We start from the raw sequence: 285,000 nt of genomic DNA on the forward strand, positions 1-285,000 counted from the left end.
AAGGAAGGAAGGAAGGAAGGAAGGAAGGAAGGAAGAAAGAAAGAAAGAAAGAAAGAAAGAAAGAAAGAAAGAAAGAAAAGAAAGAAAGAAAGAAAGAAAGAAAGAAAAGAAAGAAAGAAAGAAAAGAAAGAAAGAAAGAAAGGAAGGAAGAAGGAAGGAAGGAAGGAAGGAAGGAAGGAAGGAAAGGAAGGAAGGAAAGAAAGAAAGAAAGAAAGAAAGAAAGAAAGAAAGAAAGAAAGAAAGAAAGAAAGAAAGAAAGAAAGAAGAAGAAAGAAAGAAAGAAGAAAGAAAGAAAGAAGAAAGAAAGAAAGAAAGAAAGAAAGAAAGAAAGAAAAGAAAGAATGGGTTACTTTATAAATCAGTTGGCTTTCCATCATTGGAGATGTTTACTATAGGGTGGATAATTGTATTGGCTATATGTTACAAGGTATTTTGGTATGGGACAGGATTATACCATATGACCTCAAGGTACCTTTTGTCTTTGACATTCATTAAGAATCAAAGGAGCTATGCAATTCAAGACTGTTGTTTTCATGTCCTCTTTTATCTAAGCAAAGTATTCTATATTCTCAATTATCCAAAGGTTTCAGTTCAGATAAGTATTCATGCCTTTGTGTCTTCTGTTCTCTCAGCTGTCACAGAAATTTTTATAGTAACACAAGGTGAAAATCTAAGGTGCAAGAAAATAATACATGTTGATGGGGGAAATGATGTGAAACAAACCGTCTCTGAAGTCCTACAAGAATGTGAAAAGATGAAATACGTATCCGTTTCCCTTCCAGCCATTGGAACAGGTTTGTAGCCTTTTATCAGAATTAGATTTTTAAATACTTAATATCTTCTAGATTACATATTCACTAGTAAAGATAATAATTAAGGTTGAATCTACATGAGAGTGATGACAATGTATTAATCTATTTGTGGACACTTTCCTTTTTTTTTTTTTTTTTTTTTTTTTTTTTTTAAATTTTTTATTTTATTTTATAATTATAACATTTTTTGACAGTACATATGCATGGGTAATTTTTTACAACATTATCCCTTGCACTTACTTCTATTCAGATTTTTTCCCTTCCTCCCCCAACCCCCTCCCCCAGATGGCAAGCAGTCTTATATATGTTAAATATATTACAGTATAATTTAGATACAATATATGTGTGTAGAACCGAATTTTTTGTTGCACAGGAAGAATTGGATTCAGAAGGTAAAAATAACAGTTTACATTCATTTCCCAGTGTTCCTTTTCTGGATGTAGCTGGTTCTGTCCATCATTAATCAATTGGAATTGGATTAGTTCTTCTCTATGTGAAGAAATCCACTTCCATCAGCATACATCCTCGTACAGTATCATTGTTGAAGTGTATAATGATCTTCTGGTTCTGCTCGTTTCACTCAGCATCAGTTGATATAAGTCTCTCCAAGCCTCTCTGTATTTCTCCTGTTGGTCATTTCTTATAGAACAATAAAATTCCATAACATTCATATACCATAGTTTACCCAACCATTCTCCAATTGATGGACATCCATTCATCTTCCAGCTTCTAGCCACTATGAAAAGGGCTGCCACAAACATTTTGACACATACAGGTCCCTTTCCCTTCTTTAGTATTTCCTTGGGATATAAGCCCAGTAGTAGCACTGCTGGGTCAAAGGTATGCACATTTTGATAACTTTTTGGGCATAATTCCAGATTGCTCTCCAGAATGGTTGGATTCTTTCACAACTCCACCAACAATGCATCAGTGTCCCAGTTTTCCCACAGCCCCCTCCAACATTCATCATTATTTGTTCCTGTCATCTTAGCCAATCTGACAGGTGTGTAATGATACCTCAGAGTTGTCTTAATTTGCATTTCTCTGATCAATAGTGATTTGGAACACTCTTTCATATGAGTGGAAATAGTTTTAATTTCATCATCTGAAAATTGTCTGTTCATATCCTTTGACCATTTATCAATTGGAGAATGGCTTGATTTCTTATAAATTAAAGTCAATTCTCTGTATATTTTGGAGATGAGGCCTTTATCAGAACCTTTAACTGTAAAAATGTTTTCCCAATTTGTTACTTCCCTTCTAATCTTGTTTGCATTAGTTTTGTTTGTGCAGAAACTTTTTAATTTGGTGTAATCAAAATGTTCTATTTTGTGATCAATAATGGTCTCTAGTTCTCCCTTGGACACAAACTCCTTCCTCCTCCACAAGTCTGAGAGGTAAACCATCCATGTTCCTCCAATTTATTTATGATTTCGTTCTTTATGCAACATACACACAAGCAATCCCTCTAACAGAGCTCATTCCTAGAAAAAGAACTTATCTTATTATTACCAAAAAGTAAGAATATGATAGTATAGTACTAATATTGACTTTATGATAGAGCAGAGTTCTGCTCTTGTTGACTTTATTTACTTTTTATTCAGCATGATATATATTGTTCTTTAGGCTTAGCTAGCTTTATTGTGTCTCATTTCATACAAGTCTTCCTTTCTTGTAATAATAAATAAACTGTAAGGCCAAGTTTCTTTGGGAAATTGTTCTTTTTTCCTCTGCTTTCTTCACCTTTGACTGATTTTTTTTATATAAGTCATTTACAATAAACTTGGTGAAATAGCTAATCTTTACACCATCTTTTACTTTCAAATTCCTTCCTCCCATGTGACTCATGCCTTGCCATGAGTCATTCCTATCATCTGCCTCCTCCTTTACTCCTTACATTCTTTTGAACTGAGGAGCCTATCACATAATTGTGTTGATCAGATCTGCTACAAATTTATGGTAACTATCTTCAATGAGGACTTCAATTTAGGAAGATAGTCTTTTACTTCTCCTTAAAAGATTTTTTCCAGGCATCATAGAAGCTATTCCAGAAATTCTTCCTATTTTTTAGGTTTCTCATTATACCCTTATCTGTGCCTCTGAGCTGAGGATCTCCCTTCATACATCTCCCTTCATTCAGAGAGAATCTAGGACAATTGTAAAGATCTTTTTTTAACTCTATCTTCATCTGAGAACTTTTTGACTTGATTTTCCCTTTTTTTCCTCACTTCAGTCATTGATAAAGAGGTGACTTCCATTCCCCAAATAATAAATGGTCAAGGGACATTAATGAGGCATCCCACAAGTCTCTTCTCACTCCAGTCCATCCTCAACTCCATTGTTAGAATGATATTTCTAAAGCATAAGTTTGACCCTCCCACCTTGATTCAATAAATTCCACTAACATCTCCCAGGATCAAGGATAAAATCTCATGTCTGGTATTGAAAGCTCTTGATAATCTGACCCCCTTATCTTTCCAGTCTTCTTGCCTCTCACATGCAACCATGAACCAATGACATTGGTCTCCTAGCTACTAATTGAACAAGAAACATCCTCTCCGGATTTCAAGCATTTGCACTGAGCATCTCCCATACCTGGAATGCTGCTTGGCTTCCCTCAGTTCCTTCAAGTCCCAGCTAAAATCTTCTTTAAAACAGAACAAAACAAAACAAACAAACAAACAAAAGTTCCCAATTCCTGTATTCTTAATTCCTTACCCCTGTTATTATTTCCAATTATATATATATATGTATATATATATATATATATATATATATATATATATATATATATATATATATATATATATATATATATATATATATATATATATATATATATATTGTATATGGTTGTTGCATTAGATTTTTTTGTTTATGGTTGTTTTTATTAGATTGCATGTTTTTTGAGAGCAGGGACTGTTTTTGCCTCTTTTCATTTCTTTCTCTTTTTCTTTCATTTTTTTTTGGTAGGCAATTGGGGTTAAGTCACTTGTCCAGAGTCACACTTACTGTATCATCTAGCAATTTACCCCTTTGCTTCTTTTCAACTACCCAGTGCTTGGCATAATGCCTGACACATAGTAGTTACTTAATGAGTGCTTACTGACTGACTTCCTCCTCTCCATCAATGCTTAATATAGTATTAACATTTTGGTTTTCCTTTGCTTCCATGTTATCCTGTTCCCTTGTATTGAGATTATAGTCCATTAAAACCAGATACATATGAAATGTTGTAGAGTTCTACCTGCTCCATCCTATATTTTGTAAAACTCAGATGTAGAACTCTACATTTGTCTTCTTGATCCCATCTCTATAGTATTCCCGACATTTGTTCCTTTCTCTCTCCTCAAAGTCATTGTACAAGGTCAGGTACTCATCACTTCTCACTTAAACTAGTTTTCAAACTGATCTTCCTGCATCCAGCCTCTTCAATCCATCTTCAAAGATGATCAATTGATATTTCCAAATATCATGATCTATGATAACATTTATACAACTATTGTACTTCCTTGTCTGTTAAGAAAACCTTAGTGATTCCTTATTAATGCTAGGATAAAATAGAAATCCCTCTGTTTGGCATTTAAAGTCCTTAACATTCTAGCTTCAATTATCCTTCTAGAATGATTTACTCTTCATACAGTCTATATTAAAGTAACCTACTTCCTGGTGCCCATGTACAATAATAATCTTCTCTCCATACCCCTTTACAGGCTATTGTCATGTCTGGAATTCTCCACCCTCATTCCCCCCCCCTTTGCCTTTTAGAATATCTGGCTTCCATTTAGTCTCAGTTCAAGTGATATAGCCTAACCAAAATCTTGCCTAGTTCCTCCAGCCATTAGTACTGTTAGAAATGAAAACTCCAGAGTCAAATTCTTGGAGTGAGTGGAGGAAGACTTTATTATAATTCTTGCAAGAAGCAGGTGCATATACCTTTCAGGGGACATAAATACAATTTACAAAAATCAAACCCAGCAGGTATATTCCATAATCTCACCTTGCCTCCTCATCCCCTCCTGAGAATTTCAATTGGAGGATACCTTTCCAAAATTTAATATTTCATGACTCTCCCATTACATGCACTCCTTGATGTGTTTCTATATTCTTCCCTTCCCTTGCCACATCATCATGTGCTCTGCTAATGAGACTCTAATTTTAAGTTAGGTGTGTCAATTTATATGCATGAGGCTTATTAAACATACTCAATTAAAAATTTTGCTTGCCCAGGGCATAAACCCAGTTCATTTGCACTCAACAAGCACTAGAAAATTATTTCTATTTACTTAAGACATTCTTTAATTCTCTTTAGCCAGGAAGTACTGTCCCTAAAGCTTATATCCCATTCTTTTTAACCATGGAAATGGTTTAAATATGGAAATATGAGACTCTGAAACTTTTCAACTGTGGGAATAGACCTTACAATTATACTTCTCACAGTTCTCTCCCTCCAGATAAATTACAGTTAGATGTCTCAAGGGATAGAGCACTGGCTTAGAAGTCATGAAGACTTGAGTTCAAATTCTATCTCAGTCTTTGTCTACCTCAATTTCCTCATGTATAAAATGAAGATCATATTTCTCATGCCTATTGAGAGTCTAAAATTTGATATTTGTAAAGCATGTTATATATCTCAAAATGATATATAAATGCTATTTACTATTATTATTTACTTTGTATACATTTTGTATTTACATATGTATTTGTCATTTTCCTACATAGCACAGAAACTCCTTGAAAGCTAATACTGTTTCACTTTCAAATTGATACCCCTAGTACTTAGCCCATAATAAATGTCTGTCAAATTGTTGGGTCTGTAGCTCCCAAAGAACCTTGGCTAAAATGCCAATTATTATCTTTCTGCTAAGGTAATTCAAAGAAATTTTATGTTTCTTGATTAAAAAACAAGGCAGAGTTTCAAGATATTGAGCATCTTTTCTTCTAAGTGGCTTTCAGAGTTCACAGAGTAATACAGTTTACCTACAACCAAAAAGACGACTTACCTAAAAGGGAGGGTGAGGCAAGAAATGAACATCTAAACTTTGGATCATTCAGATTCCTGTAACCATTCCTAACTGAGTTGTAGGCTTCTTAAGGGTAGGAATTATTATTTTGACCTAGAAGAGTGGGAGCTTAGCACACCGTCTGAGCTGCTGAAAATGAAACCAATAGCAGTGATCAGTTTGGAGGAATGAGCTTTTACCCATTAAATATCAAACCCACCACTTTAAATGGTAATTTGGGAAAAAGGAAGAAAAGGAATTGTTTTGTTTTTGAAGTTGTTTTTCTTTCAAGATAAGCCAAAAAAAGACCCTACTGATGTTGCTGAATCCATAATTAATGCCTCTGAAGATTTTGCACGAAAGGTCTGGCCAATCACTGAAAAAAATAAAAGTGGTCATCTTCCTGCCAGAGGTACTGAAAGTGTTTCATGATGTTATGAAAAAAAGACCAAGATCTCACCCTGTGATCTCAATAGTAAAATGTAAGATCTTCATTTTCTTTAAAATACACGTACCTATGATTTGCCTTAAAAATACTTAGGAGTAATTTCTCATGCAGTTATAATTTATTTTAAAGCATTTTTCGGTTTTGAAAGCCAACCTTCTCCAAAACAAGATTATTTGATTTTGGAAAAAATAAAAAGATCAGCAACTTTCCAGGTGTGTGGTGAAAGCAAGGAGAATGTTGAAAGCACTATTTCTTGGATACAAGATTTGATTTTAAAGGAACTCCTAAGTAATACTTTCTCTGATGAGTACATCCAAAAGTTTGGAGGAAAAAGAATACAATGAACTGAATGAACTACTAAAAAGATTGAATATCACCACTGATGTGAAAAATGAAGGGTCGGAAATTGAGATCACAAAAACTTCCCAAGATCTGGTCATAGCTTCCAGGGCAATCGAAGATATGATTAAGAGAACACACTTCCATATAGAAGAGAAGTTGAGGGCTGAGGAACTTTTTCAAGACTTTTTGACAAAATAACTACTCTTCATTTAGAGGTTGCAAGAAAAGGAAAGAAAAATAACGTTGTTAAAATTGAGAATGAAAACTACACAGTAGATTTTACCATAAGCTTTACTACAAATGGAAAGAGACAGCACTTGCCTATTGATTGCCTCAAACAATATGAAGGTAAATTCAACTTCACTTTATGTCCTTAACTCTTTCTCTCCCTTCCTCCCTCTTTCCCTCCCTCCTCTCTCTCTGTTTCTCTCTGTCTCTCTCCCTTTCTCTCTCTCTCTATCTGTCTCTCTCTCTGTCTCTGTCTCTCTCTGTCTCTCTCTCTCTCTCTCTCTCTGTCTCTCTCTCTGTCTCTCTGTCTCTCTCTGTGTGTCTCTGTCTCTGTCTCTCTCTGTCTCTGTCTCTCTCTGTCTCTCTCTGTCTCTCTCTCTCTCTGTCTCTCTCTGTCTCTCTCTCTCTGTCTCTGTCTCTGTCTGTCTCTCTGTCTCTTTCTGTCTCTCTCTCTCTCTAACTCTAACTCTCTTTCAGCCAATAAATATTTATTATGTATCCAGATACTGTGCTAAGCCTCTACAGTACAAAAAAAGACAAAAGACAGCTCCTATTCTCAAAGAGTTCAAAATCAAATGGGGTAACAACATGAAAACTATGTATAAACAAGCTAAATTGTTAAATAGCTAACTTGGAGATAATAAGCTGAGAGAAGGTATTAGAAGGGGAATCAATAGAGACTTCTTAGGGAAAGTGAGATTTTATCTGGTATTTAGAAGAAACCAGGGCAATTGGTAGTCAGAGATGACAAGGAAAAGAAATCCAGATATGGGGGACACTCAGTGAAAATATTCTGAAATTTGTCTGAAGAAACTTATAAAGATCAGTTCTTTGGGCCAGACAACCAAAACACAGAGCAGGGCACAGTAGAAGCATTGCTGGGTTTATCTGATTTTTTCTTAGAAGTCAATTTTTTGTTATCCAGTGAATATGTAGGGTTTCTTTTTGTAATAGTATGGCATCATTCTTATAATGGATGTTTAATTTATATTTATTAAATTGGATTTAGTTCATAAAATCTAGCATTAAAGAATGGAAAAAATTTCAGCTGCTATTCTGTTTTTAGAGAACATTTAATTTAAATTGCATAAGACTATTCTTCTACATAAGAGGAAATTATCAATCACCAAGTATTTTTTTTCAGTTGAGATCTCTAATTATTGGGATGACATGAAAGACCAGAATCTTCTTTTGGTGGATTTACTTTCAGAACAGTAAGAATACAAGCAAGTAAAAGACAAATTCTGTCAGACCTATTCCAACTATACAATAGAGAAGTTATAAACCTACTCTTTATCCTTTCCATGACCTCTAGTTCTCCATTCTTCAATATTATCCCTAGCCCTTACTCCTTATCTTCTCTCTTATAGATATAGATGCAGATAATCTGAGATCATCTCATGTTCTAGTTGGCTCCACACTACTTATTGGTAATTATACCAACTTTCCAACTATATGCCCCATAGACTTTTAACATTCAATGTTTCTAAAACAGAATTCGTTATCTTTCTTCCCAATTATAATTCCTGTTATTGATGATATACTATTATCCTTCATATTTACAGCTTTGCTACTCTGGCATCTTCTTTGATCCCTAACTCAACCATAGTGAAATGATCATATCCTTGAGCTTACTATCACTAGAAGTGTTTCACTTCCATGTTCATGAACTCTGAAATTAATTTATCTGATCATGATCTTTTATCCATCCTTTGTTCCTATGCCTAATGATTCCTAACCTAATCTTTACAGTTATATTTAGCTTAAGAAAAATATTGTTGTAGATATTTTTAATGCAGTGGATCTTAGTACTATTCCATTTTGGGTCTATGAATCTGGTAAGAGTGACAATCAGATCTGAGAAAAAGTTAAATTGGATACTGAAACCTAGGTGGAACTTGACTGCTTTTCCTAACAAAGTTTCCTGAATCTTTTTGGAATATAGAGGGTCATTTCTTTTTATCAGTTTCCATGGCAAAAGAAATGACAATATGTCCCAAATCGTGAAGATCTTGGAATAAGGAAAGTGGGGAAAGAGGACCAGTAAGACAAGTTGAATCTGGAGCAAACTATTCTGGAAAGGGAAAAATTAATGGTGTTCCTGCTGTTTCCCCCCTGTTGGTTTTCATTGCTCTGATACCTTTGGTACCTATGCTGTGATCCCTGATAAAATCACTTCCTCTGTAAGATGAAGAGATCAGACTAGATGATTTCTGAAGCCCTATCAAACATTCTGTGATTCAGCAGTTAAAAAGAATAGTCACTGCTTACTAATTTTTTTCTGTTTTTTTCCTATTATTCCTTTTTTTTATTATAGCTTTTTATTTACAAGATATATGAATGGGTAACTTTTCAGCATTGACAGTTGCAAAACTTGTTTCAATTGTTCTAATTTTCCCCTCCTTCCCCCCACCCTCTCCCCCAGATGGCAGGTTGACCAATACATGTATATGTTAAATACAATATATGTATACATGTCCATACAGTTATTTTGCTGTACAAAAAGAAATGGACTTTGAAATAGTGTACAATTAGCCTGTGAAGGAAATCAAAAATGCAGACAGACAAATATAGAGGGATTGGGAATTCTATGAAGTGGTTCGTAATCATCTCCTAGAGTTCTTTCACTGGGTATAACTGGTTCAATTCATTACTGCTCTATTGGAACTGATTTGGTTCATCTCCTGTTCAGTATTTACTAAGTCAGAATAGACAAAAAATCCACCTAATTATGATGTTTGGAGCTGTGATTTTTTTTTTTTCTATTTGTTACCCTTCTTCCATTTTCTCTTATTTTGGACTCTTCTTGCAGTTCTGGAACAGATTGGGGCAGAGTTGGTTTTAGGAAAAAAGGAAAAAGAAATTCCCAAAGATCAAGTCATTGAAATGACCTATCTTATAAATGAAAAAGAATATTAGCAAGACCACTAATTCTTACAATTCATTTTCAAGCTTGTATGTTTATAATATCTAAGACTCCATGCAATGTAAAGAAATGTGGTTAACTTGACCTTGAAATTGTGAACACTGTCTTGCAGTAATTGGCTATATTAGCATGAAAGTGATAGAAATTAGATCTCTTTAAGAAGCTATATTGATCTTTTTAAACCTTTGGAATTATAGCATGTTTTAAATGGGGAGATTATGATGACTATTTGTGGTCCTGATGATAAAGACATAGTAAATATCTCGTTGAGTAACTGAAAATTATAAAATTGCCAAGAGAAATAAATTATGAAGTCTAAAAAGTGTTAAAAATACTCCATGCAAATATTATACCTTTTTGCAAATAGACATTAGCTCTGTTCCCCCTCCCCAATGTCTTAAAAATAAAGAAATAATAATAAACATAAAAATACTAAGCTTTTGTTAAAAGTTGGTATTTTTCTTTTATATATATATATATAAGCAAGCTAATTTCCTTTTAAAATTTTAGTAAAGTGATGGATAGTAACAGAGCCAATGGGAAATATAATTGAAACAACTTACTCTTATAAAATTTGCACCAATCAGTGAAGTATTTCAAAACTTGGTTATTGTGTCTTATTTTCTATTTACCAAAGAGAAATGAAACCTTATTTTTCTTCCAGCTCATCTAATTTACCTTACAGTGATATCTAGCTCATTATCAAATCTAGGATGGTGACCCTTCAATTATTTTTAACTTAGGGGAAGAGAAAAAAACAGAACAAGATATTAGAACTGGTGGCTATGATGGAGCCATTATTAAAGACTCCAGCTCTGTTGAGCTCTATTAACAAACAAGAGTAATGAGTCATGATCATGGTCCGGAATCAAAATGGGTTTTAAAAAATAATTCACAGTAAAAATATGCTTTACATGGTTAACTTATAACTTATATCATACTGTTTCCCATCTTGGCGTGGAGGGGGGGAGAGGGAAGGGATGGAATATGGGAGGGGGAAGAGAGGAAAGACAAAAGGAAAGGTGACAGAAAAATTTGGAAATCAAAAATCTTATAGAAAATTACTATTGGGGGCAGCTAAAGCACCAGCCCTGAAGTCTGGAGGACCTGAGTTCAAACGTGACCTCAGATACTTAATACTTCCTAGCTGTGTGACTCTGGTCAAGTTACTTAAGCCCAATTGCTTCAGCAAAACAAAACAAAACAAAACAAAACCCTAATATTGACAATTCTCTTTTCATGTGATTGAAAAAAAAACAACCTACTACTTACATTTTTAAAAAATGAAAGGGCATTTGCAGTTTAGCATTTGTTCTTGAACTTTTGGAGCACAATGATTATATGGCATTTTGTGTGTGTGTGTGTGTGTGTGTGTGTGTGTTTTAAGGATAGGTAACTTTTGGCTATCAAAAATGAGCTTAAAAGCCTATTCAACTTTATCATTTGACAATTTGTATAGTTGACATACTCACTTATCTAATATATTGAAAAGGACAAGAAGAGACATTGTGCAGTAAGATACCTTGCTTTGGAATTGAGAAAACTTTATTTTAATCTGAACCTCTCACACCTATTGATTACATAACCTCAGCCAAATCACTTAACCTTTCAGCCACTAAGCAGTTTTATGTTTCCAAGCAGGGGCCTACCCTTGTTGGTCTGAATGGAGTGCCCTACATTAAAGACACCAGATGAGCAATTCAAAACAAAGCAAAATTTTCAAAAATTAACCAAATTAGAGAATATTTCTTTTCAATCAAATTTTACAAAACTCTAGGTTTAGAAAGTTGTCTAGATATGGGAATATATCTGGAAAACAGAATAAATATTACTAAACTTGATGTTTATTATTTTATGCTCAATGAAAAACTGCACTACAGAAAATCTCAAATGACTTCCTATAGCTCAATCATTTTAAATTCACTTACACAAGAATTCTATGTCTAACACCAAAGTGATTTTGCTTTTGTACTTTGTAGATTCAGAGGATACAGAACAAAAGCCTTTGGAATTTGTATCAGGTAAGGAAAATATCAATGGATGACCAGAACAAACAAACAATGAAAGATTCCTCTTCCATGGAACAGATGCTAACTCAGTACTCCGGGTCAATAACCAAGGCTTTGATCACAGTTATGCTGGGAGAAATAGTAAGTAAAGCAATAAGTACCATGTTTGCTTCATAAAGTTTGAAGGTGAGATATGGCTCTCCCATCACATCAGCACCTGAACAATTAAAAGTGTCACTATGGAATTTACTTTCTCAATTAGTATTTATTAAGCACCTATTATGTGCTAGGCAGTATGCTAAGCACTAGGGATACTAAGTACCAACAAAAGAAACAGCCCCAGCCTTCAAAGAGCTTTTAATCTAATGAGAAAAGATAATACAAGAAAGAAACAGAAAAGGGCATGGGGGGGATAGTGGAGAAGTAAGAGAAAACCCAACATGATGTAGTTAGGTGGGAAATAAGGAACTATCTGAACTGAGCTCCCTTCATAAATGGAGATTCAGAGTTCATGACCATGTCCATTCCCCCAGTCAGAGAGATAGTAATAAGGTGGAGTATCAGTAAGGCTGAAAAGATCTAGGGGATTGAGGTGATACCAGTAATGAGCTTTTCTCAGGTGGAGAAGTTAGTCAGAGAAGTCCCTAAGTAGTGCAGCCGGATTAAAATCCAGTGTGTCTTCTCACTGAATTAGTCCATCACATCATAAATCTTAGATAGGCACTATGTCAGAAAAAGGAGTTTGGTCCAGAAATGAACAAGAGTCCATTGCACAGGACTTTCAGCTATCCCAAGGCAAGTGTGCCTGTGTGTATACATACACACACACACACACACTACATCATCATTGTCATCATTTTTGTTTTATTTGTTTGTTGACATGGCTGTGAATAATGGGATGCTGTAATCTCCAAACAATCAAAATTGAGACACATTAGTGGCTATAGAGAGTAATATATATATATGGTGGGTATAAAGAGGATCTATCATCTGATCCATAATGGCTTAAACTAGTGCTATCAAATGCAAACAAAAATGGATCTCTGCAGTCATATATTGACTTAGAAAACCACAAATTAAGTGTCTAAGGTGTAACCTCATCATTACATTTTAATCTGGTTCTGGCTGCCTTCAGGAAGAATTGCTGATTGCTTATCCGAAGGGCTGCAAGACTGATACCTCTAACTTGCTTTCAAAAGGTGCCATAAAAATATCAGGCTAGAACTTCATGACCAGGAAAGGAGTTGGGAAAGCGTGTAGGGTAAGTAGGGAACAAATCCATAGATTGGTGCTGCATTAACCGCCACAGATAATAGGCAAGAACTATAAAAAGGCCTCCAATCAGTTGGATGAATGCTTTGTAGAGAATTTATAGGGAAAGAATGAGAAGGTCTGGATGGGTTTTAATCTGTACCATAGAGAAGAGTGATCAAGGGCTTAGAGCTTTAGAGAAAGAAGGAATCTTCAAGTGGATCCAATCTGCTTGTTTTACATAGGAGGAAAATGGAGTACAGGGAAGACCAGTAGCTTTCTGAAGTATCATAGCTGGCAAATTTCTGAGTTACGAATGGAAACCAGGAATGATATCAGGAAGATACTATCCTCTATTCTTATCCAAAATGCCATTTTGTATCTCCAAAACATCATCCACCTAGAAAGTGTAAATGATTGCTAGGTTATAGTCAAATACACAATAATATAAACCTAATTTCAGCGATAAATCAAGAGATTTCTATTAGTATGTTTTCCTTTTGTGTCCATTTCACATGAATTATCACTTCCCTTTGTAGTAGGTTAATAATTATTTCCAAATCTATCTTTTAAAAAGTTATTGATATATTTTATTTTGTTAGGATGCAACAATTATACTGAAATAAAGCTCAAAAATGACATTCATCAATGTAGCCCCTTTCTGAATACTCAACAGAAAGGAAGCCTGTGTCCTTTCATTATTATCCCTGACAGTATGATACTGCCCCAAATATCCATTCTGTTGCCAATTCATGCTTCTACCTTTACATCTCTCATATATATCCCTTTCTCTTAAATCACACAGCCAACTCTCTGGTATATGTCTTTATCTTGTCATTTCTGGAAAGTTGCAATAGCCTTCTGATCTCCCTCCCTCAAGTCTCTCTTCACTTCAATCCATCTCAAACCACTCAGCCATCAAAGTGATTTTCATAAAACTCAGGTCCAACAATGTTACCCTTCTACTTGGTGATTATCAGTGATTCACTTCTACTTCTAGCATCAAATATGCTGTGTTTGCATTTTTAAAGCCCTTTACAACCTAGCCTTTCCCTGTCTTTTCAGTCTTCTCATGGTTGATTCTCATACACTTAATAGTCCAGCTATGCTGCCTTCCTTACTATTCCTCACACATTGTACTCCTTTATCCAATTCTGAATCTTTGCACTATCTTTGCACTAACTATATCCCATTCCTTAAATATTCTCAGTCCTTATCTCTGCCAACTGATTCTCTATCTTCCTTTAAGACTTAGGTAAATTATATATTCTGCAGATTCTCTCTACCATTAGTGTCTCCTCTCTGAGATTACCTTCCATTTATTATATCTATATGTCTATCTGTCTATCTATCCACCTTGTACATAGTTGTGTTCATATAGTCTTCCCTATTAGGATGTAAGGTCCTTAAAGACAGGGACCATGTTTCTTCCTCCTTTTCTATTCCTATCCCCTACCTGGATAATTAGCCTGACAGGCTGGTTGACCATTGGCCCTTGAATTTGACTAGAGATTTCTTGTCTCTCTATGCTAACTTTGCTTAAATGATTGTAAGATTTTGTCTATAAGATTTTGGCTATGCTGTTAGTAAAGTAACCTTTATACAGGTTATATAAAGAGACGGTAGCTTGATGAGAGAGACTAAATTTAACTTAGTAAATATTTATTAGGCAAATGTTTTGTGCAAACTATTATACTAGACCCTGAGGAATGCAAGGATCAAATAAGACAAAGATCTATACTTTAAAGAGTTTAGTAAGAAGGTGAATTGTTTTTTTTTAATTTTTTTTGGGGGGTGAGCTTTTATATACCTACATATATATATATGTGTGAATAATTTAAATTAAAAATTAAATGAAATCAATGCAAAGAGAAAATTCCAACAAAATGAAATGAGATTTTGTTACTTTGCTCATGTGTCCAGGCACCATCATAATTGGCATAATAATACAAATTTCATAATCTTAATTTTGTAAAAATGTTGCCTTTTTCCACAGCTGCAGTATGGGGAAAAAGAACTTATTTTGTTGTCAATGCCAAATATTCAGCTAATGATACATATTACAAAGATATGGATATAAATGGGAAGAAGCATGTGTATTTTGTGCAAGTATTTACTGGTGATTACATTCTTGGAAACCCATCATTAATTGTCCCTCCATCAAAGGGACCTCAAGATGCTGGTGTTCTATATGATAGTGCCACTGATAATATGCAAAATCCAGGTTTGCTTGTCATATTTTTTGATAATCCATCTTATCCAGAGTATCTTATTACTTTTAGGAAATAACATTTTGGTTTCACATCCAAGAGACATTATTTAGACACTTATTTGTAGCCATGTTTTAGCATTCAGTGCCTTTTAAAAGTCTCAATGTTCATTCTTGTTGCAGAAATTAGTACTTTTTGCATTATCACCAGCATGATTTTTAATATGTGTTTCTTACAGACATTGAAAAATTATTAATTGTCAGATGATATGAAGTGGCACTTTTCAGAAAGAGATCAAAAGTATCTATAATTATATGACAAAATGCTCAAAATTACTATTGATCAAAGAAATGCAAATGAAAACAACTTTAAGATATTATCTTACACCTCTCAGGTTGGTTAATATGGCAAGAGAGGAAATTTATAAAGGTTCTGAGATGTAGGAAAATGGAGACAGTAATACACTTTTGGTGGAATTGTAAACTGATCTGGAGAACAATTTGGAACTATGTTCAAAGGACAACAAAATTGTGCAAACCCTTTGATCTAGTAATACCACTACTGGGTTTATATCCCAACGAGATTTTTAAAAGGGGGTGGGGTAAGTACCTATTTAAACAAAAATATTTATAGCAGCTCTTTATATGATAGCAAAGAATTGAACATTCAGGTATGCCCATCAATTGGGGAATGCCTAAACAAGTTGTGGTATATGAATGTAATAGAATACTGTGTAATATAAAAATGATAAGCAGAATGATCTCAGAAAAATCTGGACTTACACAAATTGAAGTGACCAGCACCAGAAGAACACTGTACATAGTAAAAGCAGTAAAAACAATATTGCACTTGTGAATGATTTAATTATTCTTAGCAATACCACGATCAGACAATCCCAAAAGACTCATGATGAAAAACCCTATCCACATCCAGAGAAAGAATTGATGGAATCTGAATGCAGGTTGAAAATACTATTTTAAATTTATTTTTTCATTTTTTTTTTCTTTTGCTCTGTTTCTTCTTTCACAACATGATTAATGTCGAAATATGTTTTACATGTTTCCATATATATACATTAAATTGCTTACCATTTTAGGGAAGGAAAAGTTATGGTAGAGAGGAAAAAAATTTGGAACTCAAAATTTTTAAAAATTGAATATTAAAAATTGTGTGTGTGTGTGTGTGTGTATGTGCACGCGCACATATACTTCTTGCGAGTTAACCAAAGGCAGGAAACATTAGGTATTACTTTCTTTCTTTCTTTTTTTTTTTTTTTTAGTGTTTGTAAAAATAGATTTTATTGAAACGTTTTTCTCCGTCACCAGAATTTCAAACAGCATTCCTCCCCCTTCCTCTTCCAGACAGACATTTCAGATTACAAATGAAATAAAAGTGTGAAAGGGGAAAAGTCAGCAAAACATATCACACACATAACCCTTCTCTATTTGAAATTGGTGTGGTGAGAGTCTTTCATCTCTTCATTGAGAATGTTTTTTTCTGCATAATTGTCACATTCACTATTATTGTTTTGAGGTGGTTCTGAACTAACTTAAAATTTTTAGTCTTCTTAAAGGACTCTAGTCCTTTGAGCTGCCTGAAAAAGGGAGAGGGCAAGCAGATGCAGTGAGACTGGCTTTCCTAGTGCCAAGACTTTTCTTGTGCCCAGCTTGACACTTCAGAAAAAGAAAAGAAGAAAAAGAGGAAGAGAATGAGGGAAACCCCAGAAGTCCATGTGCAAATTCTTGTTACCATTAATCCCTCGACAGCATCACTGCTAGTCACTGGCAGGCTCTAGAATCTGTGTGCACATTGGCTGCCTGGGTTTTCTTCAGATAGGTTTCCTGATTGCTTCTCTTTCTGCAGTTCTTTCTTTTCTCCCTCTTCCACAACTTTCTCACTTTTTTCTACAGTTTTTCTTTTGAAAAAGTGAAACATCTCTGTCAAATTGAGAAAGTGCCTTTTCCTAGAGGTTTAAGACTTTGATGTCCTCCCAAGAGGTTTCTCAGCCAGAAACAGTGGCAGTGGGAATCTCTTCTTTGAGTTGGAATCTAGGTATTACTTTCAGTGTATTCATCCTTGTGGTTAAAATTAGAGCTTTCCCACTACATTGTTTTTGGTTTTAAGATATGCTTTCTGTGAGACAATCAAAGGCTGAAGTCACAGGAGATTAAATTAGAAAAAGTGAACACTTGAATTGGAGAAAAATAAAGAATAGTTTCTTTTTTACTTAAAGAAATAAAACTGAAATAAAACTATGAAAGGGGAAAGATATAGTTCTGGGAATCCCAGTTTGTCTTCTTTCCCTATGGAATCATACAATAGGTAAAATGATGAGTAGAGAAAGAGAAGGGGGTAGATAGAAGTGGTAGAGTAATGTAAGGATTGCTTTTCTTGGAACACATTGAGACCACATTGGAATGAGAAAAGTATTCTTTTTAAGAGAGATTGCTTCTCTCTCTCTCTCTCTCAAATTGGGAAGGTCATCTAGAGCTAATGGAGGAATCCCCACTGTAATATCCCAAAATATGGAGATCGAAACTCTCATGGGAATCTCACTAAAAATAACAAGTAGCATTTATATAGCCCTTTAAGGTTTACAATGCACTATAAAGGTTTTTATCTCCCTTGATAATTACAACTCTGGAAGTTGTGTTCTTCTCCTATTTTATAGATGAAGAAATTGAGGGTCAAAGAAATTGGGTGACTTACACAGTCAATAAATGATCAAGGCAATATTTGAACTCAGAGCTTCCTGAATCCAAGTCCAGTGCTCTTCCCATTACACAACCTTGCTTTGCAGCTACACAACACAGCCTTATAACTATGTCACAATGGTAACTTCTTCAACATTGGGAGAAAGATCTTTATATTGAATGTTAATCAACCCCTTTTCCATATCAGTGTTATTCTCTGTTCTTTAAACACTTAAAGATCACTATCATTTACCTTGTTATCCCTGCTTAAGATACTTTGTAAAGCCTTTTAAATATATATATAACTTTTAGAGAAGGGATCAATCTGCATTTGATAGAGAAAGTACCTCATGAGTAGCTCCCTGAGCCAATGAAATCATAGATAGAAATCAAAGTAAGCTTTTAAAGTTTAGTATTTCACAAATAGACCATTAGACAACCTTGCTGCCAGCTCTTGAGGCCACTTAGGGCATATATACAAGGACATGTCTTAATTTTTCTGCTTAACTTTATGGATTCAGAAGCAATATAAGCAGTTGAATGTAACCCAGGACTTCATTTAGCATATCCAGGGCATATCCATGAGTATGCTGGGAAATTTTTAACAGTCTCTAACCATAATTCACTTTTAAAATTAATCATTATTAACATTTTCATCACTTTTTAAAGTCTAGAAATCAACAAAATAGTTAACAAATATGAATTGACAGTTTTCAGGAGAAGAAATGCAATGTCAATAGTCATATTTAAAGCGCTCTAAATCACTAATAATTACACCTATTTGATTGGTCAACAGTATAGAAAAGATGACAAATACTCTATTTACTGTTGGTGGAGTTGTGAGCTGGTCTAATCATTCTGGAGAATAATTTGGAACTTAATCTACAGGGCTATTAAAATGTGTATACCCTTTGAACCACCAATGCTTTTACTAAATGTGTCCCAAAGACAATAACAAAAATGGCAAACATATAGTATTTGTGTTTATATGTGTGTGCATGTGCATATGCATCTATATATACACATATACACTCAAAAATATGTGTACATATTTTGTGTATGTGTATTTATGTGTATATATTTGTATATGTGTCTGTATACTTCTTTTTGTGGTGGCAAAGAATTGTAAATTGAAGAGATGTCTTATCAATTGGGGAATGTTTGAATAAGTTACAGTATGAGAATGTAATGGGATACTATCATGCTGTAAGAAAAATAAAGGGGATGGTTTCGGAAAAACCTAGGAAGACTTGTATGAACTGATACAACATAAAATGAACAGAATCAGCAGAACAATTTAAATAATAACAGCAACACTGTAAAGATAATCAATTTTGAAATACTTTGTAAATTGATTAATACAATAACCAATCACAGTTCCAAAGGGTTCATGATAAAACATGTTATCCACTTTCAGATAGAGAATTGATGAACTCAGATTGCAAAATGAAGCATATTTTCTTTTCTTTCTTCCTTTGACCTGGTTAATACAGGACTTTATTTTGTATGAAGATACATATTTGTAATAGTTTTTGTTTTTCTTGTCTTGTCAATGAATAGGGGAGCAAAAAGGGAAGATAATTCATAACTTAAGATAAAATTGAAATTTTAAAAATAGAGAAAATGGGATTCCATTGATAATCCTTAGCAACAGTACACACATTTCTGAACTATCCAATACGGGAATAATGGCGACTTGTCTCTGAAATTGTCCCTGCTGGCTTGGAATTGTAAATATTCTATCTGACCCACATCAAGCACACATTCCCTTAAATCCAGGAAGATAGAAAGATGGGATCTTAGATATAATTTAGGTGAACTTTCTCACAAAAAAAAAGGGAACACTTTGGGGCTATACACAGCTATAAGTAGCATATTGCTATAAATATCAATCCCTTTGTCAATTGTTTGTTTTTGTAAGGAAAGATGTCCTTGGTACTTGGTCCTTGGTATATGGATTGGGACTAGATTCATGATTTCATTAGTATAAGTAACTCATAAGTGAGGAAACTCCTTCCCAGAATCAGGAAGCAAATACAATGTAAGGAAGGTATTAATATTTCAGGAAATGCTAAAAATTGTTTTATATATATATATATCTATTTCTCTATCTCTAAATAATACATTTTATTGAGAGAGAAAAAAATAATAATCACTTTAAAAAAAAAAGAAAATTCAACTAAAATGAAGATCAGAGAAATAATAGATTTAGAACTGAAATGGGACTTGAAAGGGACTCAGCTCCTTCATTTTGCAGATAAGGAAAGAAAGACTTGCCCAGGATAAAAATGATCTGGAAATGGCAAACCCAGAATAAAATTTAGGATTGTAGAATGATCTTGAAGGATTAGAAGTAGGCTAAAAGCACTTCCTGCTAGCTCTTTTAAAAAGTTCTTTCTTCTTCCTAAAATCCCTCATTTATAATCTTCAGCTAAGGCTATATTCAAATCACCTTCAAAAACTAAGATGTTTGTGTCCACCAGTGTGATTATTTTCTCTTCTGAAGAGAAAGGTTATGGGGATTCTTTGGCCCTTTTGGAAAATTGCTATGAAAATCTTTTCCTTAATAAGGTTGTTAACAGAAAGTTATTGATGCCCTGACAGACCACTGCAGAGCCACAATTAAGATGACTCAGGGTTTCAGTGGCTATATCCCAGGTACTCTCAGATGATCCAGATTTCAAGAAAGCAATTGTACCTTTTTGTATGCAAAATAATATAACACACAAACATACTACATCCCCTCCCTCACGAGTCCCCCCAAACTATCCCATATTCAAGTTAATTTGAGGTTTAAAATCCTCTCCAAAACATAGCTTCCAAGGTCGCATTTGGTTCAAAACCAAATAATTAAATATTTTTAAAAAACCAAATAAAAAAATATTTAATAAAATAGAAAGTATAGAATCAGCCATCTATAGAGCACCTATTATCTGCCAGGCACTATGCAAAGTGTTGTACAAACTCTCACAACAATCCTAGGAGTGAGATGCTATTATTTCCATTTTATAGTTGAGGAAACTAAGGCAGACCTGATTAAGTAACTTGCCCAAAGTCCCACAGCTAGTTAATGTCTGAGACTGGATTTAAACTCAGTTCCTCCTGATTCCTGGTCCAGGACTCTATATCTACTCTGCCACTTATCTTCCTCTAATATGATAGCACAATATAATGACAAAACAATCTTCCCTTAAACCTGGAAGTCACTCTTCCATAAATATTCAGCTACTACCTGGGAAGAGTATGGGATAGGAATGGAGAACATATTTGAACCATAATTATGTGTGTAAGATATGACCATAACAACAGCATGGAGGAACATACATAAAAGGAATATATGGGACCGGGGATCACACTAAAAATAGAACTTAATTTTCCATTTCTACAGAATTATTAATATCTTTTGGCTCCTCCAACTCATTCCTATCTATTTTCAGTTGCTTCTACTCTCTGCTTTACTCAGATGAATATCTGCTGCTACCCACCAGAGAAGGCATACTGTCTCTTTCCTGTAAAGCCTAATCATTGGAATCTTTTGCTTTCTCCTTCCTGTCAATGATCTTGAATTAAATTTTTGCTGCTATTAATTAAGTGATTTGATTTCCAAGCTGGAAGGGAGAGAGTAAACAGGTATAATTTCCTGAAATCAGAAAAAGAGATATTCAACTCTCACCAAGTGTTTGTATGCAATCAAAATAATATGGAAAGAATAGCAGATTGATTCGTACAGGATTTTCAGTTCAGTTCAGTTTTCAGATGAGACATGTGGGTTGCTTGAGATATGTAATTATAGGAAATTTATTTGCATCAATATTTGGATCTGACTGGATTTCTGCTTACCATCACTTAGGGTGTTAGTTAAAGGTCTGTAAGAAGTAGGGAAAGGTGATCCAGCTTCTCAGTTACAGAGCTAAATTAAAACAATTCCAAAAAGGAATAAACTTTTTTGAATGGAATAGAAAAGTAACTGAACTCGCTCCAGAATTGAGTCACATGATAGAGTCTGTGGTTCACTCAATTCCCACAATTAACCACTTTTATCCTAATCTTCTCCATTCCCTGACATGGCTAATTGAACTTAACAATTGTGTGGAGGAATTTTAGGGGATGTTTTTATATAGAGTGAAAACAATTCACAAATATAGTTTACTTCTTACTATTGTTTTAGCATAAATTGAAAGCACTGATTACTTTCCAGATTCTTCCATTTGTCACTGTTATTTTCTAGTACAATAGTGTCTAATCTCTTCATCTCATAGTTCTATCAATAAAAACTTTTTGAGTATTGTTTACAAATTATATGTGCATACTACTGTATGTATATCATAAAATACACAAAAGTAGAGATTTTAAAAGTCTGAAATAAAAGCAAAATAATATTTAATGCTATAGTCACTAGGAAATCACTGGAGTTTATTAAGAAGGAAATCCCCTTCATTTTACAGATGAAAAACCTGAAGCTCAAAGAGGCTAAAGTCATACAGATGATAAACATCTGTATTTAAACCCAAGTTTTCTAATTCCAGACTAGTCTTTTCTTAAAAAAAAAAAAACAAAAACAAAAACAAAAAACTATATTTTTATTTATTGCATGAATATTTCTCAAGTACACATAAGCATTTTTACATTAATTTTTTTAAAACCTTGAATTCCAAATTCTCTCCTTTCAAAATCCTTTCTCACCCATTGAGAAAGCAAGCAATTTAATATTGATTATTTATGTGAAATCATGCAAAATGACCTACAGTCTTTCCATTGCAATATGATGCCTTTTGGTCCACAGTTTCTATCCTCTAGCTTATTGACCACTAAGCTACTGATTTGGTATTGAGTCTTGTTATGCTGTTCCATTGATAAAGATTTCAATTTTTAGAGAACGCCAAGTACTACTTTATATAGATATACCCTTTTTGGGACCATTGAGATTATAGGACGTACTCAGATTCTCCCCATACAGGCCACCAAAATAAGCTTACCCACTAAAATGATGTGGTATGGAATGATATCCCAAAAGTATATTAAGGTTATGGACCATTGCTGCAAATTGTCTCAAAGGAATTTGTAGACATAGACCTTCAAATGAAAGGGTAAAGATTTTATTATGCTGCTAAGGGTGGGTTAAATTCTATGAGAAGTTAGCAGACTAAGCCCAAAATGAATTAGCTATGACATAGAGAAAGGCACCATTCAAACTGACTACCAAGTTAAATTTATAGAGAAGTTAGCAAGGATCTACAGTAGGAGCAGATCTTTAATAAGGAAAATATAACCTTGGGGATTTAACACCATAATTTGGATTTCTGATTGCATACAATAAAGGTGGTATTTCCAGAGACCTCCACCTGGGGTTAGACTGTAACCAAAAGTCCATTTGAGCAAAAGGCCTACTTAAGAATAAAAGTCCCTTTCCCCCAATAAAAACAAAACAAACAAAAAGAATAAAAGACCACTTTAGGCTGTAGGAACACCTCAGCTCTTACTTGCTTGCCGCAAGGATTATTATAACCATATCAGTGTTTCAGGCTTTCTCTGCTAATACCAGTCTAGACCCCCTAGGACTCATCAGGGCATTCCTCCAATTTCATTCACATTCTCAGGTTGGATTCCCCAGAAGATCTCAGGTTTCTAGGAGTAACCCTTAGGATCTAGGTTTTTAGAATGGTTGCTCATTAATAACGAACTGATCTTAATTAGCTTTCTAATAAAAGTATTTCTCCAACAATTGAACTCCTTGGGTTCTACTCCACCACTATTATATACTCCCAGGAAAAGTTCATCACCGGGAAACTCATCATCCCGAGAAGATCAGAGGGCCAACTTCTCTACCCAAGGTCTTCCTTTTCCTCCTGGCAGAATCAAACTCTTGTTTGGAAAAAGATGGTGAAAAGGAAACTATAGGGAGTCTTTTCATGGCTCCCTATGTACTACATTTGGATGAATCCATTAGGATATGCATAAAAATACCGAATTCAGGAGTAACCCTTACACTATAATAGAGGGTTCAGTGAAAATATTACTGGCTCTGGAGTCAGATGTCCTAGGTGAAAATCCCATCACAAGCAAATCACTTAATCTCCATGGACCTCAGCTGCTTCATCAAGAAAACAAGGGATTTGAGGTGTCTAATAGCTCTAGATCTGTGGTCCCATAGGATAAAATTTAGGGACTCATAAAGCTTTAAGAAAACATACTTCAATTTGTGTGAAGGACATATATATCCTATACCCAGTATGCTTTGTAGGGGCAAACCAATTGATTTCACTGATGTAGGCACTTTTGATTACTCACATTAGCACCTTCTCTATACCTCAGAGTCTTAAAGAGTTGATAGAATCCAAAGTGACTTGCCCAAATTTGTGTCAGAAACAGGACTTGAGCCCACATCTCCTTGACTTCAAAGCAGACTTTGTACCCACTGTCAAAACTGTTTTTCCTTGCATATAGTAGACAATAAATGCCTGTTGAATGAATGACTGAGCAATTAATCTATAATAATTGACTATCTTTACTGGAGAAGAATAAGAGATACATGGTCTAGATTCTAGTAGAACAAGCTTCAGATTTGAAGTGAGGTCTGAATTTGAGTCACAGTTTAGGCACTTTCTAGCTATGAGATCCTGATGTGTTGTTGAAGAATGCCTTTCATTTTTGAAGAGGACCAATTATATCATGAGAATGATTTCTTGCCTTGCCAGTGAATTGGATTTATATCATAAGAATGATATCTTGACTTGCCAGTGTGTAACCTCTCCTCTAGAATCATCAAAGTAAAGTGGCTGTAGGTTCAGAGTCAGAGTAAGAACATTCACACAGAATTCTTTTTTTTTTTTTTTTCCCCCTGAGGCTGGGCTTAAGTGACAGGGTCACACAGCTAGGAAGTGTTAAGTGTCTGAGACCAGATTTGAACTTGGGTCCTGCTGAATTCAAGGCTGGTGCTCTATCCACTGCGCCATCTAGCTGCCCCCCAGAATTCTTTTTTCTCCAAATTTCAATAGTATTTTGTTTTTCCAATTATGTGTAAAGATAGCTTTCAACATTCATTTTTCTAAGATTTATAAGATTTTGAGTTTTTTCCCTCTCTCTGTTATCTCCCCTCTACCTAAGACAGCAAACATATACATAATCATTTTAAACATATTTCCACACTAGTCATATTGTGAAAGGAAAATCAGAACAAAAGGGAAAAACTACAAGAAAAAAAAAAAGCAAAAACAAACAAAAAAGGTGAAAACGAGATACCTTGATCCACATTCAGTCTCTACAATTCTCTCTCTAGATGCAGATGCCATTTTCCAAAGGAGTTCTCTTTAAGTCAAAGCTTAAATCAAATAGCATGGGTAACTAATTGGCAGTTAGGGATGGGGGGGAAAGCTTTTATACCAAAATAAAAGCTCTAAGCTGTGTTAGGGATACTAAAGCTGCTAAAAACAGAATCTTTTTCAGACTGTAGCTTAGCCACAGGGTCTGTTAAAAACAGAGTAAATCAAAACACCAACTTGGTTACCTGGGTTCACAGAACAATTTATAGAGTAAGTGTTTCTTTTGTGGATCATGTCCCCTACAATTTGAGTTTTAAAACAACACTGGAAATCAGGTGCTGCTATTATCTCAATTTGACAGATGAAGAAGCTGGAGCTTCTTGGTGGTTTCTTGTCTGGGGTCACATAGCCAATATACATAAGCGCTAGAATTTAAATCTGGGTCTTTCTTGACTCTGAGGCTGGCTTTGAATCCACTATCCAATTCTGCCTCTCACTCTTACTACTACAAAATAAGGATAAGACTTGGTGTCTGCTCTCAAGTAGTTTATAATCCACTTTGGGATAATGGATCCCTAGAATTGTCTCTCCTCAAAAGAAAGCGGGAGATGATGGGTCGAAGCCAAAAGTCTACTCAAAACTGCATATCTAGCTGATGAATGTGGAGCAATAAAACCTCTTTTTTTGTTGCTCCTTATTTGTCCTTTGCAAAAAAAAAAATCCTGCCTGATTGATGGTACCTTGCTAAAAGACATCCAGTTTCTTTCTTCTCTCTTTTTAATAACTTACAACCTTGTAAGCTGCTAGCTAAGTCCCAAATTTTCAGCATATAAAGTTTCTAATTTTCTAGACCTCCTTTAGAGGCTACCCTGATCAATACGGTGTAAATAAACTCTTTTGTGACTTTAAGAGAATATCTTTGAATTATTTCAAGCTATGAATCATGACTTACACACTTCATGGAAATAAGATAACATTTAAAATAATTTATAAAAAAAATTTAAAGTGGTTTCTAGTTTGATAAACTTGGTAACAAAGGTTTGCTTCTGAGTCAGAAAGAAGGATTCAAGTACCACCTTGTACATATCTTGGCTGTGTCACTCTGTACAACTCATACAGTGCTCTAGGCAAATAGTTAAGACTTGTAAATTTTATTTTATTTTATTTTATTTTTTTTATAGTTTAAGAGTAATTTTTTTTATTATATATATATATTTTTTTTTTTATAATATTATCCCTTGTATTCATTTTTCCAAATTACCCCCCCTCCCTCTATTCCCTCCCCCCGACGACAGGCAATACCATACATTTTACATGTGTTACAATATAATCTAGGTACAATACATGTGTGCGAATATCATTTTCTTGTTACACAATAAACATTAGAATCCGAAGGTACATGCAACCTGGGCAGACAGATATTAGTGCTAACAATTTTCATTCCCCTCCCAGTGTTTCTTCTCTGGGTGTAGCTACCTCTGTCCATCATTGATCAACTGGAAGTGAGTTGGCTCTTCTTTATGTTGAAGATTTCCACTTCCATCAGAATACATCCTCATACAGTATTGTTGTTGAAGTGTACAGTGATCTTCTGGTTCTGCTCATTTCACTCAGCATCAGTTGATGTAAGTCTCTCCAGGCCTCTCTGTATTCCTCCTGCTGGTCATTTCTTACAGAGCAATAATATTCCATAACCTTCATATACCATAATTTACCCAACCATTCTCCAACTGATGGACATCCATTCATCTTCCAGTTTCTAGCTACAACAAAAAGAGCTGCCACAAACATTTTGGCACATACAGTCCCTTTCCACTCTTTAGTATTTCTTTGGGATATAATCCCAGTAGTAGCACTGCTGGGTCAAAGGGTATGCACAGTTTGATAACTTTTTGGGCATAATTCCAGATTGCTCTCCAGAATGGCTGGATTCTTTCGCAACTCCACCAACAATGTATCAGTGTCCCAGTTTTCCCACATCCCCTCCAACATTCATCATTATTTGTTCCTGTCATCTTAGCCAATCTGACAGGTGTGTAGTGTTATCTCAGAGTGGTCTTAATTTGCATTTCTCTGATCAGTAGTGATTTGGAACACTCTTTCATATGAGTGGATATAGTTTCAATTTCTTCCTCTGAGAATTGTCTGTTCATATCCTTTGACCATTTATCAATTGGAGAATGGTTCGGTTTCTTATAAATTATGGTCAGTTCTCTATATATTTTGGAAATGAGACCTTTGTCAGAACCTTTGTTTTTAAAAATATTTTCCCAATTTGTTACTTCCCTTCTAATCTTGTTTGCATTAGTATTATTTGTACAGAAACTTTTTAGTTTGATGTAATCAAAATCTTCTATTTTGTGATCAATAATGATCTCTAGTTCTCCTCTGGTCATAAATTCCTTCCTCCTCCACAAGACTTGTAAATTTTAAAGAAAATTCTGAATGAACTGGCAGAATTTCCTCATCTAGAAGTACTATATCAATAAAATCACAAGCCCATATCATTTATGTAATAGCGACAGAAAGCCACAATGCCTCTGCTACCTCTTGAATCCATTTGGGGGGGGGGGGCTTCTCCCCTCATTAGTGACTTCTTCCCAAAACTTGTATTTTTGTGGAGATATCCCAGAAGATATAACACTCATTCTTCTGACTCCTCCTCCCCCACTCATCTTAGTTCCCTTTTAATGTGCTGTCTTCTTCCATCAAAACATAAACTTCTTGAGGACAAAGACCATCTCTTTTTTTTCTTCTTCTTTTTTATCCCCAGCATTGTGTCTGTCACAATGTAAGCATTTAATAAATGCTTTTTGACTATGGAAATTAATTAAAATGAGGCATCAGCAAGGGTTAGAATAGTTAGTATAAGGCTACCTGAGACCTAGCAGCTGCTCAGCACCCTCCTAAATCTTTACCAAAGAAATTTAAAAGTAGAGCCTTGGTAGGGAGATAGGATCAACAAAAATGAAGCCACTAGGGGACAACATAAGACTGTAAGATAAAGTACAACATTGAGTCATATATACTGTTAAGAAATATAGAAATTCAGGGACAAAAAATGAATATAATGGAATATTACTGTGTTATAAGAAATTATGAAACTGACATTTTTAGAAAAAGTGGGAAAAGTTCTGTGAACTGACTCAAAATTAAATGAACAGAAGAAAGGATTCTGGGAAGATGGCAAAGTAGGTGGGTAAATTTCAAGCTCTGCAGATTTCTCCCACAAAAAGAACAAATTTGTGCCTGAAAAATCAAGAAGACTTAGGGCAGAACAGGGGTCCTCTGGATATAACCTGAGAAGATCTGAAAACCCCAGATCAGGATTAACCTGTCTGAAGTGCAAACACCTCTAGGCTAGCTCCATGGGCAGCCCTGGGAGAGCAATTGGTGATAGCTATTAAATAGAGTAGGGGGATGGAGAGTGGAGATTATAAAATGCTTTGAGAGCAGGTCTGACAACTTTGAACTCATCCTACTGAGAAATCTAAACCTGCACTGGGGCATTTAAGGACCATTACTTTTTTTGAGCAATCTTTGACGGTCCTCCTACAGGTCAATTTTCTTTTCTTTTCTTTCTTTTTTTTTAATAGTTTTTATTTACTAGATATATGCATGGGTAATTTTACAGCATTGGCAATTGCCAAACCTTTGTTCCAATTTTCCCCTCCTTCCCCTTCCCCCCGCCCATGGCAGGTTGACCAATACATGTTAAATATGTTAAAGTATAAATTAAATACAATATATGTATATATGTCCAAACAGTTGTTTTGTACAGTCAATTTTCTGACATTTGTTGATGCTATACAACTATTTTGTGGAGTCTCATTACTTGGAATCACAAAGAACAATTCTGGCCTCCCCGGATCAATGCCTCAGAATGTCTGGAGCACAGAGTAAGTCAAATTTAGTTGGGAAGGGGGAAGAAAGGGCTTGAGGAGATATTCTAGACCTTGATACACTGCTAGGAAGGCTACTGCTAAGGGATGAAATAGTCTGGGAGCAGTTGGGTAACAGCTTTTTGGGGTAGAACTATTTAATAGCTTTCCTGTTTTCACTGTTCTTACTTACTAGGTGTTAGGGTTTCTTGTTTCTATCTTCTGAAGTATTTTAATCTAGTAAGCTTTCACATTTTAGTATTGTTTTTGAGTTACTTCAGTAGTATCTGACTTCATGACCCCATTTGGAGGTTTCTTGGCAAAGATAGTAGGATGGTTTGCCATTTCATTTTACAGATGAGGAAACAGAGGCACAAGGTTAAGTGACTTATCCACGGTCACACAACTAGTAAGAGTCTGAGCCTGCAATTAATACAAGTCCTGCTTCTTCTAGTCTATCCATTGCCCCATCTAAGGGAAATATCTTTTAGGTTCAAAGTGAGTTCCTGATTGTTATCTTTTGATGGGATAGAGTGTCCCAAGCTTGACTCCAGTATCTATCACCAATGCTTGACTTCCTACCAAATGCTAGATCCACAATGGATATATATCGAAACACACTTATCCCAGTCAATAGCAAATCAGAATTAAAAGGGATATACTCCACTGGCAACAAGACAACTCAGTTCAACCAAGAGAATCTCAGATCTCATGTAGGGAAAAATTCTCCAGTCTCTAGTGTTCCAATCTGGGGATATGAACATGATCAAAAGTGACAGTGTCTCTACATGCTGACTTCTTCCCAGTGTCTTTCTCTTTCTTCAGAGATCTGAATCATGTCGAGGATTCCACGTCTCCTCTCCTAAAGCTGGAAGACACGAGATTGAATCTACCTTCTTTCCCAAGTTCTTGCCAACACTGCCCCTCAGAAAAATATGGAACATTAACTAATCTCCAACAATGAAGAATTATGCAAATGGACTTTAAGGTTTGATTTATACTCAAAAGAAATTTTAATTGAGTTTTTATGCTACCAGAATTTCTTCCAGCATTTTTTCTCTTCCCTCCCAGAAAGTAATCCCATATAATAAATATTTCTAAAGAGAAAAAGAGAAGATGAGAAAGAAAAATCAGTAAGAAACAACCAAAGCCATATAAAAGTCTGAAAATAATATACAATATCTATAGATAGAATAGGAAGAGAGGGTCTTTATATAGTTCTTCTTTAAGGACATTTGTGTTCTTTGTAATACAGGACATTCATTCTCAATTGTTGTGTAGTTGCTATTCAATTTAAATAAACAATTTATTTTGTTGTAGGTCATAAGGGCAAGTAGGTGGCAAAATGATAAAGTGTAGACTCATCTTCCTCAGTTTAAACTTAGCTTCAAATACTAATAAGTGTGACCTTGGATAATGCCAAACCACTCCAGTATTTATCAAGAAAATTCTAAATGGGGTCATGAAAAATCTGATTGGAGTTTTAAAATAACAACTGAATTTGATCATGTCAGGGAAATCACTGATCATCTCTTTCTGAGCTCATTTCCCCATCATAGAGTTTTGTATGGAAAGACCTTTATAAAGAGCTATTATAATATGTGACTTATTATAAGACTAAAGAAAATTGTTCACATTACAAATTTTGTTTTATATAGCTGAAGTCATTTTTAATGTTTAGCAATTCTTAAAATTAGTTTTAATTCTGTATGTAAATTTGTCATTAAAAGTTTACTTGAAAATTCAAAGATGGAATTCATATTCCCCTTCAGAATGTGGTTCCTTTTTAATTGTATTCAGAAGTAAAGAGCTGGACTGCAAATCTTAGAGTTCCATTAACCAATCTGAGTGCTCTGTAAAAAAAAAGGTGAGTCCAAGATCTATGATCTATAACTGCAAATAAAATTCTGATTCATCATAGTGGACTTCAGATGCCAGTCAAAATTTATAAAAACTTTGCAGAAAAAGTGGTTTGTCATTTTTTTTTAAATTAAATTTTAAGTAGGATCATAGTATAGCAGTGGAGGAAAAGAATTAAATTTTAAATCAAAACTCTTGGGTTGAATCCCAGCTCTGCCAATTACTACGTGATGATGATGGGCAAGTTATTTTTACCTCTCTGGGCCTCAAATTACTTACCTGTCAAATTGAGGCTGGATAGCACAGTTCCTTCCAGCTTTAACTATGTGTTTAAATTTTTCTTTGTCCATACCTGTGATTTTATTAGTATAGGGAACTTCTAGAGGGGCAGCTAGGTGGTACAATAGAGAACCAGGCCTGGAGTAAGAATCTTCTTGAGTTCAAATCTAGCCTCAGACACTTCCTAGCTCTGTGACCCTGAGCAAGTCATTTAAGCCTGTTTACCTCAGTTTCCTCATTTGTAAAATGAGCTGGAGAAGGAAATGGCAAACCAGTTCAGTATTTTTACAAGAAAACCCCAAATGGGGTTGAAGAGTCAAGTTTAAAAAGACAAAAGGCCTGGGAACTTCTGGTGAAGAAACCCATTCTACAAATACACATTTGCAACTTGAAAGACATTTGCATGTTGCCTGGGAGGAAGGGAAGGGAAGGTGTCACTCAGCTATAGAGTTTTGGGACACAGACTTCAGTTCTCCAATTGATAAACCGTTATAAAGCTCCTGCTTTGAGGCAGGCACTGGACTGGACTTGAACCCAAGGTTTCCAGATTCAAAGACCTATGCTCTAAATTACATTGTTTTTCCTTAATCTTTGATCAGCTCAGTTACCTTTTATTTCTGTTTTGAAGCTTTGACAACTGTTTTATTAAAGAAAAATCTATACAAATGTATAGCTTATTTATAAGAAGCAGTATCCTTACCATTCTCTCTTCTACTTTGGTTTCTTCTTCTCTCGCTTCTATTCACTGTCTATTCACAGGCTGTCACCTGTCATCATCTCTGGAATAGGCCCCCTTCTCTCCTGACACCACACCTACTATAATTCAGGCCCTCATCCATCACCTCAAGCCTGGACTATGGCTAGTCTGCTGATGGGCTTGTTTCCCCCTTAATCCATCCTCCCTTTGTTCATAAAAGTGACCTAAAGACACTGTTGCTCCTCCCTTTCAATAAATCTCTTAAGATCCCTATCACCACCCAGGTAAAATGTAAGACTCTGGCATTCAAAGTTCTTCATAACCTCACTCCCACTCATCTTTCTTGCACCTTACCTCTCCCTCCTCACTGACCCTCCATAGTGACCCTAGTGACTCCTAGATGTACTAGCAGACAGATAAGAAAAGCAGAAGTTAGCAAGCAGACATCTTTTCTAGAGATAGATTAAATTGGTTAAATTCTCCCCCCATTAGACCGGCAGGTCAGGTTCTGAACAGAGGACCTTAGACAAATTTTGTTGAAATGGCCATTGAGGCTTTGGTGCTTCCTGTTTAGTTCAGCCTCTGAAAGGTCTTTTGTTTTCTGTAGCCAGTCTGTGATGATTTAGGTTCTTTTGAATATTGTACAGTGTGGGTATGGCTATTCCAAGCTCTGTCTTTCTAGCTGTCCCTCCCGCCTGAATGCTCCTCCCTCTCATCTTTGACTGCTTGGTTTCTGTCCTAAATAAAATCCTATCACAGGAACCTTTTCCAATCCCCTCATAATTCTGCTTTCCCGCTCTTTTCCACTTTTCCTGTCTATAACTTGTTTGTCCGTATTTCTTTGCTGTGAGCTTGAGCACAGGGACTATCTGTTGACTTTTTATATCCTCAGAGCTTAGTTGCTTGACACCTATTAGATACTTAATAAAATGTTGACTGATAATTGATGCTTTACAGAGGTTCAGAGATTTGTTCAAGGTCACCCAAGAAAACATATATAGGATTTGAATCTAGGTATTCAAACTGCAGAGTCAGTAATAATCTTTCCATTGTTCCACACTATCTTCAAGTGAATCCATTAATATAACCTGCAAAATTTTGTTTCTTTATTGCCTTTAACTTTTGTCTTATTATTTAAAGTTATACTTCTGGCATGATACCAAATAATGGAGAAACAGGATATTCTTGATTTTCCCTTGTATTTAGTGTGAAAGCAAGGGGAATGTGCAATTTCTCATAATTAGGATATGTGAGAAGAAAATATAAATGAGAAAGGAGGGGAAAAAGTGGCCATCACATGAACCTCACTGACAAGGGTTGAAAACACAGAAAAGTACAGGGAGAAAGCAAGGTAGGGTTGAGGGAAGGTAATATCCAAAGAGAATAGTCAAAAGAAAAACAAACTTCTTGATCCTGAATGAGGGATGTAAAAGGGAGGAGGGGGGGTGCGGGAAAAGATCAGGATCAAGGAGAAAAAAAAAAAAAAACCTAAAAATTTAAGGGGGTGGTTTAGATTCCTTCTTAGATATTGGTGAAATGACTGAACTGTGGTTTATTACTATAATGTGTATTACAAAAATATCTGTTAATATTAATGTAACAGAATATGATTATATCACAAGAAATGAGGAGAGACTATTTCAGAATTTTCCTGGGTAGTTAGAATCAACGTGACAAAATTGCAACAATTTGCACAAAGTTAGCAACATCATAAAGAAAAACAACTTTGAAAAGACTTAAGAATTCTAACCATATCTCCAGAATATTCACCTATGATAAGCATGTTGGAGACAATACATGTTTGAAATATGGTTACTGTATGAACATTTTACTTTTTTTTTTTAATCTTTTAAGGAAGGGGTCTTGTGTTGAGGATGGGAAACTAGCAATGTCAGGAAAGGAGGACCCCTGTAACACATTTGAAAATCCTGAGGTAAAGAGGAAGCATAGGCAAGGTCCATATTAATGCTTGAGATTTATTACTTAAGGAAATCAAGTGGTACAAAATGGAAATTTGTAGTTTCATACAGAACTCCCTTCCTCCCCCCCCAAAATAAGTATTAGTGTTTTTCTATTGCAAATAATATTAACTCTTTGAGCTAAATTTTTTTTTAATCATATTAAATGGATTTTGCATGCCCTGTCTTTTAGAGTGTTTAGCCTAAATGAGGTATTTTAGTGATTTTTAAAAAATTTATCATTTTACATTTGAGGAAGCTAAGGCCCAGAGTGACTTGTCCAAGATTATACAGATAGTAGGCAACTGGATTGGGATCTCAACTCATACCTTTCAGACTTCTAATCTGGCAATTTTCCTCACATACAACACATTTTCTTTTAAAATTATGACAGCTCAGTGCTAAAAGTTTAGCTTGATGAGATGTGCGGTTCCTGCAAAACAAGAGAAGGGAATTGTAAGGGCCCTTTAAATGGGCAGCGCCACAGCGCATTGGGAGATTGAGGCCCAGAAGTAATTTCTGTGGATATTAGGCCTGCTTTGTAGGTGGGATCCTGTCCATTTTGAGATAGCTTCGTAATGGGTGACTCTCTCGCTGATTGGCTGTGTGTGTGACCTCACAGGCCCTTTATAAGCCCACTGCAGGCAGCAGTCGTTCTCTATAACCTGGCACTCTTCACCCTGGCTCCCTAGCCTGGGTGGCCAAGCCGAGATGGGTAGCCAAAAGAGGTAAGGATTTTGGTAGTGAACATGTGGGTCTTCTGACCAGGTGTTCACTCGGGAACCAACAAGTCAGGGCATTATGTGAGTACATATAATAAAGGCTTTTAAGATTAAAAAAAAAAAAATTATGACAGCTCTTGGGATAATTAGGAGTATCTGGAGGCATTACTAAATCAAGGTTAGGCATAAGCGCATTTAAGAACCTAGGGTCAAATTATGATCCATGTATGACAGATATATGACATGGCTATTTTTTTATTCCACATATGTATAACCTACATATGCTTAAAAAAAATGAATCATAAAACCACGATATTTAGATTATTTGGAGACCCTTCTAAAATTTCCTGATGTGTTTTCCTCTGTGTTACCATTGGAGTAGAATTTGATGCTCTCATTAAGTCATGCATTCCTTTATGTGGAGCTGGGGTGCTGCTCTTTTAGGAAGCTTCTATTTCTAAATTCTCTGTTATTGTTAGGTCATGGCAATCAGAAAGGGGTCCAAGTTGGGAAAAAAAAAAAAATCTTGAAAAGCACATTGCATAAGAAAGATTGCTGATTAAACTGGTCATGCAATTACATAAAATATTACTAAAAAAAAAAAGGGGTCCAAGTGAAGTGGGAAGGGACAAAAGGATTAGAAAACCTTATTCAAAGGTGAATAGAGACGTCAGGATTAATGAGAATTAAGATTCTTTTTTTAGATTTTAAGATCAAAAAGCTCTTGAGAGGACTAGAGCAAAAGATAGTTTCTTTATATTGTTATGAGGCAGAGACAAGGGACCAGTCCCTGATGGAGCTGAATTTATGATCACAATCCCTGGTAGAGTTGCTTCAGCTGTGTTTACTTTCTGGATATCTCCCCGGTACAGATACAGTACAAGCTTGTGTATTAGCGAGGTGAAGTTCTTTTCTCTTTATGGCTCAGGTGCCAAGCAAATCCTAAGCAGATGGCATGATTTCATATTAGATGAAGAAGCAGGAACTTTTAAGTCCTGCTACAAATTCAATCATTTATCAGCCATGAAGTTGAGTAAATCTTTAATCTAAGATTGAGGTTCTTTAATCTAAGAAATCCTTTATGGTTGCTTCCAGATCTAAAATTCTGTTCTACAATTAACATCTAAAGTGCATTTGTTCTGTGATTATCAGTCTTTTTCTGACTCAATTTTTCCATCTTATCTATTCTATACTAGTACTTCATAAAAAAAGAGGCATAGATAAAATAATGTCATTTCCTTTTTCTGAGGCAACTGGAAATAAGTAATTTGCCCAGGGTCATATAGTAAATATCAAGTATCTGAGACTGGATTTGAATTTAGATCCTCTTGACTCCAAGGCTGGTATTCTATCTACTGTGTCATCTTGCTTCCCCAATAAGATAATTTTAGCACAGGATCCTGAATGCCATGGGAGGAAAGAGCAATCAATATATCAAAAAAAAAAAAAAAAAAAAAAAAAAAAAAAAGCCAGTCTCATCATTAATTTTGAACCATCACTGTATGGAAATACTATAGCATATTTCATTTGCTAATTCTCACACCCACTTACCCTAAATGACAAGGCAAAAGCAAATAAGTTTCTTTAAAAATATTTTAAGAAAGGAAAAATATCTTTTAATGTAATATCACTTAAATTTAAAAATATATATATATACTTAGAAGTTACAAGTTCTTTTCTGTAACAAAAGTTGTGCTACTAGACTGATTACTTTTGGATTCACCAAACAATCTAGCAAGTCATCTGTAGAGATGAGTGGTTGAGAAGGGCTTGTGGTGTTATCAGAAACAATGTTATCTGCAAATGGTATCTCAGCTTTATTCATCACTGGTTGCTCTTCTGCAGAATTTAATTTCCCCAGATGTCCCTCGTTTTCCATGACAAGGTCTTTCACATTACTCTCAGATATTCCTCTTTCTGAAGATTCATTTTGAAGACTGGGTAATACTGGAATTAAATCCAGGCCAAAGGGAATCTTCTTGGGCTTAGCTATATTTGTAGCTAACTTATGAGAAAGTGATTTTTTCTTCTTTGCTCTGATGTGTGCACCCAACTTCCTTTTTTTCAAGGATGTCTCCACTCTGTGCTCACCATTTTTTTGGAACTCTGTAGGTGTTAATCTTTCTGCTATTTTGTTGTGTTCCAAATAAGCAGAAATGGCTCCATTTAAGTATTGACAATTGATTTCATGAGATGTTCCCTCTACCTAAAGAAAAGGAAAGATTTTTTTAAAAAGATGTATATTTATCTTAATTCTTCTACAAAATGAATAGCTTCACCTGAAGCTATCTTCCCAATAAATTATCAACTAACACAATAAAAATAAGAAGTTCCCTACTTCTGTAGGATTTAACCAAGCTTTGGTATTTGTGGGATCTTCTGCAGCTTTCATGGCACACACTAGCATTCGGGTAATAGCCTCTTCTACTCGAGCCTGGTGATCCTCCTCCTATGGACAAGAGGAAAAAAAATGCCTTTTTAAGAAATGATATTGTGAACCATGACTAATACTGGAGAAAATGTGTCTAATCTTCCTTGCAATTTTACTGGTATCTTGCCAATGACACATGATATTCTTAGAACATCCCGGCTAATCCATAAGAAGTACACTTTTGATGTATTTAATTAGCATATTCCTTAAAGAAGCATCTGTATACAAATTAGCCCAGAATATTTTAATTTAATCAAACTTATTTCAAATTTTTTCAATCTTTTTCATTTTGACATACTGAAGAGCTTTAGATGATTCTAAGACACACCAAGCATGGGGATAACACATTTTCACAACAAAATCTCATAGTTCCTTCTTTTTATATTTGGGATAAATAAAGGAAATGAAATATAGTCCTTTTACAAACTTTTGATTACAATACGGAAGATAGTGGGGGATGAAAATGGCAGAGGGAAGAAAGTCAATGTCCTCACTTCATCTAGAAAAGGCAGCTGGGTGACTTAGTGGACCTGAATCTGGAGTCAAGAAGACATGATGAGTTCAAAATAGCTATGTGACTCTGGACAAGTCTCTTAACAAACTCTGCTTTAATTTCCTCAAATGTGAAATGGAGATAATAACATTTATCTCCCATGGCTATTGTGAAAATCAAATGAAATAATATTTATAAAGCACTTTGAAAACTTTAAAAGCACTGTATAAATGCAAGATATTTATACTACTACTTTGATGGGTTGAAAATAGACTTTCTCTTTCTCCAAGAATATTAACTAAATGCTGAGTAATTATGGCCAATTTTGATCTTAGAGGAGAATTAAAGAGATATCTCTCTCCTTTTGGTAAAAAAGTGGGAGATTACAAGTGAAAATGTCTACATTATCAAAAAATCATTATGAAAGTACTGCTTAACTGTTACAACTTTGTTAAGAGGTAGGGCTCATTTGCTGGTAGTAAGGTATTATATTTCTTGAAATGATGATGATATATAAAAGCAAAAGGCATCAATTTGGAACTACGCCCAAAAAGTTGTCAAACTGTGCATACCCTTTGACCCAGCAGTGCTACTACTGGGCTTATATCCCAAAGAAATACTAAAGAGTGGAAAGGGACCTGTATGTGCCAAAATGTTTGTGGCAGCTCTTTTTGTTGTAGCTAGGAACTGGAAGATGAATGGATGTCCATCAATGGGAGAATGGTTGGGTAAATTATGGTATATGAAGGTTATGGAATATTATTGCTCTGTAAGAAATGACCAGCAGGAGGAATACAGAGAGGCTTGGAGAGACTTACATGAACTGATGCTGAGTGAAATGAGTAGAACCAGAAGATCACTATACACTTCAACAACAATACTGTATGAGGATGTATTCTGATGGAAGTGGAAATCTTCAACATAAAGAAGAGCCAACTCACTTCCAGTTGATCAATGATGGACAGAAATAACTATACCCAGAGAAGGAATACTGGGAAGTGAATGTAAATTGTTAGCACTACTGTCTGTCTACCCAGGTTACTTATACCTTCGGAAGCTAATAATTAATGTGCAACAAGAAAAAGGTATTTACACACATATATTGTATCTAGGCTATATTGTAACACATGTAAAATGTATGGGATTACCTGCCATAGGGGGGAGGGAGTGGAGGGAGGGAGGGGATAATTTGGAAAAATGAATTAAAAAAAAAAAAAAAAAGGCATCAAATAAAACTTATTTTAAAATATAAAAGTTAAAATATATAGATATTACATTTAAAATTGAGAAAAGGAAAAGATATTGCATGATCTTTTCACTTCAACAAAATGTAAGCAAGAAAGAATCAAGAAAAGAAAAAAATATTAACAAACTTTTATCTTTTATCCCTATTTCACCTCTGCAGGATTCCAGGAAGGTTTCCCTACAAATCTCTCCTATGACTAGTTTTCCTATATTAGTTAATAGTTGCTCCATTTTGCTAATGGATACATACGTAAAACATAGGAGTGATTTTAAAATATCTTTTGTAATTTAGTTCCAAAGTTCTGGATCTTTCAGGACAAATTTGAGCCTCAGGCTAAACCTGATACTAAGTTTGGACTCTCATCCAAATATTGCCTCCTCCCTTTGGATCTTTCACCCAGTACCCATCCCCCACCAACTACTAAATTTGGTTTTAAAAATAACTCCTCTGATGTTTCTGGCCCATCCCCAAGGTCTTTTCTCTATCCTTGGATGGGCAAGCTTTAGTCCTACCAAGAAGTCTCAGCTTCAGCTTGGCCTAAGAGAAGTCTCAGCCCTGACTCCTCTTTGACAAAAGCAATACACCTTCTTGTTCAGGGAATATAACAGAAGGTAGAGAAGGCAACAGTGATAACTTCCACTCTATAGTTCTTGAGAAGAAAGATGTAGTTGGTGATGTGAACAGGAAATTGGAGAGAAACAGTTAGGAAAGAGTACAGTGAGCAAACTCTAGACTTTAAGAATACATTTCAAAAACTTCAGAAAATACATAGCAAACGAGATTCTAAAAATGAAGTGATTATTCAACTGGACTGAGAGTCACAAGGATTTAGCTTGACAAAAAAAAACAAAAACAAAAACAAAAAAACAAAACACTTTTTTCTCATAACAATTACATAAAATCTAGAAGCCAGGGAAGTTAAGATCAATCTCATAACTGGGCACCACCCTACATCTTTCTTATATGTCTGTTTCTGATTGCTAAGTAAATTATGCTTTCATTCCTCAGAAAGGATATAAAGCCTATAAGTCCAGGGAAGTAAAGGGGGTTATGTAGAAAGAGAAAGTAAAATGAGATTAGAATATCTCATTAGATAACTGGAGTTTGTCCCAGGCTTGTATTCTTGTGTCCCCTGATACTATCTATGTATGTCTTATTTTCTCTGAAATCAGCTAAGACTCATCCCGTTATGAAGACAGAAAACCTGACATGCAGAGAAACAGAGGGACATATCTGAAGATCTGTGGCAAAATGAAATGAGGTATGTGCATCTCACAAAAACTACACCTTATGCCTTGTTTGCCACAGCTGTTAAACTGGGGGGAGATATGACATGCGCATAGATTAAAAAAAGAAAAAAAGATGCATAGTAAAGGGATATGCATAGAAAGGGATTGGAAAGCACTTAAAATTGGAGGGCTGTCAGCAAAAGCCTTGTGAACAGCAAGTAGTCCTCTAGTTGTGCCTTGAAGTAAATCAAGGATTTCAAGAGGTGGAAGTGAGAAAGGAGGGAAGATTCCACCATTGAGGCAGGCTGTGAAAAAGTGGACTTGAGAGGAGGAAGGTTGTGCGCAGGGAACAGCAGCTAGGTCAGTCTGCCAGAACACTGAAGGTATGAGGAAGAATAATTTGAAATCAATATAGAAAAATAGTTTGTAATCAGATTGTGAAGAGCTTAAAAGTCAGAGGAATTTGTATTTTGTCCTTAAGATATTAGAGCCATGATAGGAGAGCTGACACAATCAGATGTAGGATTCAGGAATATAATTTTGGCAATGGTGTGATGAATGCATTACTGGAAGGAAAGACTAAAGGTAAGGAGATCAATTAAAAGCAAAAATTCAGGAAAGAGGGAACAAGGGTAGAGCCTAGAGTGAAGAAAGAAGTACTTATTAGACACATTTGTGGAGGCTGAAAAGTCAAGACCTTGCAAATGATTAGATATGGGAAGTGATAAGATTAATATTCTCAGAATGGGAAAAGGGAGAACACAGAAAAAAAAACTCTTCAAAGGAGAAAATTAAGAAAAAGGATGTCAAAAGGTAAAAGGAAATTCTCACCTGTGTTAGGAGGTTGGAATACAGAAAATTATAAAGTAGAGAAGGAAGGGAAAATGGACTAGTTAATATTTAGATTAATTAGATTAATTTGGATTAAATTAATATTTAGTTAATAAATGTCAAGCTCTTTCAAAAGAGAGGATTTGGGAACTATCTATGTATTCCAAGAAATAATCATGTAGGAAAATGGTAACTTGACTGAAAGGACAGATATAGATGCAGAGGAACTCACCAAACAAAAAGGAAGATGGAAAACAAGAGTAGGTAACAAGATGAACAAAACACATCCTCTAGAAGATGGCACAGTGCCATAAAAATTTCATCTGAAGACTAAAACTCAGCTCAGCTACTGGATGAAAGCAGATGAAGAGGGAAATTTGGAAAGTGGATAGTTGGTTGTTAAGATATGGCTAAGAATGGGATTTAAAGTTCTGAAACATTATTGTGAACACAGGAATTATAGGAGTTAGGGATGGAGCACAGCTAAACAAGGGCTAATAAAAATAGATTTGACTAAGATATCTAATTAAAGAGGGCTTTAAATACTCAGCATTTTTATATATTACCAACACAATCCAAGAGCAAGAGATACAAAAAGAAATTCCAGTTAAAATAACGGTCGGTAGTATAAAATATTTGGGAATATATCTACCAAAGGAAAGTCAGGAATTATATGAGCAAAATTACAAAACACTTGCCACAAAAATAAAGTCAAATTTAAATAATTGGAAAGGCATTAAGTGCTCTTGGATAGGCCGAGCAAATATAATCAAGATGACAATACTCCCTAAACTAATCTATTTATTTAGTGCTATACCAATCAGACTCCCAAGAAACTATTTTAATGGCCTAGAAAAAAAACAATAAAATTCATATGGAAGAACAAAAGGTCGAGAATTTCAAGGGAAGTAATGAAAAAAAAAAAAAAAATCAAAAGAAGGTGGCCTAGCTGTACCTGATCTAGAACTATAAAGCAACAGTCACCAAAACCATTTGGTATTGGCTAAGAAATAGACTGGTTGATCAGTGGAATAGGTTAGGTTCACAGGGCAAGATAGGGAATAAAAATAGCAATCTAGTGTTTGACAAACCCAAAGATCCCAACTTCTGGGATAAGAATTCATTATTTGACAAAAACTGCTGGGAAAACTGGAAATTAGTATGGCAGAAACTAGGCATGGACCCATATTTAATACCACATACTAAGATAAGATCAAAATGGGTCCATGATTTAGGCATAAAGAACGAGATCATAAATAAATTAGTGGAACATAGGACAGTTTAATTCTCAGACTTGTGGAGGAGGAAGGAATTTGTGACCAAAGGAAAACTAGAGATCATTATTGATCACAAAATAGAAAATTTTGATTACATCAAATTAAAAAGCTTTTGTACAAACAAAACTAATGAAAACAAGATTAGAAGGGAAGTAACAAATTGGGAAAACATTTTTACAGTTAAAGGTTCTGATAAAGGCTTCATTTCCAAAATATACAGAGAACTGACTCTATAAGAAATCAAGCCACTCTCCAATTGATAAATGGTCAAAGGATATGAACAGACAATTTTCAGATGATGAAATTGAAACTATTTCCACTCATTTGAAAGAGTGTTCCAAATCACTACTGATCAGAGAAATGCAAATTAAGACAACTCTGAGATACCACTACACACCTGTCAGATTGGCTAAGATGACAGGAAAAGATAGTGATGAATGTTGGAGGGGATGTGGAAAAACTGGGACACTGATGCATTGTTGGTGGAGTTGTGAAAGAATCCAACCATTCTGGAGAGCAATCTGGAATTATGCCCAAAAAGTTATCAAAATGTGCATACCCTTTGACCCAGCAGTGCTACTACTGGGCTTATATCCCAAGGAAATACTAAAGAAGGGAAAGGGACCTGTATGTGCCAAAATGTTTGTGGCAGCCCTTTTTGTAGTGGCTAGAAACTGGAAAATGAATGGATGCCCATCAATTGGAGAATGGTTGGATAAATTATGGTATATGAATGTTATGGAACATTATTGTTCTGTAAAAAATGACCAACAAGATGAATACAGAGAGGCTTGGAGAACTTACATCAACTGATGCTGAGTGAAACGAGTAGAACTAGGAGATCATTATACACTTCAACAATGATACTATATGAGGATGTATTCTGATGGAAGTGGATATCTTTAACATAGAGAAGAGCTAATCCAAGTCCAATTGATCAATGATGGACAGAATCAGCTACATCCAGAAAAGGAACATTGGGAAATGAGTTTAAACTGTTAGCATTTTTTGTTTTTCTCCCTAGATTATTTTTTACCTTCCGAATCCAATTCTTCCTTTGCAACAACAACAACAACAACAACAACAACAACAACAACAACAACAACAACAACAACAACAACAACAACAAAATTTGGTTCTGCACATATATATTGTACCTAGGATATACTATAACATATTTACTATGTATGGGAATGCCTGCCATCTAGGAGAGGAGGTGGAGGGAAGGAGGGGAAAAATTCGGAACAGAAGGGAGTACAGGGGATAATGTTGTAAAAAATTATCTATGCATATGTACTGTCAAAAAAATGTTATAATTATAAAATTAATAAAAAAAGAAAAAATAATAATAAAAAAAATAAAGAGAGCTTTAAAATGGAGCAAGCAAGAAAGCTACAACATAGATTTGAGAAGACTGACACCATAAAGATTAGCAAGTACAACATGGGAGGTGGGGAAAGGAAGAATACCAGAGGATTCATAGTGACAATATCCAAGAAGAGAACCAACTATAAAAAACCCAAGGTCTTATGTCTCCATAAAAATATGCAAAGTATGAGTAATAAATAGTGTAAACTAGTGTAAAGAGGAAAACTTCTTATGAAAATCTTGGGAAAAGTGTGGAGAGAACAGTGTAAAAGAAATGACAGAAATAAGTTTTTAAAAAGAGATACTTTTGATTCAAAAGGAAAAGAACAGATTTTTTTTTTTAATTCATTTTTCCAAATTATCCCCTCCCTCCCTCCACTCCCTCCCCCCAATGGCAGGTAATCCCATACATTTTACATGTGTTACAGTATAACCTAGATACAATATATGTGTGTAAATACCTTTTTCTTGTTGCACATTAATTATTGGCTTCCGAAGGTATAAGTAACCTGGGTAGATAGACAGTAGTGCTAACAATTTACATTCGCTTCCCAGTGTTCCTTCTCTGGGTATAGTTATTTCTGTCCATCATTGATCAACTGGAAGTGAGTTGGATCTTCGAAAAGAACAGATTAAAAAGGGAAGGAGATCGAGCAATTTTTTATTCTGATCCAGGTGAATCTGCCTCAAGCCTCTTCCCACTCCATTTAATTGTCAAACTGATTTCCTAAAATGCACATCAGTCATCTCACTCAAATTCCAGCAATTCCTATCACTCTAGGGATCAAAATGCAGAATCTTTTCAAATTTAAAGTTTTTTATAACTTACTCTCCTTTTTAATCATATTTTTAAAATGCTCTAAATCACTATTGTTCAGAAAATGCAAATTAAGACAACTCTTGAGAATGTCAGAGAAACTGGGACACTAATAATGCATTACTGATGGAGTTGTAAAATGATCCAACTATTCTAGAGAGCAAACTGGAATTATACCCAAAGAGGGATGTGTGTGTGTGTATGTGTAAACTATCCATGGCTTTGATCCAGTAGTCTCACAACTTGTTCTGTGTCCCAAAGAGATCATAAAAGAGGTTAAAGGACCCACATGTGCAAAAATGCTTGCAGCAGTTCTTTTTGTAGTGGGGCAAGGAACTGGAAACTGGATGGATGCTCTTCAGTTGGGGAATGACTAAATCAGAAAAGCCTGGACCTACATGAACTGATGCTGAGTGAAGTGAGCAGAACCAAAAGAACATTATACCTAGTAACAACAAGATTATATAATGATCAGCTGTGATAGACTTGGCTCTTCTCAACAGTGCAATAAATTCAAAACAATTCCTAACTTGGGATGGAAAAATGCCATTCTTATACAAAGAGAACTATAGAGACTGAATGTGGATAAAAGCATAGAATTTTCACCTTTTAATTTTTTCCCCCATAATAGCTTTTTATTTTCAAAATACATGCAAGGACAGTTTTCAACATTCACCCCTGCAAAACTTAATGTTCAAAATTTTTCTCCTTCTTTCTCTTCCTCTTCCTCCCTCTCCTAGATAGTAAGGAAACATGTGCAATTCTTCTAAACATATTTCCACATTTATCATGCTGCATAAGAAAAATCAGATCAAAAAGGAAAAAAAATGAGAAAGAAAAAAACTCAAACAACAATAAAAGGTGAAAACACTATGTTGTATCCTACATTTAGTCCCCATAGTCCTCTTTCTGGATGCAGATGACTCTCTCCATCACTAGATTTTTGGAATTGGCCTGAATCACTCAATATTGAAAAAAGCCATGTCCATCACAGTTGATCATTCTGTAATCGTAATCTTCTTGTTGCTGTGTACAATGTTTTCTTGGTAATACTCACTTGACTTAGCATCAGTTCATCCAAGTCTCTCCAGTCTCTCTGAAATCCTGCTCATCATTTCTTATAGAACAATAACATTCCATTACATTCATATACCATAACTTATTCAGCCATTCTCCAACTGATGAGTATCTACTCATTTTCCAGTTCCTTGCTAACACAAAAAGGGCTGCTACAAACATTTTTGCACATGTGGGTCCTTTTCCTTTTTTAATCATCCCTTTCAGATACAGACCTAGTAGAGATACTGCTGTGCTTTTTTTTCCTTTCTAGAGGCTTTTTCCCTCTTCTGATCTGATTTTTCTTGTACAACATGAGTATAGAAATTTATTTAGAAGAATTGCATAAGCTTAACTGTTATAGATTGCTTGCTTTCTTAGGCATGAGGGAGAAAATTTGCAACACAAGGTTTTGCAAAGGCTAATGCAGAAAACTTTCTATGCATGTATTTGGAAAAGTAAAATACTATTGGGGGGGAGGGGAACTTACTCCATTCTTGCTTTCTTATACATTCCTTTTTTTCTTGTTCCACATAACTTTTTGATCCAGTGATAGAGGTCTCTTTGCTGTTCCTCAAACAACACCTTCCAACTTTTGGATCTGGGCATTTTCTCTGGCTAGAGTATGTCCCCCATGCTGAGGTTTTCTTTCCTTATCTCCACCTCCTGACTTACCTGAAATCCTTTAAGTCCCAGCTAAAATTGTGCCTTATACAGGAAGCCTTTCCTTATCCCGCTTAATTTTAGTGTCTTTTCTCTGTTGTTTATTTCCTGTTTATCTCATATAAAGAACATGTTATGGAAGAGATAGTAAGGGAATATTTAGAAAGGGAAGCAGTGTTCATCAAATGCTAACATGGTTTCATTAAAAATAGGTAATACCAGATGAAGTCTTTTTTTGTTTTTTTTTGTTTGTTTTTTTGTTTTTTTTTTTAATTTTTGAAAGAGTTTCTAGATAGGGAGATCAGAGGAATGCTATTTCAGAAAAGCATACTAGAAATTTTCTTGCTAATCTTAGGATTGTATAGATTTAGAGTGAGGAGAGCCTTTTATGATTTTATCTAGTTGAACTCCCTAGTTTTTGTGATGAGAACACTGAAACTCAAAGAATGATTCTTGTCTAAAATCATATACACAACATGTCTGTGTAAAGCCATGAGTAGAATCTAGGTTCCCCGAATACTAATTTAATGGACTAGAAAAAGATTTGTAGGTTTGATGATAATACAATATTACATGCATTTTGCACTGTTTGAACAGTTAGGCCGCCAAACTGTCATTAATGTTGGAGGACTTAAGTTATCTTGGAGGGGGGTCTTAAATGGAATGCCCCGGAAGCTCTAACCTTGAGCTTTTCAATATTTTTATCAGTCACTTGGTTATTAAAAGCATAGATAGAACATGTTAAATGTGCTATCAACAGGAAACTAGGGAAAACTTGTGATGAAAGAATTAGGATACAAAAGAATCCTGATAGCCTAATATTCAGCATAAAATAGTAATATCAAATTTAATAGAAATAAATAAAAAGTTCCCTATTTGGGTTAAAAAAATTAATTTCACAAGTACAAGCTGGTCATACTGGAGACAAATAAGTTCCCATGAAAAAAGATATCATTCTACTAGATTATAAACTTAATATGGGCAAGCAATTTGATAAAACAGTCAAAAAAATTTCTATTAGCTTAGATTGTAAGAAAAGAAAACCATTGTTCAAAGCAAGGATAGACTACATCTGAAGTAGATTTCAAAGAAAATCAGACAAACTTAAGTCCTGAAGTGGATAACTGTACTATGAACATGTCACATGAAGACAATGTCTAGCCTAAAGAAGTGAAGACAGGGAATGACAGCAGATTGCAAGTTTCTAAAGGGCTGTGACATTGAAGAGAGATGAATGAGACTTGTTCTTCCTGGGCTTAGAGGGCAGAACTAGGAGTGATGGGTAGAAGCTGTAAAAAAGGGCAAATTGAGACTTCATGAAAGGAAGTCCCCTAGTCCCCAAGAATCATAACTGTTTAAAAGTGAAACAGCTGCATTGGAAATTATGGAACTTCCTTTTTATAGATGTTTAAGTAGAAGTGGATGACCATTTGTTGAGGTCATCAATGTAAATATGACTGGGTATGGTTAAGATTTAAATTCTACTGCACCTACTCGCAGACTGGAATAGCCTACTTATTAAATCTATTAGTTAAAGTGGAGATGTGATTTCTGTACTGAGCTGGGAAAACTGGATTGGATAACCTCTAAAATCATTTCTGAAACTTGTTTTTGTGCCCTTCCTCTATACTTCAACTAGCCTCTATTCTTCAAGTCCATTTTCTCTAATGTAACCTTATTTTTCTAGAACAGTGTTTCTTATTCTTCTATGAAAACCTAATTTTTCTCATTCAAAACTATTTCAATTCTATCAGCTTCATTAGGTTTCCCTACCTGACCTAAAACAAGTTTGTTCCCACCCATCTGGTCCACCATCTCTTTACCCCTATGATTGGTACTATACATATATATACTTATGAATGGATTTGCAAAAATTGAAAGAAAATGATTGCCATCAGGGTAGATCTTCAAAAGAACATATAGCTGGCTCAAAGAGCAATTATAAGAGGACTGGAAGAATGCTATGAGTAATAGCATTAAGTGTAATTTTTCAGGTGATTGTTTTCAAGAGATCAACTCATTCATCTATTTAAGTTATTGCTTGGTTAAAACATTAATAACACTGACTTTATTTTTACATATGCTGATTCTAAAGAAAGTATTTTCATTCACAAAAGAAAAAAGAAAATTACCAGTTCAATCCATGAGTTTATACTGACAGTGATGGGGTCAATGGATTCTACATAATGCCACCAGTGCCTGGGAACAAACAAGACCTGAAAATAAGAAAAACAACTATTAGCACATTAATGAGATTTTTAATTTTTAATATTTAGGTGTAGGGATCTAACTCGGGTTGCTTAAAAAGAAAAAGTGAGAGGATAAATGAATATGAAAGCTGGAAAAAATTAGGAAATGCTTCATAGTAGATGATTAAAATTTAGGATTCAAATGAGTAGAGATGGGGAGGTAAGAATTCTATTTTAGACAAGCTGAGATTTAAATGGTAGGAAGGACTTTAAGGGATAAAATATAAGGAGAACTGGAGGTTGAGTGTAGGGCCTTGTCAAACAATCAGAGAGTGAGAAGAAAAACAGGTTAAAGAGAAAAGACATAGAAGAACTTGAATGTGTGGCATCAGGGAAAGGAAGGGGAAGGGGAAGTAAAACAAAGACTTAAAAAAGGTCTTGAGTTATTTCAGGAGAAAGGTGGAGAAGTTAAGACTAAAAAAGTCAGCTGGCAGAGAGCAGCAAATGGAAGGAATAGATAGACTATTAATATGAATTTAAAAATAAAAGGGAAGAAAATGGGAGAGCAGCTAGAGACAGATCACAAGGTCAAATAAGGATTTTTTTCATCTCTCGTCTCCCATCTTATTCATCCTTTTCTAAGAGGCAGAGCAGATGGATGAGGGGAGAGGGAAATTAAGAACAAAGATAAAAGGAAGGATACCTGATCCCTTAAGGCTGAGGAAGACAAGAGAATTTAAAGTGGGTTGTTTTAAGAGAGAAGACTTTCTATTTGCAAGCTCTTAAAATTAAACAATCTACTTTTTAAGCCACATTTAAGTATAAGGCATTACTTCATATTACTATGACAGCACTTCTTTGAGTTTAAAGAGAAGATTTTTACTTTTCAATTTATCTCCTGAGAGGAATTCTCTTACTACTTGGATAACCAGAGATAGGATAAGCAGGATAGCTTATTGGGTTTGGGATCCAAGGATGTATATATAGATGTATATCATCTTAGAGCATAAACTCTAAAACCCTCTGGGTATATACAAGGAGTATAGTGATTGGAGAAAGAGCTGTATTCAACATAGATACCTTTTTTCATTTATTTATTTATTTTTTCTGACAGTATATGAATAGATAAATCTATGGTACAGTCCCCTTCTCTTTTGTATCTAAACTAATGTTCACATTTGACAATGCATATATATGTACCCAGAAACAGGAATGTCAAATAGTAGTTGAATATCATAAATTCTGGGAAACTATTTTTTAAAAAAAATCTATCATCTCTTTATAAGGTTTTACTTTAGCTCCATATTTGAAATGAAATGTTTTGTACTTTTATTATAATCTGGTAAACATCTCAACTGTAAAGTTTATTCTTCACTATCTAAAGGAAAAATTTTTTTTCAAACAAACAAGAATGGAAACATAACATAACATTTGTAACAATTATATTTCTTTAGGGGATTTCACAACAAGGCAATTAATAGGAGCAAAAAAACTTTCCTAACAAGTAAAATCAAATACTAGAAAGCAAACAATATATTTTGAAAGAACTATATAGTTAGAGAATGGAACTAAATACAATTTATTTGAAATTAATTGATTGTTAATTTGAAATTAATTTAGGTACTCATTTCATTTTTAACAATTCTTTATAATAGATTCATTTTAATAACAACAAAATAAGTATTAGCCTTTACAAAGTGCTTTAAAGGTTTGCAAAGCACTTTATATTTATAGCACCAACCTTCTAGAGAGGTTATAAAGATAAAATAAAATATTTGGAAAATGCATTGTAAATTTAAAAGTATTATCTAAATGCAAACCATCAACATAACTGTTGTCATCATCTCATTTGATTCTCAAAACAACCCTGTAGCAGATAATTATACCTAATTGAGAGAGGTGTTATTATTATTCAAATTTTAAAGATGACGAAATCAAGAAAAACTAAAATCATTTGCCACAAGTCAAAAAACTCAAAATGCCTGATGTAGACTTTCAACTCAATATATTGTTGTATGTACTATGCTCACCTAACTGTCTCAGTCTTTGAGATGCTCTAAAATTTTATCCGATTTTGCCTCATGGGTCACTTACTGGTCTAAACTGTCATTGCATTTCCTCCTAGCTAACCCTTAGATTACCTGAAGAAATTATTATGAGAACAACCTGAGAGCTTTTGAAGTGGACTCAAGAGCCACAGTGAGCTCTTTGAAATTTACCTTTCCCCATTCCTCAGTCATAGGAACAAACCTCTCCTTCCTCAACCCATTTCCAATACATTGTGAGGAAGAAATTTGTAGGAGGAAAAAGGCCAGGCAGGGGTAGTAAAAAGAAGAAAACTGTATCAGCTTACAAGAAGATAAAGGATATAGGGATAAAAAGGAATATTATCTCCTCCTTCCCTTTTAAGTGAACGAATTACCTGTCCCGGGTACAGTGTAACCATATGTCTTTGAGCTTTCAAAAACTGAGGAAAGTGTTTTAAATCAGGATTGACAACATTCACTTTGCTGAAAACACTAGATTCTTCATAGGGGATTCTGGTTGGATAAAGAAAAGCAGTATCTTCAGGAGGGAAGAGATGCCATCTTTTCCTAAATCCAGGGGGAAAAAAAATATGAAGGTTAATATTCTATGTACTAGATAACAGACAATATAAGTTAAATAATGAATTAATTACAATCGAAGTGAAATCAGTTTAGTTCAAAAAATCATAAGCTCTTAGAGCTGGGAAAAATCTTAAAGGTCATCTAATTTAAAATGTAAAAATTCTCTCTGTGTTATATCCAGACTATATATTGGATGGCACTGCTTATGGCATCCTTTTCCACTGTTAGTAGAATTTAATTTTTAAACAAATATATCTTCTGCTGAGCCAAAGTCTACATTGTTGTGCCTTTGATGCAGTGGACCCTGTTCTATCCTATGGATCAAGTCCTTTTTCTCTTCTATAGCATGATAGCTCTTCAAATATTCAAAGATAAGTAGTAGATGTACTTTTAGTCTTTTCTCTTAGGCTAAATGCAATCAGTGCTTTCAACCATGCCAATTATAACATGCTTTCTAGAAGTTTTATTATGCTGATCAGGAATTCCCCAAGTCAAGAATCTTTTAAATGAGTGTCATTTAAGCAATGGATATGTACAGTGCCTTTAAAACAGATATAAGGATACCTATTGAAGATTGCTGACCTACAGAAAAACAAGAAATTAGTCTATTCACTTTTGATTTTTTATATTGTATTAACACATTTAAATATGTAAACACATTGTTTAGTTCCCGATTTTTATGGCTAGTTAATTATGAGGGAAATGAGAGAAGAGCAAAACAGATGCTGGAGAAAAAAAGAAAATAAACTGTAAGGAAAGAGATGGAAAAAGAAGAATGACAAGGTGTTCATTTCTCTCTAAAGGGGTATTATTTATTTCAGTGTTAAGGGTCCCCTTTCATTCATAGAAAAGAAACTAAGAAATGAGAGTAGAGTATTAGAATAAAAAGGCTTACAAGAATGAGATGAAAGAATCAGTGTTAAGCCATTGGTGTTATAAACAAGTGGGATATAGTTATCAAAACAAATAACTAATATATATGTGCTTTAAAAGTATGACACAGTTCATCCTCACTTGAGCCTAAACAACAAGATAACGGCATAGGATAGATGGCACCAATATTATTAACTTCATTTTATAGATGAAGAAACTGAGTTTCACAGATTAAATGATTTGTTCAAGGTCACATACTGGTAATACAAGTTCAAGCCCAACTCAGGTCTTCCTAAGAAGTCCAGCATTCCATTTAGCATTCCCATGCATAGCCTGATTCTTAAAATTTTTCTCAAAAAAATTTGATTTTTTATACTAGTCACAATCTCTCTTCCCCATCCCTACAAGCAAACAGTTAAAATGAAACATCAATTTTGTTTTTCTTTTCAAACTTCAAAGTAAGTTTTTAAAATAAAGGTTTATTATCTCATAAAATTGTGAAGGATTTTTATAGATAGGTAAATTTATGGTTTGGGTTTTAGAAATATACTATATATTATAGTTTTCTATCACAAGACTGTATATTACAAAAGTACCCTGATTTTTAGTTGCTTACTTCTTAATCTTTAACTTACATGATTATCAATATTCCTCTGACATGCAAGATACTAGTCTTATCTTTGTATTTAAGAAATATGAAGACAGTCATACTTCACTAATCATGAATCTAAATTGGAGAGGTCTAATAATCTCTCCATCATTTCTCAAGAAACTAAGCTAACAGATTTGACTCTGGAAATGCTTATTTCAAATTTTCAAGTGTGTTTATTCACCATGGATTGGCAGTTTGATGTCAACAGATCAAGAGATAGGGAAGTTCACAACAGGCATTTTATATATGCTTATTAAAGGAAAAAGAAAGAGGAGTCTAATAAATAATGATGGTATTGAGAATGTGTCTGCACTTTCAGATAATTCATAATTTCTTTATTTATTTTGGGTTGAGGCAAATGGGGTTAAGTGGCTTGCCCAGGGTCACACAGCTAGGAAGTATTAGGTATCTGAGTTCATATTTGAACTCAGGTTCTCCTGACTTTAGAACTGGTGCTTTATCCACTGCACCACCTAGCTGCTCCATTGTTTTTTTGTTTTTTTTTTTCCTTAAATAAAAAAGGACAGCAATGTTATTGGTACAAAATATTTCTAATATAACCAACTGTAATAGCAAAATCAAAACAAACCCCACAAAAGTCAGATATAAATTAAGTGCCCAACATGTGGGTAACATATAAATAAATCATGGCGTATCATTGAACTGGAGTATTATATCACAAGAGATCACTTTTCTTTTCACCTTTTGCATTTTCTTTTGCTGTTTATGTTACTAAATTTGCCAAATCTAATGGCCTTTCCTCAGACCTTATCCTTCTGAAACGCTAAAGTTTCTGACAGAGATCACCCTCTTTTCCTTGATACTTTCATCTCTCTAGGTCCTTGTGATATTGCTCTTCCCTAGAAGTATGGGGTAGTCTAAAAGGTAAAATTCTTTGAAAAGTAGAGGCAGAATGGAGAACGAGAAAAGGCCTTTCATTAGATATATCAGGTAAATCACTGGTAATTTTAGAGAGAATGATTTCAGTGGTGTGGTAATGATGCATTTCAGAAAGATATAGAAACGACAGTAAGAAAAAAGCATTGTGTATTAGTTTTTGCTAGCTGTTTTAGCAACTAAAGGATTCAAAGACAGATGGATTGGTTTGAGGTAGGGCAGCAAGTGAAGGGGAACTTTATTTGTAAGATGGTTAAACCTGAGCATGTTTAAGGGCAAAAGGGAAAAAAAAAAAAAAGTGAGGATGATCAAAGAAAGTATGAAGATAAGGGATTAAAAGAAAAAGTTAGGCATAAGCCTGGATAAGAAATGTAAATTGATATAGCTTGGAGAGTAATTTGGAATTATTCCTCAATATTTACTTCTCAGAGTAATGGAATAACAGGGGCAAGACGGAATAAAAGGAAATTTCATCTTCATGAAACTTACTGACATTAAAAACAAAAGAACACTGATACTCTTTAAAAACATTTTGGAAAACAGCATGCTACATCATGCTACCTTCACAAAGACATTCTTGGTTACCTTCCTTGTACCTGGAATACTAAGTTACAACCATAGGAGTCCAAATGGCAGGGCGTGTTGGCTCCCACTGAGCCAATCCACAATGTGCTTTCTCTTCCATTTCTTCCAGGAAAGCCAAAGTCAGACCATACTACATTCTGTTTTGGGAAAAAGAAGTTCCAAACAAAGACTCAATCAACTAATTACTTGATAAGATGCATTACAAAAGTTGGTTCATTTGAAAAATTTTTGAACTCTAGAGACACAGTCCCTTAGATATTCTATTGGACATGGTGGTTAGGTGGCTAGGCCAACCCAAGAAGCCTACAGAATCTACGAACTTTATGAAGTAGTAAAATAACTAATTCCAACAAGTCAGCAATAATCACTTGTTATTGTTTTGAAGGGAAATTGCACTTCAAAGTTCGACTCTAAATGAAAGGGGTTCTTCTTCCCACTACAGTACACTTCTTCACACTTTCTCCCTGGGGTATATATAGCAGATACTTATGTTTCTGGCAAACCACTTTTTAGGCAAAGTCAAGCAATATGAATCTACACAGTGGCCATGTTCAAAAATATATCTTTTTTTTTTTTTTGTATCTTCTATCCATCACTTCTCTGTGAGGAGATAGGTTAATGTGCTTCAACACAAATCCTCCAGAAACATGTTTGCTCATTGCTTGATCAAGATTCTTAAACTTTTCGAAGTTGTGTTTATTAGAAACTGACCAACGCAATGACAAGCCAAAGTTAGTCCAAAGGACTCCCAGTGAAACATGACAGCCACTTGCAGACAAAAAGATCATGGACTTCTTCTCTTTTCCTCTTTCTGATAATGCAGGAATTTATTTTGCATGATTATAATATATGTAATTTGGTGGGGGGAAGAGAGAATTCGGAATGGAAAGAAAAGTAGAATCAGTTATGTATTTTTTATAATGTTGCTGTCCTTGTATAAATTGTGTTTGGCTGTCTTCAGACTGTGTTAATACGATTTGCTTGGTATTATGAAATACTATAAACATTGTTAAATGATGGTATTTAAGAGGGAAACAAAAAAGGGGTTGCAAACCACTTGTAAAGGATTTCAATTTTTAAGGAGTTTTTAAGAATTGTAAATTTTTCCTAAAGTCAAAATATTATCCAGATGAAAAATAAGATAATGCCTTACCTGCAAAACATCTGTATTATCTTGAAATACACTGGCGAGATATTTGTAGTCAGCATAAGCCCAGAATTTGGAATTATCATAATGGCTAAATGGCCCATCAATGCTAACACCTTGGCCACAGTTCCAGGCTAGAAATTCCTCAAGTGTAGCATCTACATAACTGCACACAGTTTCAAACTGAGGAACTGGAACATAAGTGAAATTAGTGTTAAATCCATTCCAAGAATAAAAATGGAAGCTGACTTCAATAATTACAATTGTAGTTTTCTTTGAAGAAAAAAAAAAAAAAAAAAACCAAACATTGTCTATCATGAGCTTCTTTATTAGGATAAAAGTAAAATGACAATGCAGCAGAATAGTCCATTCCAAAACAATGACCATGTTTTGCTTTTTAATCCTTCAAGAATTTTGATTATCCTTTAGGGTCCTCCCCAGCTCCATTATGTCTGTGTCTGAGGTATAGCACACAGAACTTTATTATCTTAAATCTAAAAATCCTTCAAAATGTTCAAAGAAATGCAGTGGCTTCTGTACAAAACATATTTTTATCTGAAAAAAAAAATCTTTCAAGAAATATAATCTATTAAATTCTCATGTGACAAGATGAAATCATTTGTTTTTCCCAATTTTAAGTATTAGAACTTAGGAGAAAGGAGAGGAAGGTTATCCTTGAATCTTAAGGAAAAACATTGTGTTATTGGGAGTATCATCATGTCAAGAGAGAAAATTTGGGTACCTAAGAGTAGATAAAGAAACATAATTTCTCTCCTGGAAGAGTGGTGAAAAGGACCATGAGAAGAAAGTTGCTTATGCTGGCAGATGTGGTCCTTAGTTACTTGTTTAATAAATGTTTTTAAATTAGTTACACAGTGGTTATGGAAGGATATAATCAGAAAAGACTGAAATAAAAGCAAAACTACCAGTAACATTTATCATTTAAAAATTAAGAGGTTTGAATTCAGACTCTAGGTATATATAAAATATGTCTATCTGTCTGTCTGTTGAGTGCTATGTGAAATTCAATATATCAATTTATTTTGGGGGGGATTTAATTTTCTAATGTGTAAATGAAGAAATTGGAGGACATGATCTCTGAAGCCCATTAATATTTTATATTTTGTGATCTTGTGAAATTAATATCTCTGGAACTTGTAGCCTACTATTTCAAAATTGATGATAATAAGACAAATGAAAATTTTATTTTTTCTCAATCTATGAAGCAGTTTTTAAAAATAAATAGCTTAAAAGGAGCATGTTTAACCTACTTAAAACTTTAATATGATGAATGAAAATGGATGCTATTCAGACAAATGAGTCTTAAATATTCATTGGAGAAGGTCCTATGGGATTCTGTTAATAGTTCAAAGTATAAAAACAGACTTCAAAGGAATAAGACTCCATTTCTTTAACATATTATTTAATCCAGACTGGCCTTCGTTCCATTTACTCTAATTCATTGAGGTTTGGGTTTTTCTTTTGTTTTACCCAATGGATAATAAACACATACATATTACACAAAAGCTATATAGGTATCTTTATCTCCAAAATTTTAGAAAATACCTAGATGGCATCTGCAACAAATCATTAAGGAGAACCTATGGATGTTCTGCGCAAATTTCTAACTTATTAAGATGGTATTATGGAAGGAAACTATTAAATCTTCTGTCAAAGAACGTTGATCTGAACAAACTATTACTTGATCCAGTTTTCTTAATTTAATACCTTGTTAGATATTATATTTGTATCTATTTTTAGCAGCCTTTTAACAGAATATTAAATAAATATGTTTGTATCCCCATATTTATTCTCCCTTATTTTGGTCTTTTGTTCTGAATCTTAACTGCAAAGCAGCAAGCATTGTACAAGTTAACCTGTGAGCACATAGAATATTAACTGAAATGAATTTAAAACATGAATCATGATAGATCTTCCAAAAGAGAAAAGACATCTATAGGGCAAGAGATCCTTTCCTTGCCTAGAAATGAATGTGATGACCAGAGGCCATAATAATGATTTGATTCCAGGTCAGGGAACCAAATGATAATATTAATGACAGTGCAAAGAGTTGTGGAAACCCCTCTTTGGTCGGCATAGGTCCAACATGAAAGAATTCATATAACCGAAATATTAGATTGGCAAAAATGAAGTTTATTGTGAGTACTGCAGAAGTCAGCTTTTACTAAGAAGACTGACTTCCAAGTGACAAAGTTCTGGCAGAGAGATAAAGTTCCTAGCAGAGAAATCCTGGCAGAGAGGTAAACAGGTGTTAACACTGAGAAAAGAATGTCCTCTCTTGTGGGTAGGGATCCTGACAGGCAGCTATGCCAAGGAGGGAGAGAGGGAGAGAAAGAGAGAAAAGAAAGGAAGAGAAGGGGGGGGAGGGGGAAAGGAAGATAGAGTGAGGGGGGAAGAGAAAGAGGTTCTTTGGCATGACATGGTCCTGCTTTTAGGCCTCTGCAAATTATGAACTTAAAAATTGTGTTTTTATAAGAAAACCTGAGATTGAGGTTTCAATTGAATGAGTTTCCTTCAATGTTGTCACTGTCCCCAGGCCTAGATGAGACCACTTATTAGGAATGGTCTTGAGCCAATTTTCAGCTCAATAGGGGTCCACAGAAATCTAGATCTCCAGCTAAATGAGACTACTTTGAACTAAGTAAGGAATGGTCCTGGGCCAATCTTAATGAACTTAACTTAATTGCCTGAAGGGTGGGTTCCTGTCAGAGGAGTTTCAGGGCTCATCCCAAAAATTAAGGACAGTTTCAGGGTTCCCCTATAACCTCATCAATATCACAATCCATTTAACTTCACTATTTTTGCAAGATGATAAATAGCTGTGTAAATAATCAAATAAGTAAGTCCCTCCTTCCCCCTCCCCCATTCAAATTCCTATACCTACAAAAGATTATCCAATTATGCTTAATATCAGTCAGTTATTCACAGACTATTTTGCTAGAGGATCCAATAAAGTTTATATAAAATAAAGCTCTTTGTACAACCTTATATTCAGACCAGAGAATGATTGGCTAACAATTTAAATAACAAATGATATGTTTTCAGTAAATCAGAAGTTATACTTCTGACTGCAGATACTTTTATGGGTAATTTACAGGAAGAGAGACAAATATCTAATGATCTCTTCCACATTATCAGTGACAAAGATGACAAATGCTATACAAATGTTAATTATTATTGTTGTAATTATGATTATGTTCTTTTTACAATGAAGTATTACAAAGGAATGCTTCATTTTATACAGCAGATATACATGCTTTGGAGAAGCTGTGTGAACACCTTGAAAATGTATAAACAGGGTATTTTAAATGTATCAGGGGAAACAGATTGTTTTTGATTGAAACAGTGATTTCATGTGGATAGTATGTTCCTCATAAAAAACCCCTTTACCAATGCATATCAGCACCCCTTCTACAATCTCTAGTTTTAAAGCATTGCCTGAAGCACTTAAAAGTCATTTAAATCATTTACCCAAGGTCATGAAGCCAAAGTTGAGGAGTTTTCTAGACTCCAGAGTACCACACAACCTCAAGAGAAGCTGTTTTTAAAGTATCAGATCATGAGTCCTTTTTAAAATAAGCACCTTCTAATTTATCTTTATGGAGAATACAGCTTGTTACTGAAGGCCCAGTCACAGAAAATGCCCATGTGTGTAGCATGTTAAGGTTTACAAAGTATTTTCTTTGTTATTTCTTTTATCAAGGTGGAAACAGGAGTTCAGAGAGCCTGAGGGGCTTGCATAAGAGTCAGTCAGGAAGTCTCACTAAGGTTTTAATTCCCCCACCCTTTCTTTCTCTTGTACTCAGCTACCACTCCAGACCTGAGACAGACATTTCCTCAACTGTAAAAAGAAGGGTACTGAATTAGATGTTCTCTGAAGGTTCCACCTCACTCTAAATCTATAACTATGTTTATTTTCTTATATTAATGAGATATATTTGTAGAGAGAACAAAAAGAAAAAACTGGCTGTTAAACATACATTTATATATCTTTCCTTATCTTTAATGAGATCCAATTAAGAATCTTTATGTTATAAATACCTTTATTTTCAGTGGAAAAAAAAAACTTATTAATTTAAACATTTGCTTAGGGATTTCTGGGGAGATATAAGTTAAACAAATTTGACAGCTACTCCTCTTTAGGTCTATTGTGGTGCTCAAGGCTAGGAAAGAGGCAGGCAGAGAAAAAAACTCTCTTGTGTGGTTCATTTTTATGCTGTTCCCTCTTTTTCTGAAGAAACTGCCCTTGAACAGTTCTCCAATTTATCTAACCAGCCTTTCTATTTGCTTTTGTTTTTTATCCCTCTCATTTCCCAAAAAACATTCAATGGAGGAGCATGATGGGAGGTGATAAAGCAAGGAGACATCTCAATTTTTGCTCTTGCTCACCTTAATTAAGACTTGCTGTTTTACAAGAGCTCATGAAAAGTTCTATTGGCAGGGGTTAACTTTTGAGTATCATAAATTCCTCTGTTAATCTGGTGAAGTCTAGAGATTCTTTTTCAGAATGTCTTTAAATACATGAAATAAAACACATAGGGTTATAAAGGAAACCAATTATTTTGAAATTCAGCTATCAAAGTATTAAAAAAAATTTTTTTCAAGGACCCTACGTTAAAAATCTGTACTAGAGTAACCTTTATCCATAAGCTATACATATCTTGGTTGTTTAAAATCAAAAAAATAAAAAACAAACCATATTAATTTAATGACATATTTCTTTTAAGAAAACAGGAAAACAACTGTTACCATGTATTGGGTAATCATTTCAATAAGCCTGGCAATATTAACAATTACTGATGTGCTTTCACTCCACAAAATTCAGCCCCAAGTGAGCCACCTAAATCTATTAATAGAACAACTTGCCCCTAGGGCTAATGGAGCATCATTTTTCAGTCAAGCTCAGTTACCCTAGAAAAGTCTGCATTGCAGCTATCCTACTTTTGGCTAATTCTCAGTATTCATTTTCTGTGACATCAAGTTCTACCAAATATAAACCAAAAAATTCATCTACCAATGTAGAGTGCAAATTAAAATCACTATCTAATGACTCCTGAGAGGGCAGGAAATTAAACCATACAATTGTCCTGAATGCTCTATTTAAGTAGCCTCACCCCATTCAGTTGGCTATCCTGGTCAATTTTTGACCATTTGCCTTCAACTTTGGTTTCTATCTCTTCTTCTGGCAACAGGAATCAAATCTACCATGGTTCCTAGAAAAGATGTGTTAATCCATTGCTTCTCTAATCACTCACCATCCCCGTGACTTCCCAAACCACAACTCCTTTCCCTAGACACAATGGGAGAAACAAACAATTCTCCTGGTAGAACACAAGCTCAATGACTGCAGGGACTGTCTTCCTTTTGTATTTGTGTTCTAAAATTTAGCAGGCTTTAATAAATGCTTTCTGTTATTTTTGCAGTCCTGTCTCTCACTTCTATAAAGTAATGCCTGGGGCATAATCACCATCCTTTCTAGAAGTGAAAATTAGTCCCGAGATCTTAAAGAAGAGAAAGGGACCTGTACATGCAAGAATGTTTGTGGCAGCACTCTTTGTAGTGGCCAGAAACTGGAGACTGAGTGGATGCCCATCAATTGGAGAATGGCTGAATAAATTGTAGTATATTAAACATTATGGAATATTATTGCTCTGTAAGAAACGACCAGCAGGATAATTTCAAAAAGGCCTGGAGAGACTTACATGAACTGATGCTAAGTGAAATGAGCAGGACCAGGAAATCGTTGTGTACGTCAACAACAATACTATATGACGATCAATTCTGATGGACTTGGCCCTGTTCAACAATGAGATGAACCAAATCAATTCCAATAGAGCATTAATGAACTGAACCAGCTACACCCAGTGAAAGAACTCTGGGAAGTGAGTATGAATCACTAAACAGAATTCCCAATCCCTCTATTTTTGTTCTCCTGCATTTTTTATTTCCTTCACAGGTTAACTGTACACTATTTCAAAGTTTGGTTCTTTTTGTACAGCAAAATAACTGTATGGACATGTATACATATATTACATTTAACTTATACTTTAACAGAACTACTGATCACAAAATAGAAAATTTTGATTATATCAAGTTAAAAAGCTTTTGTATAAACAAAACTAATGCAGACAAGATTAGAAGGGAAGCAATAAACTGGGAAAACATCTTTATAGTTAAAGGTTCTGATAAAGGTCTCATTTCCAAAATATATAGAGAATTGACTCTATAAGAAATCAAGCCATTCTCCAATTGATAAATGGTCAAAGGATATGAAAAGACAATTTTCAGATGATGAAACTGAAACTATTTATATCCCATATGAAAAGGAGCTCCAAGTCATTATTAATCAGAGAAATGCAAATTAAGACAACTGAGATACCACTACACACCTGTCAGATTGGCTAAGATGACAGGAAAAGATAGTGACGAATGTTGGAGGGGATGTGGAAATATTGGCACATTGATACATTGCTGGTGGAGTTGTAAATGGATCTAACTATTCTAAAGAGTAAAAAGTAATTTGGAACTATGCTCAAAAAGCTGTCAAACTGTGCATACCCTTTGATCCAGCGATGTTACTATTGGGCTTATTTATATCCCAAAGAGATATTAAAGAAGAAAAGGGGCCCACATGTGCAAAGATGCTTGTGGCAGCCCTCTTTGTAGTGGCTAGAAACTGGAAATTGAATGGATGCCCATCAATTGGAGAAAAGCTGAATAAGTTATGGCATATGAATGTTATGGAATAGTATTGTTCTGTAAGAAATGACCAACAGGATGATTTCAAAGAGGCCTGGAAAGACTTACATGAACTGATGCTAAGTGAAATGAGCAGAACCAGGAGATCATTATACATTTCAACAACAATACTGTATGAGGATCAGTTCTGATGGACATGGCTATCTTCAACAATGAGAGGATCCAAATCAGGTCCAATTGATCAGTAATAAAAGAGAACCAGCTACACCCAGCAAAAGAACACTGGGAAGTGAATGTGGACCACAACATAGCATTTACACTCTTTCTGTTATTATTTACTTGCATTTTTGTTTTTCTTCTCAGGTTATGTTTACCTTCTTAATAAATCTGATTTTTCCTGTGTAGCAAGATAACTGTATAAATATGTATACATATATTGCATTTAATATATACTTTAATAACATATTTAACATGCATGGGACTGCTTGCCATCTAGAGGGGGTAGAGGGAAGGAGGGGAAAAGTTGGAACAGAAAGTTTTTGCAAGGGTCAATGTCAAAAAAAATTACCCATGTATATGTTTTGTCAATAAAAAGCTATAATTAAAAAAAAAAAAAAAAGAAAGAAAGAAAAAGAAAAAGAAAAGAAAATTAGTCTCTCAAACTCATCTGGAGATTGCTCCCTAGCTCTGGGCCACAAAAACTCAATATAATCAAGGTTGAAACCCCAAAACTTTTGCTAAAAATCCTAACAGGATTTGGCCCACTGAGAAAGTTGTTTTCTCAGTGTAATAAACACATTTTTGCCACAAATCTCACCTGCATTTTCTTTCACAAAGAATCAACCCCAAAGACCAGGGGATCTCTTAACCCTCATTTCTCACACCTCAACAAGGGGACACATGGCTTTTGGGTTAGATCACAGACCTGGTTTCAATGGTTATTCATCATGGTGTGCATACAACAAATGTACAGAAATCTCTTTCTTCTGAAGACTTTAAATCTGCTTTACCATTTAGATTGATGATAAAGATTTCTTGACAAGAGACAAGTAGATGCCCCTGTCTTACTGTTTGATGTCAATGCCTGTACTGTTTATCCCTAGCTAACTATCTTCAAGAGAAAGGTGTCCAAACATAAAATATTAAGGAACACGAAGGTAAAACAATTCTACAGTTACTATTCATATTACTCAATACATATCCCCAACATATAAAAATGTTTTTACTTCTAATGCTTAAATGGCTGAACCATGATAATTATCAGCCCTTTAATTAATTATTGGTATATTTTGCTGTGGTGAGTGGTATGGGAGGAAAAGGGTATCCATGCATGGAGGGAACATCAAAATCAATGAGATCACAAATCCATAGAGTGCTGAGGACTATGTTGCACAGACAATTATCTTTATAATGGATTTGTACCTTCCCAGACCAACCACCACACCCATCCTAGAATACCTGAAGCCTAGATTTAGTAAATCCATTTGTATGACATCATCTCCTGGAGTTTTAATATGGCTAGTTCCTTAGTGCTATTTCATCTTTTTACTCACACTGGACATACTACGTAGCCCAACACCACCATACAAAGGAAGGAACGATTTAATCAGAGACCTTGTAACTCAATTAGTTGCAAAAGAGAATTCTTTTCATTCTTTATGGCAGTTGCAATCAACATTTATTTCTTATTGTTCTGATTTTGCTATAAAACAATTTTAGATTATACATTTAAAAAAATTTACTTTAGGCATATGAACTTTTTCCTTTCAAACTTTATCACTAAAGAAATGTAGGCAGTTGCTACCTTTATCTAGCTAATTGTCAAATTTGCTATTTAAGAGGATTCTGCTAAGTTTGGTATTTGGCAGCTTATAAATAAGCATGTTTCTGACTTTGTGAAAAACCTGGAAGTTACTCTTTCCAGTCAAAAATGGAATAGCCAAATACAAAAGAAAATAAAATATGGGCATGTTGTTGTTTGAGGCTCTTTCTACAATATGGTACAATTCAATACTGTATGCTACTCTTTGATAATTACCACTAAGTGCATCTACTAGGCTAAAGAAATTGCCTCATAAATTGCCTAAAAGTGTTTATCACTGGTTGCCTATTTCCAGCTCTAAAAGTCTATGATATTATTTCTTAAATCAAAAATAAATAACTACTACAAAAGGTACTTGAAGTTTCTGATGTAAGAGCAGAGAATTTTAGGCATTGTAACCCAAAGTATGAGTTTGAACATTTAAATTACAGGAAATTAAATTCACATTAGTCTCTAAAATATTTCAAAACTCTTAAGTGTGTGTGTGTATATATATATATATATATATATATATGTCTCAGTAATTTTTTAAAAGGATGAGACTAATTTTATTTTAATTCTTGTCTGTTATTTAATCTAAAAGTAATAAAGCCATAGAAATTGAGAAATATTATTTTTAACATGGCCAAATAATATGTCTAGGGCAAGGTTAGAAGAATAGTACTCACAGATAGAGAAATCCAAGCGTTGGTTAAGATTAAAAAGCTCCAAAAGAATTTTCTTGGTGGTAATAAAGAGAACCATGTCAAACTCACCATTAGCTACTGATAATTGAATATTTAGGTGCTTCATATGCTCTTATTTTTTTCCCTGGCCCTGCAAGGAATCAAGTCAAAATAAAAGGGAACAATAAACTACCCTGTTTCAACAACCAAACACACAGGGACATAGTGGAAAGAGCTGTACAAAATTGCGACAAATACTTTGAGGGAAGATATACAGTCTCAATATCCAAGAAATTTTCCATTTACTTTAGCTCATACATAAAAAGATGACAAACATTTTAGGATGTATATATAGTATCACATTAAATCATGAAATACAAATGCCCTTAGAATTTACAGTAAGAAAAGAATAAAAATTGGAATAGTGGAGGAGGATTTAAGTTACCCCTTGAAAGATGGAGTTGTATTTTTATCAGAGCCAGAGAGAGGGGAAGAGATTCCAAGTAAGGATAACAAACAAAGAAAGAAGGCAATGCAATGTGCATGGTGTGTTTATGAGGTAGGGAGGAAATCAAGCACAATAGAACATTATTGAGAAATGGAAAAAGACTGTTGAGAAACAGATCTACTCAAGATTTAATGTGGTAGATAAACAATAAAAACAGTACAGGTGTGAAAGACAGTTTGTAACCTGAAGTCAGGAATGTCTATGAAAATAATCCAGGTATGCCAGTGGGAAGAGAAATTTTGAAAGAAAAATATCAATATAATTTAGTCACTGACTAAATATAATTAGTATATAAGATGATATAAAGTCGTAAGCTCAAGCTGAAAGCTACTTATCTATCTGTACTATTGTCTAAATCTTTATTTTTTTTTCTTCACAAAGACCTATTACTATGATATTGTCTATACAAAGGATGAAAAATCTCCCAGGGGAATTCACTTAAGTTCTTCAAATCAGACCTTTCTAGATAGCTCTCAGCATTATTATTCTGTGATTCTAGACATAGTGCCATTGGGTCCTGAACAGCTATCTAAATCAGTACTACCTCCCTTCTCCCTCCCCTTCCAACAATCCTCCCCTTTCTACAATTGAAGAAACTGGAGCATAAGGGGGTTATATGTCTTGTACCAACCCACAAAGAAAGTAACATTACATGAGGGATTTGAAATCAGATCCTCTTTCTCCAAACCCATTCTTTTACCCCTCTACCAGCTGCCTCCTAAACTACAAGTTTATGGAGAAAAGAAAACTTCAAGTGTCATCTATCCCATTCCTCAAATAGGAAATAATGTATTGGCAAGAAAAGCAGGGTATACTGCATACATATCCTAGAATATAAGAAACATTTTAATTAATTAGTGTAAAAATGCTTTGCAAAGTAAAATAAAAACAAATTAGAAGTTAACCACTACTTTGGGGATAGTACTATTCATTATCCCTAATATGGAAAGTTAATTTTTAAAAGAGAAAAATTTTAGAAAATATTTATGAATAAAAAGTAAATAACCAAAGTTTAGCTCTTTAAGAGGATTGTGGATACAATCAATTAACAAATATGTTATGTGATATAAAGACAAACTTTTATTTTGAAACTCTCTTCTCCCTATCTCTGTCCCCAAAAGTCTTGGTATTATTTCAAGCTTTATTAACTTCAGAAGTATAAATGCTACAAACTTACTCTGAAAATCATTTGGAAATCATATTATTTTAAAATTCTCTTATACTTTGGTGAATTCTGAACAATAATTTAAAAATTTTTTTAACAAGTCTGTTACCGCATACTACAAATATACCAGTTTCTGGATGACAACTTCTCAAATCAGTAGACAGGTGGAGGTCTACTTGCTTAGCCACCTGGATCACACTAGATCTACTAGACTTTTTCTTGTGGAAGCCTCTAAAACTGTCATGTATGCATCAAAACCTTATTCTAATCTTAACTTTACAAACACTATCCTTTTAGTCACTAAGCAGCAGATGATGAAAATTTTCACAATATTTCATTAAATAGATCTATGCCACAAAATGGTAGTTATGTTGAATTTTAGTAAAGAACATCAATATTTTGAAATTTTAAATAGTTAATCTTTCAAATGTTATGTTTGCAGCATCTCAAATTATTTAATTTTAAAACTGAAGTAAGACTTTTGAGAAACCTTGTTAAATACAGATTATTTTATATATATTAAATATATACACATGCATGTATAAAGACTTATGTGCAAATACAAGGAAAGTAGTTTGGAGAGTTGTGCAACTATCATTTATTGAGCATTTACTGTGTAGCACACTGCTAAAATCTGAGGATACTAAGGCAAAAAACAGTGCCTGCTCTCTAGGAGTTCAGAGTTTAATAGGAGAGACAATATGCCAGCACCCATGTCCAAAAAGGATACGTACAAGTTATGTTGGATTTATAACCTAAGAAAGAAGCACTAGATTTGAGGGGTTTTCTGATAAGAGTATGGCTCTCTGGCTTAGACAAAGAGAAGCCAGGAGGCAGAGATGGGGAGTTGTGAGTGCCTAGAGGAGGATCTGGGGCCGAATGGAAAGGATCCTCAGGAAGGTGGCATTCGTGTAACACCTTAAAAGTTGCGATGCACTTTATAATAATCATTATCTCATTTGGTCCTCACACAAACTATGGAAGGTAGCAACTATTAATTTTATTTCTATTTTACAAATGGGAAAATTGAAAGAATCAAAGGTTAAATGATTTGCCCAGGATCACAAACCTAGAAAGTGCCTCAGGTTGTATTTGGACTCAGATCTTCTTGGTTCAGGCCCAGAGCTCAGCCACACCAGGAGGAGGCTGCAGCAAGTCCTGCAAGGCAGGAATGGAAAATGACTGAGGTGCAGTATAAGTAGCCAGAAAAAGGGAGGGAGAGCAGTATCCTGTTAGGAGAAACAGGAAAGGCTTCAAGTACAGGTGTTTTTGACCATAATCTTGAAAGAAACCAGGGATTCCAAGAGGTGTATATGAGAGACAGCTAATTAAATACTTGATGTTTTATGACAAAAATACACATCATGTTTGCCCCTACAGGCAAAGAGGAACAGAATCACATCCAAAGTCAGCTACTGGATATAGAATCACAAAATAATCTCTCTAGAAGGTTCTTTAGATAGCGAAATCATAACAGAAATAACAACTTAGATTCTATGACTTAGAACTTCCACAACCTTGGAAACCATCTAGTCCAATCTCTTCTTTTGACTTATAGGGAAACTGAGGCTCAGAAAAATGAAGTTACTTTCCTGAAGTCACTTATGCAGACAGCATCAAAGAAAAATGTATTGATTCATGCAATGTGTAATCTTTTTATATCACTGTATTACTATCTTCAGGAATATTTAAAAATAAAACAGTGACATACATGTATAAAACATATACAAGTAGTTTTTATGTAGAATAACACTGTTTTACTTAAATATATGTTGGTTCTAAAACAGAAAATTATTGCTTCAAACATTTTTTTACCAAAATCTCTAATAAACTTACCTCTGTATTGCAAATGAACAAAGAAGAGAGTTCAATATTTTTCTAGAAACACAAAAACCACTGCTGAAAAAGTAGAAAACTAAAGCATCAATTTAAATATTATGTCTAGTTGGACTCCTACCTGTATCTATTTTTTTCATTCCCATTCTGAATCGAATCTGTTTTCCACATAAGAGCTTTGAAAGGTATTTAACATTCCAGTGTTGGGCTGGCCAATCAAAAACCATGTTGCAGAAGATTGCCGGCTGTTGCAAAGACATTATAATTTCTTTTGCTTTCTCTGGAGCAAAAGGTTTGACAAGTTCACCTAGAGAAACAAATAGCTTTGGGTTAAATAAATGTGTAAAATGTCCATTTCCTAAAAGTTGGAAAAGGCAAATTTAGTGAGTACTATTTTTCCTTTGAACTACAACTATATGAGATACTAATATACAGATGGTGGAGCTGTACTACTATTCTAGAAAGCCAATTTGGAATAAGGCTAAGAAAATGACCAAAATGTCCATATCCTCTTATGTAGAAGTCCCAGGTTCTCATCTTATACCAAAGGGAATTTTTTTTTATATATTTAAGTATTCATAAAAGCACTTTCTGTGATATCAATGAGAAAAAGTAACATCTCCTGGGGAATGGCTAAAAAATTGTGGTACAAGTTAAGTACTAGAATACTACTATACTTGTAAAAATGATGAATACGAGAAATAAAAAGCATAGGAAGACATATGAATCGATGCAGTACAAAGTCAGTCAATAAACATTTAATAAATATGTACTATGTTACACTGTGTTAAATGCTGGGGATTGAAGTAATGGTCCCTGTTCTCATGGACCTCACACTCTAATAGTAAAGACAACATGCAAATAATTATTAAGCAGAATCAGGAAAACAATAAACATGGCTACAATGAATAAAATGAATGAATGCTGGGATATTATACACCAAAAAATGGGTTCTGGAGAAGAAATAAAAAATGTTGCCCCCTCCTTTCTTTGCAGAGGTGGTGGGACTGCAGGTGAGGCATCCTGAATTGTCAGGCTAATTGTTTTTGCAGAATCTCTTCCCTGATATCTTTTTTATTTTCTTTGTTACAAGGAATGGCTGACTGGATAAGGAGTTGGATAGGATATATTCAAAGGAATATGATGTAAAAACAAAGTTGCCAATAAAAAGTAGATTTCAAATAGGGATTCCATTTGATTTTTTTTTTATTGCTCTACATGCAAAAGTTGCTATCCTTAGTCAGATACATAAATATTTTTTGAACTGTGTTTTTTTCTTCCATATTAAAGGCTTTTAAGCCTTGACAAGTATTTATGGTTTTCAATATACCAAGTATGTCTTAGATTCCACAAATAAAAGCCAATTTTTCTAAAGTGGAGAAAGTTAAAATTTTATAATTAGTGATCTTAAATATCTAAGAAGTATAAATGGAAATCTGTGCACTTTGTATCTGCTGCTCTGCCTGGTTTAACTCCACAAAAATATGATGCCATTCCCACAATAATTTCATTTCTAAATTCACCAAGTAGATAACTCTACTCTTCATACATACATCCTTTAGTCTCTTTTATTCTTAGGTTCATGGAGTGCCAACCTGCTTCCAATGCCTTCCTTTACAGAGAGCAAAAATAGGACTCACAGGTCATTCTACTATGCATCTACTGTTTTGTCTAGTTTTAAATCTAATGAATGAGGGTGTCTTTCCCCACCCTGTCTCTTCTTCTGTCTCCTTTTGTGTACTATTTTCATTCTTGCCCTTGGATTATAAATTTCTTGAGGGCAGGGGCTGTCTTTTTTATTATTGATTACATACCCAATGCTTAGCACAGTGCTCTGCACAGAGTAGGTACTTTAAATAGATATTTATTAGATAGGAAATTACCTTATAGCAATGCAGGCCAGTGGTCATGTCAAAAAAAAAAAGGTTTGTAGTTAGGAAGATTGATTCAAATATTCCTCAGAAACTTACTGTGGGCAAGTTGCTTAACCTCTCTCAGCTTTCATTTCCTTATCTGTAAAATGAGAAGGCTGGCCTTAATGACTTTTAACTTTTCTTCTAGATCTAAACCTATTATTCTATAAATCAGAAATTATATATCTTGATAATCATATTTGTGAAAAATTCAATTTTTTTCTATTATGATTAACTTCATAGGGAGAAAAGATATTTTAAATTTGGGGCAGCTAGGTGGTGCAGTGGTTAGAGCATCAGCTCTGAAGTCAGGAGGACCTGAGTTCAAATCTGGTCTCATACATTTAATACTTCCTAGCTGTGTGACCCTGGGCAAATCACTTAACCTCAACTGCCTCAGCAAAAAAAAGATATTAAAAATTTTTCATCTTCAAACATTTAGAAGATGGAAGCTATGTCCAAATTCAGTGTACTAAGAAGAGGATAAAGACTAGAAGATGGGACTTTTAACTGTTCTATTTTTAAGATCCTTGAAAAATATGGAACCTACAGACACAATTCTAAGTATTTAAAAGAATTTACAGAAAGCTCTTGAAAGTTCTTCATTTATATATCTTTATTACCGAACTTCCCCATGTAAAATGCAAAATATAATTTTTAATCTTCCTTTATTTTCATTTTGGCAAGGCAATTTGGGGGTTAAATGACTTATCCAGGATCAATACATTATTAAATGATGGAATTAGGATTTGAACTCAGGTATTCCCGACTGCAGGGTCGATGTTCTATTACACCAACTAACTATCTGCCCTGAAAATATAATTTTTAAAGAATGAAACAAATGACTAAAACAAAAGCTATTAAAAATTTAATAAAATGCTGCCCTTAATTTTTTTTTAAAAGAACAACTCTTTTTAATGAAATTATCTGGAATGTAGGGATTTAAACTTCTTCACATTTGAGAAAGTAGGAGGCAAAAATGCTCTTTGGGAAGGCACTGGTATAGATAACTCAAATCGAACTTTGGGTAATATTCTGGCAATAGATGATTGACTAATTCAGCATGGAAAGTTGCTAACCTGATGCAGATATCTCAAAAACAGAAGTTGGGGGTTCAATCTAGAGACTGAACTGTTCTGAAGGAAGAGCGAATTATGGATGAGTGTGAGTGTGTGTGTGTGTGTGTGTGTGTGTGTTTTGTGTGTACTCACAATGATAAAACTATTTCTAAGGCAGTTAACTTTCATTTTAGTCATCAAACTAAAAACTATTCTCTCCCAAGTTACCAATGATCCCCTAATTATAAAATTTAATGGCCTTTTTTCAATTCTCATTCATCCTCATTCATTTCAATTTCAATTATCATTCATTCTCTCAACAGATGTGTCACTGTCAATTACTTTCTTCTCCTTGACCTGACTCTTCTCTCTAGGTTTTCGTGATTTTTGATCTCCCGATTTTATTCTTACTTATCTGACTGTTTTCTTTCAGTTTCCTTTGCTGGATCTCCATCCTCATCTTGTGGATGCCCCCTTAAGTTTGGTCTTTGGCCTTTTTGTTTTCTTCTGTGCCATATACTTGTTGATCTCATCAGTCCCCATGGATTGAAATATCATCCTCTATAGATAATTTTTAAACCTATTTCTCTCCTCTCAACTTCCAGTCTTGTATTTCAAAATGACTGTTTCATAGATACCTTAAATTCAACAAATCTGAAAATGAACTCATTTTCTTTCTTCCCAAATCTCCCTTCTTAAACTTTTCTACCACTTCCAAATACCCAAGTTCAAAACCTAAATATTACCTTTTACTCTTCACTATCTCTTAACTCTAGATTTAATCACTAGGTTAATTAATAACCTAGATTTAAAGACCTTTCATTTCTACTTTTATAACAATATTCTTGTATACATACTCCTTTTTTTCCTCTGCCACTGACACCATCCTGCTTCAAGTTCACATTATCTCATACCTGGACTGCTGTCAAACCTGGCCTCAGATACTTTCTAGCTGTGTGACCCTGGGCAAATCACTTAACCCTGTTTGCTTCAGTCTCTCGATCTGTAAAAAGAGCTGGAAAAGGAATGGCAAATCACTCAGAAATGCCCAAATGGGGACACAACTAAAACAGACAACAAAGGATAATTGTATTTTAATCCTGGAATCACTTATACAAGGTCTACCCATAGAGTAAAAAAAAAAAAAAATAAATAAAAAAAAAATAAAAGCACACAAGGAAGACCGACCCTTTTTTACTCTTCTTTTTTTTTTTTATTATATATTTTTTTATAATATTATCCCTTGTATTCATTTTTCCAAATTATCCCTCCCCTCCCTCTATTCCCTCCCCCCGATGACAGGCAATCCCATACATTTTACATGTGTTACAATATAACCTAGATACAATACATGTGTGTAAATACCATTTTCTTGTTGCACAATAAGCATTAGATTCCGAAGGTAAATATAACCTGGGCAGACAGATATTAGTGCTAACATTTTACATTCACTTCCCAGTGTTTCTTCTCTGGGTATAGCTACCTCTGTCCATCATTGATCAACTGGAAGTGAGTTGGCTCTTCTTTATGTTGAAGATTTCCACTACCATCAGAATATATCCTCATACAGTATTGTTGTTGCAGTGTACAGTGATCTTCTGGTTCTGCTCATTTCACTCAGCATCAGTTGATGTAAGTCTCTCCAAGCCTCTCTGTATTCCTCCTGCTGGTCATTTCTTACAGAGCAATAATATTCCATAACCTTCATATACCACAATTTACCCAACCATTCTCCAATCGATGGACATCCATTCAACTTCCAGTTTCTAGCCACAACAAAAAGAGCTGCCACAAACATTTTGGCACATATAGGTCTCTTTCCGCTCTTTAGTATTTCTTTGGGATATAAGCCCAGTCCTTTTTACTCTTCTTTTGAAACAATGAAATCGCATCCTAGGTCGTCTCCCCTACTTCTATCCTCTTTCAAAAACTAAAGAATAGCCACATTTCATTTTTTTCAGAGAAAAAATATATGTAGCAGGCTGGAACTTTGAAAAGGTATATTTGAATCATAGCATGGAATGATGCTTACAGCTGCACATGCTCAATGTGGTGTAGTGAGGTAAGCATGCTGAAGGATTTAAGGCCTGAGAGAGGGACACAAAGCTCTCTGGGCCGCAGCACTCTAAGCCAGAGAAGACTTCAGGCTCCAGAGTCCAGACTCCATCTTTGACCAGCTATGTGGCAGCTCTACTGTCTCCTTCACTTCTCCACCTAAAGACGAAGGACTCTGGCTGATCCTGAAGTCCTCCAGAGAGCTAGCCTGAGCATTACATTCTGACGCCCAACATGGACTAAGAACCTACACTCAGCAGTTAAACTGACATGATCATAGTCTGTGGAGGTGTCCCTGTGACCAGGCAATAGGGCGAGTATAAGCAGGAAACTTTGGTAAGGACTAATCTAGTCATTTTCGTTTTTTAGCTGAAATACCAAGAAAAGAGTCTCCTCCACCCCAAGGGAAGTGCGTAGAAAGCATAATTAGGTTAATAAAGAGCCAGGGTTTGTGTTAATCTTAGAAACATTAGAGTACATATCTCCTTGGTTCTCAAAGGAAGAATGATTAGAGCCAGATAAGTGGAAACTAGTGGGAGAGCAACTATTTGAATATTATGAAAATAATGGTCCTGATTAAATTCCTGAAAAAACATTTTATAGATATAGTATAAGGCAACTGGCTTTAAGGAATTTCATAAGTTTTAGAATAAGGAAAAAGAAGAAAGAGCAGGAGGGAGAAGGTACTAACAAAGCAGCTGAAAGTCATGGATATTTGGATTTTGAATATTATTCCGATAAGCACAGTAAGACAAAGAAGTGTGAGGAAAAAGAGGAAGAGGGGAATGGGACTGACAACACAGCTGGAAGGCATAGCCAATTAGACCAAGTCAAGTAATATGCTGGCTCAGTTTCACCTCCTCCTACACTTGAGGGGGTATCCTTAGGGCATTTCCCATCTTCTGACCCTACCCCCTCAATTTCCCCTTCATGGGTAGAGGGAGGAGGGGGAGTGGGAAAGGCAATGACACTGCCACCACTAACTATACAGCAATTTTGTTCACCCCCTATGACATGAATACAAAAGGCACTAATTAAAGCTAAAAATGAAGGACAGGATATATCTGATTTAAAAATAGAAGCATACCCTGTGATTGAAGAGTTTGACTCTTCAAGTCCTTTTAAACTGGAAATTATCAAAGATCTGAAAAAGGCTTGCACTCTTTAGTGCAGATTAATTACCCTATAGCAGTATATGAGCAAATTGCTGCTGCTGCTATCAAAGCATGGGGCACCCTCTCAGGAAGATGAGATAGAGGAAAAGGCTTCATAAAAATAACACAAGGTCCAAATGAACCCTTTGCTGATTTTGTGGGACGTCTGCAGACAGCTGTCATATGAGCTATTGGTGAAAATGCAACAACAGGAATGATGAAAAGACAACTTGCTAAAGAAAATGCTAATGAGGTTTGTAGAAGAATTATACTAGGACTACACAAGGATACTCCTTTAGAAGAGATCATAAAACGCTGTGCCAGAGTGGGCACAAATGCCTTTTATATCCAGGCTTTGATGCAGACTTTTCAATGGAAAAAGGGAAGACAGAGTCCCTTTTGGGAACCCTGGAGAGGTGAAATCTGTTCCTCTCCAGCCTATGGATCTCTTGCCTCTAGGCACAATAGGCTTGACCATTTCACCTCTTGAGAGTACTTTTAAACAGTGTCCATCCATACACTGATATGGGAAACTGGGGAATGTGTAGATAATATCCTAGTCACTAATACAGGAAGACAATGTGTGACATCACACAGGAGAAACAGTAGCAGCAGGTTTACTGATACAGACTCCTAATAAGCAATCTGATGATATTTGCCCAGATTTTGACTCCCAACAAGAGAATCCAGCAGTTACAGATGACCGACCTATGCTCACTATCTATATAAATGGCATACCAGTAGAAGGAATGGTAGACACAGGTGCAGATCATACAGTCATTAGAGGTACCAAATGGCCCAGTCACTGGACAAAGATTAAGGCAGACACCTATATGTTTGGCATAGGAGGATCAATAGCAGCTAAAGTTAGTGCTGCCCTATTGAGATGGACATTTGAAACTGAAACAGGAGTTTTTACTCTTTTTGTAGTTGAAAAATCCCCATCAATCTGTGGGGAAAAGACATCTTACAACAGTTAGGATTACAAATGAGTACTTCAGTTTTTTATGCAAGACTGCTGTTGAAGGCCTGCCAACACTCTCACCTGTTCTTGTTCAATGGAAAACTGATACAGCAGTGTGGGTAGAACAGTGGCCTATAAATGTTACTTCATATAATCTTGGAATAGATATACTACAGAGAAACTATGCCAGGTTGGACATCTCTAAGTTAGAACTTGCTTGGATATTAGATTAACATTAAAACAAATAAAACTGTTTCTGGAAGACTTATTCAAAGTACAGTATTAATATTTCAATAAGAGTAATCCTGATCTCTGATGCAATTTTAAGAAACAAATTGGGGATCCCCACAGAAAGTGAGGATCATAAACCTGATCCTCAAAAAAAATACAATATTATCAAGCTCAAATAGAAAAGAATTGCTGCTAATCACACATTAACTTAGAAAACCACAAAATATTATGTATGATGTACTGTATTTGTATTAATTTTGTTAATTAACATATTCCAATTGCATTTTAATCTGATGTCAAATTTGAAACCTTTGCTTTAAAGTCTTGTATTTGTGAGGCAAATGCCTAAAGGTTTAACTGGTGCCTTCTTGATTAGTTTTTTTTTTTAATTGTTTAGCTCAAGAATCAGAGAAAACTGCCTAGATGTTTTGAATGGTCATAAAGTAATTATCTCATTTGCAGAATTTATTTACATAAGTTGTATTCATATGTAAAGAGACAAATGGAGAAGAGAGGGCAGAAAACAGTTACATAAAGATGTACTACTAGACTGTAAACTACTTGAGGGAATCCGTGGTTTTCTCTTCATTTTTGTCCTAATGAACTAGCACAATTACATAATTGGCACTTTAAAAAATGCTTGCTGATTGAGTGATAGAATGGCGGGGCTCACTGCTCTCCATATAAAAGCCATTATAACTAAGAGTAGCAACCAATGAGGTTTAGTTTACAGTGTTGAAACTACAATCTGGAAATCTGGAGTCCAGTAAAGCTTTAGATGAACAGATTTAATAGCAATGCAGTTCTGGAAAATTAATTTTGTTTTGGTGAGACAACTGGGGGTAAGTGACTTAAAATGCATATTGACCACCTAACTCAAATAAAACAAGATTTCTCAAGGTAAAAGCATAAAGGAATTCTATTACGAGAAAAGGGCATGTCCCTGTCAAAAAAGCAGATAGACCAGGAGTATACTATATAAGAACAACACTCTCTATAGGCTGAATCTTTGCCCTTATTAGTCAGGACAAATGACCTCACATTCTAAGTCATATATGAAGAAAAACAACTAATCCAACCACATCTTTCGGAGTACTAAATTGCCTTATATGGGAGCTTCAATGTCAAGGTGGCCCTACCTTAGTCTCACAAAGAAAAGAGCTATCTGATCCCACTGCTTGTAAACCACTAGATCTCTGGAGAAAGAAACCTAGAACCTCAATATTTAGAACACTGTCTCCATCTTGTGAGACAGTTTTCAGAGTTCACTTCATTCAACAAATTAAGGTTGTTCTAAGGGTCAAAATAAGCATGGTAGAATTGGAAGTAGATTGTCTAGCCCAACTAATACCCAGATCTTCCTAATGATCAATTCTGATATATTTCATTGCACAATTTAAATAACTTCAAAGGTTCCCCTACCCACTAAATCAAGTCCAAATTCTTTAAGTTTCCCATTCAATGTCAGCCACAAAATGGCTCCAAAGTATCTCAGACTATTTGCTCCCACATATTAAATCCTCTTCTCTAAACAAGGTCCAGCCTTTTCTTAACTTGGTTGTTCCTGCTAATTTTTGTACTAGGAATGATCTCACCCCAATCTCTCCTTATTGAGTTTCCACCCCATTCTTCAAAATCCAGTTCAAATGCTGTCTCCATAAAGTCTTTTTTCTTTGATCTCTCATTATAGATTTGGCTTTCCTTCTTCACTGCTTGCTTAGATCTTTTCATGTACTTTTTCTATGCTAACTTAACTATACTTTAGCTATTTGTGTGTGGTGTCTTAATGCTACTAGTTTTTTGGAGTTATTTAACAGATGGTTTAAAAAAAAAAAAAGATTTTTGTTTATAAAAGTCAATCATATGGCAGTGGCACAAAACCATGGTATTTTTTACACTATAATGAAAGAAGAAATCGTGTCCATAAGTAAAATAGTGAAATCAGCTGTTTGTGGAATAATGTTTTTCAATAGTTTCAATAATTTAATCAGTAATGTACTGCTTCATTAAATTAATGAAATTGGAGTTTTCTATAAAAAAGAATTCAATACCACATAGCATTAATTCAATAGCCTTGGGATACATCAAGCTATCCCATGCCAGGAAATCTGCTCATAGCTTTAAAAAAAGACCCTGAAGCAACATTCATAGCCTTTAAAAAGAAAGAGACTACATTAAGTTCTAAAAACAGTGCAATATTTTCCTTTTAGGTGATTTGGAAACTGCTTTTAAAAAATCCCAGAACAGTAGTGCAGATGCTATCACAATAGTTCTTTCTTTCTCTTAAGTGTTGCACTTTATCCAATTTTCCAGTCTTTGTAACAACTGTTGTCAACTTCTGGGGCAGGGACACCATTTGAAAGTAAGTTTCTCTTTCCCCCCCTCCCCCCCCCTGTGATTTCTGTGTTACTACAAAATACAAGGTAATCTGAAATCTGCTGTCACACTTTTCTTTTTTTTTTGCCTGATGTTCTTGTTAATTCCTGGTTTGGATTTGTACTTAGAATTCATAAGTCAACAAACATTTACTGAGAGTTGACTATGGATCAGGTATTATGCTAAAAGTAAGAATTATTATGAAAATTTTAATAATTACAGCTTACCAAGTTTTCTAAATATTCTATAGTACATAACACAGGCAAAGAACCTGAATCTAAAAACAATTCCACAGTTCTCATAACAAGTACAACTCTAGAAAGCAAGACCATAATAAAGTTATGAAAGAGAAAATAGAAGCTTTCACAAGGCTCAAAAATACCTGATACCTGTGGGGTGCTTTACAATTTTAAATGTTTTCCCATTCATTATCTGAGTTGTTTCTCAACACAACTCTGATAAGTAATTAGGAAAGGTATTACATAGGTAACATGAATTGAGATACTCTATGGTTATATGACTTACCCAAGGTCACATAGCTAAGGAAGAGATCCCATCTAGACTAAAACCCAGATTCCTTCCTCCTTGTTCATTTAGTATTAGTTCAATAAAAATTAAGGTCAAACTATGCAAAATGTAGGACACTATATGCTACACAAGGAGAAAGGCACAATTCTTTTTTTTTAATTATTATATATATTTTTATAATATTATCCCTTATATTCCTTTTTCCAAATTATCCCCCCTTGCCTCTACTCCCTCCCCCGGATGACAGGCAATCCCATACATTTTACATGTGTTACAATATAACCTAGATACAATACATGTGTGTAAATACCATTTTCTTGTTGAAAGGCACAATTCTTAATGCATGATAGTATAAATTAGAACAAGAAGGACCAAATATGGTAATACAAACCAATATGAAAGAGAAGTCACTTTTAGTGTAAGGAATTGAGGGGAAAAGACATCAGAGGACTTTACATGTTAGATACTCCTCAAACAACTACTAAGGGCACAACGATTTTGGATCTGATTTCTATATACATTTTACTTACTTAGCATACAAGGCACACGCTAAAAAAATTCTTTTCTGACTGGACCTGTTATTACAGGCCTAAATGTTTGTGGCAATGGTAGCAAAATACAAGAGTAATGGATATCTTGGGGAAATAAATAATCAGAATTAGGAAGGAACGCACAGGAGGAAAAGAAGCAGTGTGAGACAAGAGTGGTAAAACACCATATATGGGGAAAAATTTTTAATGCAATTTTTAAAATAATATCCAAGAACCAGAAGATGCCTATCAGTTGGTCAATGGTTCAACAGAAGTATAATAAATATATTGGAATATTATATTACAATATAGGAAATAACAAATATGGAGAATTCAGAGAATTGGGGGGGATTTATGTAAATTGAGGGAAAGTGAAGCAAGTTAGAACAGAATTATAATTTATATAAAACTACAAGAATGTAAAGGAAATCAATAGTGAGATTTCAGAACCCTGACACATATACATTTCCATCTTTTCAGCACAAAGATAGTGATGTGGCAGGACACATTTTTTGGGGGCCTGGACAATGAATGAACTGATTTGTTTTGATTGATTATACTTATTACACAGAAGGATTCTTTTTGTGAGAGGCAGCAGTTATTGAGAAAAGAAAGTAATGTGAAATAAAAAGGTTTAATAAAACATTTTAAAAGTCAGCCAGGATCTTATGTAATATACTACAAGAGTTCAGATGAATACTATACTTAAATAAGTATCACCATTTTAAAAAAATTAGTAGGAAAAAAAAAAGTAAGTACTTTACACATCTATGGTTAGAAGAATTCTTAGCAAGAGAAAAATGATCATAAGAGATAAAAATAGACAATTTTGATTACACTAAAATAATTAGCTAAAATTTTTTGCAAGAGAATTATCAAATGGGAAGAACCTGCATATGAAATATCTAATAAAAGTCTGATATACAAAATATATAAAATGTTCTTCCCTTTCCCCTAGGCTGGGGTTAAGTGATTTGCCCAGGGTCACACAGCTAGGAAGTGTTAAGTGTCTAAGACCAGATTTGAACTTGGGTCCTCCTGAATTCAGGGCTGGTGCTCTATCCACTGCCCCACCTAGCTGACCCTAAAATGTTCTTTCTAAAAATGTTTATTGATGTCTTCTTTTTCTACCACCAAAATCTCCCCCACTATTATTCTCCTTGTCCTGAAAGCTATCCCATGTGATATTTTTAAAGAAGAAATTGAATAAGTCTAAAAAATAAATGCAGATGTTACGTACTATATTCATTAGCCAACAAACACCATGCCTCACTAGAGGAGCTGGTTTGGGAATTAATCTCCCATTCTAATGATCTCTTCTCAATTCTCAATTCCATGCCTTCTTGACTTCACTGCTACTTGTGACACTATGACCATCACCAATTTTTGGATAAGTTTTCCACTCTGTGTTTTCTTGACATTAGTGACTCCTGATTTTTTCCCTACCTTTCTTAATTGCTTCTTCTCAATATCCTTTGCTGAAACACTACTTCATATCATGTCCCCAACTGTAGATGTTTCCCAAGGCTCGGTCCTGGACCCTATTCTCTCTTCACTTACTTGGTACCTCCATCAGCTTCCATGAGTTAATTACCTCTATGCAAATGATTCACAAAACTACATATCCATTTCCATACTCTCCTTTAGAATATTGATTGCTTATTGGATATTTCAAATTAGATGTCCTAGAAACTCAAACTTAACAAGTCCAAAACAAAACTCATTACTTTTGCCTCTAAATTCACCCTTTTCCCAAACTTCCCTTATTTCCATTGAAAACATCACCATTTGGTCTAACTATACCAGATCTAAAAAGTATATTATAAAGTGGTTGTCATCAAAACCATTTGGTACTGGATAATCAAGAGAGTAGTGGATCAATGGAATAGGTTAGGTTCACAAGACACAATAGTCAATAGCTATAGTAATCTAGTGGTTGATAAACCCAAAGACTCCACTTCTAGAATAAGAACTCACTATTTGACAAAAATTGTTGGGAAAACTGGAAAATCGTATGGCAGAAATGAGGCACTTAGCAGCATCTAATACCCTACACCAAGATAAGATGGAAGGGTGATATTTATAAGCAAGTTAGGAGAACAAGAGATAGTCCATCTCTCAGATGTATGGAGAAGAAAGGAATTCCTGGCCAAAGAAGAATGAGAGAACACTGTAAAATGCAATATTCATAATTTTGATTATATTAAATTTTAAAAGTTTTGTACAAATAAAGCAAATGCAGCCAAGATTAGGAAGGAAGCAGAAAACTGGGGAAATTTTTTTTACATCCAGGGTTTCTGGTAAAGGCCTCATTTCTAAAATATATAAAGAACTGACTCAAATTGATAAGAATATAAGGCATTCCCCAGTTGATAAAAGGTCAAAGGATGTGAATAATTTTCAAACTAAGAAATTAAAGACATTTCTAGTCATATTAAAAAATGATCTAAATCACTATTGATTAAAGAAATGCAAATTAAAATAACACTGAGGTACTATCTCACACCTTTCAGTTTGGTGGATGACGCAACAGCTAACGATAAATGTTGGAGGGGACGTGGGAGAACTGGACATACATTAATGCATTATTGGTGGAATTGTGAATTGATCCAACCATTTTGGAGAGCAATTTGGGACTCACCCAAAAGGCTATCAAACTGCATACTCTGTGAATGTCTCTACTGGGTCTATATCCCAAAGAGATCATAAAAAGGGAAAAAGAACACACATGTGCAAAAAATATTTATAGTGAATGGATGCCCAGCAGTTGGGGAATGGCTGAATAAGTTATGTGGTATATGAATGCAATGGAATATTATTTTTCTATAAGATATGATGAGCAGGCTGATTTCAGAAAAGCTTGGAAAGACTTGCATGAACTAATGCTGAGTGAAGTGAGTAAAACCAAGAAAATATTATATACAGCAACAAGATTATGTGATAATCAACTATGAACTTGGCTCTTTTCAGCAATTAGGTGATTCAAGGCAATTTCCAATAGACTTGTGATGGAGAGAACCATCTGCATCCAGAGAGAGGACTATGGAGATGGAATACAGATCATAACAAAATATTTTCATCTTTGTTGATTTTTTTCACTTATTGATTTTTCTTTTGTGGCATGACAAATATTGTAATGTTTAGAACAATTGAACACATTTAATCTATATTGGCTTGCTTGCTATCTATAGGACACAAGGTTTTACAAGGGTGAATGTTGAAAACTATCTTTGCATATATTTGGAAAAATAAAAAGTTATTTTAAAAAGTCTGAGAACCATTATGACTAGTTGCCACACCTAACAATTTTTAAATAGTGTTAAGTTTATTTTCATAAATACTAAATCACCAAATTATTTTGTGAAAAAAGGTTTAATTCCTAATTAATTAGGAATAAAAGTGATGATTGCTATAAGCAAATAATTTTTTGAACAAACTAAAACAAAAAATGGAATCTTGCTATAAGCTAGGCATCACCTTTTTTTACATACATTGTTTCTGTTAAGTATACTTTTATTCTGGAGACAGTTCCATATGATTTTGACAAATCCTTCCTTTTATTATATTAAAAATTTATGAAACATACCAAAGAAAAGAATACATCACCATGTCTCCAATCTCCCTAATTTACTTGAGAGTAATTCTATTTGTTTTTTCTAGAGGTCTTTCCAGTTGGAATAGCTTCCTTTCCTACAAAACAACTACTTCCCTGACTCCTGTTAGTTACTAAACTATAGAATTTAAGGAGATGTAGTTATAGAATAAAAACTACCATCTCGTAACAGTATAGCATTTTTAGCTTTACAAAGAGCTTTCTTACATTTTTATCTTTTTAAAAATCTCATATCAAAGGTTTGTTTAAGGCAGGTTATTATTAATTCCTTTAAGATATGTCAGGAAACTAAGGTTCAGAGGATAAGTAATTTGGGTAGCATCCTTCAATTGTAGAACTAAGACTACATAGCTCTTTACTATTATTATGGTACTCACACTATATATACCCTATGAAGAAATCACTGGTGATCATCAGATCACTGATTTTTTTCAAAATGTGGAATGGGGACTTTTTAGTGTCTTTGAAATTCTTTCAAGGAGATCTGAGAAGTCAAAACTACTTAAAAATATTAAGATTTTTAAAAATACTGTCAATATATAGGTAAACAAAAACTCTTTGGTGGTCTTCCATAATTTTTAAGAGTGTAAAGAGGTCCTAAGAGCAAAAAGTTAAGATAACTACTAAGTTAGATGATCTTATATTCTACTCTATTAGTTCAGAATAAAGTTTTCAGAGCTTGAATAATTTATATAACAACATTATGAAGAAACATCTTTGAAAGACATTAGCATTCTAATTAAAGCAATGACCAAGCATGTTGCCATCAAAATTCCTTTGATTCTTTGAACTCTGCCCTCTAATAACCACCAATTTTACGCCTCCCCAACTGTTCTCTTTCTAAGGGAGGGAACACTGTTGGCATACCGTAACAGAAACATGATGAAAACTTTTGTCCAACGAGAAACTGTAGTAAAACTTTAGACAACGCTGCGAACGGCTCCTCAGGCTGCCTTCAGGCAGTAGTGGCCACAGCAATCCTTGTCTCTGTTCCTGAGAGCTTTTGTTTTGATTCTCCCTTCATGGTACCCGTTCCCCGAGCACAATTGAAACCCTCCTGAATTCACAGCATATTCTGCACTTGTCCTCTAACAGACGAGGCAGCCTGGAAGTGACTGTTGTTCAATTCTAACCTGACCATCAAACGTGCAAACACAATCCTGCCGTCCTTCTGAGACGGAAAGTGAGAATGGAGCTTTAGACCATTCCGTGCAATTTGTCTGGATGTCTTGCTTTCTCCCCAAAAGGACCTGAAGGAAACTCCTTAAACTTTTGACTGGCATGGATGGATAGGGCTTCAGAAAAAAAGGAGATAGGATTGCTGGTTACGGCATCACCACCACCACAGGCGTGGATAAAGCGTCATTTCCTGATGTCTATTCAGCACAAGTCAAACCTGAAGCAATAGCTTGTGGATTAGGGAAGAAGAATTAAAATCTATACTGACAGCAGTCCCGTTCTTTAGGAATTGCAAGTAAGGCTCAGTCCCTAATTCATCCCGGGGACTAGATTACCGGAAACGCCATTTCCAAAAACACTCCTGGGAGTCACAGTGGAAGAGAACCTTGGAAGTCCTGCTCACCGCCCCACTGCAGTCAAACTCCGGGAGAGGAGTCCCGAATGTACCAGTCACAGCTTAAAAGGGGATTACTGCTTCCTTGTTATGAAATCTACAAGCGACCTGACTTTGAAAATCAAACTGGGTCAAAGGTAGACAGCTATTCCCAAGATCTCGGGATAATGCGAAATCATAGGATGCTGGACACCTTAAAGCAGGGGTTCTCAGACTACGGCGTCTCTCCCCCCCACCCCCCGCCATGGGGCTCGCTGAGGACGTTTATGCGGCCGCCAGGTTATGGCAAATGGGATGAGGGGCGGAGACAGAGTGTCTTCACTACAGTCCGGCCCTCCCACGATCAGAGGGACAGTGAACTGGTCCTCTATTTTAAAAGTTTGAAGACCACTGCGGCGGTGGAAGCCAAAAGGCCTCCCCGCACTCCGAAGACCGGGGTCGGACTGCTTCTCTCTCCTTAATCCTCCCCCCTCTCCATTTGTCAGGAAGCCAGACTCGTACTTACCTTTTTCACTAGCACCACGGTCTCCCACCGGACCCATGCCCACCACGGTAGCCATAGCCACTTCGCTGCCAAGCTCCTCGGACTCGGAGCAGAGCCACCTGGAGATCGTTACCCAAGATGCCCCTGTAACGTCCAAACTCCCGGCGCCGATCACGTGACACTGCGCTAAGCCGCCATAGGCTTGACATTGCTCACGTGAGCCGTGGCCCCGCCCAGCCGGCGGAGCTTAGAGTCCGGACCACGTGGGCTTGTTTGTTTTTCTTCCCCGGAGCCGGAGGCCGGGACACGTGGGTTTAGTTTGTGTTCCTTTTTCCAGAGACGCCGGACTTTCCTTCCTCTTTCGGGTGTAACACCGCTGCTGGACTCTCGCTTTGTTCCAATCTTCCTGTTTTCTGTTCCCTTTCCATTTCTAGTTCTGGCTCCATTTAAGAACGCGCATGTTTGAGTTTTGGGGAAGGCCAGAGCGGCCCTGTGGTTTGTGGGAGCTCCCGGCTTTCCCCGCACCCCGCGAATGCTGGCCTCCTGGCACTGTCACGGGGTCTCGCATCCCCACGGGTTTCAATGCGGGCCTGGGAACGCGAAGCACTGACGAGCTGTGCCTCTTTATTCGAGGTGTGACTCATTTGGCTTTCCTGGCACCTCAGATCACCCGGCCTGGATTACCTTTGACCTGGCGTCAGGTGTGAATTTGTATACCCAAACAAGTGAACTGGGAACCCCAGTTTCCCGTTTACCAGTTAACTTTATCCAAAGCATCTTGTGGTCAAAAGTCAATCGATAAATATCGATTGTCTCGAATACAAAGAAAAAATTCTTGTGTTCGAGCAATTTATGATCTCGATGGGCACAATATATGTATTTAAAATGTTAAAAAAATAAAGCTAGGATAAGTGGTTAAGCGTTACAGACAGCTAAATACTATAGAAACTCAAGAGACGGAAAGGATAATTTCAATTTTTGAGGGGAAAGGAAACAAACAAAAAAAAAATAAGGAGGAATGGAATATTTTTATGTAAAATTCTTTTGGTGCTTTTTTGTCTTTATTTCCCACCATATCTCTGCCGTCTCTCCCAGCCTCTGCCCACTGTTTTAGCTACCTTCCGTTCTTGTCTTCCCGGAGTCAGGTCAGGATTGTTTGCTTGTATTGTCTGACTTAGCCAATTTCTTAAAAATTAAGTGCTTAATAAATGTTGATTTGACCGCAGCCTTTTAGGATATATAAATCCAATAAACAAAATAAGCACCTACGTAAGTGGGCTGTGATTCGGGGAGTCCCAGTTCTGCCACCGGCTAATGTTCCTTCTCGGGGGCTCGGGCTCCGCAACTTTGTTAAGAGGGAGTGAAGAGCAGATAGATGACCCTAGTCTCCTCTCCCATTCCTGATCCCAGATGACCTAATGTCCCTCCCAGTCCCGTGATTCCATGAAGTTACAAACAACTAGACGCCACTAAACTGAGAGGTTAACGAAACACGTGACGCACGCCCAGGCACTTCCTCCAGCCGAGGTCCAGAGAGCCAGTCGTCCAGCCCGCAAGTGACCTGGAGGAGCTTCCCGGCCGGCCGGCTGACTCCGAAGTGCGGGCTCCGCGCGCCGCTCCCCCTACCCCTCCCCCGGCCCCGACTCCCGCACCCGGGCCGGTTTGCGCTGCGCAGGCGCCGTAGCAGAACTCGAGGAGCCGGGCTCGTCTGCTGGTAGCAGCCGAAGGGGGGAGGAGGGCAGGAGCACCGCAGCCTCAGACCGGCGGCCAGCGTGAGGAAGGCAGGGTAGGGCAAGGGGCACCCGGCGTCGAGGTCGGGCAGCCGGCCCAGCGTGACCATGGGCTCCAGCTGGAGCGTCGCGGGAGAGGAGGAGGAAGAGGAGCGGCGGCCGCTGCTGAGGCCCGGGCCCGGGGCGGTCGGGAGGAGCCGGGCGCAGACCGCGGAGCGCGGAGCGCCGGCGCCCGTGGCGCCCGCGGTGCCGGCACAGGTCTTGGCCGGGCCGGGGCGCGTGTACGGCCGTCGCTGGCTGGTGCTGTTGCTCTTCTCGCTGATGGCCTTCCTGCAGGGCCTGGTGTGGAACACCTGGGGCCCCATCCAGAACTCGGCCCGCCGGGCCTACGGCTTCTCCAGCTGGGACATAGCGCTGCTCGTGCTCTGGGGGCCCATCGGCTTCCTGCCCTGCTTCGCTTTCATGTGGCTGCTGGACAAGAGAGGTAAGCGGCGGGGGGAGCGCGGCGCCACCCCCCCACACACACCCAGACCCAGGCACGCACGCAGGAACACACCCCCGGACAAGCGCTGCCCCACCTGCATCTTGGAGCCTAAACGTCCCCCCCTAAATCTTCCCACATCCCCCACACCGCCCTTAAACCCGCGACATCCCCAAACCCGCGAACGCCGCCTAGACGTATTCACTTTTCCGAAACACACCCAGACACACGGTATACTCTCAAAAACTGGAGACACCCTCCAATCATCAGAAAGGCCCAAATACACTCAGACACAAACCCAGTACTCACACCCAGGACACTGCCCTAACGCCCACCCCTAATGCCCCTCCCACAGACCCAGACCCCCCCCACTGCCTCTCTAACACACATACCTCCCCCACAGAAACATTCCTGATACTACTACTCCGAGACCCACTCCTTAAACATAGCCCAACACACCCCTCCAGTCCTCCCCCTCCCCTTCAAAACACTTCCTACCCATGGTCTGTGAACCTGAAAAATGTTTTTAAAACTATTTCAATTCAAGGTGTTTTATTTTGTGCATATTAATCCATAGGCTTCACAAAACTGCCAAAGGGTTGATAATTAAGAAAAGGTTAAAAATCCCTATTTAGCAGAGGCACTTTTAGGAAGGGGTCTTGCGTCACATTTCAGTTTGTAATAACAAGGGGGCTACTGTTATGTAACATCTGACGGTGAGGGAACGGAAAGTATACATTCTAAAACCTAATATATAAAGCTGCTGTTTATTCCACTAGCCCTTGGTGAATACTTTCACTTCCTAAGGCATTGGGGATGAGAAGTCAGGGACATCTCTAAGTTGATGATAATAATAATTTTAATATATTTTTCCAATTTCATGCAAAGACAACTTTTAACACTAGTTTTATAAATCTGGAGTTCCAAATTCTCCTTCCTCCTTCCCCTCCCTCCTCATTGCGAAGGCAAGGAACTTGATATAAGGTTATATATTGGCAGCCATGCAAACCATATCCACGTTAGTCATGTTGTGAAAGGGAACACCAAAAAAAGGAAAAGAGAAAGAAAGTAAAGAAAAAGTATGCTTCAGTTTGCATTCAGACTCCATCTCTGGAGGTCCAAAACTAAATACACACACACCCCTTTCCAAAGTCGAGGGGGGGGGAGGGGGGCGGGGGCGGTTGAAAGAGTATGTTGGGGGTATGCTTGAGGAGAGAGTCTCTTGGGGAAGGGTAGTTTACTGCTTTGGAGGTATGTATGGGATTTGTTTACTCTAGATTGGAGCATTCAGCCATCTTTGTCTATATTTGTATATAACCATAGTGTTTTAGGTTTGCAAAATGCTCTGATTACATTATCTCATTTGAGCCTTTTACCTTAATGCCCTCTCATAGATCCAGACACTCCTACCTACACCTTTCTAACCCTCATGCTAAATACTTTTCAGGAGTATTTTTGTGGGAAAAGTATTTAGCATGAGGGTTAGAAAGGTGTAGGTAGGAGTGTCTGGATCTATGAGAGGGCATTAAGGTAAAAGTATTTGGACAAAATATTTGGAGTGTGCTGGGGTTCTGAATGTATGTGGGGAGGGGTTTTTGGGTGTAAATTTCTTTCTTTGGAGGTAGACAGAATTTTTCCATCATAAGTCTCTCAGAATTGCCTTGTACCATTGTACTGCTGAGAACAGCCTGTCATTCACAGCTGATCATTGAACAGTATTGCTATTATTGTGTACACTGTTCTGCTCCTGTCACTTTGTATCAGTTCATGTAAATCTTTCTAGTTTTTCTGAAAGCATCTGCTCATCATTTCTTACAGCATAATAGTATCACATTACAGTCATGTACAGCCCAATTGATGGGCATTCCCTTGATTTCTAATTCTTTGCTACCACAAAAAGAGCTGATATAAACATTTTTGTACATTTAAAAATAATCTCTTTGTGATACAAACCTAATGGTGATATTATTGTATCAAAAGTTATGCATGAACATATTTAATCTGTATCAGATCACTTGCTGTCTTGGGGAAGGGTGAGATAAAGGAGGGAATGAGAAAAATTTAGAACAGTCTTTTTTTTAACAATAATAACTTTTTATTTTTCAAAATACATGCAAAGATAATTTTCAACATTCACCCTTGCAGAAACTTGTGTCTTTTTTTCCCTCCCTTCCACCCATCTCTTCCCTCCTCTAGACCGCAAATAATCCAATATAGGTTAAACATGAGAAATTCTTTTAAACATTATTTCTACATTTATCATGTTGCACAAGAAAAATTAGATCAAAAAGGGGAAAAAATGAGAGAAAACAAGCAAACAATAACAACAAAAAAGGTGAAAATACTAAATTGTGATCCACATTCAGTCCCTCCCATAATCCTTTCTCTGGATGCACAAGGCTCTCTCCATCCCAAGTTTACTGGAATTGACTTGAATCACCTCCTTGTTGAAAAGAGCCAAGTCCATCACATATGATCATCATTTAATCTTGTTGTTGGTGTGTACAATATTCTCTTGGTTCTACTCACTTCACTTAGCATCAATTAATGTAAGTCTCTCCAGGCCTTTCTAAAACCCAGCTGATTATTTCTTATGGAACAATAATATTACATTACAATCGTATACTATAAGTTATTTAACCATTCCCCAGCTGATGAGCATCCACTGAATTTCCAGTCTTTGCTACTGTAATAAGGTCTGCTACAAACTTTTTTTTGCACATGTGGGTCCTTTTTTTCCCTCTCTTATGATCTCTTTGGGATACTGATCCAGTAGAGACACTGCTGGATCAAATTGTATGTACTGTTTGATATCCCTTTGGGCATAGGAACACAAAGTCTTACAGAAGTGAATGTTGAAAACTATCTTTACTTGTATCTGGAAAATAAAATACTAGTGAAAATTTAAAAAAAAATTAAAAACAGGATAATATTAACTACCACTATTATATAACACCTATTTAATATGGAAAATAATCCTTTCACATATAATTATATTATCTTTCCAAAGAAAGTATGTTATTTGTTGTAGTGATTCTGAATTACAAAATATTCCCTTATATTAAAAAATAACAAAAATTATGTGTGGTTTTGTAGCCCTTTTGACAATTCCAAATTGCTCTTCATAATGGTTTAATGATCAGTATAAAACTACCAACAGTGCTTTTGTGTCCCAATTTCCCTCCCACATTTATAATTTTTCTTTTTTGTCATATTAGCCAATCTGGTTGGTTTGAAGCATTTGCGTTTCTCTAATCAATGGTGATTAGGACATTTTCTTCTTATGGCTGTATATAGTTTTGATTTCTTTGTCTGAAAACTGCTTTTTCATAATCTGTACCATTTACCAATTGGGGAATGGTTTGTATTCTTAATAAATTTGACTCAGTTTTCTTTTAGTTAGTTAGAAATCAGACTTTTAGTTAATGAGGATTCTATTACAAGTGAGTAATGAAAAGAAATTATTTAGATTAAGCATTAGCACTAGAGATGTTAAAGAATTTATATCTAATACTCTCTTGCAAATAAGAGATGAAGTTTGATAGCAGTGAACTTACTACAGAGGTGAGACTTAACAGTTCTCAAGTCCTTTTAGTTAAATTACCAAAGCTAAATGTCTCTCCTCATCTTGGGCAGTTGGTTTTAAGAATAGATCTTGTACCACTGGGAATCCGATTGCTTGGACCAAAGCCTCTTTATTACATTTAGAGCATAATACATATTCTGTGTGTTTAGGATTAGAGAGAATACCAAGGGAAGTATCTGAATGTCTCTTATATTCATGCTTTTCTTGGGAAGAGTTTCCAGAGCTCATGCTCTACATGCAATCAGGTATTTACTGAAAAACTTCCACCTGTGTCCCCATCTCCTTAGTATTTTGAGACAGAGTGGCTATGCCAGTGCCCCCCATTATTATTTTTTTTATTATAGCTTTTTATTTACCAGACATATGCATGGGTAATTTTATAGCATTGACAATTGCCAAACCTTTTGTTCCAATTTTTCCCCTCCTTCCCCCTACCCCCTCCCCCAGATGGCAGGTTGACAAATACATATTAAATATGTTAAAGTATAAATTAAATACAATATATGTATACATGTCCAAACAGTTATTTTGCTTTACAAAAAGAATTGGACTTTGAAATCGTGTATAATTAGCCTGTGAAGAGAATCAAAAATGCAGGCAGACAAAATTAGAGGGATTGGGAATTCTATGTAGTGGTCCATAGTCATCTCCCAGAGTTCTTTCACTGGGTGTAGCTAGTTCAATTCATTACTTACTACTCTATTGGAACTGATTTGATTCATCTCATTGTTGAAGAGGGCCACGTCTATCAGAATTGATCGTCATATAGTGTTGTTGTTGAAGTATATAATGATCTCCTGGTCCTGCTCATTTCACTCAGCATCAGTTCATCTAAGTCTCTCTAGAGTGCCCCCCATTATTACAAAATCCTGGAAAGTAGAGATTCACCATTCATAATGGTCTTCCCCCTGCACCCCCCCAACAGTTTGTGGCTAAAAAAAATCAACTACCTCATTCTCTCCTAATTTCTATGATACTTGGGCTGTGGGATAAAAATCTCCCATTTCCCAAACTTTCCTTCTCATCTTGATCTGTTCTGCTCTGAAAGTTCTTCAATCTTCTGGCATTCTTTTTTACTGTATTTTTTTTTTTCTTTTTTAAAAACTATTTTTTGGATACATTTTAAATTCCAAACTACCTTCCTCTCTTTCTCTCTACCCCACAGTAGAGGTGTGTGTGTGTTTGTTTGTATGTATGTGTGTACGCACCTGCATACACACACACACACACACACACACACACACATCTGTATACAAAACAATATTGGGCATACTTGTATTTTTCAATTCTTTCTTTGGAGGTTATTTCATGCAAATCTTTGCGTCCTCCCCCCCCCCCCAAAAAAAAAAAAAAAAACTTCATCATTTCTCTTTTTTTTCTTAATATAAATATTTCTCTATAAATCATGTTGGGAGAGAAAAATCAGAACAAAAGTAAAAAAACCACAAGAGAAAAAAAGAACAGAAGAAAAAGGAAAAAAAGTAAACAGCCTATATTGATTTATTACATTCGGTCTCCATAATTTTCTCTCTGGATGCTGATGACATTTTCTATTCAAAGTTTATTGAGATTGCCTTAGATCACTGAACTGCTGAGAAGAACCAAGTTTTTCAGAGTTGATCATTGCACCATCTTGCTGTTACTGTATACAATGTATTCCTGATTCTCCTTGTTTTGCTTAAGCGTCAGTTAGTGTAAATCTTTCCAGGCCCTTTTAAAAATCAGCTTATTCATTCAGCTTATTCATCACTTTTTACAGAACAGTAAGATTCCATTACCTTCACATACCATAACTTATTCAGCCATTCCCCAGTTGATAGGCAACATACTACTCATTTTCCAATTCTTTGCTGCCACAAAAAGAATTGATAGAAACATTTTTGCACATATGGGTCCTTTTCCTTCCTTTATGATTTCCTTAGGATACAGACCCAGTTGTGTTGGATCGAAGCATTATGCACAGTTTGATGGTCCTTCAAACACAGTTCCAGATTACTTTCCAGAATGGTTGGAGCATTTCACAACTCCACCAATAATGCATTAGTGTCCTAGTTTTCCCACATCCCCTTCAATATTTATCATTATCTTTTCCTATCATCTTAGTCAGTTTGAGATGTGAGGTGGTACCTCAAATTTGTTTTAATTTGCATTTCTCTAATCGTAGTAATTTAGAGCAGTTTTTCATGATTATAGATGGCTTTAATTTTATCACCTGAAAATTGTTCATATCCTTTGACTGTTCTTCTTTTCTCATGCACAGTAATAGTCTTAGCTCACCCCAGATCTCTTTAATTGTTTTTGTTGTTGTCTCTCTTTTTCATCTCAACAACACTTCCTGATGACCCTTCTCCTTAAAAACATTCCCTTGTAACAAGAAGCCTGTTCACTCAAAACAAAGCAACACATTTACCTGGTTCAACATTGAATGCCTCTTTCCATTCTCATAATTCAGGAAATATGATTCATGTCTTCTAATTATTGATCATGCATTGTTGATTGAGTTTGATGTCATGCAATGTTGTTTTCCTTTACATTATTATGGTGCTTGTGTATATTATTTCATTGATTCTGTTTACTTGCCAATGAACCTAAATCTTCATAAACTTTTCATCTTGTGTTCATTGAAACAGGGATTTTTTCCAAAATACGTCTTAGTCTGTTTAATACCCATGTACTAAAGAGTAAGTTAGGACCTGAGTTGTTGGGCCAGGAAAATAAATGTAAAACTCCTTGCTTTCTTCCATCCCTTTCAAATTTTTCCTTTTAGTACCTGGTTACTATTATTCCATGCTAATGGAGTTCCTTGGAAACTTTTATATCTCTTAATGACCCTTCTCATCCTAGTTCCTCAATCTCTTCCACTTCTATTTTCTGTATCTTTAATTCTATTTTTAGTCATTTGTTCCTTAGATCTTACTGTCACTTATTTGATCTTAATCTCTGAGATTCTTCTCTTTGTTCATGATCTCCTGTTTCTACTTCTTTTTGTTCCTTTTCCCTATTTTAAATGTTTATTTTTAAAAATTCACTTTAAAAATGTGAGTTCTAAATTATCTCCCTTTCCCATTCAGAAGGCAAACAATTCTTCATGCTTCTTCCAAATTTTGTTCTTTGTTTATAGAACCTCTAGTTATCATAGTCTCTCCTAATTCCGCTACTAAATTATCCATTTCCCTTTTTTTTTTTCTTTTTATTTACAAGACATATGCATGGATAATTTTTCAGCATTGACAATTGCAAAACCTTTTGTTCCAATTTTTCCCCTCCTTCCTCCCACCCTTTCCCCCAGATGGCAGGTTGACCAATGCATTAAATTATCCACTTCTGACCTCATTTTTCTTTTCTTTACAATCTTGATTATAGAAATAATCAGTTTAGCTTTATAGAGTTTTCTATCCAATAATTTCTTATCTTTTATCATTGTCATTCATGTTCTATCAATCTGCCTTCTTCACTTTTACTCTTAGGCTTCTCAGCAATCATACTGAATAAGACCACTACTGATTCTTATTATTCAATCTCAACTAAGTCTTCATTGCTATGTGACAATCCTTTTACTCTTCCCTAAATTGATTCTTTAACATGTTTCTCCACAGCATCAATTCCAAACCTTTTTTTTAAAAGCTCTCTTCTTCAGCACTTTCTTCATATTCCTCCTTTTCAGAACATGACCTCATTTCCTTTACTGATCAATTTGGGATAATTTTTCTGAACTCCCTTACTATCCCCTTCCAAATTTCTTTATATTTTTCACTTGTTCTTTCCTCCTTTGCTCCACCTCTAAGAAAGGTGGCCTTTCATGTGAAGCCTCTCATCTTTTACAGGAGAGGCTTCTTTGTTCATTTTTTCCTCTTTTTTGTAAACTTCAGACTCTTTCTCTCCACTTATTCTTTCCTATCTGCCTACAAATGTCCCCAAAGGAAGGTGCCAATGAATAAGAAATAATTAAGAATATGAGCAAGAAGAGTTACTCTTAAAAGTCAAACTTCTAAACTAGGCAAGCAGTGGTGTTAGACTGAAATAGAAACGGGGGATTGGTTTCGATGCCTTTGGGTCTAAGGCACAAGTAAAGAGGTTAATATTGGCAAGGAAAAAAAGGTCACCTCATGAACTAAGACTAGAAAAGAGAAAATACAGAGTGATGCTGAGATGATTTGAAATATGTAGCTAGAGAAAAGGAAATTCACAATAGATGGTCTTAATTTTTACAGTGAAATATCAAGCAAATTCTATATATAGAGCTATATCATCCTATATTTCTCTCTAACACAGCCAAATTACTTGAGAAAGCTGTCAGCATTTGTTGCCTCCACTTTCTCACTTTCCACTCATTTTTCAGTCTGTTAAAATCTGGCTTCCATCACTACCACTAGACTGAAACTGCTCTTTCTGAGTTTCGTAGTGTTTCTTTATTGGTAAATCCAGTGGCCTTTTTTCCCTCAGGCCTTATCCTGAATTTCTGTATCATTTGACATTGTTGGATATATGTTCCTTCTAGGTAACTCTCTCCTCCTTAGATTTTCTTAATATTGGGCTTTTATAGATCTTCCTCTTGGTTAAATTCTTCTGTTTTCTTTTCAGGATCATCACCTTCTACTTCCTATACTTTGTGCCTAGCTTTTTCCCAGGACTTTGTCCTTAACTCTCTTAGCTTCTCTCTCTCTAGTCTCTTAAATAAGCTCATCAACTTTCATGGATTTGACTCTTGTAACTAAGTATGTGACTCCCAGTTCTCCATATTTAGCCCTTGTCTTTTTCCATAGCCTCAGTCCATTTCTTCAGCTGATTCAGTTGATTCATTGATATCAAACTCTTATCAAATTCACTAAATAAGTCCTAAGTTAACTTTTCTCCTAATCCACACCTTCATGTAACTTTCATATTTTTTTGAGGGCACATTCTTTGCCATATTTATCAGAGTAACTCATTCTCAACTATTCATTCTCCTTCATCCATCTAATGGCCAATTTTTGTTGATTCTACTTAGATGAAAATAAGTAGTCTTGTCTTCTGCTAGTCACTGTACTAAGTGCTGAAGGGACAAAGAAAGAAATTAAAAACAAACAAACATGGTCTCTGACCTCAAGAAACTCACATTCTAATGAGAGAAACAAAGTTGCAAGAAATTATATAAGATATATACAGGAAAAACAGGAGATAATCTCAGATGGAGAAAGAATATAGGGCAGGAGTAGGTGAAAAGTCTTTTTAAAAAGTTTGTATTTAAACTGATTTCTGAAGGAAGTCAGAAGTGAGAAGAAGGAGCATTCCAGGAATGGGAAACAGCTAGTGAAAAGATATAGATTCAGTAGACTGAGAGGGACAGCAAGAAGTTGTATATCATTGGATCACTGAATATGTTGAGAGGACTAGTCTAACAAAGAGTGGGAGGATAGAAAGGGGCCAAGTTATGAATGGCTTTAAAAAGCCAAAAAGCAATTTTATATTTGATCTTGGCGATAAAACCACTGGAGTTTATTGACTGTGGGTGATTTTGTCAGACCAGAACTTTTTAGGAAAATCTTCCCTTTGGCTGGCTGATGAATGGAAGATATATCGTAACAGGAACAACATTGTGACAAATTCTAACTAGCAAACGATTGCAGTGGTCCAGGATGAGATGATGTCATTTTCCATTAGGTTTTTAGTAGGATCAAAGGAGAGAAAGGGCCGTTTATGAGAAATGTTGGAAAAGTTGAATTGACAGGATTTGGCAATAAATTGGCTATAGGACTGAGAGAATGTAAGGAGATGAGGATGACAACTAGGTTTCAAGTTCTCCGGTGGTGTATTGATGAGGAAGTTAGGAAAAGTAGAGGAATTGGGGAAAGTTTAGATAAATGAGTACTGTTTTGAACATCTTGAGTGTAAAGTGTCTATGAGACATTGATTTAAGTCTAATAAACAGTTGCATATGTGAAACTAGAGAACCTGAGAAGATAGGATTGGACAAGTCATCTTCATGGAAGTAGTAGCTGAAACAATGGGAACTGATAAGATAAAGTAAAATAATATATAAAGAGAAGAAAAGAGGGTCAAGGATGTTACCTTGGAGGACAACCACAATTCTGGATATGATCTGGAAAAAGTCTAGTACAAGAGAAAGACTGGTAGGCATAGAACAAGAGAAATCAGTGTCCGAAAAATCTAGAGAGAAAAATGCAGAAAAGGATGGTCAACAACATAATAGGCTACAGAGATATCAAAAAGAATAAGAACTAAGGAAAAGACATTAGATTTGGTATTTAGGAGATCATCTTTAACCTTGGAGAGACCAATTTCAGATGATTGATGAGATTAGAAACTAGACTAAAAAGATTTAAGGAGTAAGAGAAAAAGAAGTAAAGGCATCCATTGTAGGAAGGCTTCTTTAAGGAATTTAGTCAGTAAAGCCCACTACTTATGGAGAAGGAATGGATCACTTGAAGCTTTTTTGAAGATAAGACAGATATAGGTATATTTGTAGGCAGCAGGGAAGCAGCTAGTAGACTAGGAGGGATTGAAGATAAGGGAGAAAGTAGGTTTGATAGAGGGAGGAATTATTTGGAGTAGAGGGGTTGGAATGTGAACTTTTGTGCATATAGAGGAGTTGGTTTTGGGAAGAAGGGCTACCTCCCTATTTACTATACTTATATATGTACTATGTATAATTACTATTTCAAAATTCCATTTTCATGTAAGCATTATGATTGAAAAGCATTTATTAAACATCTATTTGCATGCAGGGATATAGTAGTATCATATACTATAAAGTATTGCTTGGACCTGATATTTCTTACCCTTCAAGGAATATCCTATTATATCCTAATATAAATACCTCAAAAGGAATGAATAAAACACCGTCAATGGAATAAACAAATGGCTGAACAATACATATTCACATTGGATGTAGGTAAAGAGTAAGTAAGTCAGCAGGCAAAGGAAGAATATATATTTTATGAAAAGTGATTATGGAGGTTTCTCTATGATGAACAAGCATAAAAATGGTCTTTTTTTCCCTTCCTTCTTGATTCATTTAAGAATATCTAGTCAAAAAGCTTAGGAGATATATAATTATGAGAAGATGACTTAGTTGGAAGGGAATAGTGATAGAAGAATTAATTTATAAACAAAATAGCAATAATGTAAAGAATGAATATAAACTATTACTAATGTTTTAAAATAAAATTAGTAGAATTTATACATTGAAAAACATGTTGCCTCTTTTTATTCTGAGAAATTAAATACTATCATACTATCACTTATTCCAAGGATGTTGTCATTGTTCAAAACATTTATGAAAATAATTTTTGAAATTTTTTGCAATTATGTTTAGAATCGGCGGTATATTCTTTAGAATATTCTTAATGGTATCAAATCTTTGTTTTTTGAAGTGTGTAATTTAGGACTGGAAATTCCTAAAAGTCATTTAGAACCAAGTTTTATGAATAAGAGGCTTCCTCAATCTGGGTTGTACTTTTTTGATTTAAAAAAAAAAAAAAAAGGAAAACTAATTCGACCATAATTTTTTTTTTTTTCTGAGAAGCTTCCTCTTTTAAGATTTGCCTGTACTGAAGCAGCTAGGTAGCACAGTGGATTGAGCACCAGCCCTGAAGTCAGGAGAACCTAAGTTCAAAGCTGATCTCAGACATTTAACATTTCCTAGCTGTGTGACCCTGGGCAAGTCGCTTATCCCCAATTACTTTAGCAAAAAAAAAAAAAGGATATGCTAATATTCTTCAGCCATATTAAGCCATATTAGGCATTTCATTTCAATGGAGAATCAGTCCATTTCATGTCATTCTGCATCTGCTATACTCTTGTCTTCTTTCAGATAATAGAACAAAAGTGAACCAGTCAGTACCTGCCTTCAAGGACATTACATTTTAATGGCATTTTAATTTGCTATAACTGATGATTCCAAATATGGATGATGTGGTGCTGGCTGATGGAGCACTTGTGTTTCTTGCTGTTATTGTTAGGCCAAAATTAGTACATGCATCAGAGAATTGATCCATACTTTGTTGCATCACTGCTTCAGAGGCTGCATTGAGTACATAATCATCTGCAAACAAAAAATCATGTATCAATACTCCTTCAATTTTAGTTTTGGCTTGTTACCTTTTTAAGTTGAAAAATTTACCATCAGTGTGATATCTGACTTTGATGCATGTGTTTGTGTCAGGATAAAATATTAGATATTGAGCTCCTTTCTCAAATTAAACTGCTAAACATTCAAACTCTATTGCAAAGCACAGTTCTGTTGGGCTGGCCACATTGTTCAAATACCAAATGTTTACTTGCCAAAAAGTCATGGGGAACTCATACAGGGATAGCACAATGTGGTCAGAAAAAACAGTATAAAGACTCTCTCAAGGACTCGCTTAAGAACTTTAGAATTGATGATTTGACATGGGAAATGCTAGCATAGGACAGTTTGACTGAGGCCATACCCTGGAGTTCAGGAGAAAGACTATATACAGATTTGGAAGCTTTATTCTTAGAGACTGTATGAGCAAATGAGAGAGCACTAAGAATTTGTATGGAGAGGACAGAAGGACTAGGTCTGAGCCTTGAGGTAGATATTCCTATACGGTGGAAGGAGTCAGATAGTAATCTAGCAAAAGACATTGAAAAGATAGGGAAAAAAAAAGGAAAGAGAAGAGTCTCAAAAACTCAAGGAGGAGAATGTAGGAGGTGATGGAATTAATGATATCAAGTGCTACAAAGAGGTCAGTCAAAAAGGATGAGAAAAGATTTGGCAGTTAGTGTATCTTTGGTAATCTTGGAGAGAGTAGTTTCAGTTTGAATGAAGTAGTCAGAAGCCAGATTGCAAGGGGAAAAGTGGGTAAGAGGTTTAAAGTAGAATCAGTAAACGTAGACCAATTTTTCTAGGAATTTCTAGAAATGAAGTAGAGAAATATAGTTACTTGGAGTGGGATAGGATCAGATGAAGATTGGTAACAAACACCAAACAATTCAACAGTTGTTTATTAAATAACTACTGTATGCAAGGTATTGTTGGACAATCTGTGCATAACTGAAATTTCAATAATGATTTGCAAATCCTGACTTCTATCACAGTGTGGCATTTACCATCCAGAATTTTTGAAGGATTAATTGTAAAACCTTTCTTACTACCTTTCTCTGAGATGACTGACTTTGATGAATCAGCATCTCAGTAGTTTTAGGCCTAGTAGAAAAGAAGCCTTTTTTTCTGCTGACTTGGTTGACCACATTTAAGCATTGGTCTAGAAAGGGAACAATAACATCAGGCTATGTGAAGGATATAGAGGAAAAAATATTTTCAAAATAGAAAGAATAGAAACTGAAACTTAAGGTGAGTTTAAAGGTGCTTAAGAGATGTTTCAAGAGATTTTAAGTCATTAGAACCAGATAAATTACTTTCCAGAGTCCGGAAAAATGAGATTACTCTTCTAAAACTTCTTTTTCTCTCTCAGAACTTTCTGTCTTGGTAATCTCATCAAATCCCATGAGTTCAGTTATTCCATCTGAGAGGAAGTCCTACTCTAGGCTTAGTCATTCTCATTTCCATATCTATATCTCCAAATGCTTATGGGACAGCTCTAGCTGGAAATCCAATAGACGTCTCAAACTCAACATTGTTTAATTAAAATGTAAACTTCTTGGAGATGGGTGCTTTTATTTTGTCTTTATATGCCCAGAGCCTTGAATCTGTTGTGCAAATGCATAATAAAAGTTTATTGGATTGGATTGGGGTTCTTCATCAGATTCATCAGAGTACATTGTATTTTTTATTTTAAATTTTTATTTTTTTAAATAAATTTTATTGTTAATTTTTGTTTTTATATGTCAGTTGTTCCTGCATATAACCCTCTAACTTCAAGCCACAGGATGAATCTCCCCTGTAACAAAAACAAGCAAAAAGAACTAATACAGTGAACATATATGACAATGTATTCAATATTTTAGTTCCATAGTTCTTTCTCTCTGAAACATATTTCATTGTTCATATTTAAGACTTGTTACTGTATTAATTAGTCTGTTTACTGTGTTTTGTAGCTTTGTCTATAGGTTTCTCAAGTTCTTCTTTTTTTTTAATAACTTATAGTAAAGTAGGGCTACAGGATAATATTCTAATACATTAATATTCTATAATTTGTTCAGATATTCCTTGTTAGTAGAAACTCATTTTTATTTCCAGCTTTTTGCTATTGCAATAAGCTACTGTGAAAATTTTTTGTATCTATGAATTCTTTCCCTTTCTTCATTAACCTCCTTACAGTATATACTCAGTAGTGAGTGGGTCAGATAAAAAGTTTGTTTTGCTTGATGACTTTTCTACTAGAATTACAAAATGTTTTCCAGAGTAGTTGTACCAATTCATAGCTTTCCCCCAGTGTGTGAGTATGTCAGTTTTCTTATAGCACCTCTAATAGTTATAATTTTTCTATTTTGTGAGCTTTGCCAATCTGTGATATGAAACATGAAATTGAATTCACCTTTTCATTCAAAATGGGTTCATTCTCATCTCATCCTCTTTTTGCCAGGAATACTATCGTTTCTCCTTTTATTCTAAATCAGAAAATAGTCATAAGTTTTAGTGTTTCATTGTGATAGGGTTTCAACCCTATCTAGTATAATGCTATCTGTAGTTTCTCCCTTTAAAATGTATGAGATTCTCCTCTTTCCTCTCTAAATCCTGTAGCCAAAGCTTCATCATCTCCCTGCTGAATTACTGCAGTAGTCTCTTAGCTTCTCTCTGCTGATAGTTATTTATTCTAGACATCTAGTGACATACAGGATGGAGAGAGTATTGTACCTAGAGTTTGGAAGACCTTAGTACAAATCCAATCTCAGATACTTTTTAGTTATGTGTCTCTAGACAAGTCACTTACCTATTGTCTCCTCCCAGGGGAAGATGATGTTGTTGACAATTAAATGAGATCATGCTTGGAATATGCATTGCAAACTTTAATATCATATATAAGTACCAGCTATTGTTATTACCAGCATTAATAAAGCCATGTTTTTCTTTACATTAATAATTATAGTCAAAAAACATAAATTGATTTACTGTTTTCTAGTTTAAATGTTAAATCTAAGATAATCTGTATTTTTACAGGATTGGAGAGATCATTCCCACGGGGCAGTGCTAAGGAAACACTGACTTTCCAATTCTTATTCTAAATTCATTATGATCATTTTAAGGTAGTTCCAACGTATTTATGCAACACATCATAACTTTTGAGTTAAATTTGTATTGTATTACTTTTATTTATATAGGAAAATTGTATTTGGTTGGTTGGAAATTAGCTTTTATTGAACCTGATCTAGTATAGGAAGAAATTATATTTTATTGTATAACTTCTTACATCCTCAGAATATAAACCAACATTAAAAGTGAACTTAAGAAAGTCATCTCATTTCTTGACGGCATTCAACCACTGCTGTTGTATTTAAATCCAAGCTAGATAGGAATTTGCCAGATAACTTCAAGATCACATCAATTGTACCTATTGTAGAAAAGACCCTTTTAAATGACTTATTTTCTTTTTTTTTTTTTTAATTTTTTATTATATATATATTTTTTATAATATTATCCCTTGTATTCATTTTTCCAAATTATCCCCCCCTCCCTCTATTCCCTCCCCCCGATGACAGGCAATCCCATACATTTTACATGTGTTACAATATAGTCTAGGTACAATACATGTGTGTGAATATCATTTTCTTGTTGCACAATAAACATTAGAATCCGAAGGTACATGCAACCTGGGCAGACAGATATTAGTGCTAACAATTTACATTCACTTCCCAGTGTTTCTTCTCTGGGTGTAGCTACGTCTGTCCATCACTGATCAACTGGAAGTGAGTTGGCTCTTCTTTATGTTGAAGATTTCCACTTCCATCAGAATACATCCTCATACAGTATTGTTGTTGAAGTGTACAGTGATCTTCTGGTTCTGCTCATTTCACTCAGCATCAGTTGATTTAAGTCTCTCCAGGCCTCTCTGTATTCCTCCTGCTGGTCATTTCTTACAGAGCAATAATATTCCATAACCTTCATATACCACAATTTACCCAACCATTCTCCAACTGATGGACATCCATTCATCTTCCAGTTTCTAGCTACAACAAAAAGAGCTGCCACAAACATTTTGGCACATATATGTCTCTTTCCGCTCTTTAGTATTTCTTTGGGATATAAGCCCAGTAGTAGCACTGCTGGGTCAAAGGGTATGCACAGTTTGATAGCTTTTTGGGCATAGTTCCAAATTGCTCTCCAGAATGGCTGGATTCTTTCACAACTCCACCAGCAATGTATCAGTGTCCCAGTTTTCCCACAGCCCCTCCAACATTCATCGTTATTTGTTCCTGTCATCTTAGCCAATCTGACAGGTGTGTAGTGGTATCTCAGAGTGGTCTTAATTTGCATTTCTCTGATCAGTAGTGATTTGGAACACTCTTTCATGTGAGTGGATATAGTTTCAATTTCTTCCTCTGAGAATTGTCTGTTCATATCCTTTGACCATTTATCAATTGGAGAATGGTTCGGTTTCTTATAAATTAGGGTCAGTTCTCTATATATTTTGGAAATGAGACCTTTGTCAGAACCTTTGTTTTTAAAAATATTTTCCCAATTTGTTACTTCCCTTCTAATCTTGTTTGCATTAGTATTATTTGTACAGAAACTTTTTAGTTTGATGTAATCAAAATCTTCTATTTTGTGATCAATAATGATCTCTAGTTCTCCTCTGGTCATAAATTCCTTCATCCTCCACAAGTCTGAGAGGTAGATTATCCTCTGTTCCTCTAATCTATTTATTATCTCCCTCTTTATGCCTAAATCATGGACCCATTTTGATCTTATCTTGGTATATGGTGTTAAGTGTGGATCCATATCTAATTTCTGCCATACTAATTTCCAGTTTTCCCAACAGTTTTTTCCAAATAATGAATTTTTATCCCTAATGTTGGTATCTTTGGGTTTGTCAAAGATTAGGTTGCTATATATGTATCCTTTTTTGTCCTTTGTATCTAATCTATTCCACTGATCTACCGGTCTATTTCTTAGCCAATACCAAATGGTTTTGGTGACTGCTGCTGTATAATATAGCTTTAGATCAGGTACACTTAGACCACCTTCCTCTGAGTTTTTTTCATTAGTTCCCTTGCAATTCTCGACCTTTTATTCTTCCATATGAATTTTGTTGTTATTTTTTCTAGGTCATTGAAATAGTTTCTTGGGAGTCTGATTGGTATAGCACTAAATAAATAGATTAGTTTGGGGAGTATTGTCATCTTTATTATATTCGCTCAGCCTATCCAAGAGCACTGAATGTCTTTCCAATTATTTAAATCTGATTTTATTTTTGTGGCAAGTGTTTTGTAATTTTTCTCATATAATTCCTGACTTTTCTTTGGTAGATGGATTCCCAAATACTTTATACTCTCAACATTTGTTTGGAATGGAATTTCTCTTTGTATCTCTTGCTGTTGCATTAAATGACTTATTTAAGGGACCACCTTTTGAGAATCACTTCATCCACCTAGTCTGACATTTAAACATTGACCGAAAGAGAGAGGGAGAGGGAGAGGGAGAGAGGGAGGAAGGAAGGAAATAAATCCTTTATCCCAGGAACCACAACCTATATATATATATATATATATATATATATATATATATATATATATATATATATATATATGTTTTTTGTTTTTTTTTCCTTACCAAGATCTCTCATTTATCTCTTAATGAACAGATGAGGAGATGTTTCTTTGTTCCCCTGCTGGACTTGCTCTCAGCCAGATGACTGCAACACTTTTTTGCCTACTGAAAACCAAAATCAGGGGGCACTTTTGTGTCTGGCACTTAAGGCCTTTGACATTGTGCATCATTCTCTGCTAAAACTCTTTTCTCTTAGCTTCTACTTCACTGAGAGGTTTTTTTTTTTTTTTTTTTTTTTTTTTTGCTTTCTGTCCTTAATATTTTTCCTCTTCTCACACCCTAACCTTAGGCATTTTCCTTTAGAGAATTTGTGAATCAACACTTCAACCTGATCTTTTTGGTCTTCTTCTAAAACAAAGGGCAAATAACAGTTGTTTTTACATTTTTTCCACATCTAGGTTTCCAGCCCAGTTTTAGCTGCAACTTACTTGTGTTGCTGCTTGTTATTGTCATATATTTTGCTTCAGACTCAAATGCCATTTTAGAATGATTGAACTCATCTTCCCAGAATAACTAGAGCCATTTTCAAAGTATATAGTTTTTGTGTCAGTGCTACTGCTTTCCTCCCTAAGAGTCAAAGAAGCCTAAGAATTTTCTTGCCTTTTCATTTTTATATCACATTTATTTCACTCTTCCAGAATCATTTTTTATAATTTCCAGTCTTTTGAGGAGAACTGCTTTTTTAGTGATTGGTGGTGCTCTGAAGGTGATATGTAAGCAGAGAAGGTAGGAAGCTCTTTAGGAATTTCTTTAGGGTCCATAGTGTAAAACTCTTCAAATGAGTGGAGGAAAATACCCACCTGAAAACTCAGAAGGTCGTTGATTAGGGATTTATGGTATAAATCAGCAGGTAGTGTTGCAAGGGTTATATAGGGCTCTTGAATTAACATGCATAGAATAGCTGAGAAGCTCTGGGGCTTCAGTGGGACCAGGAAAGAAGAAAGGGAATTGATTCTTTAGAGTACCTACTTTTCTTCTTGCTTTTTACTTTAATGAAGACTTAGAGATCATTCGGTTTTTGTTGTGCCACTTGTGTAAAAATTCCGGGATAACACCATAGTGGACTAATGTCCTTTTCAACATACAGTTTTAAAATTAGATGTTTATTTGCAGGGAGTGGAGGTGGGGAGAGAATCACTACAAAAATTTGAATTAAATATCCTTATGATATGTTTGTAGTATATCATATAGAGAGATTTGTTATATTAATGTGATTAAAAAGTAGAAAAATAATTCAAATTATTTTATGTTTTAGGTCTCCGAGTAACTGTGCTGCTGACATCCTTTCTTATGGTTTTGGGAGCAGGTCTAAGATGCATACCTGTATCATCAGACATAGAGATTAAAAAAAGGTAATTTAAATTCTGTAGTATTTATATATATATATATATATATGTGTATGTGGGTATATGTGTATGTAATTTGTTTTTCTTTATGAAAATGTCTATCGGTAGAGGGCCCTGTTGTATATAGTAGCACTTAATTTATTTTGCAGTTTTAGCAGGATTTGTCATTTTGGTGTTTAAAAATAGCATATTTGTTGTTTTAAAAGTATGTATCAAGTGTAGGAAATTATGAATTTAAATTTTAGTATTTTAAAAGGAAGAAATAAAACCAATTTGGATTTTAGTAAAGAACTAGATTTCTTTTCGAAGCAGTTTGAATTACATATGGTGACATTATTTTGTCTGATATGTTGTTAATTCTCAGACTACCCTCATTCAGATATAAGTACAGAAATTTATTCTTTAAAAATACAAATGAATATACATATTTTCTACTCTTTTATATTTTGTGTGGTACTAAGTTAACTGTGGCATGCTGGCTAGGAAAGAGATTAAGAGAAATTACAGTATTTCTAGGAATAGATAAGTCAGTTAAATAAATGAGAGAATAAGTCAGTGATAAAAGGAAAAGAGAAATATATTCAATTCAGATATTGAAAGTACGATAAGAAAGAACACTTTTAAATAAAGACCTCATTTTATGACTATTAGAGCTTTTGTGGTATTTACACTTTGGCCTTCTCTTAAACAAGCACATATATGTTCATCTAATGTGGTAATTTTTGTTCATTGTTGATTTTAAAAGTGTGGTAGCAGATCTGTTGAGGTAAGCCATTGAAAACATTTCTTTTTAGAGCAGGGATTCTTAACCTAAGGTCCTTGAACTTTTTTAAAAAATATTTTGATAACTATTTTAATGTAAGTGATTCCTTTGTGTTCGTAATACTTGATTTTATGCATTTAAAAACATTCTAAGAAGTTCATGGGGCAGCTACTGATATATTTATTGAGATTCATGAAACATAAGTCCAGATAAGGACATCCTTGGAACATGCACAAAAAGGTTAAGAATTCCTTTTCTAGAGTAATTTCCACTTTGGATTCTTTCATTTACAGCTATGTCATGAACTTTGCTGTGAGAGAGAGCTAGAACCAGCACATAACCCAGACCATTCAATAGTAGATCTTTCAGAGATTCCAAAAGATCTAAATCTCAAGAAAATAAAAACACATGATAGGCATCCTGAAGTCACTTTATAGCATAAGATTAGCCAGCTTCTATACTGTAAGGAATTTAAAAGAGATAAACTGCCTAATGACCAGATATAAAAGCCTTAATTATTAGACTCCCACTGAAGCATCAATACATTCTCTTGGCTCTTTGGTAAACTCTATTTGTAGCTTTCCAAGCTTTTGGTTCTTTCCACTATAGTAATAGCTGATGTTTATATAATACTTTAAAGTTTGCAAAGCACTTGAATTTTTAATTTAAAAAAAGTTTAAAAAGTATTTATTAAGCATGTAATATGTGCCAGGCACCTGTACTAAGCACTTTATAAATATTATTTTATTTGAATCTTAAAACAGCACTGTGAATGAAGTCAGTGCAATTCTGATTCCCATTTTTTAGATGAGGAAACTGAGGCAGAGATTAAATGGCTTGCTCGGGGTCACAAAATTTGTAAGTATTTGAGGCCATATTTGAAGTCCGCTTTTCCTAATTCCAAGTCCAATGCCTGGGTCATTGAAAGTTATCTCATCTGATTCCCACAATAACCCTGTGAGGTGGATGCTATTATTTTACATTTTACATTTTACAGATGAGGAAACTGCACAAAATTATACAAGTATAACTGAGCAGGGACTCAAATGCAGATCCTTGACTCTCAAGCCCAGTGTATTTTTGGCCTTCCTCAAAGTGATGAAATGGACAAGCATTCTTTTACTAAACTATTCGTTCTTTCAGTTTAGATACCTAAAAATTCATAGAAAATTTAATTACTTTATTGTGCCCTTTCCATTTGAATACCATAACTAAATAATGGAAGATAGAATAATTAAATAGACAGGCCATTTTTCTTCTTATATACATGGATACTGTAAGTAATATAAAGGATTTCAAGCTGCTGAAGGATAAGAATCTTGTTGCTCTGCTGAGTACTGAATATTGTCAGATGTCCCAGTAGATGATACCATCATTTCCTGAAGATGAGTTTAGTAGGGGAGTCAGCAGCACAGATCTGAGCTCTGATTGGTGCTGTGCCATTGTATGGTCTGGCTTTATGAAAAACACATCATTAAAGGATTCCAAGAGGGAACAGTGCAAAAGGAGGGCTGGACCTGGCTTGCTGCAGAGATCTGAGGTGACATTTATTGGAATTCTTGATTCTAAATTATATTGACTTGATTTAAAGAGGGCTAGCTGTGTGATCCCTGAACCAGTAGCTCAGTTTAGTGGACTAATGATCACAGAATCAATTCCTTTGTTATGGAATCAATCCAGCCCAGACCCAAATTGACTTACTTTGGTATTATTTATATTTAATATTTTTTTACTCTTGATAGTTGATTGATAGCCCTCATTAAAATTGGTGGAGAATCATCATGGAGTTTTCTGTGACATTTATTATTTCTAGTTGGTAAGCATTGGTTCTATACTTAAAAAATTGAAGCTTTTCATTTGTCCTTTTAGAACTAAAGTGTCACTAGAGTGGCCTGATTATTTGTTTCTCTATTTATAGCCACCATGCTTGGAACGTAGGTGTTTAATAAATGATTCATTGATTGCCCCAGTGTACCTGAGGAGAAATGGAAATTGAAGTCATATTAATGTGTCCCAGTTTCTAAAAAATTAATGAGAAAATAAGAGAATACATGGCTAAAAACAGCCTTTTGGGAGAATACATGGTACATCCATCAGTTGTTACAGATGCTCTTCTAGTCTAATGGTTGATAGACTACACTTTTTTCCAAAATCAGTAGTCTAGTTCTACTTATTGTTGGGGTCCCATGGAATCATAACTTCTGTTTGGGCCAGTCTAATTTTAAAGGAGTCTGTCTGCCACTAGGGTAATGTTTTTGAAACCTCTTACACTAAAATGTTAATTCTCGTTCCAGGGCTTTGCTTTAGAGCTCTCATTTCTTTTCTACCTCTTTTCTCTGAATTTTTCATTTCTTCTAAGAATTGTATTTGCTCTTGTGACCAAGCTGTTTGTTTTTGTGGCCTTGCTTATAGGTATTTTGAAGTTATTCTCATCCAGGTTTGTGTCTTGGGCCTCCCTGGCATCATAATTGCTCTTTATTTTTTATTTACTATTCTTCCAACCTTACTTCCTATATTGGGACTTTGTATTAGAACTAGGCTCTGTACACAACTGTGGGAATCTTGTATGTGTCCTGGTCTGTTTTGTTTAGATTCTTTGGATATTGAGTATTATATTATTCAAGAATCATAAGGGTAGCCTGAGCCAGGGAGCTGAAATTTTTCCAAGGACGTTATATGCAGTCATAGCAAGATTACTGTCTGATCACTCTCCTGGAAGTCTGAGTTCCAGACCTTAGTTTGTCTCTAGACAGCCAGCTGCAGATGTGCCTATGGTTCTCCAGTAGACTGTAACTAGATGTAGTACCTTGAACTGGTTGAAGAATTTAGCAATTTCAAAGCAACTGTACTGTTGCACTAGTCTTGCTGTGGACCTCGAGCTTAGTCCAATTAATTTGGGCAACTAGGATGCTGTCCAAGCCCTACTTGGGACCTTGGTCTAGTATTGTTAGGGCAGCTGGGCTGTACTGCTTCTTCCTATATTTCACCAGATTGGTTATAGTTCTCATAACTCTTAATAGGCTTATGGCTCACTTCAGGGTAAAAGATTCTAATGTATTTCCAAGTACATTTTAATTTACAAATTTTCCTTTAAAAAGAATGAATTAATGTCTTTCCTCACCTTCCAGTAATTACAAGGGAAGTGAGCTCAGAGTAAGAATGATATGCAAATCCTATTATTTTCCATAGTATAGAAATGCAGTCCTTTTTTGTGGCAAAATTGAGAAATTTGTGCATTCTAGAGCTAAACCCTTTCCAGTTAAATATGTAAAGCTTAGATTCCCCAAAGCACTTCAGACTAATCCTAGAATATAAATCCTTTAAACTGTGGAGAATTACTTTAAAAACATTATCCTCAATCATCACACAAAGATGTCTTATATTTTCGTAGAGAAAATTTTTAAAGATTAATTCCTGTCTTTTTATTTTTTATCACAGATGTCAGTCATCTGCTATACCTCCTCTCCTCCTTCCCCCCAAGTGTAACTCTCTTTCTCTAAGAATCTCAGACATTTACTGGATATGTGGCCCTAGGCAAGTCATTTAATAGTACTGTCTGCCTCAGCATTCTTATTTGTAAAATGGGGATAACAACATCTACCTTGTAGGATTGTTGTGAGAATCAAATGAGAGATTTGTTAAAGTGCTTTGCACAGTGCCCAGTACACAGTAAATCCTATATAAATTATTTCTTCCTTATCTCCCCTTCCTCCTTCAAGCATAGAAAAACAGTAAAGCAAAAAATGACCTTGTCCAACAGAATATTTAGTATTCTGTACTTGTAGTCTTCTATGATGAAGAGGATAGTGTATGTCTTATAGGATTAAGACTGATAATTGCATTTAATCTGAACTCATCTAGCCTTTTTGAATTTTTCCCACTTATATTATCATAATCTTTGTGTTCTTTTGCTTCTATTTCCTTCTTTCTTCATCAGTTCATATACATCTTTTCCATGCTTTAAATTTCTTTCATTCATAATTTCTTGTGGTACAACAATATTACAGTATCTTGGAACATCTTTAAAAATCTTGACTTTAGGTGCTGCTAGGTGGCACAGTGGATAGATCCTGAAGTCAGAAGGGCCTGAGTTCAAATCTGATCTCAGATACTTAAATCTTCCTAGCTGTGTGACCCTGGGCAAGTCACTTAACCATAATTGCCTCAGCCAAAAAAAAAAAAAAAAAAATCTTGACTTTGTTTCCAATTTTTTGTACCATTATACCTGTTTCTATAAATATTTTGGTATATATTGTAAGACTTTTGTTTCTGCCTTTAGCTTCCTTAGGATATATAAACTTTGGTTGTGGGGATCACTAGGTCAAAAGACGGGTATAGTTTAGTGTTTTCTTTAGTATTCTTCATAGTTAGACTTTTCTTGCATAATCTAAATTTTCTATAATGGTTCAACTAATTCACAGCTCTAATAACATATTAGGCTTCCCATGACCCTACAATATTATTATTTCTTTTATCATTCCCACCAATTTTCTGGGTATGAAGTGAAACCTTAAGACTTAAAATTTGCATTTGTCTTATTAGTGGTTTCTCTCCTCCCCCCCATATGGTTATTGACTATTATCATTTCTTTCTTTTCTCTCATTTTTAAAAAATCTGTCCATGCCCTCTTGATCATATATTCTTTTTTTTTTTTACTAAGATATTTGGGATTAAGTGACTTGCCCAGGGTCACACAGCTAGGAAGTGTTAAGTGTCTGAGGCTAGATTTGAACTCAGGTCCTTCTGACTTCAGGGCTGGTACTCTATCCACTGCATTATCTAGCTGGCCCTTGATTATATATTCTTAAGGAGACAGAAGCTTATCTTGAATTTAATAGTTTCATTTGTCTGCTCTTCTTAGGAAAAAAGGAAGTAGGTTTAAAGTAAATATTTCTAAATTCTGAGGTGAATGGAAGGCAAGAGAGAAAATTGGAAAGAAGATACACTCATCAGATACTTAGAGTATAGATATAAATGTGGAGAAAAAACAATTTATTCTCCAAATTTGGGAAATTCAATGGGAGATTTTTCTTCTTTCTTTTCTTGAACTTGTCTGTAATTATAGCTCTTTTTGGGACAGCTACTTTCAATATGCACTGTATTTTAATATCTTACAGTTATCATCATAACATTAACAGTAGTGGTTTTACCACTATAAATGATAAGCACTTGGTTATCATTGATAAGAACATGACGACTGTGTACCCAACCACAATTCCTCGAAGGTAGACACTACCTCTTTGTATCCTTAGACAGTCCCCTGAGAAATAATAAACATTTAATAAATATCCTTTCATTTATTCATTTACTTATAAGGAATCTTTTTTTTTAATCAAAGCTTTTTTTGACTATGCAAAGCTTGCTTGCCATTTATTTATTTATTTAGGTTTTAATGTTTTATTTTCCCCAGTTACATGTAATTAAGTTTTACATTTATTTTTAAAACTTTGAGTTCCAGGTTTTTCTGCTCATCATTTCTTATAGAATACATACCATGATTTATTTAGCCATTCCCCAATTGATGGCATCCCCTTCAGTTTCTAGTTCTTTGCCTTTAGAAGACAGATCTTTTAAATATTTTTGTACACATAATAGTTCCTTTTCCTTTTTAAAAAAATCTTTTAGGATTCATGCCTACTAGTGGTATTGTTAGGCTAAGTGATATACATAATTTTATTGCCCTTCATCTTTTGATCACTTATCAGTTGAGGAATAGCTCTTGTTTTTCATAAATTTGATTCTGTTCCCCATACATTTGAGAAATAATGCTTTCATCAGAAAAACTTGTTTCAAAATTCTTTTCATAATTACAATTATTGTCTTTTCCCTATTTATTCTCTCTTTTCACCCTTTCCTTTAAATGTTTTGCTTCTGACCATCCCCAGTATTCCTACTCTTGTCACCCTTCTTATATCCCCTTCTACTTCTACTTTCTTGTAATGTAAGATAGATTCCTATAACCCATTTTGAATGTGTGTGTTGTTTCCTTGTTGAGTCAATTCTGATGAGAGTAAGGTTCACTCACTCTTCCCCTTTTCCTTTTGTCCTCTACTATAAAGGCTTTTCTTACCTCTTTTATGGCAGATCATACCATTCTACCTCTTCCTTTCCCTTTCTTCTAGTACATTCCTCTCTTTCCCCTTAATTTATTTTTTTAGCTATTATCCCTCCATATTCAACTTACTCCTGTGTCCTCTGTCTCTATATATTCCTTCTAACTGTTATAATAATGAGAAAGTTCTTATAAGTTACATTGTCTTATGTAGATATGTAAACAGATAAAGTCTCTTATGATTTCCCTTTTCTAATTATCTCTTTATGCTTCTCCTGAGTCCTGTATTTGAAAATCAGATTTTCTATTCAACTCTGGTCTTTTCATCATGAATTCTTAAAAGTCTTCTCTTTCATTGACTGTCCATGTTTTCCCCCCAAAAGATTAAATTCGTTTTTGCTAGGAAGGTGGTTCTTGGTTATTGTCCTACATTCATTGCTCTCCAGAATATCATATTCCAAGCCTTCTGATGCTTTAATGCTTACTTGGTATTTAAAAGATTCTATCTGTATGGAAAGACATACATGATATCATACCAAATGATATAAGCTGAGCCAAGAAAACAATATACATTAATGACAACAAAAGAACTGAAATTAAATGCTTCAAGAATACTTTGGAATTTTAAAAATGGATTTTTGTGTTGAGGTACAGCTTGGGATTATTAAAAACATGACATAGTATCCCAAATGCAACTCAGAATGGTTCTTCCACTAATTCATGCCTATTCATCTGCAACATATATATCCATCTAGATATATGTTCTTTCCTGGACATTTTTCTTTCATTTAGTTTTTCCAATATGAATTGATAGGCCAGTCATCCTTCTTCAATAAATGTAAATCTCATTTAGGAGTTCTGGTGGTGGTCTAGATTTGATGCAGTCACTACAATTTCATGAGCAGTCTGGGGCATCTTAAAAACCTCACTATCTGTAGAAAATTCTTCCTTTTAAAAGGCTTTAAGGAAAAATTCTCTATGGTGATGGTGAATGTCTTCATTGTACATGCATCTTCTTATTTTATGCCTTAGTTGGTATAATAATCAAAGTCATTGAATGGTTCTCTGTGGTTCATTTATCAAAGAATTCTGTGTGCTTTTAAAATATGCATGATATTCTTGTTGCCAGAAAGGATTTAAGACTTCATACTGAGCTTAAGTGTTTTTTGTAATCAATAAATAATAAATCATGTGGAATATTGTATTCTCTGCACCTTTCAGTCAGTTGTATGGCTGTAAAGACATGCTCTGCTACAGAAAATTGTTTGCCTCTTTTCATGTTTCTATTAAGGATATTCTGTGTTTATAACTTTCTCATAAAAACATTATAAAAAATGAGAAAGGCATATGAATTGGTAATTATTGCTATCTTCTCCATCATCCATGGTCTTTTCTATTTTTGATGTATTTTTTCCCTTTCTCAATTACCACTTTCAAACTTATATAACTGCCAGCAGAGATTTCCATTGTTTGTACTTGGTTTTGTTTTCATATATCTTTCTTTCTAACTGGCATTTTTTTTCAGTAGTATTTTATTTTTCCAAATAGTTTTCAACATTCATTTTTATAAAAGTTTGTGTTCCAAAATTTTCTCTTTCCTTACCTCTCTCCTCCCCAAGACAGCAAGCAATCTTATATAGGTTAAATATGTGCTATTTTTTAAACATATTTCCATATTTGTCATATTATGCAAGAAAAATCAGACCAAAAGAAAACAAAACAAACAAACAACAACAAAAAAAAAAAACAAGAAAGAAAAAAACAAAACAAAAAAGTGAAAATACTATGCTTTGATCCACATTCAGTCTCTATAGTCCTCTCTTTGGATGTGATTGGCATTTTCCATCCCAAGTCTGTTGGAATTCCCTATATTGTTGAGAAGAGACATATCCATCACAGTTGATCATCACATAATCTTGTTTTTACAGTGTACAATGTTCTTTCATTTGATTCTACTCACTTTACTCAGCATCAGTTTATATAGGTTTTTCCAGGCTTTTCTGATTCAGCCATTCCCCAACATGGACATCCATTAAATTTCTGCTAAGATATAGTGATAGAGTGACCAGTCTGAAGATTCATTTTTGTCGGTTCAAATCTGGCCTCAGAAACTTAGTAGCTGTATGACCCATATGTAATTCCATCCACTAGTCTCAATTCTTCATTTGTAAAATGAATTGGAGAAAGAAATGGCCAAGAAAACCCCAAATGGCATCAGGAAGAGTTGGTCATAACTGGAAACAACAATAATAAAATGGAAGGTCAAGACTGGTTAAGGTCTTTTCATCACAAATACTTTTATCTTACTTTGTCCAAGGGCTGATCTTTACATCACTTTCTAATCATTTGCAAACTAAGTCACCTGCACTTGGGTCATCCTCCTCATTCCCCTTCAGTTGGATCCCGAACTGTGCCTCTGTAGTTCTACTAGTGTCCTGCTAAGTGAGCTTCCAACTTATCTTGCTTAAAATCAGGCCTCCTAGCCATTTCTAAACTTTGCAGCCCAGTGCCTCCCTCTTTCATCTTCTTTATTATTCTCCTTTATAAATTCCCCATCAAAACATAAACTTGCTACCTAAGGACAGAAACTCTCTTGCTTGCTTGCATTTATCTTTCTCTCTCCCCTTAACACATTGTGCAGTCCCTGGCACAGAGGAAATATTTAATAAATGTTTTTTCCCTTCATTCATTTACTCAAGGACAATTACTATAAGAATTACTTTCTGGACTCTATTTTTCTCATTTGTTATGTGAAAAGTTAGACTGTTTTGATTTCTAAGGTCCTTTTCCCCCTTTTAAATTCTATGGTTCTATAAACTAACTGGTTTTTGCTTCTTGAAAAAAATAGTGCTTGAGAAATACTGGACTGTTGAGTTTATGCAATTAAATTTCATACCTTGACATTCAGCTTTCATACTGTGAATTTTTTGACAGATTTTTTTTCCCCCCTGTTCTCCTTATACTCTTCCAAATTTTAGGAATCATAAAATTTCAGTATTCCACCCCTCTTCCTGCCAGATAAGTTAATGCTACTCCTGCTTGAAGGGCAACATAATTAAAATACTATATTACAGGTAGCATATGTCAGAATAATTACCTTTTTAAAGCTATGATGCGCTGTCTGAATGTTATGCTCACATTAGCCATAATTAAACCATTGAAAGATATTGTTTCAAGAGTATTTTTGTAATGAAATTACTATATGTGACAACTTAGAATTGAATGGCTTTGGGAGGAGATGTCAGCATTTTTTTTAACCATGTTTTAAATTGTTTCCAACATATAGAAAATGATGTTTGTTTTTGTAGGAAGACAGCAGAAACCTAACTTTTTTCCCATGTTGTTAATATTAATTACAGTTGTAGAGTTATATTCATTTTTAATTCACTATTGGGCAAGAAGAAGTGGTTTTAGATTTTTTTTTTAATGCTTTTTGCTGCTCTGATTAATCAGGTCTATCTAATTGATATTTTTTACTTCATTTTACAATGCCTTTGCCTTGTAAGCTCTATAAGGGGCTATGACTTTGAGACTAGTGGGAGTTTGCTTAATCAGCCAAAAACCTCAATTTAGCCATGCATTCGATTCATAGATATGTCTCAGCATAATTGGAGCATGATTGTCCTTCAGCCTTTAAGGATTCCTTCCTTTTGATAGCTTCTTTATTTGGGAGAGGGAACTCAAAAAAGTTGATTAAGAGAACTCTATTCAAGAGACTTCTGCTTTCCAGTCCCTCACAACTAAAGTGAGAATCATGGAGAGGACATTGGAGATCACCTAATCTAAGCCCATTACAACCTGACCCCAACCTACCTCTTGAGTTCTATTATATGTCTTTTACCTTCACATGTATTATGGTTCATATAAACAGACCTTCTTACTGTCCCTTATTCATAATACTCCATCTGTCACTTTGTGCTGGTATTCCCCTACCTAAAATGTGCTTCTTTCTCGTTTCTACCACTTAAAATCCCTAGTTTATTTTCAATCTCAGCTCAGACATTACCTTATACAGGAGACTTCTGATTCTCTCACTTCATTCTCCCCTTGCTCCTACTCCTTTTTCTTTATTGTATATACCTATATATGTTGTTTCTTCTCAGCTAGACATTGTGCTTCTTGGGTCAAGCTGATCAACTTTTGTCTTTACCCTCTGTCCTCAGCAGTGCCTGGCACGTGGTGCAGCAGGCACTTGATAAATACTTTGTTGATTGATCAGTTAGCCCACATGTTCAAATTAAGTTCCAGAGAAATCAAATCACCTGAGCAGGAGAATTCTGCCTAGTGACAGAGTTAGAGCTAGAATTTAAATCTTTAGAGTCCCGTTAGATGATTCTTTTTAAAAACAACCTCTGCAGTATCTTGTAATGAAAACAAAAATCTTGAATGTACTTGCTTAACTTTAGGGATAATTATATAAAGAGAAAAGGAAGGTATCAATTCAAACTTCTCTGGACAGAATTTTTTAAGGTGACTTGGACCTTTCAAATACTTTCTAAATTCTAGGAAATCAAGAAAAGGAGAAGTATATTGGGAAATAAATGATATAAAAGTTAAAGATAAAACTTTTTTTCTTTTTTTAGAAAAGACATAGGAATTCAATTTATTTCATGTTAAGTGCTTGGTTTAGAATGTAATCCACCTCCTCATTATCATGTCATTCCTGTAAAAATATATAATTGACCAAATAACAGGAATTCAGAGCATCATGGTAATCCATATAATATAGGTCAAAGTGATTGGAACTATGAGAACATTATACACAGTATTGTAATAAACAAAAGTAACATACTGATCTTATTAATTTCACATAATTAATTGCAAATGCTGATTTTAATTACAGAAAAAAGGTCACAAATACTTCTTTCCTTTCCATAAAGAGATGAGGCAATGCAGTGTCCTTTGTAGTCAGGATGAGGAAGTTTATTGGGAAATAACAGATGTAAAAGTAAAAAAATAAATTGAAACTAATTTTTTTTTTTTTAAGAAAGGACAGAGTCTGTTTTATAATAATCTTCTTTTACCACTTGGTTTTCAGAAATAAATAATGGCAGAGAGGAGGGATTCCTGTACAATAATTTTGTTTTATTCATGCAGTGAATGCTAGAGAAAATAGGCCTATTCCCCTTTGGCATGCTGAATACTACATCTTGAGTATCAAAATTAATCTTTTGTAATGAAGAGTGAGTCTGATATCTTCTGTCAATATTGAATTTTTAAAAATCTCAATATTTGATGCTAACAGAATGTTATTAAATATTGAGAGCTGCTAAATTTTTTAAAAATTCATTGTGTTCCCATGCCTGAATGGAGGTAGTTTGGGCAAGAGGATTGGGATAGGAATGAGTGACCCCCATAAGCAAGACTTCTAGATCTATAAACCTTAAAGAAGATCAGAAAAATATGCAGAAGATGAAGTGCCTTTCTAAAGAGGTTAAAAACAAATTAATTTTTATTTTACTTATGATGACTTTTTTTCCTCTTTCCCTTACTCTGGATTCCACTTAGTGAAACGTTTTTAACATCAACTCTAATGCTAAAAACTTGATTTGTAGTCAGAAGTAGGATACAATAGCTCCAGACCTAAATCCTCAAGGATTGCCAATTAAGGGTGTGGGGAGAAGGAGGGAAAGGAAAGAAGGGCAGTAGATATAAAACTTAGCTACTCCGTTTCCCTTCTTTGAGGTTTGCTTTGGTAAAAGTTAGGTTATGTAATTTATATTCCTGAAGATTTCCTTATGGGAAGAGCATTGTATTTTGGGAGTGAGTCCAAACCCACATTAGACTCTCATTAGCTGTAGAAACTTAACTAGTCATCCCACTTGGATTCCTCAACCACAGAGTAAGGGTATTAATACTTAACTTACCTCACAACTATTGCTGTGAGCAAGATGCTTTGTAAACCTTAAATATGAGCAACTAGTAGCAGAGCCTGTTTCTCCCTGTTTGGATCCATAGCACCTAATTACAAAAAAAAAAAAAAAAAAAAAGGAATCATCATTTTTGAAGACTAAAAGGGATTTTAGAGATTACCTTTTGTTGTTAAAAAGAAAAACTTGGAAAATTTCAAATTTTCCAACTTAGATACTTTAAAATAAAATGGGGGAAAATATCTGTTCATAAGAGTGTGACAGTGTAATATCTGAATAGCAATATACATAGTATTATGACATATAAATTTGACTGAAGTTGCCACTAAGCTATTATTACCTTGTCATTTCACTGGTTATGTTATCTTTGAATTCTCAGCATTTGGGGCAGAAATGTCAGTGCTTTGGCTTCAAAGTATGGCGGCTATTTTGCTTCTAATCTAGTTACTATTCATGCCTTGTCATTTTTTTAGATTCCAGGAATTAAAAACTATGTCTTTCAATGGCTTGGAAATTTTTCTAACCCAAAAGGAAAATAAGAGGTTGAGATCCAATATTTAAGATCTACTATATTTATGGTTTGGTGTCTGCTCATTCATAAGTAATATTACTCATTCATAAGCAATATAACAGATAATAAGACCTATAAAGTGGAAGAACTATAAGCAGAATATTGATGTAAAGGCATTTTACTTCCAAAGCTAAGCACAATGATACTACACTTATCTAGCTTTTCTTTCTATCAATATGAAGGAAAAACTGCAAGTAGGAACAATTATGTGAAAATAATTTAAAATAAATTTAGTCTAATATTCTGTCAGAGCTTTCTGTTTTGCATTTATATGAAAAAAATTTACTTAAAAATTCCTTGGCGGCAATCTGTGCCATCCATCTGTAACTAAAAGTAAAATAAACCTCTGAAACTCTGGGAATATGAACATCTAATATAAACTAAATTTATAAATTATTTCTACACTAATGTAGGGCAAATAAATCTTTTTCAAATTTAGTATCGTTAACCTCACTAGAGATAAAATTTCTTATAGTTAAATCTATCCTGCACATTGTACTTAAGGTATTGACAGATGTAATTTAAAAAGCACTACTAGGTACTATTTTTCAGAACCAAGAGAGAGAAATCACTGAAAGCTAAAAAGTACATGTAGTGAGTATGGTTTTTTTTGGTAGAGAGAGAGGGGGGGAGAGAAAGAGAAGTGTGAGAGAGCACAAACATGTACTTAAATTATAGACCTGTCAAAATAGCGTGAGTACCTGGAAAGATGTTTAAAAGAAAATATCTTGGCAGTCATCTGAAAGAGCCTTGTGATCCAGGCAACAACGCATGCAATTTTCTGAAGGACCAATCACACTTGTCCAAATTGCCTGTCTTCTACAATATATAACAGGCTTTAGACATGAGTAACAAACATCTCCCAGATGAGTGTGTTGGCACATATTAACAGTTGGAGCTGAGGAAGATTGGATATGATAAAATATAAAATATCTGCCTCAGAGTTTGGGTTATGGGGCCAGGGCACAGTTAGATCCTTACGTAAGGATCACTGTTTTCAAAACACATTATAACGAAAACGCAGAGGGCTAGCTATACCATTGACAGGATCTGTATCTGGAGTATTTATTTATTCATTTCTGCACATTTATAATGTGACTTTTAAAATTATGCCATGAGGATTGATTGAGAATTGGAGATGTATGGGTTGGAGGAGAGAAGTCTCAAGAGGGGCTGTGACAGCTGACTTACATTATTTGAAGAATTACCACATAGAAAAGGTATAATGCTTGTTCTTCATGGCCCCATAGGGCTGAACTAGCAGTAATGGGTAGAATTTGAATAGGCAGATTTAGGGAAAACTTCTTAGCAGGTGCTAGTGATTATAGCAGAAAACTCACTTCTTAGTATCCGGATTGACTTGTTCCCTACATTTCCTAACTCACCAAGAACTGAGTTTTGTTGGAGCCAGACTTTAAGGAACTGATTGTTAAATTTTCTTTTATTTCTCAGAAAGTGGCAAACACAATAAATTGGGCCTTGATTTATTGTTTAATTGATTGTCTAGACTTATGAATATGATGGAGAAAATGTCAATGTCAGTAATTCAGATTAAACTTAATTGTGAATATTTTTGAAAGCTAGTTATTAAACACTTATCAACACACCTCTGAATAATAAAGGTCCTTAAAATATTCTTGAAGGTGAAAATCCAGTTGATTTCATACTTAAAAATCATACTGTGAAATTGCATGTTGGGAATGGAGTAAATCTTATGAGTAGAAAAATGTGAGAGATTCACAAGGCTACTCTTGAAAGAGCTCAGTAAGTTCAGCTTGAATGGGAAAGAGAAGATTTATTGCATAATTAAAAGATGTTTGATGTGGTATGTGGAGTTTTACAGAGGGGCATGAGGATCAATTGGTTTTCCAGAGACCCTCAAGACATTGTATTCCATAGAAAACAGTGCATTTGATGTGGTTTTGATTGTAGTCTCTTGCTACCTTCTGTTGTCAGATTGCCATAGTGTGGATGACAAAGGATTGATTGGTCACAGGAAGGTACAATGCAAGGGGAGTACTGATTTTGAAATCAAAGTTCAGATGGTTCAGATGAGATCTCTGACCACCCATTATTGACTTCAGGAAAATCATTTAATCTCTCTAGCCGCTGTTTCCTCATATGTAACTTAAGAAGGTTGGACTAGATAGCCTCAGAGGTCCTTTTTAGCTGAAGATCCATGAAAGAGCAGCTAGGTGACACAGTGGGTCGAGCACCAGCCCTGAAGTCAGAAGGAACTGAGTTCAAATCTACCCTCAGACACTTAACACTGCCTAGCTTTGTGACCCTGGGCAAGTCACTTAACTCTAATTGCCTCAGTAAAAATGAATGAATGAATGAATGAACGAACAAACAAGAAAGAAAGGAAGAAAGGAAGAAAGAAAGGAAGGAAGGAAGGAAGGAAGGAAGGAAGGAAGGAAGGAAGGAAGGAAGGAAGGAAGGAAGGAAGGAAGGAAGGAAGGAAGGAAGGAAGGAAGGAAGGAAGGAAGGAAGGAAGGAAGGAAGGAAGGAAGGAAGGAAGGAAGGAAGGAAGGAAGGAAGGAAGGAAGGAAGGAAGGAAGGAAGGAAGGAAGGAAGGAAGGAAGGAAGGAAGGAGGAAGGAAGGAAGGAAGGAAGGAAGGAAGGAAAATCCATGTAGCTTTCTTTCAGGAATCAGTGATGGTAGTGGGAAATGAAAGGGTACCTGTGGAGTTCAAAACCAAGGTTTGTTAAAAGAAAAAAGGGGGAATTGGTTATCCCAAGAAAGCAAGCAGAAATAGGGATCTGAGGAATAATAGCATGCCATGCAGATAAATGGATATGTGTAGTTGAATAGGTTTAGTTGAAGTTTCTAGCATCCTTCTAAATGGGAACATATGAGTTCTATTATATGGAACCTTTGCCAGTGTAAAGCAGAGCTCCTTAGGTACTTATTGCTAAAGGAGTTTATTAATTGCCATGAGCAGACATGTGAAAAATTTTTAAACACCTTGACTCACCTTTCAAAAGATTGTAGAGTGATCAACAGCACAACAGTTGTCTCTTCAGGAAACATCTTTGCTACTGTAGTGTTTCTTCATAGTCAGCACATCAGGAATGAATACCTTTACCTCAATCTTGTATCGAAGCTTCAAGAGAAAGAATAGATAGTCAGTTTCCTAGATTTAAAAGATTTTGACATGGATGAAGACACTGGCCACTAATGAAGTCCAGAATTGCTGTTATTGCTAATGGAAGTAGTAAATTTTTCTATCTCAGGCTACACTCTTTCCTTTGACCATCCTTCTTACCAGGATCCAATGACCCGGACAACAGAAAAACCCAAATACAAACATTTGAAAGGAAATACAGCCATTTTCACTTGAAGAATTTGACTATGATTGTGTGTTGTTAACCCCCAAATTCTCTAACAAAGATGAAAACAATTATAAAAAGTGTCAGGCAGAATAGACTGAATAATTGACATGCAAGCCAAAGAACCAAATGCCTGATTTGTAATAGTTTTATTTGTTTGTTTGTTTCTTTTTCTCTTGTTTTTATCAAGCAAAATGAAACTAAAAGCAAAAGTATGGTCATACATTTAAAAAAATTATTCGGGCTGCATTCCCAGTCTTATAGCCAAGGTCCAAGGAAATGAGCTTTAGTTCACCTTCTTAAACTTTACTTTTTACCTACCTGCACTTTGGGATCTTTGGGGTGTCTCTCATGCTTGTCTAATCAGACAGGAGAAGGCACTAACATTAAAGGACTTCTGAGGGATGGGGGGGCAATAGTTAATATTTGAAGAAAGCCAAAGAAGGCAGGAGGCAGAAGGAAAGGAGAACATTTCAGGTATGGAGGCAGCCAAACAAATATAGAGTTGAGAGAATGGAGTATCCCTCTTAATGGAATGGTAAGCAGGCCAGTATCACATATGGATCTGTAAAGAAGAGTAAAGTGTATAGAGACTGGGAAGCTAAGAAAGAGTCAGGTTGAAAAAACCTTTAACAGCCAAATACAGGATTTTTATATTTGATCCTGAAGGAAATAAGGAACCACTGGAGTTTATTGAAGAGAGAAAGAATATGCCATGATTAGATTTTTGCTTTAGGAATATCATTTTGATAGCTGGATGGAGGATGGAGTACTATGGGAAAACACTTGAGGCAGGGAGACTGATAAAAAAAGGAGTGAGGTAATGAAGGCCCATACTAGAGAAGGGGGAGCTTCAGAGGAGAAGATGGTGGTGTGAAACATCAGAGATGTTGTGAAAATAGAATTGAGGAAGATATCAACAGACTGGGTTTTACATAGTAAGTACTTATTATGAATCTATTGAGTCTTCCTTGTAGTCAGCCTTATTAGGTAGCTTACATGGTATATAGGTGATAAAGAAATCCAAAAAAGATTTTAGAAGTTGTTGAGTCCAGGTACTTATTTCACAGATGAGGAACTGAAACCAGGGAAGGGAAGTCACTTGCCCAAGACTGAACAGGTATAGTTTGTGGATCCAGGATTTGAAACCAAACCTTCTAATGCCAAATCCATATGTTCTGTGGTATTTATTTTTTGGGAAAAAAAAATAGAAAGATCAGAATACAGCTCTTAAGTCTACAGTATCTTTCTTTACCTCCTAGTAGGTGTCTACAAATAGAGCATGGAAACTACAAGAAATAAAGATAACTTACCACAGTGATTTGTATGCTGCATAGTGACAAAGTGTTATTTTCTGAAAGAGATTGTAAAAAAATTTTTTTTTGTTTTTTTATTAATTTTTATAATTATAACATTTTCTTTGACAGTACATATGCATAGGTAATTTTTTTTTTTTTTTTACAACATTATTCCTTGTACTCCCTTCTGTTCCGAGTTTTTCCCCTCCTTCCCTCCACCCCCTCCCCTAGATGGCAGGCATTCCCATACATATTAAATATCTCATAGTATATCCTAGGTACAATATATATGTGCAGAACCGAATTTTATTGTTGTTGTTGCAAAGGAAGGATTGTATTCACAAGGTAAAAATAATCTGGGAAGAGAAACAAAACAAAACAACAAAAAAATAGTTTACACTCATTTCGCAGTGTTCCTTCTCTGGATGTAGCTGATTCTGTCCATCATTAATCAATTGGAATTGGATTAGCTCTTCTCTATGTTGAAGATATCCACTTCCATCAGAATACATCCTCATACAGTATCATTGTTGAAGTGTATAATGATCTCCTACTTCTGCTCGTTTCACTCAGCATCAGTTGATGTAAGTCTTTCCAAGCCTCTCTGTATTGGTCATTTCTTACAGAACAATAATATTCCATAACATTCATATACCATAATTTACCCAACCATTCTCCAATTGATCGACATCCATTCATCTTCCAGCTTCTAGCCACTATGAAAAGGACTGCCACAAACATTTTGGCACATACAGGTCCCTTTCCCTTCTTTAGTATTTCCTTGGGATATAAACCCAGTAGTAGTACGGCTGGGTCAAAGGGTATGCACATTTTGATAACTTTTTGGGCATAATTCCAGATTGCTCTCCAGAATGGTTGGATTCTTTCACAACTCCACCAACAATGCATCAGTGTCCCAGTTTTCCCACAGCCCCTCCAACATTCATCGTTATTTGTTCCTGTCATCTTAGCCAATCTGACAGGTGTGTAATGATATCTCAGAGTTGTCTTAATTTGCATTTCTCTGATCAATAGTGATTTGGAACACTCTTTCAAATGAGTGGAAATAGTTTCAATTTCATCATCAGAAAATTGTCTGTTCATATCCTTTGACCATTTATCAATTGGAGAGTGGCTTGATTTCTTATAAATTAAAGTCAATTATCTGTATATTTTGGAGATGAGGCCTTTATCAGAACCTTTAACTGTAAAAATGTTTTCCCAATTTGTTACTTCCCTTCTAATCTTGTTTGCATTAGTTTTGTTTGTACAAAACCTTTTTAATTTGATGTAATCAAAATTTTCTATTTTGTGATCAATAATGGTCTCTAGTTCTCCCTTGGACATAAACTCCTTCCTCCTCCACAAGTCCGAGAGGTAAACCATACCATGTTCCTCCAATTTATTTATGATTTCGTTCTTTATGCCTAAATCTTGGACCCATTTTGATCTTATCTTAGTATGTGATGTTAAATGTGGGTCCATGCCTAGTTTCTGCCATACTAATTTCCAGTTTTCCCAGCAGTTTTTGTCAAATAATGAATTCTTATCCCAAAATTTTGGATCTTTGGGTTTGTCAAACACTAAATTGCTATTTTTATTCACTATCTTGCCCTGTGAACCTAACCTATGCCACTGATCAACTAGTCTATTTCTTAGCCAATACCAAATGGTTTTGGTGACTATTGCTTTATAATATAGTTCTAGATCAGGTACAGCTAGACCACCTTCATTTAATTTTTTTTTTTTCATTACTTCTCTTGAAATTCTCGACCTTTTGTTGTTCCATATGAATTCTGTTGTTATTTTTTCTAGGTCATTAAAATAGTTTCTTGGGAGTCTGATTGGTATAGCACTAAATAAATAGATTAGTTTAGGGAGTATTGTCATCTTATATTCGCTCGGCCTATCCAAGAGCACTGAATGTCTTTCCAATTATTTAAATCTGACTTTATTTTTGTGGCAAGTGTTTTGTAATTTTGCTCATATAATTCCTGACTTTCCTTTGGTAGATATATTCCCAAATATTTTATACTATTGACCATTATTTTGACTGGAATTTCTCTTTGTATCTCTTGCTGTTGGATTGTATTGGTAATGTATAAAAATGCTTAGGATTTATGTGGATTTATTTTGTATCCTGCAACTTTGCTAAAATTCTGAATTATTTCTAATAGCTTTTTCGTAGAGTCTTAAGGTTCTCTAAGTATACCATCATGTCATCTGCAAAGAGTGATAATTTGATTTCCTCATTTCCTACTCTAATTCCTTGAATCTTTTTCTCGGGTCTTATTGCCGAGGCTAGCGTTTCTAGTACTATATTGAATAGTAATGGTGATAGTGGGCAACCTTGTTTCACTCCTGATCTTACAGGGAAAGGTTCTAGTTTATCGCCATTATATATGATGTTTACTGAAGGTTTTAAATATATGCTCGTTATTATTTTAAGGAATAGTCCATTCATTCCTATACTCTCAAGCGTTTTTCGTAGGAATGGATGTTGGATTTTATCAAATGCTTTTTCTGCATCTATTGAGATGATCATATGGTTTTTATTAATTTAATTATTAATATGGTCAATTATACTAATAGCTTTCCTAATATTAAACCAGCCCTGCATTCTTGGTATAAATCCCACTTGGTCATAGTGTATTATCCTAGGGATGATTTTCTGAAGTCTTTTTGCTAATATCTTATTTAAGATTTTAGCATCAATATTCATTAAGGAAATTGGTCTATAGTTTTCTTTCTCAATTTTTGATCTACCTGGTTTAGGTATCAGTACCATGTCTGTGTCATAAAAGGAATTTGGTAGGACTCCTTCAATCCCTATTTTTTCAAATAGTTTATATAGCATTGGAGTTAGTTGTTCTTTAAATGTTTAGTAGAATTCACATGTAAATCCATCTGGTCCTGGGGATTTTTCCTTAGGGAGTTGGTTAATAGCCTGTTCTATTTCTTTTTCTGAGATGGGACTATTTAGACTACTTACTTCTTCCTCTGTTAATCTGGACAAGCTATATTTTTGAAGGTATTCTTCCATTTCACTTAAGTTATCGAATTGATTGGCATAAAGTTGAGCAAAGTAGCTCCTAACTATTGTTCTAATTTCCTCTTCATTAGTGGTGAGTTCTCCCTTTTCATTTTCAAGACTAACAATTTGCTTTTTCTCTTTCCTTTTTTTAATCAGATTTACTAAGGGTTTGTCTATTTTGTTGGTTTTTTCATAGAACCAACTCTTACTTTTATTAATTAATTCAATAGTTTTTTTACTTTCAATTTTATTAATCTCACCTTTTATTTTTTGAATTTCAAGTTTTGTGTTTGTCTGGGGGTTTTTAATTTGTTCCTTTTCTAGCAATTTTAGTTGTAAGCCCAGTTCGTTGGCCCTCTCTTTCTCTATTTTATGCAAGTAGGCCTGTAGAGATATAAAACTTCCCCTTATTACTGCTTTGGCTGTATCCCACACATTTTGGTATGATGTTTCATTATTGTCATTTTCTTGGGTGAAGTTATTAATTATGTCTATGATTTGCTGTTTTACCCAATCATTCTTTAGTATAAGATTATTTAGTTTCCAATTATTTTTTGGTCTATTTTCCCCTGGCTTTTTATTAAATGTAATTTTAATTGCATTGTGGTCTGAAAAGGATGCATTCACCATTTCTGCCTTACTGCATTTGATTTTGAGGTTTTTATGCCCTAGTATATGATCAATTTTTGTATAGGTTCCATGAACTGCTGAGAAGAAAGTATACTCCTTTCTGTCTCCATTTAGCTTTCCCCAAAGATCTATCATATCAAACTTTTCTAGTATCCTATTTACCTCTTTGACTTCTTTCTTATTTATTTTGTGGTTTGATATATCTAATTCTGAGAGTGCAAGGTTGAAATCTCCCATTATTATAATTTTGCTGTTTATTTCTTCTTGCAGCTCTCTTAATTTCTCTTTTAAGAATTTAGATGCTGCACCACTTGGTGCATATATGTTTAATATTGATACTGCTTCATTATTGATGCTACCCTTTAGCAGGATATAATGCCCTTCCTTATCTCTTTTAATTAGATCAATTTTTGTTTTTGCTTGATATGAGATGAGGATGGCTACCCCTGCTTTTTTGGCTTTGCCTGAAGCATAGTAGATTCTGCTCCACCCTTTTACTTTTAGTTTGAATGTATCACCCTGTTTCAGGTGTGTTTCCTGTAAACAACATATAGTAGGATTCTGACTTTTAATCCAGTCTACTAACTGCTTCCTCTTAATGAGGCAGTTTGCCCCATTCACATTTATGGTTAAAATGACTAATTCTATATTGCTTGCCATCCTATTAGCCCCTGCTTATGCTTTTCCCCTTTCCTTCCCTCTTATCCTCCTACCCAGTATTAAACTTGTGAACACCACTTGCTTTTCACAGCCCTCCCTTTTTAGTATCCCTCCCTCACCTTAAAGTTCCTTCCCTTATTTTACCCCTTTTCCTCATAATTTCTGTATTCCCTTCCCCTTAGCTTACTCCTTCCCTCTCACTTTTCAATGAAGTGGAAGAAGTTTCACCATAAATCGAATATGTCTATTGATACACACTATGTTCATCTCCCTCCTTTCTTTCTCTCAGATATAATAGGTTACCTTTGCCTCTTCATGAGATGTAGTACCACCACTTTACACTTTTTTATGATATAATTTCCTTTCCACCTCTAGTTTCTAGGACAAATTATACATATGTTCTTTACATATTTTTATGGCAGAAGTATAGTTCTCAAGATTTCTTTTTACCTTTTTAGAAATCTCTTGAGTTCTGTATTTGAAGATCAAACATTTTATGTAGGTCTGGTTTTTTCATCAAGAATAGATGGAATTCATTTATTTCATTAAATGTCCATCTTCTTCCCTGGAAAATGATAGTCATTTTTGCTGGGTAAGTTATTCTTGGCTGCATACCAAGTTCCTTAGCCTTTTGGAATATCATGTTCCAGGCCCTGCGTTCTTTTAATGTGGACGCTGCTAGATCCTGGGTTATCCTTATTGTGGCTGGATCCTCCATATCTGAATTGCTTTTTTCTAGCAGCTTCCAATATTTTTTCCTTTGTCTGATGGTTCTTGAACTTGGCCACTATATTTCTTGGCGTTTTGATTTTAGGGTCCCTTTCAGTAGGTGATCGATGAATTTTTTTCAATGTCTATTTTACCCTCTGTTTCCAAAACGTCTGGGCAATTCTCTTTGATAATTTCCTCAAAAATAGTGTCCAAGCTCTTTTTTTCCTCACATTTTTCAGGGAGTCCGATTATTCTCAAATTGTCTCTCCTGGATCTGTTTTCCAGGTCTGTTGTCTTTCTGGTAAGGTACTTGACATTCTTTTCAATTGTTTCATTTCTCTGGTTTTGCTTGACTACCTCTTGGTTTCTCCTTGAGTCATTCATTTCTACTTGTTCAAGTCTAATTTTCAATGATGTATTTTCTTCACTCACTTTTTTTATATCTTTTTGTAATTGTCCAGATGTGTTTTTAAGTGAGTTTTTTTTCTTCTATGGAATTTTTTTTTCCATTTCATCCATTTTATTTTTTAGAGAGCTGATTTTTTTATCCAGCTCACTAATCCTGTTTTCCTTGGAGTTGTTTACCTTTTCCAATTCACTAATCCTGTTTTCCTTGGAGTTGTTTACCTTTTCCAATTCACTGATTTTGTTTCTCAGTGATTTGATCTCTTTATCCACTCTGGATAACTTCTCCTGGCTCTCTTTCCAAGCTTCCCTTTCCTTTTCCCATTTCTCTTCTAGCTCTCTTATGAGAGCCTTTTTGATTTCCTCTAAGAGAGTGTTTTGTGTTGAGGAGCAGATCATATCCCCCTTAGGGGATTCCTCTGGGCACAGTCTGTTTTTAGTCTCCTCAGTATTTGAAGTCTGCTCTCTCTCCATACAGAAGCTGTCAATGGTTAGAGCCCTTTTGGATTTTTTGTTCATTTTGTCAAGAGCGGAATCGAAGAAAACAAATTGACAAGAGAAACAATTGGTCTGTTTTTGGGGGGATGGAGATGGATGGTGTTAATGGGCTTCCTCTACAGATTGGGGGTAGGGCAGCAGATAGCCACTAACAGGACAGCGATGGCTGGGCTGAGTCTCTGCTCTGAGGCTCTGAGTACTCGGAGTCACTCCAGGTGGGGGTTGGGGGTGGCCAGGTTCCGAGAGATGCTAGCTTTCCGGGGTTTTAATCTTCACCTCCGGTATTTATACCCTCTCTGCTCCTCCTGGCTTGCTGCCAAGACGGAATATACACAGTGGGGTAAAAGTCTTTTTGCAGAAACGGCAGAGATCATACCCCTCCCCTTCTCCGGGTCTGAGCTGTGTGAGCTGTTTGTCTGGCTTTGGCTTGCTTGCCCTCAATCTGAGCCCAGTCTCTTCAACCCTCCCCTAAGCAAACATAGACCTTCTCTGGCGAATTTCAAGGAAGTCGTCTGTTGGTGATTATTTGTGGGTTTCTTTTCCGGTCAAGCATTAATTCTGAGGCTTGTCATGAAGTAAGTTCTGAGAGAAAACACGGAGCTCAAGCAGCTGTTTGCCTCCACACCGCCATCTTGGCCCGAAAGTCCGATTGTAAAATTTAAAGTGCAGCTGGCCCTAAGAGTCTACTACTACTCTCCTGTTTTTTGCCATTGTTTTTTCAGATTCTTCTGCAGATGTTGGGGAGGCTGATATTAGCTGCTTTTCCCTTCCTGTGATCATGGCAGGAAACTCAGAATAACTTGGTCATATTAGGAGTATATAGTTGATATAGCTTTACCCTTCACCTGTATACAATGCAGGGACTGAAAAGGTGTTGGTATATTTTTCAAGTGCAGCTCAGCTTCAATCATACTTACAGGATCTTATGTAACATTAAATATTGCTCCCTTACCCCCACCTCGGCAATGTAAACATGTTTATGCTTTCATCCTTTCCTTTCCTCTTAATCCCCTTTTCTGTACCACCAGCCAAACTTGGTTTTCCATTTTTTAGGTCACATTCTTCTAGTTAATCATCAGTATATACTGCCTGTATAATTCATATGTTCTGTAGTTAGCCTTATAATAGTCAAATTCTTTTATGTTCCATCTTGTTGTTCATTCATTTCATTCATGTTTGATTTTCTGTGAACCTTTGGGGTTTTCATGACAAAGATATTGGTCAGCCATTTCTTTCTCCAATTCATTTTACAAATGTGGAATCTGAAACAAACAGGGTTAAGTGACTTGCCCAGGATCACATAGCTAGTGTGGTCAGATTTGAACTGACAAAGATGACTTTTCCTAATGTTAAGCCTATTATTCTATTCATCACACCACTTAGTTGCCCTGTGTTCATGAATCCCAATAAAGATTCATGTATTAATATGCCATTAGAATTGTGATTTGGTTCAACTGTTCTGGTAAACAATCTGGAATTTTGCTAAGAAGATCCCAGTACAAGGTAAATATATATCAAAGAGTTTCAAAGATGGAAAAGAGGTCTCTTATATGCCAAAAGCAGACTTTTAAAAATATATCTTTTTCATCAACAAGGACATTATTGATCTAATTCTGACAGTTAATGAGATGCTTATTCTTCTATCCATTTACTTTTTAGGGGAAGTATAAACAGCTTGTTTAAATAATCTGATTAGAATTGTTTATTGTGGTACTTTTTTTGTTTAAAGAATTGAAAATGTAGTAAATTCCCCTTGATTAGGGAATGACTAAACAAGCTATGGCATATAAATGACTTTTGTTGTATAAAATGATGAATATGACAAATATAGAAAAACATGGGAAGACTTATTTGAATTGATACAAAGTAAAGTGAACAGAACCAAGAAAATATAAAATATTTGCAAAAACTATAATAATATAAATAGAAAAAATAACCAAAAAATTGAAAGTAAATTGTTTGTGTAATTATAACAATAAAGTTTGGCCCCAATGAAGAGATATGAACAAATACTTTATTCTTTTCTTTGTAGCAGTGGGGAAGCATAGGTATAAAATACATCATACCTGTCAAACTTCTTTGATAACCAAGTTTGTTCACCAGCCAACTAAGATTAGTTACTTCTGCTGAATTTGTTGGTATTGTTTTTCTTTTACTCTTTATTATAAAATATGACCCTAGAGATGGTGAAGAATGAAATTAATGTAAATGTAAAATTAGTTAATGTAAATATAAAATTAATGCAAAATGTAGAAAAATGAAAGGTTAATTTTAAAAATTTAAATGAAAAAGTGATAAAGGATTGTCCATCAGTGTTGGAAAATTATATATTCTTCTAGTTTTTTTTTCATTGTATTTATTAATTATTGCTTATTTCTTTTTCTCTTCCTCTTTTTTTTTTCTCTAAATAATTTTATTTGTTTTGTAGGATGACTCTTTTGGGAAAAGAAGAGATAGAAGAGGAAGTTTAGATGACATAAAAATAAAAGACAGCAATAAAAATTTACTGTACAAAAAGTGGGAAAAGATCCCTGGATATCCATTGAGCCCTTGTCATTCAAATCCCATCTCAACAATTAAAACATTGATATAAGATCAAGTATTCTGCCCTCCTCAGGCCAGATCTTTAGAGTATTGTAGTTAGCAACCCATTCCAAGAAAGGTGTTGCTAAGCTGCAACACTACCAGAGGAGTGCCACAGGTAAAATGTATGGGATGTATGAATAATGGAAAATGTTTCATACCAAGATTATTTGAAGGAACAGAGTGAGAAGGTGACTTGGAGTAGCTTGAGGGAAGGAAGGGGCTTAGAGCACATGTATTTAATTACTTGAAGGGCTGCCACATGGGATAGGACACTCAGCTTGTTGTGTGGCATGCCAGAGACAGTAGTATCAGAATAGACTCAATCAATTTTTAGAGTCATTTTTAGGCCTCTGAATATGAAGAATGGTGTGGGGGGAAAATTGTCTAATAATCAGAGCTTTCCAGAAATGGGTTTCCTTGTTGTTTATACGATACAAAAGAGTTCATATTCATGGACAGGATGAATTCAATGGCCACTGAACTCCTGACTGGGAGAGTTCATGACATAAGAGATGATTTCCACACAGAGAGGGCAAAACTAAGCTTAGGTAAACAGGAAGATGATTTTCCCAGAGAGATCCTTTTCACGTGAACTTGCTCTTCCTTTTGTAGTAAAAATCTTCATTTTTAAAGAAATGTTTCTCCCTATCTGAAGATGCCACTTCATGTGTCAAAAAATACAGCGTATGCCTCCATTAGGTCTGTGTCACTTATATATCAATCTCCTTCTCTTTTCCCCAATTTCAGACTGATCCATGGAGGACAGCTGCTCAATGGATTAGCAGGCCCAACAGTAATGAACGCTGCTCCATTCCTGTCCACTACATGGTTTTCTGCAGACGAACGAGCTACTGCCACAGCGATAGCCTCTATGCTCAGTTACCTTGGTGGAGCTTGTGCATTCCTAGTTGGCCCACTTATTGTTCCAGCTCCTAATGAAACATCACATCTACTTACCTCCGAAAGTAATAGTATCCATATTCAGGATCGGATAGAGATGGTATTATATGCAGGTATTTTGAAATTTCCTTCTTTCTCATTGCATTTCTGTATTTTTTACCTCAATCATTAAATTAGCATTTTCATAAGCATTTGCAGGAAAATTCCACTGTTAAAACATATTATTGCTACATGGATGGTAATTCCTTCTTTTTTTTGTCCTTCAGTTTCACTTATTAACTGATGTCCTTTTCAAACTTGGGGGTAGGGGCATCCTCTTGAATATCTTACTGACACCTAACGCTAAAATCATTGATAGCAACATGATCAGTGTTATGTTAACGATAGCAGCGTGTTAAACCATGAGGTAAGGTCACCTTGGATGCAAAAATATTTGAGTTTTGAGTAAGAAGGTCATTTAACTTCTCAGTGGTCCCAGGCAATGCTCTTATAAGACTATAAATGACAAAATATTTACTGATAGGAGCAGCTAGGTGGCACAGTAGATAGAGCACCAGCCCTGAAGTCAGGAGGACCTGAGTTCAAATCTGGTCTCAGACATTTAACACTTTATAGCTGTGTGACCCTGGGCAAGTCACTTAACCCCAATTACCTCAGCAATATTTATTTGTTTGTTTGTTTGTTTATTTATTTGCTGATAGGCAGGTTAGAAGTAGTTTCCACCACTGAAGTTATACTAAAGAAATCACAGCTTTAGGTAGATAATCAGTAACCACTTTTTAAGTACTACTTGGTGACCAGCAAAGACAGCCATGTCCCCTAGGATTGATATTATTGTGGAAGAGTTATAAAAACAACTACATTTATTTCAGCTATATACAGGGTAAATTGGAGGCAATAGAAGAAAGGTACTAGCATTAAGGGGAACTGAGAAAGACAGTGGTGAAATTTGATCTGGAACTTGAAGGAAGCCTGAAGAGATGATAAGGCAGGGAGAGCATTCCATATATTTGGGAACAACCAACAAAAAGGGGTAGAGATGGAGAACTGTGTGTGAGCAACAGCAAGAAGACCCATGGTGCTGCATCACAGCATGTGGAAAAGAACCAAGTGTAAGAAGAGTAGAAAAGTAGGTAAGAGGTGGCAAAGAGCTTTAAAAGGCAAACAGAATTTTATATTTGATTTTAGAAGTAAAAGGGAGTTACTGAAATTTGTTGAATAGAGGGACATGGGCAGATCTTCGCTTTAGGAAGGTCACTTTGATAGCTGAGTGAAGGATGGACTAGAGTAGGGAGCAGCTTTGTGGCAGGCAGGCCCACCAGCCGGCTATTGCAGTAATCTAGGCTTAAAGTGATGAGGGTCTGCACCAAGTGACAGCTATGCCAGTAAAGAGAAGGAAGTGTATTTGAGAGATGTTGTAAAGGTAGAATCAGTAGAGCTTGGCAGCATATTGCGTCTCTTAGTGGAGTGAGAATACGAAGTTATGAATGATACCTATGTTGTGATCCTGGCAGGTAACACCTTGATATTAGCTGCAAGATTAGGAAGAGGGAAGGTTTTGGAGAAGAAAAATAATGAGTCTAGTTTTGTACATGTTGAGTTTAATATGTTTGTGGCACATGTAGTTTGGATAGATAGTTGGAGATTTCAGATAGGCAATCAGAAGAGAGGGAAGGGCAGGAAGGCTGAATTAAATAGATCTGAGAGTCATTTGCAATTAACATCTTCATTAATATTGAATTCTTTGGGATCTAATAAGATCACTAAGAAAAATAATTGTTGTTTGTCCTTCCGGACCAATGACATCACAAGATTAATGTCTTAACTTGCTCTTGAGGAGCAGAATTTCATAATTTCACTCTCTCCTCCAGAGTCATCAAAGTCCAGTAGCAAGATAAAGGTCAAGATGACTAGAAAAGTGGGTAACTTGATCTTTCTAAATAGAACTCTTTCCCATATCTCAGTTTGTCTGATGCCATGCCCATTCAGTCAATGAGTAAGGACTGGATAAGAATTCAGACAGAAGGTGGTTTTGGAGAAGAGAAAAGAATGGAGAGCAGAACTTGGCAAACAGGCGATGAAAATGCAGCAAAGGATACTGAAAAAGAACATCAGATCAGGTAGTGTCAGAGGCTGCGATGAGGTCAAGAAGGATGAGGATTAAGAAAAAACCAAGAGGGGCAGCTAGGTGGCACAGTGAGCACCAGCCTTGAATTCAGGAGGACCCGAGTTCAAATGTGGTCTCAGACACTTAACACTTTCTAACTGGGTGACCCTGGGCAAGTCACTTAACCCCAGCTTCAGAAAAAAAGAAAAAACCAAGAGATACCTATTAAGAAAACATTGTTGACTTTGGAAGAAGCAGTTTCAGTGAGATCAAAAGCAAGATGTCAGGAGTCTAAAAACAGAGTGAAGTTAGCAATTATAGACAGCTTTTTCTTTTCTTCCTCCCCCCCCCCCCCAAATATGTGCAAACATAGTTTTCAACATTCACTTTTGCAAAACCTTGTGTTACAAAATTTTCTCACTCCCTTCCCCACACTCCCCCAAACAGCAGGTAATCCAAAAAATTTTAAGCATGAGCAATTATTCTATACATATTTCCCCAATTATCATGCTGCATGAGAAAAATTAGATTAAAAAGGGGGGAAAATGAGAAAAAAAAAGCAAGCAAACAAAAAAAAATTCGAAAATACTGTGTTGTGATCCACTCAGTCTGCACTGTCCTGTCTCTGGGTACAGATGGATCTCTTCATCACAAGACCATTGGAAGCAATCTAAATTACTTCATTGTTGAAAAGCACCACGTCCATCACAGTTGATTATCACAATCTTCTTGTTTCTGTGTATAATGATCTCCTTCTCTGCTCATTTCACTTAGAATCAGCTCATGTTAGTCTCTCCAGGCCTCTCTGACATCATCCTGCTGATCATTTCTTATAGAACAATATTCCATTATAGTCATATACCATAACTTATTCAAACATTCTCCAATTGATGGGCATCCACTCAGTATCTAGTTTCTAGCCACTACAAAAAGGGCTGCCACAAACATTTTTGCACATATGGGTCCTTTTTCCTTTTTTATGATTTTTGAGATCTTTGAAGCATTGCTAGATCAAAGGATATGCACAGTTTGATAGCCCTTTGAGTATAGTTCCAAATTGCTCTACAAGATGTTGAATCCTTTCACAACTTCACCAGTGTCCCAGTATTAGTATCCCAGTTTTTCTACATCCTCTCCAACATTCATCATTAGATTTTCTTGTCATTTTAGCCAATCTGAAAGGTGTATAGTGGTACCCCAGAATTGTCTTAATTTGCATCTCTCCATTCCAGGGTTTCTCAAACTACGGCCCACAGGCCAGATGTGGCCAGCTGAGGACTTTTATGCAGCCCTCTGGGTTATGGCAAATGGGCTGAGGGGTAGAGACAGAGTGGGAGGTTTTGTTTTTACTATAGTCTGGCCCTCCAACAGTCTGAGGGACAGTGAACTAGCTCCCTATTTTAAAAGTTTGAGGATCATTGCTCTATTCAATAGTGATTTAGAGCATTTTTTCATATGACTAGAAATGGTTTTAATTTCTTCATCTGAAAATTGTCTGTTCGTATCCCTTGACCATTTGTCAATCAGAGAATAGCTTATATTCTTATAAATTTGAGACAGTTTTCTATATATTTTAGAAATGAGACCTTTATCAAAACCCTTGAATATAAAAAATTTTCCCCAATTTTCCGCTTCTCTTCTAATCTGCATTGGGTTTGTTTGTAAAAAAACCTTTTTAATTTAATATAATCAAAATTATTCATTTTGCATTTCATAATGTTCTCTAGTTCTTCTTTGGCCATAAATTCTTTCCTTCTTCACAGATCTGAGAGGCAGACTATCCCTTGTTTTCCTAATTTACTTATAGTGTCCTTTATGTCTAAATCATGAACCCATTTTGACTTTATTTTAATATAAGTTGTTAGGTGTTGGTCAGTCCCTAGTTTTATAGACAGCTTTTTCAAGGGGTTTAACTACGTAAGCAAAGAGAGGTAGAGAATAATAACTAGTAGGAATGGTTGGATCAAGTGAGGGCTTCTTAAAGATAAGGGAGTTGTGGACATGTTTATAGCCACCAAGGAAACAGTCAGTCTCTAAGCATTTATTAAGTGCTCACTGTCTGCTAGTCACTGTGCTGAAAAAAGTCAAGAAGGGACTTGAAGGCAAGTCCTTTGCCTTCAAAGAGATCACAGTTCAATGGGGAAGACAGTATGCAAACAGTTATGTACACCCAAGCTATATGCAGGATACAGGATAAAAAGAGAAAAGACACTAGAATTGGAAAAGGCTTCTTGAAAGAGAAGATGTTATTTTTTTCTGATACTTGAAGGAAGCCAGGAAAGCCAAGAAAGACAAGAGAAGAGGAGAAAGATCATCAGAAAGATGGGGCACAGCCAGAGAAAATGCTGGGAGACAAGAGGTAGTGTGTCACATTCAGGAAACTTTAATAAAGACAATTGTTACTGGATCACGATATTTTGGAGGGGTAGAAAGTATGAAGATTGGAAAGATGTAGGAAAGTTGTAAAGGGTTTGAACAAGAAATAGGATTTTGTATTTGATCCTGGAGATGATAGGAAGCCATTGGTGTTTATTAAGTAGGAGGGCAACATGTCCAGACTTGTGCTTTAGGAAAATCACATTGATGACTAAATGGATTATGAACCGGAGTAAGGAGATATATGTAGCAGGCAGACATATTTGGAGCTTACATTTTCCCCCTTTTTATTTCATTCAATATTAACAATGGAAAAAGAAGCTAATGAACAAAATTTTCATCCTTACATCTTTCAAGTATTTTTAGAGTATTTTGACATGTAGAGAACGCTTTGTTGCCCAGATAGCATTTTGTTCTACTAACTCAAATTTTTTTTTTAATATTCAGTAAACACTAAGGACTGGGGAATTTTGTCTATTCTTTAAACCTTTCAGTCAAGACATAATCTATAGAATATCAATTACAAAGCCCTTCTTGTTCCTTCATCAGTGATGCCCTATGTGTACTTAAAAGTTTTTTAGTGTTGTGAAAGTAAACATGTAGATTAATAATTATTATTCTCTGACCCATTTTTCTTCTTTTTTCTATTTTTCTTTCCTTGGTAGAAGGGAAGTCTGAGAAGTCTTACATATCCTTTCTTCTCTCACATATCTTAAGAACCTATTTCTGAATAAAGTAAAAAGTGTACAACAGAGAATAAAGGAAAACTTATAAGGAAGCAAAGAAAAGATAGACAGTTCTGAATGCAATATGTAGTATAGGTTTTCTTGAATATTTTGAATCTTCTCTTATGTTCTCCTGTCAGGACTAATTTTTTTTCTTTTTCCATTTTTGTATTTAAGTTTTAAATAAATAAAAACATTTAAAAAAGAGAATCTATCTGCATATCCACAAAATCATATCCCTTCCAGTATAAGCTTTCTCTTTGTACACTAGGTGTAATCCAACTACATCTCATCTTCATCTATTTGTCTTGACTTTTCTTCATTGCCATTTGTTCAGCATGTACAATACTATCATGGTATAGTCTAAATAGCAAAGATAGTTTCAACATCCACCCTTGCAAAGTCTTGTATTCCAAATTTTTCTCCTTCTCTCCTTCCCTCCCTCACCCCAGACGGTAAGTAACCCAATATAGGTTAAACATGTGCAGTTATTCTTAACACATTTCACATTTATCATATCCTTCTAGCATTTTAGTTATACTGGTTAAATGTCTTTAGGAAATGAATGAGTGGAAAACATTTATTTAGTGCCTCCTGTGTGCTAAGTACTTCTGAGCATGGGAATACATATTTAAAAAGTTAAGAGAATTCATACTCATAGGAAATTTACTTTCTAATATTTTTAGGGAAACAAAATTCAGAGAAAAGTTTTTTTATGTTTTGAAAAGTCACAGAACTGGCAAATTAACCCGTAGGAGAAAAAATTGACATACCTTTTCTGGTAGCAATGACAGTATTGATATAATTGTAACAGCTGTTGAGATGTGTATTCTTTTATCATTTTCCTTTTTGTGTGTAAACAACTTGTTTAAACAACTTGGAGTTGTTTTAATTGCATATATCTTTTTCTCATTTTTAAAAGTTAATTTTTATATTTGCTCTAACACATCAGGATTTCCACTATATTAGATAATTTGGAAATGACTGCAATATTAATAATAAGCTTTATTATCTGGTAAAAATGTCCATTTAAAAAATGTAGTTTTGTATTCCAACATATTTAATCTTCAGCTCTTTTCTCAAAAGAAATATTTATTATACACGAGATATCTGTGTAGCCCCAGGTCTTTAACCTCTTTTATTTTATTCCTGATTCACATTTTCAATATATTTTTTAACTTCTAATGTTCATCATTGAAGTCACAGAATGTTAAGGTATAAGTTGATTTAATTTAAAGGGCTTTATCAAGTACAAAGAATTTTTCTACCTTCAAATTCTTTACAACAGTTGTATAAGCTGCAGTTATTTTGAGGATCACATTTTTGCCAATGCTTATCATGCCAATGCACTTTTAGTACAAGATGACCACCTGTCATCTTGAGAGGACAGAAGGCTGTCCTCTGAAATTATGTTTCTTATTGCATCTGGATGCACAATAAAACCAATACATATGCCAATATGTACAAGATGACTGACCAGAATAAAGGACATATTGAGATCAATGCTCAAAATGAAGTTATCTTACTCAAAAAGAGAGAAACTAGAAGTGAGGAGGCTCCTTAGCATAGTGTTCAAGTAGAGTAGGTAACTAAAAATGGATTACCATCCTGATCTTAGGGATGGTAATGAGGGGAAGCCTGATTCCTAACACATCACACAACAACAACAGTATAACAGAAGAGAAACAGCTAAAGAAAAAAGCACAAGAAAAACCAAGCAAAAAATTTTAATAAAACTTTGTAGTATTATAGAACTACAGAGTTCTCTTACTGTAGAGTAATGGTGATGTAAAAAGAAACAATACAAGCCTGTCCCACGAGCTGGACTTGAGTAGATAAGTGTACAGTCAAAGAAATTAAGCAAAAATTGGCAGTGCTGTGAAAATCACACCATCAAATAAAAAAAGAGCTAGAAGAAAGCCAAAAGATCAGCGCTGTGTTATATAGCACAGGAACCTTTGTGCATTCAGTTGACCTTATCTAGAGGAAATTACTAGGGTCAGAATCTAGACAAAGTAGAACACATGGATCCGGAGAGAAATGTATAGGGATTGGATGTTGCAAGTTGTAGAATGTCAAGAATTTGAGTTTTCTTGTCCTGCTTCACTGTGTGATGCTAGATTTTCAAGATTTCTTGTCACCTATTTCTCTTGAGCCTAGAGTAAAGTAATTGTGTGTATTTCCATGATTTCTTTCTAAAATAAAACAATAATTAGAATAGTCATTAGATAATCATCTATGAACTTGACATAATTTATTTTCTTTTTCTTCCACTCATCTACCTTTCATTTTAAAATTTAAAACAAAAGTTGTTTTTGTTTTTTTCTTTGATGTTTTGTTTTTGCATCACCTAGATATTCCTCTATATTCTTCTCTCCTCCTTTTCCCTTTCCTCCCAAAGAGCCAGCCTGAAATATAGAAAAGTAGTTTGCATGACCATACTTACCTATAAATTTCATTAAGGAAATTGCTTTCCTTGTTTCTGTAATAATACTCTGTTATTATAGTGCATTACAGGTGCAAAGCACTTTCCCATTCATTTTCTAAATTGATTTCTACAAAATCCTATGGAATTGAATCCTGTGTGTAAGAGATCAGAAAGGAAGTCAGCAAAGTCCCTCCTCTAGTAAGTAGCACATTTGAACCTGGGGATCATGACAGCACAATTGATTCACTATGTATTCTACCATTCTGTCTTTTCAAAAGAGGTGAGAAGAAATAAACACAGAGGTTTCAAGTAACTAAACAAACTTTTGAAAGCCTAGTCATGCCCTTAAAATGCATAAAATTAACAAAATTAATGCATAAAATTATATTACTGCAATATTTAATGTAATTTATAAGTAGTAAAAATGACATTTCATGGAACTCCTTAGTGGAGTAAGTACTTAGTGGAGTACTAGTAGTAGTAGTAGCTCCCTTTCATATAGTGCTTCAAGGGTTGAAAAGTGAGTTACATATATTATCACATTTGATTTTCATAACAATCCTGAGTGACTTTCCCAGGACACATACATAGCTCAGAAGCAAGAAAGAATTAGAAGTCTGGTCCCTGACTGAAGTATAGCCCTGTCTGTTTTCTACTCTCCATATTGCAACACCATTGACAGAGCTTTGGTTTGGATCCTATTTTAAAACTAGAATTTGAACAGTCGCTTCTCAAGTATTGGAACATTGTTAAGGGGCAGGCTAATTCTCCAAGAGCCTTCACAGCTGTGAATTATAAAATCTGAAGGAGTTGCAAGGCAGCCTTTGCTGGCCTTTGCTGACACAGTGTTGCGGACTGGGAATGAAATAAATTGGAGGCAGAAGGAAGAGGAGAGAGGTCAGATGACGCAATGACCTCTGAACAGCAGTTGCCTCTCAGTCTCCTTGTATCATCCTCTCCCAAGAGGAGATCCATTCTGGGTTGGATCTCCAGCAGCCACTGTCAGGTGGCTCCAGTGTATTCCAACAGCTCTCCCGTGTATTCCAACAGAACATGAAAGATATAGTTAGTGGTTTAGCCATCTGTAATCATGGACTAGCTTCTTATCACAACCATATTTCAGGACTTCATCTGTCTTTTTTAATTTTAATATTAACTTAAGTACATATAATTATAACAGTAAATCTTCAAACTAATCCATTTCTTAATTGTACCCTTGAATAAAGTGCTTTATATTTAAATTTGTACAGGTTTCATTTTATGAACAGTATTTTCTTTAAAAAAAAAAAAAAAAAAAGGAAACTAACAATCATCTCTTGCAGGGGCTCTTAAACTGAGATTTTTTTGAAGAATATATTTATTAACTGTATTTCATTAGTATTGATATCCAACATATTTTATGTATTTTAAAAACATTACTATGAAAAGGGGTCATTGGGCTTCACCAGATTTGTTGAGGAGTCCATGACACAAAAAAAGGATCCCTGATTCTAGTCCCTTTGGTTTTTATTTTATAATCAAGGAATGTGAGAGCCAGAGCAAGTAATCACGTGATTATTTAGTACAGAGTCATGATTGAAACTGAGGTGTCCTGATTCCATTCCAGTGCTTTTCCTTCTATTCTGTGTTTTTCCTATAGAACTACTGTAATTTATAAAATTAATTTTCATAAATCATGCTTTCCCATTGACTTCTGTTATTTTCATTTCTGATTGTTATCTAATTAGCGATGATTCTTAACATTTCATCCTTCTTTAAATTTCCCTACCAAGTATTTAAAGAATTGTAAATAAACACTTAGATATACTGAACTATAGGAGTTCCTAATTAGGGCAACTCATTTCTGGAGGGACAATGCTCTTATTAATATGCATTATTCTTCAGTTTATGTTATGTAATTTATGAAAGTTTTAATTATATCTAACTTTTAGAAATTCAAAATTTGTTTTTTTTAAATAAAGAATAAGTTTCCTTTATCCTAAGTTATGAAGAAATGAGGAGTTAACCAAATATCCCTATTAAGCCATTAAATATTTGGATTATCAGCTTTCAAAAGAATCAGAATATAATAAAATATATTATAAATATTATTAAAATGTAAGTATATATAAATAAAACAAAATATCCAGACTATCTATAATATAATTTAGTCTTTATTTTCAAAGAATATGACTAAATCTTAACAGTGCTTTTGTATTCATTTTGAGTGCCAGTTCTCATTATAGAAGTCTACAAGATGTAAATGATGAAGAATCTTTGTTCTTACTCACTCAACTGCACATCATGACCTTCAGAGTACCTTCACTCTATTCTATTTCAGCCCAGTTAGAAATTAATAATCCTTACTTATTACCATGCTTTAAAACAAACAAAATTCCATTCAGGATACTAGTAACAATACTCTATATAGTACTGTAGATTTAGATTCTAAATCTTTAAATCATAAGTTCACCAAAGCAAATGATCTTGTTACCCTCCTATAAATTACCAAACTGGGCCTATTCATTGATATCACTACTGGGTGTTTATACTCAAGGAGATGAGATATGAAGGGGAAAATTCCTTAAATATAAAATATATTTCTGGAAACACTTTTTGAAACAGAAAAATGTTGGAAATTAAGGAAGTGCTCATAAATTAGAGTGTAGCCAAATTATGGTCAGTCAGTGAAATACAAAATAATTTCTTTGAAAGAGGTAGCAAATAAAAAAACTTGTGAAGACTGGTGTAAATTAAAAGCAGAGTGAAGTAACCAAGAATCAAGAAAACAGTGTATTTGATGAACATAAAGGTTATAAACAAAAACAACACTAAAAGACATTAGCACTTGGATCAGTACAGTCATTAATCTTGACTCTAACATCCTGATAAGTATATTGGTATAGATGTGATGAAACATAGGACAACAAGGAATGCTTGCTAAAAGAGTAGACTTGTAAAAAGTCTATCCATACAGAGACCTACCAGCACCCATGTCTTGATTAAGTTGTCTAATATTCATTTTTACACTAATTTGTCCTTTTGGCTGACTGGACTGAATTATGCTTGGTATATGCCATTGTACTAAGGAGTTTATAAAACTATATCACAGAATTGTTGGCCTGTTTCTTTGATTTTTTTTTTTCTGAAAGAAGAATACTTTTTTTGTTGTTGTTGTTGTTGTTGTTGTTGTTTTGGGTTTGGGTTTAGGGAATTTTTTTGTTTTGTTTTGTTTTTAGGGAATACTCTGAAAGAAGCAGTACTTTTTTTTTTTTTTAAATAAAAAGTACAAGTAAAACATGTTTAGAAAAGGAAATGCCTTCATTATGCACTCAAGGAGAAGATAAAATTTCTTTGATATTATAGGACATTATAAAACATAGGAATCTGTAGGATATAGTTAGTCTTTGGGGGAAAAGGGCTATTCTGCAATAGGCCTATCTAGATTAACTTAGTCTTCATATCCTATTACTATTATCTTAATTTCTTATTTAGATGCCCTTCTAGTTTGTTCAGAATTTCCTCTGTTTATCAGACCTTTGCAAATATCACAGATTTTTCTATGCCTCAAAGTTTTGCCTTATGACTGAAAATAAATGTTTTTGCTGAATTTTTTCTAAATTACTATTTTAATTTTATTAACTTAATAAATGCAACTTATTCTGGTAAAAAAAATATAATCATCCTAGAATCATAGTTGATTTCCCTTTTTACAGCTACATTCTATTTATTTTTGCCATATTTGTATCTCATTTGTTTCACATGTTTTTAATGCTCTAATCTGTCATGTCCAGCAAATGAATCAAAGTGCAAAGAACTACTTCTCATATGAACTGGAAACTTGGCACCCAGAGTGAATCCAAACAGGGGGAAATTAATTTCTGTTTCTCAGTAGTGGGAGGGAAGATAGCAATCTCTATCATATGAGAGAAGCCAGAATAAAGGGGAAGAGTGCTTATGAGGACAGCTTGTTGGCGCCATAGTGCACAGAGCATTGGGCCTGGAAGCTGGGAAACTCACCTTCCTAAGATCAAATCTGGCCTCAAATACTTGCTAGCTGCCTGATTTTGAGCAAATCACTAAGCCTCTGTTTGCCTCAGTTTCCTGTTCTATAAAATAGGGATAATATTAGTACCTACCTCGCCAGTAGTTGTGAGGAGCAAATGAGATAATATTTCTTTTTTTTTAATTAAAGGTTTTTTCAGCATTGACCCTTGCAAAACTTTCTGTTCCAAATTATCTCCTTCTTCCCCCCACTCCATCCCCTAGATTGCAGGAAGTCCAATATATGTTAAATATGTTAATTTATATGTTAAATCCAATATATGTATACATATTTATAAAGTTATGAGAAATATATTTTTTTTTTCCTGAGGCTGGGGTTAAGTGACTTGCCCAGGATCACACAGCTAGGAAGTGTCTGAGACCAGATTTGAACTCGAGTCCTCCTGAATTCAGGGCTGGTGCTCTATCCACTGTGCCACCTAGCTGCCCCCAAGAAATATTTCTTAAGTCCTTAGCTTAGTAGTAGAAGTTGTGATAGAGATAGTGGTGGTGGTGGGACTTATAGTAGGTAAAAACTTTTTTTGGTTGCTTTTATTTTAGTTTAATCATTTTTCGGTTTTGTCCAACTCTTCATGTTCACTTTTGGGGTTTTCTTGATAGAAATCCTGTAGTATCATTTCCCTTCTCCAGCTCATTTTACAACTGAGGAAACTGAGGCCACCAGGGTTAAGTGACTTTCCCACAGTCACACAACAAGTAAGGGAAGGCAAATTTGAACTCAGGCCTTCCTGGCTCCAGGTCCAGCCCTCTCTTCACTGTGCCACCTAGCTGCCGAGTAGTAGTAGCAGCAGTTAAATAAGATTCATCTTACCCTGTATAAATGTATGTACTTCAGAAAGCCATATTGCAAATACTCTTAGTTTGCAAAACACACCACAGAGAAATACACCCACTGCAACTTAAAGCATAAGTTATTTGTCTGAATGTGTTTGAAATGTGCTTTGTGTGAAAAAAGCTAGAAAGAAATTAAACTGGTGTGGAAGGTAAACAAAAAGCTCCTGAAACTTTGGGTCTCTGTAATAGTGAGGATTAAAATTTGGCAGATTCTGGAAATGCCTCTCCTTCTCTAACTTAATACCACAGAAGAAAGTACACGCCTCTCTAAGATGAGGAACAATAAGCTGTGAACTTGAATAAAATTTTTGATTGAGAGCAAACTATAGTGCCAGCCCTTTGAGGGCACTGCAGCATTCTTTCCTTTGCTGTTGAATTTTTGTCCTCTGAATGTTCAGATTTTCCATTGTTAAGTTTTCATTGTTAGAGTACAAATTCTTGCAGAACAGGGACCATGCCTACAATTTTTTTTTTTTTTTTTAAAGTTCTAGCTCCTGTGGTCAAAAAGTAAATATGTAATGAGTACTTAATAGATGCTTGGAATCAATAATAACTGCTGTACCTGAAGTCTAAAATTGTTGCATAGTGACTATTTAATCACTTTTGCTCTTTTGTTCCTCTTTCTTTTAGAATTTGGAATTGTATGCCTGACATTCTTTGCAGCAATTGCATATTTTCCAACTCGGCCTCCATTTCCCCCTAGTGTAGCTGCAGCAAGCCAACGACTAAGCTATAGACGGAGTTTTTGTAGGCTCTTAAGGTAAGTGAATGTGCTTAGGGCCATCTCATGATTTTACTTAGTAGTTTAAAAGATATCTTTAGGTTTTCTGGGTCTAGTAAGAAAGGAAATTATCCAGAAAAGTCTTTTATTTAAGCACTATTGTTAAGCAAGTGGGGACAAAGTGGTTGTATATCTAGATGATTTCTTCAATCAAAAATAACAAGAAATTCAGCAGGAAAAATCTTTTTATTTATTTACTAATCTAAGTAAATCTGCTAATTTACTAATCTAAATTAATACTAATTTATTTACCAATTACTAAACTAGTAATTTGTTTACTAGCTTTTTGCTGTAATGTAAAAAACATATCTTAGTATATAGTACTAACCTCAAGTTGAGCTCTTAACCACATGTAAAGCTATTATTGGAAATATTCTGACATATTTTACAAAATTACATGTAATTGTTATCTCAATTATATCAGTGAATGTAATGCCTTGGAAAGAACTGTGAACTTGGAGTTACAAGACCTGAGTTCAGATTCTGGCTTTGCCATTAATAATTTATATGGCCTCACTCAACTTCTAAATATATCAAGAAAAATCAGATGGGCCCTGAGATCTTTTCTAGCTTTAGTTCTTATCATCTTATACTTAGTGTGGCAGGGAAAGAAACTTAATACATATAGCTAATGACTTGTTGCTCAGTTGTGTCCATGGACACAATGGATGAGTGATCCAATGGACCATAGTGTACCAAATACATGGGTTTTCCTGGTTTAAAAAAAAAAAACTGATGGGGGGAACAGGATTCACCATTTTCTTCTCCCCTGGATTAAGACAAACAACTTTTGCCTGGGGTCACATAGCTAATTAAGTGTCTGATTCTGAATTTGAACTCAGGTCTTCCTGACTCCAGACCAATTGCTCTATCCATTGAACCATTTAGCTGCTCCTCTCTTTATATAACTAATAGCTATCCTACTGTTAATTTATAAAGACTTATACTTCAAAATGTCAAGATTCTATGTTCCCAATTTGTTGGATAGTCACAAGTGTTTCCAGTACAGAATTTAATCCTAATTTAGCTCCACATTACATTATAAATAAAAGTTGGGTCTTTTGCTGTGACTCAGAAACACATACTCTTTATGTTGTTTATTAGAGGTGATGAATTTTTGTACATTAGTTTGCCCCTTAAAATCACACATTTGATGAATGGCTGGCAATAGTTAAGATATAGTCTCTAGTGTTGGAAATGAATTACTGCTTTTTACAAAGCTAACTGGTCCTTGCAGGGATCACATCAGCAATCTTGTCTTCATTTACACCATGGTGTAAGTGATGAATCTTACCGTAAGTACTTGCTAGCTTGTTGTTACTACAATCAAAGAAAGCAATTTCTTCCCCTTTTTTGTAGCTATCAACTTTTCGTGTTTTAAGAAATGATGGAAGTACTGACAAAACATTCTCTCTCTCTCTCTCTCTCTCCATATTTAAAAATCTGTCCTGAAGCAGATGGCCTATATGGAACATTAGAGCAAACATAACAAATCCCTAAAATGATAGCTATGCCAATTTTTCTTGTGGTTCACATTATAATATTTTTACTTTCAGTTTTAAAGCCCTTCATTTGAGTGCTTCCCTTGCTTCCTATATATTATCTTATTAACTTAAATTCCATTTCCTCAATTTAATTCAGACACATCTGCTTAAAATTTCCTTCATATCTGTCCTACTTCTGCATTCAATCTTTCTTTAAAGTAGGATCTTATGTGCAAAAGTTCAAAAGCTGCTACTCTAGTATCCATAAGTGTCTGATCTAAATTTCAGCACCTTCATGATTTGATAGTTCTCTCTTGCCTCCAATATTAAAACATTCCCAAGGGTTGGTCTCCTGATTTTCATTCATATTATGTACTAGTTTATTCCTTACCCCTTAAAATGCATTTACCTATGACTTCAAATAAGAATGAAAATATCATTATAGGGAGGCAGTACAGTACATAATAAGGCCATAACACTTGTAGTCAGAGGACCTAGATCCAAATCCCCATCTTTCCCACTTGTCACTTCATCTCTTGGCTTCCATTTTCTAATAAGTTTAAATATAAAAAAAAAAGGGGGGGAGTCGATCTCCAAGATCCCTTCCAGCTCTCAATCTTTGATTCTGTAATCTTACTAATATGTTTGGGGTTCAGCACCAAATATTGACATTGATGTTAAGGCACCAAATATTGGAGTTTGATCATGGTGAAGTATTCCCATTGGCTGTTCTCTTTGGCAAAAGGTAGATTTATTTAGAAGAGGCTGCAGACAAAATGAAGAGATACAATGGATATCAGAAATGTTAAAATGAAGTAGATTTGGGGGAGCATATAATTAGTTACATATAAGAAGGAGAAAGATGCCATGAAGCATAGGGAAGGAGAGAGGAAAAAGATATCCGAGGTGGAATGCCATGGTGGGATTAACCCAAAAAGGGTTTGGCAAAGGCAGCATGGGGCATGGACAGATTTATAGAGGAAATTTAACCTCAGGGGTTCAACATAACTTGGATTACTGATTTGAAACAGCAAGGTGAGGCTACTCACAACCTCCATAGAGGGTGAACTATAGGATTAAACTGATCCCTATTAGTGCCCTTCCCTCAGAAAGTAATTTTATTAATACTTCAGGCTCTCTCTGTCAACCCCACCTAGTAACTTAGGACCTCATTACTGTACATTTGTATATTGGTTGAATGTTTTTTAATGAGAGAAAGGAAAGGGGGAACCCCATTTCTTAGCGCATAGATAATCCCATGAGGCGCAGTGTCCCCTGTAAAATGAATTTACAGGCCCAAAAACCTAGATTTATAAATAAAAGGTTTATTGTAGGAATTTGGAAGTAAAGCTCAGTTAGAAAGATGCCAGGGCTGAAGGTAGCCTCTGGGCAGGCAGGAACCCTTACATGGCTGGAAGAATACCATGTGTTGGCTGGGAGGGCTCCTTCAAAGAGGGTGTTCCGGCTCACCTCTTTTATACCCAAAAGATGATGGGCAGTACCCCTAAGTTTTCAGTAGGCTTTTCAGTTAGCTCAGATCAGGTGAGGGCTGGGGGAAGCTGAGCTGATAGTGGGGGCTGGGCCCGGATATTCAAAGGGTGCCTTTGACCAGGATTTGTGAATCAAGGTCAGCCATGGGTTGGGCAATTAGAAAGGAATCTTTCAACCCCCATCATTTTTATTCTGTATTTTAAAGCATTGCTAAAATACTTCATTCTCTTGTATTTCCAATTTCTCAGGTTATGAGCTCCTAGTACCTAAGAACTAGATAGAAATGTTTTCTTTGAACCATGCTTACTGTAAGCAAAGCACTACACAAAATTAGATGCATATTGTTTTAAATGATGATTTTTTTTTTTACCATAACAAATTACCTCCTGCCAGTAACCAAGCTTTTTCTTAGTTTTAATTGGAAAGTATTAGAATCTGCATTATCATATCATTAGAATATTATTTATTTAATTAGTGGTACTAAAGCCCTAATGTAATGGCTCCACAAATGAAACAGAAGTGATGTGGCTGATTGTCACCAGGTGATGTGCTTTAGGAGAAGCACTGAATATTGGGTTTTGGTCAGATGAAAAATCCACAGTGGCCATTTTATTATATATATATATATATATATAAAGTGGTAACTACTCAGGAAAGCACATATCAAGGAAAAGGGTTTTAGTAATTAATGATAGAAAAAAGTTTTTTTTATTTTTTTGAAAACATTTGCATAGATAATTTTTGATATTCACCGCTATAAAACCTTGTATTCCAAAATTTTTTCCTTTCCTTCTACCCTTTCCCCTAGACAGCAAGTAATCCAATATATGTTAAACACATGCAATTCTTTTATACATATTTCTACAATTATCATGCTGCACAAGAAACATCACATCAAAAAGGAAAAAAATGAGAAAGAAAACAAAATGCAAGCAAACAACAAGAGTGAAAATACTGTGTTGTGATCCACACTCAATCTCCACAGTCTTCTTTCTGCGTATACATGATTCTCTTCATCACAAGACTTTTGGAACTGACTCCGGTTGAATCATCTCATTGTTAAAAAGAGCCATATTTATCAGAATTGATCGTGACATAATCTAAAAGATAAATTCTTTAGTGGAACTTACAATTACCCTTATGAGGTTGGGACATGACTTTACCTGGCAGGCTAAATACTAAAAGGGGATTTAGCAGTGTAAAAAAAGTAGTTAGCTGTAAGGAGGAGAAGTGGGGTTGAGAAGAAACACTATAAGGCATGGAGGAGGGGTAAGGGGAAAGATGCCACAAGACAGTGTTGTGATGGACTAATCCAAGCAGGGATGGCATGGGCCATAAACTGATTTAAAGAGAAAATTTAACCTCAGAGATATGAATGGAATTTCTGACAGGCCATAGCTGGCTTGCCCAAGAATTCCACAAAGGGGGGCTTAGGTGTTTGATCTCTGTCAGACCTTCTATAGAGGACTGTAACTATGAAAAGGTATACTTGAATCAGACAACCAGCATTTAAGGCTAATTACCTATTCAATATGAGACAATAACTCTATTAGCATATGTTTGGATAAATGTCTCTTCTCACAATTGATGCTGGTTCAATGTTTGGTGTTAAGATAATGGGGGGGGGGGTAGGGGGGTGAGAGAGGCCAGACTCACTTCCTGGGAGGAGAAGGAGGAGAGAAGTTAATTTATCCTGACTCTGGCTGACCCCAAGGCCCTCCAAGGAATTAGCCTTACTTCATAACCTTCTCCCTGCCTGCTCTAGGGAACAGGACTCCAATTTCAATCTGTACTCCAATTTCTCTCTGCCAATCATACCCATCATTCAAGACCTCATCAGAAATACCTACCAGTTTGTTAGTTCTTTGATTATGAGCCTGGTCACTGGCTGAATATCTCCAGAAACATGCTTGGTCAAATTCAGAAAGGCTCTTCAGCAGAAGTTGATCACCAGGTGATAATTCTTTTTAGACATAGAAACTCATGAAAAGCATTAAACTAAGATATGGGTCAGAAACATCAACTTTTCTCCCTAGATTCCCCTTTTTGATGCTTTGAGCTCTTTTTTGAGTCCTTCCAAATGATGTGTTTTGAGCACCAATTTGATATGGGTGATGTGATGGTAGACACCAAAAGTTGGGGTTCAATCATATGAAGAATTCACAATGGTCATTCTCTTTGGCAAAAGGAATGTTTATTTAGTAGAAGAGGTTACAGACAAAATGAAGAGATAAAATAGACATCAAGAATGGTAAATATGAAATAAAATTGAGAGAGCGTGTTAAAGACAATTCCTCAGTGGAACTCCCAATTACCTAGTAGGAAGGGAGCACCCCATGAAATTGGGGTATGTCCTTTAGCTAGCAGACTAAATCCTGAAAAGGACTTAGCACCCTAAAAGAGTTAGGTAGCTGTAAGGAAAAGTGTGGTTAATAAGCTTTGTGGAATTAGGAAAGATACCTCAGGGTATAGGAGAAGGGAAAGGGGAAAGATATCACAAGTCAGAGTGCCATGGTGGACTGACTCAAAGGAAGACAGCAGCCATGGGATAGCCCACAAGTAGACTTTTTTTAAAGGAAAATTTAACCTTAGAGACATGAGTTAGTAAGGTAAGACTACTGGAGACCTCAGCAGAGGGTGGGTTTCAGAGGTTTGACATAACTTTGATTTCAGATCTCCCCAGAGGGTGGGGCCATGGAGCTAAACAGATCTCTATCATTACCTTTTGCCTGCTTGCCTCAGGGATCAGTTCTTTAGTGTCTCTCTGTCCAAAATACCATTCAGAACCTCATCACAAATACTTGTTAAAAGATTGCTCTGAAGGTCACACAGTGGGTATTAACAGGTGGAATTTGAACCCCTATCCTTTGATCACAAAGCCAGTATCTTTCCATTGTTCCATTTTATCTGCCTCAGATCTCTTCAGCTCTGAGTTTCTATATATCTGGACTTCCCTGTTTTCTCAGTTCTAAAAGAATTTCCCCTTGGAAGGGTTGGAATATATGATCTACTTCTATAATATCCCTTCAATAGAACCCAAGAGAATGTCACGTTTGATACATGATGAATGAATAAATACTAACATTAATGTCAAAAAAAAAAAAAAAAAAAAAAAGATTGCTCTGAGATACCAGTTCTTAATCTGTGTGTGTGTGTGTGTGTGTGTGTGTGTGTGTGTGTGTGTTATGAACCCCTTTGGCAGTCTATAGAATTCTAACATTACTATGCTGCTAAAATGGAAAGAAAGTCTAAATTTCAGTTAGATGTTGGTGAAAGTGAGAATTTTTTCCCCTACAATCCAAATTCATGGATTCTATGAAATCTATCATTGAAACCCAAATCAGGATATTCTTAAGTAGACTTGTGGCTTGGTTTGTAATTATTTCAATCAAGTACACCTTTACCTATACAGTGATTTTTTTTTTTTTTTTTTATCCCATATATACTTTTGGATCATATGTATTTCCATAGACATGACAAAGTAGTTTTAACTAATTTTTAGATTCCTTCTGTGTGGGGGAACAAAAGTAGGACCAGGAAATAAAAGTTACACGGGAGAATAGGTTTAACTCAATATAAAAATTAACAACATAAAACTAAGCTGGCTCACGAAGTGGAATAAGGTACCTTTGAATTTATTAAACTCTCTGCCACTGCAGTTTTTAAAGTAGATGCCAGATGACCATCTGTCAGTGATTCTATAGAAGGTATTTCTGTGCAGTATAAGGAGAAGAACCCCTTCCACTTTTATTAATCTATTGACTTTCTTCTTATTTGTATGATTCTGTAGCCAAAAATTCTTTTGACAACATTCTGATAAAAGCATAAGTTGTCATTCTTTAGGTGTACATTTTACTCAAAATTTAAACATTTTAGAAAAGTGTTAGATAATTTATCTGTTTTTTTAAGTTTTTGAAAAATTTTGAATATATTGACCATATCCTCTCAACTTCTACATAATATTGTACATTATGATGTAATGTACATTACATTAAAATGATTATGTCACTTTGTTTCTTTAATTATTAATAGTGAAAATTAAATCCTTAAGAATTGTATTCTCTGTGGCATCTTTATAGGCTTAATTTTTTTGTTAAGTTATATTGATACATTTTAAAATTATATCACTAAAGGGCAGCTAAATTGCTCAGTGAATAGAGCCTCAGCTCTGAAATCTGAAGGACCTTAGTTCAGATCCGAGCTGGGCAAGTTTCTCAACCCCAATTGTCTAACAAATGAATGAATGAAGGAATGAATGAAAGAAATCACTGATACTTCCCAGTCTCTCTAGAGTTACTACTCATGTCTGACAATACCTGCAGCAATCTGTGTCTATCATTCTGGTCTATATTAGCTGTGTCTTTTGTGTGAGCCTTTAGAAGCACTTAAAGTCCTTTTCTTATGCACTTATTTAATCTCTATCTATCCATGCTGGTTTAAAAGTTCTTTAACTGAAAAACTTCTTTCACCCTTTGAAAAATTTTCCTTATTCATGTATCCTCCTTTTGCCTCTATTTTACCAGAGTTGACCCCAGAGCATTTTCCCTGGAGACCTCAGCTCCCTGAGGCAGTGAATTATTAAAAAAAAAAAAAAAAGTTTCAGAATTTTCTTTCTCACTCCTTTTCTTCTTGTTTTCTTTTTATCTTAGAATCATAGAAACTTAGAACTGTTGTAAAATGGAGAAATAGATCCTCCCTAATGTCTCCCCATCCATTTGTATCTTCCATATTGGTGAGAGATGTTATCTATACTTCTTTAACTCCTCTTTAAGTCATCATATAATAAGATGATTGACAACTTCCTTCTTTTCCTGGTAAAAAGAAAAACTTGGGTTGAATTAATCTTATCTAACAGGACAAGAATGGGCCACTAAATGTTGAGGTTCAGAGGGAGACCCCAAAAGGTTGGGGGTCACAGACTGGCATCAAGAGGTATCTTAAAAGAATTTGCAGGTCTGAACCCATCTTTGAATCAAGGGGTAAAGCTCATTGCAATTGTAATGCCAGTTGAAGCAGGTCAAGCTCCAAAAGGATTCAGCAAAAACAAAAAAAAACAAAACCAGGAGCAAGAAAAATTCATAGGAAAAGGTCAAAGAGATCCAGTGCCTTATGTCATCGAAATGCCAATTTTATCATGCCTCTCAATACTGAATTTTATGATCCTAGAGGTGGAAAAGGAAGAGTACTCCACAATTTGTCTCAGGACACCCCCACCACCACCACCATCACAGACCAACAGATAGGTATCTTAACAGCTAGCATTATCTATGGAACCAGGTGGCCTCAGGGCCATTGCCACATCTCCTCTAGAAGCTGTATCTTATCATTCCCATCTCAAGCAGAGGAGACCCAGATTCATTTGGGGCAAAAGGAGGAATGTCTCATCTTCTGATGCTGCTTCAGGCTGACAAGGGACACAGAGCTGGCCCTGCCTACTGGAGTCCACACTGAAGAGGGAAGACACGTGACTTGTAGGCGGCAGCAACAGCAGCATCCAGGGGGCAGGGAGTTTCAGAATCAGATAGCAGGTGGTTTTCAGGTTCACCAAGTAGTTGGAATTTCATAGCTTGGAGAGGGAAGAAACAACTTTCATAACTAGATTAAAAACACAGGGGCCAAATATGATCAAAAAAGGGGGGGGGGAAGGAATAAATAAATGTGAAGTTACTATGGGGGTTATTGGGCTCAGTAACCAGGAATCCCATCCAGAGGAAAACTTGGGGGGATAGATGAGGCTCTCATAAATGTCTTTACATCTACACAGCTTTTCTTAGGATAAATACCAAAGAACATTTCCCCCAAATCCCCACATTTGTCTCCTCAAAGGAGTAAGGGAAATGGGTAGACCAGTGGTATTCATTATACACAGTGAAAAGAGTGGTCAGGTGGCCTAGAATGCAAGAGCTATAATGTTTAAAAGGCATTAAACATAGAGAGGAAGGCAGACAGAGTGGAGATATTGAGTGGGTATGATCTCTTTTAGCAACAACTCTGAGCCTTTTCAGTCCTGCAAGGTAATGCTTTTACCTTGCAGTAAAAGTTAGTAAAGTTGTCCACAAAAACCAAAAGCAGTTTGAAGACCCTTTGAGGGGGCATATATATAAAATCTATCTGCCAGTCCTCTTTAAGCATGTACCCCTCCTCTGAATGGGCTTCAGGATGGGGGAGAAGTTTAAAAACCTTTTCAGGATTTTTTTGGGCCCAAACTGGTCAGGCCTTATTTCTCTTAGCTTGTGACCAATGAAAATAGGTTTAACAAGGGATTGGAGAACATGTTTTATCCCCAAGTTAGTAGGCCAAAGAGAAGTTTCCACTGACTAGCCTCTGGGATTAGAAGTTGGCCTGAAGGTGTTTGAAACCATCCAGAAGAAGAAACAGTATACCCCTTTTCTTTAGCAAAGGCTTGTTTCAGGGGCTATATGAAGGAGTGTAGGAATTGGGGAGTTGAGGAATTAAAGGTACCATAATCAACACAGTCAGCTGAATCTGCAAGCCTGTTTCCATTGGCCTGAAATGAATCCCTCTTCTATTGTTCTTTACAAAACATAATAGAAACCTCTCTAGGTTCATGGACAGCTTGCAATAATTGTAGAATTTCTCCCTTAATGTTTAATGGAGGAATCATTTATTTGTTTGTTTTTGCTGTCAAAAGTCCCTTTTCTTTCTATGTAGCCCCATGAGAATGCAAAATATGAAAGGCATATTTGGAGTCAGTGTATATGTTCACTCTCATTCCTTTCCCTAATTTTAAAGCTTGGTGAGGGCCTTTCTTAAAGGCAGATTCAGGAAATAACAAGATTCTGTGCGGGAGGTGGGAGTTAATTCATGGCCCCAATACTTAACAGACTGATCAGCAAAGTGGGCCTTTAGACAAAGAAAGCATCACCCCAGGAAGCTAGCAAGTTAAGGATTTGTGTGGCTGCAAGTCAGAGAAGGCTTTCAGGTTGAGCTACAGATCCAGATAGCATCTATATACTTGATAACCTGTCCAAAAATGTGGGGGCTGTCATGGAAGCCCTGAGCTGCCTCCTTCTTATGGACATGGCTGTCCATGTTAATTGGTGGGGGTTAAGTCCCCTGGATTTGACCCTTCAAAGACAAAAAGAAATTGTGAATTTATGCAATGGTATGCAAAAGAAAGCATCTTTAAGATCTAAGGTAGAAAATCATAGCATTTTCCCTGGGATACTTGTATTGGGCTCATGGTTTTTATTGACCACTTGCTTTGATTATAGAAATTTTTTATAAGAGGAAAAAGCAGGGACATAATAATAGTGTCAAAACAGGTCCTTCGAGCTTCAGCCTGAGAGCACATACATGACAGGATAAAGCATCTTTAGCTCTGTTTGATAACAGATCTTGAATAACAATTCTACCTCCTAGCCAGACTCAGAAATAATTAGGTGGGAAACTGAGTCAGAAGAGGATCCAACCTTGAACAGAGACTGAGGCTGTCCTCTCAGCTCTTGCCCAGATGAGATTTTTACCTTCGGCAGTTCAGGAAGGCATCCTTCTGAGTAACTTTTTGCTTTTCTCTCAAATGGTGTTACTGACTTAATGATCAGGCAGTCAAATTCAAACCCAAAAGAATATCACAGCTCCAAGAGATTTTATCTTTAATAACAAATTCTACTAATTGCAGCTTAGGGCTAGATACATTATTTACCAAGACTCACTCTTACACATAGGAGAGCTTGTTTAAAATATTTTATTTGTTTAAACTCTTCCTCTTGCAAAGGATCAATCATTAAATAAGCTTATAGATTTTTACTAAACACATTGCTTGTTTAGGAAGTATACATCCTAAACAGGCTCATTTCTCAGGACTAATGACCTTGCTTACCTTGCTGGTTTCAAGAAAACACCCCAACTATTTTTAGTGTTTTCATGGGCTGGGCTGTTTGATATCTCTCCCTGCTCTGTAAAGGAGAATTAGAAGGCTTTCACCTCATCCCTCTTGTTCCATACACCATAATTACCAATTTTAGGTTTAACAAGATGACAATAACTCCAAATAACTTAACAATTTTAGAATTTTCCTAAGTAATAACCAAAAAAGTCTTAGCTGTAATTTTCCTTTTAATTTTCTAGCAAAGGTGAAAATATTAATCTCCTAAATTACATTTATAAAATAGTATAAAAATGGGATTAGCAAAGCTAAATAAATTTTCTTCTTTTAGTTTGTTTTTTCTTTCCCCACACTGTTGTAGCTTTGGAAGTTCTCAGGAAGGATTTCTAATCCCTTAAATTTCCTTTTTGTTTTAGAGAAAAAATAAGACAGTTGTTAAAATTGAGATAGAACAGATTTTTAAATTGACAATTTTAGTCCATGAGATTCTCTAAATTCTAATTCAATGTCCCAGACAAACTGAATTACCATTTGCTTATTTTCCATTTCACATAAACCATTTCTCTTTTGTGAGCCATGAAAGGGCTAAAGTATTGTTTTGTTTTGTTTTGTTTTACTGACAGGGCCCTCAAAAGTCTGACTCTAGATTCAAAAGGAGGCTGTTTTTTGCCAGTTTTTAAAATAGCAGTGAATTGCTTTTCTGTTTTCCTAAAGTTCCCAAACTCTTAAATCTTTTATTAACACTATCAGTACAAATAGATTACAATGTATATATCCCTTTAGTGGGCTTTGATTAGAGCTTCTTTAAAACTGCTTTTACTATCATCTCAAATAACAAATTTTACTGAACTGAATATATTTTCTCTCTCTCCTTTGACCATCTATCCTTCTTGCAGTCAGAAAAGGGGAAAAAAAAGATAAAGAGATTCTTCAGTAGTGCTAAGGGGTATATTAACACACCCTAACCCCCCTTAGACTAAGGGCACCTCTGTTAGGGCTACATATGAACCCCAGGTGTAGATGGGTCAGGGATTGGGAAATTTACTAGATTTTTTTTGAGTTGCTCCATTTCCCTCCTTAGAGGTCCATGGGAAGGGGTGTAGGGAGTTAATAAGTCTTCTTAGGGCCAAAAGGGGTTGAAGATGGAAGTGTGGGAGCAGGCTCTCACCTGAGGAGGAGGAGGAGGAGAAACAAATGAGTAAGAGAGAGAGAGAAGAGGGTCCCATGGGTATGGCAGGATTGATTCCTGTTCTGCCTTCCCCTTCCCATTTTACTTTATTTGTGAAAGGAAGAGATAAGCCTTGGGCAACCAGAAGTTTGCATAAACTACTTCCTCTGGATTTAGAGTTTAGCTTCTGACACACCCAATCCTTAGGAGACCTGTATTTTGGCAAAATCATCTCTTCTTCAATGTCATATTCTCCCTCATCCCCAACAAGAGAGCACTATTTTATCATTTCCTTTTCATCTTTCCCTGTACACTTTGGGAATTCATTCCAATTTTATTGCCAACTACCTAGTGGACTACTTAGTAGTATTTTAGATTTTTGCTCCAAAGATTTGGGTTTGGACTACTACTTCCCCATTTTCTAAGGCTTCACTTCTGGGGAGAGCAGCTCCAGTCTAATGAGTAGTGATCCAGTAAAACACAGAGCCCACTCCTCAATTTGGATCACCAAATCTGATGGGGTAACCCCCACCAAGCAGTCACCCAGAGTATCCCTCCTCTGTGCCATTTATCAGAACTGCTTCCTAATTTACTAGGCACCCCCACTTTGGTTGGATCACTAAGCTTTAGCTGGATCCTGGGACACAATACTTACTTCTGGGTTATGTGGGCAGAAGTCACCTGTTTTTTGGCCTATAGTCAGGCTTCTTCAAAGACTTTTTGCTTTCTGTTTTTATTGAATGCCTCCTCCTCAACCAATACTTCACAGAGAGGGAAATTGGAAGTCTGACCCCAAGGACTTGGAGAAAAATCTCTCAGTGGGGGCTGTTTCCTTATCAGAACCCCAACTGTCTTTCTGGGAAGTCATGGGATCCCAGAATGAGCCCCCCAAAACTGTGTGGGATGGAGTACTAGACTCCTCCTCCCCCTTTACTCAAATGGATTTCTTAGAGGCAGCTCCAGGTACAAACAGAAAGTCTTTATTCATTCTTGCAAGAAGTGGGTCAGCACACTCACTGGGCAGTCCACCAAGGTGGAAGCAGAAGCTGTTTTATATAGCCGAAAAACTGCAGGTCCTCCCCTTATCCTGTTGGTCTCTAAATTCATTGGATAGACTGAATTCTTCAGGAACACAGAAGGGGCTATTGACCAGTATACAACACTTATTTGGCCTGAGCAGTGCTGATGTGGTGGGGCAGATTCTGCTTCATGGGGATCATGTGACTTCCTGAAACTTGGGGTTCACTCTATTCTCCACTACAGTCCTCTGAAAAATCTTCATTTATTCCATTCAGAACTACAATGAGTCCATGTGCTTCACATTTTAAAGTTTAGGGAACTAAAACCCAGTGAAATTGTCACTTGCTTCTGGTCATACAAGTCAGTGACCAAGCCAGATCTGTGCTTTCCAGTATCCTACCACCACCACCTATTTTCTGACACCAGGTAGAGGTTTAGTGGTGAGAATGGCCAACCTGGGGTCAGGAAGATCATCATCGGCAAGCCTAGACAAGTCACTTAATCTCGGTTTACCTCCATTTCCTTTACTGTTAAGTGGGGATAATAATAATGTTGAGGTTTAAAAGGAAATCCCAAAAGGTTGGTGTCACAGACTGGTATCACCAAGTAACTCAAAAGACTTTGCAGGCTTGAACCTATCCCCAAGTCATGGGACAAAGTTTGTTGTAATTGTAAGGCCAGTTGAAATGGACTAAGTTACAAAAGGATTTAGCCAAGAATCAAGAGCAAGAAGACAAATTTTTCGGAAAAGACAGAAAAATCTGTTTTTTTCATGTCACTGATACGCCCAGAGGTGGGACCAAGGAGTGGTCTGGTATGCATCTTATCATTTGTCTCAGAAACCTTATCACTGGCCAGCAGATTGTTATTGGCAGTCCTCAAAGTCTCTAGGACTATACTATGGTATTCCTAAAGCTAGGAGACTTCAGGATTGACAAACAGATTGTTAGAACAGTAGCACTTTTAAAGTCTGGGGGCCTCAGGATTACTGCTGTATTTCTCCTAGAAGCTGCACCACCTTCAAAAGCACGTCCAGGATTGTGGTGAAGATCTGATGGAATGACAAAAATAAAGCTCTTAGCACAATGCCTAGTACATAGTAGGTGATCTATCTACACCCTAAACTAGCCTATTCCCAGGAATTGCTTAAAGAAAAGGAAAAAAAAAAAAAAGCCCATCACTATTCTTTCATAAAGCATAATCCAGTATGTTTTTCCAGACTGTTTTCTGTTTGTATAGAATGATAAGAAGCAAAACTTTTAATCAGACTCTATTGTCTCATTCCTCTCTGAGCTTGATTAGCATATGTAGACCATTCTGTGTCCAAGTGATTCTACTTGGCTCCTTCTTCATCTTGCCTTTCTCTCCAACTCTCCCTGGTTCTTCTCTCTTCTTTGATAGATTCTGCCTCCTCTCCCCTGATACTTTAAAATTATATACCCAAAAAGCAAATTTCTCACTTAGTATGACTGGTCTTATTTCTTTGAGCCTGGTGTGCTTTATATGTAAAATAAAATATCAAACCTTTAGAACCTATGATGAACGCCTTTGACATAATTTCTTTATGCCATGAACCAAATTTCTAATATATTTTCATAATATTCTTTTACAATTATGCTCTCCTAAATCTATTGCTTTCCCAAATCTATATCCATTTACCACTTCTTGTCCTTTTTTTAAAACCATTTCAGTAGGCATTTATAAATTCTGTTATGTACATATACATATATTACATATAGACATATGTATATTATATACATATGTACATATTTCTATATATGTGTGTATATATCTATATTTATAAATATAAATTCTGTTAGCGGCTATGCAAATAATCTATATCTTTTAGTTTGAGAAATTACTCTTAGTTGGGTAGAGTCTTGCCCAAAGTTAACTAACATGTTCCTTAAGAGATAGGAACAAATCTTATCACTCAGCCATCCCTTTCAGAGACTGAACTTTTCATGATATGGATTTTAACAGAAATAAAAAGAGAAAGTGTAGATTTCAAATTAATAATTAGTTTTTATAATGTAATATAATGATATTAACTTCATTCATATTTAAGTTTAAGAACAAGAGGTCTTCAAAAATAGGTTAGTCACAGACAGAAAATTGGGCAAATGATATATATGGACTACAGAATAGAAGTAGAATTGTGAACATAGTAGAAATTGATGAGGAAATTGATATTTAGAATTTCACTTTGAAGTTAGAAATATATCTTATTTGTTCTCTGCACAAGGGCATACTTATATTTTATGTAGTTATAGTTATAAAAATCCTTGAGTCTGATAATGGCTTTGTAGAACTACTCCTCCAAGTTCTAATGAGGCAAATTAGACCCCAGCAAAAGACCTAGTCCTTGATAGCTAGGTAAGCCAGAGGGAGGGACACTGACAGAAGAGGGCCTTTGTTGAATTTAAGTGACCCTTTGTTGCAGTGGGGTCTAATTGAATTTCTTCAGTTACTGTGTACAACTGGGGACCTTTGTTGCATTGGGCCCTTATTGAATTCTCACAATTACTCTATCCATTCTAGGGACCAAACTATAAATGTTGACACTGGAGGTTATTTCTCTTGTATAAAAGTACCTACTAGTACCCAACTTCTTCACTAACTTCTTTTTGTAAATTAGCCTGCTATTGACTGGAATAATAATAAAATCTTTGCATCTTGATTTGGAGATAATCTTCTGAGCCTACAAATGCTGTTGTGACATCTCATGACACCAGACTGGCTCCCCTAATATTTTGGAGGGCCCATCCCCTGTATCTCATCATTCCTACTCTCATGCCTCATTGTTGACTTGGAGGTATTCCTAAATTCTTGAAGTTATATCAAATTAGATGTGTTCAGGGTGGCAATTCCTAGTGCCAAATGATGTATTTGTAGTTCAGCACCAAATGATGAGATGCATGAAGGCACCAAACAATAGATTTTGGCACCAAATATTAGGGTTAATTATATGAAGAATTCATACTGGCCATTTTCTTTGACAAAATGTGAATTTATTTAGGAGAAGAGATAAATAGGCACTAGGAATGGTAAATATAAAATAGAGTTGGGAGAGCATATGGCAAGAAAAGGAGTTTTAAAAATTAACAATGAAAAGTACAAGTTCCCTAGTAGAACTCACAATTAACCAGGAGAAAGGAAAGGTTTGGAGTATGTCTTTAACTGGCAGGCTAAATCCATAGAGAAGTTTAGCATCCTAAAAATGTTAGTTAGCTGCAGGAAGGAGAAAGATACCATGAGGCATGGTGGAGGGATGAGAGTAAAGATACCATATGGCCTGGGGGAGGAGGAAGGGAAAGCCACCATAAGGCAAAATGTCATCATGGAGGACTAACCCAAAGAGGATTCAGCAAAAATAGGGCCATGGGCAAATTTATAGGGGAAATTTAATCTCAGGGATTTGACACAACTTGGTTTTCTAATTGGACACAGCAAAATGGGGCTACCCACTATATTCACAGAGGGTGGGACTATAAAGTTAAACTAATCCCCATCAGTGCCCTTCCCTGCTTGCCTCAGGAGTAATTTTATCAATACTTCAGGTTCTCTCTGCCAATCCCACCTACTAACCCAGCACCAGGTCAAACTGAACTTGCTTATGCTAGATTTTTAGAGAAGCTTTGAAAATGCATTTGGAAACTAATTGCAAGTCTTTGGTTCAAGTCTAACTATTTTCAAAAAGAATCAATACCAGGTGGTCCTTAAGGTGATAAAGTTTTCACCTATTACCTCTCAGAACTAACTTTCATAGTGGTCAATATTGTTGCAGGTTTTAGAATTACATGTGTCTAGAAAATTAAATGCATTTGTTTGAACATCCCATCTTATAAATTTTTTTCACTGTGTTCCCTCTCACTTAGCATATACTAATGCTAAAATTTCATCTCCATAATAAAATTAATGTAATCTCATGTAAAAACATTATTAAAAAGCTTATTCTAATAAAGATCAGATTTTCAAAATTGAAGGGTAATAGTAATGCTTAACATTACAAAATCTTCAGAAAAGTGCTTGCTTTTTTTGTTTTGTTTGGGTTTATTTGGGTTTGTTTTGTTTGTTTTGTTTGGGTTTGTTTTTTTTAAACCAGTCAAATTTTTAAAATTTCTAACTGGTCATTTACTTTCCAAATTCTTGAAATTTTTATAAGCTTTTGGTCATAGAGAGATCTATACTAGGAATGAACTTTTCAGAAGCCTTCCGGTTCTCCTTCTTGTTTTACAGATGAAGAAAGTGGAGGCCAATGAAGTTAAGTGACTTGTATCATAAATTCTTATGCAGCTAGGTGGTACAGTGGATAGAGTGCCAGTCCTGGAGTCAGGAAAACTCATCTTCCTCATTTCAAATTTGACTTCAGATGTGATCCTTGGCAAGTCACTTGATCCTGTTTGCCTTAGTTTTCTCTTCTATAAAATGAGTTGGGGAAGGAAGTGACAAAACCACTCTCATATCTTTGTCAAGAATACCCAAAATGGGCTTATGAAGAGTCATATATGGCCGAAATGATTGAACAATAAATCATTGATTTTATACTCCAAGTTGTATTTTTTGCATTTATAATAACATGTAATTTTCATGTATCTTTTGCAGCAATTTGAGGTTTCTGATGATAGCATTAGCCTATGCTATACCTTTAGGTGTATTTGCCGGCTGGTCTGGAGTTCTGGATTTAATTTTAACACCAGTTCATGTCAGCCAAGTAAGTATTTTTCTTCCTGATAGCTTAGAGGCATCTTAATTTTCATTTTTAATATGCTAATTAAAATAACAAGTAACTTGTTTTTACTTTGTGACTTTTAATCCACTGTTAGCATACTGTCATTTGAAAAAAAATAAAAGCCTTTTATAGTAACATGCTGAAATTTTGTTTCATCTTGAAATATAAAAGTTTTGCAAACAAAATAATTTTTAAAGTGTTTTTGATTCTTTTGGTTATAATAACAACTACTTATTGTCATGTTTTTGAGGAAACTATAAAGATACTTATAAAAAATTTTAAGAAAAAAAATTCATTTTGTTGATTAAATCTTTTCCTCGCCCTCATTTTCAATAGATGATTGGATATTATGGCATTGTGCTTTGGGAAAATTAACCTGGCCAACTAAAGTAGAGGGTAGAAATAAAGAAATCAATTTATACTCTTGTATTCCAGAAGAAGGACTTGAACCAAAGTAGTGACCAAAAAAACCTAAAAGATAGCATAGGTTGGAAAAAAAAAAAAACAAACAAACTGTGAAGGAGGATTTTTTACAGAGCTTGTTAATTTGGATATAAGAAGTGAGGTAAGGGTAGAAATCTGAGGTTTCTAACAAGAATAATTGGGAAAATTATAGTATTGTTTAAAAAAAAAAAATAGCAAACTAGGAAAAATATCTTTTTTGCTTGGCCATGAAAAGATAATGTTTTCTTTGAGGTATGTTAAGTTAATAAATAACTCCTTACATTTGTATAATGCTTTATAGTTTTAAAATGTTACTATATATCATACACCTTTTTATCAGGTAAGGTTTATTAGCAAAGTATCATTATTACCATTCTATAGATGAAAAATCTGAGTCAGAAGTTAGTTTACTTTTCCAAGGCCCCAAGAGCTAGTAAATAATGAAGCCCAGGTTTTTTGATTTTCTCATTCTTTGCTTAAAGTTTTTTCTTTGAAAGAAAGAAAGAGAGAGGGGGTGGGAGGAAGGAAGAAAGGAAGGAGAAAGAAGGGAACAGAATCAAAATATCTTTTTTTCTTCTTCCCCCCCTAAAAAAAAAAAAGAAAAAGAAAAAAAAACAGAAAAGAAAAGAAAAGAAAAAACAAATCTTTGTAGTAAATACATAGTCAAAAAGAACAAATTCCTGTGTTGATCATATCCAAAAAATACATCTCATTCTGCATCCTGAGCCTATTGCCTCTTTGTCAGTAGTGGGCAGCATACTTTATTGTTGCTCTTTGGATTTATGGCTTGTCATTGTGTTGATCAGAATTCTTAAGTTTTTCAAAAGTTGTTTCTTTTTATAGTTGTGTTGTTACTGTATAACTTGTTCTACTGTTTCTGCTCACTATTTTCCATCAGTTCATACAGATCTTCCTAGGTTTCACCAAAAGCTTCTCTTTTATCATTTCTTATTGTCACAATTATATTGCATTACATCCATGTAGTACCTCAGTAGTTTCTAGTTCTTTGCTACTAAATTTTTAAAAATAGCTACTACAAATACTTTTATATATTTGTATGATACTACAGATACTTTTCCCTCTTTATATGATGTTGGTGAGGTATACACTTAATAATAGTATCAGTGTGGCCAGAGTTTGCAGAGTTTATTAACTTTGGGAATCTAGTTGCAAATTGTTTTCCAGAATGAATGTACCAATTCACAACTCCACCAATGAGGCATTAATGAATGTCTGGTGCTTTTTTCCATTGTTATACCTGTCTGCATTTTAAATGAGAACATGGAAGACCAAGTGAAAAGTACCGTAGGCTGTTGGAATTATAAGGTTAGAAAGGTAAGGGCAGAAGTGGAGGCTTCAGGACATTCACATAGGGATGATAGTTAAGCTGTGGAATTAGATACTATTGGATCATAGATATCTTCAGAACTGGAAGCGTCCTTAAGGATTATCTAATCCAAACACTGAATGTATTAGACATTTGAAGAAACTGAAGCTTATAGAAGTAAAATGATTTGCTGAGAATTACATAGGTAGTAGGTAACCGAAGCAGGATTTGAATCCAGATCTTTACTTCAAAACCATTGTTTTTTTTCCACACACTGCCCTCAATCTCTGAAAGAAAAAAGAAATGGTCAAAGGCTTACATTTTATTTTGTTATTCTTGGCTTCCATTGGATATCTTGGTTTAAAATAGATATATAATTAATATTTATATTAATTTAATTTTCATGTTTTTATCTTTGTATCAAAAGGTTTTATTAATTTTTTTTTTAAATCACTGAAAATACTTCCCAATAATCCCTACCACCATAGTGGCAGAAGTAAAAAAAAAAATGAAAACACTAACTGAGAAGCAAGAGGAAGAACTACTGCTAAAGAAGATAGGCAAGATACATCAGAAATGTAGGAGAACCAGGAGAGTAGAGCATTATAGGTGCTAATGAAGAAGAGTATCTAAAATTAATTGTATGAACTATTGCAGAAAAAATTCAAGGGGAAATAGGGAAAGAACACTGAATTGAGTAATGAGGCAAAGCCATTGATGATCTCTGAGAGAATTTTGTAAATAGAGGCTTTTGTCCCCAAGAGATAGCATGGTATAGTGAGTATAGCTAGGAAAATAAATGTTCAAACCCTACCTCTGATACCTACTATCTATAACCTTGGCCAAATCACTTAACTTTTGTGTACATCAGGCAATTCTACAACTTATTTTCTGACTTACAGGTATTTGATGTATGCAGGTATTTCATTAAATCCTATTTTCTTTTAGATTTTTATAATTCTTATTTGCCAATTTACCTACCAAGTTGTTGGTCATTAGGGTGTTTTTTTTTTTCCATTCATTCTAAATAGTGTAATGAACAACACAAATGCTAAATATTGGCCCTTTTTTTCATCAGGTAGATGCTGGCTGGATTGGATTTTGGTCTATAGTTGGAGGCTGCATTGTTGGAATAGCTATTGCAAGGTGAGAATAAATTATGTTCCATTTTTAAATTCTTATCTTAAAGTAGACCTTGGATATATTTAGATTTGTCATTGACTTCTACTCTTTACACATATATATTCCTAGTTGTTTATTACCTAATGCAGCATTACAGTTTTAATTTTTATTTTACAGTTCCTTCACTATCCTTTGTAACTCTTTTTTTCCCCCATAGGCTAGAGCTGAATTCTAAATCCCATAGGATGATAAATAATTGATAAGCTTTCCATAGGATAAGACAGAGAAGAGGGTTGTGTTTTAGAATTAATTACTGGGTGTGGAGGAGTGCAGAATAAGTACAGAGACAGGACTTTTTATAAAGAAAGCATCTTTTTACTGATATGATGGTATAAATCAAGAACATAGGTGGTTTTGGTGGTCCACAGCCAATTAACAGTGGGAGAGAATATTTTGGCTAAGAGTAAGATACTAATTATTCAATGATAAGTTCTTCTTTTCAATGGAAATATCAAAATGAGGATTGCTTTGGAAGGACAAAGTGCAATCAGGAGCAGCCCCAAGACTCTCAGAGAGGCACTTTGCCAGATAGTCTAGCAGATATCTGGCATGTGTGGCTTGCAGATCTGGGCACAAAGTCTCGGGATAGCACAAATAGAGAATGGCTGTCACGTGGAAACAAAAGCAGGAAAGGGCCACATAGGGGAGGTGCTTCTAAATGGGCAGAGCCTAGAAGAGTCTATATATAGGGATGCAGTATCTACCCAGAGGTCAGAGATGAATTATCCTTAGCTAGCTCTAGATGGCTCAGAGAAGGCCATCCTGGTGCTCTTTTGTGTCATGAATAAGGTCTGTGAACTTTTGACTTTGTCATGTCATAAGAAAACTAGTAAAGTTCAAAACTGTACTAAGACTTGGAGCAACTTGTATTTTGTTTTCTAAGCTTAGAAACCTGTCTTTATTTTCTAGTTGAGGATATTTGGGCCCCAAGACATAAAGAGACTTGCTAATTAGTGACAGAGCTGGGGCCTCAGGTATCATTATTTTTAGGCTTGGAGTTCTTTCCACCATAACATGATTCCCGACCTTTTTGAGAATCTTTTTCACAGATTCTCCTTTATGGGAGCTAAGTAAAGGTTTTAGAATAACAATGCTTGCTTGGTGTGCATATAGATTTGAGGATTCCATAGCTCTCAGGTTGGGGACTTCATGCACCATAACTCACTTTGAATTGGTACAAAATGATTTTCCAGATGGGCTTGTCTGGTGTTATGTAAAGAGACGCATTTCTAGGTAATGATGCAGCATTCTGTATAGATTCTGTAGCCATGATCAAACAATAGAAGAGGTTTTCTGTAGACTTCTTGTGATCCAAAAGATCCTTGATGCTAAATTTGGGTAACAATGTTTGAAGAAAAAGATAAACTTTTTTTTTCCTAATTAAGACTACTGATTCACAAAAACAAATATAAGGACCATGCAAACTGAACACCAAACTGGGAGGAATCATTAATATGACATATTACAAAATCTAGATTTAAAGTAAGCTAGAAATTCATAACCAAAAGGTAAAATTTAATAGGGATATCTTATATATACAATATTTACTTGTTCTTTCCCTCATTAGAATATGAACTCCTTGAGTGCAAAGGCAGTAGGGTTTTTTGGGGGGTTTTGTATCTCTATCAATTAATACAGTGATTTGCACATGGTATGGTAAGTGCTTGTTGACTGAATAACTGGCTGATTTAGGTTCAAAAATCAATTTCTAAGATAGAAGAGATTATAGCAGCTAATGGTAAGGCTTTTGGTTGACTATAGGCTCAATGCTATAGTAATATGCCTGCTAAAAGAACTATTGTTTTTACCTGCATTTTGTGAAGATCAAAGGACAAACTCGTCCTGGTTCACTCTGTCCTATCCAGTCTGCAACTGTAGTATCGTGTTCAGTTTTGAACATTTTTTTCTTTATGAGGGACATTGAAAAACAAGAAAGTATCTAAGGAAGAGTATCTCAGAAGATGAGTGCTGTGGAAATTCTTGTGAGAAATACTTGAAGGAACAAGGGAAATTTAGCCTAAAAATCAAAACTCAGTGGGGTATTTGTAGCTGTTTTTAAATAAAGGACTGACATATGGAAGAGTAAATTGACTAATTCTGGATTACTTAAAAAGAATATAAGTTGGGTAAAAGGTAGATTTTGATACTGTATATAGAAGGAAATTCCCAACAGTAAAACAAGCAGACTCGTAAAATGGTGGGTTCTTCATCATTGTAAGTGTCTGAGTAGATATTGGCTGCCTTTCTGTAAAGTTTGTAGTGAAAGAAAGTGTGATTTAAAAAAAAAATTAATCTGGTGCTTTTTTGAAAGAAGAAATCATATGTTATGCTTATTTCCCTTTTAAACTAGATCAGATATTAAATTTAAAATAGGGTACATAAGACTGTTCAGTAGAAAGGAGAAAAGCAAACTTTGTGGCACAGTGGTTCTGAAACCAAGGTTCAGATCCTGCCTCTGACACTGTCTTTGGATAAGTCATATAACTTCCTTATCAATAGAATGAAGATGTTGACCCTTTCTATTCTAGTGCTATCAGTATTTTCCCCCTATTTTTAACTATTTACAAAAGAATAATATTGAAAGAAGAAGAGAGGGAAAGGAATTCTCATATCTCTTCTTTGAGGCTAAGCTTAGTCAGGTAATTTTTTTTTTTTTTAATATCATTGAGCACTGTTATGTTCTTCACCCATAGTGTCGAGATATGAAAGAATGGGAAAACTGAGCTTGCAAATTAAGAGAGACCTAGTTACTGTGTGACCATGATCAAGTCACTTATCTTCTCTTAGGCTTGTTGTGAGACTCAAATAAGATAATCTAAGGAAAGCCCTTAAAATTTAAAGCATATAAATGCCAGCTATCCTTATAAATAGGGACAAGAGTTTACTTTCTCCAGGGGAGAAAAGAAAAGCAATGGAAATGTTAGTCCCAGATCACTTAACACTAAATTCCTATCTGAGTAGCTATTCTGTTTTACCAGATGTGGGAGGACCTAATTATATCTTTTGGGGGAAGAAAGAATAGTTAAGTCAAGTCTGTAAGTCACGAAGCATCCAAACACTTAAGGATATTTGACATCATGTAACATTGTATCTAGACTTAAACCCAGTAACAGTACAATGGGAAAGGAAAAAATAAATTGACACTGTAATTTCTAAAATTCCACATCTAAAGTTTTGCCTATTAGCAGCTGGTTGAACTAAAAATAAAAGCCCCCAAAAGGGAGATAACTACTGTCAGGGAAGGCACTTACCGACATTGAAATATATCAGTCTGTCACACTTGACAAGAATCATACCTAATTTTTCTAATTACAACTTCTATCCAGTTCCATTCAGTCGTCATTGATTCAGCCATACAGAGATAAGTACTGAATAGGCCAAAGAAAGAGCAATCATCCATCAAAAGTGACATATAATAAATATGTCCTGTTCCATTTTCCCCCATAGCTGCTTAGTTTTAACTATGTGTTACTAGAAAAGGAGGGACAAATTTGGAAGCAGCGATTAGGCTTTTTTAATTATCTCAAAAGAGAGGTTATGAATGTGGGAAAGTATTGTGACCTTCTGCAGTCTGGCTTCAATGTTACATCAATTACAGAGATATTAGCATCCGTTGGACTTGACATTTGCCACATTAAAGCCATGCTCTGTATTTACCATGGTCCTTTGAGTCTATACTCTGGGACCTCTTTTTAGAAGAGACCATTTAGCTGTAATTGTAATTGTGGTAATATTGATAGGTCAACAAGCTGTTTGCTTTGAGTCTGATTGTTACTTTAATTGAATAGGATCTTCTTGGATTCTGATATAGGATTCTTTTGATAAGTCAGAGGCCTTTATGGTCAGCTTATTTTCATAGGTAACCAGGTCCTGAAAAATTTGACTCATTCATGTTCATTTGAGGCTAATTTGTCCTAGGAAGTTTATTTGCCATAGAGAATATACTTGGTCCAAGAAGATTCTGGATTAGCTGTATAAGATATTAACTCACTGGAGAGTAGGTCCCTCCAGTAGACCTAGTTATAGAGCCAGAGTTTGATTAATGAATAAAAAATTAGAATTGAGGAGTTGTATGTTCTTAAGAGATGTTTCTGTCAAAAGTCTATGTGAATAACAGACCATTTGTCTAAAAACCGGAGCACCTCACCTCTAGGCTCATTGTAATACTTAGAGTGTGGTGATTTCATCAATGTGATTTGACTTCCCCATTTAATACTTGAAATGCTTTCATACCTCAGCAGATAATTTTATGTGTTTCCCTGGCCAAAAAGACTCCTCACCTAAAGTTGAGACTCCATGAACAATCCATAGCCAGGCACATACTTGGGAGCTTTTCTAGCTCAATACAATCTATCAAAGTATTTATTACCTTGGCCTGGCTTTTAAAAACCTACCATTATCTTTTGGGATGAGTCATTATAACAGCCCTGTGATTGAGGCTGATCTGAGTAGTCATGAGAAAACTGACTTTCAAAAATTCTGTTTTTTCATATTCCAGGAGTGCCATTTATTTTCCATTTTGTATTTGTATCCCCATTATCAAGTATAGTACCTTGCATATAGGGTTACTTAATAAATTCTCACTGAATGAATCCGTGATATTATTAGCCCCAAAACAAAACACCTAAAAAATCACATTAAGATAAAACAAAACAAAACAAAAAATTATTCCTTATTGTTCTTCTCAAGAGGCCTCAGAAAAACTAAAAAGCTCCTCAAAAATGGGCCAGTGACATATAAAGATAACATATGTATATGATGGCATTGATTAAGGATGTGGCTATAGTTTGGGAAAAGTAACATCATTTACCAAGTCCCTTAGAGGCAAATCCCTAATTTAAAATATCCTTCTCTTTATGAAAAACAGGTAAACTTTGCCATGTTTTGTTATTAAAAATATTTTTATTTAGATTTGAGAGCTTGGATCTACTTGCAACTCTTTTTCTCTTCTGCTTTCAGTGAGGCTGGGGAAGAAGATTGTTGTTCAATCATTTTTCAGTTATGTCTCTTTGGGACCCCATTTGGTGTTTTCTTGGCAAAGATGCTAGAATGATTTATCATATCCTTTTCCAGCTCATTTTCCACATGGGAAAACTGAGACAAACAGGGTTAAGTGACTTGCCTAGAGTAATACAGCTAGTCTGAGGCCAAATTTGAACTCAGGAAAATGAGTTTTCCTGATTTTAGGTCCTCCACTCAATCCACTGTGCTACCTAACTGCCATGGGGAGGAGGAGGCCTGGAAACTAGGCTTGTCACATTTCACTTATATTATCAAAAGCTCTATTTTGTGAAATTAGCAGAGCTAGTATTTGGAAAAACTCATCAAATAGACCAAGTTTTCTTTGTTCCCTTTTCTTCTTCCTTTCCTTTCCTCTTTCTTTCCCTCCTTTCCCGGGTATCTATTATGTATTTCTTTCTTACAAAGTCTTTTTGCTGTCAGGTCATGTCAAAGCATCTCCAACAAGGTGTAAATTTGTAAATGAGCTGGTGAACTTGTAAATTTATTGGTTTTGCAGGATTCAGAGCAAGAACAGAAGTAGACAAGGTAAAAAATAATCAAAATTCAAGAGAATTGGGATAGATACATCAGCAAACAAAGCCAAGAAATGAGAGGTCAGTGAGGACTCAGCTAAAAAGCCTAGGTACTAGACTTCACCATAAGAGTACTATAATTGTCCTGTTATTTCTGTAGTTCTGGTGGCTTTTATCCAGAGAAGTGAAAAGGCTCCCAAAGCCCTTGGTAAGAGTACTTTGGAGGGCCCTTATATGAGTACTGTTTGTACCTCCTCGTCCTAAGACTCACCCTCTACAGAATCCATTGTCATGCATTATCCATGAGACCATGAGCTCCTTGAGAACAGGGACAAACTGACTCTTGATTTTCCTTGTATCTAGAGTGCTTAGTTCAATGCCTGGTATATAAAGGCCACTTAATAAATATATTTCTTCAGTAGCCATATAGAACCATGTGGTCTGGACTGACTTAGTGGTTCATTTGGTAAAGATATGTGTCTGCTTGCACTTCTGTAGAAAGGGGCTGGCTGGAAATGGTATCACTTACTTACTCTTCCTCCAGTAAGGTTTCTTAGATATCCTGTGATAGAGAACCAGGCCTGACAAGGATCTAGAGCACTGAAAGAGGAGGATTAATGTATTACCTATGCTAAAGATACTTGCATTTTGACAAAGAAATATGCCCCTGGTTCACTTGAGCCACAGAGACTATTCCTAGCTTTCTCATCTTAGGCAAATTACTTAACTTGCTGGTCTCAACTTCCTTATGTATAAAATGAAATGGCTGAACTAGATACTAGCCTTTGAGGGGCCTTTTTGCTATGACCTTTAATCTAAGATCTGTGATCTTATGTTGTTAGAATGGAATTCTTTAAGGTGCAGTTTATAAGTGAATCAAATGGAAAAGGGACTTTTCCCAATCCTTTTGAAATCATACTATGAATGTTGTCAGCTTAGTAAATCCAATGCCAGTCATCAACAATTGCCTTAGATGCAAGTTTGTTTCTCCCTGTTTTAAGTCAACTTTTATAAGTAATTGTTTAGCCCCTTGTGCTACAATATATTTCAGTTTCTCACTTCTTCCTGAAGACCCAAATTTTTAACTTCTCGGCTCATGGAATTTATAAATCTCAAAGATGTAGAATAACCTAAAAACTCCCCAATTTAGGTACACTGTATTAAATTTTAACAAAATTTTATTCCAAATATCACTATCTCCCACCTTCACAATAAGTGCTAGAGGCTGAGTAGGAGGTTGCCTTTTCTTCTCTGCAGGGAATTCTGACCAAAAAGCATTTTTGCTTAAGAAGTGTGAAATGACATTTTAGTTTTCACCTACTTTTTCAGGCCAACGGAGATAATTTACTAGGCATCAGCATTTTCATGGGAAGAAGGATATATGAATTTACCTGACTCTTGTCTTGTGAAATATTCGATTCCTTTTCATGTAAGAATTGTTCCTGCTTTCCTGCCATATACCCTATTTCTTAGCTTTATAACTACCTTTCTTTAGAACTTTTCATTCTTGTTCTGATTCAATCATTGTGTATATTTCCTTTTTTATTAAGTCTTCCTTATAATTCAGTTTAAATGTGTTTTTTTTAATTGATGTTCTGGTACAAATGATATTTTTTTTAACTTCAGACTTTATCAGAAACATTTTTATGTTAAATCCCATGCACCCGATAGTTGCTAAAAGCCAAAAAGAAGGAATGACTAATGTATAAAGGACCCATATTTGAATCCCATTTTTGCCATGCATTGCCTTTGTGATTTTGAACATGTCACTTTTCCTCTCTAGGCCTTAATTTCTTCATCTATAAAATGAAGGAGTTGAATTATATGACCTGAAGGCTCTTAAAACTGTAAATCCATGATCTTACCATTTTAATTAGTGCAGATTTTGAGTAGTAGTCTCTGGCTTCAAGGGAATAAGAGCTAAAGTTCATAAGGGATATAGCTTCCTTATTTTTTATTGATAAATTTTTGTTTCAGTATCACTCACTTACATACTCAGAATTAAAATGTCTACCCCAAGTAGAAGTCTAAAATATTGTTAAACAAAACAGTGATTGAAAGAAGGAATCCTTCTTACTAGAAAAAAAATAGTCTTACAGTTTATGGAGGTTCTATATGATTGTTTTTCTTTTTTTACTTCTATTCATGAGTAGAAAAGCAAGAAAACTAGTAGCATTCAGGAAACAGTAGGGTACTCAAAGTCACTAAAAGCAGGAACTTAGAATATGTAGTAGTAGTTACCAGAGAGATGAACCAAAAAAAAAAAAAAAAAAAATGGATTTTGACACTTATTTCCTGTGAGGGAAATGACTATATATATTCAGTAAAGGTTTTTGACTTAAAATATAGAAATTCAGGATGAACTGAAAAGTATTCTCTTCAAGTCTTGGCAGAAAACCAGGATTGGAATAAATGGTGATTGGCAATAAATATTAGTGGAAAAATACCACTTTTGTTTATGTTTTTCATTGTATTTCTTATTCTAATGGTAAATCATCATGGTAATTATATGCTTATGTCTGATGATAGAGTTACAGCTTTTTAAAGATATAATTTAATAGAAAAACATTGTCAATATTACCTTTCCTGTAGGAAGCCTATCTAGGTACTATCATTTATGAAATAGTGTTATGACCTAATTAACAAAATATATTGGTTGGTCTGTTAAAATAGTAAACAACCAAAATAGTATGGCCACACAAGGAATCAAAACAGTGGGGGTGGGGTGGGGGGGTGAGGGGGTAGGGATTCCCAAATACACGATCTAATATCAAGCAAAAATGAAAATAAGAGGAGAAAGTGAGGGTGTGAAAAATTTCTGGTCCTCTTTATTGTGCAAGGAAGACCAATACAAGACAAATACAAGTTGGATTAAACTCACAACAAAAAGCTTGTTTATCATTAATATGATGACTACAAAATGGTTATGTCAAGGAAAGTGATTGAAATATTAGCTTTCTTCAGACTTAGGAAATGAGAGATATGGATAACATGTATAAATACTGCTCAAATATTTCTTAGTGGTGTAAGAATTATTATCAAAGCACTTTATTACCTTCCTTTGTGATGTGAATACCTGATCCTAGCTTTCTTAACATAAAGGATCATACATTTATTACCAAAAGAATCAGTAAGCCTTCCAAATATAGACCAGTTATGTGTTTTATAAGAAGCATTCAACTTACAGCTTGTATTGCTGAAAAAATTTATAAACACTTAGAAGAAAACATATTAGCTAAAGATCAGAATAAGTGTACTAGGAGATCCCAGGGGAGTAAGAACAATTCATTATCAATTCAGTGATTATTGAACAAACTAAAATGTCATAATATTTATACCACCTTTATTGATTATCATAAAATCCTTGACTCAGTTCCACACTCATGGCTTAGGTATATGTTGCAAACGAGTAAAATAGTTCCATGCGTAGAATGTTAGATTATCTAATGTTCTCATGGATATTAAGCCTGCTAAGATTCTGCCTAGTCTTAAACCTATTATCACTGTTTAGCAGAACTGAGTATGTTTTTCAAATCAAAGAGGAAACTGGATCAAAACATTGTACTGATCACGCTGTGATTCAACAGGTTAAAATTTTATATGAGTACTTTTAGGACAGATATTTTACAAAATAACAATAAAGTGGTAAATAATATATTGAATTTGTTAGCTGTGGCTAGAAGTGATTTATTCATCGATGAAACCTATAAAAAAAATTTTAAACCAAGAGTGGAATTAAAAGGTAAAATCTATATGGATTCAACCAACAATTTTGCCAATAAAGTAAAATCAAAGAAGTGAGTGAGTTATATGGATTTTGTTTCTAGAAATGAATTTATGATAATGATAGAAGCAAATTATTTCTATCAAATTACCAGCAAGTTTTTCATTGTATGACCCTGGGCAAGTCACCTTTTATCCTCAGTTTTCTTATCTATATAATATAAACACTTATCTAGTAGGATTATGACAACCAAATGAGAATATATATATGCAAAGTACTTTGTTTACAAAACAATACTAGGTATTGTTTTTGTTCTAGTTTTTTAGTTACATCTCTGATTGATCTACTTTTTCTCTCTTTTGTTGTTGAATATCTTTAGAATTATAAACTTTCTCCTAAGGACTGCTTTTACTGTATGTTCTCTTGTCATTTGATTTGATAACATTTCCTTTTGCTTCTTTGATCTATATATTCGTTTTTATGATACCTTTTAATTTTCAAAATATATGCAAAGATAGTTTTCAACATTCACCCTTGCAAAACCCTGTGTCCAAGTTTTTCTCACTCCCTTCCCCTAGATATCAAACAATCCAATATATGTTCTGGGCAGAGTCTTATGGGACATCTATGTTAGTATGTGTTACCTGCATGAAGATCCTTCAGAGTAGGAGAAGAACCAGGAGGGATCGTATCACAAAAACCTAGATAGGAGAATATCCAGGAGAAGAGGGTAATTGATGGTGTCAAAGACTCCAGCAAGGTCAAGAAAAATGAGGATTGATAAAATAAAATAATGTTTGAAAATTAAAAGATTTTTGATTTCTTTGGAGAAAGTGATTTCACTTGGATGTTGAAGTGGGAAGTCAAGCTATGGAAAACTAAAAGAAGGGGGCAAAGCCAAGATGGCAGAGAAGGCACACTTGACTTTCTAAGCTCCTCTCATACCCTCATTACCAATTTTTAAAAGAACCTCAAAAATAGCGCTTGACTGGTAAAATTCATGAAGATTGGAAGTACAACAACTTACCAGCTGAAGATAATCTGGAAGATTGCCAAAAAAGGTTTGTCCTGAGCTGCAGGAATAGACCAGTGCAGGTAGGGATAGAACCAAAGGGCGGCCTCTCTGTCATAGGCTAACTGCTTTGCTTTGGTTGCAGAAGTAATAGACCAGTAGAGAAATTAGAGCCTAGGGTAGAGGGTATTCTGAAGGACTCCAGAGCCTGACAGGATCTGGCTATGCCCACCCAAAACCGGAAGTAACACAGCTCTGCAGTGGCATTCTGCAGCAGGGGCTTTCAAATCCGAAGGGCAGGGGGCACAACCTGGGGCAGCCTCAAATCTTCACAGTGGAGGGCTCAGCCTGAGGCAGTGAATTTCCCTAGCTTAACTACCTCCTCAGGCATTTCTGGTGCCCTGAGGGATAGGGCAACTGCTAATACTCAAAGCATTTTGTTGCTTAGCCTCTAGCCCCAAGGCAGTTGCTAATCCTCACAGCAGGGCTCCTTGGCAGGGCACTTCCATAGCTCAGCCATGATGCCCAGGCCTGGTCACTTCCAGTGTGGAGCTTTTCCCAGAGGACCCCCATAGCTCTGCAGCTCTCTGAAGCTCGTTGATAGGATAGCTACTGTCCATATATACCTATCTCTGCTCTGCAGAAAAAGCTGGTAACTTCCTTGCCCTGAAGCAGACCCTAAAGGCTTTAAAAAAAAAAAAAAAAAAGTAAAAAAAATCAAAAGGACGCTCAATAGCTTCTATACAGAAAGAGCAGGTTTTCAACTCCCAGGAGACTAATAGCAGATAGTTTCCAGATAATACCCCAAAGGGGGATGTAACCTGATCCCCAACACAAAAGGCTCTCCTAGAAGAAACTATAAAAAAAATCTTAAATGTGAACTGGAAGAAAAATGGGGAAAGGAAAGAGAAGCTATGCAAGAGAGCAACAACTTCCTAAAAATGTGAATTAGAAAATGTAAAGAACTCCCAGGAAGTGCAGGGAAACAGAATTTGCGAATTGGAAAAGGTAAAGAACTCCCACAAAAGTAGGATTTGTGAATTGGAAAAGATAACGAACTTCCAAGAAAGTAGGATGTGTGAATTGGAAAAAGAAAATAACTCAGTTTAAAAAAAAAAAAAAAAATTAGTGAAATGGAAAAAATTTCCATAGAGCAAAACAACTCATTATTTAAAAACTCAATTGGACATATACAAAAAGAAGTTAAAAAAAAAAAAAAAGCTAGTGAAAATAACTCATTAAAAATCAGAACTGAACAAATAGAAATGAATGATTCATTGAGACATCAAGAATCAGTCAAGCAAAACCAAAAAAATGAAAAACTAGGAAAAAATGTTAAATACCTATTTGGAAAAATAACAGACCTGGAAAATAGATCTAGGAGAGAGAATCTGAGGATCATTGAAAATTTATGATTAAAAAAAAAGAGCCTAGATGCTATTTTACAGGAAATCATCAAAGAGAACTGCCGAGATGCAGTAGAATCAAAAGGTAAAATAGGCATTGAAAGAATTCATTGAACACCTTCTGAAAAAGACCCTAAAATAAAAATTCCAAGGAATATTGTGGCTAAATTTCAGAACTATCAAACTAAGGAAAAAATATTACAAGCAGCCAGAAAAAAACAATTCATCTACCTAGGTGCCACAATAAGGATCACTCAGGATCTTACTGCTTCCTCATTAAAGGAATGAAGAGCCTGGAATTTGATATTCCGAAATGCAAAAGAACTTGGAATGCAGCCAAGAATAAACTACCCAGCTAAGCTGAGCATTTTCTTCCATGGAAGAAGATGGACATTTAATGAAACAAATAAATTCCATTTGTTTCTAAGGAAAAATCCAGATCTAAACAAAAAATTTGATCTCCAACCATAGGACTCAAGAGAAGCAGAAAAAGGTAAAAAGAACTCTTGAGAACTGTATTTCTGTTGTGGATATGCATAAAAAGTACATGTATAATTTGATTTTACTGACATAACTAAAAAAGGGAAGTAGAAATGGAAAGGGGATGTTAGAAAAAGGGAAAAGGGGAGATAAAAAGAAGGAAACTACATCCCACGAAGAGGCAAAGGAAACCTATCATATCTGAGGGAATTTAGAGAAGGGAAGGAACATTGTGTGAATCTTACTCTCATCAGGGTGGGCTCAAAGAGAGAATAATTGACAAATTTGTTTTACAGAGAAAATTCTCTTACCCCATTAAAAAGTAGGAGAGGAAAAGGGAAAAGGAGAAAACAGTAATAAGGGAAGGGTACAAGAAAGGGGAAGGGATTCAAAGAGGGGAGGGAGGGATTCTAAAGAGGGAGAGCTGCATGAGGCAAGTGGGGCCCATAAGTTTAATACTGGGAAGGGGGATAAGAAAGAGAAAAGCATAATCTGGGGATAATAAGATGGCAGGAAATACAGAATTAGTCATTTTAACAGTAAATGTGAATAGATGAACTCTCCCATAAAGCGAAGGCAGATAGCAGACTGGATCAAAAGTCAAAACCCTACAATATGTTGTTTACAGGAAACACATTTAAAGCAGTGAGATACATAAAGAGTAAAGGTAAAAGGCTAGAGCAGAATCTATTATGCTTCAGGTGAAATCAAAAAAGCAGGAGTAGCCATCCTTATCTCAGATCAAGCAAAAGCAAAAATTGATCTAATTAAAAGAGATAAGGGAGGAAACTATCATGCTAAAGGGTAGCATAGATAATGAAGCAATATCAATACTAAACATTTATGTACCAAGTGGTATAGCATCTAACTTCCTAAAGGAGAAGTTAAGAGAGTTTCAAAAAGAAATAAACAGCAAAACTATAATAGTGGGAGATCTCAACCTTGCACTCTCAGAATTAGATAAATCAAACCACAAAAGAAATTAAAGAGGTAAATAGAATATTAGAAAAATTAGGTATAATAATGGTGATAGAAAGGAGTATACTTTCTTCTCAGCAGTTCATGGAACCTATACAAAAATTGACCATGTATTAGGACTTAAAGACCTCAAAATTAAATGCAAGAAGGCAGAAATATAAATGCTTTCTTTTCAGATCACAAAACAATAAAAACTACATTCAACAAAAAGTTAGGGGTAAATAGACAAAAAAGTAATTGGAAACTTAAATAACCTCATCTTAAAGAATGATTGGGTGAAACAGCAAATTATAGACACAATAATTTCACGCATGATAATGACAATGATGAGACATCATACCAAAATTTGTGGGATGCAGCCAAAGCAGTAATAAGGGGAAATTTTATATTCTTTAGAGGCTTACTTGAATAAAATAGAGAAAGAAAAGATCAATGAATTGATCTTGGAACTTAAAGCTAGAAAAAGACCAAATTTAAAAACCCCAATCAAATACTAAACTTTAAATTCTAAAATTAAAAGGAGAAATTAATAATATCGAAAGTAAAAAAAAAACCAAAAACTATTGAATTAATAAATAAAACTTTGGGTTGGTTTTCTGAAAAAAGCCAATAAATAGATAAACCTTTGCTAAAACTGATTAGAAAAAGGAAAGAGGAAAATCAAATTGTTAGTCTCAAAAATGAAAAGGGAGAACTTTCCACCAATGAAGAGGAAGTTAGAGCAATAATGAGTTACTTTGCCCAACTTTATGCCAATAAATGTGACAACCTAAGTTAAATGGATGACTACCTCCAAAAATATAAGCTTCCCAGATTAATAGAGGAGGAAGTAAATTTCTTAAATAGTCCCATTTCAGAAAAAGAAATAAAACAAGCTATTAATCAACTCCTTAAGAAAAAATCTCCAGGACCAAATGGATTTACATGTGAATTCTACCAAACTTTTAAAGAACAATTAGACCCAATGCTATATAAACTATTTGAAAAAATAGGGAATGAAGGAGTCTTACCAAATTCCTTTTATGACACAGACATTGTACTGATGCCTAAACCAGGTAGGTTGAAAACAGAGAGATAAAATTATAGCCCAATCTCCCTAAGGAATATTGATGTTAAAATCTTAAATAAGATACTAGCAAAAAGACTACAGAAAATCATCCTCAGTATAATACACCATGACCAAGTAGGGTTTATATCAGGAATGCAGGACTGGTTCAATATTAGGAAAACTATTAGCATAATTGACCATATTAATAACTAAATTAACAAAAAACCATATGATCATCTCAATAGATGCAGAAAAAGCATTTGATAAAATTCAACGTCCATTCCTATTAAAAACACTTGAGAGTATAGGAATAAATGGACTTTTCCTTAAAATAATCAGTCACATCTATTTAAAACAATCAGTAAGCATTGTATGTAATGCGGATAAACTGGAACCATTCCCAGTAAGGTCAGGAGTGAAACAAGGTTGCCCACTATCACCATTACTATTCAATATTGTATTAGAAATGCTAGCTTTATCAATAAGAGTTGAGAAACAGGTTAAAGGAATTAGAGTAGGTAATGAGGAAACCAAATTATTATTCTTTGCTGATGGTATGATGGTATAGTTAGAGAACCCCAGAGATTCTACTAAAAAGCTATAAAAAATAATCCACACCTTTAGCAAAGTTGCAGGATACAAAATAAAACCACCTAAGTCATCAGCATTCTTATAAATCACTAACAAAATCCAACAGTTATAGTTACAAAGAGAAATTCCATTTAAAGTAACTACCAATAGTATAAAATATTTAGGAATCTGTCTGCCAAGGGAAAATTAGGAACTATATGAACAAAACTACAAACCACTTTCCACACAAATAAAGTCAGATCTAAGCAATTGGAAAAATATTAAATGCTCTTAGATAGGGCAAGCAAATATAATAAAGATGACAATACTACCTAAAAAATCTATTTATTTAGTACTATAGCAATCAGACTCCCAAAAAAACTATTTTGATGACATAGGGAAAAAAAAACACAAAAAACAAAGTTCATATGGAAAAACAAAAGGTCAAGAATTTCAAGGGAATTAATGAAAAAAAAAATCAAATGAAAGTGGCCTAGCTGTACCAGATCTAAAATTATATTATAAAGCAGTGGTTCCCAAAAGCATTTGGTATTGGCTAAAAAATAGACTAGTTGATCAGTGGATTAGGTTAGGTTCAAAGGACCAAAGAGTTAATAACTTTAATAATTTGGGTTGACAAACCCAAAGACCTCAGCTTTTGGGATAAGAACTTACTGTTCGACAAAAATTGCTGGGGAAATTGGAAATTAGTATGGCATAAACTAGGCATTGACCCACACTTAACACAGTACACTAAAATAAGGTCAAAATAGGTTCATGACCTAGGCATAAAGAATGAGATTATAAATAAATTAGAAGAACATAGGATAGTTGACCTGTCAGGCCTGTGGAAGAGGAAGGAATTTATGACCAAAGAAGAACTAGAGATCATTATTGATCACGAAATAGAAAATTTGAAAATTGAAAAGTTTTTGTACAAACAAAACTAATGCAGACAAGATTAGAAGGGAAGCAATAAATTGGGAAAACATTTTTTATAGTCAAAAGTTCTGATAAAGGCCTCATTTCCAAAATCTGTAGAGAATTGATTCTAATTTATAAGAAATCAAGCCATTCTCCAATTGATAAATGGTCAAAGGATATGAACAGACACTTCTCAGATGAAGAAATTGAAGCTATTTTTAGCCATATGAAAAGATGCTCCAAGTCATTATTAATCAGAGAAATGCAAATTAAGACAACTCTGAGATACCACTACACACCTGTCAGATTGGTTAAAATGACAGGGAAAGGTAATGTGGAATGTTGGAGGGGATGTGGGAAAACAGGGACACTGATATATTTTTGGTGGAATTGTAAATACATCCAACCATTCTGGAGAATGATTTGCAAATATGCTCAAAAGGTTATCAAACTAGCAGTGTTTCTATTGGGCTTATATCCCAAAGAGATTTCAAAGAAGGGAAAGGGGCCTGTATGTGCAAGAATGTTTGTGACAGTCTTCTTTGTAGTGGCCAGAAACTGGAATGAGTGGATGCCAATCAATTGGAGAATGGCTGACAAAATTGTGATATATGAATATTATGGAATATTATTGTTCTGTAAGAAATGGCCAGCAGAATGATTTCAGAAAGGCCTGGAGAGACTTACATGAACTGATGCTGAGTGAAATGAGCAGGACCAGGAGATTATTATATACTTCAACAACAATACTATACAATGATCAGTTCTGATGTATGTGGCCATTTTCAACAATGAGATGAACCAAATCACTTCCAATAGAGCAGTAATGAACTGAACCAGCTACACCCAGGGAATGAACTCTGGGAGATGACTGAACCTCTACATAGAATTTCCAATCCCTCTATTTTTGTCCGCCTGCATTTTTTATTTCCTTCAGAGGCTAATTGTACATTATTTCAAAGTCCGGTTCTTTTTGTACAGCAAAATAACTGTATGGACATGTATACATATATTGTATTTAACTTATACTTTAACATATTTAACATGTATTGGTCAACCTGCCATGTGGGGGGAAGGAGGGGAAAAGTTGAAACAAAAGGTTTTGCAATTGTCAATTCTGAAAAATTACCCATGCATATATCTTGCAAATAAAAAGCTGAAATAAATAAATGAAAATTAAGAGGAGAATGAGAGGAAAAGACATGACAGTACATAAAGTAGGCAACTTTGTAAAGAAGTTTAGCCCCAAAATGGAGGAAAGATATGGGATGATGATAACTAGTAGGAATAGATGGATTAAGTGATGGGTTTTTGAGGACAGGAAAGCCATGGGCACCTACATTGTTTGGAAAGCTTCTATTAAACAGGGAGAATCTGAAGGTAAATGGAAGAGTAGGGACTTCTTTATGTGAATGAAGTAGCTAAAGGAGGAGACAAGTAGCAGAAAGCATCAAGGTAATTTGATGAGAAGAAGGGAAAAGGTGAAGTTTTTGACAGAAGGTCTTTAATTATGACAGTGAGGAAACAAGGAAATATGACAGGTTTGAGGAGGCTAGAAATGGTTTAGTAATGATGAATGGAACAGTAACTTAATTAGGGAGAAAAATGCACTTTATTGATTATAATTTTATTGTGTTATGGCCAGTAAAGTATGTTTACTTTTCTTTTTTTCTGAATTTGTTAAGAGATATTTGATATCCTGACTCAAGGTCAGTTTTTGTAAATATGAAGCATATAATTAAGAAATATGAATATTCCTTTCTATTTCCATTAGTATTTGCCAAAGATATTTTATATCTGATTTTTGAAAAATTCTATTCAAAGTCTTTAATTTTTTTTGTTTATCTTGTTGTTAGACATGTATAGGGTATAAAAGAGATTCATTGCTGCCCCTGTGATTATACTTTTACTTTCTATTTTTCCTATAATTCAGTTAACTTTTCTTTTAAGGATTTGGATTCTGCATCTTTTGATACATACATGTATGTAGCGAGCTGTCGTCTCCAGAAGCTGCTGGATCGCTCTCTGGGAAGAGATCTGCTGTGTCTACTCAAATCTTTCAGACAGATTCTTCTTCCTGTAGTGAACCGTTGTCTCCAGGCAGTTGCTGTTAACTCTTGTCCTTAGAAGTGACTTCCCTTCCTGCAGAGAGCCCCGTCAAGCCTGATGCAATGCAGAGTCTTTTTATTGAATCTCCTCCAGCTCTTATCCTTCTCCATGTAGACTCACTTTCTAGGCCCACTGTTGCTTTTTATCCTCCCAGAGAATGGGCATGGGATAATGCAAGGGCTTCTGGGAAGAACCACTTCAGCCAATGGGCTTGCTCCTTCTATCAAGTCAACCTGAGTTCTCACCTTGTAATTGTCCAACCTGAATTCTCACCTTGTCACTATCCAGACAACCTCAGTTCTCACTTAGTAATCCTAACATCTCCCCCTTTCTTTTGATTTAGAACATAGGACAGTCATGACCTTGAAACATAAATCCATCAATATGGGAAGTATTACAGATAATTACATAAATTACATAAGCACATAGTAACATAGTAATGTAACACATGCTAGAAGTATATAACATAATCATAATCAAATAATCATAAATTGAAAATTTATAAATGTCCATAAGTCCATTGTCCATTAGTCTCATCTTGTGTGAGGAAGTCCAATGATTCCTGCTGGTTTTTAAAGTTCTTTAACAGTCTTCTTATTATCCATGCTCTTTCAGTGTCAGATGTTTCTTAGATCTTCTCCTTTATTTTGAGGTCTTTCTCTTTTTCTGTCTCTCTCTGATGGACAAGGCGAATATGACTCGTTGGCACCCATCTGATTCCTCCTTCATCTGTTTTCTTCTGTCTGTTAAAATACTAGCAAACCCTCTCTCCCAGGCAGTTAACCTATCTAATTTTCTTCTATTTACCACTTTCTAAATCTCTTCTCATCATCTGGCAATTACATTGAAATTGTTCGCACTGGATACAGCCCTGTTGGTTTAAAAGGCCTGTATTCTCCCCAAGTGTAATCCATTTTTGCAATCTGATTGCCTTTTGGCTCACTTATCAGGTAATCCCTTTCTGCCATGTGATTGCTTTTCTGCTGGTTGATTAAATCAGAGTCCTGGCCTTCTAAAGGTTCTTTGGATGTAACATCAGCTGCCATCATGCCCCAAGTCTTTTTTGCCTGGGGCCCTGGACCTGGGCCCCTCATCCCATTTCCCTGAATTATTCTACACTCTGATGCCCAATGGAGTCCTCTGTTGCATTTTGGACATGGGGTTTTAGGTCTTCTTTCACCCTGTCTTCTCACTGTATCTCCATACCTACACTGAGCTCTTAGATGTCCAATTTTTCCACATTGAAAACATCTCCGAGTTTCTCTAGAAGTCCCTTGCCAGGAGGAACCCTGTCTTTCCATGTTCATCATTGTCCGGGTGTAAAAAGCATTTGTTCCCACTGTAGCACAGCGTCTTATGATCTCCTCTAAAGGAGCATCTTTGTCTAATCCCCATATAATTCTTTTGCAAATCTCATTGGCATTTTCCTTAGCCAGATGTCTGGTCATTATTTCTGTAGCTGCATTTTCTCCAATAGTTCTTTTGACAGCAGTTTGCAAACGTCCCACAAAATCTGCAAAAGGTTCATTAGGACCTTGCTGTATTTTAGTGAAAGCCTCTCCACGATCTTTCTGTCCAGGAAGGACACCCCAAGCTTTTATTGCAGCCTTAGCAATTTGTTCATATATTGTCATGGTATAATTAATCTGTTCCGAATTCTCTCCATACTGACCTTCACCAGCTAAGTGCTCAAAAGTGAATTGTGTGTTAACTCCTATTTCCAAATTGCATCTGACTTGAATTTTACATAATTCATGAAATTCCGCAAGCCATAATAAATTTTCTCCAGGTTCCAGACATGTCCTTGCTATGGATTTCCAATCATTCGGGGTTAGGACTTCATAAGACAAACCATCTAGTAACATTTTGACATAAGCTGATGTAGCCCCATAAAGGGTACAACCTTTTTTCAAATCCTTAATTTTATTCAAATCTAAAGGTGCATATCTTCTCCTTTTATGACCTACAGAGTCAATCTCTTCAATCACAGGATATGCATGTATAAAATCACTTATATCCTGTCCTTCTCTCTTAGCTTTAACCAATGCTTTTTCTAATCTTGTCATAGGCTTAGGCTGCTTCACAGGCAATTCTGTTTGTGTTTCTGCCTCTTCCTCTCCTCCTTCTTGCTCCACCCATGAAGGGTTAATTGAGGGAGGAGATGGGAGGTGCTCCTGTTGCTGTTGCTCAGAATTGTACTTAACTTCATTGTTATCTGATTCATCCTTTTCACCTAGTTTAGTTGACACTTCCCCATTTTGCTCCTTCATCTCTTCCTTTAGAATAACATTGTTTAAAGCCAATTGGATTACATTGTATATATGAATTGTATCTTTGGAAATTGAGTTTGGCCTGGAATTGTAGTGTTCACCTAATTGCTTTCCTACTAATTCCCATTCATCTGGATCCAATTCTTCTTCCAGAGAAAAAGAAGGACATATAACCTTCACAGTTCTTAAAAGTTCAGTAATCTCCTCTAAAATTATAATCAAGCCTTGGCTTTTCATAACCTTGATGATGCTCTCTAAACATTTTCCTTGAACAGAAGGTGTTTGCCCCATTTCACTATAAGAGATTCCTGGTTTAGCCCTTAACAAGTTAAGTTCCTTATTTATCTATTAGCACGCTCACTTAATCTTTAACAAAGTTTCCTCGTTACTCACGGTTCTGGGTTAGAGAGACTGAGATCTGGATGGGAGGCTTTTCCACTGGAATCAGGACCGTGTCTGTCCCTGTTCGGGCACCAAATTGCGAAGGTCTGGTCTAGCTCCTCTTGTCAGGATAAGCAAAAGTCCTTGCCCCACGTTGGGCGCCAAATGCAGCGAGCTGTCGTCTCCAGAAGCTGCCGGATCGCTCTCTGGGAAGAGATCTGCTGTGTCTACTCAAATCTTTCAGACAGATTCTTCTTCCTGTAGTGAACCGTTGTCTCCAGGCAGTTGCTGTTAACTCTTGTCCTTAGAAGTGACTTCCCTTCCTGCAGAGAGCCCCGTCAAGCCTGATGCAATGCAGAGTCTTTTTATTGAATCTCCTCCAGCTCTTATCCTTCTCCATGTAGACTCACTTTCCAGGCCCACTGTTGCTTTTTATCCTCCCAGAGAATGGGCGTGGGATAATGCAAGGGCTTCTGGGAAGAACCACTTCAGCCAATGGGCTTGCTCCTTCTATCAAGTCAACCTGAGTTCTCACCTTGTAATTGTCCAACCTGAATTCTCACCTTGTCACTATCCAGACAACCTCAGTTCTCACTTAGTAATCCTAACACATGTATATGCGTATATTTGTGTACATATACATATATCTATGAAATAATGATAACATTTCCTTATTTTAGTACCCTTAGGTATATTTTCCTTGCTTATCTCTTTTAACCATCACCATTTTTACTATTATCTTTTCTGCAATTGCTTTTTTTAATTCAACTGAAGCAAAATAGATTCTGCTAGACCATTCAACTTTACCTCTCTGTGATTTTTTTTCTGTTTAAGATTTTTTAATAGCATATTATATTATGCTTTCTAATCTGTTCTGCTACTGTCCCATATATTAAAGTATGACATCTGGTGGAAGAAATAAAAATTATGTTGGAACAGGATATGGTACATGTCATTCTTGTCTTATTTATTACTGAATTTGTCCCAACAATGATTTCTAAAGATCCAAAGAAGATGATACTGCATTCCAATATTTTCATTCAGTTTTAAAAGCAGCCATTTTATATATATATGCATTAAACATAAATATAATTAAAGGTCAATATTATCTCTAATGGCCATGAGACTATTTCTATCTGAATTCCATTCAGCATAATAAATGAGAATGAAACAATACCTCACCCTCCTAAAGTTTTCACTACGTTTTCATCACAGTAATCCTGTGAGGTCTAAGTATTTAGTACTGTTATTCCTATTTTGGATATGAGGAAACTTGAGTTAAGTGGCCTTCTTAGAGCAGTTGAAAACCAGATCTTCCTTCCAAGTTTAACACTATTTACAATATGTTTGCTTTGGGAAAAAATGAGAGCTATTCATTTGTTTATACCTTTTAAAATCAAGGTTTTTGGAATTTAAAATAGTCTCGCAAAAGGTGATGGCTTTGTTTGGCAAAATCTTGTTTTGACTTCTTAAATATTCTTTTTCCTGATTCTTGGTCTGTTCTTGGTTGACTCATGCTTTTTGAATCTTAGCAAATTGCTTTCAAATTCCTTAGGCCTAAAAATGACAAGTGTGTTCCTTGGCTCCAAGAAGATTTTTTTTTTTTAATTTAAATGAATTGTGTCTATAAAATATCAGCTTCTTGAATGAAGATTCCCTTAAGGTTTGAAGGTATTTTGCTTTAGTCAAAAGGAAGAACAATGGCACTACACTTAATACTACCTGAGAACCAAAATGAAATGCTATATTGAGCTTTTGGGAGCTGTAAAGAAATAAGATTTGAAAGTTCATTTCTAATAGCATTTCCAAATCCAAAAATCTTTCCATATAGGTTGAAAGTTCTTAATAAAGATATATAATTTCATACTCCTAGTCACAATATTAAAGTTCAAAATAATATATGAGAATTCTTGTTTTAACCTAATTTTAGTTGATTTAATATGATATACTTAAATAATGAGAAAAATATGGTTTGAGTTAATGAATCGTTGTTTCCTATCAGGTTTGCAGATTTTATCAGAGGCATGTTGAAGCTAATCCTTCTATTGCTGTTTTCTGGAGCGACACTTTCATCTACTTGGTTCACTCTCACCTGTTTGAACAGTGTTACCCACCTGCCTTTAACTACAGGTACACATAGAATCTTTTTGGTCTTTGAACAAGTTTTTCTCACTTCATGTTATATATAATATGGATTCAGTGTCTATGCAATTATTTCTGCTGCATTGTAGATAATTCTTTATCATTTAAAGCCTGAAAAGGAGAGTTATATAATGTCCTTATATAATCATCACATTGTCAACTAATCTAAAAGAGTCCAAAGATCAAGTTTGGTTTTCACCAAATATCTGAATGTGTGTGTGTGTGTGTGTGTGTGTGTGTGTGTGTGTGTGTGTGTGTGTATACACCCCACCCTGGTAAGGATTTTTAATTAGGAAAATGGTAGGTAGACTGACCTTATTATACCAGGAAATGTCCTCTGTGTAGAAATCATAATGTAGGTGAGTAAATAGAGCATTTATTAATAATAATTTGTTATATTAATAATTCCTATTAATATGTTTTATTATAATTATTTGCATTATTAATAAATACTTTAATAATAGCTGTTATTTGTATAGTGCCTTAAAGTTGGAAAAGTATTTTTAAATATTATTTCATTTTATTCTCACAACCTAAAAATAAGTGCTATTGTTATCACCATTTTATAGTTCAGGGAAAGAGTTAAAGCAGTTAAGTAAGTTATTCAGCATCACGTAGCTACTAAATATCTGAGACTGGATTTAAACTTGGGTCTTCCTGAATCCTGGTCCTACATTCTATCTGCCAGGAACAAGGCTAAATTCTACATACAGATGTAGAAAAGCAAGATAATTTCTGACCTCTCGGAGCTTACATCCTAATGAAGGATAGCAATTCATCAAGGGAAGTTAGAAAAAGGGGCAAGAGAGAAAGGAAGCAATGATGTAGATGAGAAGAAATCTGGGTGTGAGTAGGATGAAGCATGACCAGAGTCTTTCCTAAAATGGTGGTCCTGGAGACAACAACAATCTACACTTGAGAATTCATGCTTCACCTTTGTATTATGCCAGCTGCTAAATTTCCTTGGATTTAGAATATGACATACCAAACTACTTGGAGATTTTTTGGGACCAGACATGTGATTTCTTTTATAAACATACTTCAAATGAGCAAGTCCTCTTCAATTTCATTCTTGGAAATTTTCCTCAGGCACTCAGAGATTAAATGATTTTGCCATACAGCTGCTACATAGCTACATAGCCTATATCTGAGAGATAGGACTTGAATTTAGGTCCTCCTGATCGCAAGGTTGACACTGTAGCCACTATACTATTTACTCTTGGTTTCCTTGTACAAGATTGTTTGGTGTAGCTATGTCATAACAAGAAAAAAGAACATACAATAGAAAGTATGCTGAATGTGGAGCATCTGGACCTGAGTGTACACAATCCTGGCTCTGAGTCTTCTTACACTTTATGTAAATTTTGTAGCAACATTTAATCTCTCTGGGCCTCAGTTTTCTCATTTGTAAAACTGAGGAGGTTAAACTAGATAATCTCTACAATATCCTCTAAGTCTGGGTTTATGATAAATGATCCTAAAATTAGAGAGATGGATTTAGTCAGAAAGATGATGAATTTTGTTTCAGATGTGTTAAAATTCAGGAGAATTTGAGGAGATTGTGTGGTGTAATAAGAACACCAATAAGAGAATTCTGGATGTGGAGCAAAAATGGCTAGATTCAAAAAACTGGTTCTGCTATTTACTTCTTGTGTGAGTTCTGAAAGCCCCTGAACTTATCCAGATTTCACTTTTCACATCTTTAGAAATGAGAGGATTGGATAAGATGATCTCTAAGATATTTCCCGGGATTTTATCCATGTTCCTAGAAAATAGCCAGGTAAAGATGTACAGCAACACAGGACTGGAATTCTAGAGAAATTGGTTTAGATTTGAATCACCAGTATAAGAACTATTATACTGGTAGAAATAAGATCAACAAGGGAGAAAATGTAGTGGAGAGAAGCCTCGCAAAAAGCTTTAAAGAAAACCCATAGTTGGAAGTGGGAGGCAAGAATAAATGTTGAATCAGTAAAGACTAATAAAGAAAGGTCACACGTGTAAGAGAGAGAAGCAGAATAGAGCAGTATCACAGTAGTGTCATTTGTAGTCTGGCTTCTGAGCTCAATTTTCAAATAAAACTGCTTTCTAAGTTAATAATGATCTAGTAATTGTCAAATTGGATAGCTTTTTTTGAGCCCTCATCCTTTTCCACCTCTCTGCTGCTTTCCCACTAGCCTTCCTTCCTGTATATTCTCTTTTCCAAGTTTTCATGATCCCTCTTCTCTCTTGGTCTGCCTCTTGTCTGGCTTCTCTTCTCCGTTCTCTTTTTCTGCTTTATCCCTAACATACTCCCCAACTTTGGAAATTTTCCTTGCTTCTAGTCTAGGCCTTCTTCCCCTTTTACACTCTCTTTCTCTTAGTAACTTCTTCAGCTCCCATGAGTTTAATTATGATTCTCTCAATGCAAATGACACACAGGCCTATATGTATATCCATCCCAAGTCCCTCTCCTGATCTTCAGTAATACACCACCAGTTGCCTACTGCGCACTTCAAGAGTATGAGATATCATCAAGACTTCTCAAAAAAAAAAAACAAAAAAAACGAAGAATAAAAAAGAGAGACTGAAAAAAAAAAAAAAAAAAGACTTCTCAAACTCATTATATCTAAACTGAACTAGTCTTTCCCTTGCTACCCTCTTCCTAACTTGGCTATTTCTTTCAAAAGGACCACTATCCTTCCTACATATCCAGATTTGTAATCTTTATGTTATCTTTGGACCCCTCATGTTCTGCACCTTACATAATCACTTGCCAAATCTTGGCATCTTTCTTTTCATATTTCTTGCATCTCATCCCATTCAACAGTTTTAGCCCTATTTCAAACTCTTATTACCTCTCACATAGCTTATTACATCAGTTTCCTAGTTGGTTTTTCTGCTTCGTTTCTCTCCATGCCAGTTAGCCTTCTACATTGCTGTCAAAATGATTTTTCTATTGCTCATGTCCTCAATTAATTCTAGTAACTTCTGTCTCTAGAATACGATATAAACTCTTAACATTTAGCTTTTAAAATTCTTCCCATGACCCAAGGTGATCATTCCAGGCTCACTGTATAATACTCTCCCTCCCCTTTGTGCTGGTTATTCTTCATGTCTGGAAAAATAATTATATAACGATAATACTATATATAATAACATATTAATATACTAATTTATTAATATATAATTAATTAATATATTTTGTTGTTGATATATTATGATAATAATTATATCTATATATAAAATAATTAAATAAATGATGAAAATTACTTAAGTCTCTTGGAAGTTATCTTCCTTCTTCAAGATGCAGCTCAAGTACGACCTTCCACAGGAAGCCTTTACTAAGGCTTTCCCCCCCCAACTACTAAGTTGTCCCATCCAAACTATTTCACTATTTATTTTTATTTCACTGCTTATGTTTATTTCTTTTTTTATATTTATTCTGTACATATTTATACATGTACGTAGTGTCTCTCCTCCATTAAAATCCCCCAGTGACCAATAAGTCTGCCCTTATCAGAGACCTCAGGATGTAATTAAAGCCTATAAAATTTAAAAAGGCATTTTTTAGAAATATAGAGAGGTGGTCTCTTAGCATATGGGGGATAAACCCTCTTCCTTTCTATCCTGTTTTGTTCTATGCATATAAAAATGTATTGCATCTGCATTTTTTTGTTTTTTCTTCTCAGGTTATTTTTACCTTCTTTCTAAATCCAATCTTTCTTGTGCAACAAGTTAACTGTATAAATATGTATACATATATTGTATTTAACATATACTTTGACATATTTAATATATATAGGATTACCTGCCATGGGGGGAGGGTGGAGAGAAGGAGGGGAAAAGTTGAAACAAGTTTTTGCAAGGGTCAATGCTGAAAAATTCCCCATGCATATGTTTTGTATATAAAAAGCTATAATTAAAAAAATGTATAGCATCCTCAATTTGGGATCTCTTGACCGAAGGCAGGGCTATTAGACCTAGCCTTTATTATGAGGTCATATGCCCTTTATAAATTATAACTAATATGGAAATTTGCTTCAATTTACCACTTTGTTAAATTCCAGTTGAGACAAATTCAATGTAAATGCAAAGAAAATGCAAAAGAAAAACTCAAAATGCTTTTGAGTTAACTATCAAAAAGTAGTCACAATAGGGATAGATTTAATTAAATCATTGTTTCAATGATAGTTAAACATGTCCATTAAATCCAATTGAGTCAATATTGTCTTTACATAAAGCTTTCAGAAAGACACTAAGACTGAAGAGTTTCAGAAGTGTAAAAACTAAAACTAAGAATATCTTTGTTACTAAGAACTGGGAGGATCTGAGTTCAGATACTGCCTCAAACACTACTTCAGCTGGGGGATCTTAGGTATGTCACTTAACTGCTTTCAGCTTCAATTCCTCATCTATAAAATGAGACTAACAGTAGCACTTTCCTCACAGGGTTGCTTTGAGTATCAAATAAGGTAATATTTGTAAATCACTTTGTAATCCTAAGAGCCCTATGTAAATATTAGCTCATATTAATATTACTTGATGAGATCTTTCAAATTAAGTAATGAGTTATCATTTATCATTATCACCACCATTATTATTAATATCTTTTTTATATTTTCTTGAGAGTTTAGAATGTGATTTCTTCATAGTAATGGGGAGGTAGATCACATAAGTCTCTCCCTTTTACAGATGAGGATTTATTTGATGGCAGGCCTCTGGTGGTCTAGTGGAGGGAGGAGAGGGAGAGGAAGAGAATTCATGTGCAGGAACTCAGCCTGAGACACTTCCTCTCTGTGTCCTCAGAAAGTCTTTTCCTCATAGTTTCATTGTCCTCCTCTGTAAAATGAGGTTGTGGTGATGATCCAATGAGATAATACCTATAAAGTGCTTTTTTTGCAAGCTTTAAAATGCTATAGAAATGTTAGCTGTCATCATCCTTATTATATATGATCATACATGAAGTAAAAGAGTTTGGATTGAATCCAGGTCTCTGATTTTAAGCCCAGTGGTCTTCTGCTCACACTGACCCTTGGAGTCTTTAACTTTCATAAATAATTCTATGAGAACTCGTTTAGACTGGAAACCTAAAAGAGTTCATAGCATTTTGAAACTTACTATAAAATCTCTCAAACCCAAATACTGTATACTTAGAAGCTTATAATTCCATAAGTCCCATCTTTAAGTTTTTAACATGTTTTAGCTTAGTGCCATTTTTGTAAAGGGATTTGAATTTTTAAAGCCAAAAAAAAAAAAAAAAAAAAAAAACCCTCCATTATATTTTTCTTAAAAAACCTCTGTATGCCAATTTGACAAGAATGCCGTTTGGGACAGAATCAAAAGAGTGCTGAGAAGACAGAATCTTAAAATAAAAGCAGAGACTGAAATAAAATAGTAGATTTAGTATAGAAATTATAGACTTACAAATGACCACCAATTGTGAATAGAAATGAATCTTTTTTGGCCTGTTTCATAGATGAGTCATTTCTGAGAGGCATTATCTCAGTTGCCTAGGAGAGTGGCTGAGCTTGTGTTCTGATAACTTTAAGTAAATACTTGTTAATGGGTTTTACTTTATTTTAGTAAGGGGGTGGGGGGGAGACTTGAAGGGGTTGTTGTTTGTTTTTAATTTTCATCATTACAATAGTAAAATTTTAAGTTCCAGATGTTTTTTCTCTTCCCTTACTCGCCCTCCCTCCCAAGAAAATAAGCAATCAGTCATAGATTATACATATATAGTACTTTTAAATATATTTTCATATTAGTCATGTTTGGAAAGAAAAATTGGAAGAACAAAAGAGAAAAAAAAACATAAGAAAGAAAATACAACCTCCCCTCCAAAAAAAGGTGAAAATAGTATGCTTCGATCCATATTTAGTCTTCATAGTTCTTTCTTTGGATGCAGATGGCATTTACCATCCCAAGTCTCTTTGAATTGTATTGCCGAGTAGGGCTGAGTCTATCGTAGTTGATCATCAGATAATTTTGCCTTCACTATGTACAATGATCTCCTGGTTCTACTCACTTCATTTAGCATCAGTTCATATAAGTTTTTCTAGGCCTTTCTGAAATCAGCCTGCTCCTCATTTCTTATAGAATAATATTCCATAACATTCATATACCACAATTTATTCAGCCATTCCCCAACTGATGGTCATCCACTCAATTTCCAGTTCCTTGCCTCTACAAAAAGAGCTGCCACAAATATTTTTGTATATGTGGGGTTTTCCCTCTTTTATGATCTCTTTGGGATACAGGCCCAGTAGAGAATCAAAGGGTTTGTACAGTTTGATAGCCCTTTGGGAATATTTATTATTGTTAATGACATAACTGACATACCACCTTTTATTATTCCCTAACTAGATGGAAAGAAGCAAAAAACATTTTAATATCGCTTGATGAAAATCAACAAATCTGTTGTGATCGTCTTTCTGCCTCCATAATGTCGACAGGTCTAGTCACAATGTCATAAGACTTACATAAAAACCAAGTTTATTATAAGAGAAATGAACATGCATAGGGAATCCAAAGAGTTCACAGTTCATACATAAGTTTGCATTTTATGACAGTGCCACAAAAGAAAGAAGAAAAAAGGGGAAGAGCATGGGAAGGGAGGGAAAAGGGGCAGTACCAGTGGGAAAAAGGACCAGAACCTCTCCCTTGGGAACTGCTTAACTATGAAAATAAGAGGGTCTACTTAGCTGCAAGGCACCCTAGCTGTACAAGCATTTTTCTCAGACTGGCACAGACTGACTGGCACCCATCTAGCCTCCCAGAGATACAGAGGGACTCCATCTTGGGGTACAAACAACAAATCATGTTAGTGGTGAGTCTTTGCCTTTGACATATTCAAGACCTCAGACATGCTCTGGGCCCAGAGTTTCTGAAAAATAGGGCAATTTAGCTCAGGGAACTCTTTAATAGCCCTTAATAGTAAGACACTGTCTTAATTCCTTTTAAGCAATAGACATTTTATAGAAGGGGACTTACTAATTACTTAGATTAATATGCTCCTTTGAGTTTCTTTTTATTTTTCCTGGAAAATTCTTATTTCTTGTAGCCAAGAGTTATTCTTATTGTGATCAGGAATAAAAGTTTAAAATGAATAAAATTATGAATAAAGTTTTTAATATTAAGAAGAAATTTCTTGTCTCTGAGGCCAACACGTGGATGACTTTTTCCTAAAGTAAGGTACTTAGTTGTTACACATATTTGTTAATAATTGAGCAAAGAAAGATGAGCTTAAGAGGAGAAATTTTAGTAGGACTTAGGAAATAATTTTTTGACTATTAGAATAATGAAACACTGGAATAAACACTGTTCCTGCAGAAAAGAATTGAGTCTTCAAGCAGAAAGTGCTATTTAAATACAAAAGAAAGCTAGACAAGATGAACTGTCAGCATCTCTTCCAGCCCGATTATTCTATGATTTAATAGTAAATTACCTTTTTTTGGGGTTGTAAATGTTGCTTTGGGGCATGAAAAATATTAATAAGTTCAGACTCATTAATTCTGATTTCACAATCAGTTTTTAACTCCATGTCTACTAACACTGAGGATTATTAGCTGTGCTTCATTTCTATAAGATAATTAATTTACTTTCTAAGGATAAGAGCCTGTAAACGTAATTATGAACCTTTCTAAGACTAAACTATGGTGACAAAGAAGAGGAGCAAAAAGGTACAAGCAAATTATTATTACACTTAACACAAAATAATAGGAATTAATTTTTTACCGAGATATCTCCATCATTTTCTATAAGCTTTATTATATATACAACTAACTTTATTAATATGAAATAGTTTGTATTAAAGAACAAAATATCTGGTTTTCAAATTAAAGAAAACATGGGGCTTCTTTAAAATTCCAAATTTACCTTAAATTATTTTGGAAATGATTTTTAGTAAATCCAATTTAATCACTTCCATTGTCTATGGTATAATCACAATCAATCAGTCAATGCACAAAGGAATAAATTTTATCCAATATATTCTTTAAAATCAGTAAAATACTTTGTAACAAAATATTTTGTTACTCCACAATGTCCATAGTTTCTTAAAAAAAAAAAAAAACGTTAAGCCAACTGTTCTGATACTTCTGCAATTATATTTAAGCTATATTTAGCTTATATATATATTTAATCTATATTTAACACAGAAACAAAATGAACAAAGTTTTTTTCAAGTGTGAGTTTTTTAGCTTAAAATTTTTTTGTATTACTTTTTAACAGAGATCTTTTTTCTTTCTACCCCTGCACTGTCACATTGAAATAAAGAAAAAAATAAATCACTTGTAACTTACAGTTATTATCGTTAATAATTATGAATATTTATTGAAAGCTCCTAAGACATAGGAAGGGAGACTAGGCTCAGTCATTCTTCCAGGGGACTAAGAGAAGAATCAATACTTATTCATTTCTCATCATAGATGCATCTAGCAGTTTGATGATCATTTATAGGTGTACACCTTCTATACCAAATCTCCTATTTCAGTACAATATTTGTTTTATTTAAGATTGCTTTTACTTTTGTAGTCTTTTGATTCTGTCCCAAACTGCATAATTGCTGATAACAATATTGTATGCTTAAATAAGACAAATTCATATATATATATACATACATACATACACACACATATGCATATACATGCATATTCATATATATTAATGTATATGTGTCTTATAATGTACTCTGTGTTTTTCACCCTTCCACCAGGAAGTAGGTAGTATACTTCATTATTGTTCTTCTAGAATCGGGGCTGGTCATTGCATTGATCAGAGTTCTTAAGTCTGTCAGTATTGTTTGTTTATAGTGTTGTTATAAATTGTTTTCTTGGTTCTACTTCATAACTCTGCTTCAGTTCATGAAAATCTTCCTAGGTTTCTAAAGTTGTCATTTTATTTATATATATGTATATGTGTGTGTGTATATATATATATATATATATATATATATATATATATATATATATATATATATATATATATATATATATATATATTTTTTTTTTTTTTAGAAGTGGGTTGCATTATGGATTAGGGGATCTAAAATCTAGTCTTGGCTCTGCTACTAACATACTTTTACAACATCCTGGACCAGGCATCTTTCCCCTTTGGGAATCTCTTTCTTCATCTGGTCAGTTGGAATGATAAGCCTGTAATCACAGGTCTGAGAATATTATTTCAGTAATCATATGTAATAATGTATATCAAGTCATGTCAACAAGCAACACACTACACCAAGTTCTGTGATTACAAATGGAAGCAAAAAAACATCCCCTACCCCTAAGGAGCATATATTCTAATAGGAAAAAACAAAACAAAATACAAAAGGAAGCTGAAAGGAAAGGAAGGAAAAGAGATGAAGGTGTCCAGCATATGGGTACCTAATTAGAGAAAGTCCAAAGGAGGTTTAGGAATGCAGCCTGAAGAAGAATGGAGGATAGGGGGTGACCACATATTTAAAAGTTGAAAACATTTTATCAATACAACATTATCACATTATTGATGTTTAAAATATTAAGAACTTCAAATAAAGTATGGCCCAGTAAAATTAATTTTTACTCTTGCCAAATAAATTTAGTTTTTGTTTTCATTTTTCCACTTTCTGTGTTTCAAAGAAATGAAGCACATTGGAACTCATCAGTCTTAATATTCCTCATCTAAAACTGAGGTTAAGGATGTAAAGAGATTAAGGGATGTACCCTCGGCCACTTAGTTAACAAATAACGGGACCAAGATTCAAACCTAGGCCTTCTGACTTTTGTCTTGCACACAACTATTTTCATTTCTAGTTTAGGAATTGATCTCTCATTGAGTTAGAAATACTGTAGAGATAGAGAAGGGAAGTATTCTCTGAGATCCTAACTCATTTACTTGAATTCTTTGCATTTTGAGTAATAAACCAGTAAAATATTCTCTTCTTTGAGAATGGGATTCTGCTAATCTCTTTTGCATCATTTTCCATTTAGAAAAAATAGAAGAAGCATTGGAGAGTGTAGTGGCATGGAAGGTGATTCCATTTCACATCCTCTCTCTGTCCCCATTTTCTTTCTCTCTTTTATTAATTGCTGCCATTATTTTCTCTCTTTGTGCTGTACTCCTGTCACCCAGCCTTTCTTGGACTGGGACTTTTTCTTTAACTTATCATCTTTAAAATTTACTTTTCACTAAAAGTTTTTATTTAAAACAGCAATGACCACCACTAAAGCTTTGTTTCATTACTTCATTTTGTCATGAAGGTATTACTGGAGTCTCAAAATCTGTACAACAGAACACAGAACTCTGGAAGGGCTTCCCAGTCTGGGAAGGCTTCAAGCCCAGGCCTAGATGCACCTTACTAAGAATGAGCAGGTTTATTACTGAGGGACTGACCATCATATGATGGACTGTGAAGCCCTTGTTAAGGTATTGAGGGGTGGCATTTGGCATCAATGAAGAGTGCTGATGAAATTGAATCCTTAAAGTAGTTAAATGGAGAGAAAGTGTTAAAAATAACAAAACAACAAAGTAAAATTATAAAATTACTCCTCCTGGACTTCATACAAATAGAGATAGATCAATGCTCTAATTCATTTTCCCTTAGTTCTTTTCTCCAATCAGTCCTTACAGCAAAAATTTTAGGAATCTTTACATTCCAGGCAATCTGTATCCTTTAAGGGGTCCTGCCTTCCCTGTCCAAAAGGAAACAGAATTAATCTCTCTTCTTACATTCCCCAGGTCCCTTGAATATATACTAGGATAGGGAAAATAGACACTCATTGGTTATTCTAGCCTCTACCTATGGATAAGATAAAATTCATTTATATCTCAGAATAAGTTTGGACAATCTTTATCCTTAATATCCAATGGTCAAGTCAAAAGAAAGCCATCTTGGTAATGGCTGAGTGGCTCAGAATGAGTCAACAGAATGACATGACAGTGAAAAAAACTGAAGTGGTCCTGGGCTATATATAATATAATATGGTATCACAGAATTTCCCCATTGGAATCAGAGGCCACAAAGAACACCTCCTCCCTGGGAAAGAATCCTTTTTTTTTGTTGGACACAATAAATAGACAGTTTATCCTTGATGATCTCTAGTGAAGGGAAAACCTTCCCCCTCTGAAGGCAGTCTATTCCATTTTTGGATAACATTACTTTTTAAGATGCTTTTACTCATATCAAGCCTAAATATGCTTTTCTGTTACTTCCATCCATTAATGCTACTTTTGCCTTCTGGAGATGCATAAAACATATCTGATCCTTCTTGGCATTCTTTCACGTACTTGAAGACAACTATCTTTTTCTTTTCCTTCCCCCTTTCCCAAGTCTTAGACTAAACAACCCCTCTTCTCTTCAGCTAATCTTCATGTGATATAAACTCAAGGCTCTTCATTATCCTGTCCTCTTCTGTTATTTTATCAATACCATCTTAAAATACAGTGCCCAAAAATGAATATTCCCATACAGTTTTATACACTATGTCTTTCTTAAAACAATTTAACATTCTATTAACTGGAATTATGTAATTGACACATTGAGCTTACTATCCTATAAAAGACCCAGATTTTTTATAGCTATTTCTTTCCCCATCTTATGCTTGTAAAATTGATCTTTTTTGAAACCAAGAAAAAATTTTAAATTTGTTCCTAAATAGAGCAAAGTCTGTCACAGGTTTCTGGAACACTTAGTTGATTGACATCGAACCAATGCTGAATACTCTTTAGGTAACTGGATGAGATTGCCTGGCCCACATCTCTCCAGAATAATACATGTTAAACATGTTATCCTAAAATTTAGGTTAGTTATTCGTAGCAGTCATCTGATCTACCATTCTTGTAAGTAGATTTAAAAAAAAAGAAATGGAATTAAAAAAAAACAATTTCTGCTTATTGATGTTAATGAAAATTAAAATACTGTTACAAGATAATGGCATTCCACTAAGTTTCAAAGGATACTATTAAATAATATGCATACAAGTCCAGATCCATAATGTCTATCCAATTAAAGAGATGAACCAAGTGGAGATACATTTGCCACAATACTACTCCTAAGCCTTAGGATCCCTGGCTCCCAGATACAAGGAAAACTATACAATTTAAGTCAGAGATTTTAGTTAAGTAGTCAAATTTCCCTTTGCTGTCCACTCCTGTTATAATCTCAGTAGGAAAATGAGTATTCACAAGAACAGTATTAGACGAGACAACTTTGTTAAAATAGTCACTTGAGGAATTTTGGGGTACTAACCAAAAATCACTGTCTTTGCCCCATGTTAGGTGTATATCTGGCTTGTGCAGTGATAACTTCATGAGTGAGAATGGATGGATTCTTTCTCTCTCTCTGTTCTGGACAGCCAGATGGGCATGTTCATGAATCAGCAGTGCTGAGTAGAGTGATTCATGAAACCATAATAGAATAAAACATTTGTTACTTAATAGGAAATGTGAGAACATAATTGGACATGGAAACTTATTGCTGCTCAAGAACAGGATTCAGTAAAATAATAATAATAATAATAAATAAAATACCAGCCATTCTTGTGAACAAAGAATCACTGAGCACTTCCTATCTAGGTCTAGATATTAATATATCTATCCTCAGCTTAAAAACATGAAGTAGCACATGCCCCAAATGCAGATATTATCAAGGTGCTATCTTAGGCCTTTTTGTCTCCTTTAATGAGTTCATTGATAACTCTGGACCTTCAGATATCACCTTGGGCAGAAATGAATGATTTGTTTCTTAAATAGCTAGTATTGTAGTTTAAATAACTAATATTGTTTTACTATTATAATAGCATACGTATTTTTTTTTATCACAGTTTGGGTTTAATAGGCTTTTGTGGCTCTCCTGGGAGTCTGTCCATCTTTTATGACATTGGAATTCAGAAAGTATTTCCTGTAGAAACAAAGCTCTGACTTGAGGAACTCTTGGAACGTAATGTGTTCATAAGTTAGAGACTCCCTGTATTGTAATTTTATCTCCAATAGTCATATATTACCAGAGTTTCAGTGGCTCTTTGGCCCTTGGGAGCCCTATCAACTTGTCTCCTCACATAAATAATTTTCATGGTTTCTTGTTATGCTTCATAGATTTACCCTTTGGTTTAATTTTTTTTCCCTACAGTTTCAAAGCAGATATAAATTTTGTGATTACATCACTATATTCACCATGTATGTACTTTTTTCCTCCATTAATACACCAAAAGGGAACTTAATCTTTTTAATTATATTCTGGTGATTAAATTCATGTTGCACTTTGACACAGCACCTCTAAAAGGGAGAAAATAATGGTGACGCTGATAACTGCTGGCAGCAAAACCTTTTCCCATCTGCCCCACAAAACAAGAGTAAAGACGAGGACTGACAGATGAGTGATGCTTTTTATATCCTTATTGGCCACTTTATCCAGAGCTGGCCCTTAAGAAACAACACCCAGATGATCTCTCTGATGTAACCCACTGCTTGTATCATAAAACTAATCTGTTTGTATTTTTATTTTAGTGACATTATATGCCTCCTGTATTCTGCTGGGAGTATTCCTGAATAGCAGCGTTCCTATCTTCTTTGAGCTTTTTGTGGAAACTGTCTACCCAGTTCCAGAAGGAATTACTTGTGGAGTTGTTACCTTCTTAAGTAATATGTTCATGGGAGTGCTTTTATTTTTTCTTACATTTTATCATACAGGTAAGAACGACATTCTTTTTTTCACTATCAAAATATATGTTAAGGACATTATATGGTAATGATGTATAGGGATTGTATATGCTGAATTCTCTTGGATTTCAGTCACGGTTCACAAATTTTTCACATGTTAATTAGAGGAGATACCTTATTTGTTATGGCCATTGGCTGGCACAGATCCTTGCACATAATAGATATTTGTTCATTTTTTAAAATAAATTAATAAATCTGTAGGTATTGTAAAGCTTTTTTATGAATATTTTGCATAGTATTCATATATACCATCTAAATATAATATAGATTAGATATATAGTAAGTTACAGGGGTGGATGTGTGTGGGGGGCTGCCTTTCAGCTTGATTATATGGAGAGCAGTTACTTTAGTCATCATTCAAAAGACTTGAAGGCATTCCATTTTAAATCCTAATCTGGATTGATTAGAAATCCCTACTCTGATCATCTATTTATTTCACATTTACTAAGCTTTACAATGGAGTGGGGTAGAAAGAAGACATAATCCTGGTAGTAAAATGTGTGATTATTATCAGTTCACTTAAACATCTTTACTCAGTTTTCTCCTCTGTAAAATCATGGAGATTGTACCATATGACCTCTTAGGTCTTTCCAGTTCTGAATGCATGATCCTTTGCCTTCTCATTTTAGGGACATTTGAGGGAACATTTTGGGTTCTTTTCTCTTAAATATTACATGTGTGTGTGTACACCCACACATCTTCAGCACTCATCTCTCCCTCATCTTGTTGAATAAATCACTTGTATGAGAGATTAGATTAAAATTGTAGAATCTTTTTTTTAATTGTAGCATATTTAAACTGGAAATATTTAAAAAAATCATGAAATCCAATCTCATTTTTATGTGGGAGGAAACTGAGGCCCAAATGTGTTAAATGATTTGCCCTAAGTTACACAATTAGCAGTTTGCACACCTAATTAGTGGCAGAATTGGGCCAGAATTTATATCTCTTGATCCCTACCATTATAATGACCTTTCTCCTTTTCTTGTACCTTAACTATATACCTAAGAAAGCAGCCTAAGAAAATAGGCATAAATAATGAATATAAATATCATAATTCAGTAGATATTTCTGACATTAAAAATGGCTCATATTACCATATCTAGTTATGGGATATACACATACATTTTAAATTTTCCCAAATGGAATTCTCTAAGTAAACAATGGCATTGACTTGTTAAATTTATTTTCATCCCTTGCCCTTGCCCTTGATTTTTCCTATACTCTCAACCAGGAAACCCAAATGACAGTGTGGTATAAACTAGATAAGAACTTGCTTTAGGATTTTGGTATGTATACTCCAGTGTTTTATTACAACAGACTTTTGACAAAGGGAGGAAGGGGAAACCTACATAGGACCCAGGCTATCATCATGGTTGGGAAATCCTGATGAGAAGACTCTCCCCCAGTGAAGACTGGTAGATGCTCTTCAGTGTAGATTCTTAGAGAGTTATCTAGGGCTCTAAGAGGTTAAATGACTTGACCCATGTCACATAATTGATAAAGTCAGGACTAGAACTCAAGTCTACTTGAGCTGAGGTAGACTTTCTATCTTAGCAAAGGCTAAAGTGATAAATTATTTAGTTTTTCTTTTGTGTCTTTTGTGCTTAATAGTATGTTCCAAACATAATAGTCTCTAAATGCTTGTTAATGGATTTACCCCCAAAATAGAAATTCATTTTATGGTTAGTTTTGTCTTTTATGTCACTTGGTGTTATTTAAATTAGACTTAAACAGTTTGTACTGATGGTATCCTAAGTGAAAAATGTTTGAACACATATTTTGATTAATTATTTCCAATATATCAATTAGTAAGCATTTATTAAATATTTTACTATGTGCCAGGCACTGTGCTAAGGATATAAAGAAAGGTAAAACCATAATTCTTGTCCTTACATTCTCATGAGTGTAGGAAAGAGGATGATAATAGAAAACAGCTACAAATATAAAAGACATATAAGTTATAGATGAGGGATAATGTATTCAGATAATCATCCTTACAAAATGTAGAACTCTTTCCATTGTGCTGACTGACAATAATGTAGTGATGAATGGATTGAGGTCAGAAAATTAATCCAGGTTTTGGTTCCTGCCATTAGATTTTAATTTGTATTCAGCATAAAGCTAATTTGGATTGAATTAAAAACTATTACAGAAATTCAGGTGAAACTTAATATTTTTCACGTCATGTGATTATTTATGTGCAGAAATTAAAGAAGAAATCTTAAGGAATCAATATTTTTGTCAATACAGTAAATAAAACAACACAAAAATTAAAGTTTGTAGTTCCTATTCTTTGTGGAAAATAAAATCACAAGTATAACATTTTCTATGAAGAATCATAGAAAATTCTTGAGCTCATAGGGAGATTGATTTAAGAAATCATAGCATTAGATTAAAGGTGAGGACCCTTAACAACTTTATTTTGTATCTTTTTTAAATATAGCATTGTCACTAAGTACAGTGATGCCTTCACTTAACCAGCACTCAAATATCAGGCATTCTCAAAAGCATTAAATAGCTAGGAATCTGAGAGTAATCCAAAAAGCCTCCCAACTTCTACAGCAATAAAAAATGATTGAGCTAGACTAAAAATTTGAAGATTATAGTAATAGTGAGACAATTGTTCATTCTTTTTGGCAGAAGAAACAGAACCATCTTGTTATCTGATTTATGTTATTAAAGCCATTTCTTGACAGCAGGAAAGCAAAGGAGAAATGGTGGAATGGGAATAGGGAAGAAGAGAAATGAGTAAAAGGAAGAGTAGTCTAAAGAAAGAAGACCAGAACTTTGGATTACAGGAATGTTGATAGATGTTAGAAATGATGACATTGGGAGGGATTGAAGGTGGGGGGAAAAAGTGGTAATGAAGACCATCAGTTAAGAAAATGATATCTGAGAGAAATTGAGCTTTTCTGGACCAAAGCATAGGAATAATGGGCCATAGATGAAGTGTGCCTAGAATGTGTAATAGAGAATCAAAGGAAATCTGAGCAAAACCTGACATTGCCTTAGTTACTGCAAGAAATTTCCAAAGGTTTCAGAGAAAGAATAGAGAGGATCCCTTGGACTCGAATTCTATCAGGCCAAATCAGCCCAGATAGGATGAGAGGCTCACAAGAATGAAATTATGAAAGCAAACAAACATATGATAATTTCAGTAAAGAGAGAATTTTTAAAAGAGGATAATGTGGTTATACAGGGAATTCACTGTCCAAATTATAATTCTTTTTAAAGATACATACAAAATGAAGCAAGGGAAGATGAATTTTAAAGTGTGGCATGATCATGTGAGAATAAAGTCAAGAGTGATAAGGCTCAGGATGAAAGTTGGTGGATAAAGCTAAGGATAATTGAATTTTTTTTCTTATGTTGTTTTAAGCTATATTGGGAAAAGGAGGAGAATGAAAAAAAGAATTGGGCTACTGTTTGAGATAAGGGTTATGGTAACTGATAACAGAGCAGACCACTCTTATCTGCAAAGGGGAATGATCTTTAGAACAGAATAAAAATGGCTAACAGGGAATTGATACTCAAATAAGGAACAGAATATCTTTTTTTAGTTGCCTTTGAGACCGTCAGCAAGCCCAGGAGAAGTAGTTCCTTGCCAGGGTGCTCAAAGAATTTGTAGATGGGATCCTTGAACCACTTTCACTAATTGGTCTTAGAAAATTCATAGAGAATTGTAGAGAGAGACCAAGCTAAGCAGTGGCCTGGGGTTGTAAAAAGGAGAAAACTGCAAACTGTAGGGAAAGGAGCTCAACTTGTATTCTTGACAAAATTCTAGAAAAGAGCATGGAAAGGTTCATTAGTGAAAAGAAAGTAGTGATCATCAGGAGCCAGCATAACTTCGTCAAGAACAGTCATTCAAGGTCAGCCTCATGAGCTCCCAGAGTGAGTACAGCTATCAGCATCTATGTTTGGCCCTGTGCCATTTATCATTTTTATCAGGATCCAGAAAGATCTCAATAGGATAGAACATTAAGCTAAAGCTAGTAAGGAAAAAACTGTAATAGTGATTAATGTAAAGTCTTGTACCTGAGGTTTTTTTAATCAGCTTCACAAGTACATGCTGTGGGAGTTGTAGTTAGATAACAGTTTGACTCAAATAGATCTGAGGATTCTAGTAACATAATAATCTAGTAATCAACTGTGTGAAATCAACAGGTTATTAATACAATCTTAAATTGCATTAGTGTCTAAGATCCTTCTTGAATGTCATATGAGCTAACACAGAAAGAAACCCTAAGAGAAAGGAAGGAGGAAGCATTGGCAACCAAGTCAGGTCTCTCATTACCATCTTCACCCATCATCTGCCTTCATACTCTAGCAGGGACAAGACCCAAAGTCTTAAACCCAAAACCTTGGGAATGAGAGCCTTCTAAACTGCCAAACCCAGCTTCTAGAGCCATCATTGAGGGAAGAAATCATTGTGCAGAAAGGGACTTGCAACAACTCCTGACCAGTTACTAAGAACAGGTAGCTAGGTGCTGGAGCCTAGGTGCTCCCCTCAGAGCACCAGCTCTCACAGCTGTCATCCATGAGAAAGTCCAACCATGACAACCAGTTCCTGTACACAGGGCAAACCTGGCCAAAGTTGTGTGAAAGACAGGAGGCAGCATGTGCCAGGTGGGTCTAGCCACCACCACCACCACCACCACTACCATTGAACTACAACCCTTTCAGACCTTGACGGAAGCACCCAGGACAAGGAACCAAGTACTCTCAGAAGAGTGACTTTCAAGAATGACATTAAAGAAAAGGCATCAACATCTGCTTTGTGGCTGCATCCTGAGGACCACAGGATATCTGGGTTGTCTCCTTCCTTAGAATACAAACTATTTGAGATCAGAGTTGGTTTTACTTTCCTGTTTTTTGCCTAGAACTTATCAGTATACTTTGCACCTAGCGAGTGCTTAATATATATCTTATTCTTTCAAGACTAGAAATTGAACAGTTCTATTATGTTGTGACTTACTGAGATCACATCTGCAGTGTTTTGTTCAGTTGTGAGAGAGTATACAAAAGATGCTCAAGTGCCTCAGGATCGTGCCATATGAAGAACTGGAAATATTTAACCTATAAAAGCAGCAAGGCTGTTTAACTTAGGAAAGAGAAAATTTTTCTGAGACATGATCATTATCTTCAATTTAAAGGGCAGTCCCATAGAAGTGTGCTGGATATGTTTAGCTTGGCCCGAAAAAGCAATGGGTAAAATTTCAGGGGGAAAAAAAGCAGATTTAGGCTCATTCTAAAGGGAAATGCCCTAAGAGTAAAACAATATAAAAGTAGGATGGGATATTTCAAAAGGTTTTAGAGTGATTCATACATTTTTAAAGCCAGAAAGCATCCAACAGAAGGAAAGACCACAGATATTATAAAGAGGATAAATGAGGGAGCAAAAATCTCCTAGGAGATAAGGAATGATCTGGCAGGCATAGAGAAAGGAATAAGAGTTGCTAAAGGAAAGGATAATTCTTCTGAGATAGGGGGACAACATGAGGTTGGTACAAGAAATTCTGAGGTGGAATAGAAGGCAATGAGAAATCTTGGTAGTATTCTTGAATTAAGTAAAGTAGAAAATAAGTCATTTCTTGAGAGCGAGGAAGAATAGGTAGATTGGAGGTTTCTCATTTCCAAAGGAATTTCCAAAATGGGTAAGTTTTAGAATGGTTGCTACATTTTAGGGAATCAACAAAGAAAAATTTAAAGATTTTGCTAAGCAGTTTCTAGGGTGAAGATGAACAGCTTTAATTTGTAGCAAGCTAGGTCTTCATGATTCTGTGACTCTATGCAATCTATAATTGGAAGTAGAGAATGGGATAATTGAAATAATGTAGAATTTAGGATTAGCACAGCCAACATAATAGAAATTCAGAGAATTAGATATACATTGATGCTAGTGGGTATAATAGGAAAATAAAAACAGACTAGGAAGATATGGTTCTTTTTCTGCACCAATCATGAACCACTACATAGAATTCCCAATCCCGCTATTTTTGCAAGTGGACAAAAATAGAGGGATTGGGAATTCTATGTAGTGGTTCATAGTCATCTCCCAGAGTTCTTTTGCTGGGTGTAGCTGGTTCAATTCATTACTGCTCTATTGGAACTGATTTGGTTCATCTCATTGTTGATGATGGTCATGTCCATCAGAATTGATCATCATACAGTATTGTTGTTGAAGTATATAATGATCTCCTGGTCCTGCTCATTTCACTCAGCATCAGTTCATGTAAGTCTCTCCAGGCCTTTCTGAAATCATCCTGCTGGTCATTTCTTACAGAACAATAATATTCCATAATATGGAATGATTATTTTAAGATCATTTTTAAGTGAAGGACTGCTATTTGAGATTTTTATTTAGATTCTTTGTTAGTCTGGTCTAATTTTAATTACTTTTTTCAAAGCAATTATAAGCCAGAAAAAAAATGAGCAAGAACTAGCAGGGTTGTTAAAAAAAAACTCCATAATTAATGTTTTTTTGATTGTTGATTTTATTATCAGATACAAAAGAATTTGTTCTCCAGTGTCAAATAGCCTATTTGAGCATGAAAGAATCGAATGTATTAGAGTCTAAGATAACTTATTTCATTGGGTATTCAATGGTACCCTAGAAATTTTGTTGTTCAATTGTTTAGTCTGGTTCAACATCCCATGGACCATTGCACACCAGCCTCTTCTATCATCTATCTCTTAAAGTCTCTCCAAGTTCACAGTCATTATTTCCATAACATTACCTATCCATCTTATCTTCTACTGTCATCTTTGCCTTTTGTCTCTAACATCAGGGTCTTTTCCAATGAGTCCCATCTTTTCAGTAAGTAGCCAGAATATTTAAGCTTTAGCTTTACTATTTGACTTTCTAGTGAATAGCTTGAATTTTAATTTCTTTAAATATTGACTAATTTGATCTTCTTGTTGTCCAAGAGAATATCCAAAGTCTTCTCTAGCACCACAATTTGAAAACATTAGTTCTGCAGTACTCAGCTTTCCTTATTGTCTAATTCTCACAGCCATACATTGCTGCTGGAAAAAAACAAACATAGTTTTGCCTATAGGGACCTTTGTCAGCGAGGTAATATCAGATTTTTAATATGCTCTCCAGATTTGTCGTAGTTTTCCTTCCAAGGAGCAAACGTTTTTTTAAATTTCATGGCTTCAATCACTGTCTGCAGTGACCTTTGAGTTCCCAAATATAAAATCTGAAATTGCTTCCATTTCTTCTCCCTTTATTTGCTAGGAAGTAATAGGATCAGTTGCCAAAAATCTTAGGGTTTTTTGGGTTTTGTTTGGTTTTGTTTGGCCTTTTTTGGGGGGGATGTTTACCATCAAACTAGCTTTTGCACCCTTAAAAAAACTTAAAAAGTTTAAAGAGATTAAAATTTATTTTGAATTACCCATTCAAAGAAGAAAAAAATCTAATTTGTTAGTAATTGTAGCTAGCAAGTCAAATATTGATTGGTTAGTTCTTATTACCTGGTAAAACTTTTACATATACAGATAAAGGGATTTTCCTCAAATGTGTAGCTCTGACCACATTTTCTATTCAATTAACTCCAGTGACTTCCTATTGTCTTTAGGATAAAATAGAAGTTCCTCAGTCTGCCTTTTAATCTCCCTCCAATCAGGCCTCCACCTATTTTTCTAGCTTTTCAGTACACTACTATTGAATTTGAACTCCAAGTTTTAACCAAAATGGTAGTCTCTGTTCACCACACATAACATTCCATTTTCCATCTCTAGCCTTTGTACTAGCTATCTCTCAGGCCTGAAAAATACCTCTCCATAATTTTATTTCCTAGAATCCTTCTGTTCCTTCAAGACTCTCAGATCAAAGCACCACATTCTAAAAGAAGCTTTTACCAATTTCCCCAACTGCTCCCCCAACCTTATATTTATTCCACATCTACTTAGTCTGCATATATTTACATATATATAAAATACATATATGTATATGTTATCTTCTCCATTAGAATGTGAATATTAAGATGAAGGATTCTTTCATTCTTTGTATCACCAATGCCCAAGCATAGTGCCTGAAACATAGGAGCTTAAAAAGAAAATGCTTATAAATTAACTGGCTAACAAGATCTTTATAAGTATGGTTCTCTAGATGTTACACTTAGTATGCCAGTAAATTTGGAAAACTTAACCAGTATGGTTTTCTAGGTGCTACACTCAGTATGGCGGCAAATTTGGAAAACTTACTATCACCATTGGATTGGAAAAGATTAGTTGACACCTCAGTCCTAAAGAAGGGCAATGCTAAGGAATGTTCAAATTATGAAATAATCGTACTCATTTCACATGCTAGCAAGCTAGGTTTCAGTAATATGTGAACCAAGAATTACCAGAAAAACAGACAGGTTTTCAAAGAGGCAGAGAAACTAGAGACCAAATTGCCAACATTTGCTAGATTTTGGAAGAAGTAAAGGGAGTTCCAGGAAAACATTTACTTATGCTTCATTCACTACTACAATAAAGCTTATGACTATATAAATCACAAGAAAAGTCCTTAAAGAGATAGAGTATTAAATCATCTTCCTTGCCTCCTGAGGAACCTGCACAGCCTTGTCACTTTATTTAACTTGCATGCAGAGTACATCATACAGAATGCCAGGTTGAATGAACAAAAGATGGAATTAAAGTGACTAGGAGAAATATCACCAATCTTAGATATGTAGATTATACCACCTTGATGGCAAAAACTGAAGAAGAATTAAGAAGGTATTTGATGAAAGAAAAGGGTGCAAAACTCACAATTATGAAATGGTTTAAGATTTGTAGAATCATTTCCCCCCAAACAATCCATGAGTTACTACTGCTCCATTTCATAGGTTGGAAAATTGAAGCTGAGCTTGACTTGTTTAAGGTCATAAAATAATTTGTCAGCTCTCTTGAAACTCTATCCCTCCCCATTCCAGAATAAGAATAATAACTTACATATAATGCTAGAATTTACAATATCCTTTTCATTACAATACCTTGTGAGGTTTGAAATGAAAGCAGCATCTCCTTTTCTCAAATTAGAAAACTGAATTGTAGAGTCACCAAATACTTTGCTCTTTGCCCTGGTCCATGTTGCCTTAAAACCACTAGTCGTTGGAGATAGATTCAGACCTTTAAGGAACAGGTCACTAGGAAAGGGGGGCTTAAATTTATATTTCCCTTTCCTTTTGCCTTTAAGACAAATAAAGTAGTAGCTTGATTTGTTCCATGCATACCATGAAAAATTGTAGTCTGTTCTACCAGTACCTTTCAATGAAACTTTAGATCTAGCAGGGTCTACAGAAAACTTAAAAGTTTTTACAATATGGAGACATGTTGTAAAGTCACATGCAATTGCAATTATCTTTAAAAATAGATTTTGAAGTAATATTTGATTTTAAAAGGGAAGGCAGAAAAAAAAGCTCCTGGTAGAATCTTTTCTACTTCCATTTGGCAAAAATTTTTCATGTGATTATTTTTTTTTCTTTGCCTCTAAAATGATATTTGGTATGGATGAGTTAGGATCACTCCTTTGTTTTTCTCCAGATAGGCTCTTTAATCTGTTTTTTTAAAAAAGCTAAATTCATTCAGACTTCCACCTTCTAAATAGAAGGGCTAGTGTTTTACCCACTTCTTTACTGGGTAAATTTTGAGGTTTGGGTTTGTTTTTGAAGCTGATGCTATATGCAGTTTGATGCTATATGCAGTTAGGGGTGGTACAAAGAATTGTGAGAATTGGGGTGGAAATCCCCTTGGCATGCAGGTCCAACATGAAAGAATTCATGAATCCTAAAAGTCTGAATGGCAAAAGGAAAGTTTATTGGCACTGAGAAGCCAGCTTTCCTAGGAAGATAGACTTCTGAGTGGCAAGAGGTTTTGGGAGAGAAATAACAAAAGATTATCACTGAGAAGAGGGTATCTTCACAGCAGATAGGAATACTGGCAAGCAGCTTTGCCAAGAAGAGAGCTTTGTTGGCAAACTATAATTCCTACTTCGAACTTCTGCTAAGATTTGGACTTCAAAATGGTCATTTTATTGGTAGTCTGGGGGTAAGGCTTCCATTGAATAAGATTCCTTCAATGTTGTCACTGTCCCCAGGCCTAGATTTCCAGTTGAATGAGACTACTTAAGTTCTAGCTACTGGGAGTGATCCTGGGCTAATCTTAATGAAACCACTTAACTGCCCTGAAAGGTGGGTCCCTGTCAGGAGAGTTTCAGGTTTCACCCCCATCATTTCTATCCTTATTTTACAGATGAGGAAATTGAGAGTGAGAAAGGTTAAATGATTTGTCCAGGTTAGTGTCAGTAGCAGAATTTGCTTTCTTGTCTCCCTCTTTCCAATTTCAGCCCTCTCTCCTCTATGCCACTGGATGCCTCTGCAGTCAGTTTTATAGGAGTATCTGCTTTTTTAGAAGAGCTATTATGGTTAAGAAATAACTATTAAGATGCAAGAAATCAGTATAGATTCAGATTTACAAGTAGAAGAGGTAACGAAATGCAGCTGATAAGACAAGTCTGGAGTTTGGGGATTTTTTATTTTCCTTTAGAAAACCTTATGGTTAAAATTGTAAACCTATTTTTCTCCTTCACTAGAGCATGACTTTTACTAACTTCTTGGGGGGCCTTGGAGGGATCAAGTGTAGGAGCCCAGGAAATTGACTTTTCTGATTTCTTATAATGAATCAGCGCAGGGGAAGAACTATAGAATGAATTAGACACCAGAAGACATCAGTTCTCATCTAGGTTCTGCTTTGAAAAATGTGAGGGAATTAGACTACCTCAGTGGTGGTGAGCTTAGATAGAAAGAAAGGGAGGGCCTCTTAACTCTATGTGATTACATGTTGACTTGGAAAACTCTTATTAACATTATCTATATTCTATATTCTATAGAGTGTTTTTATTTATTTTGTTAAATATTTCCCAATTTTAACCCATTTCAGGCTCCACTCTTAAGTGTTTGACACCCCTAAGACTAAATGATCTCCAAGGGTTTTTTCCAGCTCTAGAATTCTTTGTGATGTAGCTTTCTGCTGTTTGCTAGGACTAAATCCTAAAATTAAAGGTATGCAGGTTCCAACTCAAACCAGCTCAAGAACTGATTGTTAATTTTTAGTATGAGCTTTTTTGGTGGTTATTCAGTCATTAAAGTCATGTCTAATACTTCATGATCCCATGTGGTAAGTTTTCTTGACAAAGATACTGGAGTGTTTTGTCATTTCTTTCTCCAGAAGTTTTTAAACTTAAGTAATCAGCATGCTTACAAATCAGGGGTTGATTGTTTTGTTTTCTTTTGTTGATTGTCCATATTTAAAGTAAGGGAGAAAATGTGAATTCTATAATGCAGATTCAACTTAAAAGTATGCTGTGGATATATCTCCCCCCCCAAAAAAAATAGTTGGTTGTTAAATATTTATCAGCATTACTTCTGTTTATAATGTAATCATTTGGTCAACAGGAAAATGTATTTGGGTAAATAATAGTCAAGAAAAATACTTTTGCTTCTACAGAAATATATACAGAAGCAGCATGATATAGTCTAAGAAACTGGCTCATGTTTTGATTCCTAATCAAAAGGAGATTTAGCCATTCCCACTCATTGGGAATCAAATATCTTTAGAAGGAAGCTCAGGACAGTTTTATAAGAAACATATCCTAACTTTAAAATGAATATTGGAACCTAAACCTGTTTGTTTATGATGAAAATAAGGAAATTTTGATAGATCATATAATATTGATTTATCCATGTCTTATAGTATTGATTTATAAGAGAAAACTAATCAGCTATATTTTCTGAGATAAATAAAGCCTATTAATTCCCCCCCCCCCCCATACCTTACAACCCTGCATATGTATTATCATGTGCCCTAAGCTGTGGTCTATTAAATTTCATTTGGAATATTATTCTGATAATTTTTATCAGACCCAGCTCCCTTAATCAGAGCTTTCCAGGTACTTGGACAGTTGAGTTATTTAAAGGAGGCAGCAGATATCATGGAAAGAGCCACTGGACTTTGCTAGGAGATCTGGGTTCTGTTCCTAACTTTGGCATTTGCTCTCTGAATCTATTTCTTTATCATCTTTAGCATAGTGATACTTGTGCCACCTGCTTTGTCATGTTATGGGAAGAAAAGAATCTTATACAAAAAATTAAAGCATTATATGAGAGTGAGTTTTTATTATCAATGGATATCATTTCAAAATTAGTAATATTAAATGAGGCATAAAATAGGAAGACACATGTGTTTGCCAGTTTTACAAAGAGACATTCAATGAAGAGTCCAAATTGAGAGGGGCTTCCTTATAGTTTGGGGAGGGCTTTCAAATGCTCCAGTACTAAAGAACTTAAATAATATTCATCATCATTTAAAAAGAGCTTATTTACTTACAAGGGAAAAATTTGAGAGATGAAGAAATAAATGTCTGTTCAGATTTATGTATGGTCAAACCTATGGGGCTTGTCCACAAGTATATATTTCTTTTAGTTTTTAATAGGTTTTTATTTTTCCAAATACAAGTAAAGATAATTTTCAACATTCACTTTTGCAAAACCTTGTGTTCTAAATTTTTCTCCCTCCCCTCAACCCTTCTTATAAACAGCAAGCTATCCAATTTATTTTATATATGTGCACTTCTTCTAAACATATTTAAATATTCATCATGCTACACAAGAAAAATCTGATCAAAAGGTAAAAGAAAGAAAAAACAGGAAGAAAAAAAAAAAAAAAAAAAAAAAAAAAAACAACAACCCAAAAAAAACAGTACCAACAAAAGGTGAAAACACTATATTGTAATCCACATTCAGAACCCACAATTCTCTCTCTTGGTGCAGATGGTTCTCTCTGTCAGAAGTCTAATAAAATTGATCTAAATCACTTCATTGCTGAAAAGAGCCATTTCCATCAGAATTAATCACTGCATAATCTTGTTGCTATGTACAATGTTTTCTTAGTTCAGTTTGCTTAGTGTCAGTTCATGTAAATCTCTCCAGGCCTCTCTGAAATCATCCTGTTGATTATTTCTTATAGAACAATAATATTACATGACATTCATATACCATAACTTATTCAGTCATTATCCAACTGATGGACATCCACTCAGTTTCCAGTTCTTTGCCTCTACAAAAAGGGCTGCTACAAACATTTTTGCACATGTGGGTCATTCTCCCTTTAATATGATTTCTTTGAGGTAGAGACCACCAGTATATATTTTTGGACAGACTGAATGAACAGTGAAGTGGGTTTCAAATTGAACAGAAGAAAGATTGCCTTTGGGAAATTATACTGTTTTTACTGATCCCTAATTTTTTTTTTTCCTGAAACAAAATTTCCATCTTTTTAACACCAATATTCTTCCAGTGATATTATATGGCTATGCCATGGAATATTAGTTTCTGAAAAACTGAAACAGGGTGAAGAATTATGTAGTATAGATAGAAGTAGGTTATAACATATTACAAAGAATTAGGTAAGAGAAGGCAATATAAAGGATGTCATCAAAGAAAGTATATGGTCACAAAAAATGGAGCCAAATGTGGCGACCCCTTCTTGTAACCCCCACTCCTGCAGATGCTGATTGGTGGATTGCTTGAATTTGAAAGATCTGAGGGGCACTAAGCTCAGTAGCAAGATGATGAGCTCAAGGGAGCATCAGGCTGCCTAATGAGGGGCTGCAAGTAGAACAGCTCAAATTTTCCTTGCCCCTAAACAGTGGGGTCAGACTTAGGAGTGGCCAATGTGTAGCTAGCCTGGGCAAGATAGGAAGACCTAGTCTCAAAATGGGAGAGGGAAGGCTTCAGGGGAAAAAGACTAAACACATGGTTAAATTGAGGAATAACCAACTGACAGAGAGCTTGCTTAACCATCTAGAGAATGTGAGGAAGGCTTTTGACATATTGGTAGGACCCCTTGTGATTTATTTATGGGAGCACATAAACAAGGCTGGCACAGGATATCCAGGTACTTGTGATCTTCATCCCTGAAGGGAATACCTGTCTTAGTGAAATGACTGGAGAAGGTAAGGTTCAAAGGTCTGTTACAGAGAGAGATAAACTGTCTTAGTATTTGAACAGAAATCTGCAGTCTTAGTTCCCTTGTTTGGAATGAGCACATGATTTGGGTGACCTGGATTCAAAACTCTTTATGACCTTGAGCAAATCCCTGAAGCAAATCCTTCCAGTTTTAAAGCCTCTGAACTGTCTAAATCAGATCCCCTGGGATTCCTAGGAATGTCACACATTGCCTTAAAGTCACAATATATATATATATATGTATATATATATATATATATATATATATATATGAAAACTAGTACTTTCATTTTACTTAATTTTGCTTGTTTTGAAGTAATTATTTTTTTAAAAACAGATTAATGTACAAATCAATAACTAAAGTAAATTTTTACTTTTGTTAGTGTTTACTTATTACCAAGTCTGAATATGTATTTTTCAACAGTATAAAATTAGCAACACTTTTATTTATATGTCAGAAATAAAGCATTTTGAATATAGATCCAATTCACCTTAATTAATGACCCATTCTTGTATTAGTGAAAAGTGACAAGTTGTTCCATTTTGAGGTAATAATCAGAAAACATGCTGGGTTTGACCTTTTAAAATATTCATCATATAGTTAAATCGGGGAAAGCCTGGAATAAAACTTTCCATAAAAGGAGAATTGAAAATGTAAGTCTTTGTGTTAGAAAACCTTTAGCTGGAAGATGACCTCTACTGTCAACCTGTGAGATAACATATCTACTTCAAAAATGTGGGTCTACAAAGTATGCTAACCATAATCTAGAGAGAAGCTCCCTGCAGCTTGATTTTAAACTCCTAATTGTGTTTTCCATTCTTGAGTATAAATTGCTTTTTTTAGCCATGTGAATTCAGGATTCATCTGAAGCAGCGGTGTTAAGTTTCTTAATATAACTGCTAGAAACTGAGGCAGGATTTAGAATTTTGCATGAATACTGACTTAAAATACTGCATACAATTTTAAATGGATGTTCACAAGTGTTTATTCATAATTGTTTGCAAAGGTTTTTAAAAAGGGGGAGGGAGAAGAGAGGTATTCCTTTTTTTATTTTCCACTGTTATACTTCCCAACCCCACTGGAATATTCCTTGTATTAAAGAAAAACAGTAAATCAAAACCAATCCTTGCAAAAACCTTATGTAAAAGGAAATGTAACATTTGAGGCCTGGAATCAGCCAAAATCAGCCATTTCTCTTTTGAAAGAAGTGTGTTTCATGATCTATCTAGAAGATTGATTCTAGTATTTCATGAGTTTTGCTGCTGACCACTGTGTTGTTTCATTTACTTTATTGTAGCTTTTGTGTATATTTTCCTGGTGCTTGGCTTTATTTTTTTTTTAATTTTCCAAATAAATAGCTAAACTGTTTTTAGGATAAGAATACTATATGCTCCACTTCACCCAAAGCCCCACTCTCAACTGAGATTCTGGAAGAGAGCTCTGTACAAAGGATGGAGAAGGAGAGGGAAGATGGTAGACGGCCCAGTTCTTTCTTCTCTTCTCTACTCACCTTCCAGACTTTACCCACTCCATGGTCTTGAAATGAAAGTTAGAAACTAAGGTGGCACTTACCAGTCACCTTATTAAGGACTCCTTATTTAAGGGAGAATTTTGGAACCCACCAGAAATAGATCTTTAACATATTAATACTAGAGCAGAAAAGGAGTTTAAAATAGCACATAAAAGTTATTTTCTATTCTGGCATTTAGTTGCCCTGCATAAAATTAGCCTAGGAGCCAAAACTACATTCCTATTAGAGGAACATCACAGATGAGGAATACAGAATAAAGTCTCTTTTTTAAAGCTTGTTTGTGGTTTAATTTGTTTGATTTGACTTGTTAAATGCTATAGATTTTATGTAAGATTTTATTCCTTATTTTTTATGTTTATTAGATTATTTGTATTTATTAGTGGTTTAAAGGTATAATAAAAATGTATACTAAAATTTAATTTCCCTACCCAAAGAGAGTATAGTTTTTATATCTCCAACTCTAGCACATTTCGTTATTTATCTCTTAGGTAGAGATTGTTGGGAAGAGGAAAACTGCATTTGGGAACATGAGAGAAGACATTTTAAAATTAACAAATTGACATTTGAGGGTGATTTGTTTTCCCTTGAAGGTGATAGATTTTTTTTTTGCCCCTAAAGTCAGCTGTGAAAAGTCATCAATAATGTTGACTAAAAGCACTACACACAGCAAAGCCCCAGAATCTATGTTGTATATCATTCAGTCACAAGCTACATTGTCAGTTTATTGAAAGCTGTTTCCAGCCTGTCAGGTAAGTTTTGTTTTAACTGCTTTTTTAAGTGCCAAGTAGATTGCTAGGGAACTGAAGCTGACATTTTGCTACTGTATTACCTGGATTTTTTGTTTTAACTACAAATTTTGTTTTGTTTTACAGAGTTGTCTTGGTTCAACTGGTGCCTTCCTGGGTCGTGTTTGCTCAGTCTGCTCCTCATTTTGTGCTTCAGGGAATCCTATGATAGACTGTACCTTGATGTTGTTGTCTCAGTTTGATAGTACAGACTGAGGGAGATTTGCAGAGACTGGCATCACAACAGCGTCCCAGACATTTGCTTGGAATTGCACAACTAAATGGAAGGGAAAGAGAAGAGATTAAATTTTTGGAAGCTTTATTAGGGTACAGATTTTTATTTTTATGTTTATTTAACTACTACTAAGTAACAATAATGCAAGACTTGAGTGGTAATAGATGATTTTAAAATATACCTATTTGGTGTATAGATGTCTGATTTGTGGGCTGGAGGCCTGGTCTCTTTCAGAAAAATAGTCCCTGAAATAAGTTAGTGTCCAATCTTTTACTAGTGCTAAACTACTAAGTGATTAAATGTGGTCATGAAGAGGAACTGACAGGTAATATTGGGTCAGTTTCCTCTACTATCAGAAGATTCCTTCCCTGAGTCACTGATCAGAATAGGAAAAATACCAGTAACTTCTTTAGAAGTTTAAAATATGTACCAGATTTTAATATAACGTGGCCAACAAATGTGTAAATTACAGAATAACCTACTTGTACACTACTTTTTTTTTCTAATAAAACCATTTCTTATATGACTCTTTATTTTTAATTAGATCACACTCCTCCAGCTCCCTCCAGTAAACTAGTCCAAAAACTCTCATATAGTTGGACTGTCTTCTAGTACACTCATCATTTTATCTTGGATTCAGATTGTTGATTTGACTTTGAAATATAATTTAGTTTCCTCATGTACTCTACAAAGTGATTTTTTGTTCAGATTTCCTAAATTTTTAGCCTATTTACTATCAGTGTGATAGTTCAATTTCCCTATTATTAGTCCTTTCTTTCTGAATGGTATATATTTCTTTTGTTAATAGCGAAATGACAAATCATGTGGGAATGTTAAATCTTCCCATTCTATCGATTTAAGCATAGAGTGAAAAGTCTGGGCCCAACATGTGCCTACCTGCATCTTGGTTAAGTAGACATAAGTTATGACTTCGAGTCACTTTGAAACTTGGTCAATCTGCTGGTGGTTTCTGAATTATATTCTTGCAGTTGTTTTGTAAACTGTTCCATTCTGGATGTGTTCAGTGTGTACACCCCATGGTGAGAGGCAGCTTTTTTAAGAAGAGCCCAGTGGTTGCTCTCAGGACATAAAGGCTAGTAGGCATGGGGCACACCAATCATTCTGAGGAGAAAAGCAAGGGGAAAACACAGCTCCTCCGTCATCTCTGACTCTGCTACTTTCTGGCCTGCCTTGAACGGGTAACATCATTGTTAGTAGAATCTTGTTTAAGCAGAGTAGTTCTCTCTTTGCTGGACAAGAGGCTAAAATTAAGGGAATGATCAGATGATTGTTCTGGCTTGATGGAGAAAGCTCCTGCGTGCTTCCATTTTACACACACCGGCTATCCCCTGCGCACACGATCCAGGTGCCCCTGCTTTCCTCCCCTCTGCCACCCTTCGGTGTCCTTTGTGCTTAGAACTGCAAGGCTGTCCATCACAGTCCTAACCCCAGGAGGAGGCGTGTGGGAATGAAGCGAGACAGCAGCAACTTCTGCTTGTCTTTCTCTAAGCCTCAAACCTAAAAATAGCACTTGTCAGTCACTTACATAATATCTCTATCTGCAACCTCAGGGCTCTCTGGGCATCCACTTTTCAGGACCTGGAAGGGATTTGTTGGAAGGACTGAGAAAGAGAGGAATTTTGAGAGTCATGTTCCAGTTGACCTTGACATCTATTATTAACATTATTACTTTTCTTTAGTAAATGAACATCTTAAAGATTAATTCCAGTTGTTTAGGGTCTAAGTAAACTATAGTCTTTATTTTGTAGTGAAAGCATCAAGGGAATGGATGGAAAAAAGGATATATATTTAATGTTAAAAGTATGCATTTGAGGAATTTGGTATATATAGTTCTGCTCCAGCAAGAATTCTTTCTGTAGAATATTCTACTCATAATTAATAACTCTCTAAAAATCACAATATAACATGAAGATCTGAGTGGCATTTGTGAAAAAAGTGTAGTATCTAGTGTCATACACAAATAACTTACTGGTTCCAGTAAAGTCCAGATGAGAAATGATTGTAAGTCTCTGTCACCTAATAGATACTTATTTGTAAGTTAAACAGCATGCATGAAATGGTTTTTGCTTCTCTACCAGATCAGTATAGCTCAGTCTTATCTTCTAAGCAGTTTTAAGCTTCATGTGGGAAACCTTTTGGAAAGAGCCAAAATAATTTAAGAGGAAACATCTTTTAAAAAAAAATAGGATTTTTTAAAGTTCAAGTCACCTTAATATAATAGTAAAAATCATATTTTCTTGTTATTTTTGCTTCTAAGTGTACAGCAAAATATTGTTGGGAAATGGGCTGTTTTTGACACTGTGTGAATGAGATAGGTCATAGAATTATGAAGTGTTAGATCTCGAAAGAAACTTAAGAGGTCATCTGGTCCAAAATCCTCATTTTACATATGAAGAAACCACAAGATGTCTCTTAGAGAAGGTCATAAAGGCAATGGGAGGTCTAGGTGGGGCTAAACCCCTAGGTCCAACTTCCAATTCAGTTCTTTTTCCACTATACCAGAATTTCAGTCTAATTTTAACATCTTTGTAGTGCTCATGAATAATTTTTCTCATAGCTCTCTTTCAAAAAAGATGACTTAATGGTGGTGAAGCTGTTACGGTGTCATGACCTGAAACAAGAGGAACAGAGATTAAAGTTAGCTGTTTGTAGATGAGATTTTTTTCTTCCCTTCTACAAGCATCCTTAGTTCTATGAGACCGTTAGATCTTTCGAATAATATAAGATTCTATAAAAGAAAAGAAAGAGCCTAGTCTTACTGAATTAAACAATATAGAAGAAAAGTTAATGTATGCTATAAGCAGAACTTCAGTTTGTACCATGCCAATAGACAGGCTTCATTTTAATACATAGTATCTTTTTGCGTAGTATCCTCAGTGAAAGTAGGCACATTTGTGTACCTGCAAATATTATTGCTTAAATGTGAAGGAAGGTATTGTTACTAAAAGCTGCAAATACCCTTCATAGAGTGTATTTAAATGTATGTGGCTTGAGAGAGATCTAACACCGTTCAGTGTTCACATCTGTCTATTGAAGGAGAAAGTTAAATTTTGCTTATATGAAACTCAACTATTAAAATATATTTACTAAAGATTTTTCTAATTGAAGATGTTAAACACTAAGCCACTTACTTTTCAATAACTCCTTCTATTAAATAGCAGAAAGCATTTTGCCATTTATATTTAAGATTAGCCATATTTTAAATTCAAGTTTAATTTGGTGAACTAAATAGGAAACTTAAGTTAATGTGAAATATATCATTTCCTTAGTGGCACACTGAAATGACAATCCCAACTGCAAATCCAGGACATTGGCTGATACATCCCAGCCACTTCACTGCCCCCTCCCCCCATTTCCCTTATATTAACCTAGCTCTGTGAGACACTTCTCCTTTACAAAGAGGACTGACAAAAACTTCTGTAGTGTTGCAATGAAAAGTAATCTAGATTAAACCAGAGAGTGGGTGACTGGATATATGAAATCAAAACTTTTATAATCCAGATTTTTGACAAAATCAGAGCAGTCTTCTCATTTATTAAAAATCACACTGTCATTGTTAATTATCATTATATTCTCATGGAATGTCAAAGCTGGAAAGGATCCTGACAGTCATTTTTCTCCAAGACTGTGTGGCAGGAAATGGAAAAGTAACTGGTATTTATATAGTACTTTATAGTTAAAAGGCAGTCCCATATGTCTCATTTGGTCCCAATAATCCTTTCATATAAGCAGTACCATATCATTATCAATCACTTTTTACTCATGAGGAAACTGAGGGCTTGAGAGATAAAGAGGCTGTGAGGATCTTAGAGCTCATCAGTGTAAGCCCCTGAACGAGAACCCAGGTGACTTGACTTCCAGTGTAGTTCTCTTTGTGAATATGTTCTCTTTGAATACTGTAGGCAGAATTCTCAAAATGGCTTTTGAAAACTGAAACCTGTTAGGAACTCTTTTATAGCCATATGAACAAACTTTTCCATAGAAAGTTTCAGAGAGGCGTCCTGGAGTCATAGAAAAGGCACTTGACTTAGGATCAGTTTAAATTCTGCTTCTGCCACTTGAACAAATCTCTGAACCGATAATGAGCCTCGATTTCTTATCTTTAAAATGGCAATAATTACATTAACCTTACCTACCTCGTAGGATTTAGATCAAACAAAATAATGTAAGTGAACATACTTTTTTAACTGGACCAGGAATGTTAATGATTCAATATTATAATCTCATTGCAATGGCTCTTCCTTCCATTGATGCAGTTAACCATCCATCTATGGTTCCTCATTCTGTGTAGCTCTTAGTTATTCTATAGATCCATCCATATTTTGTGGGTCCCAGGCCCTCATCCTACTTTTCCCATCATCCATTTTCTTGATGATAACCCTTATTATGCCACTTCTTGTTTATCAGTTATCACTGGGAATAATACTAAAGCCTACTTGCAGATGCTCTTTGTTTCTCTGTTACTACTTTTTGGGTCATCCACAGCTTTGATATTTGAGAAATCATAATGTTCCAAGTTTCACATGTAGACAGCATTGCTGGAAGAATATTTGTGTTGAGTTGTTTGTTTGTTTGTTTGTTTTAATATAGACTTTTGTTCTAGGAAGCATACTGAGATCATTAAAAGCAACTTCCTAAATGCAATCCAGACGACTTCATTCCTGTTGTTCAAATCTGATCCTGATTCATAATCCATATACTATACTTGTCCCAGATGTATGCTATGATTAATTGTATGGGGATATTTAGTCTGCATGTAAAAAGAAAACTTAATGAAAATTAGAGCCATCCACTATTGGTCTTCTTCAGGAAAAATCAGTTCTGTGTCCTCTCACCCCAGATGTCTTCACTCAAAGAGTCACATAGGTACTTCATAGAGACAAGTCTTATTCAATCAATTACAAGTTGGGCTTGGTGACCACTGAGCTTCTGTGATTCTGTAAATTCAGCAGGCTGACTATCTAATAGTATGTTCAGGTCTGGACAAAAGTCAATTTTAAGGCATTTTTTAGGCCAATTTCTTTTAAGTAATCAGGGATCTCTTTGAAGAGGTCCCTGCAGTATTCTATGACTTGATATAATAAACATAATATCATCCATAGTCGAAAGCATCTAGAGAAGATCACTTATGTATAGAGGATCTCTTTTCATTTTAGACCTTGTACAAGGTATCCTCCTTAACATAGCCAATACCTGTTTTATTCTTCTGATAATAAGGTCATTGAAAGAAAGTATATCTGTGATTATATTTTTCAAGTAACCTTATGTGATTTTAACACATGTATGAGAGGTTTTCTGTTGCATTACAAAGTCAAATTATTAATTAAGAGCATATGCAGCAGAATCTTGTATTCTCTGCACTTTTCTAGCATTTGTGTGACTATAAAGATGGGGTCTGCTGTACAGAATTCTTTAAGAAACCTCCTATTCCATTCTCATATTTCATCAAGAATATAGATTATAGGGGCAGCTAGGTGGTGCAGTGGATAGAGCACCAGCCCTGAATTCAGGGAGGACCCGAGTTTCAAAATCTGGTCCTCAGGACACTTAACACTTCCTAGCTGTGTGACCCTGGGCAAGTCACTTAACCCCAGCCTCAGGAAAACAAAACAAAACAAAACAAACAAACAAACAAAAAAAAAAATATATATATATATATATATATATAGAGAGAGAGAGAGAGAGAGAGAGAGAGAGAGAGAGAGCGCATTCTCATAAGGGTTGTATCAAGAGGGGAAGGTAGGCATATGAGTGTGTCATTGATATTCTCAGTCATCTTTTTAAAAATAATAGTGTTTTTCACTTTTTTACTGCTATTCCTCTCTCTGCGAAGACTTCTCAAAACAATACCTTTGAAAATGGTAGATTTCCATGGATATTTTCAGTGTCCATTTTCTAGTCTATCCATTATTCCCAGGATCATCTTCTCAAGTACCAGCTTAACTTCCTTAGAGTATAGTTTGAAGTGTTGGGATTCAAATTTTGTGTTTTGACCACTACTGATAATGAATGTTGATTGGCGCAGAAACAATGACAAGTTTGTTCCATTTTCCATTTGTTCTGGCAGCTTCACTTCTCAGTCCTCTCAACGATGATACAAACCTGATAGAATTTTACATTAAGCTTTCTATAAATTGTTTTTCCTTCTACTACTTTCTCCTGTTTTATGAGATTCTTCTGCTTGCAATTAGCCTCCATATATAATATATAAATTGTCTTTTACAAATGAGTTTGTATTTCAAATATTGTTGCTTTTGGCCTGTATTTCTCTCATCTTGGCAGGAAGACCTACTGATTGCTAACTAAACATGATTTCTCGCCCCTTCATTGAGTCAAATGCTTTATTGCAGAAAATGATGATAATCAAGGTCAGTAGCATTGTCTTTTTTCTGTTTGCTCTTTTCATACTAATGGTTCCTTTGAATACATTGGGTTGAAATTATTGCAGAAGTATGCCATATTTTTTCATCTTTTAGCCTCTAATTTGATGTTGATTTTGACCTTTGCAGTGGTCTAACTTAACAGCACACAAAAAGCTGATTTTGATATGACTGTCATTAGTAAAAAGCTAGTCCCTACATGTTAAATATAGAAGGTTTCATTTTCTGTAAAGTTATTTGGTATTTGCCACGTCTTTCACCTTCCAACTCTCTTCTACAACAAAGTTTTGATGATATATAGGCAGGAGGCTAATGAATATCTAAAATCAGCTTTTGGCCTCTTCTATCTCTCAAACCTTACCCATATTTCCCAACATGCTTTTTAATATGCTCCTCTGGCCTACCCTCCCAAATACAAGTGTACACATGTTTTTGATTTGAGGAATGTAGTCAGGTACAGATATCAGCAAAGAAGCTCTAATTATTGTCATGCTGGGTTGTGCTGGTGGTTGCTGTTGCTGTTCATATTCATCACGAGCACAGGCTGCAAGGCAGAGATGACATCCTGCTAAATAACATTTCTTGTTTCTTTGGGGAACACGATGAAAGCAACTCCACCAAATCCTTTGTCTCCCTTTCCAAATAAAACATGTAGGCCTTCCTTCCATTTAGTTGTAACTTCCTTCTGCCGCCTTGTTTCATCTGTCCACAAGAATATCAATATTGATGTACTATAGTTCTTTCGGCAGTATGTCAGTTGGTTTGTCTTGGTAAAGGTCTCACATGTAGGATAACTACAGAAAAAAATTAACATTTGTAGACAGTCTACAAATTGTATGGTTCTTAGAACTCTCTCCCTTATTTATCTCCATTCTGCCAACTGTCACTACAGAAATAGAGAATGCTGCCTAGGAACAGGAGTTATTTTTTGGTTTTGTTTTATGGGTCACTATGTCCAAAGGAATTGATGAACCGCTTCTCACTAAGCTGTAATTTGGATCCTGGACAGTCAGTCCAAGATCAGAATCAGTTTGGACACTCACACCTTACCTCTCCTTTCTTCTCCAACATAATAAAGTTTGCCAAAACTTAGTTCTTTTCTGCTAAGTTAGTCTTTGCAAATCTAGTATCCCCTGCATGCCCAAATAAGACATTGGAATACAGCTTCATGGAGCTAACTTATATAAATGTCTGTTATCATTTCACTTCTCTTCTAAATGAGAATGCACCCCAAAATAGTTAAATATATATATATAAAGAAATTTTATCTGTTCTTTATAACACTAGCTATTTCATTTTATATAAACATTTTATATGTTTAAAAAACATTATGGCTTTATCAGACTGTCATAAAAGGTCCATTGTCACACGTAAAAAAGTACTTGCCTGGAGACAATATTCTGTCTAACTTTTTAATTGAATTCTAAGATTAACATTATATACCAAAATGCAGTAGTCTCTATTTTCCCTATTAGAGTACATAGGTGGTTTGTGTTAATTTAATCTAGCTCATTCCAGATATTTATAGAAAGAGCCTATTCTTTTCTTATGTCTTTACAAATCCCTCTTAGTGGTAAGGATCATCTTTAACTTTTAAATAGGAAATATCAGAGAAAACTGTTTCTTGAGCCCCTAATTCATTCTCAGGATATCAGACACTGGTAAGAAGCAATTCTCTCTTTTGAAGGAGAAGAGAGGATGAGTAATAATTGTACAAATTTGTTTCTTAAAAAAAATTATTTTTGTTTTTATTGAAAACATCTAATGTTTTCTGATTGGTTAATGTTACAAACTGAAAATTCAATTTCTGGGAATGCCTTATTTGGCACTATAGTCATTCTCTTTCATGCTGCTGGTGAAACAGATACAACAGGACTTTAGCTTTCTTCTTTTCAATTCTTCCTTGCCTTTCCTCTCTCCTATCCAGCTTTCCCCTTGTCTTCATGTCTTTTTATTTATTTCTGAGCTAGGTAATGTGAATTTGTGGACTTCATGATTTTTCTGAATTGTCAGTTTGAGGAAAAGGGGAAGCTTATCAAACGATATCAGTGCTAGATAGTGGGGAAAGGGCTAAACTAGGATTTATTTAGGAAATCTGATTTCAGGGATTTTTCAGTCCAACTTCTTTTGAGTAGTCATGGATCTTTTGATGTAGTCCTGCAGTGTTCTTTGGCTTGATGTAATAAATCTAATATTAACTATAAACTAGCTTACATCTGTGTATCACTAAAAGGCTTGCAAAACATTTTTACATACATTATCCCGTTTGAGTATCAAAACTACGTTGTGAAATGGGTATTGTTATTTCCATTTTTCAGGGAGGAAACTAAAACTCAGAGAGGTTAATTAATTTTTCTATGGTTTCATAAACAGTGTGTTTTCAACAGGATTCTGATCTGTGTCTTCCTATTACCATAGCTAGCACTCTCTCAATCAGATCATCCTACTTTTCTATAGTTACCTGTGTGACCCTGAGCAAGTCACTACATATTTTCATCTCGATTTCCTCATCTGTAAAAGCAAGAGAATTGAGAGAGGTGACTTCTAAAATTTCTTCCTTCCCTGAAAGCCTGCGCTATTTATTGGCATCCAATGTTATCAATACTCAAAAATTAACAAGTCAACAAGTAGCTATGCTTTGCAAAAGCAAAGAACCTCAAGTTCCCCCAGTAGGAATCCCTTGTTTTCATAAAATGTTAAATACCTTGTATGTCCTTTGTTAGGATGAAAAGGAAATGAATGATGAGGTTCTAATCAATGGGAGATAAGCTCCTACTCTATTTTCCTGAACATCTTCTCATACAAAATGCATGGTTTATTAAATTCAACAAATTCACAATAAAAGAAAGTCTGCCTTCTGATGTTCAGATAGCTGTATGGAAAGTGAATTGAGAGAATTACATTTATTCCTTAGCATCAAATCTAAATCAAGAAAATCTCTGTTGGATTGGTTTGGTTCATTCTAAGGGAACAAAAAGGTTCATGTCTGTAGAAATCAGACTGTCAGGTCAGTCTTTCCAATTGTTCTTTGAACTTCTTTTTCTGCAACAGTGTGGCACTAAGAGACGGCAGAGTAAATCTGAAATAATATATGGGATCTCTTTTTTTGTGAAAATTACAGTATTTGTCCACACTGTCATATTGTTTCTGCAAAGCGTGCAGATATTTTCCAAATATATAAAATGGATTATATCCTTACACCCACCTAATAAAAATATCATCTGTGTGTACAGGTGTTGATAAATACATCAATTTGTTGCTATCATATAAGCCTAAAATACATAAAGTTGTCCACAAAGAGTCATCTTACCAAAATATTCAGTAATAAAAATATGCAACACTCACACAGATAACTGTGCAGCATTTCAGGCCTTGGCCTATGCCCAAAGATGTGTTGCTGATGTTGGCAGTTACGCATACTGATTTTTGCTGTTCTGTTTATTCTTTCAGCTTGTGTTTATGGAACAGCTGTGTATTATCAGTTGGGACAGGTTCCTTTTCTACTCTCAGATATAGAAAAGAACTGAAGATAAAATTCTTACCTTCAAGAAACTTGTGGTCTGAATAGGAAAATGTGGACACTTGAAATTGCATTAAGTATATTAATGACTATGGGAATGACACACTCAGGCCAAGGTCTTTGCAATTGTCTCCTCCATGTGTGGCAGAAAGCTCAGCCATTTTTGGTGTCACATAACTTAAAAATAATTTCATGGTGAGAAATACTTGTCTCCAGGAAAAACATGACTTACAAGTGGGATCTAAGGTTTTCTAGGAATGTGGAAGATTTGGCATGCTGAAGCCCATATTTTCTCCTGAAGGCTAGTAGAGATTAGGTAGCCATCCCAACAATTCTTGCTGAGTTGGATTCCATATCCGTATTCCAGATCCTAGAATAAAAATTCTAAACCCAAGCCTAGACAAAATTGCCAAATAACAAAGTTTTTTCATCTCTCTCCCTCCACCTCCCTTCTCTTTCTTTTTTCTCCCTTTCTAGGCTATCTTCCTTCCTCCCCTCTATCTTCCTGTGCTTGTTGCCTTGATAGCCCTGCTACCCTATTCACACTTGATTTCAGGAAAGACCATAAAGTCATGTATTTTCACAAGCAAGTTACTGATAACATCTTGCTATGTGTATTTTCAAAAGGGAACAAAATTAAATCAAAATAATGAAGGCTTAATTGTGAAATTTCAGGAAGGGAAAGCTTATTTTGGAAATCAGGGAGTCCCTCCTGAATCCCTTACAACCCAAGTTTGCCTGCATGTTTGGGTCAGATGGGTTAATCTAGTACAGCTATTCGTGAAGCTCTGAATCTCAAAAACAATTATAGATGCTAGAAAATGCCATCAAATTTTCATAATTTCTAATCCTACAAAGTGATTTCATTTGCCAAAAAACCACTTCACCTCTGAATTTAATTATTTTTCTCCTTCATCTATGTCATACTCCTCCCCTCCCCCCAACCCCAAAGAAAAGAGAAACTATCCTTTTTAAAGACTTGAAAAATCACATGTTGAGGAAGTTCTGAAATAACCCCAATCCCCACAGATTCAGATCAATCACTTCTTTGACCTACATGTATGGTACTAAAAATCCAATCCTTTTATCTAAATAGATAAAACGATTTTCAAAATCATAGGGCTAGCAGGGACCTTGAGAGAGGTCATTTGTCCAGCCACCCATTCCATCTACTGAAAAGCAAAGCTTAATGAAATATCAATGGAGTACACTTCTGAAACTAAGTGTAATACGTGCCATCTATTTTTATTAGTCCTGTTTTTGTCCTTGTGCAGATAATGATCTAAACTAATTCATAGGACACTGCTTTTTTCTGATCTGTTATTGCTTGAGATGTAACTATTTCAGTTTATATTCCAAGATTTGAGCTCCCATTTCTTTTTCCTCTCTCCAACATCTTGACTCCTCTCTTATTTTCTTTTGGAAAACACAAAAGGCCTCTGCTAGCCCTCAAAATTGGGGCTCAGCCAAGAGCAAGGAATGGAAACAAAGGAGAGGGTGTGAGAGGAGACAAGACAGTATTGCACAGTGATCAAGGTTCAAGATTTAGAGTTAAAAGACTTGAATCTGAATCCTGGCTCTTCCACTTACTTCTTATGTGTCCTTTACTTTCTCAGACCTCAATGACCTCAATTGGAGTTGGAGGCAGTTGCTCCAAAGTCCCTTTTAACTCCAAGTCCACCATGCTGTAAGAAAGCAGGAATTCAACCTACAGGAAAAGAAATAGATCACAGTATAGAAAAGGGAGCTAATTAGTCATTACACATTTTGACTCACACTGCAGTAGAGTGGTCAATCTAAAGCATAATCATGGACTCAAGCCCCTGCCTCTGCCACTTCACAAAGCCTTCCTGGCCAACAGAATTAGGTAGTGGTTAATATATATATAGGAAACCCTACAGGAAAGAGCTCTGAAAATAGAAAGAGAGCACTTCCAAAGGGTCAAGTAACTTAATTCGCTGTTGTGCCCCTGCCATCTTGGAAACTATGTGAGGTCAGGGAACACTCATATTTTATAGTTTCAGACACCAAGCCCAACAGAATAGACCACATGATGATCTTCATTGAAATAACCCAGCGTTCTAACACTTAATCTCACAGCCACTTTGACCTCTAAGCAGCTGTTAGAAGCACACTCGGGCTTCTCTCTTGATCTCAACATACCTCATTGCTTCACTTAACAGTTTTGATTTTATAGATGCAGTGGGAAGAGCCCTGGATATGGGGTCAGGAGAACTATACTCAAATCTCAAACCTGCTCACTGCCTATGCAACTTTGGCAAGTCACTTTCCCTTCAATTTCTTTATATATACACATACACACACAAATGTGTGTGTTATAAGGTTCCTTTTTGCTTTAAATCTTGAGAGTTCTGTAGACACTTGCCAAGTCCTCTATTTCACTTTATTTACAGTTCTGATAGCTGGTAAATAATAATCCTGGTTAAGAGCACAACCCAAATGTTAAGCTTTTTCCCAGCACAGATTCAGTAAATATTACCTTTTCTCTAAAAATGCACCTTTTAAAAAATTAAAGTAGAATAAATTATTTAAACACTAAGAAATCAGCAAAATGAAAACTATTTAGAACAAGATGGAAAGAACCAAATTCCTCCTGCTTACTACTGTGTTCACCATAAACTTCAATACCTCTTATTCATTGTTCAGTGACTCAGGCTTTCTCTTTCCCCATCCTGAGTTATGAATCTCACTCTTAAGTTGAGTCAGAAGTTCTGGGCTGAGTGTAATTTTGCATTAAAAGAGTCTAGGTAGCCAGCCTTTAATTCATCTCTGCCACTTACCTCTGTGACTTTGAACAAGGAATATCCCCAGTTATAGTATAAGAAGGTTGGAATGGATGCTCTCTTTGCTCCCTGCCAACATCAACTTTGTGATCTTATGAACTAACTGACCTTATTCAAAACAAAAGCCTCAATTTGACTCCTTGCCCCTTTTCAGTAACTCTGGAGGACAATGACAACTCTGTGTCCTTTAGAATGGGAAGAGGAAAGCCCCTCCAAATCTGCTCCCCTTTTTATTTGAACCAATGAGAGAACACAAGGAGAGCAGAGCCCTACACACCCTCTGACTGTCCTTCCCCCAGTTAGGAAAGGTTACTCTTGGCAGTGATGTTATTTCACTTACTCTACTCCCTCTCTCTTTAATATTGAATTCCTTCTCATAACAACCTGTCAGTTTCTATGGATTTTTTTTAAACTAGATTTCCTGCCAACACAAACAGCCTTTTTGTTATGATTCAACTCCAACTTATTTTTTTTTTCTGAACATTTTATAACTCAGTGTGACCATTACAAAGGGTGGATTCCCTCCATCCATCCAACTGTTTGTTAGAAAGTAGTTTACTCACAGCCTCATAATCATTATTCTATTCTATGAGGGAAGATAATTAGAAGGGGCTTGAGAAAGAGGGAAGAAGCTAGTTCAGCTCATAAATCAGGCCACCAGATAGCCTTTGGGAAAACTATGGCTCATTTGTGCAATGTGGGCTCCAACCCTATCAGAGAAAAGTTGTACTAATCCACAATCACATGCCCTCAGCATTCTTAAAGTTCCCTTTTACCCGGGATAATTCTACAGTCAAAACATGTGTTTACTAGTGTGTAAAATGCCATGTGACACTTTAAAGGGAAGAAAGGATATTCAAATTCTCTGGCTGGTTTTGGAGAAAGCAAGTCTGCTGATAAATAGGCCAGGTCCATGAAGGTCAGATAAGGAAACTGTAGATGGTAATTTCAAGAAGGTAGATATGTACTCACCCTCTAGGATAGGGATTCTTATGACCTCTGTCTTGCATCACAGACCCCATGACTGTCTTCCCAGAATAATGTTTTTAAATGTATAAAGAATTACAAAGGAACTATTATATTGAAATCAGTTATCAAAATGTTTTTATACGTTCACGAATCCTAGCCTAACACTTCTGCTCCAGAAGGTCTAGGAGACTTGGCAGAAATAAATCTTAATGGAGGCCAAAAAATAAAAGAACTTTTGTGTAATAGAAAAAGGCTGAGGAGGCACCATGTTTAATGGGAGGAACACTGGCTCTGGAGTGAAATCCTAGATTTGCCACTTAGTCCCTGTATAACTTTAGACAAGCTCTTTCTGAGTTTATTTCCTCCTCGGCAAAATGGTAAGATCAATCAGAAACCAAATACCTTCCATTGTGCTACAAGATAAGGATCTGGCTCCAGGAAACTTCAGAGGTTACTAATATTAGAACCTGATCAGTTCAACAAATGCAATTCCACAAATAACAAGTAATGATTATGTAAATGTAAAGAGAATCAAAAAACTGGGTAGGCTCTTGCAAAGATCTTTCAAGGAATAATAAAATGGTTAAAAAGCCAACTTTGGAATGGGGAAGCAGTGGGTTCTTGACCTGCCTCTAACATAAGCAATGTAGTCAAGTCACCTCAATCTTCTCCTTTATACATGGCCTCTAAGGTCTCTGCCAGATCTGAATTAATCATCTGATGAAAATGATTACATTCAGCCTCTTGCTTCCAAGTACATTGATAGTGACACTAGAATATTGAGATTCAGTACCCTTCAGTTATTTATCTGTGTCAAGCCCTTGAACAGTTAGGAAGTTTCTTCCCAACTGGGGAAAGAACAAATGGGAAGTAGAAGCCACAGAGAATGTGAGAAAAATATGCCAGAGAAGGAAGAGAAGCAATGTCTCAAGACCAACCACTTGGTCCTCAGAAAATATTCTTAGCTATGAAATGGTCTGTGGCAAAAGTAGCTAAGAGAAATAGCTGGTATTTCTGGACCAGACTCAGAGTCATTTTTGACGCTAATTCGAATCCCAACTAAGGACACTAGCTGTGTGATCATGGGCAAGTCAAATGAAGGTTAATATGATTGTATTACTACTTTCACAGGCACAGACTTGTGAAGGAAACACCTTATAAATGGTAAAGTGTCATGTGAATTTAAGTTAATATCCTGAGAACTTTGAGATAACATTGTAAATGTTCTTCACCTATTTGGAAAAGCACTCCTTCTCTAGATGGCTAGCATGTTGATGAAAAGCACATCTTTTATTCAAAAGCCTCCAAAATAATCAGGCAAATACCCTGTCTTCCACCATAGCTTCTTTGTTGTTTTTCAGGTGTGTCCAACTTCTTATGAACCCATTTGTGGTTTTCTTGGCAAAAATACCAGAGTAGTTTGCCATTTCCTTCTCCAGCTCATTTTATAGATGAGGAAACTGAGGCAAACAGGGTTAAGTAATTTGCCTAGGGTCACACAGCTGGTAAGTATCTGAGGCCAGATTTAATCTCAAAGAGGAATTCCAGTTCTGTCCACTTTGTCACCTAGTTGTCTACTCTAGCCTCTAGCCAAAAATAATTGTTTCAAGTTGTCAGCTGGCCAGCTGTTCAGATTATTTGGTTATACAACATAACAGGATATTTGGCTTATCTTACAATCTTTAGCCAATAATAAGTAGAATTTTTTAAAAACAGAAAAACCTTAAGTGATTGAGTCCTATTATTCCCTTTTATAGATGAGTAAACTGAAGTCTAGATATTTTAAGTGATTTCTCAAAATCTTATAAGTAAGTTAGTGGCAAAATCTGGAATGGAACCTAGGACTTCTGATCTCTGGTCGATGTAATTATATACTTGGTGGGTGAACAGAATTCCTGCAACTTCAATCTTCTAGAGATAGCCATGAAGATAAAAGCTGGCCAAAGAAATTCTGAGTCAAGGAAAATAACTCTTCTACCCAGTCTAGGCGCCTATTATCTCCCTTCTCAGAGGCACATAATATATTTAATTGCTATATACATACTTGTTTATCTGGTTTTCCTTGGAAACCCTCAGTTCTGTACATTATAGTTCATGTAAAAAAATAATCAGTTTTTGTTGTGATTTAGAGGGATTTAGATGGGATTTTTGTGGTCTACAAGTTTAATTAGTAGTAAATAGGTATAGTGTGGTAGCCCCCCCCCCAAAAAAAAAAAAAAGATCATCTTAGGCTGCTTTCTGTGAATCACATCTTTCAGAATTTGAGGGTCATGGTTCCATTGTGCTCTGCCCGGGGTAGCTAGGTGGCGCAGTGGATAGAGCACCAGCCTTGAATTCAGGAGGACCCGAGTTCAAATCTGGTCTCAGACACTTAGCACTTCCTAGCTGTGTGACCTTGGGCAAGTCACTTAACCCCAGCCTCAAAAAAAAAAAAAAAGAATACAAGTAACCATTGTGCTCTGCCCTAGTAAGACCTCAGTTGGAGCTATATATTTTGTATTCATATTTCTAAAAGGACTTTAGCCAAAGGAGACAACTAGTTTAGTTATGGGGCCTGATTGGGATCATGCCATATGAGAATGACTCAGAAGGACAGATGATGATGTTTTAACCCATAGGAGAGATTACACTTATCCTGCTTGGCTCTAGAGAGCAGAACTAGAAGAAGTCATAGGTGGAAGATGGAAAAAGGCAAATTTGGATTTGATACAAGTAAAATCTCCCTGAGCAATTAGAACTATCAAAGGCAGAATGGCCTGCTTCCAGAGGTCTGAATTCAACTCACTGGAAGTCTTAAAGGTTGGGTATCCTGTTTGTCAGGTGTATAGGCAGTAATCAGCTGGTAGATGAAATTTTTGTTCTGTTATGGTTTGAATTAGATGGCCCCTGAAGTTCCTTCCAACACTGGGAGGCAAACTTTCCAGGCTGGCTCTAAGACAACAAACTCAAAAGGGAGGAGGAGACTGAACAGACCAGAAGAGAGGCAGACCTTGACAGTCATTGACTTAGTTTTCATAGTTGTGAGAAAACAGGTTTCAAAAATAACATATTTCCACAGCCATTTAAATGATGAGGATTTCACTTTTATAACAGACTTTCAGGTTTGTGAAGCACTTTACATACAGTATCTTGTTTGAGCCTCTCTACAATCCTGTGAAATAGGTGCTATTATTTATCCCCATTTTAGAGATGAAGAAACAGGTTAACTGACCCACCTGCAGCTTCATGGCTAGCAAACTGTGACTGGATTCTTTGCTGTTTCCTTCAGGCACTGTTTAAATAGCTTCTTTCCAGGTGTTCCCTGTTGTTGTTCCTCGAGGCCTGACTCTTTGGGGTTAGTTTTCCCCACTTACATCTTTTTTCCTCTGCCCTCTGGTCCCAGAAGAAGCAGTAACCTTTAGGCCTAATTTTGTCCCTGGAGAAGGCCTTTGAGTTCCAAATAAACTCTAGCTTGTTAGTGGCACCCTTGCTGGGCAGCTCCTCTGCTGTGTCCTTAGCATGGCCCTAAGAATCTTGTTTTCCTTGCAGCCTGCGCTCTCAGGTCTTGCTCCTTCTAGGTCTTTTGCCTTCCCTACACTCTGGGTTATTACTCTCCCCATCTTTATTTGTTCTTCTCTGGGTACTCAATATTTATGTACATTTAATGGACAATCACCAGCTTCATTGGGCAGTTCCCATTGTTTCCCCAAATGACCTTTCAAATGGCCCTTGTGATGGAATAGATGGTGAGCTGTCTTCAGAAGTCAATAAAATTGGGATTCAGATCCCCCATATACACATCCACTTGTCCTGTGATCTTAGACAAGTCATTGTTGTTCTCACTGCCTTCAGCAACTCTCCAGGACTCATTTGCAGAGCAGCAGTAGGCTGTATTAGTATAGGGAGGAGCTTTTACCCAAACCTCCCTAAACTAATGAAAATCATAGACTTGGTCTCAAAAAACAAACAAACAAACAAAAACGTTTGAGTAAAATAACTAAGAATTTTTAAATAAATAGACTCATAGACTGTTAGAGTTAGAAATCACTTCAAGGATTATCTAGTTGAATCCCTCCCCACACACTTGGAAGATGAGGAAACTTGAGGCACAGAGAGGTGAAGCCATTTATATAAAATTATGGAGTTAGTTGACATTTTAACAGAGAAACCTTTGCCCCTAGTTCTAAAGAACTGAAAGTTGGGGAGAGTAAAGGCTATTATCTCCTTCCTCAAGCTCTCAGTCACATTGGGGGATTTGAACCAGTGCAGTGAGAAAAGGCTTCAGTTAAAGAAGACAATTTAGTTAGATATAAGAATGAACTTCACTCTCATGGACTACACAGAAGTGGATTTTCTCTGTCCTTGAACTTCTTTAGTAAATTATTAGCCAACTCTCCTGCCTAACAAACACTCACCTGCCTAGGGGATAGAGGGGGAAGGCTAGGATGGCCTTGTAAAACTCTGTACCAGTTCTGGAATCCTGTGATTTAATTTTTCTGCACCTCAGTTGTACCATGAGAGGATTGAACTAGATAATTTCCAAGGTCTTTTGAAACACTGAATCCAGAAGTGATCCTGTGATTTCATAGCAAAAACACATCACCTACATCGTACACCACCATTGCCACTCCTCTTCCCTCCTTCCCCATGCCCATAATTTTTCCTTTGGGACTTTTTCCAATGCTCCGTCAGAATCTGGAGCAAACCTTGATGCACACATGTTCCTAGTAGTGGGACAAACTATATGCTTTTGGACATGTTTGCTGGTTGAAGTGGGAAGTGGTATTAAGGAGAGAAAGGAAAAATCATGTTATAGGCTTTGGGGATTACACTGGTTCTATTTGTGTACATCCTTGTCTCTGATTTGGCTCTCTGTCTTCTCTATGCACTTATGAACATTTTACCTATTACTATAGATGAACAAATTCTTTTTTTGAAAGTGTTTGTGTGTTTTTAAACAGTCCTTATCATGTAAAGATTATTAAATTTTCAAAAAAAATTGAATTTTACTTTTGTAATTTTGGGGTAATTTTATAGATTTTTATTTTATGGCCAATTTTGTATGAAGATATGGAAATGTTCTGTATTTTTTTGTTTTTAATGATAGTAGTAAACCTTAACTGTCAGCATCTATAAATATGATTCATATACAATTAAGTTTCCTTTGTATTAGGGATTTTTAAAAAGCAATTGTGTTTCTTACATGGTGCTCCCTTCTTCAAAAAGCTACTCTGTTTTACATATTGTGAATGCTGAAGATTAGGAAAAATAAAAGATGAACTTAAAACCTCTGTGGTGTAACATCCTGGAAATGGTAATGTGTGTATATGGCTTTGGGAAAGTAGTAATTAAATGTTTAATGGTTTAGAACTTCTAGTACAGAATGGCAGTTCTGGTCATTACTCACAGTAGTTGAGTTTCTGAACAAACCAACCATTTCTTTTGAGAATACTTATTAAGACAACCATTATTCAGTCAAGAAATAAGGTTATGTTTATATTATCATGATACTTGTGGCATTGCATATAGCCTATTGAAAATATGTGCAATAATATAGCCCCAAGTTGGGTTCTTTTAGTTTGGTTTCGTTTTGTTGTTGTTGTTGTTGTTGTTTTCCAGGAATCCAATGCCAAATGGCATTTGGGAGTGAAATCAAAACTCCTTGAGGGCATACACTGACTCTGCTATAGCTTTGTATTCCCCACGGTGCCTCACACATAGTGAGCAAGCTGTAAACATTGGTTGAGTGAGTATTAAACGAGCATCCAGTGTATCTGTCCTTTTAAGTGTCATACTACTGAACACAGACTTATTGCTGTTAATTCTAAATCATGACACTGGCAGAATAGCTCTAGGGATTCTACTTAAGGAAGAAAGGTGATTAGGAAACCGGAGAAAGAATCCAGACCTGGCCTCTTTCCTTTCATTTGTTTTAATCAGTCCCCACAGATAATACTCTCTGATTAAGATGGGGTATAATGAAGCCCCTTTAACTTTTTGTTTTGAAATCATTAGGTAAGATATTTTTAGAATGTTAGAGTTTAAAGATGCTACTCCAGTATACCTCAATTTACAGAGGAAGAAACCAGGTTCCACAGAGAGGAAAAGACTTGCCTCTTTAATGTGACTAGTAAATAGTGGAGCCCAAACTGAACCCCAGATCCCTTGTCTGATGTGAAAGAAAAGGAAAAGATGAAGAAAGGGAAGGTTGACTAGGTCCAGATAGCACACTTCATCTATTTACCATTTTTTGCCCAAATTTCCCCCCTCCCCTACTCCTACTTCCCCCTACTCCCCTATGCCATGTTGGGAGGAGGCCATCGCCCACCTTCCCTAGCTAAGACCAGCAGGCCACAAAGCAGAGATAGGGGAGTCTATGAGCAGTCACATTAGAATGGCAGCTGTAGGAACCGAGCCCTGCAAGCAAACTCTCTTAGTGCAAACATCCTTGCCAAACCTTCAGGTCACTAAGAAGACTGGCTGAGCTAGAAAAGATCTGCAAACAGGTCTGGCAAATTAAAGAAAAAAAGGGGGTGATGGTGGAGGTGAGGGAGAGGAAGAAGATGTGGAGGGAGAAAACGAAGAAGGGCGAGAACAAGAAGTTCTCAGATTTTAGATAATGAGCATTGCATTATTTCAGATATGAAGATTTTTACTTTTGTATTTTAGCAAGCTGACACCTCCAAAACATACTTCATGCACAATTTACCATGCTAGATAATTTATTCCCCAAAGGAATCTACAGCACTATCAGCAATTTTATCAAGAGATGCTGTAGTTAAGTTCAAGATCATATTTGTTAATTCACTTGCACTCATTAGTTACACAGAATTCTAAAACAAACTCATTAACCCCCATAGTGCCTAGCAGGCACTCAGTAAATGTTTGTTGAATGAATGAATGAAATACAGCTTTTCCACAGTATATCTTGTTACATCTTAATGCAGTTTGGGGTTCGCAAACACAGCACAAAGATTAGCAAAAGGAGCTTTGCCCATCCTGAAACAGGAGGGCCAGGCTTGTTCTTACATCTGAATACCACCTATCTCTGTTCCAGGTGTGCTGGCCTACTTCCTTCCCTTTTTCTATAATAAAGATTGGAGGCCAGAAGCACTGAGTTATTCAGCTCTTCCCGGGCCTCAATGTCTAAGGTCACTGTTAATGTTGTTATATTGTCCAATAGCCTGATGAATTTTTCAGTACTCTCTGAGAATTACAAAACTGAAAGACCAGAAGACTTAAAAGGAATCTTTCAGATCCTTCTTTGTAATGAGCCCCATTGAAAATCCATTAATGGCTATGGACCCTTATTAGAATAATAATTTTAAAATAATTTTATTTAAAAATTTTATATACATATATTACATATTATATAAATATATATTAAAAATAAAATTACAGAGAATAGCATTTCAATTGAAATAGTTATAAAAAAATTTTTTTAAGTTCACAGACTCCCATATTTAAATCTAACTCATTTTGCTGAGTGAAAAAATGGGGCCCTTGCCCAAGGTCATACAAGCAGTCTGAATTGGGGATGGAACCCAAAATGACAAGTTGAATTCTTTCCACTACACTGTAACCACTTTGCTTACTGATGTTTAGCATAAGGGAATAAGTGCAATCCTCCATCAGAAAAATAAGATGATCTGGAGACCAGAATAGTAACTCACATTTCCATGATGCTTTAAAGTTTCCAAAGCTTTTTCCTTCCAATAACCCAGTAGTACATTTATTATCCACATTTTACAGAAGGAAAAAACCCACCTGAACCTCCCAGCTAATAGAACAGGAATGTTGGAGCGGATACCACTTTCTAGAGCATACATATGGGCTTGCAGGGACCACTCCAGGGAATCCTGAGCCTGTCTCCTGGCCACTTCGAGAAGGACATCTGCTTTGGCCTCTGGTGCAATCAGTGGATTCTGGTTAATCCTCATGTGCTGGACAATGTTAGAAACTCTTAAAACCACAACCCAGATCTCAATGGAATCAACATATGGCATTTTTAGTATGCATTACATCATCAGAAATGATACCTTTAGAGTGCTTAGGTGAGAACTGTGCATGCTAGAGATGTGTGCTTTAGAGGTTCAGAGGATGACGATGATGATGAACATATAAGGAGCAGATCCCTTGGTTGGGAAGCTTACCAACTAGCCACAATTTTAACCCAGAACTCTCACAGAGACAAACAAAAAGGGAAGTAGTACGGTGTTAAGGATCACGAGAGCACTGAACTTACAGTGAGGAAGACCTAGATTCAGATCTCACCTCAAGTACTTATTAGCTGAGAGACTCTGGACAAATCCCTTTCCCTTTCTGGGTCTCAGTTTCCTCATCTGGAAACAAGAGTTGTATTTGCTGACTCTGAATTTCCTTCCAATTCTGAATCTGCGATCCTACAAATATGTAGAGGCAACTCCTTTTTTGCCTGGAACTTCAGCCAAAGACTCCTTTGGTCCAGAGACAACTAACTCACAGAGCATACAGCATGGATACTCATCCTGAGCATTCCAAAAGTCCAGGCTTAGTTAGCTAAGTTAGCTAGCTGTGCTGATGAATGGTCTGTATATAAATGAGCTCAGGTATGGAGACACAGAGATCAATCAGCAAGCCTGACCCTGGATTTTACAGTGACAGCAACAATACTAAAGACTGTCTAAACTGCATCTTGCATGTTATTAATTGCATATGCTCATCAATGCCCATGTTAATTACTGCATATTGTGCCTGTTTTATTATTTTGCTATTATGTTTATTTGCCTATATACTTGTGTAATGTCTCTGAGACATCTGTCCATTAGCTGTGCGCTGTTTCGCTCATTGTTTATTTGTATATATGCTAATGATTATAGTTATGTTTGTTCCATATAGGTCTGTGGATATTTTTATAGCTAGCTTGCTTTTTTCTATTTAAAATTTTTTGCTTATGGTGTTCAGCCATTTTTAATCATTTCCAACTCTTCATGACCCTCTTTGGGGGTTTCTTGGCAAAGATACTAGTCAGTTTGCCATTTCATCTTTCAGTTCATTTAACAGATGAGGAAACTGAGGCAAACAGGGTTAAGTGACTTGCCCAGGATCATATAGATAGTAAGTATCTGAGGCCAGATTTGAACTTAGGAAGAGGAATCTACCCCAGCACTCTATTCACTGTGCCACCTAGCTGTCCCCTGCTTGTGTACTATGGATTTAAACCCCTCCCGTCCTAAAAACTTTGCTTTGTCAGCCTCCTGAAATGGCTCTGTCTCAGAATTCACCAGTTAGGTGATATTTTTGAACTTGGCTTTTAAGGCTTGTGGGAGAGAAGCCAGAAGATATTGCCTGATCTCAGGGTGCCATTTCTTTAGCCCCTCTTTCCTCCAAGATTCTGGCAGGTTGTACCTCTAGGATAGCGGCTCTTGGAACTGGTGGTATGGTCCCATATCACTTCTTGTTCAGTACAGACAGGAAGAGAAGCCAAGATGTATGTCTCCTGGCTAGCCAAAAATAGTACTTACTTACATTAGATACTTCCTGACTATAATAGCCCCCTGCTTTCCAACCTCCATGAAATCTGTGTGTGTGTGAGTATTGTCTAATTAATGCAAAAGCAAAAACACATTTTTGTGGGATTAATCCCATCACATGGGACCCAAATAAGACCTTCTGGTTGCAGAAAAGGCCAAAGCACACATCATGCTGAAAATGTCCAGGGCAGACTATAGCTTCTCTGTGGGGTGGACCTTGCAGGCCCATCCCCAAGTATGCTCCACGGGGTTGGCTGCAATCCAACATCTCTGCAACACAGCAGGTTTCAGAATTGGAAGAGACCCAAGAAGTCATTTAGCAAAGGGATTCCTAACCTGAGTTCTGTGAACAAATAATTGTATTCCAACATAAATTTTTCTTCATGATCAAAGGATCATGAAGAAAAATTTATGTTGGAATACAATTTTATTGTTGGTTATTTTATTAATTGTATTCCAACATAAATTATTTCTTTCATAATCTTTTATAGTTTATATTATGAATTTTTGCGAAGGTCTGGTCTAGCTCCTCTTGTCAGGATAAGCAAAAGTCCTTGCCCCACGTGTGGACGCCAATTGTAGCGAGCTGTCGTCTCTAGAAGCTGCCGGATCGCTCTCTGGGAAGAGATCTGCTTTGTCTACTCAAATCTTTAAGACAGATTCTTCTTCCTGTAGTGAACCGTTGTCTCCAGGCAGTTGCTGTTAACTCTTGTCCTTAGAAGTGACTTCCCTTCCTGCAGAGAGCCCCGTCAGGCCTGATGTAATGCAGAGAGTCTTCCTTCTTGAATCCTGGCTCTGAATCTCCTCCAGCTCTTATCCTTCTCCAGGCCGATCTGCCCTCTGCGCCCATTGCTGTCTCTTTTTATCCTCCCAGAGAATGGGCGTGGGATAATGCAAGGGCTTCTGGGAAGAACCACCCCAGCCAATGAGCTTGCCCCCTCTATCAAGTCAACCTGAGTTCTCACCTTGTAATTGTCCAGAAAACCTGAATTCTCACTTAGTAATCCTAACATCTCCCCCTTTCTTTTGATTTAGAACATAGGACAGTCATGACCTTGAAACATAAATCCATCAATATGGGAAGTATTACAGATAATTACATAAATGACCTTGAAACATAAATCCATCAATATGGGAAGTATTACAGATAATTACATAAATTACATAAGCATATAGTAACATAGTAACATAACACATGCTAGAAGTATATAACATAATCATAAATTGAAAATTTATAAATGTCCATAAGTCCATTGTCCATTATTCTCATCTTGTGTGAGGAAGTCCAATGATTCCTGCTGGTTTTTAAAGTTCTTTAATAGTCTTCTTATTATCCATGCTCTTTCGGTGTAAGATGTTTCTTAGATCTTCTCCTTTATTTTGAGATCTTTCTCTTTTTCTGTCTCTCTCTGATGGACAAGGCGAATACGACTCGTTGGCACCCATCTGATTCCTTCTCCTGCTGAAGAAATACAAGCAAACCCTCTCTCCCAGGCAGTTAACCTATCTAATTTTCTTCTATTTACCACTTTCTAAATCTCTTCTCATCATCTGACAATTACATTGGAGTTGTTTGCACTGGATACAGCCCTGTTGGTTTAAAAGGCCTGTATTCTCCCCAAGTGTAATCCATTTTTGCAATCTGATTGCCTTTTGACTGACTTATCAGGTAATCCCTTTCTGCCATGTGATTGATTCTCTGCTGATTGATTAAATCAGAGTCCTGGCCTTCTAAAGGTTCTTTGGGTGTAACATCAGCTGCCATCATGCCCCAAGTCTTTTTTGCCTGGGGCCCTGGACCTGGGCCCCTCATCCCATTTCCCTGAATTATTCTACACTCTGATGCCCAATGGAGTCCTCTGTTGCATTTTGGACATGGGGTTTTAGGTCTTCTCTCACCCTGTCTTCTCACTGTATCTCCATACCTACACTGAGCTCTTAGATGCCCAATTTTTCCACATTGAAAACATCTCCGAGTTTCTCTAGAAGTCCCTTGCCAGGAGGGACCCTGTCTTTCCATGTTCATCATTGTCCGGGTGTAAAAAGCATTTGTTCCCACTGTAGCACAGCGTCTTATGATCTCCTCTAAAGGAGCATCTTTGTCTAATCCCCATATAATTCTTTTGCAAATCTCATTGGCATTTTCCTTAGCCAGATGTCTGGTCATTATTTCTGTAGCTGAATTTTCTCCAATAGTTCTTTTGACAGCAGTTTGTAAACGTCCCACAAAATCTGCAAAAGGTTCATTGGGACCTTGCTGTATTTTAGTGAAAGCCTCTCCACGATCTTTCTGTCCAGGAAGGACACCCCAAGCTTTTATTGCAGCCTTAGCAATTTGTTCATACACTGTCATGGTATAATTAATCTGTTCCGAATTCTCTCCATATTGACCTTCACCAGCTAAGTGCTCAAAAGTGAATTGTGTGTTAACTCCTATTTCCAAATTGCATCTGACTTGAATTTTACATAATTCATGAAATTCCGCAAGCCATAATAAATTTTCTCCAGGTTCCAGACATGTCCTTGCTATGGATTTCCAATCATTCGGGGTTAGGACTTCATAAGACAAACCATCTAGTAACATTTTGACATAAGCTGATGTAGCCCCATAAAGGGTACAACCTTTTTTCAAATCCTTAATTGTATTCAAATCTAAAGGTGCATATCTTCTCCTTTTTTTACCTACAGAGTCAGTATTTTCAATCACAGGATATGCATGTATAAAATCACTTATATCCTGTCCTTCTCTCTTAGCTTTAACCAATGCTTTTTCTAATCTTGTCATAGGCTTAGGCTGCTTCACAGGAGATTCTGTTTGTGTTTCTGTCTCTTCCCCTCCTCCTTCTTCCTCCACCTCTGAAGGGTTAATTGAGGGAGGAGATGGGAGGTGCTCCTGTTGCTGTTGCTCAGAATTGTACTTAACTTCATTGTTATCTGATTCATCCTTTTCACCTAGTTTAGTTGACACCTCCCCATTTTGCTCCTTCATCTCTTCCTTTAGAATAACATTTTTTAAAGCCATTTGGATTAAATTGTAGGTATGAATTGTATCTTTGGAAACTGAGTTTGGTCTGGAACCAAAGGGCAAAATGTCACAAAGGCAATTGTAGTGTTCACCTAATTGCTCTCCTACTAATTTCCACTCATCTGGATCCAATTCTTTTTCCAGAGAAAAAGAAGGACATATAACCTTCACAGTTCTTAAAAGTTCAGTAATCTCCTCTAAAATTATAATCAATCCTTGGCTTTTCATAACCTTAATGATGCTCTCCAAACATTTTCCTTGAACAGAAGGTGTTTGCCCCATTTCACTATAAGAGATTCCTGGTTTAGCCCTTAACAAGTTCCTTATTTATCTATTAGCACGCTCACTTAATCTTTAACAAAGTTTCCTTGTTACTCACGGTTCTGGGTCAGAGAGACTGAGATCTAGATCGGAAGCTTTTCCACTGGAATCAGGACCGTGTCTGTCCCTGTTCGGGTGCCAAATTGCGAAGGTCTGGTCTAGCTCCTCTTGTCAGGATAAGCAAAAGTCCTTGCCCCACGTGTGGACGCCAATTGTAGCGAGCTGTCGTCTCTAGAAGCTGCCGGATCGCTCTCTGGGAAGAGATCTGCTTTGTCTACTCAAATCTTTAAGACAGATTCTTCTTCCTGTAGTGAACCGTTGTCTCCAGGCAGTTGCTGTTAACTCTTGTCCTTAGAAGTGACTTCCCTTCCTGCAGAGAGCCCCGTCAGGCCTGATGTAATGCAGAGAGTCTTCTCTTCTTGAATCCTGGCTCTGAATCTCCTCCAGCTCTTATCCTTCTCCAGGCCGATCTGCCCTCTGCGCCCATTGCTGTCTCTTTTTATCCTCCCAGAGAATGGGCGTGGGATAATGCAAGGGCTTCTGGGAAGAACCACCCCAGCCAATGAGCTTGCCCCCTCTATCAAGTCAACCTGAGTTCTCACCTTGTAATTGTCCAGAAAACCTGAATTCTCACTTAGTAATCCTAACAAATTTTAAAATGGCTTCACCAGCCTACCAAAAGAATTCATGTTACCAAAAAAAAAAAAAAAAAAAAAAAAAAAAAAAACCTCTAAAAAGAACTGAAGAAGCTGAAGCCCAGAGAGAAAGTAACTTTTCCAGAAATATGCAGATTAGGCCTCCTGACTCCTAGCTAGAGCTCTTTTCTTTATGCTACCCATAAAGTAGAGAATCTCAAATTTGGAAGGAACTTCACAGGTCACTTGAGTCCAACCCCTACTTGAAAGATATGTGTGAAGCTATAGAAAGCCTCCATTCCCCTAAAAAAAAAATTATTGAACACTGACACATGTGTCAGGCACTGTGCTAAAATGCTAGAGTTACAATTAATAAAAAGAAAGTTCCTGCCCTCAAGGAGCTCTACAATCTAATGGAAGAAGACGACACAGAAAAAAAGAGCCATCAGGGAGTATCCATCATGGGGGCATGATATTCAGTGGAGTCCAAACTAAGAAGAGATGCTGATGGAAAGTGGAGAGCTATCGGAAAAGTTCAGAAAGTTTAGAGCCTTCTGTAAAGAAAGACTGGCAGGAATTTTGTGCTCCTCTAGTCAGGAGAGAAACTACTGAAGAATTGAGCAAGTGTTAAGTATCAAAAGCTCAGACAATATGACTTAAGAGATTTCAGTCGATCAGTTTATTCTAGGTGGAACATGATTTTCTTGAATCCAAACCAAGTAGAACTGCTAATCAAAAGGGGAAAATTACCAAAAGACAATCTGTCTCTAGTAATTTGTATTCTAATGAATGAACTTAATACATAAAAGGAAGCTCAAAAGATGCTGGGAAGTGGGGCACCTGTAAGAGGTATCCACTAGGAGTGGGTGGAGAAAGCAGCTTAGTGAGCTAGGTATGTAGATTGGGACCCAGAGAGGAATGGAGTGAACAGAACTGGCCTGGATGCCCTAAATGGGGCATCAAGGAGGAAACAGCCAATCTGAAGAAATGGTCCCTGGGACACAATGACCTTCCAGTATGAGAAGACTCTAGGGTGGAGAAAGATGCTGAAACATGACAACTTCCAAAGAGAGAAGGTCAGGATGTGATGGAGCAAGAAATGTAGAGAGCCAGGAGCCTGGCCAGAGAGAACTGAAGCAGTGAAAGCCCTATGCTGACTTCATTCCTCCTTCAGAGTGGTCCTAGGTGAACACCTTGGCTGAATGGAACTAGAGGTGATTCATCCTGGTCCATAATCCCAAGGAATGGCTTGCTGGATTTGACTATCCTTATGCCAACCCTTGGAATCCCCCCTTCCCTGCCAAATGCACCCCAAGGGAACACAAGGCTGATTCCAGCCAGAAATACACCCAGAAGTTCAGTCAAAATTACTCTGCCTTCAGGCACTAAGAGATCCTATTTGATTCATGTTTCACTTCCAAGATTTTGAACTATGAAATAGCCCCACACACACACATAGCACTCTGGGAATTACTCATGGGAATTCTAAAAGTCTTATTGTTATAATTTTTATACTTGAGTAGTTTCAGTCATATCTGACTCTCTGTGATCTCATTTGGGATTTTCTTGGCAAAGACACTGAGTGGTTTGCCCTTTCCTTCTCCCACTCATTTTACAGATGAGGAAACTGAGGCAAACAGGGTTTGCTCAGGGTCACACAGCTAGTAAGTGTCTGAAACCAGATTTGAGCTCAGGTATTCCTGGCTTCAGCTCCAGTGCCCTGTTCACTACACTATGTAGCTGTTCATTCCAGAATTCTTGGTACATTTTTAATAACTTACTTTCAAAAATGTACTTAGACTTAAGGAATATTCTATATAAGATTAGAATGAGGCACATCAGAGGATCCTAAGTTTTTTTGAATCCTTATCACACTAGACTGCCTCTTGAACAAATCCATATAAAATTATTCATTTCCCATCAAAACATGGTTTTTTAAAGGATTATCCTTGTGTCCTGTTCAATCAGCCAAGTAATAAGCATTTTATTAAGCACTTACTAGGAGCTAGACACTTCAAAGGGCAGCTAGACAGGGTTAGTGGATAGAGAATTATGGCTGCAATCAAGTAGTCTCATCTGCCTGAGTTCAGATCTGGCTTCAGGAATTTATGGGTGACCCTAGACAAATTGCTTTACCCTGTCTGCCTCATTTTCCTCATCTGTATAATAATTGGAAAAGAAAATGGCAAACCACACCAGTATCTTTGCCAAAAAAAAACCCAAGTAGGGTCACAAAGAGTCAGACATTAGTGAAAATGACTGAACAACAAAGATATTTCCAAGCACTAATAATATAAAAACAAAAATAAAACAGCTTCTGCCCTCAAGGAGCTTACATGTGTGTTTGCTGTAATTATTTATGTTTTTATTATTCTTAATGAGACAAACACCAAAATTATAAAAATTTACATTATAAGAACAGAAAAAAAGTTTGTTTTTTTAAAAGTATATTATAAATTCAATATGTTCATTTCAAAACTCTCCTGCTTATTTCTTCCTCTGAATTAAGAAACTTACCCTCTAATGGGGAGACAACATATTGAAAAGTTCTTTCAGAATTTCTTTTTTTTTTTTTCAGTTCCAAGGAGACATTTACTTGAATTGGAATCATTCCCAGCATTCTTTAGGATAAATGTCACTATTTCAAAATACCTCCATTTTAAAAGCTCTTAGAACGAAGACTTAACTAGAATTTCAGAATTTTCCCCACTTACAACACACCTTATGTAGGAGCCATGCCCCAGACTCTTGACTTCTACAAAGGGATTTCTTGATTACAGGGAGCAGGACAAGAAACATCTCCTTTTAGTGGGATATTCAGCAAATTTATCCAAGAATGACCAAAGGGAAATTCCTGTTGATATATCTAGGCAAACTGATCGACTTAACAGCACTTAGTCTTCCAATTCTCTCTGTTTGGCCCATCTTATAATCCTCTGCAAATTTCCCAATCTATTGGACCATCCAATCAGTTCTCACATACTCGGTTGGCTGAGAGTCTCTCTGCACCTGAGCAACCTGAACCAATGATAGTCACAGAGAGAAACTAGAATGGGGACTTTCCCTTCCAGGAACTTTTCACTCCAAGGGTATGAACTTGACAAAGATCAAGGCTTTCTCAGTTTTTAAACAAATTTTATTAATACCTTTTGCTCTTTTCATTTTACATTTTCCAATGTATTTCTTTGTGCTGGGCACTGTGCTAAGCACTTAATACAAATACAAAATTTACAGGCTCTCTGCTCCACAAGCTTATTTTTTTTTTTTTTTGGTAAAATACATTTCATTGCTATTTTTGTTATTACCTATATTTTCCCAGTGCACCTCTCTTCTTTCCCTTTCCCAGAAAATGAATCTTGCTGACAAAGAATTATAAAGGAAGAGGACAGGAGGAGGAGTGATTTGGTAAAATTAACCCATTCTTTGAAAGTCTGACATTTATGTTCCATGTTCTACACCCATAGATCCCCCATCTTTGGGAATGGCTTTCTGATAGCTCTTGGAGCAAATCTTAATCATTTTCATTTCACAGCATTTGATTTTATTTGCTGTTATTGCTCTTTCTGTTGTCATATGTAATAACTGCATATATTGTTTCCCGATTCTTTACTTTGCATCAGTTCATCTAAAACATGCAGTACTTCTCTTGATGCAATCTGCGCATTGTTTCTTAGGGTACAGTAATAGCACTCATGTTGCTTAAACATTCCCAAATAGATGGATATCATTTCAGGTTTTTGCTACTATCACACTTTCTTAGTATAATTATGAATTGTTTTCTAGAATGGTTGAACCAATTGATCAACAGCTTCACCAAAAGTACAGTATTCCAGCTATCTTTCTTCAACCCTAACAAAACTGACCATTCCTATCTCTTGTCATTTTTCTAGCCTGTTTCTTACCCAGTCTTATGACAAGGAAGTTTTGGTAGAAATAATGATAGGCTATATGGTGTTGGATGGATCTTTGAGGAAGAGGGTTTACATCCTAATCAGTTGAAAGAGAGAGGAGGAGGAAAATGAAGTCAAGAATTCTTCAAAATATTGATATATAAAAATGTTACATTAGTCCATAATTTCTAAATGAAAATCAAAGAGAAAACAAAACAAAATAAAAAATAAGAATAATGGATAATCATAAATGAACATGCTTGACCCAAAAGAACTAAGGAAAAAAGCTCTTCCCTTTTTCTTTGCAGAAATGGGAAGATTTGGATATGGAATATTGCATATATCATTAGGCTCAATTGATGTATTAGGTAGTTTTTCTTACATCCTTTTTTCTTTCTTTTTGATTATTACAAAAGATAGCTCTCTAGGAAGAGGAAGAGAGTAATATTTTTGGAAATAAAGAAGATGTAAAAATGAGAAATCAATAAATATTTTGGTGAAAAGAAAAATAAAATATCAGAAAAAAAAAATTCAAATACCAAGGAGTCACAATAAGGATCTAGCTGCTTCCACATTAAAAGATCAAAGGGCCTGGAATCTGATATTTCAAAAGGAATGCAGCCAAGAATAAACTACTCAGCTAAACTGAGCACTTTCTTCCAAGAAAGAAGAAGGACATTTAATGAAACAGGTGAATTCCATTTGTTTCTAATGAAAAGAACAGAGCTAAACAAAAAATTTGATCTCCAACCATAGGACTCAAGAGAAGCAGAAAAAGGTAAAAAGAACTCTTGAGAACTGTATTTCTGTTATGTATAAAGAATATAATTTGTATAATTTGATTTTAATGATATAAAATGGGAAGTAGAAATGGAAAGAAGATAGTATCAGAAAAAAGAGAAAAGGGGAGATAAAAAGAGGGAAACTACATCCCACAAAGAGGCAAAGGAAACATCCTTTCTGAGGGAATTTAGGGAGGGAGAGGAACATTGTGTGAATCTTACTCTCATCAGAGAAAATAATTGACATATTTGATTTACAGAGAAACTCCTCTCACCTCATTAAAAAGGGGGAAAGGAAAAGGAAAAGAGTAATTAGGAAAAGGTATAAGAAAGGAGAAGGGATTCAAAGGAGGTGGGAGGGATTCTAAAGAGGGAGAGCTGCTTAAGGCAAGTGGTGCCCATAAATTTAATACAATGAAGCAATATCAATACTTGGTGCATATATGCACCAAGTGGTATAGCATCTAACTTCCTAAAGGAGAAGTTAATAGAGTTGCAAGAAGAAATAGATAGCAAAACTATAATAGTGGGAGATCTCAACCTTGCACTCTCAGAACTAGATAAAACAAACCACAAAACAAATAAGAAAGAAGTTAAAGAGGTAAATAGAATATTAGAAAAGTTAGATATGATAGATCTTTGGAGAAAACTGAATGGCAACAGAAAAGGAGTACACTTTCTTCTCAGCAGTCCATGCAACCTATACAAAAATTGACCATGTATTAGGACATAAAAACCTTAAAATTAAATGCAGAAAGGCAGAAATAGTAAATCCATTCTTTTCAGATCACGATGCAATAAAAATTACATTAAAAAAAAAAGCTAGAGGTAATTAGACCAAAAAAGTAATTGGAAACTAAATAATCCTAAAGAATGAATGAGTGAAACAGCAAATCATAGATAAAATCAATAATTTCACCCAAGAGAATGATAACAATGAGAACATACCAAAATTTGTGGAATGCAGCCAAAGCAGTAATAAGGGGAAATTTTATATCTCTAGAGGCTTACTTGAATAAAATAAAGAGAAGATCAATGAATTGGGCTTGCAACTTAAAAAGCTAGAAAAAGACCAAATTAAAAACTCCCAATCAAATACTAAACTTGAAATTCGAAAATTAAAAGGAGAAATTGATAAAATTGAAAGTACAAAAACTATTGAATTAATAAATAAAACTAAGAGTTGATTTTATGAAAAAAAATAAAATAGATAAACCTTTGGTAAATCTGATTAGAAAAAGGAAAGAGCAAAATCAAATTTTTAAGTCTTTTTTTATTATAGCTTCTTATTTACAAGATATCTGCATAGGTAATTTTTCAGCACTGACAACTGCAAAACCTTTTGTTCCAACTTTTCCCTTCCTTCCCCTCACCCCTTCCCCCAGATGGCAGGTTGACCAATATATGTTAAATATATTAAAGTATAAGTTAAATACAATATATGTATACATGTGTATACAGTTATTTTGCTGTACAAAAAGAATTGGACTTTGAAATAGTGTATAATTAGCCTGTGAAGAAAATAAAAAATGCAGGTGGACAAAAATAGAGGGATTAGCAATTCTATGAAATGGTTCATAGTCATCTCTCACAGATCTTTCCCTGGGTGTAGCTGGTTCAGTTCATTACTGCTCTATTGGAACTGATTTGGTTCATCTCATTGTTGAAGAGGGTCAAGTCCATCAGAATTGATTATATAGTATTGTTGTTGAAGTATATAATGATCTTCTGGTTCTGCTCATTTCACTCAGCATCAGTTCATGTAAGTCTCTCCAGGCCTTTCTGAAATCATCCTGCTGGTCATTTCTTACAGAACAATATATAAACTATTTTTTAAAATAGAGAATAAAGGTCTCCTACCAAATTCCTTTTCTTGACACAGACATGGTACTGATACCTAAACCAGGTAGGTTGAAAACAGAGAAAGAAAATTATAAACCAATATCCCTAATGAATATTGATGCAAAAATCTTAAATAAAATATTAGCAAAAATATTACAGAAAATCATCCCTCGGATAATACACCATGACCAAGTAGGATTTATACCAAGAATGCAGGATTGGTTCAATGTTAGGAAACCTATTAGCATAATTGATTATATCAATAACCAAATTAACAAAACCATATGATCATCTCAATAGATGCAGAAAAAGCATTTGATAAAATCCAACATCCATTCCTATTAACAACACTTGAGAGTATAGGAATAAATGGACTTTTTCTTAAAATAATCAGTAGCATCCATTTAAAACCATCAGTAAGCATCATGTGTTACTGTAATCCCAATAAGATCAGGAGTGAAGTAAGGTTGCCCACTATCACCATTACTATTCAAGATTGCATTAGAATTGATAGCTTAAGCAATGATTTGAGAAAGAAATTAAAGGAATTAGAGTAGGCAATGAGGAAACCAAATTATCACTCTTTGCAGATGATATGATGGTATACTTAGCGAACCCCAGAGATTCTACTAAAAAGCTAGTAGAAATAATCCACCTTTAGCAGAGTTACAGCATACAAAATTGTAAAGGGCTAGAACTGAGCAATGCACTTGGATAATGAAGCATGTGAGGCTAATTGCCAATTAGACAGTTCCCTATTAACTTGTTTGAAGGTTGACCCTCCCCAGCTGTTCTGTGCTGACTTGATTGGTGGGACAAAGAGGGGGAAGTGACTTGCGTGGGAGGAGTAGGAGAAATTTGGGTCGTGGAACTCATGCTCACTCGCACTCGTGACCTGGCGTTGGAGGGTGATGGCAAAAGATCGAGAATAAAGACGTTTAGTGATCCTGACTCCCGCTGATTTCTGGGAAGATAGAGTTCTAGCACAAAATAAACCCATAATGACATGTCATCAGCATTCTTATATATCACTAACAAAATCCAACAGTTAAGAGTTACAAAGAGAAATCCCATTTAAAGTAACTGCTGGTAATATAAAATATTTGGGAATCTTTCTGCCAAGGGAAAGTCTGGAACTATATGAGCAAAACTACAAAACACTTTCCACACAAATAAAGTCAGATCTAACCAATTGGAAAAATATTAAGTGCTCTTGGATAGGTCAAGCAAATATAACAGAACAGAACAAGATGACAATACTACCTAAACTAATCTGTTTATTTAATGCTCTACCAATCAAACTCCCAAAAAACTATTTTAACGACCTAGAAAAAATAACAACAAAATTCATCTGGAAGAACAAAAGGTCAAGACATTCAAGGGAACTAATGGAAAAAATTCAAATGAAGGTGGGTTAGCTATACCAGATCTAAAATTATATTATAAAGCAGCAGTTATCAAAACCATTTGGTATTGGCTAAGAAATAGGCTAGTTGATCAGTAGAATAAATTAGGTTCACAGGATAAAACAGTCAATAATTTTAATAATGTAGTGTTCAACAAAACCAAAGACCCCAGCTTTTGTTATAAGAATTCACTGTTTGACAAAAACTACTGGGAAAATTGGAAATTAATATGGCAGAAACTAGGCATTGACCCACACTTAACACAGTACACCAAGATAAGGTCAAAATGGGTCCATGATTTAGGCATAAAGGACGAGATCATAAATAAATTAGAGGAACATAGGATAGTTTACCTCTCAGACCTGTGGAGGAGGAAGGAATTTGTGACCAAAGAACTAGTGCTCATTATTGATCACAAAATAGGACATTTTGATTATATCAAATTGAAAAGCTTTTGTACAAACAAAACTAATGCAGATAAGATCAGAAGGGAAACAAAAAATTGGGAAAACATTTTTACAGTTAAAGATTCTGACAAAGGCCTAATTTCCAAAATATACAGAGAATTGACTTTAATTTATAAGAAATCAAGCCATTCTCCAATTGATAAATGGTCAAAGGATGTGAACAAACAATTTTCAGATGAAGAAATTGAAACTATTTCTAGCCATATGAAAAGATGCTCCAAGTCATTATTAATCAGAGAAATGAAAATTAAGACAACTCTGAGATACCAATACACACCTGTCAGATTCGCTAGAATGACAGGGAAAGATAATGCAGAATGTTGGAGGGGATGTGGGAAAACTGGGACATTGATACATTGTTGGTAGAATTGTGAATAATCCAGCCATTCTGGAGAGCAATTTGGAACTATGCTCAAAAAGTTATCAAACTGTGTATACCCTTTGATCCAGCATACTAACTTTGAGCCAGTTAGCTTGGCTTATATCCCAAGAAAATCTTAAAGAAGGGATAGGGACCTGTATGTGCAAAAATGTTTGTGGCAGCCCTTTCTGTAGTGGCCAGAAACTGGAAACTGAGTGGATGCCCATCAATTGAAGAATGGCTGAATAAATTGTGGGATATAAATGCTATGGAATATTATTGTTCTGTAAGAAATGACCAGCAGGATGAATACAGAGAGGCTTGGAAAGACTTTACATGAACTGATGCTAAGTGAAATGAGCAGAACCAGGAAATCATTAAATACTTCAACAACAATACTATATGATGATCAATTCTGATGGACGTAGCTCTCTTCAACAATGAGATGAACCAAATCAGTTCCATTTGTTCAACAATAAATAGAACCAACCACACCCAGTGAAAGAACTCTGGGAAATGAGTGTGAACCACTACATAGTACTTCCAATCCCTCTGGTTTTGTTCCCTTGCATTTTTTATTTCCATCAAAGGTTAATTGTACATTATTTCAAAGTCTGATTCTTCTTGTACAGCAAAATAATTGTTTGGACATGTATACATATATTATACTTAACATATACTTTAACATATTTAACATGTATTGGTCTACCTGCCATCTGAGGCAGGTGGTTGGGGGAAGGAGGGGAAAAATTGGAACAAAAAGTTTTGCAATGGTCAATGATGAAAAATTACCCATGCATATATCTTGTAAACAAAAAGCTATAATTAAAAAATACAACATTAAAAACTACGCGCTCTATGGAACAATTTATCATTACTAACCCCAATCCAACTTCCTATGATTTTAATATACTTATTCTTCCTACTACTGGACTTTATGATGGCTTAGATGTCTGAATCTCACCTGGCAGTCTTCTGATCCTTGTATTTTCAAAATCTCTACTGGGTGATGTCACAATTTGAAATCTGTATGCCAAACTTCATATGTGAGAAACCAAAATCTGGAAGATTTCTTCCCTCTGAGATGTTTGTCCAAAGATAGCTGCTTAAAAGAGAACGGAAAATAAATACCTGACCAAATTAATTTATCACCATAATTTAATAATGTAGAACAACAGCCTTTTAAGATGAACCTAAGAAGAAATTCACCTGCATTTCTAACCAAGAGCTATTGACCACTTTATCATCATCCTTTCCTCACTTATGTCTGAGGATGGCTCTTTTAGATGGCCATGAAAGTAATCATTTCCTTCTTTAAACTTAGTCTGAACACCTCTTTCCATGAATCTGACTACAGACAGCAAAAAAAGAGAGAGAGAGAGAGAGAGAGAGAGAGAGAGAGAGAGAGAGAGAGAGAGAGAGAGAGAGAGAGAGACAGAGACAGAGACAGAGAGAGAGAGAGAGAGAGAGACAGACAGACAGACAGACAGAGAGAGACAGAGAGACAGAGAGAGAGAGAGACAGAGAGAGAGAGAGAGAGAGAGAGAGAGAGAGAGACAGAGAGAGAGGAGAGAGAGAGAGAGAGAGAGACAGAGAGAGAGAGAGAGACAGAGAGAGAGAGAGAGAGAGACAGACAGACAGACAGGACAGACAGAGAGAGAGAGAGAGACAGAGAGAGAGAGACAGAGAGAGAGAGAGAGAGAGAGAGAGACAGAGAGAGAGAGAGAGAGAGAGAGAGAGAGAGAGAGAGAGACAGAGAGAGAGAGAGACGAGAGAGAGAGAGAGAGAGACAGAGAGAGAGAGAGAGAAGAGAGAGAGAGAGAGAGAGAGGAGAGAGAGAGAGAGAGAGAGAGAGAGAGAGAGAGAGAATATATAGGTATAATAACATTAAGATGAAGGGAAATTTTCTGAACTTCTTTAAACAAACCTACTAAGATCTGAAGAAACTATAGCCTCCCATTCATTGCTTCATTCACAAACCGAATGTAGACAGGTTGAATGAAACCAGCATGCTTATTACATTCTTAGGCAGTCATAGGACTGGCCAATTCACTTCTTAATTTTAGAGTATTATCAAAAATTTGTATCTAGAAGAAACCTTAGAGAAAATCTAGTCTAATTCTCTCATTTTTGAAATTTAAAAAAAATTATAAATGAATAAACTGAGGTTTGGAGAGGGTTATGATCTAACACAGTGAATAAATTTAGTAGGGGCAAGATTTCAGCCTTCTTTTTAACTCCAGGTTCAGCACTCTCAATAGTATAATACAAACTCAATAAAAATTTCCAAGAAATAACGAAAGAAAAACATTATGTGACTGAAATGGGAAACTGAGGACTTCTCAGAATAATAAGACAGAGCACCAAGGGTTTAATCTTTTGGCTCTAGAAAGAAGAACAAAGACTTCCCAAGAGAAAACATTTAAGAGATAAAATGCTTAGAGAAGAATCTGACTAACTATTTAATGGCCTGGAGATATTTGTTGATTGAGAAAAGCCTGAGGTTATTTTAGAAACCTCTCTAACTCCTCTGATTTAATTGATTATTAACCTTAGGAGAACAGACTCTTTCTTTCTTTTGAAAGTTATTGCTTAACCAAGATCTTAGTGCCACAAAAGCCCACCTATATTCCAGAGACAAATAAAGGAATAAAGATTGAGTTTGCCAATGATTTTAGGAGGATTAACAGGAGATGAGTTGGTGAATTGTTTCTGTAATTTTTTTGACCATTTAAATTATCTCTCAGCCTTTGTGAAAGTGGCCCTCCTCTGAGACTCCAGTGAATGGACTGTCCACTTCTCGTGAGATTCTAATAAAGCTTCTGTACTTCACTTTGAGATATCTCTTGAGTATTTTGAATTAGGGGTTGCCCCTGGTCACACAACTAGTAAGTGTCTGAAGTTGGATTTTAAGTTGGATTTTCCCAACAGAGTTGCCCTGCATCTCATCAAAAAAGCATTTAGGAAATCAACATAAGACTTCATCTCCATCTCGATCCATCACTCTTAAAGATTAGCCTTTGATTCTATGGAATAAATCATCTATGGCTATAATAGGATGTAGAAGTTCAGAAGCATTGAACCCCAAAATATATTAGGGTTTTAGGACTCTCCCCATGCAGTCCACCAAATGTTGGGGAAAAGGGATTTGATCTCAAAAATATATTGGGGTCTCGAGCCAATGTCACAAGGTGTCTCAACAGATATAGGCTTAGAACTTCTCCAAATCAAGAGGCAAAGCTTTATTATGCTATTGACTGGCCTGCTAAATTCCAAAAGGGAGTTAACCATTAACAAGGGGAAAGATGAGAACTAAGTTCCCTAGCAGAATTCACAATTGATAAGGAGGTAGAAGCCATAAATCAAGCAAAGTCACTAGAAACTTGTTACCATAAGATGGACAGTTCTCAATGAACCAGCAAAAAATTGAGGGATTACCCCCATTGACTTTCAAGCTAACCCTAAAAGGAGTTAGGGTCCTAATTGGGGTTAGCTGTGGGTTGAGGTATGGGATTATGATGATTTAATTAGGGGCCTCACTGCAATAAAAGCCTATTTAGGATAACAAAAGGCCTAATTAAGATCAAAAGATCCACTTATAACCCATCCGACGCTCCTTCCCATTACCTCAGGGAGTCGCTTGGCTTCCAGATTGTTTATAGTAATTTTGGCTCTCTAGATCAAACCTAAGGCCCATATAGACAGTGGAGTGCCAGCTGGGACATATCCTTTTGCTGCGGTCTTCTTCATCTTCATCAGCTACTAATCCTGGGAGATTTACTTAGATACTCTCTGCTTCCATTTTTTTTTTTTTTCATTTGCAAAGGAGCATAATAATAGCAACTCTCTCCCAGGATTGTTGTGAGGATTAAATGTAATATTTTGTATGGTGCTTACCCTAGTGCCTGGGTAGGTGCTTAATCAATATTTATTTCCTTCCTTCATATCATAAATTCAGTACTAAAACAGATCTTAGAGATGATGTAGTTCAACCTGCTTTTTCTTTTTTAATACCTGAAAAACTGGTGCTCCCAAAAAATTAAATTTGCTTAAGGTTACAGATCTATGGAATATCAAAGGTAAGATAAGACATTTAGACCTGAAAGGGATATTAGAGCATCTGGATCAAATCTAGTTTTCCAAAGGTGGAAACCCAGGCTTACCTAAGAGGTTAAATGATGGGGAACAAGGTCACAAAGGTGGTGGATAGCACAAATAGGGTGAGAGGCTATTTCAGACTGGTATCCCAGTGCAATCACCCAAATCAGAAATTGCATCATTCATTGGCTTTTTGACCTAAGACATTTCCAATTCTAAGCATTCTAAAGGCGGGATCGCACTCAGCTTTCCTTCTTTTTAACTTCTGTTTAAACAATTCCATTCAAGCATTCGATGAATGGAATACATGCCCTCCAGCTATAGAAAACAGGAAGACAAACCTGCTGCTTGAGGCTGATAACAGTTTTATTATCTCCAGCTGGGAATGGTTTTAAGGAGCAACCGAACCTCCCATCTAATTACTGTCAAAAAGAGTAGCTTAGCATCAATTATGCGAAAACTGAAATCATTGTATTTGGCAGGCATTCTCTGCCATTTAAATGGACAATGCAACCCTATCCAACAGGTCAATTCGTTCAGCTACTTGAGAGGACATTTTGCAGTTAATCCATCCTGGCAGGTTCATCAGGAGGCCGTCCTGCAGAAAATCGGATGCTCTACAACAGCCTTATCTTGGCCATGTGTGGGAATTTTGGACCAATGGCAACCCAGGAATAGTTATGGGGCCCATAAAAATGCATGCCTGTGCACTGATCTGCAGTGTCTTCTGATTGCCAATATGGTTATTAGTTAATTGGTCGTTATACTGTCACTGAATAAGCTAATGCTGATGGACAGTTCAGAGAACCAGTGGTAGGGATGCAGGTGTGTGAGGACACTGGACACAGCCTCCTCCTCCATTTCTGATCAGTCAGTCTAAATCAAGAAGGCCCTTTATTTTCTACATTCAAAAATCTGCCCTCCCATTACTCTCACCCTCCATCCCCTTCTGAGAAAACAAAAAGAACCCACCTGAAAACAAAACAAAACAAAACACTAATTGAAAAGTCAAATTCTAACACTTCTATGTATGAAAATGAATATCCCTTTCTGTATCTTTAGATATATAATATCTGTATCTTAGATATATAATACTTCTCTTTCAGGAAGTGAGGGATTTCATCTTTTTTCTTTTGGACTCATGATTGATCATTGCATTGATCAGAGTTCTAAAGTCATGTAATTTTTTTCTATAATACTCTATAAAATTATCACCTGGAAATTATTTTCTTGATTCTGATAGCTTTATTTTGCAGTAGTATGTAGAAGTCTTCCTAGTTTCCTCAGAAAATCTCTGAAGTGGAACCAGAATTTTAAACCGTAACTTTAATGTACCCATCCCTGATTCCTTTCTCACCTGGAGATAGACTCCTTCTTGATTAGCTTATTTTAAAACTAGTCTGGGGCCTGGTTAGTCAGGTAGACTCCACCTGCCTCCTCCTTAGCCTCTCCCTAGCTCCTCCCCAACTCCTCCTTAACTTTTCCCCTAATTCCCCAGACCCAGCCCTTGTTCCTCCGCTCCCCTGAGACTAAAAGTTCCTGAACCCAGGAGCATATTGTTTAATTTTATATGATTCCGCATTGCTTAGTGATATTTTGTTGAGCCCAAAAGCTATTTCAGGTAATAAATGGTAAATCTCTATGCTACAATAAATGTCTCATGATTTCTTCACATCTCAAACTGCTCTCACTCATGATAACTTAGTATTTTCTTAATATTATACTATTTCATCTCCATTTCTTAGTTTCTTATGGCATAATAATATGCCATTACATTCATATACCACAAAATTTTTTTAGTCATTTCCCAGTAACAACCCCTTAATTTCTAGTTCAGAATCTTACATTAGCTTCCTCTCTTCCTAAACTGGAAATATATACCCATATAACTCCTAGTGTAAGAAACAAAATGTCTTATTAAGAACTCCACTGACTGATGGATGCAGAAAAGATTTATTTTACATTCTTGCAAGAATGAGGGTCTACATTAGTAGAGATACCTTTGAAAGTCCAAAGGCAGCATTTTATTTCCTATCCTGAAACACAAGTCTCTCCCTTGATTCCCCATTAATTGGACATTACAGAAGTTATACAACATAAATCTCCACTATGTAATAACATAGTCCCTGCCCCAAAGGAGTTACATTCTAAAAGGGAAAGGTAGCAGAGAAGGACTAAGGACAAAGAACAAAAGATGTTTTTCAAATCTCAGGCCACCACTCTTGGTTCGAAAGTTTTTTGGAGGAAGATAAACTCCACCCTTGATTATTTTTTTATGTCCTTGTGGGTTTCTGTTTTCTAATTTAATTTTCATAACTGTGGAAACCAAAGAAATTACTATCCCTTTCTCACACCTATGATCTTCATGGCCATCCAAAACCTAGTCCAGAGGTTACTACAGAAATAAGAGATTAGCATTTGTTCTTTTCCAACTTCTTTTTATTATGAAGAGTATAATTCTTATTAAAATCAGTTAACCTTAAGCAACAAAACAGTGAATTCTTTTAAAAGAAGCTTTTAAAAATGCTAGGAAAATATATTGCCCTTTTTACTTAATTTTTCAATCATCAGTTCACTCAGAACCTTAATTAACTTGCAGCTTGTCTTCATCCTTGCCCTAGTTCCAGTTCAAGACCTCTCTTATATCATGGTCATTTCTGAGAGCAAAGGACAGTCAAGAGCCCATTAGCTACTTATCTATCCACAGCCTTCCAAATTTCCCTACTTTGGGCCAGATTGCTTTGGATATGGGACCATAGCTTTAGAAATGGAAAGAACCTTAGACACTATCAAGTCCACCCTCCCCAACTCCTCTATGACAGTGTCTGAGGCAGAATTTGAATTCTGATTCTTCCTAACTCCACATCCCTTGTCCTATTCACTTAGTGGGTAGGCTGCCTATACTATTCCAGCTAAGTAAAAAGAAAGCTTTCAAAAACTAATCTTTAAAGTCTTTTTCAATATCTCAATTCTTTTTTCCCCCTCTGAGGCTGGGGTTAAGTGACTTGCCCAGGGTCACACAGCTAGGAAGTGTCTGAGGTCACCTTTGAATTCAGAGCTTCTTGACTCCGAGATGCAGCAGTCTATCCCCTTCTCCAGTTAGCTGTCTGTCATGAATTATTCTTAATAGGGATAGTTGCTATTCTGATCAATAATATAACGCAAAACAATTCCAAACTAGTCATGATGAAAAAATGCTGATGAACTGCAGAGTAAAGCATATTCTTTTCATTTTCTTTATCTTGATTTTTTCCCCTTTTGCATTTTGGCTTATGTGAAAATATGTTTTGCATGACTTGATAAGCATAATGACTATTATATGTACTTCTTGCCTTCTCAATGGATGCGAGGGAGAGAAAAAATTCAGAATAAAAATACATTTTTTAATTTAATTAAATTTTTTTAAAATAGTGATAGCTTTTTCAGCTATACAATGAATAAATCCAAGACAGTTCCAAAGAATTCATGATGAAGAATGCTCTCCACATGCAGAGAAAGAACTGATGGAGTCTGAATGCAGATCAAGACTTACTATTTTTCATTTTATTTTTTGTGTGTGAGGGTTTGATCTGTGGAAATGTTTTGCATGATTGCACATGTATACTCTATTTCAACTTGCTTACCACCTCAGGGAGGGAGAGGGAATAAAGAAACTCATTTTTTTTAAGTGAATGTTTTTGGATGTAATTGGAGGAAAAATAAAATACTATTTTAAAAATAATTGTGGCTGTTATTATTATTATTATTATTATTATTATAATTATTATGTGTGTGTCCAGTACTGTTAACAAGCTATGTGAAGAGTAAAAGGAAGATGTTCAATTTCTGCCCTCCAGGGGATTATAATCTAGTTGGAGAGATACACATAAAATAAGGAGATAGCAAATTAGTAAACAGTAAACTGTAAGGATTGGATTTTATGGCGTACAGAGAGGAGGGACATGAATATGAGCTAGAGTAACTGACAGTCTTGGAGAAGCTAGGACATAGAGTCACAATGTTTAAGGACTTTAGAGCAGGATAGAGTTCTTAATTAGGAAGTCCATAAACTTGGTCTTTCAAAAACATTTTGGTAACTGTAAATAATAATTGTATAAAAATATGTATTATTACATGTAAAAATAATAAAATTTATTTTCTTTGCATTTAAAAACATAATTCTGAAAAGAGGTACATTAACCCCTACTACCAAAGGCATCTATGACACACAAAAAAGTTAAGAACGCCTTGTTTAGAGATCATCCAACCCCTTCATTTCATAGATGACTAAATGAGGTTCAGAAATGTAGAGGAGAAAAGAGTATTTGAAGAGAGCTAAGACAAGCAATGAATGGTATGAATATGGAAATCGGCAAATACTTTAGATTGTTGACTGTGAAAATAAGGTTGGAAGGATAATGTTGGACCAAATTATACAGGATTTTCCAAAAAATCCTAGTGTAATTTTAAGCTATTAGAGCTAAAACCTCACTAAGACTTTTGTAATACCTTTTATAGTCTACAATGCCAGACTAAGAAGTATGGACTTGATTCAATAAACTAATGTCTTTGAACAAAAGTAACATGAAAGCAATATTTTAGCATGATTGATCTGGCACTGGCGTACATGATAAACTACAAAGGGAAAGACATCAGAGGCAAAGAAAGTAACTAAAATGTCTATATTCTTTGACCCAGAGATCCCACTGCTAGGCATATAATCCAAGGAGGTCAAAGACAAAAAAAGATTATCTATTATACAACAAAATATTCCTAATAGGCTTTTTATTATGGTAGTAGAGAGTTGGCCCCCCCAAAATAGCTACCCATTGTTTGAGCATCTGTATGAGTTAATGTACCTCTTTTCAGAATTATGTTTTTAAATGCAAAGAAAATAAATTTTATTATTTTTACATGTAATAATTCATATTTTTATACAATTATTATTTACAGTTACCAGCAAGGAAAGGGGGGTTAACAATTAATGATGGAAAGGACAAATTCCTTAACCAGGAGAAAGGGAACCTGCCCTGAGATATGGGGGCAGATAGGTGGCGAGTGGATAGAGCACCAACCTTGAATTCAGGAGGACTCCGAGTTCAAATGTGACCTCAGACACTTAACACTCCCTAGCTGTGTGACCCTGGGCAAGTCACTTAACCCCAATTGCCTCAGCAAAAAAACAAAAATAAAATGAAGAAAAATAAAAAAGAGAAAGGACTTACATTTTGCAAAAATATTTTTAAGAAAAGAAGAAATTATAGATATGAATGGAAGTTCCACTAAAGAACTTTCCATGGAGCTGTGAGTGTATTCTGGATCCTTCCTAAAGAATATATGTAATCAGCATCTCTGGATTGATCTCTGGCTCTCTCACCCTTGGGGGTAGGAGGATGGTGTTGGGAAATTCTTGAAACAAGACGAACTACCCTCTCAGTAGGCTGCCAGAGCTGCAAAAAGAGTCCACCTCCCTTTGTTTTGGAAAAGTTGCTTAGGAACTATACTAGTTTCCTCTTGAAATTTGTGGGTAACGGATGGGAGAGAATAAAGAAAATAAAGAAAATTCTCCTGTTAGCACTTGACAATGAAGATGGTGGGCTTCAGGGTGGACTTCCAAAATATTGAGATTCCAAACTTATGTCACTGGGGTCTCAAAAGAATATACAGGTTTATACCAACTTCAAATCAAGAGGCAAAGTTTGTATTATTATAATGCTATTGACAGCAGGCTAAATTCCAAAAGGAAAAAAAAAGGGAGCATGATGTAATTTGGGAGAAGCAAATGATATGATTTTATGATATTTAAGTACCAAATACATGGTTAAGTCATATGAAGAATTCACAATGGCCATTCTCTTTGGCAAAAGGAAGGTTTATTTAGGAGAAGAGGTTACAGACAAAACGAGGAGAGACAATAGGCACCACTACTGATCAATATAGTTGGGAGAGCATATAGTTAGCAAGGAAAGGGGGGTTAACAATTAATGATGGAAAGGACAAATTCCTTACCCAGGAGAAAGGGAACCTCCCCTGAGGTTGGAGGATGTCCTTAGCTGGCAGGCTGAATCTATATAGGAACTTATCATGTCTCATGATATCTTTCTCCTTGTAGCTAACTAACTCTTTTAGGGTGCTAAGTTCCCATATAGATTCAGCTTGCCTCTTGATTTGGAGTCTGGAATCCCAATATTTTGGAGGCTCACCATTTTCATTTAATCCCAAGAGGGATCAGCAAAGATGGCGTGAACCATGGACAGATTTGTAGGGGAAATTTAACCTCAGGGATTTGACATAAACTGGATTTTTAACTGGACACAGCAAGATGGGGTTATATGACTAAACTGATCCCCATCATTGCTTCAGGGAGCAATTCCATCACTAGAATTTCTCCACCAACCCTACCTAGTTACCTCATCAAGGAAGAAATAGGTATTTTTGTAGGAAAGTAAGAGAAAAGCAGGTGCTTCGTGTCACTGAGCTTAGAGGTGGAGTTGGGGAGTACTTAAGTTAGGCATCTCACAGCTGCTACTCATTAGCTCCAGGATGTCACTGATACGCTGATTTTATGACTTTGAGGTAGAGTTGGGATAATGGTTAGGTTAGGTATCCCATCATAACTATAATAATATAATTATTTATATAACCCTATTATAATTGTTTACACAAAATGTAAACTAAGACAAGATAGCAAGATAGCAACCACCAGCATTCTTTTGGAACTAGCATCCTGGCCATGACTTGTAACCTAGGAGGAGATAATTGAAAGGCAGAGATATAGCATTCCCAAGGGGAAGCCTGCACCAAATGCATCCCCAAGGGGTACATTTCTAAGGTAAAATATTTTGGGGTCTGGACTGCATTATTTTCCAGGCCAGGTAAACTGGTGGTTATTGCCATATCAAGAACATTTGGGATTTTTTAGGCAGATCCAAAACTAGATCTGCCTTGTCTTTTCCTGAATCACAGTTGAATGAAGAATATAAAAAATATATAGGGACTGATTGAGAGGAAGTAAATAGAACCAGGAAAACAATATATATAATGACAACAACATAAACTGTGTGGTTTATATTACTCCCTCCTTTCAATTAATCATTTATTTATTGCCTTCTCATGAAAAAGGACACACGTGATGTCAGCAAGAGAGTGCAAAGGAGAGCAGTTCTCAGTAAGTTTATATATAGATCTAAAGCGGAGTCTTCCTCACATTGCCTGGGCTTCAGAGCTTACTCAAGAACTTTCCCAATAATAAGAAAGTATGAAACAGAGATGTTTGCTCAACAAGGAAAAGGAGGGGGGGGTCCAAAGGGGAAGCGAGGTCTTTCAAGGACTTGCAACCTGGCTCTTCCCTTATCTTGAGTCACAAGGGGAGTTGTGGTGCAAGAATGTGAATGTATTGAAGGGGCTTCAACAGTGGAAAGCTAGGGGCAAAAGCCAAAAGATTATTTTCAATCTCAGACCATCACCCCACTTATATTTTTAAAGAGAAAAAGGAGATTGGAGAAAAGGAGAGCACGTAGGAAGCTATTTCAGTCCTACAAAGTGTGGGATGATGAGAAATTGGATTAGAATAATGACCATAAAATGGAAATGGAAGATTTGAATCCAAGAGGCATTTTGACAAAAAAACTGATAAAATGGCTCCTCGATGATTGACATGATATGGATAAGTCAATAGAAAGAGGGAAGAGTGAAAAATAATTTCAGGATTCTATCCAGCCTGATTGAGAGAACACTTAATTAGTGACCTGGATGGCAGAAATGGAGTGGTTAACAAAGGAAAATGGTTGTTTGGTAGAACTAGAAGAGTTTGATTTGGAACTGAATTAAGAGTGAAGTGAAATGTCCAGGGGAAGTTGTGCCCTGAGCAGCTGCAGACATAGAACTGGACCTCAGAGAATTGAGTCGTTACCATGTATTTTGAAATCACTGAGAAATTGTATGAACTCTCCTAGGGAATGAAAGCAGTGAGGGAAGAGCAGAAAAGTGGACGTGGAATCTGAGGAGGCAATAGATATCAGGTGCATAGTGGGGGATGGGGAGAGAAATAATTACTATCACTAATGTATATGAGTGATACTAATAAAAACAACCTTAATTAGAAAATTAGTCTTAAGCTTAACAAGTTTTGAGGAAACTGTCAGATTTGATTGATCTATTGGTTTGTTTTAATGAAGGACTTTTTTCTTTCTCTTTCATATACATTCATTCGTTTGCTTGTTGGTTTATACAAGGTACAATTCCCTGCAAAGAGGAGCTGGAGGGAAAGATTTACAAATGAAGATGATGAAAAAAACAAATAATAAAACCCTAACTTTTAAAAATAAAAAATCAAAGTCACTAACCTGCCTTTTGTCCCCAAACTATCTCAACTAGATTTATGTCATAAAAAAAAAGATGAGGAAAAAGACTCATACGTACAAAGATATGTACAAGACATTGATGGTAGCTCTTTTTTGGGGGGGGCATCAACTAGGGAAAAGCTAGATAAAATATCATAGGCTACTGTAAATAACAAAATGGGCAATCTTAGAAAAACCTGGGAAGACTTATGAAATGATTTAGAGTTAAGTGAATAAAACTAGAAAAACAATTTATACAACATTGAGTTGTTCAGTTGTTTACAGTAGTATCCAATTTTTTGTAACCCCATGTAACCCCATGCATGCTCTTGGCAGAGATAGTGATTTGCGATCCCTTCTCTAGTCCATTTTACAGATGAGAGAAACTGAGGCAAATCAGGTTAAGTAATATGCTTAGGGTCTGAGACCAGATTTAAACTCAGGAAGATGAGTCTTGCTGATTGCAAGTCCAGCTTCTGTGCACTATGGCACCACCTAGCTTGTAAAGACAAGCAATTTTGAAACATTTAAGAATTGTGACCATTGTAATGACCAACTATAATTCTAAAGGATTGATGATGAAGCAAGATATCTACTTCTTGACAAGAGAAGAGATGGATTCAAGATGCAAAATGAAACATGTTTTTAGGTAAGGACAACTTGGAATGTGTTTCTTTTGTTTGACTATGAATATTTGTCACAGGGTTTTTGTTTTGATTTTTTTTTCCTATTCAACCAGGAGTGTAGTGAGAAGATAAATGCTCATTAATTAATAAATTTAAAACAGCAACAGCAACAAAGGAGCAACCAAGGAAATTCAGGTCACACAAGGACAGCCTAACACCTGGATTTGAAGGGAAGCTGATGTGAAGTAGCCAGCCCCATTTTCTGTCCCCTTCTCATGTTCCTTTGGTGACAGTTGAATAGTGATGAGGATCGGAAGAGCAATTCCTGATTTGAAAGGCAAGGCACACAGCACATGTGGCTAAATCACAATGGCATTCTCTTTGCCAAAAGATACTTTTATTCACAAAGATGATTTTGCAAACAGTTTTATAGCTCAGAGAGAGAAGGAAGAAGTAAATTCAGGATCTTGGGATTGACAAGGATGTGTATTGAAATTTTAGAATTCTTTTAAAGATGCTAACAAGGCAGTCTAGGAGAACTAGCTTCCTTTTTATATGCAATTTCAGTTGATGGAGTTCACCTTATGATTGCCTTAACTATGGTAATAAGATAGTCTGGGAATGCTGACTCTTTTGTGTATTGTATGGTTGATAATCTCATGATGGAGTCATTTCTGGACAAGGGAAGAGTTCACATCAATAGGGCAGGGCTGCATATTCGAAATTTACAGAGTTTCATGGTTGTAGTTATTGTTGGCAGCACTATCTCATAGAAAGATCACAAGATTTGGAATTTGAGATCCAAAATCAAAATCTCAGTTCTCATTTTCTACCTAGATAACCTTGGGCCATTCAGTTAATCTGGGGTAAGGTGAACTCAGTTTCCTTATGCATGAAATGGGGAGGGTGGGTTATATGTTCTCCAAACCTGGTCCCTCTGAGGTCTAATTTTTGGATGCTATGGACCACTGTTCAAAGATATTCCTGAGATCCATTAAAACTATTCCTTATTTTTTTTCCCCTGAGGATGGGGTCAAGTGACTTGCCCAGAGTCACACAGCTAGGAAGTGTTAAGTGTCTGAGACCAGATTTGAACTCAGGTCCTCCTGAATTCAAGGCTGGTGCTCTATCCACTGCGCCACCTAGCTGCTCCAGATCCATTAAAACTATTTATTTCAATCTATTGCAATTCTGATTCACTTGCATACCTCCAGTAGTTGGTATTAAAAGTAACTTGATTCTCTTCTCCCTGCCTACAAAACAAAACAAACAAAAAAAACAAACAGCTCCAACCCAGTCATACTTTAGAGTTGTCTTTGATTATAGTTTAAGAACTGGGAAGGGGAAAGAAGACAAAGAAAGAACTGTAGAGAATAAGGAGAATTTGAAGGGATTGCATTTATGTCATGCAATCTATGTGACATAAATTGTAAGTCTCTTTAACTGAGATAAAAGATTTGCCTGTTCTCCTTCTGTTCTTATGATCAGAAATGTAACTTTTTAAAAATAGTTAAGTAACATTAACCAGTAAAACACATTATTCAATTTTTTGTCTTCCTAAAAATCAGTGAAGAAGATGTCCAGAGGAGAGGGGGAGATTTGTGCTGGACCAATTATGTGATTTGGCAGAGATCAGGAACCTGAGGATGGAGGCAATATCATGAACAGTAGTAACTGGTTACCTTGGAGAGAGTAGCTTCATTGGTGAAGGGGGCTTAGGGATAGAGTGGTAAAGAAAATACAAATCTCAACTATTAATTTAGCATCAATCATAGAACCAATGACATTGGTGAACCTGTAGGGTCTTCTCCAAGCCCTTCCTTGTTTGGCTGTGGAGGGGCCATAAAGAAACGAGTGATACCACTGACTTATGGGCTCTCTCTTCTTTATTAGAGTACTTTCTGATTCACAGGACAGACCATAGGTTAAAAAAGAAGATTGCCAATGTAATGGAATATTATTGTTCTGTAAGAAATGATGAGCAGACTGGCTTCAGAAAAGCTTGGAAAGACCTACATGAGTTGATGTTAAGTGAAGTTGTATACAGCAACAAGAAGATTACATATTGATCAACTGTGATGGACTTGGTTCTTTTCAACAATGTGATGATTCAAGGCAATTTCAATAGATCTTGGATGAAAAATACCAATCACCTTCAGAGAGAGAGAATTATAGAAATTGAATATGGATTGAAGAATAGTTTTTTCACCTGTTTATTTCTTTCTCATAGTTTTTTCCCATTTTGATTTGATTTTTCTTGTACAATATGACAAATATGGAAACATATTTAAAAGGATCACACATATTCTATATCAGATTGCTTGCTGCCTTGGGGAGGATGGAAGGTAAGGCAGGGAGGGAGGAAAATTTAGAACAAAAATTTTACAAAATAAGTATTGAAAACTCTCTTTACATATATTTAGAAGAATAAAATACTATTGGAAAAAAAGGAGGTTGAATTCTTAGAATAGACCAATCATTTCTTTCTGAGGGAGTTACAAGGCTCAGGAGACCAGGGATGTGCTGGTGCCAGCCTGTACAGAGCTAATTATTAAATTTTCATTGTGAGCTTTTACAACCCATTAATTGGTGAATGCTACAAATCGGGGCTTGATTCATTGTTTTGTTGCTTGTTTAGACTTTAAAAATGATAGAGAAATTGTAAATATTGCACATTAAATTTCAATGTAGGGACAGCTAGATAGTATCCTGGTGTCAGAAAGACCAGAATTCAAATCCAGCCTCTGTCACATTCTAGCAAGTCACTTAACCCAGATTGCCTCCAAGAAATAATTATATGTGGTTTTGCCCTTTTTAAGGGGCGGTTGTTAAATCGTTATCAGCTCACACATTTTGCCTCCCCAGAATCTTTTCTGAAATTCCCAGAAACCTCAGGAAACGCCATCATTGCTTATTTTATTATCTCACATGCTCTTGTTAGGGGTACTTGCCCACATTTAGCACAAATCCTTCTGGATTTATGGGACCAGTTCCCCTTCATCTTTGTTCCCAGTGGATTTTGGTTTCCTGTGGCCTAGTTCTAGGCTGAGAAACGTAAATTGTTTGGGGCCATTGGATACATACACACATATATATGTATATACACACACATACACACACATATATATCCACTGTTCTGTGTATTCCCAGTTGCTCTTCCCCTCAGTCATAGTCCTTTACTAAAACTGTTGTAGATCAGCAGAAGGAAAAAACTGGATTTTGAGTCAAAAATTTGGATTGTATTAGGGGTGTGCCCACTGCCCAGCTGTCTGACCTTAGACAATCTCCCCAGACCTATTTTTTCATCTGTACAGATGTAATCACTTTTAATGTTATCACTAATAACTGATATCTACAATATGTGAAGTGCTTTGCATACTCGAGCTTATGTGGATCTCACACGGGCCATGGCTTCTTCATGACTGGTTCTAGGTTCAATGCTCTATCCACGGAGCCACCTCACTGCCCTAATTCTCTCTTTACAAGCCATGAAAACTGGCTCACAAATGATCCATTTTCTATCGCCATGACTTTGCACAAGCTTGGAATATACTTCCTCCTCCTTTCCATATCTTAGGGTGTCTTGATATCCTTCCAGACTGTAGCAAGAGTCACTTCTCTTTTCTCTCTAAGCTGTCCCCAACCCCTATTTTGTATGTGTCCAATCTATAATTTTATATATATTTTTTGTATCCCTAGCACCTAACACTGAGGCTGGCACACAGCAGTTGCTTAATAAAATTTTGATTAACTAATGGACCATCAGAAACTGAGCTCCAGTTGCTCAGAGACCTGTGTTTATTATGTCATATTGGAAAATGAATGTGCAATGCAAATGGCATTGGAAATGGCAAATATCCCATCCATTCCCCCCTTCACACACACACAAATGACACGCAAAGAAAATTATATTTATAGGCTGGATATAATGTTTAATTAACAAAGCTACAGCTTGTCACTGTCACTGCTGTAGCAGGTTCATCGTGTGTATTTTGAAAGGATGTAGAATAGGCTGAGATGCCCAGGACTCTGCCTGACACTCTGATGAGCAGCAAGTGGAAGATGTTCCCCAGAGGGGCCGTCAGCGTCTTGTCTGGTTGAGGCTGGGACCCTTCCTCTCTTCTTCTAAATCACCACCTTCCCACACTTGGAGAAGCAAGGCCACGGCCTGTGCTGGACCTGGGCACCAGGCTCTCTCCCAGAGATGGATATTCAGGAAAACGGCCGATCTGCTGAGGTGAGTGTCCACAGGCAGAAGCTGATAGCTGACCCCACAACAGAGGCTCAACCTTGGCTTATGGTCTCCTGTGGCCCAGCTCTAGGCTGAGGAACCTAATTTTGGGGGGGCCATGGGATACATAGATATATTTATATATATTTTTTTCATTTCTTTTCCAAAGTAGAACTAGTTGTGGCTGGGAGTGGGGGTTGTTTCCTGATGTAGAGAAATATGGAGGATGCAACCCCTTCATTTCAGTACTGGCCAGAGGAAGAGCCATTTCAGCTAAAATCAAAATATCCCACCTCTTCCCATTCTCAACTCCCCAAATTCCTCACATCCTTAGTGGGTCCATTGTCCAGCATGTAGCTGAATGATAGTGAGTAGGTAAGTAGGGAAAAGGGAACAGCTGCAAAACCTGTGGGCTAAGTTGGGAGGTCACACAGCCCAGGCCAGCCAAAATGCTGACCCTCTCCCTCCATGATCACCTCTAACCAGAGAACTCTAGTTTTAGAAGCCTTCCCCTCCCCACTGAGGGAGTGTTCTAGTCCCAGGGCTCATCGGGCAGGGCCCCAAGGCTGGGGAGTGCTGGTGGTCAAGAAGAAAACCAACAAATCGCACGGTCCACCCCATTAGGGACCCAGGACGGCGAGGCGCCTGAAGGCCCATCCCCCGGAGGGGCGGTATCATCAGCTATTGGTGAAGCATCGTTGTCCTGGGGAGGCCTCCGGGCGGAAGCTGTGTTTGCCCAGGGAGCTGGGGTAGTAGGTCGTCGTGTACACATTGGTCTGCTGCAGTGGGTAGAAGTTGGCCCTGTCGTCAGGGATTAAGTTGTTTTTGTTCAGTGTCTGTAGGAGAAGGAAAGAGAGACGGCAATCAGCTGAGAAGGGGCGACAAAGGAACGAGATGAGAATTAGGGGCTCGGAGGACTGGGAGGGTGGGTCCTGGGGAGCTAGGGAGGTTGAGACCGCAGACCTGGGGGATGAGGCTGGAGGACAGGAGCTGAGCCCGGGAGAAAGGGCGAAGAGACAAGACCAAGGGGAATGGGTGCAAAGCAGGAGAAACAGGGATGAGGAAGCAGGATGAGGGGAGATGAGGGCCCAGGGGTGGACTGAGGGAACAGACAGTGAGGGTAAGGGGACTAAACAACAACCAATTCTCAGGGAAACCCATTTTCTGGAGGCAGGCAGGCAGCCGGCACCTCAGCTAGGCAATGGCTGAAAGGAGAAGGCACTCCACTTTCTCCATTCCTGATCTGACACCTAGTACACCTGCCTCTGTCGTCCCCCGGTGGTAAATACATTGTACAGAAGCTCCTCCATGTCTCAGGGCAGGCTCTGCTCAGATTTGCCTTAAAAATGAACCTAAGCCTGGAGATGTGATCGACCTTGTGTAACCCTGAGGCACCAGGCCAGTTCTTCAAGGTCAAAACCTCTTGAGTAATCAGTCTTCGAGAACCTAGCCGGTTCACTGAAAATAAACAGCCCACAAGAGCCTCATGAGGGGGCAGGCTACCCTCCTCCCCAGGGCAGGGGTCCGGGATAGTTCAGCCGCGAGCTTTCTTCCCTGGCACTGCGCCTTCTTTGTCTAAAGTCATATGTAATCCTTTAGAACAGGGTCTCCTTGGAATCTCGCCCATGGGACCTTCCTCTGAAAGCTGTGACCCAGGACTCGCCAGCTATTTGGCTCAGGAGTCAGTGCTTCTCCGAATTGATGTGTTTTTGTTTTTTTTTCCTCCATATTGTTACTTTTCTTTTTTCTCTTTGCTATTTTGCTTATCTTTATAATATTACTATTGTGTTGTTGTAATTGTACTATTCCACTGTTATTATGATCATTAATCTATCTTATTAATCATTAAACTACCTTATTAAACTAATATTGGTGGCTTATTGCAGGAGTGAAATGAATCTCATAATCCCTTAATCAGACATTCCCTCAACTGTATAATAGGGATAATAATAGCACCTACCTCCTAAGGTAGTAGTGAGGAATCATTTAGCAATATCCGTAAAGCCCTAATACTCTCCGGCATACATACCTGCTTTGGTTCCTTCCTTCCTAACCCCATCAGTTCTACCACAATGTGTGTGTCTGTGTCTTTGAAAATTTATGAATGTATGTTAAATCTTTTTGTAACACCTGTGAGTATCTGTGATTCTGGGGAATACAACCCTCTTACTACTCTCTGCCACCAATTCACAGATCATAGATTCAGAGCTGGGACTTCGGTGACCATCTAGGCCAATTTCCTTTTTTTTTTTTAATTTCTTTCCTTTTCTTTTTACAGATGAGGAAACAGATCTAGAGAAGGTTCCTTTGGACCTCAGAATCCCAAGGTCGTAAGGTTATCATGGCAGAGCTGAAACTTGAATCCAGGTCTTCTGGTTTCCAAAGCTCCCTCTTTTCACTCTGCCATGATCCCACTCAAAGGAGACAATTCGTCTTGTTAAGCATAAACCAAAACTGGGATCCTCTCCTTGGCTCTTTATTGCCCCACTCAAAGAAGAGTTTTCTTTTTCTCCCCACCTTGAATTCCATGGGTGTGTACTTCTCGTTCTTGGGGGTGCCCCCACCGCCAGTCTTGTAGTTCAGGTGGTTGGGGGTGGTGGGGTGCACAAGAGTGGACTCCTGGGTCTGCCGCTGGCAGCGTTGGCAGGACAGGTAAACAGCAAATGTCAGGAGGCCTGAGCCCAAGAAGCAGGAAACACCAGTAGCCACCAAATGGATAAGGCTGAATCCTGCATGGGAGAGGAAAGCAGGGAATATGTGGGGGGAGCAGCGGAGAAAAAGGTAACAGAGTCTCTTCAAATGCTCCTGAAGGGCTTTCAAGGATGGGGAAGGGCAAGGTATAAGAGGCAAGAGGGTGGGGAACAAACTTAATAGGGGAGGGGTGAGCTATAGCGGATCAGGGGAACTTGTGGAGTCTCATTAGAGTGAGGGCACAGAGGAGGGTGTCTTTGCTGGGGCGAGAGAGTTTAGGGGTTGGACAGAAGGCACTCAGGACAAAAATCTTTTAAGAAGAAGCCAGATATAATGGCTGCCGCCAAGTGGGGCTGGCGGTGGGCCCAGCATGGTTGGGGGGACACCCATGCCACTCATCCCTTCCCACTCCTCCAATCTCAGAGGACATTCCTCAGTCAGGAAAGTCAGGCTTGGCAGGAACACAATATCAAACCTTACTCTACTCCCTCCACCAAGTCTCAGATGCTCTGAGCTGGGAGAATCCATGTTTGAAGAGTAAAATTTGATATTGGGACGGAGGCAAGATCTAAGTCAGATAGTTCTTACTATGGTATTGTTAAAATTATTACCTGCACAGCTGGTGGCGTCATCAATGCTGGAAGCAGGCAGGATCACTACAAGAACAAAATTGGAGGGGCATTGGGGGTGAAGAGTGATGCTCAGGGGGGAATGGCTGGGAGGGTCACTGGGAATCATTCTAGCTTGTGGTCTTGGGCAGGGGAGCTACCTCTGCTGCTCTGGGATAATCGAACCCTTCTGCCGTCTAAAGGAAGGATTGTCGTCCAGAGCATATTTGATGGGGATGCAGGATGCTTGGATTTCTCCCACTCCTTCCTCCCCCATTCTCTTGGATGAGGCTGTGTGGGGTTTAAGGGATCCTTTCTCTGGATATGTCCCAGCCTCCATTCTGATCCCATAGCACTGCCCTTGCAGAGTAAATAATCTCCAGGGGAAAGACAATCTGGTATAGAGGGATCTGGGGTCTTGGAAGGGGGTAGGCATCTGTACCAGGGATCTCACTGTATGGGCAGGTCCGGATCTGGCTGCCATTGCCAAGGCAGGCGGCGGTCCCAGAGTCAAGTTCCTCACAGTTACGGCTCCGGCTCTGGGTTCCATCCTCACCACACACACTCCACTCAGCCCACAATGACCAGCCACCTGGGGGAAAGGCCTGGGTCACCATGTTTTTTGAACATTCTGAACTCTAACCCAGATCTTCCTTCATTCTCTGCTTCTATACCCACCTTGTTATTATAAACTCTGACCTGTAATCTCTTAAAATAATTAAATTTTTTTCAATATTTTTGGCACCTAATAAGCACTTAATATATTTTGAATGAAGAAACAAATTTAAAAAATGAATGAAAGGTCTAGATAACCAAACTTCTTGTTATGCTATCTGCACAAAATGGTTGAAATGGGGGCTCAGACATGGTCTGATGGTGATGTTGACTTCCCTTTATCATCCATCCCTCCATCTTTCTATTACCCCCAGGGTTATTACCTGGGCAGGACTGGGTAGCACAAAGTGCTTCCTCCGTATGCAACCCAATGCAGATATCTTCACCAGGAGAAGGGGCAGGACTGGTGCATGAACGTGTTCGCTGATAGTGACCTCCCCCACAGGAGGCTGAGCATGAGGACCATGGAGTCCAGCATGACCAAGCGCCTCGTACTGCAAGTTGAGAGAGAACAAATGCTGGGGAGAAAGAACTTGGGAATGGAGGAGAATCTATACTACGTGGGATTAGTAGCATCATAGATTCAGAAGTGGAATGAATTTTAGAGATCATCTAGTTCAACCTCTTTATTTTACAGATGGGGAAACTGAGGTACAGAGAGAATAAATGGATTTGTCTAAAGTTATATAGGTCCTAAATGGCAAAATCGGGATTTGTTCTAAAATCCTTTGACTCTAATAATTTAATTCCTTTCCCCGCTTTATCAGGCTCCCTCATCTTATTTCATCCATTCCATGATCCCTTTTAGATGACCACTCCTCTCACTCACTTGGACCCAAGAAAAATGGCCCCATGTATAGAGCTAGGTTAGAAAAATGTCCCAATATATCTAAATAATAAGGTATAAATGGGGGAAATGTCAGCTAAGAACCTTGCTGCTTAGGTCACTGAAAAAATTATGAAGTCATGTACTAAGAATCCCTCTTCTCATCTATCACCATCTTGCCAAGGTCACTCCTCCATGGACTTTTTTTTTAATAGTTTTTATTTACCAGATATATGCATGGGTAATTTTACAACATTGACAATTGCCAAACCTTTTGTTCCAATTTTCCCCCTCCTCCTCCCCTCCAGATGGCAGGTTGACCAATACATGTTAAATATGTTAGAGTATAAATTACATACAATATATGTATACACTCCATGGACTTTTGATTCTATTCCCTTCTGTTTACTCTAATAGATAGCCCCCGCTCATCCTACTCTTGCTCTTCTTCAATCTTTCCGCCAGTACTGGCTGCTTCTTTGCCACTTTCAACATTTCTCACCTCCACATCTTTGCACAGGCGTGTCCCCTATACCAAGAATGTTTTCCTTTATCACCTGTATCTCTTCTTCCTTCATACTCAGCTCAAAAGCCACTTTTTGCAGGAGACCTTCCCAGTTCCTTGAGGTACTTGGCCCTTCTCTAAAATGACCTGGCTTCCACTCTGTAGGTATCTTGTATGTGCCTACTTATTTAATTGTCACCGCCACTCTCAGTATGTAAGCTCCTTGAGGACAGGGGCAGGTTTTGTGTTTTTGCTTTTCCTTCTGTCCCTAGCACAGAGTAAGTGCAAGACTGATCCTGGTTCATAAAGAGCCTGATTACGGATTGTGGGAAAGGGAAGTTGATGGGCATTGTCCAGGAGAGGGAGAGGATTACCTGGGCAGGGCTGGGCGTTGCAGTCTTGATATTCGGTGACATCCCCCACGCAGGGCAGGCCCCCGTTTCGAGGTTCTGGGTTTGTGCAGGTTCTCTTCCGAGTTCGGAAACCTAATTCACAATCTCGAGAACAGGATGACCAAGGTCCCCAGGCTGCCCAGCCCCCACTCACCACATGGGGGGCATTATTTCCACTCCGAAGGAGATCTTCTACTAGGGCTAGGAGGAAAGAGTTAGGGTCACAAAGGGAGGGGGTCATGTCAACCAAAGCTCCATATGATCATCATACTGACCTCCCCTCCCCATCCTAATCTGAGATGAGAGATCCGGTCAAGATCTCTATCACAATGACGGGGCTGACCATCTGTAACTCATTCCCCCCAGGCTTCCCCACCCTAAAGAAACTGTCCACCCCTTTATCCCTGGAGGGAGAAGCCCTGGTCTAGAGGAGGGAACCGGGCTGCACCATCAGTGTCGCAGGCGCCAGAGCCATCGGCAGGGCAAGATCGGGTCTCCGTCCTCTTCCTCCCAAACTGAAGGCCGTGAGGGTCCGGGAGCGGGGCCCGGCACGTGAAGCGGAATCGCTGCTCTTGGCGGGCCCCTCCCTGGGTCACATTCACCGGGAGCCATGGTGTCCATGGGGTGTTCCTTCGTACCTCTGGGCAGCTCTCGGGGTTACAGGTCTTGTACTCCTGCCCGAGGACGAGAAGAAGGGATGCTGTCACACGGGAAGCACAACCTTAAATCATGGACCAAGAGTGAGGAGCCCCAAGCTCTACTCCTGGCTCTGCTGAAGACTACCCATGTAACATTCCCTTCCTCAGAGTTCAGCCTGTGAAATAATGAGACCTTTCACAAAATGACCTGGGATGAATAGATGCAGAGAAAAGGAAGCAAATCCTGGAGAAAAATTTCCATGGTGGTCCCAAAATGAGAAGGAAAAATAATGAAAGACTTCAGAAATCGAATTATTCAGCAATGACTTCAGAGTACTGAAGGTGCACTTGGCAGACAGGTGGGAGGTTACAGGGGAGGAATGAGGCATCCAGTTTCACATGTGGCCAGTGTATGAGTTTTTTCTGTTACATGGTACTGATGATATTCTATTGCCCTGGAAAGAGGGAAGGATGAAAGGGCTAAGGGTGGATTGGAATATGGGGTGGGAAGGATTCACTTGGAAGTGAAAGTGTTTAGGAAAAAAAAGAGAAAAGAACACTAATAAAACTTAAAAAAAGAAGAAAAAAGAGGAGTTTGACTAGCTGATCCATAAGGTCCCTTCCGATCCTGAGTTTGAGTCTATGATGCTATGTATCCTGAACCTTACTCCTTCTCCTTTCCCAGTCCATCTTCCCCCACTTACCACACTACAACCTGGGCAGGAATTCCCATTTTCACAGGTTCGGTGCCTGGAGTGGACGCCACCCCCACAGTTGCTGCTGCATTTGCTCCAGGAGCCCCAAGAGGCCCAGAAGATGGGAACAGGGCAGGGGCTATTCTCATTGCAGAACCTGCGGACAGGTTTGGTAGAGGCATTTAGTCCCCAGTGAGAGACAACCCATGACACTGGGGGTGACAGGGATAAAAGAAACTACTCAAAGTCAGGTAGGAAGCAGGTACTGCAGAGCGCTGGGCAACAATGTGGCATAGGGCAGAGAGGGGGACCTAGAATCAGGGAGACAAGTTCAAATTCAGCTTCAGATACTTCCTGTCTGTGTGACCCTGAAGAAATCACATCTCCTCTATTGTCTCAAATTCCTCAACTGAAAAGAGAAGATAATAAATACTAGCCTTTCTCTCCCAGGGAATAGTGTAAAGATTAAATATTTATAAAGCACTTAGGACAGTGCCTGACACAAGATAGGCATTTTAATAAGTCCTTCCTTCTTACTTTCCTTCTACTTCCCTCCTCCTCTCTATTTTCCTCTCTCTCTCTTCCTTCTCTCCCTTTTCTCCCTCCTTTTCTTCTCTCCCTACTTTACTCCTTTTTCTATCTTCCTTCCTTCCTTCCTTCCTTCCTTCCTTCCTTCCTTCCTTCCTTCCTTCCTTCCTTCCTTCCTTCCTTCCTTCCTTCCTTCCTTCCTTCCTTCCTTCTTTCCTTCCTTCCTCCCTCCCTCCCTCCCTCCCTTCTTTCCTTCCTTCCTCCCTTCCTTCTTCCCTTCCTCCCTCCCTTCCTCCCTTCCTCCCTTCCTTCTTTTCATTCTAGGATCTGGAAGCTTCCACCAATTCCAAGAATTCTCCATCCAAGCCTTGAGCAACTTGAATAACTGAGCTCTGTCCCTCTCTCACTCACCGCTCCTCCCGACTCTTGCCCACACAGATTCGGCCACCATGTCGGGGGGCAGGATTGCTGCAGCTCCGCTGTCGGACCTGGAAGCCAATTCCACAGGAGGTGCTGCACAAAGCCCAAGGTGACCACGGGGTCCATGCCCCATTTCTGGTGGAAACAAAAGGATACATTTTAGTCATCAAAATCCTAGGCAGAGACATTGTTTCTATCATTAGAATGCAAGAATTCCTTTTACTTACATCCCCAGTGCAAAATATTTATTTTGTTAGACATTTCCCAATTAGATTCCCACCTGGCTTTAGTAGCACTGGGGACTTTTGTGACCACAACGCCTATCCAAGGTTTTTAGAAAGAAGTATCCCTTATGGTGGAAAAGGGCAATCCATCAGATCAGTAAAGCTTGACCAAGATTCCTCCTTAAGGAAGTCCAGCTTTACTTCCCAAACAATTTTATACTATAAGAAACAGCATGATGTAGGAAAAATATCCCTGGGTCTAGAGTTAGGAATTTGGGTTCAAATGCAAGCTTTGAGACTTATTATCTTTATGTGGCTATAGACAAGTCACTGAATCTCTCTGTCTCAGTTTTCTCATCTATAAAATGGGACAATAGTATTTGGACAACATATAATACAAAAACAGACAAAGTGGATGAGATAGCCTATTGTGAAACACACCCCCTTTTTTTGCATGGAAAACTCTCTGTTTGCAAGAAAACTCAGCCTGAAGCAAGCCCCCAGCGGGCTTCGCTCACCATCATACTCCCATTAGGACTGAGTCACTCCCCAACTTCAGAGTCCTGGGGCAGCCTCCCAGGGGAAGACTTCATGTCTCCTACACACCTGGAGCAGTTGGCAACATGGATGGTAGGTCCAGGGCAGGCTCGCCCCCCACAGCGGGGACGGGGGGAGTCACAGGCTCTAGCTCGGCACTGGCAGGAGCCTGAATTATCTCCATCCACATGTTCACAGGGTTGCCACGGAGACCAAGGCCCAAAGCCCCCATCCCATGTTAGGTTCCGCACCTACAAAGAAACAGTGGGACTCTGGGTCCTGTACTAAGTATGGGGAAAGGGAGATTGAGGGGGAAGGGAGGAAGAGTCAAAGGGCAGATCCAGAGTGATGGCTCAGGTCATGAAGGTCATGCACTTAGTTGGGTTGGGGAGAACCGGGGTCATAGGTAGGGGAGAAGGCTCCTCACTGGACAAGTTGTGATATTCTGAATCCAGAGGCTCATGTTGGCACTGTCTTCCAAGGTGCTGCAGCGTTGTTGCTTCCCATCCCAGCCACAGTAGGGGTCCCGGGCCCCCAAGCATTCCCTGAAGAACAAGAAGCAGGAGACACAGTTCTTCACCCATCATGTCTCTCACTACTCCCGCCACCCTCCTCTCTAGACATTCCCATTTGAGCCATATCCCTGGAGAAAATAGCCATTGATTACCTAAAACTGAAATTTTTTACACAAATAAAATCAATGAAGCTAAATTAGAAAAGAAATAGACAACTAGATGGTGCAATGAATAGAGTCCTGGTCAGGAAGACCTAGTTACTTAAAAACTGTGTAATATTAAGTAAATCGCTTAACCTCTGTTTGTTTCAGTTTCCTCGTCTGTTAAAAGGGGATAATAAGTATACCATCATAGAAGAAGACAATGGAACAGTGAGTAATCCCAGCCAGAAGTGACTGAAATATGGCACCCTCCTGAGCGCTGGCTTAACTCCCCACTCATGGGTACTTCTAACTGCATGTCCCAGAGACATCTCAAACTCAATACTGTTCCCTCCAAACCTTCCCCTCTTCCAGGCTTCCTATTTCTGTCAAAGGCACCACCATCTTCCAGTCTTCCAGGTTCATAACCTTAGAAATGTCTTTAATTCTTCAACCTTCTTCATTCCAATAAATTCTATCTTCACAGTATCAACCATATCTGACCCTTCTCTCTACTCACACGTCTACCATGCTAATTCAGTCTTTCATTAATCTTACATAGATTATTACAACAACCTTACTCCATCTCCTTGTTTCCAGTTTCTCATCACCTTACATTCTGCTGTCAAAGTTGTTTCCCTTAAGTACAGCTCTGGACCATACCACCCCCCTACTCCATCAATATCATTGGCTCTTTTTTTTTAATATTTTGAAATAAATGTATGCATTTATTCATTGTCATTTTGAAAAAGGCAAAAAAAGAACATTTCCATGTACACGCACAACATGAGTATTCAATGTTAAATCATAAAATTCCATTTATAGGTTTTTTTTAAACCATGTAATCAATGTTACACCACATTTTCAAAACCTCCCTGCTTTTCTATGCTTCCTTCTAATTTTTTTCCTCTGCCTTGTAATTTTTATTTTTTTCTCACTATTGTTTCTAAGATTTAATAATAATAATAATAATAACTCCTGTTCAGATTTTAAAGGGCTTCTCAATCTGGCCCCAACATATCTTTCCAGTCTCTTTGGAATGTTAGCTGACCCAAGTATAGTATATCCCCCTGTGCCCTCTTCCTCCTCCCAGAAGGGACAATTCAAGCAGGACTTTTGGTATGGAACCTTTCTCGATACCTATAAGATACTTAGGTCCTTTCTAATTCCTTCATATTTCAGCGTTCTGCATTTTTCTGCTTTTATTTACTTCTTATTTCTTTTGTATGCCTTTTTGTATGTCTTCCCATTAGAATGAAAACTCCTAGGAAGCAGAAATTATTTAATTCTTTGTACTTGTATTCCCAGCACTTAGCACAGAGCCTGGTGCATAGTAGGTGCTTAATAAATGCTTGTTTGACCCACTGATTACTTTGCCCATCTCATACATCTAATAAATAACTCAGTAGAACCTCAGTCTTCAGAACAGAGTAAGCAGTTTGGAATATAAGCACAGATTTCAGAGAAATTTAGAAATGAAACGATGAAAAGTGATTTCACAGAATCCTACGTGGTATGAACTGATACAAAATGAAATAAGCAGAACCAGAAGAATTTAAAGAAGTCCCACAAAAAAATGTGAAAAGAAACAACTTTGGAATTAATGAATGCAATCAAACACTCATGTCTCCAGAAAATTTGGAAATACTCTAGAGGTATAATACTTATTCAGATACAAGATGGAAAAGGGAACATTCATTTTTAAGTGAGGTTACTGTGTGGATTAATTTTGATTGTGTTAAACTCCTTCACCCCCTGCCTCTTTGTGTTTTTTAATTAGGAGGAAGAAAGGGAGATTGATGAAAGGCAGAATTAATTTAAAATGTAATAATAATGATGATGTCTTAAATTCACATAAAGGAAGTTCAACTATTCAGCTAATAACATAACAAGCAGAACTGCTTTAAAATGAAAATAGAATTATACATTTAAAGAAAATGGTATAAAGTAGAATTCAATGTTTTATTTGCAGTGCTATTTTGGGGGGATGGCATGTTTTGATTTATATATGAAAATTCACTTTATGCTTAAGCCTAGCAATAAATAAATAATTATATGTATCTTTTTAAAAAGAACATGAGATTCCAGGTTTAGCCTTTTCCCCACATACTGCCCCTAATTTATATCCCATAACTTTTCTCCTGATCTATATTTTTTCCTTTTTGAAAAAGAAAATAAATTTTCACCCAACAGATTTCAACCAGAGGGAGACAATGTTTATAGAAATGGATTAAATCAAGATTTATGGCCCATCACCATGCATAGCCAAAAATATAGATATAGATATAGATATAGATATAGATATAGATAGATAGATAGATAGATAGATAGATAGATAGATAGATAGATAGATAGATCCAGGGGTATGAGGAAGAATTCTTCTCTTTTTCCAAGCTATTCACCACTCATCCCTATGAAGACTAAGAACCTCAGACACTTGGGTCTTTATTATTGCCTCCCCCGAACCCTAAAAGAAAGCTACTCTGGCATGGTGGGTGTGGGTGCTCCTCATACCTCATGTACCAGTAGGATGGAAGGAAGGTAATAAAAAAGTCTTTGAGATCAAACATAAGATCATAGATTTAAAGTTGGAAATGACTTTAGGGATCAAGTCCAGACCCTTCATTTTACAGGTGAGGAAAGCTGAGGGCCAGAGAGTTGAAGTGTTTTGCTTGGGGTCACACTAGTAAATATCTGAGATAGAATCTAAGCTCAGATCTACCTGATTCCAAGGCAAAAACTCTATCCACTACAACTTCTTGGTGATAACAGATAGGACTGGGATACACTGGAGTCAGCTTGAATTGGGCTTGAGAGAGCCACTTGTTAAATGTCCAGTGTGTGAACATTTATACCCCAGAAATCTGCTACACAAATCAGCGTTTGATTTATCATCTGGTTGAGTGCCCAGACTTAAGAAGGTAATGTAAAAAAATGACTAAGTTATGTGATTAATAATTAATGACAATAATTATTAGCAATATAATATATTCTCAAAACAATATTCTTATATAATAATGCCAACAACATTATTGTATAATACAATTAATAATAATAATTAAATAATTTAAAAGTTAATAATGCAAATTAAACTTGTCTGCACATTTTTTTCTCTCTGGATGGCTGATTATTAAACATTTTATCATCACTGCATCATCAGCTACCTCATAATAACTTCTAACTAGATGTCCCAGAGACGTTTCAAACTCAACATGTTCAGAACTAAAATCATTAGTTTAGTTTAGTTCAGTTTCAAAGCCCCCCCCCCCACTTTGCTGTTTTTCCCTTCTCAATCTCTATTTGTTCTCTGTTGTTCACTTTAAAATTTTTTTCTTCCTATTGCTTCTAAGATTAAAAAACATAATAATAAAACTCC

At 36.0% G+C, this 285,000-nt stretch overlaps 4 protein-coding genes across 8 annotated transcripts in view; 2 read left to right on the forward strand and 2 right to left on the reverse strand.

The window, feature by feature from the left end:
* Positions 1-30,634, forward strand: part of LOC141562086 (protein mono-ADP-ribosyltransferase PARP15-like) — a 42,481-nt gene extending 11,847 nt beyond the window's left edge. The window contains exons 3-5 of the mRNA XM_074302100.1: positions 633-794; positions 11,739-11,780; positions 29,888-30,634. Of these exons, the coding sequence (XP_074158201.1) occupies positions 633-794; positions 11,739-11,780; positions 29,888-29,895 (212 nt within the window). The 3' untranslated portion in view covers positions 29,896-30,634. The remainder of the gene's footprint in view (positions 1-632; positions 795-11,738; positions 11,781-29,887) is intronic.
* Positions 30,635-36,157: 5,523 nt separating this feature from the next.
* Positions 36,158-84,349, reverse strand: HSPBAP1 (HSPB1 associated protein 1). Of its 2 annotated transcripts, XM_074301395.1 has the most exons (9): positions 84,158-84,295; positions 69,628-69,670; positions 67,779-67,964; positions 54,948-55,132; positions 53,795-53,931; positions 50,601-50,772; positions 48,122-48,205; positions 36,917-37,027; positions 36,158-36,784 (listed from the first exon to the last, which is right to left on the reverse strand). In XM_074301395.1, the coding sequence occupies exons 3-9, from the start codon at positions 67,915-67,917 to the stop codon at positions 36,236-36,238; spliced, it is 1,377 nt and encodes a 458-aa protein (XP_074157496.1). In that variant the 5' UTR covers positions 67,918-67,964; positions 69,628-69,670; positions 84,158-84,295; the 3' UTR covers positions 36,158-36,235. The 2 variants fall into 2 exon arrangements, with proteins under 2 accessions (XP_074157496.1, XP_074157497.1); XM_074301396.1 differs by lacking the exon at positions 69,628-69,670 and having other exon boundaries at positions 84,158-84,349.
* Positions 84,350-85,565: 1,216 nt separating this feature from the next.
* SLC49A4 (solute carrier family 49 member 4) lies at positions 85,566-238,064 on the forward strand. The gene is made up of 9 exons (XM_074301394.1): positions 85,566-86,350; positions 104,882-104,978; positions 132,131-132,396; positions 145,428-145,557; positions 163,196-163,304; positions 166,172-166,239; positions 188,714-188,841; positions 202,318-202,500; positions 218,953-238,064. The coding sequence occupies exons 1-9, from the start codon at positions 85,975-85,977 to the stop codon at positions 219,066-219,068; spliced, it is 1,473 nt and encodes a 490-aa protein (XP_074157495.1). The 5' UTR covers positions 85,566-85,974; the 3' UTR covers positions 219,069-238,064.
* Positions 238,065-270,033: 31,969 nt separating this feature from the next.
* SEMA5B (semaphorin 5B) overlaps positions 270,034-285,000 on the reverse strand; it is a 202,604-nt gene continuing 187,637 nt past the window's right edge. For all 4 annotated transcript variants that reach the window (XM_074301398.1, XM_074301400.1, XM_074301399.1 and 1 more), the window contains 11 exons: positions 281,397-281,514; positions 281,039-281,220; positions 280,200-280,343; positions 279,270-279,417; positions 278,376-278,601; positions 277,910-278,128; positions 276,528-276,698; positions 276,032-276,181; positions 275,593-275,637; positions 274,808-275,019; positions 270,034-273,126 (listed from right to left, as the gene is read on the reverse strand). In XM_074301398.1, the coding sequence (XP_074157499.1) occupies positions 272,968-273,126; positions 274,808-275,019; positions 275,593-275,637; positions 276,032-276,181; positions 276,528-276,698; positions 277,910-278,128; positions 278,376-278,601; positions 279,270-279,417; positions 280,200-280,343; positions 281,039-281,220; positions 281,397-281,514 (1,774 nt within the window). In that variant the 3' untranslated portion in view covers positions 270,034-272,967. The remainder of the gene's footprint in view (positions 273,127-274,807; positions 275,020-275,592; positions 275,638-276,031; positions 276,182-276,527; positions 276,699-277,909; positions 278,129-278,375; positions 278,602-279,269; positions 279,418-280,199; positions 280,344-281,038; positions 281,221-281,396; positions 281,515-285,000) is intronic.

Source organism: Sminthopsis crassicaudata, chromosome 3 (assembly GCF_048593235.1).
Source record: "Sminthopsis crassicaudata isolate SCR6 chromosome 3, ASM4859323v1, whole genome shotgun sequence".
NCBI classification, from domain to species: domain Eukaryota; kingdom Metazoa; phylum Chordata; class Mammalia; order Dasyuromorphia; family Dasyuridae; genus Sminthopsis; species Sminthopsis crassicaudata.

What these genes read in the sequence shown, in the direction of transcription:
- HSPBAP1 (XM_074301396.1), bottom strand. Translation starts at nt 84,212, where the DNA reads ATGGCTACCGTGGTGGGCATGGGTCCGGTGGGAGACCGTGGTGCTAGT. An exon ending in ATAATACAGATGTTTTGCAG is followed by an intron (nt 53,932 to 54,947) that starts GTAAGGCATTAT and finishes TTCCCAAAACAG; the next exon opens with AATGTAGTATGGTCTGACTT. An exon ending in TTACACTGTACCCGGGACAG is followed by an intron (nt 48,206 to 50,600) that starts GTAATTCGTTCA and finishes TCTTATTTTCAG; the next exon opens with GTCTTGTTTGTTCCCAGGCA.
- SLC49A4 (XM_074301394.1), top strand. Translation starts at nt 85,975, where the DNA reads ATGGGCTCCAGCTGGAGCGTCGCGGGAGAGGAGGAGGAAGAGGAGCGG. An exon ending in AGTTTTTGTAGGCTCTTAAG is followed by an intron (nt 145,558 to 163,195) that starts GTAAGTGAATGT and finishes TATCTTTTGCAG; the next exon opens with CAATTTGAGGTTTCTGATGA. An exon ending in TCTTACATTTTATCATACAG is followed by an intron (nt 202,501 to 218,952) that starts GTAAGAACGACA and finishes TTTGTTTTACAG; the next exon opens with AGTTGTCTTGGTTCAACTGG.